The 243,598-nt window shown below is 44.0% G+C and overlaps 7 protein-coding genes across 8 annotated transcripts; 3 read left to right on the top strand and 4 right to left on the bottom strand.

Annotated features, from left to right (window-relative positions):
• Positions 1–8,934: 8,934 nt before the first annotated feature.
• sgcb (sarcoglycan, beta (dystrophin-associated glycoprotein)) lies at positions 8,935–13,559 on the bottom strand. Its single transcript, XM_071895662.2, has 6 exons — positions 13,532–13,559; positions 12,233–12,442; positions 11,931–12,116; positions 10,831–11,022; positions 10,555–10,686; positions 8,935–10,314 (listed from the first exon to the last, which is right to left on the bottom strand). Exons 1-6 carry the CDS (start codon positions 13,544–13,546, stop codon positions 10,114–10,116), a joined length of 936 nt encoding a protein of 311 aa, XP_071751763.1. The 5' UTR covers positions 13,547–13,559; the 3' UTR covers positions 8,935–10,113.
• A 1,339-nt stretch (positions 13,560–14,898) lies between these two features.
• spata18 (spermatogenesis associated 18) lies at positions 14,899–19,787 on the top strand. Its single transcript, XM_071895683.2, has 12 exons — positions 14,899–14,985; positions 16,210–16,315; positions 16,431–16,546; positions 16,843–16,961; positions 17,194–17,289; positions 17,386–17,520; positions 17,726–17,957; positions 18,130–18,288; positions 18,437–18,612; positions 19,077–19,200; positions 19,314–19,385; positions 19,731–19,787. The coding sequence occupies exons 1-12, from the start codon at positions 14,899–14,901 to the stop codon at positions 19,785–19,787; spliced, it is 1,479 nt and encodes a 492-aa protein (XP_071751784.1).
• Positions 19,788–33,760: 13,973 nt separating this feature from the next.
• Positions 33,761–41,750, bottom strand: usp46 (ubiquitin specific peptidase 46). Its single transcript, XM_071895626.2, has 9 exons — positions 41,459–41,750; positions 38,998–39,078; positions 38,195–38,408; positions 37,385–37,623; positions 36,352–36,428; positions 36,150–36,233; positions 35,811–36,008; positions 35,401–35,479; positions 33,761–35,291 (listed from the first exon to the last, which is right to left on the bottom strand). Exons 1-9 carry the CDS (start codon positions 41,492–41,494, stop codon positions 35,190–35,192), a joined length of 1,110 nt encoding a protein of 369 aa, XP_071751727.1. The 5' UTR covers positions 41,495–41,750; the 3' UTR covers positions 33,761–35,189.
• Positions 41,751–55,659: 13,909 nt separating this feature from the next.
• rasl11b (RAS-like, family 11, member B) lies at positions 55,660–58,063 on the top strand. Its single transcript, XM_071895642.2, has 4 exons — positions 55,660–55,970; positions 56,114–56,170; positions 56,287–56,363; positions 56,948–58,063. The coding sequence occupies exons 1-4, from the start codon at positions 55,856–55,858 to the stop codon at positions 57,443–57,445; spliced, it is 747 nt and encodes a 248-aa protein (XP_071751743.1). The 5' UTR covers positions 55,660–55,855; the 3' UTR covers positions 57,446–58,063.
• A 1,739-nt stretch (positions 58,064–59,802) lies between these two features.
• scfd2 (sec1 family domain containing 2) lies at positions 59,803–139,469 on the bottom strand. The gene is made up of 9 exons (XM_071895657.2): positions 138,577–139,469; positions 138,144–138,312; positions 130,161–130,288; positions 124,213–124,388; positions 101,723–102,017; positions 73,042–73,187; positions 66,380–66,514; positions 61,887–62,006; positions 59,803–60,196 (listed from the first exon to the last, which is right to left on the bottom strand). Exons 1-9 carry the CDS (start codon positions 139,388–139,390, stop codon positions 60,104–60,106), a joined length of 2,076 nt encoding a protein of 691 aa, XP_071751758.2. The 5' UTR covers positions 139,391–139,469; the 3' UTR covers positions 59,803–60,103.
• A 2,163-nt stretch (positions 139,470–141,632) lies between these two features.
• On the top strand, positions 141,633–163,912 carry fip1l1a (FIP1 like 1a (S. cerevisiae)). Its single transcript, XM_078285671.1, has 7 exons — positions 141,633–141,677; positions 141,898–142,001; positions 142,560–142,621; positions 142,869–142,973; positions 143,128–143,252; positions 143,505–143,590; positions 163,777–163,912. Exons 1-7 carry the CDS (start codon positions 141,633–141,635, stop codon positions 163,910–163,912), a joined length of 663 nt encoding a protein of 220 aa, XP_078141797.1.
• A 337-nt stretch (positions 163,913–164,249) lies between these two features.
• Positions 164,250–198,937, bottom strand: lnx1 (ligand of numb-protein X 1). Of its 2 annotated transcripts, none has more exons than XM_071895564.2 (11): positions 198,687–198,937; positions 193,716–194,242; positions 176,925–177,178; positions 175,299–175,454; positions 172,488–172,696; positions 171,966–172,394; positions 169,742–169,876; positions 168,047–168,224; positions 166,674–166,920; positions 165,530–165,688; positions 164,250–165,294 (listed from the first exon to the last, which is right to left on the bottom strand). In XM_071895564.2, the coding sequence occupies exons 2-11, from the start codon at positions 194,168–194,170 to the stop codon at positions 165,159–165,161; spliced, it is 2,358 nt and encodes a 785-aa protein (XP_071751665.2). In that variant the 5' UTR covers positions 194,171–194,242; positions 198,687–198,937; the 3' UTR covers positions 164,250–165,158. The 2 variants fall into 2 exon arrangements, with proteins under 2 accessions (XP_071751665.2, XP_071751666.2); XM_071895565.2 differs by having other exon boundaries at positions 176,931–177,178.
• Between the last annotated feature and the right edge of the window lie 44,661 nt (positions 198,938–243,598).

The raw sequence follows: 243,598 nt of genomic DNA, 5'->3' as shown, positions 1-243,598 counted from the left end.
ACTTGCAGTTACAATTCAATTCAAGGTTAGAACTTACAAAAATATAACCTATTTCACAACATTTGTCAGCGTGAGTGGATGAGTTTCATTCAGTGACCAAATTAAGATCAACAAACAATGCTGATAATTTGTGCAAATTATTTTGTCAGTGTTTAGGATGCAACGGCTGCTTTTTTAAACATCACTAATCATGTTTGAGGAGTCAAAATGGAATGTGAAGTTTTTTGAGCTGCTGGGGGAGGTCATATTGCTCTCCTCGTAGTCAAAGCTGACTTTTTGTGTGCTAGTGGGAGACACACTCTGATACCGCCTTGCTGTGTGATATGGAGTTGCACCCAGCAGTCCTACATGGGCTGCACCCATTTCTCCCTCATCTCCCTGAGAGATGGAGGATGGTGAAGAAGGGGCAAATCCCTCCATGCCTCTCTCCCGTTGCTGATAGGAACTCATGCTTTTCCACTCTTGTCTCCCACTGCTCTGTGGAGACCTCCATGTGGGTGTCGCTGCCCCCTTCTCCTCTGGTGGTGGTGTTGCTGGGATAGGAGGTGGAGCCTCCTGGGGTGGCTGAATACCTCCAACTACATGCCTCCTGCGGCGGGGGAAACCCCCAGCTCTTCTCTCATCTATTGAGGTAGAGGCGAGGAGTAATTCTGGTAGAGACAGTTTGGCAAGAGGCTTGACGTCCTTTTCAGAGCTGTGATAGTTAAAACCAGCTTCTATCTCTATCTCTTCATGTCCTGTGTCCCACTTTTGTCTCTCTGATGACAAGGCTTTCAGAGCACTCAGGCCCTTCCTCTCCCTCCTGTCCTCTGATGTCCCGTCTGTGCTGCTAGATGAGTTGTCAAATTTGTTGTCAAGAGCTCCGCTAGGTGCAAGAGTAGCACTAACAGGACTGAGAGACGAGTATTTAGGCAACTGTGTTATCTCTGCTTTCTCTCTCTCTGGTTTCATCTCATCTCCACTCTCACTGCTGGAGGAGGAGGAGGAGGAGGAGTTAGGTGGGGGGCTTCCTGGCACTGCAGGTGGAGCTTCTTGGGGAGGCTGAATACCTACATCCAGACGTCTCCTCTGGCTAGCGATCGGGAGGTTAGGCAAATGACGAGTAACGCCAGTCCACCTTAACTCAGATGGCAGGTCCACATCTGGGGTGCGCCTGGCCTGCTCAATCCTTCTCCTTACAACATCATCAAAGTTGATATTGAGATCTCTCCTTGGTGCAAGAGCAGCATTTATTCCTCCCACACTACGGGATGAATCTTCTTGTGTGACGGTTAACTTTTCAGCCTCTTTTTTCCTTTGTTTTGCGTGGTCTGTAGTGTCATCCTCGCTACTGGATGAGGAAGAATCACCAGTTGGTGATGGTGCTTTGATACCTAAATGCTTATGACTTATTATTTGTGATGATTTGTGCGTAATTCCAGACAGATCCATTCCATCTCTGTTTTGTTTTGCAGTGTGTCCTGTCATCTCATTTATGTTCTCACTGCTGGAAGACGGGGAATCAGTTGGTTGTGGTGATGGTGCCTTGATATTCAGATACCTCTTAACACGAGGGACACCCAGACTCAGGTCAGGCAACTTTGTCTCATCCTCACTGTTGCTGCTGGAAGAGGATTCACTCAGTGATGGTGATAGTGCTTTGATATCCAGATTCCTCTTGGTGTGGGGGACATTGCTGAGATAACGACACGTTGACTCAGGCTCCATAGATGGCAGCTGAGACCTTTCCCTCCATCCTTTACCTGCATGGCCTGTTGACTCATCTTCGTTCTCACTGCTGGAGGAAGAATCATGTAGTTGTGGTGATGGTGCCTTGATATTCAGATACCTCTTAATACGAGGGACACCCAGACTCAGGTCAGGCAACTTTGTCTCATGCTCATGACTTGTGAGCCCCATATCAACACTGTCACTCTCCATTTGCACAGTGTGGTGTACTGTCTCATCCTCACTATTGCTGCTGGAGGAAGATTCACTCAGTGATGGTGCTTTGATATCCAGAGCCCTCTTGACGTGGGGGACATTGCTGAGATAACGACACGTTGACTCAGACTCCATAGATGGCGGCATTTCCCTCCATCCTTTACCTGCATGGCCTGTTGACTCATCTTCGTTCTCACTGCTGGAGGAGGAATCACGCGGTTGTTGTAATGGTGGTGTAGGTGGAGCCTTCTCAGTGATCTTGATATCCACGTACCTCTTAATACGGGGAACACTGAGACCAGCCAACATAGCTTCTGGGTCTGACTTCTCTTCGGTTGCGGGGAAGCTGTAGTCTTTACTCAGCCTCTCCTTCACCTCTACCGAGCTGTCAGAGTTAATATTGTCAGCATTCTTCAAACTGAGAGAAACGTTCACTGGTTTATTCTCGGAGGTCAGAGATGATTCCTTATATATGGTTCCTTGCATCCCAGCCCCTTTGTTTTGTCTCACTCTGCTGCTTTTACTTTCATCCCCACTTTCACTGCTGGAAGAGGAGGACTCAGGTGGAGGTGATGATGGCACCTTGGGTGGTGCATCTTCATGCAATGTGATGTCCAGACGCTTTTTGAAGCGGGACATTCCGAGATTCATGCCTGCCCACCGTGACTCCAGCTCTGGGTTTACCTTTGGTGCTGGGCTGATGTTCTCAGCTGTGGTTTTGTCCTCCAACTTTGCATACTTTTCTAATTTGATGTTGTGAGCTCTCTTAGGAGTGGGAGGAATGCTTATCAGTGAGGCTTTCGGACGCCTAATGGGCTCATTTTCTGTGGCCATTGATACAACAGGTACTTCCATTTCTAGTTTAGCTGTGTGGTTTCTGTTCTCATCCTCACTTTCACTACTAGAAGAGTGTGATTCAACTGATGGGTATGGAGGCACACGGCTGAGAACTAGATCTGGTTGTGGTGGTGGTGCTTTGATATCCAGACGCCTCTTGATGTGGGGGACACCCAGACTCAGGTCAGGCAACTTTGCCTCTGGCTCATTACTTATGATCCCCACATTAGCTCTGTCTCTTTCTTGTTTGACCGTGTGGCTTGTCATCTTGTTTTCATTGTCACTACAGGAAGAGTAGGAATCATCTGGTTGTGATGGTGCTTTGATATCCAGACGCCTACTGATGTAGGGGACACCTAGACTCAGGTCGGGCTTTTTTGACTCTGGCTCATGATTTGTGATCCCACAATCATTTCTGTCTCTCTCCAGTTTCACCATGGGGTCTGTAGTCCCATCTTCACTCTCACTACTACTGGAGGACGACTCAGGTGGAGGTGAAGGTGCCTTGATATCCAGATGCCTCTTGATATGGAAAGCACTAGTGAGACCCAGATCAGGCCTCTTGATGTGAGTGATACGGCTCAGATCCAGGTCAGGCAACCTTATCTCTGGCTCCTGACTCACAATTTGAGATTCTTTAAATGGGAGCCCTGCCATGTCCATTTCCCCTCCTCGCTCCTGCTTCACAATGCGGTCTGTTGTTTCATCCGCACTCTCACTACTTGAAGGTGAATCAAGTGGTGGTGATGGTGCTTTGATATCCAAACGCCTCTTGATGTGAGTGATACGGCTCAGATCCAGGTCAGGCCACTGTGTTTCTGGCTCACGGCTTGTGATTCCCACCTCCATTCTGTCTTTATTTTGGTCAGGCCACTGTAGATCTGTCCATGGCATGGGGTTGACTTCCTCAGTTCTGTCCCTCTCTACTGTAACTATGCTGCTGGCTGGCTTATCAGACTTACTGACCTTCTCTTCCCTCTCCTTTTCCTCATCTGTTTCTTGTTGGACTGTGTACTCCATGGGCTCGTCATCACTGTCACTGGAATCGGAGAAATCAAAGTGCTGTGGTCCCACTGAAAGCCCTTGTGTGTCATGTCTGTAGTCACCCTGATTAAATCCCTCCCCCTGCAGAGAAGATTTGAATGGGTCTACACCTTGAATCTGCTGTTCAAAAGTAACATCTTGTTTAAGGCAAGTGTTAGCGATCTTGGGTTTAGTATCATTAGTAAGCAGGTCATTTTGGGTCATTTCTACATCCTCATCTTCCCCTCTCTCTGGGTTCACTGTGTATTGTGTAGGCTCATCCCCACTGACACATGAGCTGGAGCTGGAGCTGGAGCTATCAGACCTCTTCCTATTATCTGAAGGTAGAAATGCAATCTGATTTGAATCATCAAAAGAACCAAAGAGAACGCTGGACCTTGCCGAAGGACTTCCAATAGAATCACTGAACTCAAACTTTTCTCCATTCTCTTGCCACACATTAGGGTCTGTTAGGTTGGCGCTATTTATGTTTGGTGACCAATCTGAAAAGGGCTCACAGGAAAATCCAGGGATTTCACTTCTGTCATCTATAGAAATTTGTGGCACCTCTACTGGTCTGACTGTAGGAGATTTGGACCTCTGTTGAAGAGGGTCCTCCAACAGCTGAGGAGACTGAGATGTCCAGGGGTCTCTCTGGGTCAATTGCTCCTGTTTTTGCACCTTGTCAGATAGAGAAGTATCTGAGTGTGAAGACAAGCTTATCCTCTCATCCAGCTCACTCGGGTCTGGGATGTGTTCAAACTCCATGCTGTGGGTGGGGCCTGGATCACTGACACCTGAAAGGTCTCTGCCTCCACTCTGGTTATCCTCTGGTTGTAAGCTGCTGTCACTTCCTGAAGACCAGTGGTCAGCCTCAACTGTTTCACATTCTATCACTGCAGCTTCATTGATGTTTTCCTGATTGCCACTGGCCACAGTATCATAATATGGCACATTTCTGTTTTCCCTAAACTCTACAGTGTTAAATGTCACTCTCCTTTCCCTGTGAGTCCCTATCTCCTCTGGCTCCTCACCACTAGAGTAGGCATCATTGTCATACGGTCTTTGTCCTGCAGATGAGACAGAATGGGTTGGAGAGGAGCGTTTCTTGTTGCAGACCCTTCTCCAGAGAACATCAATAAAAGGTCTGACTAGGACTCCGAGGATAAAGGCTACCAGGAAGGTGATGAAAACAGATAGACACACAGCCAGAGTCAAGTCAGATTGCGTAGTATTCTGGTTCCTTCCTTGACCCATCATACGAGGGATGTCCTGAGGGATTATCAGTTGGCTACTCTTGCGTAAAGTTCTGGGGCTTCTGGTTTTCCTCTTTGTTTCTCCTGTTTTCCTGATTTGCAGGTTAAAAACAGACACAATTTCTTGTTCTGATTCAGACACACACACATATAGTCCTGCATCTCTCTCTGTGATCTCACTGATCAGCAGGCCAGCCTGAGTCTGGCTCACAGACACTTGACCATTGGGCGTCCACCATGTTGAATCTACAACAAACACAACAACATTGAAGTGCAGTTAGAGTGGCCTACATTGATATTTCGTTTTTATATGTGTCATATTTTATGTTTTCTGCACATTAGCAACCTCTAGTATTAGCAGGCATTATTGTGGAGTGCTGGAAAAACGATATTACATATTGTCTGACTAGGTTACCTTGTTGTGTAGAGCAAGACAGCAGTATCTCAGAGCCGCTGTCGACTGTCACATCTTGGTGGAGCCCTGGCCTGTTCTGAGCATTAAAACAGATAAGGTCATCCTCCTCCAAATGTAGCAGGTCTCTGCCTGAGAGGGTGGAGGGGAAAGCACACTCCACGCTCCAGGCCTGCTGGCCTCTGTTGCTGTCATAGGCCATCCATCTTCTTAGATTGCTCATGCTGCAGTCACACTGCCACCTGTTCCCACTCAGCCTAACATCCGCCCCAATGTTACGCAGGGAGAGGTAGATCAAGGGATGGACGCTGGTCAACAAGTTGAAGCTCAAATCAAGGACCTTGGAGGAGGACACAATATGAACATGGGTGTTAAAATATGTCATTCCAACATACCACTTTATGTCAATGCATAATTTAAACTACATTCTCTTTTGTTTGGGGAATACTTTTCTGCAAATGACCAATGAGCAAAGCATTTTTGTACAGAGTTACTGAGTTTGTTGAAATACTAAGTTTAGTGTCATTGTTTTCTATGGGTTAACCGATGAAGTGACAAAACTGACAGATAGCGGAAACATAATAAACTGCTTATGATACATCAAATCCTAAAGAACAAATGGTTATACTATGAAAGTCTGGTGATTGAGGTATTAGCATTGTTACCCGGAGCTGGGATAAACCCCTGAGCGCCTGTGAATGGAGGCTGGTGATGCGGTTATGTTGTAGGTGAAGCTCTTTCAGCTGCCCAAGATGGCTCAGGTCTCCTGGTCGCAGAGTTGAGATCCTGTTGAAGGAGAGCTGCAGAACCTGTAAAGACTCACTACCTCCTAGCCCTGGTTGACAGAAAACAAGAGCTTTGATGAGAACTCGACAGTAAAGATGATGGGGTAGCTCCTGTGAAGGGAGCAAGGGATGTAAGTTGCAGGTTTGTGACGATGATGACATCTATCCACCTTTGTCCTGTCCTGCCTGACATTCCTCACTGAGTTTTACAAGATGAAATGGCTGTGCATTTCCGAGTGTGTAGCTATAAAGCCACTTTGTTAAATACTACTGTAATAATTGTTTCCAAGATCTTGACAATGTAATAAGTCTGCAATGGCTGCTGAACATCATGGAGTAGTGATTTTCAATGCTGAGATTAAACAAAGTAAACTACAGGCCCCTCTCCCCTTTATAGATAATACAGATGGGGTTTATTTATTAAATATATATATATTTTTTCCAAATCAATGAACATTCCATCCCTAGAATATGAATCCACATTTCTCCTGGGTTATTTTCAATATAATAATAACTTTATTTGCCTACTGTATTACTAATTAAGGGCTAAGAATTTTTCCTCGCTGCTCAGCCTCTCCTGCTGTCTGCTCCTTTTCACTAGCCTGAGACAATCTCACTAAGACTGCTGGGCTGAAGTAAGGCACTGTGGGTCTGTGCTTCATTAGAGGCGCTGAGGGCTCTGTGAGCTGAATACCAAACAGGAAAGAAGTCTATGACTGTCAACAGAACTCTTGCTAAGCAAATGGGCTGTCCACACATGCCTCTAAAAGAACCGGGCGCATACATCTCTTTGAAACACCCATATGTTCAATCCATTACAGGGAATTCTATTAACTAAGACGACGCAGGAGGAAAAACTCCTTAAAAGTACAATCATTGCATGTCTACGCCTTCTTATGGCCCATTGGAATGTCAATAAAAACTCTCTGTGACTGGCTGAAGGTTGTAAAGTAATTTGTTGAATGCATTGTGTCATTATCTGGGGAGGTTTAATCATTTCCAAATAGTGCAAAGTACCAAAGATAAAGCATATTAATTGCTGAGCATGTTTGTTTATTTGTTGAGTTGGAGATGGAAGTACTGAAATACACACAGCCCACAGACTTATTCTGCTATCATAGAAGAATTAGTAGACCTCAAACCATATTTATCTCTTTTTAGAGGGTAGGCTTAAAGGGAGGAGTAATGTGCTGACTTCTGGGAGTCAGCATTTGGGAAACACCATGAAGCCCATGAAGTGGACCTATACTTGTTCAGGACGGACTGTTTGAGATACAAACAACTGCTGTGGAAGGGTTTGAGTGTGAGCTGACAGCTAATGTGAATGTGTGAGGATGCTACAGTACCGCAGTGTGCTCTCGTGCAAGGATAACAGTAGCGCCTGATCTATATAGTGTATATGTGGCAACAAAATTACAAAATTCACCATGTTGAGTCCACCGGCCATTGAGAAGACTGTTTGACTGCGCTGTACATGTGTATGGTGCTGAGACAGTGTTTTATCTGCGGGTGTGTGACCGACTCACCCTCTGGGAGTTGAACTAGCTGATTCCTCTCAACAGATAGCAGCTGCAGGGCGGGGGCCCAAGATACACATCCCTGTCTGCTCCACGGTCTTGAGCGATGTGGATGTTTACCTCTGACATATTGGTTTCCCATGGTTCTCTCTATGCAGAGAGACAAGTGTGTGATACTGTTGTTTCCCAGCCATACGCTCCTGAGGTTGTGATGTGGCCGGTGGAGCGTCATAGAGTTCAGGAGGTTATGAGACAAGTCCAGCTCAGTGGCGGTGGCTTGGATGCGTTGCGGCGCCAAGGAAAGGCCAGAGGAGGAACAGTTCAACAGGGGAGCTCTCTGACAGAGGCAGGGTGCAGGACAGCCAGGCAGGGGAGGGGAGCACTGGAGCCCATGGGAGACAAGGAGCAGCACAGCGGCCAAGAATGGCCCCTGTGTCACTGCCATCAAAACCTGCCCAGTGAGCACAGATACATCATGAATGAGAGTTAAGAGCTCTGAGGAACAAGCCACAGTTAAGATACATGTTTCCCATTGAGATACGGTACATGCAAGACAGACTTTGAACTATCTACACTGAAAGTGCCAAAACATGCTGAACTGACAAAACACATCACTCTTAACTACACGACACTCCATTTAAAGTCAAAACTAAACCATCACGTACAATAGTACAAAGAATTAATTTACTAAAAACCTCAAACTTACCCGTGTGTCCCTTTAATCGAGCTGAAAGGAAAACTTGTGACTCGCTCTTCTCCAACCCCGGTACACTCACAGTGAATCAGCTTTGACTTTGTCTCCTGTTTCTGATCAAAGTCTGGAGTGAGTGTATGGAGTTATGTTCAGTCAAACATGCACATACCCAAAGATGTCATTAAATGTTATGGTGATTCCTTCAATCATTCACATGGCTAGTTAATGTCTTACTGTTATTGTTTTCCTCATACTTGCTAGATAACTGGAATCCTAGAAAAGATTATGAGAAAGAGAACCATGCCCTGGCTGCACTTTCTATTAGATGATAAAACAGCAGATAAGAAGCATGCTATTCAATATATTTAGGATTTAAAATTGCTGTGTAAACACTAGATCGTTATGGATACCTATGATCTAACCCTAAGTTTCATATAATAGTAGTCTAACTTTGACCATAAGACAGACATTCAAACATATATTTCTTTATTGAAACAAACATGGCAATGAAATCCCAGACAGGTTTTTAAATAAGGCCCATTGCCATTTTTACTTTCAGAGAATAACATTTCTGCTTAGTTGATCAAACACACTCAGTCTGTTCCTTCACAACAGGCATCAAGTCTGTAATGCTTTGAGAATGATTCCTTCATTTCAGGACACTGTTTGCAACCTTTCAATGTAAGTACTGGATGTTATGAAACAGACAAGAGAAAGCCAAGGCAAAATAAGTCAAATTTCAAACTTCTATACTATATTGCACAAAACTCATACCACTCAATAATATAGGCTTCGAACCAAGTTAACGATATGATTGAAACTGACACATTACCTTCATGAACGTCAACATTTAAAAAGAGAATTGCATTAATCTGTAGTGTAACTTAGTGCAAGCACCCTCATTCTGTTTTTCAAATAATGTTATAATTCAATGTAAAAAAAAGTATTTTTTTGCAACAAAATTTGAATATTTCAATATCATCCCTTGTAAATCCATTGGCACGTGCATGACGGAAAGTCCAAGATACGTGGAAAGAGATCTACTCTAGACATGCCATTCGTGATACCGATTGGCTTAAAATATTTCCTTTTAATTACAGTTTGTCCCAAATTCTGTGCATTTCAGCAACTATTATTAAATAATAATCATTATAGTGCCTCACACTTGTATCAGTGCCTGATAATGGGGAAAATATCAAACACAGCTGCCAGAAACAACGAACAACAGTAAATAAAATTCTAGACCACTTCCCCTACAGGGTTTATGTATTAATAATACTGGACGGTAAGGCAAAAAAGTAACTACTGTAGCTAGTAATCTCTACCAATGGGCAGTGTAAAGCACAGTAAAATAAGAAATATAGGAGTGTAAAGTGCTGCTATGGCAATATCATGTATTTGAGATGCAGTCAGCAAAACCTATTGAACACTGAAAATACTTAAGCACTTACATATATATATATATCTTTGGCCAAGTGGAAATGATTCATAACACAATTCTTGTTTGGCAAACAACTGGCAAAAAAATAAGAAATTTGATTTGCAAGGGTTATTGCAGAGGCATCGTTATGTGTGAGTCATGAAGGACGTCCGATGGTTTTAATTTGCAAGTGGTTCATCTGACTTCAGTGGAGGCTGATTTAACAGCCGATCCCGTTCCAGTCTCTCAGTGAGCTGCTCCACACGGGTTGTCTGACGTCTGGCAGCCCATGTTGGGATACTTCACCTGGACGCGGAACAGAGTGCCGTCTGCACACATGCACAGCTTGTACCTCTCCAGACCCTCGTCGAAATACACGTCGCCTGAGGAGTTGGGGATGCGTGTGGCATTGAACATGACCGACCCATTGAGGACAATGCTGTTCTCCTGCAGAGAGAAAAACACTTAATCCATCAATCCTCCCATATTTGTCATCTTCATCGGCTTTATGTTGTAATCAGTTTTCACAGCCATAATTTGATAAGACAACAACTGTGGTGTCCCAATTTTGTACCAAAGTGACAAGAGATGTCACTTATTCATTTAGTTCCCCAAATAGCCCATCCCACTGTGAACCCAGTACCATACATCAAATCAACTGGGCATGTTGCTACATCCAATACTTACAGCCCTAAGCTCAATGTCTCCACCCATTTTGAACTCCACAGTCCGGCCCATGATGTTGACCCCCTCGTTGCCGCGAATGATGGCCTTGCTGTCCCCTTTAATGGTCAGGTCCGATGAGGCGTTACTGGTGATCTGAAAACGGACAGAAATATTCGATTTTCCAACTCCCTGAATAGCATATATGCCAGTTTAGTGCATGGGTTGTATAACACAGACAATTCATGAGTGGCTTTTGTTTTGTCACGGTCATAATACAGTTATGAGCAAGACACATACCCTTTCTGTGGAAGCCTTTTTAACGCTGAGCACTTTGACTCCTTTGGGCAAATGGAACTCGTGGTTTTCGAAGTCTGTGCTGAAGAACGTGGTCTGCGTGCGCGGGTCGGTGAAGGATATGCCGACATCACTGACGATCGAGGTCTTGTCCTTCTCTACACTCAGCTTGGTGGTGCCTTGCTGGAACACGACCTGGAACAACACATGAGATAAAAAGAAAGAGTTGAGAAGTTTGGCCGTTATCTTTGATTCCAACTTTTCTTTTGACAGCCAAGTGTCGTTCTGTCATGCTTCCTCCAACTTAGGGCCATTGCCAAAATTAAGTCCTTTTTAACCACTGCTGATTTCGAAAAAGTCATTCATGCTTTTATTCCATCCTAATTCTCTGTATTCAGGGCTGAGCCAGAAGACTATCTCCCGCCTCCAGTTAATTCAAAACGCTGCTGCTAGGCTCTTGACTAATTCCAGGAGACGGGAACATATTTCACCCATCCTCTCTTCTCCTGTGAGTTTTAGAATTGATTTTAAGGTTTTACTGATAACATTTAAGGCTTCAAAGGGTCAGGCTCCTAGCTACATTTTAGATATGCTGGTCCCTTATGAGTCACAACACAGCCTGAGATCTTCAGGCAAGGGTGTCCTGGTCGTTCCTACTACTCTTCTCATTACCAAAGGTGACCGGGCCTTTCCCGTCCGGGCCCCTCAGCTGTGGAACTCAAAATCAGTCTCGTCCTTTAAATCACTTCTCAAAACTCACTTTTATGAGAAGGCCTTCTCATAGTTTTACTTATTTACTCTTTAATCTACTTCCTTTTATCTAGGTTTTATCTTTTATCTTTATGATTTTATTTGTTTTATGGTTTTAACTATTATTTGTCTCGACATATTTTCGTTTCGCTTTTTTCCTTGTGTTTTATATGTAAAGCACTTTGTAACTTTGTTTAGAAAAGTGCTATATAAATAAAGCTATTATTATTATTATTATTAAGTTCTGATCAGTGTGTGTTATCCAATCAACGTGTCATTTTTGATAGATAGGTTTCCAGGTTTTGAGTTTGCTCGGTAAGTGTTTGCTGTAAGTGTGTTCTGCTGTTTCTCACTGGGTTGTTGTTGCCGGTGATGATCAGGTCCTGGTCCTTCCGGCCTCCCACTGTGCTCTTATGCAGCGGGTGAACGATGCCCATGTCCGCCTTCTGCTTGAAGCGCAGTAGCCCGGTCTCATGGAACTCTATACTGTCGCAGCCATTCGGCCCGATTCGGATCACCGTCCATATCACCAGAGTGATCTGAGAGATGGCAAAACTGTTACTGACTTTTAGAGACAAATCCGATTCACGATTCATGAAACAATACAATGTGATCATCCCTTATGGACAAGTGCATTCAGGCTTGTAGTACTCACAATGAGGTTAATGAGGGCGAGGAGGAAGAGGACGACGATGATACACACAGCCATGTTTCCCTTGCGTCCTCTCAGCCCTGTCTTGTGAAGGCGCTCTTCTTCTATGGGTACATAACCTGCTTTGAAGTTGCTGTTGTGTTCCTTGTTGATGCTGCGCCTTTCTATAGCCTTCTCCCGCATGGACTTCTTCACTGGCCCATTGGAACTCTCCTAGAAGGCAAAACAATGTCTCAGATACACCCAACAAGACCAGTGTTAGGGCCTACTCACTGGTGCGTTACAGTAATATCACTACTTTTCCCAGTAACAAGTACTTCAATTTCAGTCATTACCATTATTCAATTTCAGTCATTATCATTATTGACATTATCTTTACCAATAAAAAACAGCTAATTTCTTATGTAATCACCCATATATCAGACTGAAGTTGAATTTTCTAAAATCTATATTACACCACCATACCCAGATTAATTTCCCTCAAAATTAGACGTTGTCTTTTCACACTAAGCTCGTTCAGATAAGAAATGGCAGTGAAGTTGACTTTCTCTGGATGGTAGTATCCACACTACTGTGATTTTACTGAACACAAGGATGACAGCAACATTGGACATAAACGCTGTTTGGTTTCTCTGATCATTCGCAGGAGAGGAACTGAGCTATCTGGATGTCTGAAGGTAAGAGAGAGGATACAACCGCCAAGTTTGGAGCGTAACGGAAAAGTAAAGTATGGTTGTGGTGTAACGGATCACTGCTCCTGGTAAGTAGCCTAATAAGTAATACGTTACTTTTGAAGTGATTCATGCGTAATAATTACTTTTGAGGAACGTGCCCACCACTTTACCAGTCATATCTCCAAATAGTTTTCAACATAACATCCAGGCTTGTATTTGTAAGTTATTTCCAACGTCTCTTGCGCCTCCGCGGAGGAATATGCACCCAGTTAAATGCCCGCGTCTGCCTGTCTGTGGCCATAACTAAAAATAAATGGCACTCATTTCAGAAGCAAAATAAAAATATCCAACTCAACTACGGCTCTATTATACCGTTTATATGCTATTTGTACCAAATGATTGTGTTGTCAGATCGCCCACTCGCTGAAATTACTGTATCTTTTCCATGAAATTGCAGAGAGCGAAGGCCAGCATCGCATTTATTACCCTACGGCCAACAACTGAGCCCAATACTTTCCTTTTCGTTATTACAAGTCAGTCTAGGGAATACAGCAAGCCCTCTTATGAAACACTCGAGAACAAAAGCAGTAAAATGTAAGAATAACAACAAATACTGTGCATAACGGACCTGCTCCGACGCCATGTTGACCCTCCCTCTCCTGCTTGCGTTTGACTGCTCGGGGGAATGACAGCGGGAGAAACCACTTCACACTGCCGCAGAGGAAAGAGCTTATGTGATCAGCTATAGAGTGGACGATACTTTACTGTAGAAAAAAATACACGAAATTTTGGGGAGAATTGTCCTGTGGGACTTTTTCTGTACACTAAGCTTGTTCAAACGACCTGCATTCCCACGAAAATAGATGGTGGTCCGTTCCAAGTCCAGCCAGCCAATGGCAGAAAAATCCCAAAATAGAAAAACATGCATGTCCATTCATATTTTCCATAGATAAACTTTCAGGCGGGGCGTAAAGCGTGCTTTATCCATATGCTTGATTCATGGTTGTTTGTCAATAGAGCCATAATCGATTTTGGTTAAAACATATATAGACTGGCAATGCATTCACAGTATTAGCACAAGCCTATAAGAGCAGAAATTTGATAGGTCATGGTAATTCCCTCTGTAGTTTAATTCGGGATTTTATTTAAACACTGTTTGGCAGTACACACCGGCGCGAACATGCACATGCGCACACGCACAAACAAACACGTAAAAACAACAACAACATAGGCTTGTGGCTGCTGCAGATCTACACAATGTGTGGACTGGAATTTAGGAAATCATTATAATAGTCCTATAGCCTATTCCTATGTTTGTCTGTGGTTCTCAGTAGTGATTTTATAGTGAGCTATTCATGGTATTGTCATGGTAAATCTCTGGTATCATTTCCCATTATAGTTCTATAGGAATTTATAGTTTTGCTGTGATATTTGTATAGGCACATCCTTCAAAATTTTCTTATAGGATTACTATTTAGTCTTTTTGGTTTGGAATTCTTTTTGAAAAGAGTTGCTGTTTTTTGTAATTTGCTTATCACTATTCAGAGAGTTATTATTTGATCATACAGTAGGCTACTAGTAGGCTCTAGTCTGATAGGATTTACTGCTTTACTGCCAGCAGCTACTCGGCTGGAAACAACATGAACCTGTTGCTGGCCCACTCAGGTTGACGCTGCGGGCCCGGTGTCGTTTGACGGTATGACATTACAATCGCTTTTACATCATAGCTGTGGGAGCCTGCAGAAGACGGACTGACTGAATTGTGTTCCTAGTTTATCCATCACGGATTATTTGAAGCAGTGTGATTTTGGTTGCTCGCCTCCTCCTAATTTGGTTGCCACAACTGAAGCGGTGCTTGGCATCTGCGTCGAAGGTGGAGGAAGACGTCAAGGACAGGAATTTTTACTGCACGTTCTCCTACCAGATTAAAACCTCCCACAGTTGTACTGGAGCATTTTAACCCTCGGAGGGTTAGCTTAGTTAGTGGGGAAGGACATGGCCGACACTTTAAGGAGACTGGTGAATACATCGTCCTTCAGCGTTTTACAGGGCAAACTTGAGAGCTGGCACAAAGACTATCATGTAAGTTCATCAATAAATAATCACTGACCTAAATCTGACCAAACCACTTAACGCTAATTATCGGCCTTGACCAGCATATTTTTTCCATGAAAATTAGTGTCTGAAATAGTAGCCTTAATTGCAATTTGCATCTACATTGGAAATCTGAGTTTCAGTCTGCATGATACCCCCCTAAAATTAGAAATGATTTCGTTTACTCCAACTGACTCTCCTAAACGTGGGTATTTTGACTCGTTATTGTTTGAGTTATGGCTACAAGCAAATGCAGTGATTTGGAAATGCCTGAAATAATGAAAATACAATTTAAAAAATGACAGCAAAGGAATGCACTTGTTTAGATTACATTGATTTCCCGGCTGAGTTTGGTTGCTATGGACGCCGGTCGCCATGGCTACGGTAAAACTATTCCAAAGATCCAGCACTGAACTATCAAGATAGTTCACATCTCTTCCAGCGTATGGAAACTCTTGTCCGCTACACCGGAACAAGTCTGTCTAAGTAGAATGATGCTAGCAGGTTAGCTAGCAAACACATACAGCAGACAATTTATGCAAGAATCTTCATGAATACTCATGATTGACATCAGACACCACTATACTACGCATGCACGAAACAAGTGCTCATTTGTTTTGACTAATTCCCAGACATGTGTACGTCTCAAGACGCTATTAGTAGATTATTAAGACATTAAGCATTACGCTGTGTCGCTAAATTGTAGTCTCTCGCAGGTAACCGGTAGGATTTGAGGTAGGATTTAATGGAAGACGAAAGTAAGCAGAAGGTAAACCTCTTGCTTCGCTCGGACACTCTCTGACTCTTCCACTCTGCCGCCACCTGTCTGCTAAACCTGATTATTGTCAAGAACACACGATTTTGAAGATTTTGATAGAAAACATGCCCTTTGGACCTTCCTTAACCCCCCCTTAAACTGGGCTACCACAACTCAAAATACGGGTCTGTTTTACTGTAGTAGTTACAAATGTAAGCAAACCTTTTACAGCCTCAAAATGTCTTAAATCAAACTGTCAACAAAGACAGTACTAGGGTAAAAGAGTTTCAAACAGAGTGCACCACATGGTGATTGCAGATTGGGGGTGTTAATGTTAATGCCTGGAATTAGCATGGCTTGCACACACACACACACACACACACACACACACACACACACACACACACTCACTAATTTTGCTTGTTCATTATTGCTTTTGATGCTCCCCCTCTCAGGTGATTTCCTGTGACCAGAATCTGAATAGATGTTGTGAGTTGATTGAGCTCACTGCCAAGATCCAGGGCCAACTGTTCACCATCCTCAACCTCACGGCTGCTGAAGGTACACTTTTACAATACAGCACTTTTTTTTTTCTTTTACAAAGCTACTTACAAGCAAGCAGCATCATCACTCACAGGAACTATTCACTGCAAACTGTGTTTTAATGTCTGATCAGGTGGACACTATGCTGGAGTGGACACTCTCAAAACGCGCCTGCTGCCATGGCTGGGAACCTGCTTCTCAATGGCAAGGCCCTCGGTCACTGATGATACCAGTCTGCAACTCATCCAGGTGACATCATCTGCTATTAGGCTTATAGTTATTTTAAGGTTATTCTATAGCAAGTGCTGTTAGACATGGATTAATAACATTAAATGTTCCATGAATATATACTTCAAATGTAAGACTTGGTTTAGGCCTAATCCACATCCAAATAACCCCAAATGTTCATACTAAACAATTCAATTCAATTCAATTCAAGTTCTATTCTATTCTATTCTATTCTATTCTATTCTATCCCTCATGGTCACATGGTGTCATGGCAATCTGACTGTGCTGAAAATGTGCCTGAAACATTTTGTTACCAGGATTCGGTGGAAAAGGACAGGAAGATCAGGGAGCTTTCTGTCTCCCATGACAGTGACATGCAGAAGATGGAGACTCAGTTGTGCTCCACTCGCCTGCAGCTGGACTCCGTCAAAGCAGAGTGAGTCTGCTGCAGATGAGTCAACATGTCTAACACTGAGACAGACTAACAAAAACCCCAAACTGTTCAGTCAGGACAACTCACAGATTCAGTTTAAACAATTTATTGAATTAGAATGACACGATAATACAAATGTTGGTAAAAATGAATAGATTTTTTCCATTCTGTTCTTCAGCAGTCAGAGTTTGAAGTACTTCAAACATGCAATGTTTTTTTATCTTTGTCATAACAGATTGGTTGATGCTCATATAGAACTGGATGACACAAAGAACAAGTCAGCAACCACTCTGCTGGCCACGGAAGATGAAATATTACAGCTAAAAGCAGAGTGAGTGATATAGTGAAATACTGCCATGATATATTCATTTTAAGTAGCAATATATATCCTCTTCTGTTAATAAGTGTGTGAGTGTGTGTGTTTCAGTTTGCGTGCCACACATGAGCAGGTGGAGATTTATAAGAGGAAGCTGGATACTCTTGACGACTATGAGCGGCAGATTCGCTTGCTGAGAGATGAAGTGTCCTTCCTGACCACAGAGAAGGCCATGCTGCAGGAGAGGTGGGCGCCTGCACCCACACCCACACATACACACACAAACACACACACACACACATACTACAGAAAAGGTAAGCGTGCACACACCATACACACACGCCTTCACACACACATGCACATACAAACACATAAACACCACAGTACAGAATTGTTTCTCAGAATCGATGAATTGATGTGTTTTTTGTGATTTCCCTCCCCCCTCCCTCAGGTTGGTGAGAAGTCGTTCTCCGAGCCCCTTGCCCAGGCGCAGCCGCCCTTCCAGCCCCCTTAGGAGTGAATCCCCCACCAGAGCCCAGCTGACCAACTCCTCCCGCCACGCACGCCTTGTATCTCGCTTCAGTGACCTGTATGCTGTGGAGCGTCTGGAGGCCCAGAGTCTGCTGCGACGCTACATTGACGACCTAGAGATGGTCCAGAAAATCATCTTCATCGCTGTCATGGTATGACTGTTGTTATTCTACTGCAAACGGTAGAGATGTACACATTATGGGATGATCGCAGTGTAACGTGCATTATCTATTGCATTACATGGCTTAGCCTCAGCTTTCCTCCAAAACAATGAAGAGTGTTTGTCATGGCTCCACCGCTTGTAACCGTGTTTTCATTCCTCAGGAAGCCTTTCAGGCAGCGAAGCTAGCTTACCGTCAGTTCAAGCTGCGCGTGAGGAAGACGTTGTCCCCATCCCACCTTGGACCAGAAAGTCTGGAGGAGGCGGCTGTGGACTACATCGTCAGAAACCTGGACCTCTATGATGTTCAGGCCAGCGTCAATGTAGGGCTCTTTTCTGCTCTGAAGTGTCTTCTATAGCAAATACAGGGACTTATTGAGTGTAGCAACATTTATGGCCAAATTTATGTAGTTTGACTTTTAGTGTTGAACAAGGGAATACATCTAACCGTGCATTATGATATCTCCTCAGGATGTGATCAATGTCATGAATGTGAACCCGCGGATCTCGTTCCCGCCGGAGGTGGACTTTGTCCTCATCAGCACCTTGATCAGGGAGACATGCAGGGTGGCCTTCGCTATGCAGACACTGGACCCCCCTCTTGACCTGGCCTTTGCCAGCGATGGAGAACTCTACAATGACAGCAAGTAAGTCCTGTGCACCTGTGTCCCGATCCTATATAAGGGTTGCCCAAAGTACGGCCCAGGGGCAAAATAGCCTGTTTTTAGCCTGTTTTGTCCCTCCTAAGAGGTTCCAGAGAGTAATGCTGTGATGTTCTATTTGGTCAATTTTGCAACTTTATTATATCTGAAGATTGATTTTGAGATATTGCTTATCACAAGGCATATTGAAAAACATCATGATGACATAAGACCTAAGAAGATAATCCTTACGTGCTACATTTCCAAACAATCAACGTACAACAGCATGTTATGAACTGTGGCCTACCACTCAGGTTACATTTCAGAAAAAACATACTCCTGCTTTAGATATTCATTTACTATCCCTGCCACTGGATGTCACCCTCAACACATGGATAACACTCACACACTCACATACCCAAACACACCTTCTCTCCCTCATCGTCTCCCCCTCCCTTTCTGTCTGGCAGGTATCGTCGCAGCTATGACTCTGAGTTCACTGCTCCTCTGGTGGTGCACCATGTGTGGCCCGCGCTGGTAGAAGGAGACGGTGTGATAGTGAAGGGCGAGGCTGTGACCCGAAGAGGCGCTCTGGTACAGACAATCCCGCCTTTTCGAAAAATACGATCATTAATTTAAGTGTTGCTATAGAGAACAATGAATGTTAGATGCAGAGGTTTATGCGGTTAATGTGTCTGTTTCTCCAGTGGAGGAGTAGAAGCCGGAGCAGGAGCACCAGCCCACTGCGTTCCCGCTCTGTCAGCCCGACTCGCACTCTTGTAAGTCTCTAGGATTTTTGACATTCAAACCAACCACACAGCAAGATAGATGCCAGTTGGGGGTTTTGGTAGCAGAAGGGATTACATCCTTTTGTTGGGTTGAACATGGCTCAGCTTTACTACTCATGAAATACAGAGTTAAAAATAATATAATTTAGAGTTAAGAATCTTATCACTCTTTCCAACCAAATAACATGCATTCACGCCCCATGGCCCTAAGGGTGAGTACTACAAAACCTCAGCTTTATTTCATTGCAAGCGTGTTTACTTTTAATTTAGTTTCTGGAAATATTCCAACATTTCTTTTTCCTGTCTTCTTCTCTTTTCTCTGTGTCATGTTTTCAGGCATTTAACAGCACCAGAAGCCTGTCTCCCGGACGCCTCACAGCGAGCCGGCTGTAAACCCAGGCCACCCAGCTATGGGACAACAGGACAACGATCTACACCTCTATTTCATGTTAGTGAAACAAAGTCTTAATTTCATGTCTGATTTCATCTACTGGATTACGTCTTTGCTTGTCTGTTCCCGCTAAATAAAGCATTTAAGATCCCAGCAGCACCAAAGGCTGTTCAGAGTTTACATTGTGGCAGGGCAGTTTGATGGGATCCTGACAGTAGAAGAAGAGGTCAGTCCATCATGGATGAAGCATAGTAGTCTGGCAGCTAAACAGTTCTCTTAGTTTACTATATTTAGTGTAACTTTAGTTTTTAATACATGATACAAAAAGTATTTCAGTGATCAACAGAGATTTCAAGTAATTTGTCAGAGGAAAACTAGACCTGCACAGTAGCACTTTCTTAGTCTTAGGTATCACTGTAGCTAATTATAGGAACCATATTGAGTCTTTATCCCTTATAGGCATTTCTCTCTCTCTTTACATATCACCAAAAGTAATGCCCACTTGTCCTTTGTCGACTTGCTGTAGAACATAATGGTGCTAATGATCAGCGACAACTTCAACTCCACAAATACTTGAGTGACTGATATTGGCCACAGCAATTTTTAATGTGATCGGTTGCTGTGATTTTTTTAATGTGATTTTATTTGGTGCTGTGGTTTTATATTTTGAGAATTGTTTTGAGATGCAAGTGAGACCCAGTGTGCTTTCAGAAATTATACTGCTAACATAGTAGCCAGTTTATGAAATGATTATGCTTTTTATGACTGAAGTTTGTGTTTAGTTAATTCCCAGTTTTCCAAATAGTAGTGTAGGCGACATGATAGTGTACAAGGGTAGGATCAATAGCTACTTATTTTGCACCAAAGTCTGGATGCATTCAATATAATGCAATGCATGATGTTATGTTTTTCTAATGTTAAATTTTGTTTTCAATTACATGTACTGTAGCCTCATTGTAGCCTCACAACTGAAATCATTATACACCGCAGTACTTAATTTAGCCTTGACTGGCTTGAACTTACTAATTTAGTGAAGAAGATAAATCCATGTTGGTTTAACTATGATTTGAACTGCATTTGTGTTACTGAGTGATGAATACATTTTTTTGACTGTGCCTTTTATGCTGAGTTTTTTAAAGAATAAAAAATGGCAAACATTTCATTTTTTTGTTAAATGTTGCATTAAACACTGTTTAGAAAGACTGTTCTGCGGACCAAAAAAGTATGTTTTAAATTTGTTAATCAATTGAATCAGCCATGTTGTAGTCTAAACACCTGCTCAAACATTTTGGAATTGCTTGGGACTCTGGCTCTGGGCTGACAGGGAACTGCTTGCTTGGTAATACATGCAGGGTTGCTATAAATTCCTAGCAAACCCTTTGTTCCACCATGAATGCTGCATTCTGTTTTAATCAATTTGTATTTTGTGCTGTCAAAGAACCCCACAATAGTTTCTGCAGAATGAATGTAAAGCCTCAGTAGCTCCTCCAAGTTAGACTTCCCTTCAATCACAGCAATACCCTTATCACGTGATATAAATACCAAAGAGGATGTGTCAGTCAGTTTCCAGTGTTTACATTAGGTATGTGCTATAGGATTGAACCCACATTTTGAGGTTGATTATTTTACCATGCTCACTGCCCAATTCCCTCATTCATTTCTCTCAGTGTTGTACTCCATTTGAACAATAGATGGCGCTGACGCTCCATCATAAAGGTGAGCCCAAGCGATGAAATTGCTGCAGTGTTTGCAGCAAAGTTTCCCTGCAACCAAAGTTAATGAACAAGCAAAGTTTGGAGTTGTCCTTGGATTCCCAAAGTCACTGCTGATCAGCGTATTTTAACTAATCTGTGTACAAGTGTTAATTAGGACCTTGAAGTGACCTCATCAAGAGAAAAAGAGAAGAGAAATAGTTGGCAAAAGTTGAGCAAAAGAAGTGTGTGTGTGCGTGTGCGTGTTTGCGTGTGTGGGAGGGGGGTATATGAGTGTGTCTTTACATTTGAATGAACTTGCTTAAGAAAAGCCAGCAGCATCCCAGTGGTGATGCCTTCACACAGTGATCTAACGTTCTCAGCCCAGTAATTGACACAGTCTAATTAGCCCTCCTCCTCTCCAGGCCATGCCCAGTCCTGCACCAGCTTCCTCATCAGGCAAACCCATGACACTGTTGGCTCTTCAAGCCCTATCTAACATCCAAAATAAGGCGTTCGCTCTGCAGAGCAGAAACTGAGCTGTAACATGCCTCCCAACCTCCAGGGCCTGTGGGTGATTAAAAACATTCTTAATGGGCGCGCTCACTGACCACTGTTCTAGTCTGTAGATGAGATACAGTAGTGTTCATTTGTTAATTGGCTGCTATCCTGGATTGTTGTTCAGAACAAAAGAGTTCCTTTGTTTTGCTGATTGGATGAAATCTTGTTCGTCCAGTAGTGATTGCAATTCGTGGAACAGTATTTGTCTTTGAGCAGTGTAGATACTGATTATAGATTACATGGTGGGTTTGGAGCCGCAGTGATTAGCATCCCACATCAGAGGATGTTGGTTGCACTATGATTTTGTGTCATGAGTATAACCATAAAAACCATTCACTGAAAGCTAAGAATAGCATATCCTATATAATATCAGCTTATGGTTTCAACCTCACTGAGTGGGCAAAATGTATGTTGTGGTTCCAATGTCATTCCAATGTAAACATGAATCCTTGACTAATTTATATGTCAATGCTCTGGAGGCAATCATCTAAATTCAAGCATATCCCTGCAAAAATACAATGTATCCTCAGTTACCCCTTGCATTAGTGAGCTAATGGATGGTGAGAGACTTGGGGAATATGTATGGGAAAATAAAATGTGTTGACTATGCAGAAACCCATGTCATGGAAACTTCCGCCACGCCTCCTCATCACATTCCCACATGAAGAGTATCTTGTCTGATCCGCAGCGGTTCAGAAGGGTCCCGGCTCCTGGGACCAGGTCCGGTCCTACTACCATGATATAAATGGGAGTGAGGCTGTAGAGCCATGTCCCGGCCCAGTTGTCGTGGCCCAGTTGTCCCTCTGCGAGCCAGTGGAATGTTTACTCAGGTGTGCTGTGGTCAGCTGCGGTCACCGAGGGCGTAACCGCAGACCCTGGAAGTCCTGGACGGATGGAGATGGGAAAGAAGTTCTAAATTGGTTCTGCTTGGTCTCTACTGGGGACAATAATGCAACAAAGCACCCCAAGCATAGGAAAGCCATCAGGATACTATATGGCAAGGGCAAATCAAGAGATGTAACTCCCAAAGTGTCCCCTACTGTTCTTAAGGGCCACAGTCTTGTGGACTTTTTGAAAGTTGTGTTGGCTTTAAATGCTTCCGTTTTTTTGGAAAGACAAATTGTGGGGGATATGTCTGAGTGTTTGTTATAGTGCAATTGTGCATGATCACAGGCACACACATACACAGAAACACATTTGTTGTCTCTTCTTTCTCTCACACATACAGAGAGAGAGAGAGAGAGAGAGAGAGAGAGAGAGAGAGAGAGAGAGAGAGAAGCGAGAAAGCGTGAGAGAGAGAGTGCATTTAGCTTCCATGTCTGGATTTAGCTATATTCTGGTAGCAAAAACGATGAAACTACTCTTTCCCCTGTGGCCTGGGTGACAACAGCTCAGCAGGGGCTAGAAATGAGATATTAATCCATGGCTCAAATTGGAGAGACAGTTGTAGTTGGAGCTCACCCCACACAGACTCAGATCCACAAGTCCAACTAAACTTTCCAGTTTCCAGTCTCAGAACCCTGATTTAACACTGTTGGACTGTGTGATGCTTCCTCTCAAACGCTCGGAGGCTTTCTTAATGCGCTCAGTTCTGGACAGCCTTGAGTCTCTGGAACTTGAGCATGAGCACCCACCCTGATCCCAGAGCCAGACCAGAGGGGGGACATTAACGGGGCTATATATCACAGCACATAATGACATGGTTATGGGTGATGACCAGACTGCAGTGCATAAATCAAAGACAATATAAAAATGGACAGAGGATAGAAGGAAGGAGCAACGTAAAGAGAGGGGAGATACAAAAACACAGAAGGAGCAAGTGAGGAACAGTAGTCAGGGACAAAACAGCTCATGCTTTTGCTAACAACCAGTAAACATAAATAATATATTTGTGTTGTTGGAATTTTATCAGTCTATCACCTTACTGCACAGAAACTCTGGTTAGAGTGCTCTGCTCTTCTCTCTGATGGAGTCACCCTTCAATGGAGGAGTCACTGAGCCGCTGCTGGTCTTCAGGCCCCTGTATCTCCAAGACAGGCAGGCTCTCTGAGGCCCCGAAAGGCCGTTAAACACATCTGGAACGGAGCAGGACGCAGACTAACCGCTGCACAGGAGGAGCACACAATTTATGACCAGAGGAACGAGGCAGAGCTAGAGAGAAAGACAGAAAAAAACGGGACTGTGGCTTCATTAGTCAGTGCATTGTTGTGTTTAAATATTGTAAGTGCACCACATTGACAACTCAGCCCCACCCTCCTCGTTCTCGTAATCGTCCGTGATGGAACACCCAAGGGCCCTCCCTTGGCACTGCCTAGTCTGTGAGGTCATAGCGGGGGCCGGCCGGAGCCCTCAGCCCCATCGGCCCTGTTGACGGCCTGATGGACCCAAACAGGCGTGACTGCACAACATCTCAGTCCCACTGAGGTCAGACATCAAGTGTCCATACTCTGCCAGAGATACCATGGCTAAACACTTCCTCTCTGTCCCTCCGATGACAAATCCACAAAAAAACCCCGACTTCATCTTTGGACACTCTATTTCCCAATACAGACATTTGTCCAAGCTGTTTCCCCTTCCTGTTCTCTCATCGATCGTACATCTGGACTCTCACAAGCAATGGCCGATTAACAATGTTTGGAAGTCAAATGATTTTCTGAGCTCTCTTCAAAAAAATTAAATATCTTATTCACAAAGGTTGATGTCTGTGTTGATGAACTTCAGATGTCATGGTACGCTGTCATCAGCAGAGTAACGCATCACTGCTTAGTAGCATCTGGGCGGCTGTCAAATGTCTCAGTTTTCATGAATTTGAAACAATCGGTTTTGGATGAATTCAGAGGTGAAGAAAACAGAGAGCTCTGTGGCCCTACTAGCTTGTTCAAACAGTAATATTTTCATGATGAAAATCAGTACAGCCGGTCTCCAGCGAGCTGTCTGGACCTGGTCCTGCTAATCGTTCGCCCTGCCTCTCATGATCTTGAAAGAGCAACAACACACAAGGGGGGCCCAGGGTGAGGTGATTTGGCTCATGTTTTTCCACAAAATAGTTTTTAACACATCGTTAAAGCCTCAGAGGCTGTCATGACCTTTTCTCTTTCTTGAGGGAGGGGGAGATCAACTGAATGTCGATGGATTTTGAATTGTTTGCTCTGCCTGGCAATGGAAAACCCTTATACATCACTGACGAGAAAGCAGCTCATACCTCACAGCTGCTAAGTGGAGATGTCAACCTAATGAATGAAGACACAGGCGTGGTGTACTTTCACCTCGCTCAACAATCCAACTTCCTGTCACATTATTACATTTGCTTAGTCTGCAGGTACACCGGAGAACTTAAGCTGCCTCTTATAACTGGCTGTGTCCATCACCAGAGCAATGAGCTCTGTTGTGCTTTAGACCAGGGAGTCCTGCCTGGACGCTGGAATGCTCTGTATAAAAACACATCTGGGCGATTTGTTTAATGAGAATAGCAGCCATCCATTACATTACAGACCAGCGCTGGCAGGGCAGACTGCTGCTGATGCAGGTGTGAGTTTCGCAAGGTTACGGCTCCACAGGGACTTGTTACACTAAGCATGATTTGATACTCTCACGGAAACAGGCGATCAAACCCGGCGCCAATCTCGTGTCCGACTTGCCTCAATGCTGAACACGCCCACCCTGTAGAGGGATGGAGGAAAAAGAGAATTAGAGAGAGAGAGAGAGAGAGAGAAAGAAAGAAAGAAAGAAAGAAAGAAAGAAAGGCTCGGTTGGAGGGAATCAAATGTTTGACAGTCGGAGGCACACTGGCCTCACAGGGGGCAAGTATTACAGGCCATGTCATATTAAATATATAGAAACTTTTTCATGGCTGTAGCTTGACCTCCTAGGCCCGGAGTCTTCAAAGCTGCATTGAGCAGCTGCTAAATGTCTTACACCGACTCAAACATACGACTCTGTCTCTTGATCTCTGTCTGTCCGTCTCTCTCTTTCGTCTATTTCTGTCTCTCACATACAGACTTGAAGAGGTGAGACTGCCATTGGTGGAAAGTGGAAAGAAATGAAAAACTTTTTTCCCACACATACAGTTTTTCAAAGGAGAGAAGACATGAAGGAGCTGTTCCGGAAGGGAATGGCGAACATTACTATGAGACTTTCAATATGACATTTTTCTATTGATCTTATTTGATATTCAACTTCTGCATTATTTTGATGACAGAAAAGTAACACTCTGGCCTCAAGGGCACATTTGGAAGTTTGTGTTTGATTCTGGGTGATGAATTTAGAAAGGGAACTGGTCAAGGCGCTTGGAGTTTGTGGGGGTGGGGTTGAGTTTTACACTTCTGCACTAGTCTGTAGGACTTGCAGGTCTTGCTTGTCTCATGACTGACTAAATGTAACCACTAGATGGCAGTTTGACCCAACAAATCAGCTTATTTTACTCCAGTGTTTTGTACACACAATGTAATTCTGTGCATACAGTGCGCACCGCCTGATGAATGGCCTCGTCCACTCAGTTATGGTGAACCTCTCAGTTGAACTTGAACTTGCTAATGGCAGGACTGGGACGAGAGTGTTCCAGCTGATCTCCGATGATGTATGAACGTCTGTCTGCCTGGGGCCCCTGAACCAACACAGGGCAGCGTGGGGACGGTCGGGACTTGTGTCCTACCAGCTGCCCCCTCCCCCAGTCCTTTGCCCTGCCGTCCATCCCCAGAAGGGACAGGAAGATAAATATTTCTTCTGGGAAGGAGAGATGAAACATAGGGGAGGTGGGGGGGGGGGGGGGGGGGGGGGGGGGGGGGTATGAATGGCAGGAGGGTTGAGGCTGCTTCTACTGACCCAGGCAAATGTCATGGTCACTGGTCATGACTCTGACCATCAATAATGGCTCTGACCAACGGGCTGAGCTGATTTGGTGGTGTGGAAAAAGTCATAGCGAGTCGGGGAAAACAGAGCCCAGGTCTTTCTTGGGTGGAAACTTTCCAGGAGGCGATCTAAGGAAGGGTATATGTCAAGAGGCTACAGGGCATTCACTCTTCCTGTGTATAAGGAAGTGAACAAAGACGAGGCCTATAAAGGACTGTTTGATTTCTGTATATTGTCGTCAGGTTACTGAATCTAAAATGCCAGAGCTTAAGATGTAGGAGAGTGTTACAGTGGATGATTGGGATAGAGACGATCTTTATTTGCTTAGCTGCAGCCCCTAATCCACTGTCTGTGTACTAATGTGTCTCCAAGACAAATCTGTCTCCAAGACTTGGTGGTCTTAGTACTCAGCTGTAAAACATGTTTCCAGACGTGACAATATGTGACTGTTTTGTGCATGTGTGGAGTGCTACTATTTGTTTGTTCAAGTGTCTGAACTTGGACTTTTTTTTAAACTCTGTGTTTATGTATGTGTGTGTCTGTGTGTGTTTTTAACTGTGTGCACACGCATGTCATATGTGTGTGTATGTTGTGTGTGTGTGATTGTGCATACACATGTATAACGTTAATGCTCATATTAATCATTTTCGGTGTTTCTTGGTTTAATATGGTTTCCAGTCTTATTGTGCAATGATTTTCTTGCGTATTCTTTTATTGATTCCCATTTACTCTTGACACCAATCTATTTCCTGATGATGAAAGCTGAAACTGACTCCATGGTCTGTTATTACAGTGTGAATTTAAGGTTTCAGACATGCGGCTGTATTTATAGTATTTAGCCCATTTGTCCTTAATCACCATTTTTACACTTAGATGCTTGCATCACTGTTAGAATTGCATCTCTATTAGTATATCCATCAAATCAATACTACAGTGTGCTCTTGTTCTCTGTGGAGTCTCTACCTTCTTTTTTCCGTGGCACTGGATCAGCGATGCACAGTGTTGCTGGAACACAGTTTCTAGCTCCACCAGGACATCATGAAACTGACTGTCCATCAGATGGCAGTCAATCCTAGAAAACAGGCTTCAATAATGCTTCCACATATTACACATTAAATATTTTGAATTCAAGCAAATGATCAATGCCAAAAACATTTAATTTTACCTCATACAGATGATGAATTTATATCTTGTATTTACCAAACATAGTGCAAACAACATATTTTGGGTTACATCTTCTTATGCAACCTGGTCTACATTCTGAGCATCACTGTCTAGCTCCTGGGGTCACAGAGAAAAATGGCTTCCGGTCCATGATGAATTAAATAAGCTTCTTAAAAACCTGAACTATCTGAGTGATATTTGGTCTGGAACACATCCTCCTGAATAGAAAGAAACAGAAACACTTCTTATCCTCTGAGAAAGTAATAAAGAAGTTGCACTGTTTAGAAAGTCTGATGGTTACTTTGTTTTTGAAAAACATTCTTGTATAAAACTAGGATTGACATTTTACATAATGATGCTTTGTGTCATTATTATTCAGAAAGAGGAAAGTCTTTTCTGCATTTAGTGACATTTATTGTATCTTTTGTTTCTGGGAAGAAGCTGAAGGTCTTCCAGGATGGGCTGATTACCACGGAACTGTAACTTTTTGGTACAAATTCATATCTTGTATTTACCAAACATAGTGCAAACAACATATTTTGGGTTACATCTTCTTATACAACCTGGTCTACATTCTGAGCACCGCTGTCTAGCTCCTGGGGTCACAGAGAAAGGCAGGCGGGTCACGGCGGAAAGCTCTCAGTCTGCTGCTGACACACATACAGCAACACAGAGTCAGAAAGGTAGTGGGGAGAAACTAGAGCATTGGACAATAGAGACAAATACTTGAAAAGAGACAATGGTGAACGACTGAGTCAGTGTGTGTAGGTAAGGAGGATGCCCATATTAATCAGAGGCTTATGTGAATGCCCTGGTTAAGACTGCACAATAGTCCGAGATCTGCAATTCACCATTTAAATTGTTGTAAAGATGTAGTTTTGCCATCATATATGTACATGCTGTACATTGCAGTTTTCTGGTCTCAAACTATACTTTCAGAAAGCTAAGGACTGTCATTGCTTGTTACATATTTCAGCTTGGCGTCATCATATTGATGTCCTTAAATTGTGCTATCATAGTATGTGGTACAGGCTCTGTACACATCATGTCAGCATGCCATTTTGAGTCGCATTGTGAAATATTGTAGCAGGTTATGAGAGGTAACTAAGGGCCTGTGGTCAGGAGAAGAGTTCCTAGTGACAACAGGAAAGCTGGTGGTCGACTTGGACTAACTGGAAGTTACTAACCCCTCCTCTCTCTGGGGGCTTTGCAAAGGAATTTACATCTAACCTCTATTTTTAGAGCTCTATTCCAAGACTTAGTAAGAAACAGTAGGTTTGTTTTGGCCTCTTCCGACATGACTGTCACCAAAATAGCCCTGACTAAGGTCTCAAGATTGTGTTGCATGGTTAAATATAACATGATGAGAAAGGATTAGCATTTCATGCAGGCTCACCATTTCTTTGGAACTAAAGTGCAATGAATAGAGAATCTATCCAAGACGTTTTAGCACCAGAGGGTGACATTAATTAACACTGGTGTTTACCGGAAGCCCTTCTCCATAGTAAACTGTGTTATGAAACTCATTTATTAGAGTAATGTTTTTGCCCCTATTCACTTGGACTGCTATTGCTGACAAAGGCTACAGCATCTGCCTCCAATATTAAAAAAAAAACAAAAAAACACTGAGGCAAAGGCTTTTTGGATTAACTAAAATGGCTTCCAGTCCATGATGAATTAAATAAGCTTTTTAAAAACCTGAACTATCTGAGTGATATTTGGTCTGGAACACATCCTCCTGAATAGAAAGAAACAGAAACAGAAACACTTCTTATCCTCTGAGAAAGTAATAAAGAAGTTGCACTGTTTAGAAAGTCTAATGGTTACTTTGTTTTTGAAAAACATTCTTGTATAAAAATAGGACTGACATTTTACATAATGATGCTTTGTGTCATTATTACTCAGAAAGAGGAAAGTCTTTTCTGCATTTAGTGACATTTATTGTATCTTTTGTTTCTGGGAAGAAGCTGAAGGTCTTCTTACCACGGAACTGTAACTTTTTGGTACAAATTGCGTCTGTATGTGCCCATGTGTGGGTTTATCCTTTTATACAGCCCTCTGTGGGAGGTGGAGTGTTTCTGAGAAGAGTCCGGGGTCTTTTCATAGAATCAGAATGAGGAGTCAGCATCATGCCCAAGACCACCTGCTGTTTTCAGTGTGGCTTCATGTTTTAATTCCAACAGCATTGTATCAGAGGAGACAAGCACGCTAGCCTCAGTCACCCCTTGTCTTGTTGCATCTCAGGTCATACTAAAGATCTGTTACAGCACCGGCAAAGCATACCGGGAGAACCACCATCCACACGGCGGAGACCTGATTGTATAATGAGGGCGATGGAGACGTGGCTGTGCATGTTAATGGCCCACGGAAACCTGACCCAATGAGGGTAGTTAATGTAATTTATCATTTAATCTGAGGTGCAGTATTTCCCAGTCTACCTACAGCCACTGACAACTCATTGTTAATGCTGGTGAGCTAATTATGCAGATAATTGTTATAATTATGTGTAATTATAATAACTTCTGAATCAGGGGTGTCATTTGAAGCTCAATGTAGTAGAAATGCTGCGGGAGAACATACTACACGTTCTGTGACTCACATCTCAAATCAGATGTAGTATGAAATCAACCCATTTCACCCATTAGATCAGTGAATGCTATGAATTCTTGCATACATCCTTCAAGACACACTGAAAGATACAATTAGATAGATACAAGATACAATTTACACAATATGTTACTATGACTTTGAGATACTGTTCAATTACAGTAAAAAGTTGTGATTCTGAATTATTACTCATATCATTGGTTCACATGTTAAATTATGTAGTCTGGTAGTGGATTCTACAGAGAAAGGTTGGTGACCCCAGCTCTGCATGCTGCAACGCTCCCCTGCCCTGCACTGCTGCATGCAGTCTGTAGAGAAGTATTAGCGGTGATAGTAGTGAGAGAGTGAGAGCAGGTAGAGCCAAAGGAAGAAGGAGGAGAGAGGAAAGAGGCAGAGGTATCAACACAGAGGGAAAAAAAAAAAAAAAAGAGTGTGGCAGACTCTTGGCAGTTACAGTATTTTCCTCCTGGGGGATTAGCTGAGGTTTAAGGGTGACTGGGAGGACAAGAAGTCCAGAGCTGTAAAGATGGACACGTTGTCTAATTTATAGTGAAAATCAAAACAAACAGCCAATATCTGGTGGACTAACACATCATCTGCACCGACTTGGACGCTATTCCAAAATGTAGGCAGGAAGAGAGGTGAGCGGTGGAGGCAAAACAAATTGTCTGATAATGTTGGTGTTACTCATCTTTAATGTTTTCTGTTCCTCATTGCCCACTTTCTGAGACGACCGTAAGACCTTAGAGATGTTTAGAGAACAGCTTTGCTTTTCCTCAAAGGTTGTTATCGCCCCATGACAGCATGTTCTCCTAGCTGGCACAGTACATACAGTGAGGATACCTAATAAAAAATGTGAGAGAGGAGGCTATTGTCTCAAGACATAGGAAAGAAGTCTGGAAACAACAGTTGGGAGAGAAGAGCAACAATTGTGTTTGGCATTTATGCTTCCATTCTCGTGATTCATGTGAATAACAGAGAACGTGAATAACAGGACGTGAATTGAGATGCAAGAACAGAGAGAACAAGGAGGATGAACAGAGATGCAAGAAAAGAGAGTTTCTGTAAACAAGAGGCAGACATTCAATGGAAATTAGGAAGACAAAGAAAGATGTGAAAAATAATGTGAAATTCAACAATGACTGACAAAACAACAAAATCCAGCGACTTAGTTGATAAAGTCATTTTATTGAACAGAAGAAAAACTCAAAATTACTGTGTTAGACTGTGGTTCTTCATGTTAAAGCATATAAGCTCATCACTAGTAAAGTGCACTTTCAGTTTACACAACGCAGCGAAATGGAGAGTTCCTGTGATCTCCCTTTCTCTCCCACCACCTCCGTCAGATTAAACCTGGTACAGTGCTTCGCCACACAAGACACCTGAGGTCTCCTAGGTAGAACACTATCACAGTAAGATATATAAGACCACGTCAGAAGTGCAATGACTGAGCATCTCAGTGAGGGCATGTGCATAAGTGTTAATGGAAGATCAGCACATAAAGAGAGTCTCTCTTCCCACCCAGGTCTAAAATGTCTCAGACTATTCTGGCTACTGTTTTCTACCATGGCTCAGTTCGACCTGACATGAATAGCATCCCAATATGACAGACTGTGACTTCTGGACAATTCTGTGATTGATTATGTAATTAACTGATTGTAAAACAGCACAGTATTTCTTACAGGGTTTCGTTGATGGTCAAGATTAAGCTAAAATCTTTGCCATGAGCGTCTTTGTCTTTACATTTTAAGCTCTTAGCTTTAAAAAAATATTTTTCCTATTTTCAGGAGTGTTTTCTACATAATATATATGTACACTTGTATCTTTACAAAGAAAATAATGTTCTGTTAAAGACTGTTCCAGTTTTGCAAGGTCATTAGCGACTCCAGTTTGGCACATATTCCTTGTGACTTTACCCAGATACATAAACTAGACAGAAGAGAACAGCAGAAACAAGTTCACTCAACATCCAGAGGTTACTACGCTCACTTTTTTCCTCAAAGTCTGTCTCTCATATACACACAGACACTACGCTAGCAAATCAATCCTATCTCTACCCCTTATTTATAATGAGATGCATTTGAAATGGTAATTTCCTCTGATGCGCAGCAAACCGGAATGTCATTCACATGAAAGCCAGCTGTTTGACGTCGCTCTGCTCCACGGTACACGGCGACAAACCCTGGGGACTCAAAGCATCTAGTTGGGAGTACACAACATCACAACGGGATATTGTGATACTTTAACATGGAAACTGGACTTTTACTACGGGAATTAGGATTCCAATGTACTACATACGGGATACACAACTCATGTCATCTGAGTCAGTTGTCAAATGGAGACAAACAAACCAAGAGAAAAGCGACTGACACATATAAAGACATCTAACCTGTAGGAATGAAAAATATCAATTATCAAAAAGGGACATCGCTGGGTAGATTTAAGAAAAAGATGGGCGATGGAACGTTGTAAACAGCATCCCACCAGCTGATGTTGTGAGCTGACACTGTATTGCATGTGGTGAAGGAGGGACTGTTTACTTTGATCTCATGAGCACAAACACAGCGCCGGGAGGAGACCAGCTGCTAAGAAAACACATGTAACACATCTACCACTAACACCGATATATATACTAGTCTCACTGGGAAATTCCACATTGGATAACTTCACGTCCTATTGCACCATCTTCACTTCATCATGTCAGTCAAAAGCTTAGGCAGTTTTGGGTTTTGTTTCTCTTACTCCATGTCAATCGGTCAATTCTTTTCACAACACGCACGATCGCGCACGTGCACACAAACATACACACTACGACCCTGTATTAGGGCCATTATGTGATTTTTTTTAACCGCAGCTGGTGGCAGGGGGGTAATATTTCAAGAAAAAACTCGGAATTTCTGAGATTAAAGCGAGAAATTTGCGAGAAAAAAAACTTTGCAAGGTAAAATCAACCAAGTGGAACACTTCAGTTATCTCCACACCACCATGCCACAGACACAGCTGAACATGAATGCCACATGAGCAACAAACATGGCATCAAGTTTACTAATCTAGATAGTGAAATTAATTTAGTTGGTAGGTTGTGATTCAGAAATGTCTTATTTTTTTCTGACTTTAATCTCAGAAATTCTGAGTTTTGTTCTTGGAATATTACCCCCTGCCCCCGGCTGCGGTAAAAAGAGAATTCCCCTACGGCCCTAATATGGCGTCGTATACACACAAAATCAAACTGATAAAATCAAACTTTTTTTGCAGCCCTGCCCAACCCTAGACAAATCTGTCCTATAAACCTGTGTATTACATACACCTTGCCCTTCACATTGAGAGAGCTTAGACACAAGACAGGAGTCTTAACATACAAAGCTCCCAACAGAGCCATCCTACACACATACCTCCCTTAACCAGCAGTCAACATTACGAATACCAAACAGTAATAAATAAGTTCAATAAATAGGGATTTTATATTATAATAAAAGGTCTATAAGGATTTAACTGGTCTGACTGGTGATCCATACTGGATGTGACAGAGAAGGTCAGCTTCTATTAAAAACAGCAGGATTTCCTTACTTGTCTAGTGTTAGAGCATGTGGTTCAGATGGATAAAGTGTTAAGTACATAAGGAGACCTAAGAGTACTGGATCACATCTGCTTAGACCAGAAGAAGTTGTCAGAGCAGACACACAGCAACACAGAGTGATTCTCTATGGGGGCTTAAGACAATCTCTATACCGTCATCAAGCAACTTCACTCGTAGTCCAAGATCAGATAGCTTTAAGCTTGTGAGACATCTCAAATTAATGCTCAGATATTGCTTCAAAGCTATTGGAAATGCATGAAACCTTTCTATGCGTATTATACAGTGTTTGTCTCCAACGTCGTTCGCTTCAAGCTCATGCATCCACCAGGGTTTAAGACATAAACATATCAACGGGCTAGACAGTGTTAGGAAAAAAAGTCATGGGATAGCCCTAATGAAAGGAATTATGAGTGTGACACATTGTAGAAGACCTTATATACATATAAATGACACAATACCATTTGTGAGAACAGTCTGTATGTGTACCGGTCCCTTCATCCCAGTGTGTTCCTGGTAACCCAGAACAGACCGATCTCCCCTGCAGACTTTCCCCCACCAGCCTGTGTCAAGGGGGCTTGTTGCGGGCGTAGACTCCTTTTTGTTTCTTTCTCATTGCTGTTGTGTGAGCATTTGTTGCTTTTGTTCTAAAGTGCAGTCCAGATGCAGGTGACTGAAGGGCAAGAAGCAAATTACAGACTTCCCAGCAGGCCGAGGGAGGGCCGGGGAGGAAAAGGATCATGGGGGGGGGGGGTGATGAAGTGCAGGTAAACCCAGGGGGCTGGCTGTGGGACAGAGGATGGTATTGGCACGTGTCTCAGAGAGGTCCCGACTTTGGGAGGAGGGCAGCAGGATGGGGTGGGATGGGATGGTGGTGGCGAGAGTCCGGGTCAGTTAGGCTAAAGGTAAAAAGGTCTCATTCTGTTCTGTCCTCTCCCGCGTCACTGATCCAGGTCCAGTCACTCCCTGGACTGGTAGAAGAGGATGTATCCAGACTCAGAGTTCTTTGAGATGTCTGAGGTAAGACCATAAAACTCCTCAATGGCCTGGGCATCAATTTTCTGCACAAAGAGGAACAGAGAGACACTACTTAGCGATAAAACAGACAATAGCTGATGTACAAACAGATGAGTCAAGGAACATGAACCAGACCATTACAGTGTGACGCACCTCCACAATGTCATCGTCAAACAGCAGCCAGAAGCCGTGACTCTTCACTATGGTGATGTAATGTCCTCTGTTCGGGCCACTGAGGAAACAGAGACAAGCTGTGAATCTCTAGTATACAGAGGTTACAACTCGCACATTGTACCGCTTCTTTGTTGCGTCTATGATGGCTACCATTGTATGCAGAATGACTAACAATTATGTTTTGTCATGCTTATAATATGCAGTAACTGTTTACAACAAAGAAGTCATCACAACATATCACAGTATTCTTTCATATTTTTATTTTTGTGACACAACAGAAATATTGGCAACAAAAAAAGTGTTTTAGCATCTAATCATGTTTGGTCTCTCCTTTGGTCTGGTTTGGGCTTTTATTTTGGTCTGGTAATCGAAACTAAAAGGTACTGTACCTGCCACAGTGAACGACCACAGCCACTAGATCATACATGCGATCCAGGTTGACTGCATCCCCGGACGTGTTGAACAGACGGAGCTCTAAGGGGAAGACCACGCGATACGACAGCTTGGTGTAGCGGTGCAGCTGCTCCATGTACTTAAACCTCTTCAGATGCAGGGCCAGGATCATAGGCAGCTTCTTCACGCGCATCCTGCTGACACACACACATTCTCAGGAAATTGTGCCTACAAGTAGTTTTTGCACATCACACTGGTATTAAAGCATTGTGTAAGTAGGGAGGCGATTGCTTCTACAATCTGTGTATTATTCAGTAGCTCCGTGTTGGACTGACCGTTTCTGTGCTTCCTGCTTGCTGCAGCATGTTTCACAGTAGTATTTGTATTCACTGCACAAAGTCTCTGTGTTGCTGAAGTCCCTGGAGAGGACAGCAAGCCGACAGGAGTATTGGTTAGCTTAGCTCACTCAGACCAGGGGGAATAGAGCCTGCTGTCAGACTGCAAGGTGTGGCTGGTTGTATAATGAGTCAATACTACCTGAGACAGTGCGTTATTGATGTATTCTGCTCCACATCCACTGAAAGATCCAGAAAATCCTCATCTTTGCTGCTTACCTGCCAAAGAGAATGTGCAACATCAAGGTAAGTAAGCTGTCATTTTCTTTGACTGTGTCAGTGAGGATAAGCCTGCTGTGGTGTGACAGAGCACCCACCCACACTTATACACACACACACACACACACACACACACACACACACACACACACACACACACACACACAGAAGACATGGTGAGTCTTTGATGTGCTGATGATGCTGGGTGGCTTTTGTCTCTGCACAGCACAGCGCCTTGGTGTTTTGCAGGGGTTGTTCAGGGCTACCCTTCCCTTGGCTCTCCCTTTCCTCACCCTCGCCATTTTGAGGACAAAGCCTCTGGTGTCACTGAGGTAAAGTGGGTGGCTACAGCCCACCAGGCCTGCTCATGGCATCTCTCAGCATCAACCTCTCTGCAAAAGGGCTAATCCCTTTTTCAGACGTATTCAGGAGGGATCTCTCATTCAGGGCCACACAGGGACCAGAGGAGGTCTCAGAGAAAGGAGGAACCCAAAAGATCATTTGTTGAACTGTACTCACAAGTAAAATAGTACAGAAAGAAGTACAACTTTTTACTTTTTACAAAAACAGACTATTTCTGATGAAAATAGCTAATGAATGTTCTGAAACTAAAAATGTGAAGTATAAGAAAAAGGACAACAGGAAATTAATTGGTAAAGAAGTCCAACTTTGTATAGTAAAGTAGATATGATGCATATTGTATGAATAACACTATATTCTGTATTAATCTAAAAGTGAACATGCAGTGCAAAGAAACGTGTCATTGCATGGTGCAAAAATAAGACGTCTAATAATTGTACAAGACATTTTAATATTTTTTTCAGACCTTAAATTGAGAATTTAAGACTTTTTCAGACTTTTTAAGGACCCACGGAGACCCTGAATAAGAGAACTGAGCATAAAATACACTACACCACCAAGAGTACTCAACAGGCCAATAAAGGAGAGCCACACACCGTCTCACAGTTGAGGCAGCGTGTCTCATTGGTCAGTGTGCCTTGGAAGATGTCATGAACCCAGGTGGGCTCCGTCTTGTTCTCCGTCTCGGTCTCCGTGGTGACGGCAGTGCCATTGTTCTTGAGGCGTCCGTTCTGCTTCTCCTGCTTCTTCTCCTCCTGCAGGATGTCGGCCACCGTGTTCAGCAGGTAGTTGAGGAATTCATGGGCATCCTGCTGCATGTAGTTGTCAAACAGGTCTGGAGGGGGATGCAGAGATCACAGTGGCGCTTAGGTAAAGAGAGATAACGCTAGGGGAATTGTTAGTCAGGTAAATCAAATATATAAAACCGGTGGCCTACGCCGATAGTGCCAGCGTCCATACACACTCCTATTTAGACAGTAATGTATGTAAAAAGTGAAACTTGAGGAGGGGAGAGCCAGGGAGAGAGGGAGAGCGGGGAAGAGAGCAAGAGCGGAGGCAGCTGACCAGAGCCCGGTCCAAACAGAGATTGCATTGTTCATTCACATAAAGAGCTTCCTCAAGTTGGACAACAGAGAACAATCTGCCTCTCTTTCAGTTCCACGCTCTGAATGACCTTACCACCAACATGCACCTGCCCTTCACCTCAAACATTCACCAGACTACATTAAGGCCGACATTGCTACCACTACACAATACAAAACCACACGATTGAGTCTCTGATGATTTATAAAAATGATTTTAGCACTGGAAAACATATCCTGTCTCAGTCCGTAGTGCTGAGCCAGTATTAGCAGGCTAAAACTACTGTAAGGCTTTCAGCAGGCAGAAGGGGCATGGGCGCTCACCATTCTCCTTCCGTAGACGGGAGATGAACTTCTTGGGCGGGATGACGCCCACCTTCTTCTTCTGCGTGGCGATGCTGTGGAAGAGGTCGGCCAGACATGTGAGCAGGTTCTCCTTTTTCTTCTGCTGGGCCTTGTAGGCCAGCACGTTCTCCCGGAAAGGCCGGCAGAAGTACAGGGCCTGGAGCACCGAGTTACAGTAACAAGTGTTTCCAAACTGCGGGGGAGCAGGAAGGAACAGGGACACACAAACAAAGAGGAGGACAAAAGCGTGTTATCATCTCAGCTGGGAAACAGACTGTAACTCTGTAAACATGTAACAAGGACTCGTGGTGTTCGCCTAAACAAAGACTGTGAGGGATTTCTGAACAAGGCGAGGCGCTCAGGAGCTTCACACCTAAATAGAGATATGTAGTCACCTATCCAGATATGCATCTATCAGGTAGATGGATGAACATTAACTCTAACATTTTATCAGCATTCTCAATCTGATTAATTATCTGTCTCCGACACAGATACACACATGCACACCATGCTTGTTTTCATCCATTTGGCAGAGACTGCAACCGGGGCGAGACTTGAGAGTCTGCGTAAATTCCATATTCATGAAACAGAACCTAAGTGGATTGGCTGTCAGTCCCACAAACAACAAAACCTGTTACCTTCAACAATACCAGCTGTCCGGTAGAGGACATGACTCACTCGGGTCCCTGTGGGCCCCAGTCTAGCGGTTTGTTTTGAAAAAAGACACCAGTGTTTATGCCCATGACCTTTGTTAATGTATGAGGGGATTTAGTGACACTTACATTGACCAATCCAAAGTAGTGTTCATTGATTGGGAATTGCTCCGGACCGATGTCTTTCTCCAGAGCAGAGGCATTGGTGCCCTGAAAAGACCAGAGATAAAACATGAAACACTTTGCTTTGTCAAAACATGATGCACATTAACAACACCAGTATTTAGTTGTTATCATGATGATCCAGAGTCGCCCATACACTGTTGACTCATTCATGCTTATGGAGAATGAGTTACAATGCTGAGATGAAAGCCTAATCTGTTTTGTTTACTCTATGTACATATAACCAAATTAATATGGAAATATTATGCAGTCAACAAGCACCAACAGGCTGCTGAAGCTTTAAAGCCACACCTAAGAGATTAACCAAGCTTATAGGCCTTTCTCAGACAGTACAATTGATAACATTAGTCCTATTTCAGCAAATTATTGAAAAGACATTCCTGTCTGTCACATTTCATGAAGGTCTCAGTTTCCCATAGAATGATTTACTGTAGCTCATTTCTTGATTCCTTTGGATAATCCTCCCTGTCAACTTGGAAACAGGAGATCGCCTAAATAGCACACAGCGATGTTTAAAGTCAGGAGTATTTTACAGCTGCGATTGCCGAGGAAGACCACTTATCTCCTGACAGAGCCTTTTCACTTTTCAGAGCTCAAAGATTTTCCAAATGAACCATGGCTTTGTTGAGAGAACACAGAAGACACTTTAGTAGGGGGATGGCTTTGACTTTCAATGACTGTCATTTCTCTCAGTCAAAGCAGACTGTGAATACCTCTTTGTCCGATTTCCGCTTTGAGTCTGAGAAAGCTGCTACACATATGCAGGCACAAGTTCATGTGCAAACACACATACACACACACACACACACACACATACACACACACATACACACACACATCAATTCTTTCTTCAGAGGAGATGGACTGTTTCATAATGCAAACACTGGCCAAAAGCCTTTTATCTCACTAAATCATAGCTCATCAAAATCCTCAGTGACACTGTACCATTACAGCGGACTTGAAAGTACAAAAAAAATCTACTCAAAACAATAGTGCCACAAGGCAGAAACATCAATGCTCCACTTAATGGCCGAACTGTCAAATGAAACCATGGGCTCTTTCAAATGTTTGATATTAGAGCAACCCATTACCTTATTATAAACAGTGGGCATAATTTCTAAAGCCTATGACATTAGTTTTAGCTTTTGACATAAAACTAGAGAAAATCAATGTAATCCACTGCTTTTAACATAAGGTCAATTTTGATAAATCACAATTTTGGCTTGGATTTGGCTGTAAGCACAATATTTATGCATAAGAACTTTTTCTAGATGACACACAATGTATGAAGGCATTTCTTTTAAGATACATGAACATCAGCTTATTGTCTGGCTCAAGGACACTCTGGCAGAGACGGACACTGTCTGTCACAGGGGGATCGAAGCCGTTCCCTGTCCTGTCAGATACAGGACAGTCTCTAACTGCCAAGCCATCCTGCCACCGAATCACAATCAAATGCTCGTCCACACTGTTAACATCAACAGAGCCTCACCTTGGGCTAGTCCAGTCCAACTTGTCCCTGTCATCACCCCCACATGGCTTTAGCAGTGTTGTTGCAACGGTCTGGGAAATAACTATCTCAAGGACTGGATGTCACCTCGTCTGTTTTACTGAAGCTTGGACTCAATATCAGTGTAAATGTCTTCATCAATGCCTTAGTAAAGGTCATCACATATAAATCTATAACTCGTTATGCAAGGGGACAGTGTAATACATCAGGGTTAGTGTGACTCTAACAGTTGTGCAGGCCTGGGTCAGTAAAGGGAGAATGGTATAGCAGCCACACATCATGTCAGAGGATGTTGGATGATCTATAGTATTAACCAGAGCCATTTAAGTCTGTTCTTAACCACTCTTAACTGTCCCTGAGAGCATGTAAACACAGATTAGTCCAGTTCCTGCTCAATGCAATGAGTATGTAACATCCCTCACCGGATTATGCAATCAAAACAAGCTGTCAAAGGCAACGCGTTGTTTTAATTCACCTGTCAATCATCGGTGACTGCCAACTTACACAACTTGCACGCTGTGTCGTCGCCAGCAACAGACAACAGACAACAGACAACAGACAACAGTAACGCTGTTAGCAAGCAGCACTGTGTCAAGGTCTACGACAAATATCACGGTTTCAGACGCAGGCCTCATGCTCACTGGCCTGCCGGAGCAGCGAGCCTGCTGGACAGATAAACCCCAAAACACTGACCCCGTCCTGCTTTACCTTGCATCCTTTATACAGAGCTTCACCCAGACAGACTGTGCAGGAGGAGGAGGAGGAGGAGGAGGAGGAAGAGGAAAAAAAGGGGGGGGGGGGGGGAGGGATTCAACCATGAACATCATTACATACAAGGTCCATCACAGTGGCTGCAGGCAATCGATAGTAAAAATGGCTAGCCAGCAAGCTACTTACCATATTACAAATGGAGGCGATATTTCTGACAGTCATTTAGTTTACAGTGTCCCCCTCACCGCCATCTTTATAAAATAAACATGATTTCAGAGCAAGGCAGTGTTGAGAGGTGAAGTTAATTCGCAGCCGCGGCTAGAGGCCAGACTGCAACCCCAAGCGTCAAAAAGCAGGCAATGTCTCGACAGGAGAGACCAAGCAGCACCATGCAGCCAGCACGGAGGGACAATCAAACGGCACTCAGCATCGGCACGACTTCATTCTCGCAGACATAGAAAATACTCTACAACTGGAAACAAAAGATGCATGAGTGAATAGTGGACACACGAAGTTGCAGCAGGTTGTTAGCAACGATTACAAAACAAGCGTGCTACGTGAGGAAGCGTAGTAGCCCGCCCACCTGAGAGATACAGCACAGCTGATTGGCTGAGCGTTCCTCCGTTTGATTGACGGAATCAAAAGGCCATACGTACACTTGAACGGTAAAGCTTAGCTGAGGTGCAGCCAATCATCATCAAGTATCTGAAGCAATGGTTTTAGGGAGTTGTAGTTCCTTTTTAGGGTTGAATTTAAAGAGATATTGTATGTGCAAGGTTCACCAAGGATAAGAGTTGAACTTATACCAAGATCCTAGGTTTATTTTCTGTGATAGCTCTCATGTGGCTCAGTTGACTTTGGATAAAATTGGTATTCTCTATAGTTTAATCATTTGTAAACCATAATAAATGACACAGTCCTGGCTGCTCAAAAAACGCTTATCGCTTGCTAAACATGTTTTTTCAAAAGGTTGCAATACTTGAACAGAGCAGCCTTGCTTCAACTGATGCAGACATTACAGCGCCTTTAACAGCAAGAATCCTCAGCTGCTTTGTTTATGGTCAACAACAGAGAAAACACCCTTCCAGTGCCACCTGTGCTCAGGATGAACTAATGTCAGCAACAGGCTGTTCCTTTGTCCAGCCTGACTACAACACAGCTTGGAGCTTATATCTTCAAATGTCTTGAAATATTATTTAGAAACTGCAGTATCCCCTCCTTATCTAACTCCATTGAAACTGAGCTATTGTTTCCTTTACTCAGAGCTGAGGTGCTGCACCCACTGTATGCACCCATCTCACCTGACTGGTGGTTATAACAACAAAGTAAACAGAGGCAGGGGCAGATTAAATTACTGTTTCTGTAGTTTGTTTAGATAGGAGGGTGCAGAAAAATACATCAACACTAAAATAGTAACTTCTCAGCTGTTACAATTAAGTGAATACATTATTGTGGGATAAAGTGTATTTAATAAGCACAGTTTGGTGCTCATACACAAAAAATGTATGTTGTATGTTTAAATTCTGTCAGAGAATATGTTGTTGAAAGATCATGACAGAAACAAATAGGAGACTGGATAGGAGAGATTGTTTTAAGGGCAGGGTCAAACAAGATTTACCAGATGGCTGCTGTTTCAGGTGGAGATAAGATCTGAAGTCGACTTTGAAGCCTCAGTGAAGAAGAAGAGATCGCCCATTTTCCCTGTCCTGGCACTGTCAAACAGCCATGTCCTGTGGCACAGCAGAGCTGAACTCTGAAAGGTAAGGGGGGGGGGGGGGGGTAGTTAGCCTGCACTCTAAACACCAATTAGACGGCCATAACGAAGAGGGAGGGGAATAAAAGGTAAGGGTGCTCTCTTAGGCTCTGCAGGAGTCCCGGGCCCCCAGGACCCGCTCATTCAGCACTGGCTCTGTTTGTGCTTTCACAACACTCCCCTAGCAATCATCTCCTTAGCATTTACATCTGAACAAAAGGAAAGGAAAAGAACAAATAAGAATGCATAACATACTTCAAAAGAAATGGGAAAGAGAGAGAGAGAGAGAGAGAGAAACAGAAGAAACCAGTTGCCAGTTTGTGCTGTGGAGGGTGGGAGAGATGAAGATTAAATGGAGTCGTCAAGCCTCATTGTTGACCTGGGCTCTGGAATGTTCTGTGGGTTTATTTGGGGAATTTGTTGATTGACATGTTCTCATATATACTGTGGTTTATTTATGAATACCTGTGACTGACAGGGAAACAATTACATGCGGTGGTAGCTTGTGTGCTCTTGCGGTCTGATAGTTCTAGACAAAATGTTCTCAGGCATACTTTCTATTTCAGTCGAGCCAGTGTTAATAGGATTGAGGGGCGCTGTGGATGTGGCTGCCTTCTTCCTCACTTTTACTGCAGTCATTACTGCTGTTGTTCAGACATTTATCCATGCATATCCGAATAAATGTGCTCACTGTACAAACTGCATTTCACGCGCTTTCATTTGACAATCACAAACGCAGGATAGGCGTTGAAAACAGCTCCAACTTTGGACATGTTTTTCTGCTCTTTTCCCAGCTTCTCCTTGTTATTGAGACTCTCAGAGATATAAATCTCATAAACACGGTTTGTTTTATCTTCCTTTTCAGGCTGTGCAGGACATGAAGCCTGTGTGTCAGATGAACAGTGAAGGTGGGCAAATCCAATCTCTGCCTTTGTGTTTGTTTGGGGCTTTAATCTCCCTCAGATGTGGTGGCCTTCTCATGTTTGGATGGGTTTGACAGGACTATTGTACCCTCAACACGTTTTTTGGCCAGCAAACAGGTGTACCTCCAGGGACGGCCTGCCTCTGCTGAGATCAGAAGTGGAGCGAGGCACAATGTTTGGATTTATATTTGTGTGCACGTGCACACATGCACACACACACACACACACACACACACACACACACACACACGCACACACACACACACACAAACACAAACACAAACACAAACACACACACCCTATTCCTGAGCCCACAGAGGGTTTCCAGTCAATGAGGCCTGCAGTACAACCAAAGGCACTGATGACCTTCCTGTTGTTCAGCTGCTACAAAGAGAGGGAAATGAATTATGCATTATTTCCGTCATGCTGAGAAAATAATCCTCCAATTTAGAATCTGTGACCCACTGCAGCCTGTTTATACTTGGCACGGGCTTCTGAAACACTACGGGCAGAGAGACTGTGTTGAAATAGTTTCATAGGACTTTGCTTGCAACAGAGAAGCTATTCTTTTTCACTGTATCAAAGTTGGTCTGCTTGCCTGACACTATAGGTGTATGTTAATAGCTGTAGGCATATAAATACACACGTAACAACAAATAAAATGTTTAGATTCATGACCCAAAACTAAGCACTTCCATAACACTTTTGAAATGCTTTAATCTTTAAAGTTAAACACTTGAGTATGCTTATTTGCTGTGACAAAATGTATTAAAGTAAAGTTGTTAAATTGTTATTTGAAGTTCTTAATTTAAAACAGAACAAATGCAGCATGCTTTCTATCCTTTTGTCTATAATTGTGCTAATTTTCAATGCTGCGTAATACAAAACTCAAAATGTTTTTATTTCAAAACAAGTAAATTAATTAACTTATAGTTCCCACCTTGTTTGTGCATCATTCAATTTTATGTTTTGGTCTGAGTAAAGAAAAATACTGATCCACCACTCCACGTTGTCATAATTTATTATCCACAGCATTCATATGTTAAGTACCAATACACTTGCTGGTCCATTTGGTGTTCCACTGAAAGACGCTGGTGTTTATATTGGTGATCTGACTGTAAGGTTGCCAATGTCTCTGTGTGTGTGATGTTATGATCAGTTGTTGTTAGCAACAGAATGAAGCAGGTTAGTGTGTTTCTTCACACAAAGGGAGAGGCAGGTGTGGTGTGTGTGCCTGATTTGGTCTCATGTGATTTGGATCATATGTCCCGTTCCAATAGAATGGGGAAGCCTTTTTCTAATTTATTGTCTAGTTAAGTTTCTTTTCACAAAAGCGTCCTTGTGGACAGACAGACAGTCGATATATTGAGTGAGTTGAAATGTTTACAAAGTCTTGGGCAGAAATATATACTGCTGGTAAAATCCCATTACATAACAAAAATGTAGATGTGGCCTTTACAGTAAATTGAATGTACAAAACGTTCTCTCTCCTTAAAAGGCCCTCAGAAAAAAGGCTGTTCTTCAGAGTAATAACCACATACCTAAAGCACATGGATGCTCAGCATCATTAAAGTTTATTGGCCTATCAGTGTCTTCATCTAGTGTCATGATTAACTTGTCCAATCAAACGAGACCTCCTATTAGACATTAGTATCTTGGTCAAGTTACATTCCTCTTCTGCACTCATGGGGTTCATAGAACACTGAAACCCAATGAAAAACTACTGTCTTTGTTATATTATGACCATCAGCCACAGAAAGGTGAGGAGAGCTTGGCCTGAGCAGAGAGGACAGCAGAGAGGGGAGAGGTGGTTGTGAGTTATTAGCTGAAAACGTAAGCTTTGGCACGCTTATTGCCTTTGGTACACTCTGTTCCAAGCAGGCTCATCTGGAATCTAGTTTACCATGTACCTTTCAATCGCTTCTATAAACAGAGGAGCAGGGCATGTTGGGTAGTAAAACCCCCTGCACTGTCTGGATGTGCACAGGCTCACTGCTCTGTTGACACAGTGTTGTCTCTCTTAGCATATTGCATGTCTGTCTGAGACAATAGCTGAACAGCGAACATAGAGAAATAGTACGAGGCTAAGTTTTGGATGCATCTAAACAGCATTACTAACAGACACGTAATACCACACATTGCATAATAATGCGGCAATCCAAGAATATTCATGCAGGCACACATACAAACACACAACGGAAAGCAGAGGAGGAAAGACCCTTTTCACAACCGCCTCCACGGATGCCCAAGTCAGACTCAGCTACCCCACAATGCACCTGTACTGCTACACAGTCACATTCAGTCAGTGAGATACCATTTACGCTACCATAGCAACGATAGAACAATAGCTGCACTGTGCTCATTACGCCGAGCAGGGAGCAGAGGAGTTCACTGTGACCATCTAATACAGGATCCCTAGAGACTGTGTGTGTGTGTGTTTGTGTGTGTGTACAGTATGTGTTTGAGTAGGTGCAAATTATCATGTGGGTGCCTCAGTGGCTTAATGCAATGAAATTGATATACAGCACCAAATTGCATAGGGTCAGAAATGATGTTTACGCAACATCTACTACGTTATGATTTAAGCAGGCGAGTTTATGACGAGAGGTCAGAGTGATACTGGGTAATGGTGCCGAGCAAGGCTATATAAAGCGTTGGCCTAGATTTTATGAACTTGCCGCTTCACAGAAGGACAGTGATACTCAAGGACTTCTTCAGCTGCTGCCGATCAGGTCACGAGTCACTCTGTGTGCCTGTGTCAAACTGTTATGGATGAATTTATGCGACTGTGTGTCATAGTTGTAAAATGACACGAGAATGGACAGTGCACTCCTGATTTACAATTAAGACAATCCCATGAAACTTGGACAAAATAGTACCTTCTCATGTCATAGAAGTATTATTACCATGCTTATTATATGTGGGTCTCTATTCATATAGTAAGAGTTAACTGACTACTGTAAGTAAATTCTAAAAAGGGTAGTGTGTAGGAAATCTGCATGTAGGAACCCCCACACTCCACCCCCACACCCCCCTCCCTCCACACACACACACACACACACACACACACACATACACATACATATACACACACATGCTCATATTCTATGTCTCGTGCATATTTTCTCATTTCTTCAGGAATTCCAAATTCCTGGGCCGCCCTTCCACTCTGGAGGCTCAGGAGTATCTTGTCCTGATTATGGTCAATAACAATAGATCTGCTTGTATAACTGAATGTCTAGAGTGAGCTGAGATCCCTGCAGAACGCACCGGAGCTTGACCCACTTTCCAGTCCTGTGAACCGCATTAATTCACTCTGCCAGGTGCTCGGGAGACTGGAGGTGTATTAAGTGAATATAGACCTTATCTGTCTTTATGTAGCACAGGCTTGTGGATGGAGATTGGGGGAGAAGTGGCTAAACAACCTTGAGACAGGATTTGTTGCACCGGCTATGTCTCAACAGACACACACTTATACACATAAACATACAGCAATAATACAGTACTAAAACACATACGTACCAGGGTTGGGGCCATTCATGAATTGAATTGAGAATAGATGGTAAATTCCAATTCAATTCCTGGTATTGGAATTGGAATTGCACCCAGCTCTAATGAAACAGAAGTGGAATTGAATTGGAATGACAGGAAATAGAATTAAATTCCATGAAATTCCACTTCTAAGAGAGTTTGTCTTGACTTGCTAAACATTATAAATCAAACAGTATGAATCAAATAAAAGACAGTAAAACAAATCAAATATATTTAATCGTGTATGTATGTATGTATGTATTAAAATTACATGTTATGCATCAAATGAAAGGTACCTTTGATATTTTATGATACTCAGTACTGATAATATATAACACTATGTGTAATCTCAGATATGTGGTAATAAAAAACAAACAAACATGGAATTTCACAGAATTTCATTGAATTAAATTCAACTTCCTGAAATCAATTCCAATTCAGTTTCTGTAAGTTTTTTTCAAATTCCAATTCCTCAGTTAAATTGGAATTGATAAGTAGGCTACATTCATGAATTGACCCCAACCCTGATACATACATTGTATTGAAAGCATTCCTGCAGACACTGTACTGCACCATGTGAATTACATGCACGAATTCTCTAATTGAGTAGGTTTTACCACCCGTGCCACTAAAACAAATCTTGTCAACAAACCTTCAATCTCTTCCCTAAGGTCATGAAAGGGCTTGTGTGTGAAACTTGTCATTTTCAGTCACAGCAAGTCTCCCTGCATCTGTGATGTGGGAAGGATTAGGAGGGGACAGCTTCAATGGTATGTGCTCAATGGTTTAAGGAGGGTTTGTGTGTGTGTGTGTGTGGGGGGGGGGGGGCACGTGATGCTGCAGTCTACTACTACTTCCTTCAAGATGTCTGACGCACATGTTTTCTCTTTTCACAAGTCCTTAGTGCCAATCCTCTGCTAGAGTACAGTGTGTATCCTTAGAGAACACTGACGCGGATCCTGCATTATTGCCCGGAGCGGTTTGGCCAGGCTGTTTCCCTCTTCTCACTCTGCGGTGTCCTAATGGCCCCGCTACACCGCGCCTCCCTCTCTGCAGCAGACATAATTGGTGTTGCTGAGAATGTGTTTCTGAGAGCCGGGACGGGAGGAAAGAGTGTGTACTTACTGGTGTCCATGTGCCGCCTATGGTGGGCTAAAGAGGCCGGAGGGAGGCAGAGGCATGAAGAGGAAATGGAATAATCACCTCAAGAAAAACAGCAACACAACACATACACACACTAAACAAAAGATGCTGACTGCTTAACACACATTGTAACATAACACAATTTAAACATCAAGGACATGTTGAAAAACATTGATAACAGATGAACAACGCCCACAAACTCAGGATGAACGTCATGTGATTCTGTGCAAAGCGTTGCCTTTTGACATCTCCTTATTCTGTGCTCAGCAACACCTTTTGACAAGATAAGTAGCAAATTACGCAAGTGAATTGGAAAAGTTTGAAATGAGCCATGGCCGCGCTGTAAGATTTTCATTTGCTGCCTCCTACTTGCGGTACACTTTGCACTTCCGCTGACACACGCGTAGATAGAAACAGCCAACCTCTGTCTCTTCCCATCTGTTTCTCACGCGCTCTCTCTTCCTCTCATGCGCACTCACAAAGGAGAGAAGCTGTCAGAGAGAGGATGACCTTGAGAATCTAGACAGAGACTCATCTCGGATTGACCTCTGAATCAGCCACTCGTATTCAGTGGAAAATGTTTTAGTTCTTTGTGTATATAATGCCTGTGTGCATGCTGTATAATCGCTGCACGCCTAAGCATGAGTGTTTGAGTGGGAGTGTATGTGTATGTAAATGAGTGTGTAGCACTCAGTCATCAGCGTATATTCCCATAAACAACATGTCGGAGGATTTCTTTCTATCCACCCACTTTTCCACAGAATGTCTGTATGTGGAGAGACTGAAGGGGCTGAGATTATTTTGCTAAAATGATGTCACACTTGGCAGCAGAATGGCGTTGTTTAATATAGGGACAGTTCTCATCGTAACTTCATCTTGTCATATCTAAACAGTTATAAATGGGATAAGGAAAGGAGAATAAATATTTTGTAAACTGCTTCTTCATGAGGCCCTATTGAATACCATGACCTGCATTACGGAGCATTCATATGCTTAAAATACAACCAATTGAGTCATGAAAAGGTGCGGGTCAATTATGGGTCATCAGAAGACAGACTGGCCTTTAGTATCAGTGATTCAGTGTGAATCTCAGGAACACGGTGGAGATACTCTCTCTCCTCAGTAAGGGCAGCGCCTCTCAGCACGGGCAATTACTTCCCTGCTCTACCCTCTCCGCAGTGATTGCTGTAATTTGGAGGCTCCTCTGAGTCAGACCGCTCACCCGAGGAGGAGAGAAGAGAAGCAATTCATCAAAGGACTGACGAGCCCCAAGCCTCTGAAAATGAGCCGTGCATCTCCTGCTTTGTCCAATATGCATGATAGAATACAAAACGTTTTGTACGCTAGACAAATGAAAACGTACCAAACGAGCAAGCGGTTATTGTTATTTCCCGGCAGAGCTGCTCACTGTAGAAATGGTTCCTTTATTGGTCTATTCGGTTATCTTTGGGATGATCTAGCCTCCGTGTATCACTTTCCAACTCCGTTTAGCTTAAAAAGTGTCAGATCATAGAACCCCCAAACACCTGTATGTTGTGTCTGTAAACATGCTCCTCTCATCTCTCTGTCTACAGTATGTTGATGGAAGGGTTTTCATGTGATGTCTGGAGGCACTCAGATACACACACACACACACACACACACGCACACACACGCACACACACCGCTAATATCTTCAGCGTTCTAATGTTTTTGCCACAGACACGCTGAATGTATTTGTGTATTTGTTTAGGTGCATATGTGCTGGCATATTTATGCAGGTGCCTAATCCACATGAATTCAGGTCCATTCTTCCTGCGACAGGTACTGACAAGACTAAGCCTGTCTGTCAGTTTGCACACAAAGGTTTATTTAGTTTTTGAGACAATGGACAGACATAAAAGCTGGCTCGGGATGGCAAGGGAGGTAACTGCTTAGGATAACGTGAGCAAAGTGTCAAAATAATCAGGTAGCTAGTGAGTGAGCCGTTTGAAGGTTATCTATATAATTCAGGAGACCTTGTGGTACTCATCACGAGGCTCTTGTTGCTTGTGTGCTGATGAGTTGTCACTGCATTGTGAGGAGGACAGAGGCGAGTTGTGATGACAGTCACACCAGGGCTGCAAGAGCCACACACCAGAATCACCTGAGTAGCTGTGATTCAAATCTGAATCACACCCAGCTCTCTTTCGCCTTTACCTGGATATAAAGACTAAAATTCCAGTCTATACCTGACACATTCAGTATTACTGTGTTTAAGGATGAAACTCGGGGCGTCCTGGTGGCTCGGTGGGCTATGTTGCATGTTATCCCCCTCTCTCTCCCAACTGTCTAATAAAGGGGAAAATGCCAAAAAAAGAAATCTTAAAAAACAAAAACAAAGGATGAAACTCATTGTACTCTTGGCACTGGTGTTACATAACATAATGTGAAGCAGGACTCAGCCTTGGCCTCCAAAGGCCTGATTCAAGAGTTTCCCTCTTCTATTGGCCGATCAGTAACCACTGCCGCTATATTGAGTACAGGCTTGGCCCAGAACCAGCCCCTAAGGAAACTGTCTGTCTATATTAAACAACAGAGGTCCTAGTATGAAAGTCGCAGCTCCAGCTCCGCTCTGGCTGGGCAGTAAAGCCGGCTAGACAGACAGGGCCCCAGGGAAGGGCTGAATTACCAGCTAAACGAGGCCCGCCGACAGAAGCCCGAACCCATAAATCTCAAGCGCTGAACCCCGTGTCCCAACATGATCTGTGCGGAGCAGTGTGTCCAAGTGTGTGTGCCTCTGTCGGACTCCCTCACGCTCCCAGTGTTATCTCCTTACGACCAAGCTCCCTCGATCAAAGCTAGATTCTTGTTGAATGCACGTGTTTGTGTGAATGTGCATGTGTGAATGTGCATGTGTTCATCGCTACGGCTGTCTGACCAGTCATGCAGGACCATAAAAGGATCCGTAAAAACCAAGGCTGGAGCTGAAATTGTTTGTTTTAAAGATATCTGGCGATCCAGCTATCCACCTCTCACTCTTACATCACAGCAATTATGTGAACATCTTACTAAGTTAAAAAAAACCCATAACTAACCTTTTTCAATCAACTAAGTATACTTTGATTCTTTTTTTTAAGAAAATCTGCAGATGCAAAGAGACATTGATTCCTGGAGCCTTTGAAACTATGTGTTTGTGTTTTCACTACTGTCACTCACAAGTTTTGCACGTGAGCAGAAAAAACAACTTCTCAATCAGTGAAAACAGGATAATCCTGGTGTTTAAAGTCTTACTCTAAATACACATATGGTCACATGCACACCATGCAAAAACACCCCTACCTTCTGTTATTACTGCAACGCCCTGTGCTTTTTTTCTGTCTGCCTCTCCTACATGCACGCATACACACACATGCATTCATGCACCTACGCACACATGTACACGCACACACACAAACTGTTTGTGGATTGACACACGTGTGTCAGTCCTCAAACATCCCAGAAGCGAGAGTGGAAACCATTTATCCAATCTTACGCTAGAGATCAGCTATGGAATGTAAACAGGAGAAGAGGAGCATGAATGAGCGATGGAGAATCATGATATAAATATTTTCCATCACATTTCTGAAGAAGTCAGTGATGGCTAACTTCTCAGTAAATGCTGTGGGCTGGCATTCCTGAGAGGGGGGTGTACTATTGTCATTCAGACCCAGTGCCACAGCACATAGCGCAACCCCCCCCCCCACACACACACCAAAGACCACCATTGCAACCCCCCTGCTACTGTTGACATGCAGAGGTATGCAAATGGCCGAACATGTTAGAATGTTTACATTTCAATAAGAAAAAACAAAGTCTCTTCCTTTGTGTGGGTCAAGAGCTGCTTGTGCCAGCAGGCCAATAGAATTTCCATTGGTCATTGGAAATGCAAATGCACTTGGAGATATAAACAAATAAGTGAATAGATACATCTCTGCTTTTCAGAGTTATCCCTTTTTTCCATTCACACAGAAATCCTGCAAGAAAAAGCTTAAGTGAACAACATCCAGGTATTACCTTCCATGACCTGAGTCAAAATGGGACTAACTATTCTGAATGCCCATACCATAATACATATACATGGACCTGCCTCTATTTTAAAACTCTTGTTTGTTGTAAACTCAACTTTTGTAGAGCATTCTCATAGCTTTGAATTAACTGACAGAGATCAGCGTAAAATAAAAGGCTCATAATAATCACCACTGCAAACAATGAAAGCCAATGAGAATGATAAACATCTGTCATGATGCTGATAAACATATGACCAAAGCTCAAGAGGTACGCCCCGAGGGAAGCTTCAAACTACCCCGGTTTCTCTCTTATCCCAAATAACTGTCCTTTGTGGGCTCAGGCCCCGGGGCGAGTGATGGCCATATGCCTCTCCTCAGCTGCACTGTAAAAGGCGGGGCACTTCCATTGCCCACCTCGGGAAATCAGTCTACACTTCAGTGTCAACAAGGACATCCTTCTGAGAAACCCCCCCCAGAATCCCCCCGCCCCTCGTCCCCTCAGCCAACCCCCAATTAACTTGACATTCCGTTGTTCTCGCTGAATACCCAGAATTCTCCCCCACAATTGTCCACACCCCCCAACTAAAGATTACCCCCCGTTTTACCCTCTCTAACCATCTATTGTCACCCTTGTGTAAGTGACACTCTGATCCCCAGCTCAGCCTCTGTTGTCAGCCCTCTATGTTGATTCTTCAGCTATAATTGTCTGCCTTGACTCAAAGGTATTTTAATTTGCCTCCAACCCTCCCTCAGGGAAAGTGAAGGCCACATTGCCTCGATGCATGACTGCAGAGACAGTGGTTGACAGAGTTCATTCATTCCAAGGACTTCAGCAGAGTTAAGCTACAGCGCTCTAATACAAAGCTTTTAGCGGAGTTAAGATAATGCACTGCGGTGTGAAATTAACGTTGTATCTCAGATATAAAACCCGTGAATTTACACTCCATATGTGGACGATCTGACACTCTAACCTGTGGTGTGACTGACTCATAGCATTTCAGACATTTGGGTCTATTATATAGCTAATGAGTGAACACGTCTAACCCTCCATTAGGCTAATAAGCTACTGGCGCTAACACAACACCTCATACACCACCACAGGCGTCCTCCCATCATTATCTGTCATCATTAGCCATCTCGCCCGGTTGCTGGTGGAGGGATGAGCTGTGATGCCTTGTCACAGCGCAGGCTTAGATTATGAAACACCTCACTAACACCATTCATTGAAAAGGAAAAGGTCTTGAAATATGCATGCCCTAATTTGTACTCAAGAACTCAGCTGTGGCTCACCCACAGTGAATCCTATTTAAATGTTACCATGATGAAGATGAACGTTTCTTTACTGTCTATTACCAAGGAAGCAGGCATATAAATCCCTCACTCATTCCAGGGTACAACATGCTGCTGGGGTGGAGTTACTGTGCTTGGCTGTGATGTGGTGAGGCGGCTGTGTGTGTACACGTGTGTGTGTGTGTGTGTGTGTGTGTCGGTGTGTGTGGCAGTGGGTGGGGGCACACACCTCGCAGCGATGTCTGCTCACGAATCCTAGGCATTAATTTCATATTTCAGCGCAGCCGCCTGTCATCAGCGCTCTTATCAAAAATACATACCAGACCGTAATCACACGAGGACTCGCTGCCAAAATACCTCAGGAGGCAGACACATGAGCGCAGATGAAAGATGGGAGAGAGGGAGAGGGAGAGCGAGGCCCGTGGGGGATGGGACAGGGAGAGCAAAAGAAAGTGGGACAAAGAAATGATACAGGTTAAATCAGAGAAGAGCAGTTGCTGAACCTATTTGGCACATGGAAGATCAACAAATGTTTTAATCCTCTGCAGTCCTCTTCTTCCAACTGTAGAGGAGCTTGCACAGCGTTGAGACAGAACAGACATCCACACGATACGATATGAAATACTTTATTATCGTATTGCTTATGACAGGTGCTCCTTGACATTTACAACAGGGGAAACTGTTTTACTGCTATGTTGCCATTTAGGTGTCACTGACTGCTCAAATATTGTGCCAGTCCATTTATTTCAAAGGGTTAGATGAGGTCTCTGGTCAGAATAAGGTGGGTGTCAATAATTTGGTGTGTTGAGGACTGGAGCTCTCACATCGTATGGATGCTTGCAGGAGTTCTGGTGAGCTGTATATGTGTATGTGTGTGTGTGTGTGTGTGTGTGTGTGTGTGTGTGTTTGCTCCCTGATGGTCCAACATCAGGGAGCATTAACCCCCTGTGTGGAAGATTCACAACTTTAGGGGCATGCCTCAACAGCTCCCCAGCTGTAACCCAACACTAGGCCCAGACTACATGAGCAGGATCTGGCTCAGTATGCCTATGGTACATGCACAACTACACAAGCAGAACATGCAGTATGAACACAACTTTTCACAAGTTTAACTCTGTGCACATCAAACAATTCAAAGGAAAAAAGTGTCTGACTGCATTTTGAGAACGTCCCCCATTTATGAGTTATGATCCATAGGTAGGCAGGCTATTAGTGGTTTATTTACGGGGAAATAGTTGGTTTTATCTGTGCTATCCCTAAGGAAAAATTTGCCTACTTAAATATTCCTATAAAATTCCTATAGGGATTTATACTGTCATATATAGTGACCTTATCCTACGTATTTCATGGCATCTTTTATCTCCTATGATATCACTATAATATTCCTATAATATTCCAATAAGGGATAAGAATATAGTTTTGCTGTGATATATGTGTTGTATCCTTCAACAATATTCTTATCATAACCTTGGGTCAATCCACTGTATAGCAGGAATTTATTTTTTCCCCCCTTCTTCTTCTAAAAGAAAGGGTGTTTTGTCAGTTCATCCAGCCTGCAGGACCCACCTGTTGCAGGAGTATTTCTTACTTGTGTTGAGCTTGCCTTATCCACGTGTAGGGGGGCCAGGAGCCGAGGGGACACAGCAGCAGCCAATCAGATGTGAACAGCGCTGCAGCGCTATAAAAGCCCCGGTGCGCTCCTCCTCAGCAGCATTCACAGTCTGCAGCTACCAGCTCCCACTCCTGTCTACACCGTCTTTTACCTCCATCAAACCACTTCGGGAGTGATACAGGAATAATAACTTTGCTTCATCCAAGGCTTTATCCGAGAACTCTACCAGATCTGGACAAGACGTTTCGACTTTACGCAAGGGCTGTAAGAAAATAGTTTTTCCCCCCTGTGCTTGTTTTTGACGGAAATTGAAAACCGGGCAAAATGCGTCTGATCCAAAACATGACAACCATCGCGGAGTACCCGACACCCGAGTACTCGGTGCCCAACCGGGTTATCAAAATAGCTGTGATTGGAGGCAGCGGAGTTGGGAAAACAGGTAAGATGATGAACAAAATCACTGCGTCTTAAACCCAGCGTATCCGTAGCACTGTGGGGCTGCATAGGACATTCGCGCACTTGGAGAGTCTTTTATATGGTATATTTTGTCTAATATTCTGTTATCTCTTTTCTTTATTTCAGCGCTGGTGGTGAGATTCCTAACGAGACGCTTCATCGGAGACTATGAGAGGAATGCTGGTGAGCTATTAGAGCAATATAATCCTAGGGGATAAAGTAGGCTAAATGTCTTTGTTTTCCAAGATGGTGAAACATGGATTTGGTGTTTAAATCATTTTGCTTTGCGCTGTCTACAGGTAATCTGTATTCAAGAGAAGTCCAGGTGGATGGAGAGCAAGTGGCCATCCAAGTTCAGGATACTCCTGGTGTGGAGGTAAGCTCTCGTCAAACCCCGGTCATTTTCCCAGGCTGTTAGAGCATATAGTGTTAATAGAAAGCTGTTTGAGAGCCGTTTACAATCTAATACAAAGAGAGAATTGCCAGTACAGGCGCAGCATAAGGACACATATGGTATCTGGGCAGAGGTCCACTCTGCCTGTTGGACTCATCCAAGCTTCCTTTGGTTGGGCACCGGTCCAAAGCTGAAGAGATTTTTTCTCTCTAAAGTAGAGTCCTTCAGTCTGGCTGTCTAATTTCCCATTTAGACTAATGGATGTCTGAGGCCAGAGTAAATGATACCCCAATCCAGACTCCTCAATCACCCACACCTCACTGTTCTCACTCACTCAGCAGTGGAGGAGTAACCCTATAGCTCTCGTCTGCCTCAGAGAGCATTCCATCCATTACAAAAGACCAATTGCATAATGTTAGGAAATGTTTAATCTGGTTCGAATTCAGTTCACCGAGTATGGTTTTTAGATTAGGGCAGAATTTGTGGGTTATAATTGTTAAAATGTATATTTCTAAGGAAGTCTACTGGACTGTGCTTTGATCAATCTCCCTCTTTCTCCCCCCAAGATGACAGATAATGGCGTCAGTCTCCCTGACCATGTGACCTGCTCCATCCAGTGGGCCGATGCCGTGGTGCTGGTGTACTCCGTGACAGACCGCCGCAGCTTCGACCTGATCGACCAGTTGCACCAGCTGATCGTTCGCGCCGGCGGTGCCAATATGCCCCCCGTCATCCTGCTGGCCAACAAGGCGGACCTGCTGCACCTGAGGCGCGTGGACTCCCAGCAGGGCCCCTTGCTGGCGGGAACACTGGGCTGCTTGTTCTACGAGGTGTCCGCCAGCGAGGACTACAGCCAGGTGCATGGGGCTTTCCACAGGCTGTGCTGCCAGCTCGCCAAGCAGCAGCCCCCTGCCTCCATCCCCTCCCACAACCCAGCCGGCGCCGCCACAGAGAAGAGGCGCTCACCGCTCATCCCCAGGCCCAAGTCTCCCAACATGCAAGACCTGAAGAGGCGCTTCAAGCAAGCGCTGTCGGCCAAGGTCAGGACTGTCACCTCCGTGTGAGGAGGGCAGGTCGATTGAAAGTGGTCCAGAGTGGACACAGAAGAAAGGAAAGCATTGGAGGCGGAAAAGAAAAGAGGACAGAGAAGATTCATGCTTCTCCATTGGAGTCCCCTTCCACTGTGGCTGCAGAGGGCAGGTGGTAGATTCCATATAGTGTGACACATGGGGGGCAGATGAACCTTGACAGAGGTAATGATCTCTAACGGGTCTGTCCTGACTGAGACACTCTGACAGGTACTTTGTGTGAGGAGCAGCAGTATTGAGGTGCTCATCATCTGTTCAGGAGTGGATAGACACACAGAGGCAGCAGTCTGAGGCTGAATGAAGCCCAGACACGCTGCGTATAAACTGAGAAACTATAAAACAGCCTCTCCTGGCAACAGCAGCTCTGAAGGACATCACTGTTTATTTTTAGCCGTCGCCTATTGTGACAGTTTCAATGTTTATTCAGACTGCCACTACACGGCAGCGCTAAGTGCTGGTAATTGTCTGACATACCAGCCACTTGAGCCAGGACCCTGTGCAGCAGTATGCGTGTTCAGTCTCTCGTCTGTCAATATCTGCAGTGCATTCCTTGTACAGCATCCAAAACCATCATTGTGCATGACAGAGTGATGAGTGGGGGGTGGGTGGGTGGGTGGGGTGGGGGGGGGGGGCTCCTAGCGGGGCAGCAGACACAGTATGTAGCGTGTGGCGGTTTTTACTGATGCACTTTAAAAGGAATTGTCCAAAGGGCCCATTGTTATTTATTTGTTGTGAATTCACTTTTTGTTCAAAATAAAAAAAAATTGAATTTTATGATGTCTCTGGTATTTTGACTATTTTGCTAAGTTTTGCATATGTGTGCACTTGACTGCAGATATAGAGCTACCATCACATATAAACCAAAGGTGAATGTTGTGGATTGACGACACAAGTCATGGATCTGTATAAATCTTTTCTAGCTGTAGTACAGTATATTACAAACACGGCACATTCTATAACTCCCAGTTTTTTGGAAACACTCAAGCAGTTACACAACAGTCTGTATGATGACCATGGCTCCAGAAGACTGATAAATATCACTACTACTGTGGAGGAGATGACGCAAACAGCAAAGGCTAGTCTGACCCATGTATATATCAGTTCTAATGAAATGCTGTGGAAATAGCGAAGCAGCAACGAATGGTAAGAAGATACTGATGAATAACTGTACAGTCCCTTCTCAGGACTTGTGATCCCTCCATGTCCAAACTAAAGATAAGAACCTGGGGCAGTCCTTGACTTGGAAAATCAAAGTCAACTAATAATAATAATTGGATTTTATCAACTAAATAATGAATCCATTTGCTCAACATACAGTATGTGCCATGCAATAATGCAAATTGACCTTCAGATCTAGTGTTAATTAAAGAAAACAAATACATAACGTAAGAACATTTTTGAGGAATACTTAAAACCAACAAGTTGATGAAAAAGTCTTAGTTGACTAAACTGCTACAAACCCTTTGCTGACTAAGAGGGGGCAACACTAGAAGAGTTCATGTAGTTTTCTCTCTCAGATCTGACCCCTCTATGATCAGGGAACCTTATAAGAATAGCGAGCTCCAAGGAACATCCAATGATATTAAACACTTTTCCAACAAAACTTTAATTTGTGTGTGTTATTGTGTGGGCTCTGCCATAGTAGAAAGACATCGCTGTTTATTTACAATCCATAATTTCATTAGTGAATTCTGGATATCTTGTTCCAATCTGTCTGGCAGGCTTGCTAGCCACAAACCACAGGATCCTTTCACTGCTAGTCTTATGTACTCCTCTCTACTCCTCCCCCTCTCTCTCACTCTCTCAGGCAGCTGAATTGGGTCACACATGAAGTTGAAAAGGGGGGAGAGGGCGGACTGCAAAGTTGAGCCTCGGCTACCTCTTGTTATTCAGAACAGATTCAGGTATGTGGGTGTAAGTGCTGAGCTCCAGCCAAGCTGCTCCAAGCTGGAGAGGAGCAGAGTGTGTGGAGTGTGGAGTGTGGGGGGCCTGGAGGTTGCGGCTGAGCTCAAGGTGAGACTGAATTACTGGCCTCAGCAGACTGCGTGAAATGACTTGTTAATTATTCTGCTCTCATTTGTCTCCATATGATGTGGTAAGGTGTGGATGGACCCTAGCAGAGCGTGTGTATTCTCTACACTACAAGTGCGCTCGAGACTGCGCTTCAACAACAGCAGGCCTTCCTCTCTTCACACCTTCACTTGTAATGAGTTCACACATATGACGGACCATTAGCACATCCCAGCCAAAACAGCCTAACAACTCAGTCTGACATTTCTGCTCACAAAAAAAACATACTGGCTCACATGAATGTGTCTGAAAAGTTTATTTTTTGTATTAACATTTGATGTAAACAGCACCTAAAACATTTTCTTGACTGTTTCCAAGGAAAATATCCCTTTTATACATTTACTTTACACTTTAGTTTAGAGGAAAACAAATGAATGAATCCAACAAAACAAAAAACAAAGTACACACATAGGAATGCTTCTAAAACGTTAAGTGTATCTTAATTTGTAAATGATTTCCCGACCCTCCCACCACCAGAGCATGTCATTACCCACACCCTAAGAGGTTATGAGATATGCGTGATGAGCATGTGCGCTCGCACGTGTGCGTTTCCACGTGTCGCGCTCACACACCGATATCAGGCACCAGTCGTTGGGTGGTGAAGAGCAGCTCGGGAATATCTGTTGGTCTCAGCAATCTGGTGGAGAGAACCAGAACCTGGAGCAGAGCAAAACAGCATCATAACAGTTAAATTAGGTCACTCTGTGCAAGGCAACACTGATGAACGAAGCACACATAAATGTCAGGGTGAGTAATGGAAATTAACAGTGAATCAGGTGAAGGAGTAGCTAATAAACAATAGTAATCTGCCTTCATTTGAATGAGGACTACAGTAATCTAATAATGTGGTACAATAGAGAAGTTCTCTGTTCCTCTATAGCAGTGTTTCCTTAATGCTGGGTCAGGCCATCGACCTGTTTGTAGTGGTAAGGCAAGTATGGTTCAGTGAAACTTGGTCCAAGTGCAAGACTAAAGTGTAGCAATTTTCGTTCAGACTGTCAAAGTTTATGAACATCTGCTCTACAGGTCAGAGCAGATAGCCTCAGCCACCAACACATGCACACACACGCATACAGAGAGGCGAGTATGTAGGCCGTGTGTAGTTGCGAGTACATGTGTGTCTGTGTGTGTGTGTGTGTGTGGGCTGAGGTCAGAGTGTGTGTGCCGAGGTCAGCTTGTGTGTGGGCCCGGCAGGATATTACACAAGCTTGTCTTTATTCTTGTTTTTCTGATTACAGATGGTAGGCTTTGATCCTGGCCAGGCCTTTCATTGCCTCTGGCTTCCATCTCTATGCCCTTTATTAACACAGCCTCAGATTATACAGTACCCAGTCTGATCTCTCTCTTCCCCTTTCTCGCACTCCCTCTCTCTTTCTCTCTCACAGCACATACACATTCATCTGCATGTTTTGCATCTGACTGTGGACTGCATATGTAATCAGCACTCACACCACAGAAAACACAGGCAGACAGACACAACAGCACATGTATGCAATTACTGTGTAAACGTGTGGGCAGAGATCAGATGACGCTCTCACCTCTTCACCTGATCTGTGCCAACTGAGTATGTAGGTCAGTGTATACATTTGATCAGTCAGTTGTTACATTCTCTGCCAGGCTATAAGGGAGCCGGGGCCCAGTTTGACATTTTCCCCGTGGTGGACGGCTAAGTCCAAGAAAGAGCCGAGGGTTGTATTTTAATAGACCATAGAAACACCTAGCCTCTCCTCTCCTTTGATCCATTAACATCTGATTCTTAATGGCTGGAGAGAGTTTTCACAGTTATGCACTGTCAGGGAAAAATTAATGTTTTTTGAGATATTTTCACTGTTTTTGTAACTGTAATTTTAACCTGAAGAAGGTCTTTGTACCGAAACATTCCGAATAAAATCAATATAATTGCAAGTGAAGTAGACAGCGTGCCGGTGCTTTTTTCTTTCACTTGCCAACAGACAATCATAGATAATAGATCATCATAGTCATAATTCCTTGTGATTCTCAATTATGATGATGACTATCTATATATATCTATATTATCTATGATTATCTATTGGCAAGTGAAAGGAAAAAGCTCCTGCACACTGACACATTTAGCAATAATCCTTGTGTTTAGGATTTGCAGGTTTTTTTTATTTGTATTGGAGGAATGAGAGGAATGTGTGAGGGTGGCTGAAGTGGAGCTGAACATGATAGAAAACATAGAAAACCTGGACAAAGTTGAATCAGGCTTCAAACTCTTGATGAGGGAATGCAACTGCAAGTAGGGAATGCAACCATGATTGTGCAAATACTTCCATCTCCATTCCCCTGGTAGGTTTTAGCTGCTTCGTGACTATTAGCCACTCACCTGGGTTCCTGGTTTGTGGGCGGAGACAATCTCTTTGACGAGTCGAAGCTCCGAGGGCGTGACCCCGCCGACCAGGAAGAGGAAGAGCAGAGGGTTGTCGCTGGGGTGCGGGCGACTCACCTGGAATTAAGATTGGGGCAATGTGATTGGTTAATGTATTTTTAGGCCGTCTGAATCAGATTCCCGTTATACACTGAACAAAAATATAAACGCAACACTTTTGGTATTGCTCCCATTTTTCATGAGTTGAAATAAAAGGTCTAAGACTTTTTCTATGCACACAAAAGGCTTATTTCTCTAAAATTTTGTTTACAAATTTGGTTAAATCCGTGTTAGTGAGCACTTCTCCTTTGCCAAGATAATCCATCTATAGAATGGTACATGAGAAACAACTGTGCTGCATCTTTCCCCCTTTATGTGATCATCTGTCGCTCTCTCTGTGTCTCTTGTTGCTGAGTCACCGCCCGGCTGGACACCTGCGATACTGCAGTGATACTGATGAGTCGAGTCTACCAGAACACAGGTCGCTTCCACTGCAAACAAAACTCCCAGGATGATGCCTTCTCACTCTGGCGTTAATGATAGCCGACACGTGGACATGTACATATGCAGGCGTGTATGCACACACTCACACAAAAACACACACATACACACACACTCACACAAACATGCATCCCACATCACCTGCATGAGGAGGCACTCACAGACACAGACACAGACGCGCGCCGTTAATGCAAAAACCACTACGTGATCATTACTATGACTACTCGCAGATGTATTCTAACATGAGGATGAGCAGGAGGTCTGGTGTGCCCGCTGTGTGCGATTGGCTGCTGGGGAGTAATGGCTGTGTGCTATTGGCCGGGCAGCAGCGGTCAGCACACATCTGCGGGCTGTGAATGCTAACCAAGCAATCAGAGCCGCGGGGGGCGGAACTGAAGCAGGGTGGCCGAACACGTGAAGCGGCAGCAGGCAGAGGCGGTGTGTGTCAGGCATGACTCAACGTGTGGTTCTCTGAAAGTGAGTGCTCCTTAGTGTATACTGCTCGATATTTTTTTGTGTATGCCGGTTTGTTTCTGTGTAGAGTTTACATGTACATACGAACACGTTTAGTAAATGTGTGAGAGCGCATTAATCGAGCGAGTGGATTTGTGGTTGGGAACATGACGGGGTAAAATGGGTAGGTCTGTTCATCCCTTGTCTACATGCTATGTGTGTCTCTGCGGGTGCGTGCGTCTGAGTGCAGGGCCCGCCTGCTGCACTGCATGACCCTGATGAAGGCCACAAGCCGAAACGCGTGGGTCTAACAATAAAGTTGTTCTATATACTACAAGTGTTGCTGGAGTTTTGACCTTTTTAGACCCTTTTCCCTCCTCCATGCACCTTGGAAGTAGGTGAAGCTGTGCCGGAAACCCCTACTCTGCTTCCCACCTGCTGCAGTCACACACCAAGGCTAAGTGGCACCTCGCGGCATCGCAGACAACAGCATCGCCATGTGCAAGCAGGTTACTGCCTGCAAACACAGCAGCATCCCTCGGTGTCTGAATCATGTGCATTGCCATGGGGTAGCCAGGGAGGGAGGGGCCAGTGGGAGAGATGTAGCGATGAGATGTGGAATAAAACATGAAGAGAAGAGAGGAGAACTATTATTTGATTTCCTGACGGCACAGAGGACAAGCACAGACAGTCTTAGAGACACCACCCACTCATTTCCTCTGCGTACGCTCTAAAAAAGCAAGGCACTGGCGGAGAGTTGCCTTTGTCAGACTGCAGCTGAATGAGGTTTTCAAGGAGCCGGGGGAGCCTGCACAACGGGGGGGGGGGGGGGGGGGGGGGGGTCTGTCTAAATAAAGACTGAACATGGGACACCAGGCACACACACACACACAAACACACAATTTGGTTACAGACAGTTCAAGTTGACCAAGGAACAGCGGTAGAGGCTCTTGGTGGGTCTTAACTCAGACTGTAGGCTACAGAAAGTTTTATGATACAAACTCCGGGGTACACTGGAGGTTCTGTGGTTAAAAATAGAACTTTTACTGGGGTGTTTTTATTGCATATAGGGTGTGCACTACGCTACTATAGAAATCTCCAGTGTCAGGTTTATAGAAAAGGCCTAGCCTGTCTGAGTTGGTGGTTTGTGGGCCAAGATTCTTAATTTGTGTAAAACCAGGCCATGGTTACACAACCAGTGTAATTCTTCCTCCAGGGTAATCATCAGTTTAAGCAGACCCAGATGTGGGATAATCAGACCGCTGATAGTGATCTGCTCTGTGGTGGATATACATTACCCACAAGCCCAAAACTCCATTTCTGTCGGACAAAAATGTCTGGCCAAAGTCGCAAAATCCCTCAGCTTCAAGTCCTTCTCTCTCTCCAGTTACAGAAGCTCACTGGATACAAAAGACACTTCATAAAAATGTTCTATGCACTAAGTTCAGTCGATACATAGTGAAAAAGAATACATTATGAATAGTGTAGTAGTTAAATATTATTTCTGAGGTCATGACAAGATGACATGAATTTGGCAACAAAGTACTAATGTTTGCTCCTCCTCTCAACTCTATCTATCTATCTATCTATCTATCTATCTATCAATCTATCTATCTATCTATCTATCTATCTATCTCCATATGTATGACTGTATGCATAAAAAAACTATGTGAGAGGCAGGTTGCCCATGTTGTGGAGATCGATGCCTTCATTTATCCAGGGAAAGCTGATGCTCATTCATACTGTAACACACACACACACAACTCGGAGCTGCCCAACAGAACTGCAGTCTTACTACTGAGCAGCTCATCTGGTGCAGGTGCCTTGCTTAAGGGCACTTTAATAATACATTTTAAGTGAAGGGTGAATGTTACGTATTCATTTAGCCGACACCACCTTCCCCGGCAAGTCTTGGGATTCAAGCTAGTAACCTTAGGGTCACAATCCTGCCTCTCTCACCTTTAGGCCGTCGCTGCCCACACAGCTTCATCTTAACTAATAATCCTTTGAGATGATACATCATAAAAGGTCATCTCTGTGCAAAGGGTGCATTTATCTATTTTAGAAATCAGTAATTTCTCTCTGACAATGTACTCCCTGATGTAAGCTCTCCAGGACATGAAAGCCTGTTTTGTTTATGAAGATGTTTAATCTGTTGTCTATCAGCTCCTGGCTGCAGAATCAGTACTTGTGCTGCCTGACGACTTTCCAATTAAGTGTGCGCTGATGCTCACAGTACAGACTGACTGGAAGACTGTTGCTCATTTGTTGATCATAATAAGCAGGGCTGTTCATCAGAGTCAAACATCTCTGTCTCTGAGGGAGGAACTCTGGCTGGAGAAGAGAAAATATAACTTAACCAGTGCTGCCTTTGATGTTTGTAAAATATCCCTGACAGCCGCATGACAGGACTTCCAATTTTCCAATTAGCCTACTTATGGTAAACCTAGAATATGTGCAGATGTGGGAAGCATACTCAGCAAATTGCCAAATCAGGTCAGGTTCAAGCAATGGAAGCAGGCACTTCATTTCCCACAGTGGGTAGTTGGCAAAAGTGAGGTTAGGTGGACGTGACAGAGCAGACGACATCACTTGGGTGTGTGTGTGTGTGATGTGTGTGTGTGTGTAATGTGTATGTGTGTGTATCAGTGTTGTAGCTAGAGACCAGCATCGCTTGATCTCAGTCTTGGACCTAATTTGTCTTGGTCTCAGGCACTGGTCTCAAATTTCTCCAATTTGTATTTAGTGAAATTAAGCTGATAATAAATAAACAACACTCCTAATCCTAAATCCTAAATATTTTATATGCAGACAGTAGACCTTTACAGATTTCCTTTTTCCACCAATGAGTGCATTATTTGTAGAACAAAACAAAACAAAACAACAAAACCCCCATCATGCTCCTCATCAGTTGTGTTCAGTGAGAACTGTGTGCGAAGCTGATCAGCGACACGTTGGCTGCATCGGCAATCATCCAGTTCAGATATTTAAACCACAGAGAGTTTATTCATGGCGCGAAGAAAAAACACACGGCCGTGTGCTGGTTATGCAAGAAATCCCAGAAACTGCCAGGACATAATCTAGTTTCTCCCGGCACATTGAAAGGGGCCACCAATATGGTTAACAAACGTCTAACGTTAGCTGCTTGGCCATAAATTTCTCTCTCTCTTCACACACACACACACACACACCCTTATTCATGGCTACACTGCATTTTAGAAAATTCTATTATCAGCTGCCCTCTTTTATATGGTAAATAGATGATGAAGTAATTACAAAAACTCAATGAGCAAAAATTATTTCCCTTTAGTCACTGTGGATGTTCTATACTAAGGCCTCATGTTGAGTGGAAAATAGATGAATGTTATTGTATTTAATTACTTAAATGACTTATTTGTCTTAAACTTAGTCTCAACCACTTAAGCTCTCGGTCTTGTCTTGGTCTCGACCGAGGTGGTCTCGACAACGCTGGTGTGTGTATGTGAGCAGGGTCTGACCTTCATGAACATGCTGAAGCCAGTCTTGAGCAGGTCTGTGAGGCCTCCAGACATGTGCTCTACGTCGGGACATTCAAGTCTGTCGGGGTGGAAGACTTCCTCCAGGATCTGCCGCAGGAAAGGACGGTATGTCGCCTGGAAAACACAAAAACACAACACCGAACAACACACACAAACAGGACAGGTAAGACACGACATGCCAGCAACGCCACCGTTGTTTTATTTATATACCGACGTGTAGGGATGCATAATGTGTGAAAATGATATGGTGAATGAGGGAATCAGTAGAGTTTGTGAGTACCCTCCTTTAAGCCTCTCCATGTGTTTGTGAATGGCTGCTGGTGTGGGAGACAGAAGAGTTATAAATGGACCGCTGATGCATTCCAGTCAAAAAACACTCTACACTGTTATCACACTGCTGAACATGGCTGAAAATAGCACTTCGGCCTATTATATACAAGTGTTTTGTTTACTGCTAAAATGGGAAAACCGCTCAATTCAGGATGCCGGTCTTATGGTCTTGGGTAGTCCTATCAGTATTTGTGAACACATCTTTCCCTCAAAGGTGGCAACAAGCTATTAGTTTGAAATAATTCTAGCTAATGTCACAGTCACCTTTTCCTTGCTGAATTCAATTCTGGCAATGGAACCGTACAGAGAGAAAATAATTCAGTGATATTCTAACTTGTTTTTGGGCTAGTTGAAGTGGGTGAGTGTTTGTGTTTGATGCGCCGATGAGAAACGTATTTTTCCTATGACTAATTCATGGTGCACAGCATTGCAAGGTCCATTCAGGACTGTGTGATGAACATGAACACATTGTCACCATGATATGACCTGACCTGCCTCTCCAAAACACTCAAACGCTCCAAGCCGACTTCTCCATAGTAACGAGCTGCCTCGCTTTCACAAGCACAACATTTCATTCGTTTTTACAGTGAAAAGCTTGGCCTGCCTTGTCAGAGCAGGTTAAGATGTTTCAATGAGATGTCCTTGAAGGAAATCAACCTCCAGAATCTCAATTAAAGCCTCACAAATATCTTGATATTCTTAATGGTTATTTCATGAAAAAACATAGCTCTATAACAGTAACAGGGAGGCAGCTTTTTCTGCCCAGCTACCCAGTACACAGCGACCATTTATAGACCTCAAGGCAACCAGATCAAGAATTCAAGGCAGATCTTTTCACAGGAGTGAAGTTTGATGTCTGAGAGAACAAAAAAACCCCAGATAAGACTTGGCAGAACTTTATGTGAATACCTTGAACTCTCAAAATAGAGGCTGAATATTTTCCAATACTTGAATACTGGATATTTTCTTTAATAAATGAACACGAAAGAGAAAGTCAATTCAAATCAAGTCAAGTCAAACTTTATTTATGAAACATAAATGAAAAAAAAAAATGAAACGTCACAAACACACACCTCTCTTTTGAATATTGCCAAAGTAACATCCACACACTCAAAAAACCCACCTACCCAACCTGTTTTCAAGTGTGAAACACACCTACACTAACACACACACACACACACACACATACCCACACACACACTTCAACTAAAAGCCTCATCGACACTGTATGACATGAACATTGACGAATCTGTCTTGGACAATGGACTGTTGGTCATGAGTTACTTAGGTATTTAACACATTATGCACCATTTGTGTGTGTGTGTGACACACACAGCAGAGACTCCCACACACCACTGTCCACATGATCACACATCCAGGTATTCCTGCCTACAGGCATCCATCCTCTCACCCCTGACATGATCAGTAAGGGCCATCCCGATCTGGAGCGCCCCTCAGTCTCCCACCCCTCTGGTCTCCCACCCCTCTAGTCTCCCACCCCTCTGGTCTCCCACCCCTCTGGTCTCCCACCCCTCTGGTCTCCCACCCCTCTGGTCTCCCACCCCTCTAGTCTCCGAGCAGCAGCCAAATTAGGCCCGGGGGAAGCCTGCCTTGTTATATAAGTGATGAATTATATAAACTAACATTCAGCACAACCACCATGCCTCTGCAGCATGGGTCAGCTCGCACAAACTAAGCTGGGAGTAAACACTCTAATGATTCACCTCCGGCTAAAAACATGCACACACACACACACACACACACAGAGCAGTCCTACTCACAAGCACGCACACTCCATTTTCATCTGTTTTAAATGCACTCAAAGCTAAAAGCAACCTTATTAAATCACCACCACAAACACCCACATGACCATCACAGCGTCAGAATTAGTCATATGATTATGCCGGCGCGCTTCCATATTCCTCTGCATACACAAACATGTGCACACACACACACACGCTCATACACAGGTATCAATTTCCCCCCGGGTTTTTTTTTGGGGTATAGAGATGGATGATTAAAGTAATAATCCAAAACAAGACACCGGCAACATCAACAACACACATACGGAGGAGAGAATGTCTTTTGAAATGATCTTGCCATAATCATAACAACATTATCCTGCGTGCCTCATCTGAAGCCCTTAAAAAACAACGCGCCAAACTTTAGTCAGCGTTTGTGCTGGCAGAAATATCTATCTGAGCTCCGCTCTTGATGACTGGTGCTTTGTTTTTTCTCTCAATTTCGCTTCATAGCATTCAAAGCTCGACTGAAAACATAAAAGAGCGAAAACAGATGTCCTCATTGTGCGATTACGGCTGGTGTGGCCGCAAATGTACGAAATGACTTAAGAAGTTTCTTAATGATGCCTCGGAGAAAAGAGTTACTACAGCAATGGAAGGGAATCACAAAACACAGTCAATACCTCACAAAACTGGCCCAAGCACTTCCACTTTGTTAGGTGGGAAATGTGTGTGCGTGCGTAGGTGAGTGTGTATGATCTGTTAATATTAAAACACAGGCAGACTCACAATTAATCAATAGATAATAGCAATGATGAGAGGCACTTCAGCAGTCATAAAGTGTTTCTCAGACCAGGAGCTCAGTAGATACCAGGGGATTCCTGCAGTCGCCTTGTCTCTCTTCTGGGAGAGACTCAAGTCTGTCAGCGTGATTTCATTGATCTGCTCGTTCCAGGAAATGCAGCAGCCCTCAGTTAATTCACAGCATGAAATGTGCTCATGAAATGTCCATGCAGCTACAAGCAGTATTCATATGATACTGAAGGCATACAAGCGCTGCTGTCTGTTCTTCTGATTAATTCTGATCGCAGTAAATTATAAATGATACCCCTGGAGCCAAAAAAGACATTGTGATATTCTGATTTCATAATATACTGCTAACTGCCCACACTTGATGATAATGGTACGCAGTGCTCAGCGGTACTCATACAAACATGCAGGGATGAAAACATATGGTCATGCTTTGTCTCCCTCACTCCCTGCTACTCACACACGCATGGATGTGCACACACACACACACACACACACACACACACACACAACCACGCACCAAGGCACAGAGTGTCACACAGCGTGACACTGTGTTCTGCTGAAGAATACAATTCTGAGCTTAAAGTCACGCAATGTTCCCAGTGCTGCCACCCCACCGCCACCCACTCCTCTCTCTCTCTAACACACACACACACACACACACCCACACACACACACACACACACACACACACACACACACACACACACACACACACACACACACTTCCAAGGACCTGGGCCTCCAAATATCAGACATGGCACATCTGTTTAGTATCCAGTGTTGTGTGTTAGTGTGTGTGTCAGAGAGAGAGAGAGGGAGGGAGAGAGGGAGGGAGAGGGGGAGAGAGAGAGAGAGAGAGAGAGAGAGAGAGAGAGAGAGAGAGGGAGGGAGAGAGGGAGGGAGAGGGGGGAGAGAGAGAGAGAGAGAGAGAGAGAGAGAGAGAGAGAGGGAGGGAGAGAGAGAGAGAGGGAGAGGGAGAGAGAGGGAGCGAGAGAGAGAAAGAGAGAGAGAGAAAGAGAGAGAGAGAGTAACTGTTATTGTTAAGTTATTGTTATTACCACTCTCTTTCTGTATTATCCCCTCTGTATGCTTTGGCAACACAAATGTGTTTACATGTCATGTCAACAAAGCAAGCTGAAATTGAAATTGAGAGAGAGAGAGAGAAAGAGAGAAAGAGAGAAAGAGAGAAAGAGAGAGAGAGAGAGAAAGAGAGAGAGGTTGTTGTGATTATTGCTGCTTAAGACAAACCCTTTTCCTCTCCAGCTATGAGTGTGTACGTATAAAATGCAGGTATTTTTGTGACATCCAGCCAGCCTTAGTTGTGCGTATGAATCTGTGTCAGTCTGGGTCAACATGCCTTTTGTATTGGGTGTGCTTGTGTGTGTGTGTGTAACCAAGCGGTGTGCCAAAGTGCTGGAAAACCAGAGACTGGCAGTGCTTATAGTGTTTGACAGGGTCTTGTTTCATGCTGCGTGAGAGAAAACACCAGCGTCTTAAATGACTAGGAGTAAAAAAAAAAACACCCAAGTCAAAACCTCTCGCTTATTCACTCTGGCTGAACCTGAGGAGGTCTTCGGGGAAAGCTTCAATGAACGGAAGACACCTTGACCCCACAGATATCAGCTTCATTTGTGAAAGTGACGCACGCTGAGTAAGGCTGAGGGCGAAGTGTTTCTCTCAAGAACAGACAGTAGCTGGCAGAGATCATGCTGTTCTCCTTTTACATGAAACCATATTCATAACTCAGCAGGAACAGAGACAGAAAGTTCTGTCCTGACTGAAATGCAATGCTACACATACGCACACACACACACACACACACACACACACAGTCACAGTCACAGACATATGCACATTCTGACGAATAAAGGGCAATACCAGGTACTTTGCCATTCGCCGGCGCTAAGATAGCAAAGCAATGAAATGCTGCATGAAAGCCTTGGGACAATTAGAGAGAAATACCATTCAATTAATGTTTTCACTTATGATGCTGAAGATGTAAAAGTACTCAACATTTTCAAGCTTGTTTACTTGATATCATGTAGGTAAATCTAATGCTAACATGCAAACACATGACATGGTAAGACCAGGCAGATTGAGCTAAAAATCTTCAACACTTAGCACTTAAGCTCTTAGCTCTAACCTCAACTTGCTTAGTCCACTCACATTTCCTGGTCTTGTTTATGTGACCCCAGTTCATAGAGGATTTGTTTTTTTGGTGAACATGTACTGAATCTGCCTTTATGATGAATCTCACAGCTGCACACAGTTAAGAATGATATTGCTGAATGCGAAATGGGTGAATGTGATCACTCAACAGTATTTTACCGTTCCGGCTACACTTCACGTCTTGATTAATTAACATGTATGAAGTGGAATCGGTAAAGAGAGGCTCACTGAAGGGGATTGGTTCACTTTTTCTGCTGCTGCTGCAACGGGTTAATACATTTTCAAACAAGTTTTCTCTTTCTCCGGGTCAATACTTGATCTCTTATTGACGACAGGGCCTTGCACCTCACGACGATGAATGAACAACTGAATTATATAAGAACTGGAGAAAAAAAAACCATTCAACACAACTTAAAGGAGTTTTTGTGCCCTCTCAAGTCCTGCTGCTCATAAATATCTCTTGTACACTCTATTCTTTCATCTATGCCTGTGTCCTTAGCTGATTGTTTTTTTTGTTTTTGATGACATGAGAAGTGTCATCGATGACATCTGACCGGGCGCCTCTAGACTGTTTACACTCATTAAACTTTCTCTTCCTGCCACTGCAACATCTTCATCCTCTCATCGGCCATCCAATCAGCCTGAAGGACAGCGTCGGTGAAGCTGCTCCGCCATTGATGAATGTGTCGGAGAGAAGCTGAGAGCCTTTCATGAGGACAAAGCGATCAGATGCACAGAAAGGACCGCCCGCGTTACATAAGCCCCGAGACTTGGGAATATTATGATGCGGCTCTCACGGTGATGCGGACGGCTCCTCGCCTGCGCTGTACGACTGTGTGATGCAACGGCAGCGGAGGACAAAAGGAGTGTGGGATCAAGGTCCCCTGCTGTGAGCCTCTCCCTGTGTTAGTGCCGCATGAGCAGCAGGAGTTCAAAAAAACGCGTGTCATGAATAATAAAATGATAAAATGTTATGCTTTTCTCATGTTTGCTGGGAAATACTGACGTTAGGGCTGAATGATACTGACAAAAAAATCAAATTGTGATTATTTGTGTAAAAGAATATTGCAATTGCGATTTAAACTACAATTCACATCATCAGGTTTTTCTTGTCATCATTTTTTTAGAACTTTAAAATTGTTTAAAGAAAAGTGATTTTGTAAAAAAAAAAAAAAAAAAAATATATATATATATATATATATATATATACAGTATATGTCAGTGTGCAGGATTTACTGAGTTTGAATATGATGAAAGGTTTTCACCAATATTGTACTTTATTCATGAACCAAAGATTACCTGCAGCTCTAAAACACCAATTTGGACGCCCCTCTCTCTTTAGCAATTAATTGCAGCCTCTGCGATTTGGAAATTGCATAAGTTCATATTGTGATTTAGACCTTTCTTCAATTATCTGTTCAGCTCTAACTGACATGTTGTGGTGATCACAGCCAATGTGTGTGTCTCTCCTAACAGGATTGAGGAGATCAAACAGCGGACATTGTGGACTTGCCACAGGAAATGTGTGAGTGTGTGTGTCTTGGTGATGACAGCCTGTGTGTGTGTGTGTGTGTGTGTGTGTTAGACCTGGTGAACTCCGTCACTGGCGGTGTAGACGGAGCGCAGTTGCTTGAGGTGCTCTCTGGCGTGGCTCAAGCCTCGGAGGGTCTCGAACACCTCCTCCACAGCAGAGTGGGCTCGCTCCATGCTCAGCTCCTCAGGGCTTGTACAACCTAACACACACACACACACACACACACACACACACACACACACACACACACACACACACAGGGACAAGGATTACACTCAGTACATACACAGCACAGCAGGTCATATATCGTAGAGCGGCAGAACAGTGAAGAGAGCAGAGCAGAGAGGTCAGAGCAGAGAGGTCTTATGTGTCTTCTTCACTATTGATAACTCCTTCATTGAAGAAATGCCAAATAAATGCCAAATACAAAAAAAAGGTTATATAACAATATGCTGTATGTATAATGTCAAGTGTGTGTGTGCAGCAAATCAAAAACACCCATTGATGTAAATATGACCTGAGATGTTAGCTAACACATGCAAAAAAATATTCATGTCTGCAAAAAAAAAAAAGGGCTGTAAGACGAAACATGTGTTGTTGTTTGCAACTACTTCTCTCAGCTGGGTGTATATTCGACCCAATTATCGCTGGTAGAGGCATGGGAGGGAGAGGACAAGAGCTCCTTTATTCGAGGAGAAAGCGCTGCCGTCTAATCAAAAGCTAATGTTCCCTCCTTTCTTAAGAAGTGCCTAGGGTGGCAAAGACTTGCTGTGAAATAAACCCAAAATGACGCAGCATGAGAGAGAGAGAGGGAGAGAGAGAGAGAGAGAGAGAGAGAGAGAGAGAGAGAGAAGCAGGGATAGAGGATGTTAGCCGGGCCCAGCTTACAGTACTGCTGGTGAAGTAGGTCGGTTGGCACCTGCATCTCCCTCCCGCTCCGCTGAGGAATGCGGTTGCCATTGGTTAATGAGAAGGTCAGCAGTATTAAAGAACATATAAAAGCAAACCTGAAAACCATATCAGCACAGCTGTCTCTGAGAGGACAACACCTGGTAACACTGATGACTCCACCATCAACGCTGCCAAAAAAGCAGACTTGCATAACAGGGCGCTTTTTTTTTTTTTTTACATAAGGAGCAAGTACTGTATATATGTATTGCAAAGGAATAGCTCCATATTCCTGGCCAATGACTGACTGGGTCTTTACGCTGCCACTTCCTCCCAATGAGGAACCTGATAAGCAGAATAAGCTACAGGAGCACACTTGCTGTCTGCTCCCTCACATCGTTCTGTTGTCCCACGCTGTGATATAACTGCTGTATAATACTACTACCATACACTGGCTATGGCCACAGCTACAGAACTAACTAATACATATACAGCTCACACAGAATACTGTATGTCCTCCTCTCAGTAAAAGGCAATTAGAAATGCCAGGGACCTAAACTTCGACTAGATTGATTACATTATGCATGACTTCTGCCACCATGGGGTTACCAGCAAACCATGAAAACTAAACTACCTCTTATTCAAGATTACGTAAGAACATTATAGCTCCCATATAGCCACTTTGGGGAGAAAGCAAAGACATGCGCCTGTGTGTGTGTGTTCAAGATAAAATCCAATATTCACAAGAGATGTAATAAAAATCTCCCTTCATGCACACTGAGAGCACACACAGATTTTGCCCATAACATAAATTAATGGATTGTTAAGGGGAGAGATGTTACTCCTACTTGGAAACTGAACTGCATTTATATTTTACTTTATTCTACTTGGCACTTTGCCGATGAATACTTCAGCGTCACCCCAGTGAGATAACATACACATTTGTCAGGCCTTAATCTCTGTTATATGATGTTTTTTTCTTAGTTCCTTTTCTCTCCCTTATAGACAATATCAAATTTAGCCTGGCGGGTATTTGTCTTCAGGAATGTAAAGCGTCTGGCCCAGTGGTCTGCTCTCCTGTACTTCCCCGGCTCAGAGGTAAACTCTTAACAAAAACAGCAGGGCTATTTGATGGAGCTGAGCGTGAAGACTCAGTCGGATGTGGGCCTTATCTCTCCAGACAATGAGGCCCGCAGAGGAGAGAGGCATCCTAAAAAACAAACTAAAACTAGTTTGTCCCTGAGCATTTGTGCTGTCAGAGAAGCCTACAGTATATTAAATGGTAAAAGCAAACAACAAAATATGCAGTACGACTAGTTACAGGACAGTTGAAACACACTCTACTCTGTATGATGCTCTTGAGGATATGTGCATGCGACTATGAAGACAGGAGTGTGTATGGTGGGGGTGTACCATGAGGAGAATCAAGGCTGGGGCTAGGTAGGAAGAGAGACGTAACGCTGTTTGAGTGTGTGTGTGTGTGTGTGTAGCGTGAGAGAGCTGGTTGACTTGTTGCCAAAGCATACAGTGCAGGCCTTAAGGCTCGGTCTGGGGCAACGGCAGGCAGCTGGTTGCAGGCCCGGAGGCGATCTGTGGTTTAGATGTTGATCGTGGTACCACAGAGCCGGAGCAGGAGCGGGACCAGGTGCCGGTCTGGGAACATCCAGCCTGGCTGTGAGGCGGAACACCTCAGTCTGGGCTCCGTCTCACGCGACACGACGACAGTACAGAGCATGCAGAGCGCACACACTGATGTCTTTCACATAGATATGTTGGCTGTATTCGCGTGTGTTCAAAAATACGTACATACTGAACTCTCTTGCAATAATGCACATGACTAAGTGTCTTCCTGTATATTTACCTGTCTTCATATGATTGTATCTACTGTCTAGTAGATAATGCACATGATGGGAAGTGACTAATGTGTACATGTTGTTCTAACAGCTTTGCCTGTGTGCGCACAAATGTTTTTTGCTGCTGTGAAAAACACGCATTAATAAAAGGCTGACTTCCCAAAACGACTCTCTTTAACAGCTGCCAGCTCACTTATAAAATTAAAGGGTAATATGTGAGCCTGACTCAGTCCGCAGCACCACTACAGATTGAATCCTGTCACCCTTCGCAACAGGAAGGGAGAGGGAGAGGGAGAGAGAGAGAGAGAGAGAGAGAGAGAGAGAGAGAGAGAGAGAGAGAGAGAGAGGAGAGAGAGAGAGAGAATGTAATTGGTTCTGTTACGGCGATCAATGAGAGGTCAGGCAGGAAACGGTTGATTGAGAGGTTTCTTAACGATGTCTAACGGAGCCGGAGGTGAGCATTAGCTACCTGGGAAGTCCTGGTGGAGAGGGGTGTGCACGTAATCTGTGACGTTAAAAGATGGAACTAACCAACCAGAGAACCAACGAGGAATGTATCACTAATGAGTGGAGCTGGATAGGGATTCAAATAAAAAACACTTGCAGAAGGAGAAGTGATGCAATCAAAGACAAGTTAAAGACTTAATGCTGTCAGTCAAGACCTGTGCAAGGACGAAACTCACAGCAAGCTTCATAATTACAAGAATATCCAGCCAACGACATCGTGACAGTTCTAGCATATATGTGTCCACCTTTGTATTAACATTGCTGTATAGGGCTAAAATGATTTTCTAATCATCGGTTAGTATTGTTCGAGGCGATTTGTCATTACAGCCTGCACTACTACAAAGTACAGTACTATCTTTTTATTCTGTCTGTCTTTTAATGTAGCCGATTGGGGTCATACTGCATAAGAACCCTGGATGCCATCCACTATCATTATGAAAAATATATTGGCTCTAGCATGTAGCATCACATGACAACTGAACGTCCATTTTTAGCTTTGAAAACAGAACAAGAAAGCCTGAAAACACAGGGAAACAATATGTGTCTTAGCTTCCTTCTCTCTGCTACAGCAGTCAAAATCAAACGAAATGTGGAAGCAACAATAAGCATTCCTGTCCATTACCACCACCACAATGCTCTGCTTACAGGAAATATTATGGTCTCTTCTAAGGAACACGAGGAACATTAAATTGGAGAAACAGTCCGTTTCCTCAACAACCCCGAAAAACACTGCAACAGCTACTTAGACCTCACCCCACAATCAAGATGAATTGCTTCGTGCTTATCACTGGAATGTAGACAGGGAGACTGCTTATAAATATCCAGGCTTACTTTGTAACCTGATCAAAAATTCTATTTTGGTGCTAGAAAGAGGAATGGGGGGTGCGTGATTTGGAGAGGGAGAGAGAGAGGGAGAGAGAGAGACAAAGAGACAGAGAGAGAGAGAGAGAGAGAGAGAGAGAGAGAGAGAGAGAGAGAGAGAGAGAGAGAGAGAGAGAGAGAGAGAGAGAGAGAAGCATTGATCTTTACAGAGGGGGAATAATCAGAGTTTAAATTAGCCCCAGTAATCCTGTGTGGAATGCTGGGTGGGAACTCTCTCTGCTACTGTATCCCATTCCTGTCCTCAGAAGAGTGAGGAGAGAAGGAAGAGGTCGATTTTCAGAGCAGAGATGCTTGTCATGTCCTTGCAACCTAGCATCATGCCAGCAGTCTCCATGACAACGATGTGATCTGCAGGTCAGGAGGACAAGTTCCCATCCGCTCTAAAAACGAGAAATGTGTCTTCTGGAAGGTGCATAAATATACAGGATCATAAGAAGCTAAAATGCATATAACAATTCTATTTAGTCTTAAGAGCAAAACCTGTGAAATGGGTGAATGGAAACATAAAAAACAATTCATTGTAAGTCATACATAAGCCTGACATGGATTTTGATAAGAATAAATCATAGATTAGAATGAAGATTAGAACATTTTTCACTGGTGGCAACAGATAATTCAGTGGCACCAATATTTTGGTCACTGCTTCACATACAGTAATGAATATCTTCTCTATAGATATATTGTGTGTGAAATTAATATTGGCAATAGAATGTTTTACTGCACTGTATCAATTAGAGAAATGTAAAGAAACATAATGAAGTAGGCTATATCAGGCAGCTCCATTCACATCCTCTGTACAGCAGATTTTGATTTGCTATTCATCAGTACTGAAGAGTTTAAAACTATCAAATCACGAAGTGAATTCTCATTTGTTTTTGACAAAAACCTCTCTCCCAGATAACCAGAGCAGAGTTGCTCTGCCTTATGACAGACCTGAAGGTCAACCAGACCAGATGACAGTAGCTAATGCAGGCCAAATTGTTGCAATAATGTGATTAATAGGGAAGCAACGTAGCTCAACTGGTCTCACTCTGATGCTCTGCTAAGTATGAACCTTTACATTCAGTACTATGCAAACTATGAAGATGAAATTATTAAGCATTTACCATTTTGTGAGGCAAGTTTATACAAATAACTTGGCACATGATGAGTGTCTGAGAACAATAGCCCATACACACATTGTCTATGCTTTTGTTTCTGTTGGTCATTGTTGAGATGTGGCAGGGTTGAATGAACAATTGTCCCATTAGGCCATTAATAAGAACCTAATGACTTCCTTAAGACAAAAAGTTGGGCCTGTAGTTGGCTGGATTCCGGTGTTAAGCCTTAATCCTCCCTGGAGTGGCCCACTTGACAGAGAACACAAGACCTGTTAATCTGGGCTGGATCACAGGCTCTCTGGGATGTGCGGAACAATGCTTCTTCTACTGACTTCCACACACACACACACACACACACACACACACACACACACGCACACACACACAACCTCAGCCCCCCTAACAGTCATTTTAAATTCAAACCTCCCTCAGTGTTACGTAACCTCCCTGTGCCCCCTGGAACACATCAACACTTAGTGTGGGGCCGAGTGTGGATGTAGGAGTGGGTTTCGTCTGAGAATGGAGACAAGAGGAAATGTAAAGCGAGAAGAACACACACACACACACACACACACACACACTACAGACACAGAGTGCCAGTAGCCTGAGCTTCAGTCTGAGCCTGTGTGTCATTCGGCTGTGGATGAGATCAAATCACATGCTGGATGTGGGTGTGGTCTCAAGCAGACCGCAGATAGAAAGAGAGAATGCTTTTCATGGTTCGAGCAAGCCACTGGCAGCATGAGAGCAGAGATAACAGAACTAAATCTGCATGTTAAACATTGTCTCATTCTGTCACATTCTGTCTCCCTATCCCTGCAGCTGAGTGGTCATGTTAGTGGATGAGCATGTAGGCCACAGACTGGCCTGGCAACAAGATCCGTCCGTCAGATGTTCTGCTGTCAGGCATGAGGAGATCAAACAGCAGGCGTGCAGGACTCACCCACTGAGGGGGAAACACCTTGCAGCCGCCAAAGGGAGAACGTATGAGTAACAAGGGTGAGGGTACGAGCGAATGTAGCTATAAAGAGATCAGAGAGAAGGGGGTTGTACACGTGTGTGTGTGTGTGTGTGTGTGTATGCAGACAAAAAAAAGAAAAAGAGAGATAAATGTGGAGACAGTGGTGTAAATCACAGGGTAATGATCTGCTCAATTAGAGAGCGACAGCCATAATTTCCCTGTCTGAGTTAAGGTCTTTGGAGTAGATTAGGCTGTAGAGCAACTTAATCTAACAGCCTCTGCCACTTCACACACACACACACACACTCGTTTGTGCGCACACACACCAAATCCAAAACTTTGGATGTGAGGGACACCTGGGCAGATGTAGATGAAGGACACAAGTCTTTCAGAAGATTTCACGTTTCACTTAAGACTAGAGAACCTTAAAAAAGTTGTGTGAATGAGGCAAACTAACCTTCAGCTGCTTTGCCATGGCGACAGTGCTTTCACACAGCGCCTGACGAGGATGCTATTTCTATTCGAATAAAAAAATGTTAGTCACAAAGGAGTCAATATTTTCCCTCTCTTTCATTTCAAATACTTTGATTCTATCAGACACACAAACAGCGGTTTATTCATGACTGCAGTAATTACTGCATAGAGACAAGAACGTTCCTTTTTCGGTCGCGAGTGAAACCTGTCTCCTTATGCTAACCCCGAGTTCACTCTTTGATATCGTTCCTCATGATTAGTGTTTCACCTCGCTGTCGTCTACCATTAGCTGGACTACCAGACTCACTGAATTTCACTTTGATCCCTCATAATTACAGCGCTGTGTGTTTGTGAGTGTGTGTATATGTGGGTGATTGTGTAAAAGCCCCGTGTGTGAATGAGAGTGTGTATCATAATCTCGGTGGTTACAGTGTTTCAAGATACATCAGTGAAAACTGGCAAGGCGCAGAGAATGCCATTGACTCCAGACAAAGACAAAATTACAACTCTGCACGCAATGCAACACGAGTCCTCTCCCTCACATGGGACAAAGAGAGGGGGCTGGGGGGGGTGGGTGGGGGGTGGGGTGAAGGGGGGTGTGTGTGTACGAGTGTGTATTACGTTGCCGGGATGTTAAAAACGAACCCCCTCTTCCACAGCAGTTCCGCTGTACACTGTGTGGTTGACTGGATATACAGTATGTCAGCTCTCCTGTCTCATAAATTTCCCAGCAGTTACATAACCACATCCCAATGGAACTCTAAAAAATAGATGCTTGGGCACGTTTAGGACAGTATATTCTTACGTGGATCGACTGAATGCACATATACAGGCCGTGTATATGAATGTAGCGCAGGAAGCGTTCACTGATATGTGTGTAAACTGACAGAATATGATGCTCTTGATGTTGACAGTCAACATGCAGATTCCTGTGCTAGATGCCTTTAGTAAAACTATATACAGTATGTGCTCTTGGGTACTTTGAGTATGAGAATTCACAAAGTGTGTCACAAGGTGCTTGTCTTTTCTATGGCTGAGAACCTAGTTGACATGGCAACCCAATACCCTCACAAAGGCTGAGAAGGCCACTGGCACTGAATGAACATATAAAGCTTATACAATATCAGGATCTCCGCGTGTGTGTGTGTATTCATATGTGTGTGTGTGCATGTGCATACACACCCATGCATGGTCTGCCGTGTCGCGTCTGCCATGTTTTGAATTTCCAAAAGTGTCTCTTCCTGCTTTGTGAATGTGAGAGTCCTTTAATTAATAGTGCAGATTCAGAGGGACTTGAGTAAAGTTTAGAGGCCAAAGTTATTTTATCTTGCAACAGGCCGGCCATGGAAATGTTATGCAAGGGAGAAAAAAGGTAATAGACGGAAGTATGAAAGAATCCAGTGGCGCCGCTGAATGCGACCTTGTCTGTGCAGAATTCAAGAGTTCAGATTGAAGAAATGAAAACTAATTTTAAGTAAGGTCAGATATTTACAATGTAATTTTTGACAATTTAGCTGACGCCATTACCCAGACAACTTACAATGAGTGTAACAGTAGAATAAGCTTCAATTCCTGGATCACCAACAATACAAGCAACCACTGGTAAGAGCCACAGAGCCCTATCAACACTCATGTGACACTAGAATGATCATGTAAGAGAAAACTGCAAAAAAAATAAATAAAAAAAGGGACAGAAAGAGGTAGAAAGGATTTTTTTTTAGCACAGCATTTGAATCTACCTATAACCTCAACATATGCATCCTTTTGTTTATGCATACTGTGAAGATGCATGAACAAAAACAAAGTAAATGACCTGGCATTCAGCAAAAACGTCTATCTCCTTTCAGCATGTATGTCACTAAACCCAGCTGAACCTGGAGGGTTACGTTGCTACGCAATCGTGTGCGTATGCGTGTAAAAGAATGTCATTAGCGCTGCGATGACTGAATGTGTGTATGTGCCTGCCCAGCACTGAGAAAGAGTGTTTTTTAATAGGGCAAAGTATGCTGTGGATGTGTGCACATGCGCGATGAAAGTGTGTGCACATTGGAACACGAGTGAATGTGTGTGTCTGTGTGTGTCCTGACCAGTAGGGGACAGTTTTCATCACTCCTCAATTCAAGACCATTCCTGAGGCCCGGCGTCACCGGCTGCGGACATCAGGCCATTCCACAGGGAAAAGCAGTCACAGTGTTTCCATTCCTAATCTCCCAGCAGGAGTTGGCATCATTTGAGCACCTCTTACCACTAGCAAAGCCCTTGACTGTGGGACTCTGCTGTGAGACGAGACAACTCGTCTATACAGGTTACAGTGTACAGCCATACCATGGGAGAATCATGCTGAGTTAACCAGCTCCTTTTCTATACAAAGGCATTGGGCCATCCAGTACTTTTGGCAAACTTGCACAGGAGAGAGACTCCATTAGCAAAAGTAGGGTTATTCTGCCCCCTAAAGGACAATAGCGACAGTGTGCAAAGTTAACTAAAGTGCAGCATAGGTGGGAGTTTAGTTTTCCAGACAGAATACAGTTGAATGGATAATGCCTAGTATAGCTGGAGGACTGTTGACCTATACAGTAAATCCTCTGACGGTCTCAAACAGTGTAAATGTTTATGACCATAATGGGCCAAACTTTTATAAGGGTAGTGGGTATTCCTCTGAGAGCATTAAAAAATGTTTTTTCCACTGAGAACAAGAGCCCCCTGCTGGTTAAAGGCAGCAAGTGACACTGTTTCAAAGGCCCTGTCTTATCTGCCCAAACTGATCAATGTCCACACAAACTACATTCATTCTGATTGGACACGTTAATGTGGGAGATGACATGCCCAGCCAAGTCAATTCCTCATGCCTTTGTACAGTGGCTTCTCATGGGATAGAGTTGAAATCAGATTGATTAAATGCATACTGACACAACCACAGAGAAATCTCAACAATACTTACGAATATAAACACAATATAATATAATATAAATATAATATAAATACAAACGAACTTAAACGATCTTGAACATTCTAATGCCACCTATGACATCATGGGATCAAATGCTGCTTTGAGAGAAAAGGTGCAGAACCTGTTTTCATGATTGATATGAATTATTTTATCAAATCTGTTTCTTTTCTCTAAGACCTGTAAACAATAATAAGAACCAAATATTCATGAATCACTGATACATTTACTGATACAATTTCATAACTCCTAAGCAAAACTGCAACATGTATGTTTTTTTTAACCATGTCTTTACTTTTTATGTATTTTTCTTTTCTTTTTTTTACTTTTCTATTTTTCTTTCTTTTCTTCTTTTCTTTTTTATTCTCTTTAACATGATGTTCATCTGTATACACATATAAAAAATGAACATTCCTTACATGTATTTCTTACCAGATGTAATAAATTATGTTACTTAAATACTACTACTACTAGTACTATTACTAACCATCACCATTATCATCATAAAAAAGTGCAGTGCATCATGATGGTGCAGCTATATTTTGTGTACTGTGCTTTAATGGAGTGAAATTGTGTTTTCTGTGGGCCCTGTCAACTCACCCATATTTCATTTTGAGAGTCTGACATGGGCTTAAAAATTTATTTTGAATACCTGGTTTACAATGTTGTTATGCTGTAAGCCTATAATATCAAAGTCAACATGGCAAAAACCAGTTGAGTATCTAAACAGTTTCTAAACCAATTTGACTTCAATGGCACAATGTCTATGGGGTCAAATAGCCTATAGGAATCGGAGGTCAAAAACAAGGTTAAATATGAGTAAACAAGGACTTCCTCCCTGCGGGTAAGATCTGCACCTGGGCTTCTCATTACTGCTGCACTCTGAGCTGCTCGGCACCACAGAGCACATGTGGCCCAGAGGAAACAAGCTCATCTAGCACTGCTAGCCTCTGACTCTCTCTCTCGATCAAACTCTCACACACACGCACACGCACACGCACACGCACACGCACACGCACACGCACACACACACACACAAAGAATTCTGGGAAAACGTACTGGCCAATAGGGGTTGGATGGATCATCTCCCCAGTTTTCATGAGTAAGTGTACCGGCATTGCCTCCTCTAAAGTATAGAGGGTGTTAACAAAAATCAACACACAGCTGCATGTGCTCGCAAACACACACACACACACACACACACACACACTCAGCTAAGAGAGAGTTGGCTGCACGGTGTGTTCCTGATGCTCACAGCGCTGTCGCACTGCTGCTAGAAGCTGAGAAATACAACGTCCGCTCCACCTATCCACAGGGAGGGACCAGGACTCTGCTTATTTATGATACACTGACACTTTGATCCTCTTCGATTTCACAGCTCAAACAGCTTGTTTTCTCCCCCCCTCCTCTCGCTCTGTCTCATTCATCTCTTACTATCAGCGCCAATACAAATTGCCTGTCTCTCTGTGCCAGTATGTGCTCTGGCTTTCATTTCTTGCCTTATGTTCATCCCACATTTTTATGTACGAGACTGATGCATCTGTCAGGTTAAAGTAACCCATGTTATCAACATTATAAAAGCAAAAGACAAATGTTAGGCTTATAGCGTGCAAGAGAGCAAACGGGCCAGCACTTTCTCCCGCTCTCTATCTCTCTTCCTTCACTTGTTTCTCGTTTTCTCCATTCCTGCCTCCCTGAGGTCTTCACCTGGGGCCCTGGGCCCTGCAAGGCCCTGTGGAGCGCAGCCATACACTGTGGGGAGCAAGACATTAATCATGGGGAGAAAAGGAGGAGGAAGGCAGGAGGAGGAAAGGGCGGAGGGGTTGTTCTGCTCTCCCACCATGTTTTCTCCAATCCCTCCCTCCCTCTCAGGAGTCTAAATCTCTCACAGTCTGAAGAGTCATCACCCTCAAGCCCCTCCAAGCCACCCAGGTCCCGCAGAAGTAATGGAAGGGCCAGACGCACGTAAGCACACACGTACATAAACACACACAAGTAAACACAGACAAACACACAAACAACTCCCACATATATTAAGCAAAAGTAGGTAGAACATATCCAAACCCAGCTGAAAACATCTTTCAACAAACTTGCACTGAGTGCAGGGAAGTGTGTGAAACAGAGAAAGCATTTCTCCACGCTGCCTATGAAGCAGCATGTCGCTGCAGGAGGAGGGGTCCAGGGGGGGCCGCTCTTATTTTGACAGTCCCCCTGTCCCGGAGAAAATGGCCTCTGTTCTGTTTGTTTTCCAAGGAGAAACATCTGTGGTGCTCCTGAGAGCAACACACTGGGCTAGAGTTACACGCCGCACTAATGCACGAGAACGCATAAACACATGTGCACGGTCAGACACGTAAAGACGCACACAGGTTGTACATACACAAATACAAGGAAAATGTTAAACTGAAGATAATGTATGTATGTAATGTATCTCTATTGTATCGTACAGCTGTTATTATTCCGCAGCAGTGTAAGTCCACGTGTTTTAGTATCAGATAGTGCAGAAATACCACAGAACTTCAAAGGCACCCTTAGGAATGTCGCCTAAAGTCTGGGCTGTTGGGGCCCTCTGACCGCTGTGCATGTATCTCTCAGTGTAAGTGAAGGCCCAGGGTAATGTAAGGTTGTCTGAAGCCTATAGCAACAGTTGGACGGACAACTTCATTGTCTGCCGGAGTTTCTGCTGTATTACTACCTATTGAACCAAGAAATCCACGGCTCAAAAACAACTCTTGAGAAAATATTGTGTAAGCGCTAACATATTGCACTTGGCAAGAGCATCTGGCCTTTGTGACAGGCTTCTTTTTTCAATTAGAAAAAAAAAAAAAGAGTCTGTCCTCAGGCCCTTTCCAGTATGAGAAGTGGTGCAGTTGCTACCGATCCTGGTGTTCTGAAGACAAGGGAAAAATCACACTTTCTTACTTGGAAACATTCAGATAAATGTGTTCAGAGAAATACCTTCATCACAGAAAAGGGATCTGATCTAATCTTGAGCCTGTTCCTTTTGGTTTCTATACAATCTTGAGAATCTCCTCTAATGCAGTTCTCAACACGATCACTAGGGTGCACTGTTACACTGCCGACCAGCCAGCTCCGGACCCCCCTGGCCTCTCTCTCTCTCTCTCTCACACACACACACACACACACACACACACGCACACACACACACACAGATCCCACTCCAAAACACTGTTGCCACGACTGAGCTGTTTTCTCTCTCTCTCTCCTGTGGGAGATCCGCGTCATTTGTTACTGTGTCCAACTTCTCTGTCTCAGATACAACAGGGGGGTTGTGGCCCAGATGTGAGAGACCAATACTAAACCTCACTTTCTCTCCCCCTCCACTCCTTATGCATTTTCCTTTCTATTTTTACTCTATACTTCTCTTCACTGTTAGGTATTCCTCGTGTAGAGAGAGAGAAAAAAAGAACGGTTAAGTACCAACACACACACACACAAAAGAAAATGTTGTGTTTTGAAGCTCTTCACATATTGGATGAGCCCCAACAACTTTGACAGTGCTTAGGATAGAAAGCTTTCTGTGGAGCTAAAGTATGTTTCATATTTATGCAGTTTAAAAACTAAACCATATGTACGCACATAGTAAGCACATCAGTATAAATAACTGTAATATACGCTGAAATGGATGAAACGCGCAACAAATAGACAGATATATTTGATTAAAATAAGGAGGATTTTGGCTATTGCACCTTTGTGGTTAACACAGTTGCTGCTCTAATCAACCGAACAAGCTGATAAGGCTCATATCATTTCACAGGCAGTGGGAGGCTTTGTTCTGCTTTACAAATGCCAATAGCCAGAAAGAATTCCAGTTACATTTAAAGTATAGTGACACACAGTGATGGCTTCAACCTCATTTTCTCTTTTACTGTACCTGCCTTTTGCACATTTTCTTTCAAAATCAATAGAGGAACAATTTACACTGGTCCAATGCCTGGGTCAGACATGTAGGATCATTAAAATGGATCATTTTTCAAACCACGGGTGGGAGGTGCTGTGGCTCACACAGAAACTGTGACCTGTAAACTGGCGAGGCTGCTTGACCTGCTTTGCAATAGCACATAATAGCAGATTGTCACACTGGACACAGGTACACATTTGAGGGAGACACTAAGACATAACTACAGCACCCCACCCTGTGAAAATAAAGAAAAGGTAAATATGAATGCTTGGAAAAATAACATGTTGGATAGTTGTATCAAAATCCGAATGCCACGTTTTTATACTGGCTCATAATTTGACACCAAATGTTTCTTATGTACGCTAACTGTACAGACAATAAACTGTTTTATATTATGTTTCTATTGAACAACTAAAACTGAATAAATTCAAGTATAAGGACTTAATGTGTCCATTTCTATAACATATTGCATATACTTAATATACTAAGTAGTTACAAGATCAGGTGTTTTGCTGTGTATAACTGAGGCACAACTGAAGAGCAGCCAGTGACAGGTCAGTTAGACTGGAAGCAGCTTCAGGAACAAAGAAATAGAGGAAGAAGTATTTTGTCCTTCATGACATGGAGAGTGGGGAAGAAGAACGCTCTCCTGGCTCCACCAGCTCGCCACAAAAATGACGACTCAGGGATGAGACGCTCCCTCTGCCAGATGCAGAAGAATAATAAAAAACTCATGAAGAAGAGAAATAGAAATCACTCTAAAAATTTAGTGAGTTACTTACTGCACTGTAAGGTATTCATCTTCCCATTGCGTCCATCTGAGAGGGTCTGGCCCTCTGCATATAGTTACATTTCATTCTGTAACATTGTTTTTTAATTTGCAGTTTGCTTGACATACATTAAATCTATCATTTTAAACATTTTGTCATGTAAATTATGTGACAACAAATAAAGAATTTGGACAGTGAATGGTGATTTTTTGTATATCCAAACACATAGCACATACAGTATATACCATAATATGCCAAACTAACTGCAATGGAAGAGATACACTGTTTGAATTACAAAACATAATTCAAACATTGTGAATTACAATTTTGAGAGATATCAAAAGTGCTATACGTGCATGTCAGTTGTGTCAGTTGTTGTCAGTGGGTGAAAGTGCTTGGTAGCCTGATGGTAAATGTCCATTCCCACCCAGCAGGAAGCATGATAATGTGCATCGCAGCCCTGAGAGTCGCCCGGCTGCTCCAACCCACAGCACCATGCTAATGAAGAGCTGGAGGAGAAGCAAAGCCCCAGGCCAACCTCATTACTGGGGTCATCATTAATGAAATACGGAGCAAGGGTGTTGTAAGACATGCTGGAATATCATTTCTTCTTCCAAGGCTGCTTGATCACCCAGTGAAAATCACCCAGACACACTGAGGACCAGCCATACAACAAATGTGGGTGGAACCCCTTGTGGTTTGTGCAAGAAACATGGAATGGACACTGGACAGCACAGACGCCCATGATTACATAAACAAATGGCTGCTGTATCTGTGGGATAAAAATGCAGTTGATCTTTATACTGAGCTTCAATCTTTAATAATAAAATAAAATGAAAGGTTAGACTCCTTAATAATTAAGCCATATAAGTCTCTTGATAAGAACTAAATGCCTAAAATGGAAATTTTAATATACTTGTATACATACTCTGAACTCCTTCCCAGATAATGCATAATTTATTCAAATTTGTTTTACAAGCATACTGCCTGAAGTGCTAAACACACTCTCAGAGGAAAATCTCTTAATATCAACTTATGAATTGAGATGAGGACGAAGGTTTGTGAACTACTGTGGTGAGAGAAGTTCAGAGAGATAACAAGACAATAAACAAGCGATAAGTAAGAGTGACGAAGATTAAAGAATGGAGAGGATTTAGATGCTTTTCACCTGGACCCTCAACACAACCTTTGGGCCCGTGTTCATATAGTTTGTGAGAATAGGAGGACCTCTCTCGTCCACAGGTCAGCTACTGGATGACATAAATTTCGACAAGAGAAAAACAGGTCTCAGATCAGCCCTCTTAGTCTTATACTTTAAGCATATGGGCCTTGAACACCACACACTAGCTTACATTTTCGCAGAACCCTTTAGCACTTCACAGCCCATTTTGTGCCCCTGACCTATTTCAAAAAGCTCCATTTGAGCGTGCAGAGGGCGTTCTGTAAATGTACACCTCCTGAATGAATAAGCACTTCCTGTTTCAGCTGGGTTTGGGGGTTCAAGCAGGGGGGCTTAGAATCTGAAATGTCCCGTTCCTGCTTGCTCTTTCTCTCTCAACTCGAACAAAACTACTCCGAAAACAAAGAACAGGATTTTGATTTCAGTTCACTTGCAGAGCCTTAAACAATCCACCTAAACCTCTCACATGCTTATTAAATTATTGGAGGCTCTTTTGCATGCAGACTTTATTGGAGCGTATATCAAATTAATGGTCAATTGTACATCTACAACAGAAACACTCTGTTTCCATTAAATCACGTAAAGTAAACAGAGCGATTTGGTTTCAGAGAAAAAAAAAAACGTCCTGGAGATGATGAGGGGGAGAAAGAAGAGAAAAAGAAGGAAAGACAAAGAAAGCGAGAGGAGAGGATTGTTTATTTACTGTGTGCAAGAAAAAGTGCTTCCAAAACGTTCACTAGCGCCACTAGTGAGGACAGACAAGCTCCCACAACCGCAGATACATGTATGCTTACACACACACACACACACACACACACACACACACACACACACAGACATGCACTCGCGCGCACACGCACACATATAAACACATCCATTAGACAGGAGGAGGACAGATAGAGAGGAGGGTGGCGTAACTGATGAAAAGACATGATTAACCTTTGATCTCTCTATACTGTGTGTGTGTGTGTGTGTGTGTGTGTGTGAGCACACATGCTCACGTCTGGGAGAGTAAGAGTAAGAGTGAGTGTGTGTGAAGAGTGAGAGAGAGTGTGTGTGTGTGTGTTGAATGATAACTGTGATATGTGGCTGGCTGCTCTCTTGGGAGACAGAGATAGATAATGTTGAGGCTGTTCAGATCCTCTGATAATGGCTGCAGGGATGGAATGAGGAGGGTGGTGGTGGTGGTGGTGGTGGTGTGTGTGTGTGTGTGTGTGTGTGTGTGTGTGTGATAGGGGGGGGGTGACATGCTGTAGGGGTGGTTGGATAGCCTCTCCCCTCTGGTGGTCCCTGGGTGCTGCTGGTCTGAATTACGCGGGACAGTTGAGGGGACCGAGGGGTGGACAGGAGAATGTTTGCTTGTGTCTGATCTCTGAAACCACACTGACCTGGGACAAAGCTTGGGAACGCAGTCGTCTTGTATGTGTTTGTGTGTGTGTGTGTGAAGGAGAGAGAGAGCGAGAGAGAGAGAGAGAGAGAGAGAGAGAGAGAGAGAGAGAGAGGGGAGAAAGACAGAGAGCGATGGAATAAGAGAAGAGAGAGAAAATATGAGCGTATGTGGGAAAGCATAAAAGAAAGATTAGATCATTCTTTGTGTGTGTGACGATGAGTGTGTATTTGTGTGAGCAAGTTCATGCATGAGTGTTTATTGATTCTACAAAGCCATTACTGCGATGTCAGACAGAGTGAACGCACATGTGATTGTGAGAGAGACTTGTGGGTTTCATTTGATACCTGAAAGCCAAATAAACAATTCAGACCTGCCAGATCTGAGCCCGGAGCATGCAATAAACTCTACTGATATCTGAGATGCCCGCTCTGTTTACCGGCTCATCAGTCAATACACCACAAGCACATATACACACAGACGCATTTGAATCTGTACGCTCTTGCAATCATATCTTTCCTATAGAACAATATCTCATAAAATCAGATCTCTACGGCATATAGATATTCAAAATATGAACCGTAGTGGCATAAAACAAAGAAGGACAAATGCTGTGTGAAATCCAGTACGAAATGACTTGTTTTCAGCCATGAAGACAGTCTTCAATGGTCATAAGTCTCTGTGCAGGGTAGAGAGGGGTGGGACCAAACAGAAAGCAGAGATTGAAGCCACATGTTGAGGCGAAGCGAAGATCACGCACACACACAGTGATTGATTGATTAATCCAGAGCGTTTCGTTTTTTTTTTCTCTCTCTCTCCCTAAAAGCACCAAGTTCCACAGCAAAGCCGGAGCAGATGACAATGTATTGCTCATATACTGCAGCACACTTAAGGGATAATGTACTTCATTCTTTCCTCTTTGTATTTCAGACGCACACACACACATACACACACACGTGCACACACACACGCACACACAATCTTTACCATGACTCACTTTTCATCCAGTCATTCAGACACACTTTAATCTGCTGTGGGATGACTCACATCTTCTCCACACAGGAGAGTGATGAAGTGTTGCTCACAACGGCAGACTGCAGCTACAGAGAACAGAGGAAAAGGGACAAAGCCTACATCACTAACTATACTCCCAGTTCTACGAGTACATTGTAGCACCAAGCGGAAAGCTCAGTAGCAGAAAGGGAATGTCACCGTCTTCCCGCTGACAACTGGTCTTAGAAGTGGAACGACTTTCTGATGATCTACAGTGCGCTCAAAAGGAGGCAGCAGCAGCTATAGCAGGAGGGAGGGGTTGTATTGTTGTTATGCAGTCTGTTAGCGAGGAGGGGGTTGAGGCTGTGGAGGGATGAGAAGAGGTCCCATGTGAGGTGAAAGGGCTTCACCCTTCTGATGATCCCAGAGGCTGTGAGGGGCATCATGGGAACCAAACACGCATAGAGGCATGCAGAGACACAAAGGCACACACCAAGAACACAAAATCTGTGGAAAAAATACAAACTGTGGTAACCCTAAGCTAGAGTAAATATGTCTAGCATGCATACACAGTCCGTATGCTCGGGCAACAGTGAGTCAGAGGAGGGAGCGAAGCATCTGTAGGACTGTAAGAGGAGGTAGTCATTGCCAGATAGAGGGAAGGCGAGATAAGGTGCTGAGTCCCACAGACACAGAGGAAGCCCCCTATCACAGGAAGCTCTTCTTGGTAATGTCAGATCCTCCTAATCGCCACTCTACTTCCTGTTTCAGTCCCCTGAGCTGGACGACATCACACAAGCACGGACGCATGCACAAACGCACACACACACATACACACACACACACACACATGCAGAAAGATACCCACAAGCAAACACAATCATACGCGCATATATACTTACCCATCCAGGCAGGCATCCTACACAAACATCACATCCTGGTGGGGTTGAGGTCCACATCAAAGTGGATTACAGGGTGGATGAGGCCATTGCTACGGTGACCGCTAGCAGACATACCACTTATTATTTCTGACCTCAATATGTTGACCCCACCCATGGGTTAAGGAAACACAAGACGAAACTTCACAAGGCACTTCTCATTTCTCTCTATCTCTCTGTTTGTCTTTCACTCACACACACACAAATGGTGCATAATCTGTTAAATATCTACATCATTTATGACCACACAGTCTATTGTCGTACCCCTTCACACAGGAGGAGAGGACATGAAAACTGACATGAAGACAGATTCGTCAGTGTTCATTTCATACAGTGTCTATGAGGCTTTTAATAATTGAAATGTGTGTGTGTGTGTGTGTGTGTGTGTGCGCACATGCATGCGTGCCATGTTCCATGCCTGAGGGCTGAGAGGGTACCGTAATAAACTACAATAATCTCTGCTGTAGAGATGTATTCGCTTATAGAAAGGGGTTAGAATAACACAAATAACACGCCTCGACTTATAAACACGCACACTCTTCGTACACATCGGGCCTATAGAAACACACAAACTTTCTAATCCTGTCATTCAAAACACACAACGGGCTAATCCACTCCCACACAACACTGTGGCAGAGCAACAGAGGGCTGTCACGGACAGGTCAAGCCGCTTCAGGAGCAGCAGAACAGTATATCACCACCGAAAACATTTGGACTACAAAGCTTGCTAGTTTTAGAATTATTCAGATCAAGTTCAAGTGCTGCCGCCGATCGACAGTGGGGAGCAAGACAGTAAGCGTGGGAGAAAGTGTGAGGCAACTGTTGAAGTTTAGTGTGTGTTCAGCCTCTTGACTGGAGCAGTGATGCAAGGAGGCCTACCAGAGAGTCCCACCTGAGAGACAGATGTTTTGTGTGTGTGCGTGCTTGTGTGTGTGTGTGCTTGTGTGTGTGTGTGTGTGCAGACAGTGTGGAGGCTAGACCAGCCGGCTTAATGCTATAAAATGCACATTAGTGTGTCTACTAGCACTTCAGCATGCAATAACATTCTGTGAACACTTACATATTCTGGTTACATGACTATTTAAAAGACTCCATTCATAATTCAACAGGTTGTGTTGTGTCTCATCCTTATTTCTCAATGTGATTTTTATATAATCCTTTTCCAACATTTGGATCAGCCATCAGAGGACTAGTGTCACTTTGTCAACACTCGGTGATGAGTGAGTGCTTGATCAAAGGCGAGCGGTTGACGCTCCGACGCTGTGTACCACTGAGCAGTGATGAGATGTGTTACTCAGGCACTATGAACACTTCCAGCGGCAATATGTGAGGAGAGAGTCCAAGAGGGGCGGGAGGTATGGAGGACAGAACAGGAAAAGCAGAAAATTAAAACCATATATCCCACCAGGCAATAACACATCCCCTCCAGTGGATATTCTTAGGATTTGCTATCACTACAGTATGGAGGGGGAAATTAAAACAGGGCCAGAATTAGTGAGTGTTTTCATGTAGTTTGTGTGTTCTGGGTCAGGGAGGGTAGAGGAGGACCTAGTGTACAGGGAGCTGTATACACGGGGGGTTGGGGGTGGGGGTGGGGGGGGGGTTGTACTCTGCCCTTAGGGCTAGGGGCGCCAGTTATAGGGGAGGTGTGTGTGTGTATGTGTGTGTGTTCTAATGTGTTTATTTTCCGGGGGCTGAGTTTACACTGGCCTCACTGCAACAATCCTCGTTGCAGACACTCATTATCACCATGCATGCATACACACACACACACACGCACGCACACACTATGTGGATGGCAGAGATAAGGGCAGTGACAGTCCTCCTCTCTAAATTGGGTCTCAGCCTGTAAAGCATAGCAGCAGAGACAACGTTACTAGCACCAATTCATCCACACCTCCATCTCTCCCACCCATCTCTGTTCAGACAGAGAGAGCCATCCACCTGGACAGAAACCGGGCCGAGCCGGACGCGATAGAGCTGAGCTCGTCGACACAGTGCAGACGGCAAGCAGCTGTCAGCATCAAAGGACAGGGCTAGCCTTGTGTGTGTATGTGAGAGGGAGAGGGAGAGGGAGAGGGAGAGGGAGAGGGAGAGGGAGACGGACAGACAACCGGAGAGGACCAAGATGCAGACAAGACTGAGAGAAGATAAGATGGAATGACGGAGAGGCAGAGAGAAAATGTAGAAGGGGAGGGGATTTTTTTGATAGCAGGATCTAAATGATAGTGACCATCTTACGCAACAGTCTATACTTTATCAAACCCCCTGAGGTTACTCAACACAGCAGGACATGAATGGAGAAGACTCTGGCTACGTCCCCACGCACTGAGTAACCTGGTTATTGGCCTCACTCTGGTTACAGTCTTCTTCAAGGCTGTTTACATGAACCTTTGATAGCCTGGGATTGAGTCTCCCTCTTGCTATGAATAAACAAACAGCAACAGCTGAGCAATAGTGGGTTACTTCTAATACAGGGGAAAGAAATGATCCCAATAGCAAGTCTGAGTTTGCGCAGACAGTGAAAACCAAAAGTCAAGGGAGTATGATGTTTGCATGCCACAGTAACCCGCTTTATATCAGAGTAAGCCAGGTATCTTAACTGGATTTCTCATAATCGGAGTGTGAGCTTCTAACTGGGTTATGACGTTTACATGTGTCGACCTAAAACCAGGTTACATGAGCATCCAGGTTAGGAACAGGATTCTCGGTGCATGTAAATGTTCCCACTGAAGCCACAGCTGAGGCGATGTTTCGACATTGAACACTGCAGACAAGGCACGTAGACCATTAAGTGCTTAAGTAAGAAGATAGAAGAAGTACGGGGCAGGAGGGACAGAGTCTGAACATTCCTCCTCTCACAGCCCCCCTCAGTTTGTGTGTCTGTGTCTGGTCAGTCTTGAGGTCAGCTGAGAGGGAGGAGCTAGGAGATAAGCCAGGAGATAAGTCTGTCTCTAACTGTGTCCACCGCAACGCTGAAGACACAGACAGACAGACAGAGCAGAAAGTGGACCAGACACCAGGTCGCATGTAAAGAAAAACTCATTCTTCTTCTCTTCATTCCTCACTATGTCCTTCTATCTATTGGGCTGGGCCTGAGGCTCTCCACAGGGACATGAGGATAACAGAGACCATTACCTCCTCATGACTTATGAGCACCTAAAGACGCTCAGAGTTGAGTATAACATCTACTAAACAAAGGGGGGTATGATAGGGTATCATGGAGGACAAAAGAGTAGAAATCTAAGGGGGGGAAAATGAGGGAGGAAAGAAAAATGTGTATTTCTTCGCCTCTCTGCTGGATGACGGGGTTGGAAGAGGAGAGGGGCAGTAAAAGAGGAGGAGGTGGAGGTAGGGGAGTAGGGGGGGCGTTCCCGCTGGCTCAGGCCTTGATTAACACCAGGCCTCCTGACAGGAAATGACCCGGCCAGCTCAGAGCGCCGGGAGAGCTTCCATCTGGTGTCGAGGCCGCGGAGGAACGCTCCGCCCAGGAGAACTCAGAACCGGAGCAGGAGAACCTTTAGAGCTGAATGAGCATGTTTCATCTCCAGGACCGCTAGATTAGTCCCTCCGTCTGCCTCCCTGCAGCCCGCGAACACAGGAACCACCGCTCTGTCGCAGTTGTTTTTGATAAGATAAAAGCCAAACACAGCATTGAGCTACATTCTTTCACTCCAGGCCTCAGAATTAATAACCGACAAGTGAATTGATACGTCAAAACCACATCTAGCGCAAGAGACGATCAATAAGCGATACCGCAAAGGTTAGAGTCGGACGTCCAGAGAGGAGAATGAGGCGAAAGTAGGTTAGAGAGTTCTTCAGATTCAAAAAAAGGAGGAAGTTGCATGGGGGGTGGAGAGAGAGAGCGAAGGGACAGTTTGGGGAGGAAAGCGGGTACATTAGGACAGGTCATCTTTCACTGCTGACTGGAATCCTAAATGTAAACAAGTCCTTCCGCACCCACAGATAAAACGCAGATATACCGTAAAACCAAGTGGCTCTGGTAAACTGCATGCACACACACACAAACAAACACACACACAGACACACACACACTACACTCTACTACACTTACACACTTACAGATGAATATTTCTCCAGCAAAGAGATTTGTTACTATTGGCCATCTGGCTATAGAAAACACATACAGCGACTAACACACACATACTTAACATACACACAAACTCACAAAGACATTTGTTGCTATTGGCACTCTTGTTTCTATTGGGGCTCTCTTTAAATCCTTCTCTCTGTCTCTCTGTGCAGTATGAATGCTGCGTAGCGCCGACTATAAAGCAGAGAGTTATGAATGTAGCGCAGATAGAGCGGGACCTCCTCCCACATGAGCCGAGGGGTGTCCAGGGCAGAAGAGGAGCGAGGCGAAGGGGGTAGAGTGGGTTGTCTGGACCCCTCCACTGACCCTCTGTCGGAGGGTGACAGGCTGACCCCGGCCTGCACTGATGCGTGTGCAGGGGCCAGGGGCCACTGTCTCAGTAAGAGTCCCACTGGAGCCTGCCTGTATGTGTGTGTATGTATTTCTGGTTTTGCTTTTGTGAGCGTGTGTGTGTGTGTGTGTAGGATTGTGATAGTGTCCTTTTTCATCCTCCGAGCCCAATTCCCATTGGAGTTATAAGTACTTACGAGCCTTTTATGATGTGCATTTCCTGTCATAAATAAGCAGCAGAGGAATTCTCCGCTGAGCGTTAACACACTCCATAAAGAAAACAGAGGTGTAAACTACACATTGGGCCAGCTCTGTGAAATCCACCCGTCAGCAGGGTTACTCCTGACTGCGCCAGATCGACAGTTGAGGGTTTACTCCTGCGTGACCCAATGTTTATTGCATACAGTGCATGACACAAGAGTCAGAAATTAATGGGGGCTCAGGGCAAAAATGCCTGTGAGATTAAAAATAGGGGGCAAAAAATCCCTCCGATAATTAGGGGTACCCGCTTTTGAATTGTACGCTGATTACATTTTTTTCAATGAGTTGTCACAGATTCACGTGTGAATGTGATTACTGTCCCCAATGGGCCACTGTAGGTGATTTGTTGCAGCCCTGGCGAGAAAAATAGAGAGAAATAGAGCGGTTTTCGAGCACACAGCCTGAAGCAGTAGAATAATGTCTCTGATTGTTACTTTGTTTATCCATCCACCCATCCATTTTTTAGCCGCTTATCCGGGTCAGGGTCGCCGTGGCAAAAGGGCAAACAGAGCAGCCCAGATGTCATTTTCTACTATTACATTGTTTATGTGATGGTATATTATGATTTAAAATAAAACAAATCTTAGTGTTATAAACTGACTGTTTATTTGCCAATATGGAATGAAAATGTATTATTTCATTGTTCAATAAAAGTCCCCCCAAAAGGACCAAAATTCAGCCGTCCTTAAAAAACCATAATAGCTGCTTTTTACAGCTCTGCCCCAGAGAGAAACTGTTTGATTTTGTTCCCTCTTCAGTAGTCAGACGCTGATCAGAATGATCCGACAGCCATCTGATAGAGAGAAATTAAGTTTGTGTAACAATATACTCACCCACTTCTGCTTTACAACATTAGAGGAGGAATAGTAGGCTTTTGAGGCTGCTGCAATTCTAATAAGTAATAAACGCAAGGTAGATGCGGGATAAGAACTTTTACAGTGTGCTATCCATAGGTCAAAGGTTCAACCTGTTTTTACAGCGGACTAGAGGAAGACAGCAGCTACTGGGCAAATTTCTGAGGTCTGCCCCTTGTGTCCTAGTCACTACAACCCAGTGGAGAAGAAAGTGTGGATGTGGGAAGGATACAAGGAAACAAGGAGGCGAGTAAAGTAGACTGAGACTCAACCACTGTGTCGACTGCTGACTTGGGAGGAGACGGGGTGGGGTGTGTGTGTGTGTGTGTGTGTGGGGGGGGGGGGGGGGGGGGGGGGCTGTGTGCGACTCTGTGTGTGGCCTTGCCTGTTAACCAGTCCTGTCTAGCCCTGCAGTGAGGAGCTGATGAGTTTCTGCTAATTAAAGCCTGAGCTCTATGTCATCATGTTATCTGATGAACTGAAATACAGAGAGAGCAATGCCACTGGCTCCTCTGTTCACCTCTCAGCGGGGTCTAAGGTCTTCAGAGCATGCATGTGTGTGTGTGTCTGTGTGTGTGTGTGTGTGTGTGTGTCGCAGAGGAGGAAGTAAAGAAACACTACCAATTAAAAATAATTGAGACTAATTTCATAAACACAGTGCAACAAGGGAAATATTCTTAATCAGGCGCGATCATTAGCTCAACTTATGCTTCACTTCCTTCTGCAACCAGCTCGCTGCTTTAGGGCCTGATAGAGGGGGAAGGAGGGAGAAAAGGAGGGAGGTAAAGAGAGAGAGAGTCAGAGAGAGATGTGGAAATGGAAAAGGAAATGGAGAATGAAAAACAAAGCGCAGAAATGTTAAAAAAAGTAGGCAGCCTGAGAGTTGGTGGCCAGAGTATGTGTGATCCCTTTCATGTCCCACGACTGGCCCATGTTGCTGTGCCAACCCAAACAGCCGCGTTGGGGAGGTCCGACTCTCCCACTGCTCCCCTCTTCCCTGCCCCGCACACACCCCACCGACAGGAGGAATAACAAACCCAATGTGTGTCTGAGAGAGAGAGAGAGAGGAACATGACATGAAACGATTGCAAGTCCAGTTAAATTCTCGTCTTGCTCTAAAAGTTATTTTGCAACCATCTTCCCTTTGCCTGTCACGGCTTCCAGTAAATCATTATCATCACCATCTGGGGACTGGGATTTCACACACACACACGCACACACACACACACACACACACACACACACACACACACACACACACACACACACACACACACACACACACACACACACACACACACACACACACGCACACATACTCTCTCACTGACAAAAAAAGACAAACTACGGACAAACTATGATCCCTAGCTACCTCCCAGGGTGAGGACAGAGGAGTTAGGAACATTTGGGTTGGCCTGCTCTCTGTCTCTGGTCCAACCTGCCCCAGTGATGAGAGGAGAGAAAAGAAAATGAGAGAGGAGAGGTAGGAGGTTTGACTCTGCACCAAAGAAAACCCAGGTCCGCCGGGGCCGACAGGAAACATGAAAATCCATAAAGCAGTCTGAGGAACGCCATGGAGGGAGTGCTTATGTGGAGCTGTTTGTCTGTCTGCGTATTGCCTTTGTTCCCTCAACAGGTTGAACTGATGAGAATCCTGTGTAATATAACCATAGGAAGCTGGCATCCCACAATGTCAACTCCACAGTCACACGTTAAAGTATGGCTCATTGAACTAAACTGGCCTACTTTGTTCCCTTTCCAGCCCGAGGAGACCCCAAACAGTCTCTCTCTTTCTCTTTATCTCTCTCACCAACATCAGTGTAGTTTCTGCCACAACTGAACAAGGGATTAACAGTAACTGCCTGGAGCTATTTACAACCTGCACACATCACACACACCGCCTGTGTATACCACAGACTGTCTGGCAGCAGCCAATCACACTCTAGGTTTCAGAAGAACAATGAGTTCCTTATCCAATCACGGTGTCCGTCTCCTCTCCGCAGCGTTGCCCGCGACCAATCCCACTCTTTCCACATGTGGTGTCGGCTGTGGAGCGTTTGGTTTTAAGAGCTCATTTCCTAGCCTGCAATAAGCGGAGCCATTTTCTTGGACAAACACTGTTTCTCCCTTTAATCAAACCCATACCATAGAGACAATAATACACAGACATATAGTATGGAATCACCACTCAGTCATGTTCGCTTCACACACACACTCACACAAATGCAAACACACAGACATGCAGACACCAAACACTTCTCTCTGACGTGAACCCAGACACTTGACACTTAATAAAATAGACATTTTGACCAGACTGTCTTGGCAGTTCTCTCTCCTCTCGTCCTGTAAGACAATTCACTGATGATGAGGTGGATATTTAACAGATTACGCAACAAAAGATGTCTTGCCGCTTACTCTTGCTGGAAAACAGCCTCTTCACCACACTCTCTACCTGACACACACACCAGCTGTTTGTGTTGTTAAGAACAATGTGTGTGTGTGTGTGCATGTGCGTGTGTATGAGAAAGACTTTAGCTCTAACATCATGCTTTTCCGGAGATGCTCTTTAATTTAGTTCCCAGAAGGAGGTAGTTAGGAGGGTCGGGGTGTGAGTTGGACTGCTGGCCTCGCATTACCCTGCTCTCTCCTGCTTGTTGTTCTGCACTCACTGCTTCTTTTATTTCATCTATTTGTTTCTGGGTGGATGCTTTCTTGCACGTGTGTATTTGTGTTTCTGTGTGTGCACACTGTTTGTGTATGTGTTGTGTTTGCGTGTGTGTGTGTGTGTGTGTAGCTGCACACTGTGTGTTAGCTGAGCGCTGGCTGCTTACTGTAGCCAAGGGGAATAGAAAAGAAGAATTTGTAAAAACATTGTTCTCATGGCGACCAGGTTTCACTCAACGTCTGGTTTCCATTTGAGTCCTTTAATTGGGGAGAATGTCACAATCGATGTTTTGCTCTGGATGCAGACAAAGACGGCCTCCCGCCTCATGTTACCCCCGCCAAGCAATTCATCGGCTGCCATAAAAACTCTACTTCTCTTACTTTTCACACAGACACACTTGCATGAGCATGCGCGCACACACACACACACACAAAATTAAGATAAATGTGCACACACTTTTGCATTCCTGCAAATGGGCACACGTGAAGCTAACACACGCGCGCATGTGAACACACACGCACACACACATTGTTTTTCTTTCTAAGACACACCTGGCGCACCATGACAGGGTAATTTCCAATGAAGTGTTTATAACAGAGAGTCAGGTTTTTAACATGAGCCACATCTCTGGGCTTGTGCCTGCCAAGAGGCCCCTCGCCTCCAAGCTCCATACTTTGCCAAGTAGAACAGGAAGAGAGAGAGACATAATAAGAAAGAGTGAGAGAGAGAGAGAGAGAGAGAGAGGGAGAGAGAGAGTGAGAGTGAAAGAGACCAAGGGGGGGGGAATCAACAATCTTTATTAACTGCTTTACATAGAGTGAAAGAGGGCGAGACTAACCAACCCTATATATACTATATGACTCTACGTGTGATATGAGATGAAAACCCTAACATTGTGCGGTGTATTATTTCAGGGTGTGTGCTAAGGTAAGGAGCAGGCCGAAACTAAAAGTAGCTCTAATTATGAAGTGTGTGGCTGGGGAGGAGACGGTGTGTGTACAGGCTCAAGGCTAAAGACGCTATTACTATGGGAGGTACAGTGGGCTGTGGTCTGGAGGTAGACCGTTAATTCATCATCACAAGTGGCCTTGAGCCGCTCTGACCAGCTCAGCTAAACCAGCAAAGACTAGAACCACACAGAGAGACCAGGGAAACCAGTACACAGACACCGGTGACTGGTAGAAAGCGGCAAGGCTAAACTATGGACCATGAACAAAAGGTATTGCTATTTGTGTAGATGCTGTACAGGTAAATATCATTGGAGGGAAGTGGAGGGGCTGCAGAGGTTAGTGCAGGGCATGGTGTTCCAATTTCTCTCTCTCACTCTCACTCTCTTTCTCTCTCACACTCATACACACACACACAAAGTTCAGACTTTCCCACAGTCGACTGTTTGTGTAGCTGCTTACCACGTGACCTGACGGTGTGTGTGTGTGTGTGTGAGAGAGAGAGAGAGAGAGAGAGAGAGAGACAGAGAGAGAGAGAGAGAGAGAGAGAGAGAGAGAGAGAGTGATACAAGGAGAGCAGGAGAGGGATGGGGTGTGAGATCTCTGACATAATCCTCCCATTAACAGGACAGGAGGATGAGAGAGGAGATAAACAATCAGCCCTTCCCACTCTCTAACTCTCTTCCTCTCCTCTTAGAGCATCGGCGACCCTGAGAAACTAAGCACATTACTGGAGGTCATCATGATTTAGTCTCTCTCACCGGTCAGTTTCTGGAGCAGGGGGCTGAGCTCCGTCTCTCGGGTGATGACCAGGGTGAGCGCCCCTATCAGCTCCCTCTCCAGCTTCTCCAGCTCCTCCTCCTCGTCATCCTGGTCTGCGGGCTGCGCCTCCTCAGCCAGGGAGTACAGGTAGACCAGCAGGAGGATCAGCTCGTCGGGGCCACACTCCTCCTCCCCCGACCTCGACCCCGAGCCCGTATCGTCCTCGCCTCCACGAGGCTTCATCAAGGGCAGCAGCTGCCTCAGCACAGCAGGGAAATCAGAGTCTCCGAGAGCCTGTGGCGCGCACGCACACACACACACACACACACACACACACACACACACACACACACACACACAAAACAAGTGGTTAGTTGCAAGACAGCAATTACGGTACTTTGCAGAAACAGAGCAGTTGTGCAACAAGTACGATTTTTACTGTCCCATGACACAAAATGATCATGTCTGCTGGGGCTTGATGAGGTTGTTGATCAGTACTAATCACTCAGCAGTTACTGCGCCAGGTGCTGAGATTTCTGGCTTTTAAAACTCTATACTCTATTTTGGAACAACCCACCCCCACCTCAACACCCCCTCCCTCCTCCTACTAGCATTTTCAACTGGTCAGTGATGCTACGAGCGAGCAACCAGTGTTGCAAGACATTTCTTTCTCAAGCCAAAAAAGCAAAAGACAAAGCAGTACTATTATTACAGTAATTTGCATCATGATATATTACCTCTTCACTAGACATTTCTTTTGGATCTCTGCTGTTACTCATTTCTATTGTGAAAATGTGATTTTATTATTCATGTCAATTACAGGCCATCGTAAGCTATGCCAGAGACTGGTCGATGTTGTTGCATTTCCTTGGTAGCCAATAGAAGTCCATAAAAGTCATAGATTTCTTAATGCCCCTTCAAACCAAAATTAAAATATTCTTGGTAATACACTACCTCGGTAATACTGTAGAACGCCGCTGCACGCCTCTTGACAAAGACCAACAGGAGAGCACACATCACCCCTATTTTAAAATCACTTCATTGGTTACCGGTATGTTCTAGAGTGGATTTTAAGGTTCTTTTATTAGTGTTTAAATCTCTTAATGGCCTAGGCCTCCAGTACATTTCTGATATGCTCTTAAGGTATGAGCCTAGTCGATCTCTCAGGTCCTCTGGTACCGGACTTCTTCTTGTTCCAAGGACGAGGACCAAGAACTATGGGGAGACAGCCTTTAGTGTCTATGGTCCCTGTCTTTGGAATAGCCTGCCAGAGGATCTGAGGAACTCACCATCAGTGAGCATGTTTAAAAGGAATCTTAAAACCTACCTTTTTAGCCTAGTCTTTGCATAAGGATTTTCCTTTTTTTCTTATTATTATTATTGCTGTTTTATTGCATTTTATTTGTTCGTTTTTCATCTTTTATACTGTTTTTTACATTTGATTTGTCTTTTTATTATTCTGAAAAGCACTTTGAATTGCATTTGCTTGCCTGAATGGTGCTATATAAATAAAGTTTGATTTGATTTTGATTTGATTCTGTAGGTGTTTAAATTACAAGTGCAGTGTGAGTGAGCTCATCGTTCCATTCGCTAATTTTTACAGCTCCAAAAGTAGGTGAGGTAACATTAATTTTTGTTTCATTCTTTGGTTGGATTTGCATGTTTGTTACATGGGTACTGAACTGTTTTCTCTCTCTCTCTCTGTCTCACACACACACACACACACACACACACACACACACACAGGCAGCATTTTGGGCAGTGTTTAGGTGCAGTGACCTGTTTATGTGAGCCTGTCTGAGTGGGTCTGAATGGTCCCTCATGATGGTTGTGCTCTAGTCCAAATGATGTAGATCACAGGACCTTTTACAGAACACTGGCCACTCTCAACCAGGGTGAGCTCATAGACCTATAAAACAAGGGTGTGGAGCTAATCTGTTCTCTGCTGTACTGCCGGGCTGATGAACAGCAGGAGAGACAAATGAAAAATGGGGGATTGAAAGGCGGAAAAAGAGAGACAATGGGGTCATGGAGTGGACAGAGAGAAAGTGAGAGACAGAAAGTGGGAAAGAGAAGGAGGCAAGAAATGTACTGAACTATTAGTTGAAAAGAGGGAGCCTCAGACGATAGAAAAGGGGGAATGGTTGTTGACAGAGAGATGGCATGTTTGTGTCAGATCAGGCTACAGATGCGTCTGTGGATAGATTTCACTTTAATGAGGGATTTCTCTGTTAGGAGCTTTGTGTTCCTCTCTGCTTGGAGACTGAGGGCTTGTGGACCCTGTGGTGGGCCCACTGGGGGGATCTGGTGTCTGACCCAGAAGAACCCTTCACCGAGCCAAAGATGCAATACAATCAGACCTCTGGATCAGACCTTGAGATAGAGGGCCAAAGCCACAGAACTGACTGAGCGTCCCTCACAGAGTAGCGGCTGTGGAGAAGTCTATCTTGGAAATGTCCCTCATGGAGTGTGTACATGCCAAAAGTTCAACTTCAGTGACTCTGTTGATGTTAATGATTTCCTGGATCAAAAATATAATGTACAGCTGAAGACAGATATCATCGCAGTGAAAGATGTTGCTATGGCATCAACAGACACCGTTGAATGTGACATCTGCGTCAGACGTTGCATCAGTCACATCCGCCCAATATGCAAGGTATCAGGGGTGTCTCCTGTGTCGTTCCAGGCTGAATGAGCTCTTGGTCGTCTGTTCACTCCAACAAGACCTCCTCCCTGCCTCAGCCCCAGCCAACCGCTCGCCCCTAGGGACCGTTCAAACACACACACACACAATCTCACCACACATTTTTCTTCTTAAACATTGTGAAATCAAATACCTCTCCAAGCTGCACGCATTCTGTCTGCCAAACAATGTTTTGCGATATTTCCCTTGCTCTGTTTGCTGGTGGAACTGAGTGAGGAGAAAAAGACAAAGGAAGCAAGGGTTTCATGGTGAAGCGAACAGCGTAAGCGCTTTCTCTTTCATCTCTCACTTCACAAAAGGAACAACCACGGATCTCCTACACTGCTGTCCATGCATGTCCAGGAGCACATCCATACGATCCTCCAGGCTCTCAGCAAAGCATGCCCACGGTCAACAAAATACATCGCAGGCTTCTAATGGCTTTGCATTTTCGTTCTGACCAGAGCAGAGACGTACCTGCCACCATGTAATTTTGGCCTAGGAAGCGCTTAGTATGGGTCAGTGGAGAGAAGGTGAAAGGAGCGGAGAAAGGAGCGGAGAGAGGAGCTGTGAGGGACTCTGGGCCCCACATCATTTGTCAAGAATACTCAAACTTGACCCAGTGTTACCTCCTGGGCCTCTAGGCACCCCAACAAAATATTTTCCCTCTGACTGATGCCCCCTTGCAGGAACCCCGCTTTCTTCTATCGTGCTATAACAACCTGTAGCTTTCACTACTGGGTGACAGGGTTGCCGGTTGGTTAGGGTGGCTGCCTAGTACTGGAATCATTGTTGGTTCGATCTGAGGTACCAACACTATCCAGTACTGCTGAAGTGCCTCTAAGCAAGGGCTACTACCCTCAATGTACTGTATATGTGTGCTGGCCATCTCCATGTACAGATATTGGAAACTAGATAATATAAGTTAACAATATCTGTCCTTGTGAAAATAAATCATACAGATACCTATACCTCTCCATTCTATTGAAGAATCTTCCCCCTTCTTGTGCAGAAAAACTAGTTTTTATGTACCTGATTATTCATGTAAACAATACTAGCTGTCTGCAAGATAGCAAACTGATGCATTCATTTGAATTCATTCATTCAAGAAATACATTTTTTGAGTTCAACATTCAACATGAGCATGACAAATTAAAATCTATACAATTCAAACACAATTTCTGCTGTCACTCATCTCTTTCCACATCCTTCTCTTATCTCCAAAGTTCCTCTTTGTCCTTTTGATTCATGGTCCCTTTATACTGTTTCTGTATATCTGCACCCTATACCTCGCCTAATCCTGTGTGTGTATGTGTGTATGTCATGTGCACATATGTACTGTACAGTGTGTGTTCATGTGTGAGAGGGAGCATGTGACTGGGTCCCTTCAGGAGATCTATAAAAGCTGCTGTCAGCTGCATGCCATGGCGCCAGAGCAGGAAATGGAGGTCTTTGGTACAGAACTGAGTGAAGCTGAGCGGGAAGACTGACTCTTTCCAGCACTGCAGCTAAACTCTACAATGCCTGGCTCAAAGCCCTGGCACTGGGCTCACTGGAGAGGTAGTGTGCTGTGCTGCACACCTCTAGGAACAGAACGGAGCAGAACACAGAATGCTTACTGTAGCACTCTGGATCGTACCAGCTGAACATTACAGTGGCTTCTGAACTGCAACATTCAAACATTCAGCATTCATCTAATGCTAAGTGCAGTGACAATCTGAACCTCAAGAACTCAGCTCAATCAATTAAGACCTCCGTGATTCTATAAACCCCCTTCCGCTTTCCGTCAAACTTTTTCCTCAGCAAAACCTGTAAAAGTCCTCTGAATGACAGCTTCTAAATGTATGCTGCTAAACTCATGTGGAATTTAAGGTCCACTCTTTAAAAACAGGCTAGGTTTAGGGGAAGTGCCCATGGCCTGTACTACACCATAACTGCAGAAATAACAGGAAGCCTACGTTATTATTACACACCATTACTGAATCCACTGGTCCCGTTGCCATGCGCTAATGTGACCATTACACACAATTATAGAATAACGATGGCATTACTCTGTCAAAACAATGCTAATGTTGGGGCATGCAATTACTGAAATAAAGTCATTACTTTAAATTACTACAACTGAGTTTCTTATCATGACACAATGTTTTCCAAAGAAAGACTGACTTTAGATAAAAAATAGAACAGAACACTTCTTTGTTCTATGAATAGGCTTAGCAGATTGGCTGATACTAAACTAGCCACTGGATTGTTGATGGAGGACTGGGGCATCACTGACGTCCTGGTTAGGCCTCTGCACCAATCATAATGTCTCTTGCATTAAGCTCTGGTTTGAATCTGTATGCCATTGATTGACAGATTACTGTTTGGCAATCCTAACCATCCTGGGGTCCATAAAGCCTCGATCTCGCCCAATCACAGAGCCGGGCCAAACTCCGCCCCTGCCCGGCACAGCCTGAACAGGAAACCAGCTCCAGATGCAACCCCTGGAGGAAGGTGAGTGTTTCAGATGCAGCACAGCGCGCTAACCAGAACCAGGCCTCGCTTCGCCTCGCTCCCTGCCTGCACAATGAACCTTTTTCTAGGCCCGAGGGCAGGGGGGGAGGGGTGGGGGTTTGCAGGTGGGGGGCCTTATGGGAGCAAGAACAAAGTTGGCTACAGGTCAGTTGTTCTGGTCAAGGAAAGATGCCCTGGCCAGGAGTCACCTTACATTGATGTCACAGTTTACCATTACCATAGCAACCAGAATAATAAACTCATTTGCATGCCTTTGGAAAGGCACACATGCGTCCTATTTGCAAACACATAATCACATCCAATTTGCATTCACAAATAACAACAACACGCAAAGCTGGAAGGAATATAAGCAAGCCTCTAAAAAACAAGAGGCATAAATCTTGATGAGGGGATAGCAACTAAACTTTGACTCTAAATTATGTACAGCAAGCACACTCTTTATTGATTTGTAGCGGAAGAGCTGGAATACATAAACAAGAACGGCTTCACTGTGAGAAAGACTGGCAAGCTTTCGAACATGTAAACAAGGGCAAAACCCAGACCAAACTCACAAAGGCCTTGACATTTTGTAGACGATTGTGCCTTATCTGAGCCTGCCAGCACACTCACACTTGTGCAGTATCTAGGTAGGGACACATGCTCATTGTAACCTGCGGTGATGACACTGATGAATCCTAGAATAGGTACACCGGAATATTTCTGTTTATCAAAAGACGGAAATTTGCCTTAAGTCCAGTCGGAACGGAAAAATAAAGTTTATCTCTGGCTCTCTTTTTACAGCCATTATTCTGTCTTGTGTGAAAGGTGTGGACAACTCACCAAGTCTTTAAAAAGGAGAGCGGAAACATGACTCTAAACACAAGGAAGAGCAAGTCTGCACAGCTGAACTGTCTGCACACAGGATCATATACAGTATGCTGAACAGTGGAATATAACCAATCAATGTAATCATGCAGTTAATTTGTTCAAAACGACCTCACAACATGTCATTCCCATTTAAAAATAATATAAATATTAATGTTTAAGAAATTACCATTGGCTAAAAGTGAGAAAACCATTGATAGAGACAGTTGTTTTTCTCTCTCTCTCTCTCTCTGTGTGTGTGTGTGTGTGTGTGTGTGTGTTTATATATCTGTTGTAATGTGTGTCACTGGCTTCACCTCCAGACTCATTATCATCCACAAGATGATCCTGCTGACTAAACAAAACACTGAGAATGGGGAAAGAAAATAAAAAAAGGGCTTTGCATTACAATAAGTCTATTCATACTTACATACTAAATTACAGAATGTAATGAAGGTGCAATATCATTCAATCTCTCCAGTCAGATGTCAGATGCTTGATGCTCATAAATAAGACCTTAGAAGTGGGCTTCTGGCATGCCAATAAACCTTCTTGGGAGTCTGTTTTTAAAAATCCCCTTCTCTACATCAGCCCTCTCAGCCAGACCATTAAACTGTGGCTTGTCCGTCAGTCATAACTCCTGCATGTCTCAGTTCAGAAAATAAAACAAAAAAACAATAAAACATAGACTTACACATAAAGGGTTAGGATTAGGGTTAGCTGAGGAGCAAAGTCAGAAAAAAGAACAAAGAGGAAAAGGGACACAGAGAAACAGAAATGGCGAAAGATAAGACTACTTGATGGGACAGATAGTTGGACTCAGAACAAGTGAGCGATGGGAAGATAGGCAGCACTGTGGATGGAAAAGCTCTTAAAGGTAAGGTGACCCCTGGCCTGGCTCCATCAGCCTGATGCCCGTTGTGTTTATAGAAACACAGACATAAATCTCCTGAGATAAATGAGGCCTGCATTGCCACACATAGCCTAAGCGTGTGAGGCCGGCCTGTTTTGTTTCTGGTCATGGACCCACACACTGGGCTGGTGGGACAGAAACCAATGGACTCGTGGACCCAGAGACACACAGCTGCAGGTCAGCTCACTGGAGGAGGGATGGATGGACAGCTGCCTCACTGTCAACACAGGGCTGCTGTGGCAAAATCTTTCAATACCTGTGTATTACATCAGCCCATCTTCCTTTCACCTTTTATCTCCTTTAGTCAACTCTCACATAGTAGTCTCTACTCTCTCTGCAACATTCTCTCTCTCTCTCTCTCTGTGTGTGAGTGTGTGTGTCAAAGGTTGGCCTGGCTCAGGGCTGGAGGGCTGTAATTTAGAGGAGGCTGTATACACAGGACCCAAACACAGACACAAACACACAACACACACACAGTCCCCACGCTCCACCCTGTCACCGCCAGTCAGCCACACGCTGGTCACTGTGGCTGGACTCTGTCCGCCAGGCACACGACACCCCGCCTGCTTATCACACACAGCTTCAAATGTATCACTGAAAACCACAGCTCCTTCGGTATGCTGCTAGTTGGCGAAAAAAGCAAGACAGAAACTGTGCAAGTAGGCTTAATATGAACATGCGTATTAAAGCCGTACAACTCCAAGTGTTTGGAAACATGGGGGAATTAGTGAGGCTGTTTTTTGCCACATAGGCTGCAACAGATTATGGCGTAATTCACCAGATGAGAGTTGCTTTGCAGCCACGAACCCCTGGGCCATGTAAAACCTCCCGCACTTTTCTCACACTGAGAGAAACTGAATCATGCTCATTCATGAGTAGACACACGTACACACACACACACACAAACGCACACACACACACGCACACACACAACCCTCTAATACTGCCAAGGACAGTACATTACATCCACTACTAATTGACTCTGGAGGTTCCAGCAGGGAGAAAACTTCCTGAGGTAAACAGACAGTTTCTAGACGGAGCGGAGTGAAACAACCACAGTTTATCCAATGAGATTCACAGCAAAACAAGTGACTTCAACATTCTGCATTCGCTCAGTTTCATTTTTCATCGCAGCCAATCAGAAACATGATACGGACACGATACAAGATATTCATCACTCTTCTCCTCGCCTCATGTTTTTTGTTTTTGTTTTAATGAGGAGATGTGTAGCGAGAAGGATTAAAGCAGTCCATCTGATTCCAGTTTCTGTCTCACACATGGGGAGGAGGGAGCGGAGGGAGGGTGAATGAGTGTAACCAGTGCAAAGAAAAAGAGGGGGGCTATTTCAAAATAAGAGTTTGGCTTGACTGGCAGGGTCAAGCACGATGAATGCAAATTTGTAACTGTGTAATAGCAAATAATTACGATCCTATGCTTTTCTGAGAATAATTTAACTGAAGAATAATATATTTATAGGTATGTAGAATCAGAAAAAGAGGGAGGTAATATTTTTGCATGTGAGGGATGTGGGCTCCAAGTTGGTTCCAGAGCTTGTGGACCCTTGCAGACATTGGGGGGCACTGTTGTACCATGCTGAGCCCGGGACGCCTACGTCCTGGCCTCCACAGATTGAACCACGTCTGCCTCCCTCGTTCCCTCCAACGCTCCGTCCCTCCATCCAAGAGAAGGCTTCAATACACAGGAAATGGCTTGGAGTTGAAGTGTTAGATATTTTTAAACTATTAGCTGTATGTGTTAGGTGGATCGTGGCGGTGCGACAGTGAATTCTGCGGTGTTGACCTCAGCGTTATCCCTGCCATCATTACGAACCAGGCGGTCTGACAGAGGCTGTAGTGGATGCAGGACTTTGTCAGGGTGTGGTTTTCTCTAGTGAAGTTTGAATAAAACATGGAACTGATCATGAATAACCATAGAGCCGTGTCATTGGCTGGAGTACTCTGAAGTGAGTCATTACTCTGAGGTACAGCTGTTTTGCTCTCTGTCCCTCATGGGAGGAGGGTTGTGTTTGTGTGTGTGTGTGTGTGTGTGTGTGTGTGTGCTGAGAAGGTGGCCTGACACTCTGGTGCTGCACATGGGGAGAAGCAGTGCCTCTCCTCTAATCCCCACATTAATACAGAGGTCACAGAGGTAACTCAGTGTGTTTGTGTGTGTGTTTGTGTGTGTGTGACGTGTCTCTGTGTGTGTGTGTGGTATGTGTAACAGAAAGAGAGGCCCTACATGTGCACATCTGTTTCAAGGGAAGGTGGTGCTAAGCCTTACGGAGGGAGGGGAAGGAGGAGCGTGCATTTGGACGTGCATGTGTGTTTGTGTGTGTGTAAATATAGTCAAAATCATAGTCCCGACATTCCCGGCAACTTGTATCTTTATCATAGACACTGACAAACACACCTACACACGGCTGCTCTTCTCCAAACATTTACAGTACACTCATTAGAGATACAGGAAACAACTACGTACATTTCCCTCCCTCTCCCTTGCTCTCTCTCTTTAAAACTCGCCCTCATACACACACCTGGGTGGACGTACACATGAATTACGCTCAAAATAAACTTGCAACTAAAGAAACACTCAATCCTGTCAAGGGAAAAATACCTTGGCTAAGAGTACTTGAACATGTTAACCAAGACCTTTTTTTTTGCTCCAAAACTGTGAAAGACAGACAATAACAAAAAGAGAGGGATAGAGAGAAAAAGAGGAGAGAGGAGAGATAGAAATGTAGATAAAGAGAGTGAGACCTCCACTGAGAGATGTTATCGCCTTGGTGACGGTGGTGTGAGTGTGTTGGGCCACATGATGCTCTCTGGTGACCGTACTTGTGATGTGACTCAGCCTAATTTTCTATTTACCAGGCAATTATGAATGATCATCATGGTTACTCTCTGGGCATGGGGCTAACAAGAGAGGTTTCTATTTCAATAAGTAGACAAAGGGGATGGTGACCTGCGGGATCCACACACACACGCACACACGCACACACACACACAAATGCACACACACAGGCACATACAATGCAATAAAGGCATTAATCGGGTGGGACCGCATGATAAACAGTTACAGACATATTCTGCCAGTTATTCATCCTTTTTTACTGGAAACCCACGGTTCACACAAAAGAAAGAAAGAAAAAAGAGCAACGAAATAGAAGCCACAGTGAGGGGTAGCGGTGGAGGGGGTGGGAGGGGTATTTTCAAAATAAAAGTCCAGAGAAAAAACAGCCAAAGAAAAAACATGGGGTTAGATTGAAAAAAAACAAACCCCAAACTATTTACATTTTCACTGTTCAAATGTTTCAGTACAACTATTCTTTATGACATTTTTTTGCCAAATCAATAGCACAACTCATACTTTTTCAACAGCTATCCTTTTAATCTCTTGCCACATGTACAGACTTATGCTCACAGAGGTTGCCTTGCCGTAAGCATAAAGGTGTCATTTTAACACGGTGACTAGTCACTCGGTGCTACGTTCAGTGTATCAGAGCAGTGGGGCATGAAGAGAAAGCTCTTTCTGTGAGTAATCTAAGAGCTGAGAGAGAGTGGCATTCTGCACACACAGCAGTCCTCTGTCAGCGTACATGCAAGCGTGCCACCGCTAACACAGGTTGCATGGAACCGCACTCGACCCCACCAAAACACTGCTGACCCTCGCCTGACTGACACACACGCACACACGCACGCACGCACGCAGGCAACAGAAGGTGAATGTGTTAAGCTTGTGTTTATGGGAGCGGTGCGGGGTTAGACACAACGTGCAAGCAGCAGCTAGAGCGAGAGAGAGCGCAAACACACAGCGATCCCTCTGCAAACACACTAACGCCCATTTCCCCCCCCTAATTCCATCCGTAATAACACCGAGGATATTGGAGGTTTTAGAGGACTGTGTGCACCCCCGATCAATATTTTACACAACACACACCCGAGCCCTTTCTTTTCAGCATTCATTTGAGCATTGACCCACATTGACTGCATGAAAAGGCCAAAGAAAAATACTCTGACCCGCAGACAAGGATGGGGCTGAAGGCAGGAGGTGTTGGAGTCAGGATGGAGACAGACAGGGTGATGAGTGCACGGCTGATTGCTCTTTATATGTGTGTGTGTTTGTGTATGAAAAGAAAACACAGTGCCGGGTCTGCTGACATTGGTTCTACACGCAGGCTGAAATAGAACAATACAAACAACAACAGCCAGGGTTTCTACTGCACAAACATTCCCAGAGCCTTTAGCCCGCAGCTCAGCTAAAAACACTGGCAGAGAGAGGGGGAGTAGAGGAGCTCAAACCACTAATATACCTCTTTTTTACTTGGTGTGGGACTCAATACATCTTCTGTCTTCCTCTATCTTCTCTCTATCCCTCTTTCTCAATGCCTTAACCAACTCCACAATGCTTCCCTGTCTCTCTCCCCCTCATCTTCCTGTTTGCGAAGGCATGAAATCTGGTCCGTCCAAATCACACTGACCCTTAGACTGTCCTGGCGTGATGAGAATTCCTCCATGGCTACCATAACTCTGAGAAATCATAACTTATATCTTCAATAAACTCAGAGCTGCAGTAACTCACGAGTACAATAACACAGCTCTAATCAAATAAGGCCCCGCTGAGGTTTTGCAAGAAGGCCCATGTGTGTGATTATGGGCTGAGATAGAGCTGGAGGAGAGGAGGGGGGGGAGGTGTGGTTGGATTGCTACACCATACTAAGGCCAGGGTAAAATGCACCCCATCACCCCTCCAAACGCCATTCCTCTACCTCATTCCATCCTGTGTCGGACCTTTACCTTCTCTCCCCAGGGTCTAATGGATCACCTTCATTTCCCAGAATTCTTGGGTCACACACTGTGATCCCGTCACACGTCAAGCATCCTCCTCAGCAACTGAAGGCAACAGCTTGCCGGTGTTTCTCACACTTTCTGACTGGCCGCGTGCGTCATTTCTCTGAGGCTGCGCCCGATGTGACAGGACAAAAATTCTCTCAAGTTCTATCTGGGTGTTCAGAGTTTAGGACAGCGGCGGTTTCAGAACGTCTGCAGCTGTTTCCTACATGGCTTTCTCCCCCTTTGCAGTTCATATTCAAGGTGGGTCTCTCGCTTTAACATGACAGCATCTTCGACAACTTCTTTCAAAAATCCCAGGCCTTTATTCCGAGTTAAGGATGACAGTCTGCCACAGAGGGTATAGCACTGTTTGACTGACCTCTCTGATAAGTAACGGTTGATGTCTGGCAGTAAATCTTCAGACAACCCCCTCCAGTTTCCCTTCCTACACCGTGAAAATGTCTCTCTTCCTCATCCTTTCTCATCATGTCTGCCTTCCTGGACAGATGGTAAACACATCACTAATGCCTTGCATGTCTGTCTGTCTCTCCTCTGATGCAGTGCAGAGCCTAGCTGCTAAACAAGGTCTAAACACATCACACTAGCAGAGAGGCACCGCTTCTCCAAACACCGCTAAGACCATCAGAGTTACAATGTCAGTGTGCAGCCACTCCATGGTCTATATGGTAGAATCTTCAAAGCCCTACCCCTTTAGCGAATATCATCTATTCATTTTTCATCTTCAGCTCAACCACAAGTTGTTTTGGCAGTAATTTTCCCACAACCATACACTTTCTAATCTAATAGCTTCTGAAATCTATCTAGATTTGAGAGAGAGAGAGAGAGAGAGAGAGACAGCGAGAGAGATTCTGGGTTAAAAAAAACATTAACAGTGTGATAAAGATACACCTGTGGAAAGAAATGTAACAAAAGGTGAAATATGTAATAGCAAATTTTGTATTTTGAAACATTTTATGAAAAACATAAAAATGAAAACATATAGAATGACCATTAATAACCATTAATGGTTATGAATGTAATTATATGAATACATTTTACATTTTTATAGACTTTTATATTAAAGACTATGTGGAAAGAACCATCAGACACCTACAGTTTATAAGAGTTGATATTATAAGCAAAAATTCTATATTTTAGTTAAAACATTCAAACAAAGATATTCAAATACTTTTACTGTGATGTTTAAATGATTATAAAATGAATAAAAAACTAGATGTCAGGTCAAATAGCTTGGAGAATCTGCATTCATCATCATCAGTTAGCTAAACATTTTTTATTTTCTGCATATAATATAGAATTTGAATTCTGAACAAAAATGGTTCTTGCTGAAGTTTTGTCCATACAAAGAAATGAAAAAGACACAACAAACTATGAGTAGAGTCAGCCAACTTCAAATAGACTTTAATGCAAACTTGCAGAAATAAAATTTGGATTCTGCAGTTTAACATCTGTATTATTATGTTTTGTACAGGATGTGGACTGGTGGTTAGTTAAAGAACCCACTAAAAGGTAGTGTTCTGCACATTGTAGTACATGGACATCTGAACTTCTGACCCCCTCAGTCAGAGCTATGTGTTAAACCTATCATTTGAATAACTGCAGCATTTTATCTACAATGAAATACTAATAACCACAATAAACAAGTGAAAAGCAGTTGAAAGCTCATGACAATTCAAACACAAACATGGCCACCCAAACTGAACACACACACTCATCAGATCACACACGGTGTAAATTAATTTATGCCTCTCAGATTCACTCACAAACACACAAAGCAGCACGCCATGCATACGGCCGTAAACCTTGTCTCTGTCAATATCTATCCTCCCTCCTGCCATGATGAGAGGGGAGAGGGGAGAGGAGCAGACATCTCTGCTGTTGGCCCACGATGTTTAGACAAACAGCGCTCATAACACAGAGACATCACAACTGCAGACATGAAAGGGGGAGCGCTCAGCATCTTAAATAACTCACAACAGAGGGGAGAGGGAGAGGGGCGGAGAGGGAGGAGAGTCGGGGGGCGGGAGGTGGGGGGGGGGTGAGGGGGCACATGGCAGGCGTATGAGAAACCCGTCTCCTCCTCCTCCAGCCCCTCCATCCCTCCTCCCACTCATAATTAGCGGTTCGGCGTCGGTGCTCGTTTTGGGTTACTTTCATTCCTTTTCCCCATTTCCATGAAAACAACAGTGGGACAAACAGGCGCACATGTGTCTCCCAGTATCCCTCGCTTAGAACAATAGCAGAGGAGAACTGGGGCATATGAGTTCACTCCAGATGAAAGCTGGAGGGGGAGAACACAGGAATTAGTGAGGTTTTCCCTCACATGTTTTCAAATCAAGTTTTCCAATTGGATAAAAAGTAGCGTAGCTTTGGCTGGAACATCTTAGTTTTGGCCTTAGCTGGTATCCGCCATGGCAGGCAGTGGAAAAATTTCATCAAAACTGTAGGCCTATCAAAATGTCTTATACTCTCGTACAACAACCTCACAGTATAACAATGTTCTAGTTATTTCGACATATTCTATTTATAGTACGTGTAGCTAATTGAAAATAACCGTTTCTGTGTGCTATCTGTGTACCAGGAGGCTATTGTCATGATTGCCCAAACATGTCCAGTATTTTGGCAATTGTTCTGAGGCATTTTCGAACAAATCCATTTACAAACATTTTACTGATACATATGCACTGCTGAAGGCCTCTCTGGTTTCATTTTGAGTCAGTCTCTCAAAGGATGTTCCAGCATGTGGTTACGGTCCTTCTTAACACTGCTGTGCCAGATTCACCCCTCTGCTCCAGATATAGACCAGAGATATAATGAGACACATTTCTACAAATCAGCACATGAGACCAATCACACTAATGACAAAAGAAAGAAAGCGTATGGGAAGGAGATAGAGAGGCAGAGTTAGCGGTGGAAAAGCTGCAAGAAAAAAAAGAAAGACATTCGAAACCAAGAGAGAAAATAATAGATATACGGAATGAGGGCGCGATAGAAGAATATTTAAGCACTTCCAGACCCCAGCAGAGAGCCTAGAGCATCTCCCTCCTCTCTGTGCCCAGCTGTCAGTCAAGTTATGGGGGGAGCAGAGTGGTCCGTTCCCTAAAAATCCTTCCACAGATGAGTTTCATTTCTAGCTCATACAAGATGATTCCAAGAACAACAAAAGTCAACCTTGCCAAACAAAAAAAAAAAAAAGAAAAGAGAAGCTGCATGCATTTTTTCATCCACATAGTTCCTAACAAATGCAAATACCAGCTCCAGTTAAAAGCTGAGAAGAAAACCAGATACAGCTAATGTTGTCAAAACCCATAAACATTTAAACATTTACAGTTAGACAGGACTGGGATCTGTATGCTGTGGTTGCTCAAATCAAACACAGTGCCCTCTGCCAACCGACTGGCTCCCATGTCACCAAGATGCTGCTGGAGTTGTCTTGCATTGCTCTACCATGAACTTTCCAAACATTCAATCAGATAAAGCCTTCTTTTAGAGTCAAAGGTCTCCCTTAACATCACACAGGTCAAAGAATAAGTTTGGGTTATTATGGCTAACATGACATATCCATTTGACACACTAGTTCCCAAACACTGTCAGAGGTGGCACACTTACTTAGCTGGTGGAAAACATGACATTGACCCTGTTGCAGGTATAGATATCAAACAAATGGCTTTGATTGTGATGACTTCACCTGATCATACACACGCCACTCGGGTCTGGCCCATCGGGCTACGTGGGTTACACATGGAGCAGTGCCCCAGGGAGCTATGGGTAATTAATGACAGAGAGAGGGTGGCAAGAGTCTGTCTCTGATTGACCCAGTCTGACCCTGACTGCTTAGTTACCATAGTGACGGGCGAGTCCCGTTCCCTCCGGCTGACTGGTCAAATCCCTGGAGCGACAAGGTGGTCTGCAGGGTGGGCATGAGTGAGCAGAGAGGTGGGGGGTTGTGTGTTTGCTGTGGATTGTGGATTGGGGTTTCAGATGGGTATAATTACAGGCTGTTGCAGAGAGGGCTCCTTGTCCCCCTTTGCTCCACGACCTAAGGGGATCACTCCTACTTCCCCCTTACCTCCCTCTGTCCCATTCATCTCTGTCTACGGGACAGCAGGTCCTTGCCCACCCTTGGCAGTAGGGGGCACTGCCAATCTACTGTGTGCCCAGATGTGTAGGCCCGCAGGAAACTGCCCACATCAATTCTGAGGGTTCACTGTCCAGCCGCTCACAAGGCTGAGCATTCATCATCAGTCTAGCAAGCACACAAAAACCGGACTGTCATGTTTCCATCTGTAACGCATGAGACTACTGGGGCTAGCTCTCCATGAGTCTGGAATAGTTGAGTTTCTCATCCATTACTGGTCACCCCCGACTGATCTACCCTTCACCCTTGACTGTTCAATCACAATGAAAACTTCAATCGACTCCCATGCTCTGAGGAAGACACACAAAGAATTCTGGAATGTTTCTCCGTCTCCCCTTCAGCACAGACATGCAGACCGACAGACACAAAGACACACACACATGTCCTGTGGCCTGTGACCTCCCCTGGCCTGTGCTCAGCAGGTAGTGACAAATGACCTGATAGCTAATCTGTCCTGAGGTGGAGCTTTTCTACAGGGAACAGAGAGCCTGTGTGTGACACAACAGGAAGCTGAGACACTGTTACCAGCATAAGCCCATTAAAGGGTGCTAGTGCATGCACATGCACCTTTTAATGGATATGGGATAGACACACATGCACACACACACACACACACACACACACACACACACCTGCAGGCACACGGATCTCAACCATCACAGAAAACAAAAACTGCAGTATAAACAGTGAGCAGTGACTGGCTATTAAAACAGAACTGATGGAAGGGGCTGTGTGTAGATGCCATGGTGAGAGTCAATTGGAGGAGTAGAAAGATGTAAAGCTGGTTCGGTGGCCTGCTCTGTCTGGGACACTGGGTCACTGTTAGGTCTCCTACACCCCCCCTCCACCACCCCTAACGGTCAGCTTTTTCTAGGACCTTCCTTGTTACAATCCAAGGGTGAATGCTGGGCACTGTGGGGGATTTTCCCCAGTCTGTGGTGTCCTGCTGGAGCACGCTCAAAATGAAGTCTGACGCCAGGAGGCCAGCTCAGCAGACCACACTGACCTGATTCACCAGGGATAGAGAGTGTTATAGGGAGCTCCAAGAGCCCCTCTGATCATGTTCCCTGCACCACCTCACCCAAACACTGGAAGATGACCGTGCAGCTCAGCACAACATACTTCTGAAGTACCAAAAGTGTGTTTAAGTGGAGAGAGCAGTATGGATGTTAGCTTTCTGCACCTGGGAAAGATCAGACATTGTATTCCAAGTGTGAGAAAAACAAGCTTCTTTCTGTCGTGGCTGTGAGAAATCCTGCACAACACTCAAAAACACATATTCGTGCAGAAAAAAATCCAGGCCACATGAAAAATCCTCCTGACATGAAGGCTTTTGACTCCGCAGTGAAACAGCCACAGTAAACAATAGAGACCAGTACAAAAATGTGCCACAGATGCACTGACGTGGCGAACAAAACTCTGACTCGATACAGGACCATGGCAAGAGAAAAAGACCTCTTAAATTAAGAGAAAATGTTGAGAGTATTAAACCCTTATGAGCCCATCTTACTCCCTCAGCCTTAACATTCAGAGTAGCTCTATAACTCTATAGCCATTAACACCAAAGCAATTCCTATAAAGTTTCAGTTCAGTGGTCTGAGATATAGATTGAGTGGAAAGATGCTTAGCAGAACATTTAAAATGCAGCACATGCAAATTACTATTGAGCTGAGAAGTGGAGCCGTTGAGCCAATGCAGTTTAATATGAAACAACTTCATCGGCTCTTCTTGTGTTCCTCTATTTTGCAGGGGAGACGGATTGAGCATCATCATAGCCAGCGGGATGGCAAGTCGATTAAGGATGAGTAAAGCTGGAAGCACAGCGAGCCAAGCACCTATCTGTCTGAGAGAAGAGAGGTAATGATAACAGGAAGTGAGATGAGTTGGTGTTGCCCTCTGGCCTACCAGCCCATCACCTCTGTTAAAAAGGTCCCTCACTATAAACAGGCCTCTCTCTGCCTATTAAACAGATAGTACATTAGGCCCGGGCTGCGCAGACCAATGTAAACACAGCCGTCTCAGGGTGCTGAGGGGGGGGGAGAGGAGGAGAGCGGGAGACGGGGGCTATTCCTGGGTCTTCCTGGGAGTGAACTCCATCACGGCTCTCCTATCCCGCTGTAATCCTTCCCAACTAAACACAGGAAGGAAGAGATAGGTAAATAACTCACTCTTTTGATAAACTTTTTTTATCTCGGCATTTTCCTCTACTGCTTGTTATTCTTCAAAATATAGTGGAGTGGACATTAGTGGAGCAGAGGAGTATATGTTTTGTACATGCATGTGTGTGTTATTGTGTGGCATGTGTTTAGAGAACATCATGACATGGATACAGGGTAAACACAACATGTTTAAAGGGGATGGCAGGATAAAGTCTAATTTGGGAAAAGGGATGGACAGAGGAGGATATGAGAGAGACAGAGAGACCTCTTTGTCAAGAGACAGGGAGGAGGTGATTCTGAGTGGGCCCTCTGTGTTTTCACCAGGCTTATCATTCCCAGTGTTTCCACTGTTGCTCCAGGGTGGAGGAGGCTACAGAGAAGATACACAGGAGCTGGATGAGGGGAGAACGTGGTATGGGAAGTGGATGGATGGGGAGACGGTCAGTCCAGGTCAGTCCAGATGTAAGGCTATTAAACGGTGGGGAGTTGGAGGGGTCAGCGCTGGACATCTCAGGCCAGCGCCTCGCAGTCATTCACACTCCTTTGTTACAATCTCCAGCAAAACACAGCAAAACCCCCTGTGGGGGCAGGAGGGGGGCAGCAGAGACAGAGAATAGGGGGAATGTCTGGGCTGTGGGGACAGGCTCCATACCCTGGGGAAAGGCCAATTACAGGCTTAAAGCCCCCTGTCTGTCTGTGGCATGCAGCTCAGATAAGATGAAAGTTACATGGGACCAATATCAACATTTTTCCCTCTGTCGCCATACGAAATGATAAAATCCAGATGTTACATATATAGCTGCTAGTTAAGTATTCTGAGGGTCGGCTTGCCTTCATATGGCTTTACATAACAGAGAAATGACACAGGTTTTGTTGTCAGGCTACCGACATTCTGCAGACCTGTGAGTTTGAGGCTCTACAGGTTTGTGTCTGTCCAGGAGGGGTCAAGGGGTAGAGGTGAAGGGTCATGAGTCCCTAAGGCAGCACACAGACACTGTACTGGGGGGCTGACCTGGAGTATCTGGGTCACCAGGCTCCAGCCTGGGTATACACTGTACGTTAACGCTACACACATATATGTATACATGCACATCAAATAGAGCATAAATATAAGTAAATATACAGCAATATATTCAGTCTGAGAGAGACACAGCTTGAAGAATTAAATATAACACAACAGCGTATACGGTCGGTTTGTAGTGTTACCTGTAGGACTATTGTAGATGTGGGGTTGGAAGGTAATACTGGTTCTGAGACTGAGGTTCATACCCGGGTCCTTTCCAGGATCACTTCCAGTAGGTGTTGCAATTTTCAAAATGGCTCTTATTTGGATATTTATGTTATGATAAAAGTGGATTAATCCTGTAATTACAATTTTAATTTATATTAATTGCTATTTTTTAGGGAGGCAGGCTGAACAACAAGGCCAGATGATGAATTTTCAGTGTATTTACATTTTTCCAGCTGTGGGGCGCCACCGCAACTAAATGAATGTAAGGGACACCGGGTTTGGGTTCATAGCTCCATTTTAACAAATATTTTAGTCTAAAACACAAACATGCAGCATACACAGAAAGAAAGTCTGAGTCAGGCAGGCGGTTTGTGTGACCCATGGGAGTAGGGGACATATTGTACAGCCTAGTGTAGGCTCGCGTCTGAGCAGCGTCTGACCAGTAATAACTCGGAGCTGGAATGTTTGCAGAGGCAGGCCCTGGTAATCCCAGCAGAGTAAAGCAACAGGCCGGGGTGAGAGGGGTCAGCTCCCCTCCGCTGCTCTGCTGTCACTACCATATTCAATGATGTGACAGACCGCCTTCTAATCAACAGCAGACTGCATGGTATACATAAAGACAATACAACTCTAGCCTTAAAAAAAATAGATCCTTACAGAAAAATCTAGCCTCGACCTCGGTCTGTCTGTCTAAAACGCGGAGTAACTCCTCCAGCATCAAGTCTGCTCTCTATGGGAGGGATGTCGTACATGTTTAGTTTAGTTTGGTAGAGGCTCTGGCTGGGCCGTTGATGGGAAGGTAGTGTAGTGTGCCTGTGATGTTCTGGGAAGTGGTGAAAGAGAGAGTCTGTTGAGTTTCTCCTTGGCCACACCACCCCTGTCCAGCACTGAAGACATCTAGCACACACATTCTGTAACTGCGGGCTGGACCCGACCCAAGCCTGCTCAATCTGACCCATTCAGACCAAGCCCCAGTCATATACCAGACAGCCAGGGTCCGGAGCATAGTTTACAGCAGGGGGGTAGATGCAGGCAGGGTGGCAGTGCCAGCCAAGCGGATATCTGGCCATCTCATGCAAATATAAGGCTATACTGAGGGGTAATAAGTCCACTGGCCTCCATCAAGGCAATATAAACAGCACCTATCACACTAACCACATTTATATCACAGTCTAACTAATGTGTCAGCTTCCATAACCACATCTGTCTCCCTAACTTGCAACCTGTCAGCTCCTTTAACCACACAGGAATATTGCTTTACAATCAAAGTTTACCATTAAAAATTACTAGTGGCACAGTATCCTCAGGAGAGCTTTTATTGTGAAAGAGCATACGCTATACAGAAGTACTATCTGACAAGCAAAACACTACCTTGCTGCTCAGGGAAAGTTGTCTAGTTCACCAAGTAACTATTCCATGGCTTTTTATGTAGTCGAGGGATTTGCATAAGGAAAGGTATAAACTAGGGTAGGCCCTGAACTCACTGGCCCTTTGCTTCCACACAGTCACTGCCCACTCCAAGGCCCCAGGACACCACAGTGGAATTGGCCCGAGTGAACTCACACTGTCCACCAGCATGGTGTGGCCGGCTCTGCCCAGTCATACCCACAGCAGCCCTCACACACTCAGGCAGAGTAAACACAGTCCAACCGCCAGGCAGAGCTAAAAGGCATTTCATCCCGGCATTTTCTAATGCAATTAACTTCTCTATGTCCATCTTGAGCCAAAGCAAAAACCTCACATGGAAATTAAATAAACACAGGGGGCATAGAGGACACACAAGTCATTTCACTTAATACCTCAATAAAACTCAGGCCCGTTTTGATTGCAAACACCAACTCTCACATGAGGCTCAAGGCTTGATTGTGAGATTTGATTTCTGAAGAATGTATTTTTGAACACAGGCCAAGTGCTATATATACTATGCTGTGGCTAAAAACAACAAAAACAACAGTCTGTTCTTAACATAGTCACCATCAACTTGATGGTACCCAATCCCACCTGAGGACACAGCCCCCTCAAGAGCCTGGCAGTTATGAGACTGAAACAGAGAAGAGCTGGGGTCTCAAGTATCCAGGTATAGTAAACAACCATGGGGATGGGAGTGGATCAAAGTGGAGTCATGGAGGAACATGGATACTGGAACTATAAGCCCTAGAATCTTCTTCCTTTCTTTAATAAACCAGCGACGGCCCCAGCTGAGGACCAAGGTTTACAAGGTTGTTTTCAAATTCCAATTTGGCATGGGGCACTGGGGCGAGCTTGTTTTGTTTTTCCGTGATTTACTTTAATAAGTTCCTAAATACTCTGCTGTCCCGCTGCTTGCTTTACAGCTTCAGGAGTATAAAGAGACTCCATGAAAATAGCAAGGTAAGAGAAGGAGGAAATGGCTTTAGTATTAGTTAGCTTAAGACAGACTATAGCATGGCGCCTTTCAGCTCTGTGCTCCGAGTGGGTGAGAGAGAGTTTCCAAAATATCTGCAGATCGCTGCTGAAGACCTGACGTGTGAGGAGAACAAGTGATGACTGAAGCTGGTCTGGTTTTTGACTTACTCTTAAACTCTATCTCTCTCTCATCCCCTGTCTCTCCCTCTCTCTCTGTCGTGCTTGCCCTCTGACCCTGCCACTGCCTGACACACGTGTACATCCGCCTCTGTCCGCCCCCGTAAACCAGACCTCTTCCTCCTCTGAACTCGAAAGCCTCTAAACAGCATACTGGAAATCTGCCTCTTTTTTGCAATGTTTACTGGATCCAAATGTTTTCCCTACAAACACAACTGACCTTGTTTATGAACTAGAGGAGTCTGTGTTTTTTCCTCTCTGTCTAAAACTCTGTTTCCTCTCTCTGTCTTCTCATAAAATTCTATTGGTGTGAAATAATTTAGGGGTTTCACTCAAAGGCAGCATTCATGCATTTAATAACATTCCATGTTATTAAAAAACACAGTTGATTGCATCATCTAAAATGTTAATATTTAGTTAGTAAAGGGTTAAAAAAAGTGAAAATCTTCACTTTCAGGCCAGCACTCATTCTGTCATTGCAGGTATCACATTCTCTAAATGGTGGATATCCCATTTTGCACGGAGCCTTTTCAAGGAGTTTTCATCGCCTGTAACACATATGGATAAGTGGTTTGCGTAAGACGTGTGCGTACCTGCAGCAGCAGCCTCTCGAAGGCCAGGCAGGCATCCCAGCGGGGCAGGCCGGGGTGGCGGAGGGTCTGGGCTGTGGCCAGGCCCAGCTGGAGAACCCCGCAGTGACTCTCTAGCGCCCCCCAACTGCTCCGGAACAGCTGCGCGTACGAGCACAGCTGCTCGGGGGTCACACGGCCTGGGAGCAGGGAAGAAGATACAGTTATCAGCTGCGGCGAAATCTGGAGCCGTCACAAATTCGTTAATCACTGCTGGTTAAAGCACAGCGCTTATACATTCCACCACTGTATTCTGACTGTCCGCCTAATAGTGTTTTGTAGTGGAGTCTACTGCCACTCATTACTGACCAATAAAAATCTACAAGGATGGAACACACACACACACACACACACACACACACTCACACACACAGATACACACAGTTATTCATCCTGATGGGAAGAGCACAGTGTGGAAACAGAATAAATAGACAACCTATTCCCAAGCATAACAGCCTCTTTAATAACTATCATACACTCAGTGTAGGGCAGAGGGGAGTGAGTGATACCATAGCAGACCATAATATTATCTTAATGAGCAAACTCCACAGGCTGGAAGAAAGCAGAGAGCCATGCAGAAGTTTGTGTGAGAGAGAGAGTGTATCTGGGACTGAGAGTGCCAGTCAGGAAGGAATACTCTCCATACATGCAAGCTTCAGATAGAGTGTTACTGTCAAAGTTTTCAGCGAAATGTTTATATGAGTCACTGAATGTGTGACTGAATGCCACTGAGAGTGTCTGAGAGTGTGTGTGTGTGTGTGTATTTGAGCATGCATGTGCGTGTAGCAGCGTGGCAGCACCAGTGATAAGAGTCCCTGAGAGCCTGTCTTGAGTGTGACTAATATGTGTGAATCAGAGGTTTTCTCTGATTATTTACAGAGGCAGCAGAGAGAAGCTGGGCTGCTCACACTCTGTTAAAGACCCTCTGCTCCCCCCGCCCCTCCCAGGAAGATTCACAGAGACACAGGAAGAGCGGGGTAAGGGGGTGTGCAGGGTGGCCTGGAGGTACGAGGGGCTGTGTCAACCCGAGGGCTGGGGGAGAGAGGGGCACACATTAACTCCCCATAAAGCCTACTTCTTCATGTTGATGTTCTGAACCAGCACCAGATGTGGGAGTATTTCCTGTTGGACTACATGGCCAATGTTTTCTTTAGCGGGGCCAAACAGATGACTAGAGGAGAAACAGACAGGCAGAATGAAAAATGGAGCAGAAAGCTCCAGAATACTAAATACAATATGGTGTCATGGCACTTACAGACGTAAAGACAACACCTTTTTAACAACTTTGTTAAATCTGGATTGTAAAATGAGTGGATGTGAAATGTTTTCAGGAAGAATATTGGAAGGAATCAACCTGGGAACGTTAACCTAGTAAGGAAGAAGCAACCGATAAGTAAACTTGACAGCACAAAGGACTTTTGCAAGTCCGCCTGTTGGGAAAGATGCTTTTCAAACCAAACTAAAAGAGTCTGTGTGCTGTGTGGCACTCGTGGGCAAAATGGAGCAAGTGTCTACAAAAGCGAATCAAGTTTCTTGCTGAAATTAAAGCATTATTGAGGAATAAACCTCTGTCCAGAAATATTCTAGATTCTGAAAAGCCCTATTGTGAACATATCCAGCCATAAAAAGCCTGGCAGTATAACCAAGGTTCACTAAGCATCATGTGCCAAACATAATTCAGCCCAGAACCAGGAAATACGTCCAAAGCAAGGGCCAAACATAATTTTACCCTAGAATAGGCAACCAAGAATGGTTCACTGTTGGCCAAACACAATCAGACCTTAAAGTTGGGGTAGAGCATATGAGACAGAGTGAGAAAATGCAAGACATAGAGAAAAAGAGAAAAAGGGACTAAGAAAAGAAAGCTACACAACAGCCTGTTTTCCATTACACAATCACACAATCCTGGCAAAGCCGTAGTCCTTATCTATGGCATTAAACTTCCCCCAAAACAATTCTACGATTCCTTCGGCATCTTGTTGCCAGATGCAAAGAGAATCTGAGAGAGATGATCTGTCTAATTGAGCTATCGTTTCAAACTAGGGTGTTTCTACAGTACAATCATTACTGGAAAGGCTCAAATTTTCCATTTCTAATAGTCCCTCAACTTGACTTTTCCATGTCTGTTTATGATTTCATATGAACAACTCATTTAATCCTCTGGGCAAATAATATGTTGCAAGCCTAATTGTAAAACAAATTTTTTTAGCACATTTCAACAGACACCATACATTTTGTGTTTGAAAATGTAGAGCATATTATTGAAATATTTTCATTTGTTAATGTTATGTTTGAACAACCTGTACACCAAATTTCCAAAAACCCACAGCTGCTGCTGCGTCACTGTGTCAAGAATAACATAACGTCTATTATGTTCTTCTGCCAATTTAGATCAGGTCTGCATGAAATATGGATTGTAATCAATTAAATGTAATTTGACATATGAACTAGGTATGTCCGTCTTTGGTTTATTACTCTGTCACTATCAAACAGGAGGCTCTGTTACTTTTCAAAGGGCTAGATTGGGGAAAAAGTTGTCACAGTAAAAGAAAACAATATAGGAATTATCAGCTCTCTGTGCCCCGGAGTTTCAGGGTATATATTGATGTTTTTTGTCACTCTACGATATTACCTGAGATGGTAAAGGAACTTGAACATTTTGAGTGTTTTAACGTTCTTCTGGGTAAATTTATTGCAGAAACAGCCATAAAACAAATCACACTTTCCGTCTCATGCTATAAACATTTTGAGCTGCTGCCCATTTCGGCCTGATGTGGAGAAGTGGCAACTGAGGCTCAGCCATGATGAAAGTCCTGAACAATGCAACAAGGGCAGGGGCCAGGCATGATTTAGTCCTGTTACTGGACAGGGAAGATGACTTGCAATCTAGGTGCATGGGGTGACTCAGAGGCTAAGTGATGTCTGATGTCAGCATGGAGCTGAGCGCTGGCCTGCCTCAGCAGCTGGACCGCCTCATAAGTAATTCTACATGTATGGGGGACACAGGAAGGCGCAGAGACTTTTATTTATGCACTCCAAGTAGAGGAAAGTCCTGGAACCTTTATTTATGGACGCATCACAGGGGCCTCTTCCAGGACTCTACTGTAAAAGAGAGGAAAGCACAGGACCCAACAGTGCAGCACACAGCTACACTGACACACTGTCCAGCCTCTGTTTTGTGTCTTTGTCACAAAGAAAATGAGAAAGAGAGAGAACCTGTGCTCATGTTTCCTCTTTGAGATTGTGTCATTTATTACCTGTGTCATTTATTACCTGTGCTTCCTCTTCAGTTTATAATGTGTGTATTTTGAATGGTTTGTTTGGTATAACCGAGACACCTGGCTAAGAGAGCAGGAAAGAGCTGTTATTTGATTTGCGTGTGTGCGTGTGTATGTGTGTAGGTGTGTGTGTTTGTGTGTGTGCAAACGTGTGTATATGCGTGATGATTAGGGAATGGAGTCACCTGAGAAAAACTGACATTATTATCATACTGTATGATAATATCATATTCCGTTCCAGTGAATATTGTGGTTTGATACTGAAATAAATTGCAATATATCATGATTTATGTTTCCATTTTCATTTCATTTGCTTGCAGTACAAAGCTGAGATAATTCTACTCAAATTATACTTATGGATAAAAAAAACAAACAAAAACAATTACTAGATTAAATTCAAGGGGTTTCAAGCACATTTTTAGGACATTTTTTGATTTCAAAAATATGTGGGTGGAACTGAAAATGGAGATAAAAAAATATCAATCAGAGAGTATTGTGATAATATACCATTTCATTTTCCCCCCACCTCTTGAAATGATGAATACAATCGAGTGCCTGCTGGAGTCCCATTTCTCTGTTTTGTTAAAAGCCCAGAAAGCACCAAGGGAATGAAGGCCATAAGCAACAGAGCCAGTGCAGACCCTGTCAACACATCTCACTTCCACTGCAGTATGGACGCACATAACACATACACATACTGTATATCTTTGTGAAACACACACAGACACATACACGTTCAAATGTAAGCACATACGCACACACACACACGCACACGGACAGATGGGCAGATAAACACACGTTTACTGGTGCTGAAACCAAAGCTGTCCAAATAATTCCCTGCTAAGAGTTAAAACACCCCCAAAAAACACTGGTCCCCCCCCCTCTCCCTCTCTCTTTCTCTCTCTCTCACACACACACACACACACACACACACACAGGGAATTTCATCATCCTATTGTGCTATGGGAAACCTGATGGGTCATACTCAGGCTCTGAGAAATGGATTATTTTCTTTCTCTCTCTCTCTGGATGATCTTATCCTCTTGAGATGAAAGGAAGCCAGTTGGATCAGACTATATGTGAAAGTGTAAGCCCTGCAATATATTGACACCGTTTTTTTCCCTCGTGATCTGCATAACCCTATGAGAGTGATAATGCGCTATAATATGAGTGGAAAAGTCTACTTTACTTGAGAGTGAGTGGGCGCTGAGAGGAGACATAGGTATTAATTGTAAGCTCTTTGTGTTACTGGGTTTAGCTTCATATGATATTAGCGGTGCATGATGGATGGGGAACTCGGCTGGTGGTGCTGGTGGGGAGGGTGGGAAGTTAACTGTGCGGGGGGTGGGCTGGGCGCTCTGAGGGCTACCAGGGGGGGTTTGGTCCTCTGCCAGCGGGGTATAAAGGTCCAGTGTGTGAGGCGTTTGGCAGTGCCCCCTCTCTCCCTCCTTTTCTCTTTCTCTCCCTCTCTCTCCCTCCCTCTCTCTCTCTCCTGCGGCAGGGACACTAAGTCAACAGGCTGTCAGTCAGCAGGCAGGAACAGCTTACTGCTATACCTACCTATACCACTTTCTCCCTTTTACTCTCTCCCCCCGCCAATGTCTTTTGTTCTCTTACTCTGTATCCTTCTCCCAAAATCTCCCTCACACTCACTCTCTCTCTTTCTCCAGCTCTACCTCTTATTGTTGAGGTGGTGCATTTGTCTAAATAGATCCACAGAATGGCAGCCACCCAGGAATAGAAGGAGCGAAGCGCTGCTCTTTGACACAGATGTGTGAAAGGAAACCACCATGGCAGCGTATGTGTGAGTACGCAGATGCCTGGCAGAGTGTGTGTGCATGCGTGTGTGTGTATGTGTTTGTGTGTGTGACCCCCACCAACATATTACAACCTGCTTGTTACGAGAGACAAGACCTTCCTTACCTCTAAGATTATAGGAGCTAAGGGACCACACGGCCCCGCCCTATGCACCTCCCCTCCTGCCAGATGCTAACCTGCATATTAGCTCAGTGTGTGTGTGTGTGTGTGTGTGTAGTATAAGCAACATATCAGTCATCCATAGACCTATATGAGTCACAAGGTACTGTAAAGGTGAAGGTGTATGACTGTACTGTATGCTTGTGCACGCCATGTCTTTATCTCTGCGTGCCAACACATATTTTTATCCTTCGCTTAAGCCCCCTTTGCTTCATTAACAAACAAAAAAAGTTTTCAATAGCAGTGTGCGTGTGTGTGTGTGTGTGTGTGTGTGTGTGTGAGAGTGTATGTCAGAGAGCCAACATGTGGTTCACATTTCCTTTGTGGCCACATGGGCAAATACACAGCGAGGCACAGACGATGGATCTCAGTAGGAGGCGCTATGGTTCTTCACTACAACACTAGGGCAACACCACTACTATTCTCACACACTCCTCTCTAAATATAACTCTAAATAATATTCAGTTATGTTATATTATGATGTATATTTACTTGATGTGATTATTCATCAGTGTATCCGTTCTTTATGTCTATTCTTTCATATACTCAGTGTTCTGCAGGAATATGTGTTTTCTCTGACAGTGGGAGGCAAGTCACATGCGTACATTGTGTATGTAAGAGGTTGGATAAAAAGCAGGTTCCATGGGCGGCTCTTACCCATGCTCATCTTGATTGGCAGGTTCTCCTTGCTGGCTGCTTCCACCAGTTGCCTACGAACCTCCATCACCCCCTCCTTCTGCTTACTGGTCAGCATGGCCTCCCACAGTGACCGGGCTGTGGACGACCTGGTAGGCAGAGTGATTGAGAGGGTCCGTCAGGTCACAAGGGGAAAAAAACACTGTAGCATTCGTAGTACAGTGACTTGCAGTACAAGCAAGCAAAGCGACTGTTGTCATTCTTGTTGTTAGTGTTTGTTCAGTGTGTGTGTGTGTGCCTCTGAGTCTAAACGCAAAAGAATAACATGGACGTGATTGAGTGCTCCTCTTGGGGGCAGGGGGCCTGCTGGGTAGGGAGGGTCGACTCCCCTATGGGACCCCTCACAGGAAAAAGCAGAAATTAGCGCGGGGGAACATCAGGAACTTTCTCAATCTACCTTAAATGCCTGTGTTAACATTCCTCTGGACTGATCAGTGTTTTCCTTACATCAGCGGCACAGCAATAGAGTCTGGAGACCTAGGCAACAAAGTCTCCTCTCGATAGCATCTCAGGGCCCAGAAAAACAGTCTCAGTCCCTCTCCTCATTATCCACTAGGTTATGAAACACACTGATCCACATCTCTAATGGGAGACTGAGGACGAGGCATGTGTGTAAGACTACAACCATCTGCCATGAGCGGTGAAAACAGCTTAAAGCCTTTCCCCCAAAGAATCAAAGAGTGTCTCTGCGGCGGTTCATCATCGTTAGCCTCACAGAGAGTGACACGCTGTCTTATAAAAAGGCCTCTGCATCTGAACTCAAACAACGATCATATTTCATATCTCCGTCTCCCTCCATCTCTCAGATATCTCGCCCTGTTAAAGGCACCGATGCTTTGATGTTTGGATAAAGCAGTATCAAAAGCCTGCGTCTCTGTCTGCGCATCGGACCGCCAGACAGACATGCAGACTGACAAACTCCTGACCTTCTCCATACTCTCAGGATCGAGCAGGATCCGGGGAGAGAAAGAGACAAAGAAAGAAAAGGGGCAAAAGACAGAGAGCAGGAGAGGGAGAGGGAAGGGAGGAGGGGGCCCGTTGACAAATCCACTCTGTTTTTCTTTTTTTGTCTTTTTTTCTTCTCTCGCCTTTTCTCTCTCTCTCCCTCTCTTTCTAACTGCTGCCATGTGTTTAATATCAGATGTAATCTGTTCCAGACCTTGGGCCTGGGCTAGATGGGGAGGAGAGGGGCTCACATTGGGACGCCCGCCATCTTCACACTAGAACCAGACACAAAGACCAGCAAACACGACTCAGCCCAGGACAATGGACAAGGACTGGTACCTTAAAAAAATGGTACCAGTCCTTAGATTTTAAAATTTTAAATTATAAAAATGTACACATTTATAAACTACACTTCCAGAGAATTTGTTTATTTAATTTGTGATTCAAATGTGAAAGGGAACTATTGGATTGCAACAACTGGGCAAGATGTATCACAACATAATTGGTGTCATTTATGGAAAACACTTCTCTTAATCTTTCAGGAAGATACCCGACATGGATTTTGCAATACGACAGAGCAGTGGGTCTGCAATGATTATGTGAGTTGTAAAGTCACACATAGTTGACATGGTTAAAATACCAATAGTGTGACTTGACCAGGCCATATGTGTGTATGAGCAACCCTGTCAGTGTGCATGGGCTCAAATGTCTACTGAGTGTGTGTGTATCTGTGTACATGCATCTGTATGTGTGTATGTTTGCACAAGCCCATAAGCCTGTACATCCGTGTGTATTCCAGGAAGATGGAGGGCCTTGGTAGAGTGCGGGTGAAATATGGTTCCAATTTGGCCCCTTGCCCGCCTGGCCCCCCCCTCTGGCCCTCTCCCCTGATGCTTTCCCTGGGCCATTTGGTCAGACGGAGGCGGGGGTTAGAGCTGGGCTGAGGGGTGAGGGGTGAGGTTTATACTGGCAGGGTGTGAGACAGGCTCCATAACCAGCCAGGAGCCTTGTTGAGTAACTACTCTACTATGGAGTGGGGTGGGGGCTGGGACTATGGGGGCGCGCGTGTTTGGCCATCTGCACGTTTGTGCGCGAGTGTGTGCAAACTCCAGTGTGGCTGCTCATCTAGAGACTGAAGGGGGCACTCTTGCACTTGACTTGTGTGGACCGCATAGTGAATGCCCTCTCTGGCTTGCTTGGACAGGCTGCGTGGGGATGTTTTTGCGAGTGTGGGCGTGTGTGCTTATGTGCCCCGGCTAAATTCCGCCAGATGTGTAATGAGAGTTATACCATTAAAAGGTAGTTAAGCATCAAATGCTTCAACATGAAGAAAGATGTCCGCACTTGTGAAAGAATGAACACGTACGCACCCATTAAGACTGCTGAAATACCTCTGACCCTCTCCCATTCGTTAATGACTGTGGGGGTGGGAGTGAGGAGGGGGGTGTTATTCCTGGAAGTGTGTGATGCAGCAGAAAAGAATGGGTCTGACGGTTCTGACTCAGGATTCCTTCAACTTAAGCCCTCATCCTGTGGCCCCCTCATCATTTTGGTCAAACTACACACACATAATTTATTTCAGTGCTTATTTCTTCACACTCAAAGGAGGTGACATGCACCTCAGAATTCAATATTCATGCCATGATTCAGAAGTGAGTCATACTGTAGATTACAGATCATAATTATTTGACAGCACTTCTTGGAGTTTGTCAGTACTTCTACAAGCTACATTACTCTCCGGTGGACATGTGTTTGTTCCTGATGTGATCAAGAAGATAGTTTCATACTCAACAGACTCCAAGACCAGACTCTAATCTATTCCCCAATGCAGATGATTCAGATGATCTCTTCTATTTCCTATAGCCCTACATGCCACAGACACACAACCTAATGAGATTGCTTGGAGTCAGCCACATTCCTCAGGGAGTGTGTTAGTTGTGGAGTGTGTTTAATGGGGGTGAAAAACACTGTCGGCTTCCTGTAAACATCCCAATGTACCACAGGACATGACATGAGAGGGAGAGAAAGGGCCGGACCGAAACCAGACCTGACCTTGGTGTGTCTGTGTGTCCTGGCAAGAGGGACAAATGACCCGGCAGATTTACGGACAGAAAATGGAGGGAGATAGCGCTGCAGGAAGGGAGGAGAGGAGATGAGATGTAGAAGATGGTAAAATGTGGGAGAAGGTGGGATGAGGAGAGATCTGGACGTCTCTTGCTCTCCTCCTGTGTCCTGCCTGGTTTAACACTTCAAATGGAAGCTGGCAGCAGGAGCTCTTTGAAGGGGAGGTGCCAGAGGAAGGGAGGATGAAAAGTGCCATCTTTGGGGGTTTACTTTTTTATCATCTTATTATGAATAAATGCAGGGTTTTTTTCCCAAATCATATGCAATCTTGTCCAAGTAGAAAGTGTGTTTTGAAGAGAACATCAAATGGCAGAGTGGAATGAGATGCTTTTAAGACAGCAGAAAAGACAGAAAAGGCTATCTCAGTCTTGAAAAGGCATTGATGGAACAGGGAGTGCGAGCAATTCAGGTGTAAGTAATCAACTTGATGGATGTCTGGGATGTACTGTGCGTTTCACGCTGAAATGCCCTCTATACTGGAAGAGGAAGGAGAATTAGTGAGTGGCAGAAACAGCCTATTGTGGATTAAGGTCATTACTGGCTACAGCATCAGAGATGGTCCAGAGGACACAATGTTTCCTTCAGGGTGTCAATTTACTAAACGCCACGGTATGGAAAAATCCCTGCATCTTATATCATTTACCACCAAAACTTTGAAATGCGCTTATATTAACTATATTTCTGGGGACAAGTGTGTTTGGTCAGAGTGATGAATAAGTGATGGCTTCCAAATTAATTTCTGTCTATTTTTGCTTGATCTTTGCTCTCTATTACAATAATAAAAACTACAAGATCAAAGTTTGACTCACTTAGGCTAAGGTATGGCGAGTGCACATTCATGATTTCCTTCAAATGAAAAGTTTGATTCAAGAGGCTTCTCCTCCACTGCCTGTGTGGTGCAACACATACACACAGAATTCAGCATAGATTTCTGAACTTTTATCTCCCTACATACCAAAATGCAGCCTTAGATCAGCAGACAAGACACTTTTGACTGTTCCAAAGTCTAGATTTTATGACGAGAGGTGAACGTGCCTTTGCTATTGAAGCGCCTAAACTTTGGAACCAACTTAGCAAGCTCTGTATCCTCTTTTAAGACCAAATTAAAACTCACTTTTTTAGGCTAGCATTTAATTAGTTTCTTGTCTTATGCTCTCTTAATTGTATTTATTCATTGTTTGTATTTATTCATTGTTTAAATTGTTTTTATTCTCTTTTAACTTGTGACGTGCACTCATTTAAGAAAGGGGCTATATAAATAAAGCTTATTATTATTATTATTATTATTATTATTATTAGCATGGCCTCTTCTTTTTCCACTGACTAACACCTATCATCAGCTGTGGGTCCCACCACGTCGGTAGTGGAACATGGAAACCAGCTAGGAATTAAGTTTTCATCAAGATACAGGGTCAGGAAACCAGTGGTTGGCCAATATCAATATCCTGCATACCACTGTTCAACACTGCTTGTGTCCCTGGCCAAATAAACTTTCTAATCCTCAAAACATACTCCATAAGCAGGCCTTTATGGGAAACCCACACTATAAGGAATGATGACCCAAGAGGAGTAGATGCATTGCTTATATGTAATTTGAAGGACTTAACTTCATCTTCAGTCAACTGTTTGTACCATTGTTCATAATAACATGAACCTCTGTACCCCAGCATTTGACAGTCTAAGTATAGTATGGCAAAACAATCTCTAGCCTATTGGAAACCACCATAGAATGGCTGTGGCTAGTTTTCAAGCACCCTCTTTATTCTCGGTGGGGTAAAAACAGGGTTAGCTGTCCTTAGCCGTCTGTCATTTCCTCTATCCTCTCCAGACTCTATCTATCTCTGCTTTTCTTTTCCTTGTTACTTTTCCCATGCAGCCTGAACTGAAATAAGTGTGTGTGTTTTTTTTATTTTTTTTGATTCGCGCTCACTTTTCCCAGCTGGTACAAAAATAGGTGTTTTCCCTGTTTCCTGGTGGTAGGCATGCAGGATCTACTGGGCAGATTTGAGGAGGTGGCAGACTCGCAGTGTTTTCTCATGGCAGGGTGCGGTCGGTTACTCTGCCTGGCTCGAGCTCGGCAGCTCCTGGGGCAGACCCAGAGCACCTTGGCCACCCGCGCTGGCTTCTGCCCACATGCACACACTCCCACCACAGGATCAGGGTCCATGGCAGCCAGATGACGGGGGTGCAGGGTTCAGTCTGAGACGGAGGGAAACTCAGTGGCCTCTGCCAATGGGGTTCGTATGTCCTACTCAGGATCAAAGAGCCGTGCAGCCAAGCACAGCAAATTGCACAGACTGGGCTGGAAGGTACCTGACCACAAACACATACACACATACGCAGGCACACAGCAGAACCCTTCCACTGACATTTTCACTCAACATCATTCTATATAAACTGTGCATCCAGGCACTATCTCATGGTTGAGAAAAGACTGCCATAGTACAGTGCGGTGTAACAGAAAACCTGCAAAGGCAAAGCATGCCTGCGTGCGTACACACCATAGACTGTAGGTAGACACGTGTGCAGGCAGTACACTTTCTCTCTCTCTCTCTCTCTGGCATGATTAGAACCTCGGAGTGAAAGTCAGGGTTTGTGGAGAAGGAAAATTCACACCAGGTTATGAAAGACAATACTACAGTAATTGCAAAGTAAGTGTGGGGTCTAACTGGGAGAGCTAGAATCAACAACCACCCATGGAATGTTTTAGACATAGTAATCTATAAAAATATCCTGGACTTACTGAGGGTAATACCATACAAAAGGTCCAAATTAGGCCCACACCTAATATTTAAAGGTTTGAGTCGGTCTACACAACAAAACCAATCAAAACACACGGTGGTCAGGGCTAAAAATAACTCAACAAATCATGGGTGTATAAACATCCAGCTTGGAAGGGAACTCATTATGCAGACAATCAAACCGCACAGAGCGAGCAGGGTCCAGTACTTTGCACATTCACATCGTAGAAAATGGTCCCTTTTAGATTTATGGTAGAATTAGAATATATTCATGCAGAAATGAAAACAATACGCGGTCAAACACATGCACACGCAGAGCTCTGTTTTGAACATATTAGAGCGATTGACATAAAGACTGCCTGTAGAGAGCTGTGCACTTGAAGGCAGTAAAATAAAGTGGGAACTCGAGGTGCTTTTCCTGCTGCGTCTCAGCAGCACTTCAATCTCCCAAACATCTGTGATAAGAGTCAACTGGGCCATCTGCTCAGAGATAGCACAGGCAATAACACTCCTGCTGATCCTGCTGTCCCAGATCAGACGCTTACCCCCCTACAAACACAACCCCCACGGCATTACCTACTACCTTCAACTACACACCTCAGACAGTGTGTGTGTGTCGGGGCACCCACTAGAACATGTATACAACAGCTGAATCGATGATCTAAATGTTCTGAGATAAGGTGCTTGGCTGTGGCTCTGGGCATCTCTGGTGAAAAGATCATGAAGGATGATTACAGAGAACGCTGCTGTTACCTCAACCTCTAAACACCCTCCCCCCACCCCACCCCCTCCTCAGGGTGTGCTCCTCAACCTTTAACCTAACCTCTTATCCATCAGCATCTATTGACCCTTTAATATAGACACTTAGGCAATGCAGAAGGATGAGCTTGTTGCTGTGCCATTAGACGTAAAATATGAAACGCTGCATCCACATGCAGCGATTACTCAGCTGTGTTTGTGTGAGAGTGATACTCAGAGCAACCGGAGTGAGTTGAGTAGTTTTTGTAGGTATTTGGTTGACATGCCCCAGACTGAGGCCTTCATCCGAGGGTCGGTACAACCTGCCCCTGCTGTGCTCACATTATCTGCTACAGTACACACTGTCTAAACAGCACCGGCCAGTAAGATCTAAGGCTGGTTCCATTACGACAGAACCTCCCACCTAGCTCAGAATGGACCGGCTGCATTCACTGTGTGCGAGCCTGTTCATGAGCACACGACAGTTACGACATACTGCATGACAGCCCCGGCCAAAAACACTCTTCTCCTCAGTGAAAGTCTTTTCCTCCTGCAACCACAAGAAGAGGCAAAGCAAGAGTGGAACACATGATGTAGGACTAATCCCTGCCATGTACAACAGCCCCACCGCAGGCGCCTAACACGTGCATCCCCATCGTCAAGACTAGAGGCAAGCTTCACTGAACCCCTGGCACCTAATGCTAGTCATGTGGCACTCAACCCACTTAATGGGGGGTGGCAGTGGGTTGTGAGTGTGTGTGGGTGTGTGTGTGTGTGTGGGGGGGGGTGTGGCTAGGTGAGAAAGGTGGGGGGGGTACATCAACTGAGTATGTAAGTTGAGGTTGTGTCAGTGAAAAAGAAAAACAACTCTGCCTGCAAAACAAATGAGATAACCTTAAATTTTGCCCTTTGTATACTGTATAAGAATAATGTACAGACAAAACTAAATAGCCAAAATGCCTGAAACATAAGTGTTTCACCTGAGATATTCTGTATACTATATAAGAATAGAGTCCCATCATCTCTGTCCTGTGGAAACCATGTATCCCCAATTTTAAGTTTGATTATTTTGTTTCAGTTGACAGCTGATATTGTTCCCCAGCTGAAGAAAAAGGTTTGATGGAGCCAAAAGATTAAAACTACCTTACACAAATGTTTATCATGCATGGGCAGCAGTGGGAAATTCAACTAGCTTTCCTTTTAGAAAGACTGACTCTTTGGAGATAGAGTATAGCTTTTGCAGGACGCTGTTAATAGTCATTTCAATCCAAGATCCAAATCTCCCTGTACGTTACAACTGTGTGTGTAGACAACTCCAATAATACACAACAAAATAGACAATGACTATCGCTATAAATGAATTCTTTGAAAGTGTGGTCACATGCGATGCACTCACTGGGTCTGTGCCAGGCAGCCAGGGGCCAGGGTGCTGTGGGAGTCGGGGGTGCGCTGCAGACTGGTGAGCTCCAGCATGTCCACCTGCACGTCAGTCACGTGACCCGGTAAAGGTTTGAGCACCGTCAGAATCTTCTCCGCCAGGTTGTCGCCATGGTGACCAACAGCTCCTGTGGACCAGGGAACAGGGTTAGAAAAAAAGGTCAAAGTACATTTCTATTCAGTGTGCACTGTGCAGTAACAGTTGCTGGTGGAATATCAATAGCTAGGCTTGCATTTTTATTCTATAGCACTGTAAACGTCTCAGAATGCTCATAGTCTTAGGTCTATAAATCCCTAGACAGGGTCATGTTTTGGTTTGTTTATGTGGAGCGTGACTTGTCTACTTGACACGATACTAGTCCAAAGAGGGAGGCTATAGCCTTGGACTTAACCTGTGAGATCCATTGTTCTGTCCACAAAGATAACTGATGCTTTATTGGGGGCTGTCTTCCTGCGGTTTTTCGCTTGAGGGTGATTGGACAGCTCCCCTGCGATGATGCGGCTCATTGGACCCACAGCAAAGCTCTCTTCCCTAGTGCCAGTGGCCTCAAACATGGCATTAAGTGCTGAGGCCAAGGATTTGATTTCAATCTGTAGTTCAGAGGGAAGAGAGTGCATGTCTATGTCAACCAGGCTGCCGAACCTCTTCTTCTCTGGGCGCTTTGCATTTATTGACTCTAGGTCGGGTGGGAGCAGGGGGAAGAGATGTGCAAACGTGGGCGTCAGGAGCAGCTGCTGCGACACAGGAGCGAAGACCACCGGAGCATGCATGACTTCAGCCGTGTAGTTCATGTCTCCCATCCACTCGCAGAGCTTTTCTTCAAACTGCTCGAACACAGGGTTCCCCTCCAGCTCAGTCGTGACATTGTTGGCAAGCAGGTGCACGGAGTGGGCGACGGTGGTGAAGACAACGCAGTACTGGAAGCGACTGAGGGATATGATGTCTTTAATAATGTCGATTGTTCTACCTTTCAGCAAAGTGCTCACCACGAACACAGCCTTTGGTTCATTCTCACCACATGCTTCGAAGCTGGAAAACTGTTTCAGATTACGGGCTCCAGCCTCAAATAACGTGGCTGCACCTCCGTTCCAGTGGAGACTCTCTGCACACTTATCATCCATAAACACAACCGCTTTCTTCACCTTCGACAGCACTTTGCCCCACATCTGGAGGGGGAAATGCGTAAAAGGCTCCGTCGTCAACATGATGCTAATTTAAACACAGCGGAATCGGAGACAAATCGGAGATGTCAGTTAAAAGTCATTCCCAAAACAACAACAAACACACGAGTCTCTTAGAGGTGACGTGGCAATTGCGCGTCGCGATAGATAAACGTCACCGTACACTTTCACTACACCGGCCGGCTGCTTGCTGCTTGACAGCATCCTATGAGAACACATGCCACATGAAGTGCCAGTGTTACAGAGATTAAAAATGCATTGTTGGGTTTTAGTGTTATTATCATAGATCTAGTATTAAATGCCATTGCCACAACGATATTGTAAAGGATGACATACAGCCACAAGGTAGATTTAATGGTTCAGGCAGGATTTGATAGTGATAATTAATGCAATTGGTCAATTCTGACCCACCGCGAGACGGTCACTGTCCAATGACAAGGCCGAGTTCATCGGAAATGAGCTGTCCCTTTGTCCCTATAGAAACGTTTTGACAACTGTCAATTTTACCGACAGGACTGTAACGTACGCTGCATACTCATACTGCTTTTTGACGTTGTTGTTTTCCTCTAATTTTACTCGACAGGTGCCGAGTTTTGGTGTGTTTAAAATTTCCAGCCAACGATAGCCGGGTAACGGTCAAAAAAGCACTGTTCGTTTAATTCGGGTTGAAATGTCTGCAGTTGATTCCGACAAAAATAAAGTTACCGATGCTAGCAGCGGTAAGGATGAGGAAGAATGGTTGTATGGAGGTAAGTTGAAATAGTTAGGCCAGCCGCTGTAAGTTAATTAAACCTTTATCCTCTCAATTTCCAGGCTAAATGAGTAAAATTATCATCAGAGAAACCAACTGACAGCTGTTGAGGCTGCCACACGTGGCCCAGTGAACGCACAACATATTGAAGCCACAGTAACCGAAATAATACATGCGGCTAATCACTTTTGAAAAAGTTGCACAAAAACATAGAAGATGCTTTTAGGGTTGACATGTTGGGGTGTGTGTGTGTGTGTGTGTGTGTGTGTGTGTGTGTGTGTGATTGATTTATGACGTGAACCAGATACCACAGTGACAGATGACAGGGAGGAGAAAGCAGAGGATCAAGTGCCAGCCAGGTATGTCGGGAATTATACTGTGTGTCTTATATAGGTCTTCCCTCCCACTGCAGCCTATCTGTTAACATTTACAGTGATCCATCCTCCACATTGCCAGATTAGGCCATAATGACAACCCTTTCACTTTTAACATGAATACTGTTGAAAAATCACCTGCATTTACCTCAGTTGTTTGGATACAACCATCATTTGGCTTCCCACAACAGCCACTAGAGCTGTTAGGTATAACCCGGCCACAAATTATCATTATATTTTGCTCCTGTATCATTACCCTTATTTTTACCTCACTCACTGGATTCTCCATTAGCTGCCTCTCAAACCACACAAGTGTGACAGTCTGTTGGTGACAGTGAGCAGTGAACTAATTCAGAATGAACTGTGCTGGCATGATTATCATTTCCCATGAGAACCAAGTGCGCTTCATTAATGAAGCATTCAGATATAATGCACTTTTCACAGCACAATAATGTCAGTGATCGTTACAGCTGTCCAATGTATGTGTGACGCCACTGTGTGAGATGCCCGAAATGTGCAGCCAGTCATGTGGAACATTAAGAAGTATTTGGATGCTCATTAAATCGGTTGCCAGGCGAGCACTGTTTATTTGTGAGCTGGCAAAAGTCGATGTAAGCAATCATATGATTGGGGCACCAATGATATGTGGTCTGCATTCTGCAACCTCTTCATCTCAGAGTAAATGTAGCATAACTTGTCAATTACAGTAACTTATTGTAACCTACTCCAGAGCTCAGTAATAGTCATGTTTGTGTGTGTGTTTTTGTGCATCTGTCTTTATCTGAAGGAGCAAGCTAATCAAAGGATAACATTAAATTCTCTTTGTTGTTGGTTGAATGAAAGGCCTGATGCTAAGAGTGGTTAGGATGACCCCCTTCGAGAATCCAACATCTGAACTGTTGTTGATCATTACTGTACATTAGATAAGGCAGAGTTAAAATGTTGTCATTATATATTAGCCCTTTCCAATAAAATGTAAACCATCTGCAGATGATAATGGCATGCCTCCTTTCAGATCTTTTTACCATGTTTGCATATGTGCCATGCAGTAATTGGTTGTGACAGTGAATGCTATTTAATGTTTCGGAGTGTGAATATTATATCATAGTCACCTGATATCTTATTTTCCAGTAAAACTACAATGCCATGCCCTAAAGAGGCCCATGAGAATGGAGCGGACACTCAGGTACTATGCACCTACGACTGGATCTTGACAGGAGTAGAATGAGTGGAGCACTTGGTAAAAAACGTCTGTATTCACTGTACACTTTCTTCCCCAGTCCTCCTTACTGTTTGCTTGTATTCTTGTCACATAGCATCTGTCTCTGTGCTTTGACGTGCATATGGTAATTGCGTATTATTGTTATTTTCATACTTTCCTTTTGTTTTTACGGTGTCATTCAAAGGCTGGCCAAGATGACCAAGACAATGACAGTGACAGTGATTATGATGACGATGTTTTTCGTGTAACCATCGGTGATATAAAGACTGAAGACTCATCTCAGTCCACGTGAGTGTGTTGCTGTCTACTCTCCATCTCCTCTCTTGAAAACAATGTGGAATTTTTCAGCTTTTTAATGTTTGTATTGCCTTTTGGGCATAATATCAACATGCACTCCTTTCTCAGGCGCCTCCTTTTGTCAAAATGTATGAGTCTCTGCAATGTTTTCATGATTATATTTTGGTGATATATTAGACTTTTCTTTGGGAGCATCATTTGGAATCACTGCCTAGGGCTTTCAATACACAACCCAGTCTGCAGTGTTTTCAGTGTCTTTGTTGCGATGATGGTGATAATGTGTTGATAATGTGAGTGACTCTTGTTTTCTAAAAAGGTCAAAACTCCAGCAACACTTGTAGTATATAGAACAACTTTATTGTTAGACCAACGCGTTTCGGCTTGTGGCCTTCATCCGAAACGCGTTGGTCTAACAATAAAGTTGTTCTATATACTACAAGTGTTGCTGGAGTTTTGACCTTTTTAGATCTTTTTCCCTTCTCCATGCACCTTGGAAGTAGGTGAAGTTGTGCCAGAAACCCCTACTCTGATTTGACTCTTGTTTTCTAGCAGCTCTGGGCGCACACCTGTGAATCTGAATATTAAAACTGAAGGGAAGGTGCATGCAGTCGGTAAGTGGATGCTACACACCTTCACCTTTAATTGACCTCTATACTGAGAAACAAAGGCTTCATTACTGCGTGTCAGCTCAGTTGAATGGTGTATTTCCTGGTGTGAAAAATGGATCCATGACCTTTATTACGAATGAATGAATAAATAAATAATGATTACATTCAAACCCTTGACAACTAGCAATGTCAAGAGTGTGAAGTGTCTGTTTCTTGTATGGTTTCTTGTATCCTGTCAAATGTTTTACAGTTGGTACTAAATCTAAGGGAGTGGATGCATCGGGCAGTATCAAAGGGATCCCAGTACTGGACGTGGATGTTGAGTCCTTTGAGGAAAAGCCATGGGGGAAACCTGGTAAGCACCTGTAGATGTAGTGGATTCCATCTATGGTGTTAGTGTGTTTTTTTCCCATTTGGGTACCTACTTGGTTCAATGCAATGATTCAAAGTGTGCTGCTAAGTGATTATATGTCTGCCTGTTCATTACTACATTGTGCTTTTCCGTTCAGGTGCCGACATCTCAGATTATTTTAACTATGGTTTTAATGAGGAAACCTGGAAAGCCTACTGTGAGAAACAGTGGAGGCTCCGTGCAAATTTTGAAAGCATGACCCTGTCCTCCACTAAAATCATGGTAAGACGGGACATTACATGTGATTTAGTCAACAGACTAGAATGAATAATGTTCTTTTCGAGCAGAGCATAAACAAAAGAGGGAAAACATAATGTAATCTGTGAACCTGAGTCACAACAGATAGTATTGGTCTTGCTTTATTTATTTATTTATTTATTTTTAACTATAAATGAATTATGAGTGGAGAGATTATGAAGCAGAAGATGCTGGCTGTAAGAATCCTTAGTGAGAATATGTTGTTATTCCACTCAGGTCCAGAGGGGGCGCACTGGCCATGGAGAAAAAGACTCCTGGTGTGGTTATCCCTCTTCAAGCAACCCATACATATCAGCACCCAGGTTGGTAACACACTGTCACTGCCTACTGCCACTGTCCCAGCCCAGTCGCAGTCCAATTGTTCCAGCCAATGCCACTGCCCCACCCAATTCCCCATTCCCTGGTGTAGTTCAAAGCTGTGCCTCGAGGAGCCAACAGCTGGTTGTTTCTGTGTGTGACACAACAACTATCTGGATGTTGCCATCTGGTCCCTATGATCCCATGATAGGCTCAGCAAGTTGGGTTTGTATTGGCCAGGGAGCCCAGTGTTAAAACCGAAGTGTTGAGGTAAACACAGATTTACATCTGTTTAAGGCTGAATTGAAATCTCATGGAAGGTATGTAAACTGTAGGGATGTGTCCAAATAATTGTTTATCTGATTCAGAGCTTCATGATGAACTTTTATATTTGACAGTTTTCAGACTTTATCTTTGACTTTGACTTTGACTTTATCATGTTTTTCGCTACTGTATACTCAATCTATTTTAATAGTCTATACCCAAAATTAGTAAATAGAATTAATTTGAAGCAATTCCAATAATGTGTTAATTTCCAATGCCTATAACACATGACAGACTGATAAATGCCTATACAAATAAAGAATAATGATTTGTTATCAGCAGCAACATAGTAATGGAAAAATTTAAATCTGGAGTTGCGCACATTTCTACTTCTGTACCTATCTAAACTTAAATGGGTTGTGCTGTCAAACTGCTCGTTTTCCTCTCCAGTGACGTTCTCTCATGTATCTACTGTCCCCTTCGCATTATGGCCGCCGGTGAGGGGAAGCATTGAGCAGCAGAGCTGGCTGAAGCCTGTGGGGGGCAAGGCTGTTAAGGTCTGAGGTAGACTGGGCCCATGGTGTTTTATAGCCCAATTACAGTCTCCCATCACTTATGGACACAGTCACGAGCAGCAGATGCTTGCCATGTTAGTAAATAGTACCTAATCCCAGCTTGCATTTTGTTCCTATTTATGGACCAGGTGCTCTGTGCCTATGAGTGCTTTTGCACGTGCAAAACCCACCCACACACACACACACAAACACACACACACACACACACACACACACACACACACGCTCCTAGCATCTTTTCCTTAACTCCCTCCCATTTAGCGTAATGCTTGTTGAGCATGTCTGATGGAGGTCCACACTGCACGCTGAGGGGGATAGGGTTGACTGGCAGGGCCGCTTAATTAAAGATCTGTCTCTGGATGATGTCCCTCCTCCCCTCTCCCTCAGCGAGGTTGCCCTTCAGGGGAGGTCACGTGAATCTGAGCGCTATGAGGCGGTCATGCATCTCCCGCCTCTTTCCCTGTGACAGGCCTGGACCAGAGGGGAAGCAGGAAGTCATAGCATGTCAAACACAAATACACACACTCTATTATCCAGCGGATGATGTGTTAAACGAGGCTTTGATACAGCAGCCCTCTCTTTCTCTGAGGATCCGTATTACTACTAGTGACTATTGAAAGCCAAGAGTGGAAACTTGATGCTTGGTTGAAGGAGCACTTACTGTATTGTTTGATCTTGTTGTGTTGTTCTCCACTGGTGTTGCCTACTGGCTGTATAGCCAGCCTTGTGATGTAAGTGGGATTTAGTCACACAGGGCTTGGTTACATAAAAGTTTTCCCCCATTTTTAAATCCATGTTTATATCCGGAATGTAGGCGAAGTTGTTAAATGTGTGTCATCTTTCTACTCAGCTATGGTGTTATTATATTTTTATTTGGCGTGTATTTAGAGGTGTATTTAAGTGAGTAGCAGAAGAGGCATTAGGGCGCACCATGCCAGTTGATGCAGTTGTCATTTTTTTTTTTTTTTTGTTGTATGTTTTTCTGTACTGTAGATTAAGTCCTAGTGACAGAAAGGGGTTAGTGTCCCATCTGGGTGTGTTGGGTGGGGGTGGGGTGTTAGGACTGTGAAGGGCTGTTTTGTGAAGTAGAGAAGATGACCCAGATAAGGAGGTTTAATGCGTTAATGGACCTGCAGGGGGTTGTAGGGACACTGGGAGTGAGATGAGGACAAGCTAGGGTTGTTTTTGAAAATGTTATATAATCAAAACCACATGTCTAATTTAAGGTGAGTAAGACTAAGAAAGGCTCACTTATCATTATGCTGTATCAAAGTTTTGCCCCCCACACTCCACACTAATACGTTTTTGTTTTAGAACGGCGTTTTAAAACGAAAACGATCTCCGTCCACATGAGCGTTTCAGAAATAATCTCCGTCCATACTAACACGCCTGAAAACGCATATCACATGACCATTCACGTTCACTGGGCATGCGCGTATCGGTGTAAACAGGAAGCAGATTGTCTACTCTGCAGTTGGTTGCTTAGTTGCAGAAAATACTACGGAGGAAGAACAGCAATGGCGAAAAGTACGACCAGAGATTTCATCGTTTTCAAAAGTCTCCGTTTCCGCCCGTCCAGACCGGTCCAGACTAAAGCGCAATCCCGGAGTTTTCGAACTAAAACGGGGTCAGCAGCATTTTCAAAAGTCTCCGTTTTAGGGGTCCGAAAACGCCGGAGTAGTGTGGACGCTAGGCGTAAACGTAGCAAAAGTTATGCGTTTTAAAACGAAAACGTATTCGTGTGGATGTGGCCTAACAGGGCAGTAAGAACGTAGACTAGTAGCTTTACATGTGAAATGTGAAACATGCAAAAACACTCAAACCTTGTATTCCTGTAAATCAAGGGCTATTTCTGGATGTGATGTACTGTGTTTGTTGACATACACACTGGTCATATATTTGTGGTCATATTATCTGGTCAACAGAAAGACACGGGTACACGGTACCATTGACGTGATTGGAGGACATTGTGGATCCATCAGCAGGGTGGAAGGGCGCCGACGTCACAGTAATGAAGGAAATAATATACAGGTAGGTTGTTTGTGTGTGTGTGTGTGTGTGTGTGTGTGTGTGTGTGTGTGTGTATTGTGTGAAAGAGAGCTATTAACAGGTATACTTACATTGCAGGTGCTTTCTGAGACTTCATCTGATGGTGCTAAAATTATTTCCTTCCCCCCATTCAACATTCCCCCGCCTCCTCTTCTGCCTTCTCCATCCAATATCAATTCTGCTCCTCCACTCATCCCTCCACCACGTAAGTCACCCCACCCCCGTGGAAATGTGACACACACACACACATACACACACGTTCATTCCCACGTCCATTCCCTGTTTCTCTTTTACGCATACGTTTTGTTGTCCGGCTACCTGTTCAACAGCATTTAAGCCATGGTGAAAATGATAACAACATCTTTGTCAGTTACAAAGATGTTGGTCAAAACTCCAGTGACTGCGTGTTGATTCCCATTGTACCTGAACACTGGGTTTTATACACTGGGTTATAGGCTCATGAAAAATATCCCTAGTATTTATAGGCAAATATCCTTGTCTCTCACCCATTCTTATCTGATGCTCTGATCATGAACAGATGAGCCATCTGGTCTGCCAAGAGGCTCGGGAGTAGATTTAGGCTGAACCCAGAGAGTTTCAGGCTGAAAGGCCCCCATGAGAACCCCCTGTGGGACACATCACACCACCCAGCTGTATAAATGACTAATGTCAATCTGGGGGAGTGTGTGTTTGTGAAGCTGCACCATAAGTCATAATAAATAACCCAATGGAAATTGAAGAACAGAGGTGAACATAGATGGGTTAGTGTGTGTGTGTGTGTGTGTGTGTGTGTGTGTGTGTGTGTGTGTGTGTGTGTGTGTGTGTGTGTGCATGCATTTGTAGACATATGGATGTATATCTTCCTGCAGGCAGGTGTGCGTAATGCCATCCAGGTGTGAGTCTGTCAGTGTTGTCTGTCTTTAGACTTCCTTCTAGTCTTTCAGTGAATCAGAGAAGACCAGGAAGCCCCCCTGGCGCAGGCACACAGCTGAGCGCATGCCATATCTTCATCTTCAAAGATTCCAAAATAGCAATGCAGGCTTAAGCCCCCTACTTACCCCTCACACACCCCCTCCTAAGTGCTGTGAGCCCCATACTGCCTTTCGAACCCGTGCCAGAGCTGCTAATACAACCAAAATATCAAACATCCTGCCGACTCCAGCTTTGAACAGTCAACCCCTGCTTTGAAGTGTATTTGCGTAGCTTTTTATCTAGGCCACTCCCCTTTCTTTAAGTTATAGGCTCTGCCTCCTTTTGTGATGCAAATGTGTAACATGATAAAAATAGCTCCTGGAAAAAGAAAAAAGTGCTGGGCCAGCAAATTGTGGCACGAGAAATGTGCTGAACAGACCGACCGTGGGGAATGGGGCAGAGGGAAAGAAGGGGCTTTGTTTCCTCTGATGCAGTGGGGTCACATTAGCTGGCTAGCTTGCTTGATGGGGGCAGAGTTTGGAGTGAGACTTTGTCATTGCAGCGCTGGACTTGTGTCATCTATCAGTGCAGCACAGCACAGACAGTCAAGGTGAGGCTGTCTGCTCCCCTGTGCTGCAGCTTATGCTGCCTACAGCTAGTTAGTAGGTCACTATGCTCAGTGTAGCAACAGCGTTTGTATGTGTTGAGAGTGTCTTTTCATTTGGCAATGATGCAATGATTAATCATAGTTGAGCAGGTGTGCGGGACTTTCAGAATAGATGGGGCCATTACAGTAGATGTGCAGTAGTACACAGCAGATGCCCTCAGATCAAGGCTATTGATGAGAACTGCATTGACCTCACCAGCTCTCGTTATGGCAGAGATCATTTGAATAAAAAAAGTAGAATGTCACCATTCACAAAATATGTTAAAATGCTTATTTAATGCAGAGCAGCAGACAAAGAAACAAATGTTTTTCAGTCCTTGGCCTTTGTCAGCATTTCCCAGGGAAAAATATTTTGTGAGCGCAAACTGTTTTGATTCATTATGTCAAGAGTCTGCATCCAGTATGGATTCAAAAGTTTGGAATTGAGCAGGCCAGCTTTTTGTTCAGGGGTCATTTGACGAAAAGCTAATTACTAAGCTCTTTCAGGGCAGCAGGGCAATGAGAGGGCATCAGTGCAAGAGGAATTGTGCACTACTGTCAATGCAGAGTGCTGCGTCTGGGGATGGGGGGCGGGGTCATCAGTCTTTCTCTAAGCAAAGTAAATCCAGCCCATAGTGTAGAACAGCAGTATGCGGTCAGATGTGAAGTATCAGCTCCATCTAAAACCCTGCAGCTAGTATAATGGCTCTGTGAAACGTTAGCATGAGAGAGAAAGCCACGCAAGCACAATCGGCAGCAATTAGCCCTCAGCCATTAGCTCTCTCATATGCTGCCAAGCATGGAACTCCAGCCCTCATCAAACGGTCACTTGACATCACCACAGGTAGAAACAATTACACACTCACGCTAACATTCATGGCGTGTGGAGACGACTCTGAAGTGGGAGTTGGTAGAATGGTGTGTATTAAGTGTGTGTGTATACGTATGCATGTGTTAGTTTGTTTTTGTGTATGCACTACATAGCATTTCTTAAGCACTGTACTACTGTGCGAGGGAGATGTCCCAGTTTTGAATCACTTTTAAATATATAGTATTTCACTCTGCTCTACAACTTCTTTGCATAGTCTCATGCAATGACTTCATCCATTCGTTGTAATGAAGCCAATAACTGGAGAATCCTTGTTTCACGTATTTGTGTGCATGCTGCACACTCTTTCCTTAGTGAATCACATCATTGTCTTGGGTTAGTAGACTTCAAAGGAAATGCCTGAAGCTAGACCTGCAAGTAGACATCATCTTGAAGGCTCCGTGTTCTCAACACTGCACCACAGGGTTTCCTCTCTCAGGCCGTTAGAAGTTAGTGTGTGTGTGCCTTCCCATGTTCTACTGTGCTCTTCCCTTGAGTGTCCAAGTGTCTGAGGTATCAAAGGCCTTGCTGGGTCAGTCTTCCATAGTGGGCAGTTCAGGCCCTCTCCTCTCTGTGGGACGGGCATGTGAAAGGGAAGGAAGATGTTCTACATTTCACTCTCAAAGCAGGGGAGCTCCATACTCTTTTTTTTCATATTCCATCTTATACTTCCAACAGCTCTTATTTTTCTTCCTCCTGTTTCAACCTTTTTTGCGTTCTTTATGTTGTTGAAAACTGCTCTGAGCCGCTCGCACATCAGGGGTCTTTATGGAAAAACAGAAAGGGATGGCGTCCAGATGTGAATGTGTATTTGTGCCTCTTCAAAGGAGTGTGTGTGTGTGTGTGTGTGTGTGTGTGTGTGTGTGCGCGCGCGCAAGCGTACTTGCAGTGCGCAGCCTAAGTGTGTGATTTAGAACTGATTGTGTTGCTTGGTCACGTAGGATTCTAGCATTATAACAAGTGGGGCCATTAACTGTGCACCCAAGCATTTGACTCACCCTGTTTTATTGATGGGAAAAGCCACCTAGGCCTTGCTACATTTTGTTGCTCTGACATTTTGAGGCTGTTCTAATTTCTCCGTCTTGAAAGGAGTAATGCCATAAAGGAGTTCATGTTGGTGGTTGTAGGTGATGTTTTGGCTTGTGTGCCTGTTTTTTGTTTTCCACATATTACTGCTGACTATTGATACATATTGATCTTCCCATGTTAAAATGCTTTCCTAATATTCCCATCAGTATCCCTCCACTTGATACACATTTCTGCTCTGTTGGATACTGAATGGTGTGTGAGTAGTAGATGATGTTGAGATGGTTGTTGGTTTTCTTCAGTCACCACTGGGTGATGTTTATGGCACACGTTGATGGATGGATACCTGCTGTGCCTGAGTGTACTGACAAACTGTACCTGTTTGTGCTCACTTCAAAAGATATGTGTTCTAATGACTACATTAACATGTAGGCCATAGTAGGATCATCTGTCCAACCCAACTAAAAAGTAATTCTCATCTGTTAAAATGCTTGAGAGTATTTGAGAGCTGCTTTGTGCACACTCTATGGTGCTCTGTCAATATCTTTCTTTGATTGTCAGTTTGCAAGCTACTGTAAATAAATCTATGATAGCCAGCCACCTATGCACTGCATTTGCATATGCATTGGAGTATAAGCGTTGAAGGCAAATCTAACACGGAGGACTCCAAGGATAATATTATTGGCTAATATTCTCATTTTGAAGAGCCTGGGAAAGAGTTACCCCAGCTCTTTCATCAGGTTTAAATTTTCTGATTGGCTTATTCACATTTATTTTTTATCTTAAGAATTTATGAGATAATTTCATATGGAATAGTCCTAGTCACTGGGAAGCACCTGACTTGATAGTAATGGCAGCCTCTCCTCTCCCATGCAGCTTTCCCTCACCCTCCAGGAGTCCGTCCTCCCCCCCTCATCCCTAACTTGGACAGGTGAGTCTCTAACTCTGTGTGTGTGTGTGTGTGTGTGTGTGTGTGTCCTCTGCAATACCACAGAGCTCTTTCTGTCTGCGCAGGCTGCAGAATAGGAGCAGGAGAGACAGCAGGTGGGACAGAGACAGGGACAGGGGGAGAGAACACAGATCTTTGACCAGTGACGTTGGACCCAGTAGCAGCCACAGGCAAGAGACAAACTGAGCAAAAATGCAGGAAGAGAGAGAAAAAGGGGGAAAAACATAAGATAGGGATTAGTCTAAAGATCATTAAGGAAAGGTGCATTAGTACTGAAAAATTGAAACAAAATGACTGCTGTTGGAACCAATAGCGGATGTAGGCGTTGGCTAATGTCTGAGACAGACCTGATGTTTCCTATTTGACATCAAGAGAGAACACAACACATATTTGGTCCCATATTTAGGTTTTCTGACATCAATGCTTTTCACTCTGAGCTAGAGTGGTTTTAGCACTGTACACTGTGCTCTGTTAGTAATCTTGCAGCTGGACCAATGGCCAAATAAGGTAGAAAGCAAGACAGCAGCCCTGTTTGTGACTCCAATCTCCTGTTTATCAGTATCCAACGCATCCCCCACTCCCCTGTTCCGCTCCAAGTCACAACCTCTCTGCATACTCCCACATTTCAGTTCTAATTTACACCACTTAGATCACAAGTGGGCCACATTGTACCTCAGGCTCTCCTGCATTTTCTTACATAGGTCTAAATGCAATTCCACTCCTATTTTGTTTGCTACTTGGCTTATTTCCCTTGGATGCTGCCCGTATCCAGCCTGTCTCAATCTATCTCTCAGTTTGTCTGGCTCTCTGGCTTCCTGTCCCTTCATCTTTTTCTCTTTTCTGAATCCTCCTCTTTCCCTTTCCCCTAATTTTCTGTGTCTACGTGTGCCTGAATTCACTCTGTACTCGCTCCTAAAGGATGGTTCCTCTCACATCTCAGTCCATCTGCCAAATCCTCACATCCTTCAAGGACTTTCCGTTCCTCTGAACTCTGCCAGCCATCTCCCTTACCATTTATGAATCATTTCCTTTTTAACATCTCTCTAACACACACATGTGCAGACTGTACACAGATAGTCCTGGCTTTAGTATTGCTGCTCAGCCTTTCCCTTGGGGATATTAGGAACAGCAGGTACTTCTGGCATGATCTGGGTCCTGGCTGCCCATGGTGTTTGGTGGGCCAAGGGCCCATAGGGCTCCCAAGGTCCATATTTAGTATTAGACCACACTTGGTGGGTATCAGTCTCGCTCACTAAATCTGACACCTCTCTCATGTGCGGGCCAATGTAGCTTCCCTTTATTGATGCACTAGTGCTGTATCAGTGGCAAGGTTCTTCCTCACTCCTCACTCTAGGGGTGTCAAAGCCATATATCTGTTCGACCATTAAAAGCACTAGGGTTGCAGTTTAGATGAAGTTGTAATTAATCAGTGTTTATGATGATGAAATACATAGGCCACAGGGAGAGAGGTGTAGGCACTGAGTGGTGTAGAGTGCTCTGATGAACCATTAAGCATATAGTCATTATCCCCCCTGCTGGAGGGCCTAGCCGGCAGCCTTGCACTGGCTCGTCCACTCACTCATTCTGCCTCCATTCACAAACAAGCCTCTCTCCATCTCTATATCTGCATCATTCCAGAAAGAAAATGTGTGTGTGAGAGAGAGAGAGAGAAAATGTGTGTGAGAGAGAGAGAGAGAGAGAGAGAGAGAGAGGAGGAGGGAGGGAGAGATGGAGAGAGAGAGAGAGAGCTGGCTAGGCCAGTGCTGGAGTAGCAGGGGGAATGATGGACCTGCTTGCCAGAGGATTTATAGAGCAGTGTGTTTGGACTCACACCTGATGGGAAGCAGTCCCCTTGGATGGACCTCATACACGCCACGGCCAGTTCACCTTCAGCCCGCTCGGAAGTTTTCAATCGGAAGCGGGTGTGGGGCCAGGCCATGTGTATGGGTAGAAGATCCAGACAGTATCAGTAATACACCCCCCAACCCTGCCCCACCCCTCCATCCTTTCCTCCATCCTTTCCTCATGGGTTGGCGAGCGCACACTGCGCCTTGACAACCAGCCAGTCACTTCAAACACTGGGGAAACAGAGCCGTGCATTTGGAAAAGCGCTTTGATCATGAAGTTACCAGACCCGTTCAGTTACCTTCCCTTCTTTTTATTCATCCTTAACTTTGTTTGTTCACCCTCTTTCTTTTATCATTCATTAAAATGAATGACCTCCTCCTGAATATATGCTGGCTTCCACAAGGAAAACTGACTGCTGTTAGGCCGTTTATTAGATATACAGGGGGTGGACAAAATAACAGAAACAACACGAATAAAAGGAATTTAACTTTGAAGTGACTAAATCAATTGCAAAAGCAGCTACACAGGGGAGTCATTAAGTTGAATGACAATTGGCAGTATGTGTCAGCTTTAAAAGAGGTCTTACAATCAGCACTTTTGCATGTATTTTGAGAGCAACATAATGCAACAGAGTTCCAAACAGGCCAAAGAGTTGGTAATGAATGCACGTTGATGCATCAGTTACAGAAACTGCAAAATGATTTAACGTGGTGAGGGCAATGGTCTCAGAGCATATGCCAAACAGAAAAAACTGCACTGGCAAAAAGAAACAGTGGTCCCAAGTCAAACCTCACTGACAGGAATAGATAGACACTAAGCAGGAAAGTTTCTAAATAATAAAAAACTATGGCTTCAAAATTGACTGCAAAATGAATCAACACCTCTGGGACACAGTTTCAACAAAAACTGTACATTGTGAGCTTCACAAATATTGTATTTATTGCACTACTTCCATTCAGAACCCCCTTGTATCCAAGGCATGTTTTCTCAGTTTCCTCTATGGGTTGAGAAAACTCTGCAACACTTGGGTCTATGCAAGCCTTTCCAATCCCATTGGATAAACTCAAAAATACATGGTGGTCAAGCTAAAAACAAGGCTGTTATTCTTAGTTCTTCAAAAGGCAACATTCAGAGACACAAGGTTTCCACCCGACAGCGATGATAACCTGGTCTAAGGAGCACAAAAACTGGACCCGATTGGAAAAAAGTAATGTGGTCTGATGAGTCGCCTTTCTCCCCTTGTCTTCAACATCTGGACAGGTTTACGTTTGGAGAAAGCTGAAGCATGCTTTTAACTCACAATGTGTTAAAAAACTGTCAAACATGGCCATCTAAACAGCCATCTCATGGGAGTCATTAGGTGTGATGATTGCACCATAGGGTGTGCCTGGTCGTGTAAAATGACCTCTCGTTCCTTGGCCATTATACGACCATGCAGAACAAACACTGTTCCCTCATGATGCTCTCCTATTCCAAGGTGATAATGCTCCCCTACACACTGCTAAACAAATCCAGGAATGTTTAATGAACACAAGAATGAAGTGTTGCCTTCCATGACCTCCCCAGTCACCATATCTAAACATCATTGAGCCTTTATGGGATCTTCTAGACTGTAGAGTGTGAAGTAGATTTCTACCTCCTCCATCCCTCAAAGAACTGGAGGCTTTCCCTCTTGAAGAATGGTTCAGTATCCTATTAAACACAGTTCATGACTCGTATGACAGCATGCCAAGGAGGACTGAAGGTCTGTGTTTGCCCCTAGTTTTTATATATGTATGTATGTTATGTAAGCCAGGATTGTGATATGCCATCCAGGCATCGTAGGTTGAGTTGGATGTATTCGAAGCCTGATAGACCGTTATCTGTCTGTAGATGTGCTATCTGTCTGTCCTCAAAAGTCCCAGGCCACTGCTTCTCATCACCCTCTGGGCCATTTTACTCTTCTGTATTATGAAATACTCTCTGGACTGATGCATCCACATCTGAAAATGAATATCATCAAAAGAGTATGAGCTTAAAAACCATGAACTAATCAAGTGATGATATTGACAAGCACTTGTATCACACACATGTACAGTATCCAGCCTACTTGTATGTTTGTAATATAGAATGTGTTGAGTCACATGGAGTAAGTTTTCATGTGTGAGTTGACAGTATGGTCACATTTTCTTTTTGCATTTCTTTTCTCATTTTCAGCGGATGCTCTGGAAGTCCCCCAATTCCACCATACCCATTTTCTCCAGGTATATGTCTACTTCTGTATAAAAGACAATATCAGAAATACATAATGCATGAGGCAAAACTTTTGGGCTTCAGCTTGTGTACAAAGTATACTATGCTGGATACACTGTAGCATTTACATACAGCCTAATCAACCAAAAATGAAACTGAGTGATGCATCTGAATATATTGTGCATGGTGCTGTGTTAATGGATTTCTCCAGAGGAATAGCCAACAGTCAGACATCCAGAGAATTTCCTCATTCCCTGCTCCCTCCGACATTTTTCACAACTGTCTTGGGTTCTGGAAAACTGAGCCATTTCCTTCAGGACAAAGAAAATATGTGATTTGGCCCTGGACACCAGTGAGCTTCTATTAGATCCTTGCACATTTTCAGCTGTTTGTTTGAGAAAGTGTGCTCTCACTGCCTTTCATCACAGCTGAAGAAACTTTTCAAAATGTTATGTATTTTCTTTTCTTTTCAATAGAAAATATTGTTAGTACCTGTCCTACATATTCTGTTTGAATTTTTCTCGTCTGTACGTCCTAAATATGCCATTTGAAAGAATGTTATTGTTGATGAAGTATTGCCCTTGGAAGTTACATTACTCATTCATAGCAATGTTTTGTGGAAGGTTCCTTTAACAGAAAAATGACATAAAGGGGTCACAGGGGCTGTTCTGAATGCAGTTACTTGATAAATACTTAATATAACCATTGTTTTATTATTATTATTATTTTTATATTCTTGTTTATTGAGTAATAAAAATTGATAATGCAGTTGTCTGCTGCCGTTGTTTATGTCCTCTCCAGTCATCTGCCTAGCTTGGCTCTGTCCTTCCTCTTAGGTGTACATCCTCTGATCCCAGGGAGCGTGACCTCCTGGGCGGGAGTGATTGACAGTGCCAAGGCCTGGGAATACTACATACGGCAGGATAGAGAGCGAGAGCGTGACAAGGGCAGAGACAGATCCAGAGAGCGTGGCCGTGAAAAAGACAGAGGCAGAGATGGAGAGAGGGAGCACAGTCCTTCTCAGGCACACAACAGGTGGGTCTCAATGACCTAAAATAATAAATATTCATAAGCAGATACAATTGTCTGAACTGTATGCTCTAGATCAGTCAATTTACTGTATGTGATTCTTAAGCCTGCTCCCCTTTTGTGTACCATGTTCATCAAGCACAAAACACCCTGCACCCTCTTCCTTCCCATGTACTTCACTCTTTCCTTTCTACCACTCTGGTGCCTCCACAGTGGGGCAATGCAGATGTGTGCTGAGCAGCTGTGGGCTTCTGGACTGGGCACTGTACAGATGTATTGGTTCTGATCCGCCTATTCTGGCCGCCTTCAACATATGTGCATGTGCAGACTCACACACACACAGACACACATGTGCAGCAGGCAAGATTTACTGTAGACGGGCTGATTGAAAAGCTGAGAGGAAAGAGAAACAGAGCGGAGAATGATGAGGAGGAGCAGACCAGTCTAATGATTGCCAGGTGAGAGAGGAGAGCGAAGAGTTGGGGTGGGTGTTGGGTACAGAGGAGTGGTCTTGGCACCAGAGCTGGGTAATACTTTAGAGGGCTCTTGGAAGACTTGATAGTGGGTGGAAACTGATAGTTTCTGTAGGAGCCTGCATTATATTGACTGCCTCAAGGGGCAGAGTACACAAGCCCTGAGGGGACCAAGAGGGGAAAAGAATAGTGGAGAGGGAAATGTTTTGTGGGCCCGTGAAGTCCTTTCTCCAAAATGTACATAAAATGACCTCAATTGTTTGCATGTGTAATAACATTGTGTGTATTTTACTTTTATTTATAGTAAAATGTAATTTAAGGATGTGCCAAGATTACCCTCTTGGTATTTAGTCTATTTGCATTGGAGGGAGGAAAGGATTGTGGTGTGAGACTGCAAGCGGTGCCTCACATGTAAATCTCCAGTTGATAGCAACAGCTATAATAATAACTGTTGTGTAGAAATGCAAATCTTTTGTGAAGGAACGTAAAACTAACGCAAGGGAACGCAAAACCATTTCAAGGCCAGGCGAAACTGTTGCAAGGGTATGAAAAACTTATTTAGGTTTTCTGGTGTAGTGAGATGGGCCAGGGTGATTGTTTGGGGAGAGATGGAAAGGTAGCAGTCTGGATGAGGGAACATGTATTTGCCAGCCAGTATCAGGCAGTAATTGAGTGTACGCTCTGCTGCGCGGAGCTTGGTCCCTTCCTCCCTGTGGCTTGCAGACGACGAGCACCAATCTGATCTCGGCTCCAGATTTCACACAGTGCCCTACTGCCCTACAGTCTGACAGCCAGCATGCTGCAGCATGTGCACTCAAACACTCATGCCTACACACACACACAAGCCAATTCCTGCCCTACATTTCTTCTGCACACTCACTGTTGACCAGTAGCCAGATGTCTCTTTAATTAATATCAACTGAGGCAGCTGCCAACTATAATACACACATACACATCCTTCCTCCTACTCACACACTCTTCAGCTGACCTAAGGCTCATATATGAGGGATAATGTGCCATTTTGCTTTGATAGAACATTTTCAAGCAGACATTGTAAGTTGAATAAGAGTGCATCGCCAATATTGGCAGCTCCATAGCCCCATATATCCATTTAGTTGGTATCATTCACCTAAGTCTGCAAATCATACTGCAAACACATGCCAATGTGGACTCGGATAATGTAATTTTTCATTCTGTGTCTATGGTTGCAAAATTCCTGCATCAGCTAGTTTTACTGTTAATCAACTCACTTGGACATAAGTGCAATAAAGGGAAAATGGCAAAGTGCACATATCACTGAAAATATTACATCCGAGTCCCCATGTATGTACTCTGTTCCTAGATTATCATAATCTGTTCTGCTTTTCAACACTTAACATCCATTCACTCAGTCCTCCTACAGACATGCTTACTTAAAGTAGTGTGCTTTTGCTGGAGTGTATATGTGCTTTAGAAGGCTGAGTGCAGGATTGTATACGGAGAGCCCAGAACTGTATTCTGGGTCAAATGAGGGAAGTGGGACGTGGGGACAGCTGGGAAGCTGTAGGCTAACCGCAGAAGAAGATAGGAAGTGTGGGACAGGCATGTGTGTGACAGGCACACAGGGAGTGTGAGAGAGAATGGGCTATTCTCACCATGGATTTGTTATAATGTCACAGGCACAATGGGCCACTCCTGTGGCCCAGAGTGCGCTGTTTGCCGCGCTCACACCTTCTGGGCTCCGTTGACGTGGATGCCCTACATTCTAGTCATGTGATCAGGCTTCGTACTGTGCATGTCACACGTGTGTTCTACAGGCTGCGTGTTTTCTGTTACATTGATTTATGGCTGTGCTCAAGACTATTTTTAGAATGGAAGAGAGTGGGAGGTACTGTGTTTGTGTGTGTGTGTGTGTGAGAGAGAAAGAGAGAGCTTAGCATAGCCTGGCTGCTAGCCACCCTTATTGTTTATTGGTGACCGAGGTCAGTGTGTGTGCCATTCTGTGCATTTTGGCTGCTGTTGGAGGAGCTCTGCTCTGTAGCCCAGATGCCCTGTGCTGAGTGACTCACAGGCAGCGTGCGGCACGGCAGCCCTCTGGGCATCAGCTACTGGTTATCAGCTGTGGTTGTGACTGCATGCCTTGGATTTAACACCACCGCTAATAGATTCCATGAGGTTAACACTCACATTTTCACCCATACATTGATCTAGAGTGAGTAATATTGTTTTTGTCTTACCCTGCCTCCGCCTCCCTCTCCCTCTCCCTCTCCTGACGAATGCAGGCTGGACAGCTGACTGGCCATTTGGTCAACATTTGTCCCCTGAATGTGATCTCATCTCTGGATGATGAATGTGGAGGACCATGTCTTCTTTCCAGCTGGCACTGCCTCAGATTCTCTGATCTCTTTCATGTGTGCATATGTGCATACGCGTACAGAACTTTTATTAGGGTTTGGAGTGTTAATGGCAACCAATATGTGCGATATCCACTTTCTCTCTTTGTCCATTTCTTGCACATGGCATCAGTTCACAGTGCCTGCAGTGTTCCAGACCATTTGGCACTGGTGCCACCCACATATTTAGTGGGTGGCACTGGTACATAATTTTGTGCCACCAATATTTTGGACTGCAGACTACTTCACACACTTTTTGGTGGCTGTTTTATTTTAGAAATGAAGCAGCAGAGAGCTACTTAATGCTGCGGGGGCTGAATGAAGAAAAGGACATGTAATTGATGTAATTGATAGCCCATTTTGGCTAATAACAAAATGGGCTAGACTTTATCTGAAATCACCAACATTCTTGGTATAGAAACATCAGTTGTAGAAAACACAAAACCTTTAATTTTGTGTCTTTCTTTTCTTATCTTAATGTAAAAATAATTCCTGAGGCTTCTATGCTGTAATTTTCTTATTCCAACACTGTGTCCCTACGCTGGCAACCATTTGACTGTGCTCTTGGTGGTTGTTGCTGTGTTAATGCTAATGACTCTAAGCAAGAACAAATATGGGCCTTAGGTCTTAATCCCTGCTGTCTCCAAATATTGAACATATTCAGCTTTGTACTCTGAACAACTCTGCCCCTTAAGGCTCTCTCTCTTTTTTATATTGAGTGGGTGAGTGGTAATAAGCTCGCCAACAATGTTTGAGCTGAGTGCGTCTGCATTAGAGGTGCACCGATAGTATCTGTGGTATTGGGATCGGCGCAGATCCAGCTCCCAAGTACTTGTACTCTGATCCGCAAATGAAGCTATTCTGATTCCAATACCTTAATTACACACGCTTTGGCGCAATAAAATACTTTTCCTGCAGGAAGAAAAATGTCCGCAGTGTAGTGATTCTTTAAGGCCAGTGAAGATGATTCTAAAATTGCAAACTGCAAGCTGTGCCAAGGTGTCTCTGGCATGAGAGAGAGAGAGATAGAGAGAGGATTTTCTGGGAGAACTATATTTTCACTCACTACAGATTCCCCCTTAAAGGCAGTCAGTAAGATTTCCACTTTACTCTAGTCCATCTTCTCAGTAGGTCAAAAGATGGTGGAGGGATGAACTTCCAATCTATTCATTCCCAATTTGGTTTGTTGTCCCTTGTATTCAGCTCAATGTAGTTTTTATGGGCCGTAATAAGCTAATAAGGATGTGTTTTAATCGCTTTTGTGGTTCAACTCTTGGAGATTACATTGGCCCTTCAGTGTGTATTGAACAGCACTCCCAGTGAACTGAAGCTACATCAAGCTCTACAGTGAAGTAATAAGGCCAGGTTGAAAATAACCAGAATTATCCTTTAACACTCAAGATGGCACTGAGCTAGTGGACACCAATTGCAGTGCTAGCGCTTTGTGTTTCTCTTTATTTTTTATTACTTTCTTTAGTGCTTTAAGCACTTTTCTTACTTTACAACCAGACTTGGAAAGTATGTTGTCTTACACTCAGGAGCAGATGATCACCCTGTGGCCGGCAGCTGGCCCAGGTCCGAAAAATTGGAAGGGAAAAGGGAAGAGAGCCGGGGTGAAGATGAGAGAGAGAGAAGACAGATTTTAAACCCTACCTTCCATCAACTGTCATGGGGAAACTGAGATTGCTGGCAAACGAGATGGATGAGCTTCCCGCCTTGGTCAGGACCCAAAGGGGAATATTGTGAACACAGCCTAATGTGCTTCACAAAGACATGGTTACATGGGAGTACTCCACAAGCTGGAAGGTTTCCTACTGGTACGAATGGACAGAGGGAAACAGAGTGATGAGAGGAAAGGAGGGGTTCTTGCCGTTTTTGTTAACCCTAGATAACATGTAGGGTATCGAGCAGCTAATGTCTGTAGTCCGGATATTGAACTGCTGGCTGTGGGCTTGTGGCCATATTACCTGCCGTGGGAGTTTTCATACACCGTTGTTTACATTGCACCCTCGACCGATGCGTCCGCAGTGCTTGACATCGTCCGCTCAGTTTGCACAGGATTACAGACACGGCATCCCAGCACCGTAAAAAGAACTAGACACTGGCCTTGCTGTATGCAAATGTTAAGGACTTGTATATAGAGGCTCTACAGGGCTGCTTTGATTGCACAGACTGGAACTTGCTTTGTGAGGCACACGGTCAGGACATTAAGGGGCTCTCCCACTGCATAATGGATTATGTCAGTTTCTATGAGGACACTACAATTACAATGGAAACAGTTTGCTGTTCTCCAAATAACAAACCCTGGATCACAAAAGACATCAGGATCTGTCATTCCTCAATAGGAAGGGCTGGGGATAGGGAGGAAGTTAAGTCTGTCCAGAGGGAGCTGAAGAGGAGAATTAGCGATGGAAAGAATGCCTACTGGGAGAGGATTGAAAAACAACTACAGCAAAACGGTGTGAAGGGAGTGTGGAGTGGGATGACATGGATCACTATAGAAGTGAAAGTTAATCCTGTTTTTCAACAGGTTTGACACAGGGACCCCAGGCCAGTACTACTACTACTTCAATTTTTTCCCCCCAATCTGTTAAATGACATGAATTAAGTAACGAACTTGACAAAGTATGTGGCTAAGCAGAAAAATGGTCATAACTCAACGACTGTGTGTCCAATCTTGACGAAACTTGGTAAAAATCTTCTGTAGAAGAAATGAACTTCGTTCATGGACTTTGTTTGCACACTTGCGTTTTGAAACTTGTCACAAGGTGTGACTCAACACCAAGTATTTGAATATGACTGTAATTGGTCAAAAGCTGGCGGTATAATCGCCTTCATAACTCAAAATTGAAAAAATAATCTTAAAAATTATTTTGTAATCTTAACACTTTTGTTGAAAAGGCTGCAATTTTTGAGGACAGTGTCGGCTGAAGTGAGATAAATCTTTTGTACTCTGGTACCTCCCACCAAATCTGAAGTCTCCCCCTCTGTTTATAGCAAAAACAAACTATAATCCCATAGCATTGTCCTCCTACACTGTAAATTGCTGAAAAACCCCCAATATGATTTCTAAAGTCCTCATACCTTCATTAGTAAAGATATCAAAAATTGAGCTTACAGTAGATCAAAATGTCCAGCTGTAAATAGTCCAATGAGTTGACAGTGTCAAATGTGACATGGTTTGATCAATCTTCATTAAAGCAATGAATAATACTGTTAATAGTCTAAAGTTGATAAAGATGATGCTTGTAAAGCCATGATGAAATTGATTTATGGGGAGCTCTATTATTTCTCACTCTATTGTTATTTATGAAGCTTTTAATCACAGGCTGCAGTATTCACATAATATCACCTCAGCATAGCTGGCGGTATGAGTTTGCTAAAACAGCTTTTATTTTGAAAAACCCGGACCGGACTAGACTTCCCAGACCACTGGTTGTTAACCATATAATGTGTTTGTTTCTGTTTCCTCTTTGTGCTTGGATCCCTACAATCACTGCTTGCGGCTATATTTTAATTTAGTTATTGTTATACAATTGTCATGCATATTTTGATTAAATAAATGCAATTGTTACTGTAATAGTTTCATAACAGGCCAATAGTAGGTGAAATGAATGACTGTTAATTGAGTAGTACTTGGATCAGTACTTCAGCTGTATCAGCTGATCTACTTAGTAATGTGCTTGGCACTTGTATTGGTTCTGAAAAATTTGTATTGGTGTGCCTCTAGTCTGCATTGTCATTGCACCATTCTCACCATATTTGTTGTTGAGGTGATGAAATCCATGCTCTGTGTTAAAAGCTTTAACTAGACCTATCAGTGTAGTCTGAGTTGACTGTTCCAAGAAGCTCTTAGCCCAGGAGGAGTCTTTAGATCAGGGATGGACAGCCATGTGCATAGAAGGCAGGTTTTCATTCCAACCAAAGACACCAGGTGATTTCACTGATTAGGTCCTTTCAGGTTGAGGATGTGCTAACCAGTAAAATTACCTGGTGTAGTTTTTGGATGGAATAAAAACCTGCATACTCTTGGCTCTCCATAGCACATGGTTGCCCATCCCTGCTTTAGATGCTGTCACCATGCCCTTCTGTGTGGATGTGTGTTTGCATGTGTGTGCATGTGTGTATGTGCATGTGTGTATACAGAGGTCATTCGAGGGGAGAAAAGGTGTGAATTAATGACTGATCCTGTGAGAGAATGTGTCCTCACGGGACTGCAGGTCCTACAGTAAATAATGGAGTTGTTTTGTTGAGCTCAGAGGATACTGCAGCGAACCTGCCTTGGCTTTAATGTAAAGGTCACATGAGGGCACTCCAGGGGTGGGCTCTTTGTTCCTCAAAGGCTGGAGCAGGGGAGGGGTGGGGGGGTGTGGGGGGATGCTATTAAAGCTCAGCCAGGCAAATGGCAGACAGATACCATGATCCACTGCCCTGAGTTCTGCCTTCCCCACCGGCGGAGAGGAAAGAAAGGCCCAAAACTATCATGCCTTGGGGGGTCATGAGGCCTTGTTCCCCTTGTACTAGTTTCCAGTGAAAAAGCCCCCTGTTTCAAACTGTATGCAATTGCATGTATGGTTGTTTTCAGTGAGGAGGAGCGAACGAGGGACAGGGACACTACAGAGAGAGGGTACGACCGCCACAGAAGTGACAGATACAGCCGAGAGAAAGAAGAGCGACCCAGAGAGTGGAGGCGCAGAGACAAAGATGAAGGATGGCTCAAATCATCACGCAGGTGCAGCACACATGCACATACACTCACATGCTCCTAAACACAGGCGGTGTTCGAAATGGGGTACTACTTACACTATACACACTACATGCATATAACTCTATGGCACATGAAGTATGTTTAGTATGGTAGTATCCCAGTCCGAACGCGACCACAGAGTGAAGGAAAGCGAGAAGGCAGAGAATTGTCATGTGATTGTGTCGCCCATGTCCTCAACAGCAGCAGCAGCAGCAGGAGGAGGCATGATGGTGAGGAGGACAGCCACCATAGACACAAACACAAGAGGGCCAAGAGAAGTGGGGAGGACAAGGAGACCAGCAACGAGCTCTCCGCTGACGAAGAGAACCAATCATAACCCCAGTGACTTGCTGTCCCTATTGTTATCCAATCGGAGGTCTAAGTATTGCCCTGTGGCATTTTGTGTTGCACTTCAGAAAATAGACTGCTCCTCGACTGATTTACAGAATCTATTTGTCTTAAATTTTATTAGAGAAACTGAAGTTTTTAAGTATACGTTGTATACAATGTGTATATGTTGTGTCACCTTTGAGAGTGGTCTTTTTGAGTTGAAGAAAAGCATTTCGATAAAGGAGCTGTGTGAATCGTGAGTGAACTGTACTTTGTTCATTATTTATCTTACATGTGTGACTATCCCCCGGAGCGCCCACACAGTCAGTTTTCTGACACAACTCTCTTTTTCGAATGACTTTATTGATTATTTAACCAAATGTACCATCAGATATACTACACAGGCCGAAGCGTGACAGACAGAACCGCGGTAGATGGGCCCCAGACGCATCCACTGAAACAAACACACAGAAACCAAGTCAGTTTTTTTTTCTTCTCAAAAGTAGGAAAATTAGTAAGGCCTCCACAATGTCACCTTATTAAATATTATTTTTAACATATTATGAACACATTGATTCTTTAATTTTTTTTAATATATTTTTCTTGCCAGTGGTTTGATAATTTAGCAACAGCTTCTGAAAAAAAAACAAAAAAAACTCAACACAGACAACTACTTGGCAATGTGTCCTCGGTCCAACAGATGAAGATGACAACCACTGTCAGTACAAACAGAATGGAGCCTATATTCAAAGGCCATCCAACAAACAAACAAAAAAGAAACGTATTACAAGTGCTTGGATCAGTATTTTTTTAGACACCCAACATTTACAGTAAAGAAATGTGAGTCCAACTTAATGCATACCCTAATATATAACTACTGGAATTGGCAACTTGTTGTGTCCCCTCCCAACCCCCCCACCCCACTCATTGGATGCTGTGTCAGAGAATGACCTGGTCTTCCAATCAGATAGCTCCCAACGTCCCAGTGGAAGGGGCTCAGGCCCAGATCCTCACAGTTCAGCATTCTTGGAAGGGCAAGTTAAACTCTGGTAAAAATCCAGTCTCATGGTTGGCCCTCTCTAAACTCCTGGCAAAGTCTCAGCTGTCCATCAGAAGTGAGATATCCACAGCTACATCACTAGTCTAAGCCCCTCCCACACAGCAAGCTCAGCGTGGTCAGCCAGTCCAAAGCTCTGCCTTCCACATTCCTTGGTCAGTGCCATTGAAGCAGCGCAGGTTGGCTTGGAGCGCTGCTACAGCAGGCTGCCCGGCCAGGAAACGATGGTCAGGGTGATTCTGCCCCTCAGCTCCTTCAGCAGGCGCACCAGCGCTGTATGGGTCATGCCCCATGTACTCTTCCCATTCACCTCAAGCAAGATGTCCCCACACCTACACAGAGAGAGATGGTTGAGTAAAATGCATGCACAGTCTACACAGGATTGAGCGAGTTTACATAGGTGACATACCAATAAATTATGTGGTGGATATGAGCTAAGAATGTGGGAAAATACTGCAATCTTGATGTAAATACATATGGCATTGAAGCTGGTTTAAACCATATTAGAATATCCTGTTCATAAGTAGTGATATGCAAGCACTGTTATAGTCAGTATAGGTTGAATACCGTATCCTGCCATCATTGTAGGCCGGCGTCCCCTCGACGATGGAGCGGATAAAAAAGGATTGATTGCAGTTGACCTCCTCCTGACCTCCCACGATACTGAAGCCCAGGCTGCCTGAAGTGCTCCGCCGCAGGACGATGTCTTTGCAGCAGTAGAGGTGCCTGCGCAGGCCAAGAAGGAGATTAAAAACACTAATCTCTCAACTGCAACTTCAAAATATGTATCCACCTTACACTACAAAGCACGTGTGCAGGAGCTAGATTGCGGAGCCCAATCCCTTTCAGAAGACAAAGGTTTGGCTGCTCTACAGTGAGAATGAGGATGTGACTTTTCCTCCCAGGTGATGCTGAGCAATAAGAATAGAGGGATTTCTGTATCGGCCTCATACAGACAGCCCAGGGGTGAGTGAAAATTACATTCAAATCCTTTTAGGTGCGCTGCTGGTCTAGACTACATTCCCACGGTGACTCACTGCTTGGTTTTCACCCCTCTAATCAATTCGCTGGTCAAGGGGAAATTTTGCTCAATTGTTTGTTTTATTTTATCCAAGTATTAACAGCATATATCCGTCAAATAGAGGGACACTGTTTTATCTAACCTCAATAGCTCAGTTCTAATGCCACAAGCCAACACCCCTCTCCCAAAGAGGAGAGAGAAAGATGGAGAGAAGATGATAGCAATAGAGAGAGAGATGGGAAGTTGTGTGATGATTTAAACCTATTAAAGTTGACTCACTCATAGTCTAAGCTGCTTAAAAGAGCATGAGCAGAGGACAGAGTATGAGGAAAGTAAAGCTGGGAAGGAGGGAAAGAGTAGACTTCAATGAAAAGTAGTAGACTGACCACTCACATGAAGAACAGCCGAAAAGAAGAGAGAACAGAAAGTTCTTCATTCTCAGAAGCTCTATTATAATAGTTTTATAATACATGAGTTGAAAAGTTACTTTTGAATGGATAATTAGCATTCTCTCCTCTCTCCCCAGCTGGCTCTGTCAGAATTTCAGCTCCCGCCAGCTGGCAGAGGTCAGAGGGACTGGGTGGGGGAGTGGAATTTATACTGGGCTCAGAAAAAAGAGGAAGGGAAGTAGCAGAGAAAGTTTTAAAAATGTATGTGGAGAGGATGGAGGGACACCGTGGGGAAGCTCACCTGGGTAGCTGCAGCCATGACACCCACAGCGGGGAGTAATCGTCGTTGGGCAGTGGGCTCTTGGTGCTGTCTGTGGGCGAGGGTGCCAGACAAGGTGGCAAGGTGCACTCTGGCTGGCATTCTTCGGGAGGGCGCATTTCCAGGACCTTGAGCACAACGGGAGAGGAGGTGTTCTTCAAGTTGGCCACGGCTTCGCCTCGCGTCACCCCTGTCAGGTCCACACCGTTCACGTTCAGCAGGATGTCACCTGCGGGCGAGGAAGCAGACAGCACAGCTCATCCTCTGCTCTGTGTTGCTGCCGTGATAATGGCTTTTTAAAAAGACCTCATAGGATGAGGACTCATCATCTGCCTACTGAATATTCAACAACCTCCCTGCTGGAGCACAAAGGGATGGAAACAAAGAGCCACCTGCACTTTATAAAGCCTCCCAGTGATGAAAGTGGTGCAAAGAAAAACAGACGGCACGCTCCAGCCTGCTAGCGAGGTAGGGCCAACTGAAAGGACATGTCTGCTCTGTGAGGATACTTTATGCAAATGCATACTCTATCACAACACACAAACTTGTTTAATAAACACACAAACAGGGACAGCTGCAGCTATATCCCATATGAATATACTGATACGCACCTTGAACCGTGCACAGGACAAACACACTGAAATTACTTCTGTTTTATGAAGCCCTTATGTTCTCTCATAACATTTTCATTCCTCTCATAAACACAGACCCAGGCAGAGGGGATTGAGTGTTAAGACAGGCGGAACATGGCCATGTTCTAGGCTGGATACCTCGGGATCAGAAGTTGGTTCTCTCTTTCTCTGTCTCTCTCTCTTTCTCTCACTCTCTGGATATGAGGGCTGCTGCTATTGTATCCAGTCATTTGTGTGCCGCCCTATTTCAGAGCTGACTGACTTCATATAATGAAATAATTAAGTACTACGTGACTTTTCTGCTGGAACACAATGAGTCCTGAGTACTGCAATGCTAATGTTTGTTTGTGTTTTTGTGCAAGTGTGTTGGAGTCAATTTGTGGAGCACTGAACCATAGCGCCACCACTGAGTTTTCTGCTGGATAAATAACCTTAGTAATGAAACATGAGTCTTAAGTGTTCATCAATCACCACATCTGTTTTACACCAGTGACTCATCACAAAAGCCAAACCCATGACAAAGTCTGCTTGCCACAGTTTTATAGAACAGTAGACCACAGACAAACAAAACAAATACTACATCTAAATATGTCAACATTCGCACAAAAGGGAGTAAACACTGCATTCCCTGAAGTACCAAATGTGTAACTAGTATGAGATTGAGTGTGTGTGTGAGGGAAAGAGAGATTGAGAGCTTCATTGGTAGGTAGGCAGTCATTTTACCTTTGCGGATGGAGCCCTCCTGTCCCACCACTCCGTCGGGGTCCACATTTGTGACGTAGATGGGTAGGTCCCACCCTCGGCTGGACATGCCCCCTGCCACCGTCATGCCCAGGGAGTCGTACGGCTCCTTGGTCAGAGTAACTGTCTTCTCGTAGCATGCAGGCTTCTGACAGGAGTCCTTCACAGGGAGCAGGAGACAGAGAGGGAGTGGGTCAATAAACTTCATATTTAAACCACCTGTACCCTATAGAGTAGATAATCTCACTGTTTTGGAGCACCTTGCTGCATAAATTTACATATTAATGAGGAAAACATTGTCCTTGGAAGTCCTATTAATGCTTTAGGATACAGAGTTCATATTAACTGCCCATGTGTTATGTGAAGACAAGTATGTTGACATAGAAATATTTGCTAATTAATGCATTAATTAGCTTAATTAATGACCTCATTAGTATAACGTGTTATGTTTAATATATCATGGCGATTATGGCGGGGCATTTGGCAGCCCAAGTGCCTCTTCATTTAGTGTTCATGCTCAGTATGGAGGGACTGATTTATTTGCAGACATGATGCATGATTCAGTTAGAGTGAAATAGGAAGCGTGTGGGATGATGGAGTGAGTGAGATTGTATCTAAGGGGTGTGTGTTTGTGAGTCAGCTGGGAGAGAGCGCGAGAGAGTGGAGCGGTATGAATAACACATGGACACATTGGGGTTGATGGGATGTGGCCTGTGCTGCCTCTCTAATGTGCTGCATTCACACATTTCCGCTGCACTCACAGGAGGAGATGACCCCTAGTCACATGACCAAGCCCAAGACACGGCACTAACTATAACCGTCTGAGCCACTGTCCACTCACAGACACACACACACACACACACACACACTGCATTCATGCCAGTGCCTTTGTGAATGAGTGAGACAAATCATATACATTTGTACACCTTTATGAATAGCAAAGAAAAATATACAGTAGAGTTTTGGTTTATCTCCCACAATAGAATGGGGACATCTGACAGCTATAGCGCATCTTTTCTGACTTGGTTTCCTTCCAGCAAAAAAGTAACTAAGCCATACAGAAGGTTAATTAGGGTCTATATATATATATAAAAATCAGTTTACATTAAGCCCAAAATGTGTACTGTTTTGAATGAAGGTACAATAGATTTTTGTTTTGCTGTGGGAGTTACAGAGGTTTTCATATTACTAATTTCCTTTGGCTGCTTTGAAGTCAGACGTGTTCCTCTTTTAAACAATGTGTCTCTGACAATGAGCTCTTCAAATCGAAAGATGAGGGGGGGAAAAAAACTGGAGAGCTGTGAAGCCGATCATTATTAGAACAAGAGAAATCACCAGCTCCTGTAATGAGCTGGGGAAAATCCTGTTTTCGGGAGGGATGGGGGAGTGTAAATCCTGAGGGGCGCAGGGATGTTTTCTTTAGGGATAACGGGCTCAGAAAGAGAGATGGCTGCTGTGGACGCAACAGCACTCCTAGAGGGGAAGACGGCCCGCTTCAGTGCATGGATGACATGCTCGGCTTTCATGGAAGAATAAAAACCTCTATGGATCATTTCCACATGAAAGGGAATATGTAGAATGAGGAAAAAAGAGATGGAAAAACAAAGCGCTTCTATTAGCATTGGTGCTGCACTCGTCTCCTATGTTTGCGTGTGTGTGTCTGCATGTGCTGCTCACCAGTAGTGTTTGCTCCATGTCCACAGGGGAATATGGCGGGGGACCATCCATGCCCCATGGAGCTTCTTGCAGGATGTCTGGGGTGGGCAGACAGATCTGACGAGACACTATGAAGTGGACCCGCTCCTCACTCGCCTAGAGGACAGAAAGTGAGGACAGAAAGTTCAGACATGAACCGTGAATGATATTACAAAAGATAAAGCATCTCATAAACATAAGGCAGCTACATTCCTTCAATTTTTTGTTAATTAGATAGTTAACATGAAAAACTGTGTTCTGTTGTCTTTTGATTCTCCAGTTCAGTTCTGTATTTGCTTGTCATCTTTTTGGTTTGTTGTTTGTTTCTCTCCTCCTTGCTTTTGTTTTTTTCTGCTGTCAGAGTATTTCTTTTTTACACAATTTTGTAATATTTCTCTTGCTTCTGTTTTTTATCACTGTATTTTATTACTGCTTGTGTCATTTTACCTCTGTGTTTTATCACTGTGAAAATAAATGGTGCTAAACTTAAATACATCATCTTTAAGCCGGATCTAAACAGAGACGCCAACAAATCCTTGTGGCTCGTCTCACGCGCTTTGCTGAGGATGAGATGCGTCATCACCTCCTACCTACAATCTCCTGAAGAGAGCTCTAGACAGAATCACCCATGCAGAGTTTGGAGAGGCATGGAAATGTGTCATCTACCCTGTAGATAACACAAGCTGGCACTTTACAGAGCCGTTTGCTCATAGGGACTCTCAAATTTGGTTTTATGCGAGTAGAATTAGTGTGTGTGTGATGTTCATAACCCCACATTGCCCCACCTGTGCCTCTGCAGTCCTGTATCCATCTCCGTTTTATTACTTTGCTACCCACTGGAAACCTCCAAACTCTAATTCTCCTCTCTCTGTGACTCAAACTCAAAATGACTGTTATGTCATTTTTACTGAACTGGCGGTCCAGCTACGCTCATTCACACATTCACAAATTCACACGCAAGTGGTCCAATACACACACAGACTGACTGACTGCTTCCCTCTTCCTCCCCTGTTATTCCTTTGAGATTGCCCCTGGTCTCTGCGGCTCAGAGCTGACTCCTGAATTACCCAGTCCGGCTCATTATTGCCTTAATTGGACTAATTTAATCGCTTTCCCGCCAGTTCTTAATCTCTGACAGAAACCGTCTGCTCTGAGAGGCCATCTTGGCTCCACAGAGACCCAGCAGAGCCAGCCAGTCTCCTCAGACAGGAACTCGGAGCCCAGGAACCGTACACAGTCAACCACAAACACACCACAATTAACCACCATTAACCACAAACACACTGCCATTGACTAGCATCAACCAGGAACCAGAGCCAGCAGCATGGCCCAGTCCACCAGGGACTCACCACAATTAAATACTATTAACTGCAGTGAGCACAGACACAGCAGCCAGCACAACACAATTAGCCTGAATCACCACAATTATCTCCAATAACTCAGGGACCCGGAGCTTGGAGAACAGTACACAGTTGTTGATGGCCTGTTTTAACATTTTCCATGTGGACAAACATATTTGGCTGTCACCACAATGAACTTACTGTAAAATATTAAGAACTTCTAACCATAGCTTTAAAGAAAGACTTGGCTGTTGTTTCCAGCCAATTAGCTATATCCCACAAGTACACAGATGTGTCATGTTTATCCATTGTAATCAATCTGATGAACCAACACATCCTCCTTCCTGACCTTAAGCCACTGTCCCCTGACCCCTTCTGACCTGTGGTGGAAAGTAGCTAAGTATTTGAGTACAATTTTGAGCTACTGAGTATTTCCATTTTGTGAGACTTCATACTTTTACTCTACTACATTTCAGAGGGAAATATTGTACTTTTTACTCCACTACATGTATCTGATGTAGTTACTAGTTACTTTGCAGAATAAGGTTTTACATGCAAAACATACTGTATATAAGCTCATAAAATATGATGCATGGAGTTTAAACTCCCCAACAGTGTATGGAGTAGTTAGGCCTAGCCTACAACATTATTAAGGTTAATGCATCAATAATTTAACAATCTGATGTTCTTCAGAATAAGTACTTTTACTTTTGATACTTATGTACATTACTTCCACTAAAAGTAAACTTTTGAATGCAGGACTTGTACTTATAATTAAGTATTTTTCCATCATGGTATTGCTACTTCAACTTTTTACTTTACTTTTAAGGATGTGAGTACTTTTTCCACCACTGCTGCTGACTGACCTGGATGAGCAGGGCGGCGTGTTCCGGCGCCCCGTAGCGTAGATCGTGCCCGTTGATGGCCAGCACACGGTCACCAACACACAGCTGTCCATCGCGTGCTGCCAGGCCGCCCTCCAGCAGGTGAAAGATGTAGACGCCGTGCTCTTCCGGCCGCCTCACTAGCTTGATGCCCAGCTGCTCCTCTGGAGTGCTTTTATTCAGCACCACGTGGATGCTGTCATCCCTCAGGGGCTGGTGGGGCAGGCCGTGGGACGGGTAGCCCCCGGCAGCATCGTGGGCGTGCCCGTGGCCGTGAGGGTGGCCGTGGGGATGCGAGCGGTAGCGATGGCGCTGCTCTCTGAGCACGGTGAGCCGGAGCAGTTGGCACGGCTGTTTGAGGGTTGCCAAGGCGTAGCAGTGGGGCACGTTGCTGATGTCAATGCCGTTTACCTGGGAGAGCAACAGAGGTGGAGAGGTTAAAGGGAGTTACAACTTTGACCTCTCCTTACTGATGATGCATGATACCGATGGTTACTATGATACCTTCAGGATCATGTCCCCAGGCAGCAAGCGTCCATCACGGGCGATGACACCTTCTCTGTAGATGTCCTGGATGAGGATGCGTACCAGGGGGGTCTCATTTCCCCCAACAATGCTGATGGCCAAAGGTTCGGAGGGATCCACCCGTGTGATCTTAATACTGGTGAGCTCACCATCAGGGATCAGGTGATGGAGCTGGGGAAGAGCCAACACTGAGGGAGAAGATGGGGAGAAGAAAAGCTGAGTTTTTTTTCTGAATTCTACAGTATGACTAGAAGGAAAACCATTTTTGAGCAACAGCCAAATAAAACAGGAGAGGAAGCAGCAGAAAGGAATAGGGAGGGGGAGGGAGAGTGGGGAAATGGGAGAGAGGGTTGTGGAGGGAAAGAGAGAGAAATGGAGGGAGAACAGAGAAATTAAGAGGGAGAAAGAGTGGTAGACTGTGGTACAGAGGTTTGGTTGTGGAACCAGCTGTCTCTACTCCCCCAGGTTACTAAAACAAACTTGTACAAGCCAAGGGGGAAAATTCACTTGGCTGATTATTCTGCTCAATGTTTGTATCATTACTCACATACATCTGTAGCAAGTATGCTTGGGAAAACCCACAATTTCAAATTTCCACAAGGTTATTGCTTGGGTGGGGATACAAGCACATTCAGTTACAGTACTTAGGCTTTGCACATATTCCAACCACTGCACTGCAAAATGTTCAGCAAAACAAGTCATTATGGTCTAGTATCAAGTCTTAAAATCTTGTTTTCCTTAAAACAAGTGAAAGAAATCTGCCAGTGGGCTGAGATCTTTTCACTTGTTTCCAATGCAGTTTCACCTGTTTAAAGAATTATCTTGAATATATCTTGAAAGAAGGTGGATCACTCCGTGAGTATCAAGACAATATAACTCTATTTGAAAAATCTGATTCGCATTGAAAACAAGTGAAATGATTTCACCTCATGGTTATTTTGTCACTTGTTTTATGAAAAATTTTACTTTGCAACTCAATAATAAACTGAATCAATTTTTGCAGTGTAGATATACTGTAATAGTAATACAAGGAAACAGATGTACAATTCTCACAAATCAACCAATATTCTGCCATAAGTACTATACACATGCACCTGTGTATGCATACAAAGCTTATCGCAAACCTTATCATTCCTCAAAAGGATGTATGCTAGTTTTATCTCATTTTGTTCCTGTGAGCTTCCCTCCCATGAGTTAACAGCAGAATGACACATCCTTTGCTGGACCGGGCTATCTAGAGGAGGGTGGGGGTCATTTCTGACTCGATTTCAGCCAACAGCCTTGGCCAGTAACTAGCTGAGAAAATGTATTCTCCATCTTATTTCTTTCTACTTTCTCTATCTGCCAGTCTTGGTTCCAAGCAGTGTGTTTCTGCTCCTCTTTCCCTGCTCCTCAGTAGGCTGTCTCCCTCTATATTTCTAGCTCCATAGCCTCAGTCTCTCTTTCTACTCACGCTGCACTTTCTCCATTCCAAAGTCAATATTTTGTCTTTATCACAGCAGATTGCTTCAAGGGAGGAGAGCACACTGACACAGAGACCTGCAGCTATTATGTAACCCTTCTTTCTTTCCCTCACACACCCTTTCAACCTCTGTCTTTCGCCATCCCTTCATCTCTCCTTCTCTCACCCAACCACAGGGAGCTCTCTAGCCCTTTATTTGTTTCCTTATCCCTCCACCGTCTTTTTCCCATATCCACTTTTTGTTCTGTATGGATCTATCTCTAGTTCTCGCTCGCTCCATCCCCTTCTTCTATCTTTGTCTCTCCAGCGGCATCGCAATGAATATTTAATCTATTCTCTCAGCCTCCTTGGCGATGGCCTCAGAGAATAATCTGGTCCCTGATCATTCGTCATCCCTCATTCTTACACAACCCCACATTCCTCCTCCTCTTCCCATCACGGCTGTAGTTCTACATCAAGATAAAGCTGATTCTCCAAGGTTTTCTCTTATAGTCGAGACTACTTCCTCTTTCCCGTCCTACTCTCACCAGGGTCACACTGTAGATGTTGAATTGAATATCACCAGAGGACATTCTACAGTATTTTCTTTAATACATCACATCGTATGGATTCGCCATGCCAACAACACTACTCTCTGCCTCAGGCTCTCCATCAAGGTCCTTTATCTGCTCCCTGGGGGCTTCTCCATCTAGCTGTCACATGCAACCCTGTTGACCCTGACTAGGTAGATTGGAGGAGGAAGGACAGGAGGAGGGGACGAAGGGTGAGGGTGGAAAAAGAGGGAGGAAGATGACAGGAGGAGGAGAGAAAAGAAGAGGAGGTGACGAGGAGGGAGCAGGTCACGAGCCCCGTCTCCCTGTAGCCCATCGCTGCGCTGAGTGCCTCAGGCTACCACTCTCCCATCTGATCCCTCTCTAGTGAGCGACCAGTGGACTTATGCAATCTGCAGCTGAATTATTAAAGAAGCATATGCTACAGTTACACTGTGGAGTCCCATCCGAGTCACCCTCCTCACACAACCAAGGGAACAAATTCACACACACACACACACACACACACAATATATATATATATAAAAAAAATACAGTACACGTTGAGCAAACTCGTGCGCTCTCTGGAACCTTCTACAGGGAATCAAAAAGTGCAGACACAGCAGTGACGTCATACAACCCCACTGATAACAGCAATATACATATTTCATGTACATACATTTCATACACAGACAGACATAGTGGTTGTAGCAAGATAACACCTTAACACAAACACACTGTGTTATCTCAGATCTGCCTGTTCTAAGGTGATATCCATACATAGGCCTTCATCCATACCTTCCTGTGGCACATTGGCATTTCTGGCATTGTCTCTCTCCTCGGCGGTCTCATTGCTCACTGCGTTGCCACTCTTGGTCCTCCGCAGGACACTGAATGCCCGGTTCAGCCTTCTGAAGGAGCGGCTCCTCACTGAGGAACGGTCAAAATTTCTGACTGGAAGAAGGAAGAGAGGGGAGAAAGGGAGGCACTTTATAGATCAACTCTGCCTCAACATGCCCGGACATGTCTGAATCTGCCTCCTCACAGCCAATCAAATGCCTCCTCATTGCTTACACAGCTAGCAGAAACATGTGGTGACAGAGGTAACAGAGGAAGTCTACCCCCTGTCCAGTATTTGACTCTGATGAGGTTTATTTGTTGAGTTAGTTCAGATCAGTGCTCAAATAATGCATCTTTATGTGGATAGGATAGAAGAGCTGCTTGAAATTGTGCTGGCCTACTGATTAATAAACCCCAGAAATGTGAAATGGCAGTGAACATGTGCCTAGGACAGTTCGTAATAGGTTACGTAAACTGCAGCAGTGATGTAACACACCCATGGACTCTAGTGTGTGACTGTGTCTTAAACAGGAGTTCAGACCGTCCCAGAGAGAGCGTTGTCTGGTACTCTGCTTTTCTCAGTGGAGAAAAAGACAGACGGGCTACGGGACAGGAGGCTGCAGTGGAAAGGCAGCAGCCCCAGTCTGGCTGCACTGAGCATGGGGCAGCGAGCCTCTGCAGCGCCCCTCCCTCCCTCTGCGGGCCTGGGGAGATGCGAGGGCTTCTGACAGCCACATTATTCTTTAAAAGCGCCAGCCGCTTCTGGAGCTGACAGCTTGTTCAGCAGTAGTGGCGCTCGTGGTGGTGGTGGGCGCTCAGCCGGCTGGGCCTAAAGTGCTGGTGCAGCGTCATTCGGTGTCCCCACCGGCTGCACACTCACGTTATGAGGAGGGAGAGGGGTGGTGTGGAGGAGGGGGAGGGGGAGGGGGAGGGGGGAGGGGGGGGGCAACACTCGTGACTGGCTCCTGGTTTCACAGGTGGGAGAAATAGAGGGAGAGGCGGTGATCGCGTCATTCAGCATTAATGGACTTGCTCTGGCTATATTTAATCTGCCCGTACCTACCTCTCCTTCCATTTCTCCTTGACTGTATAATGTACCTCGCCTCTCAATGACTCTCTCTCTCTCTGTTTCTCTACTGTTTTCCACAAAGAGAGATTTTATAGATTGTTGAAAAAACAAGGCAGTAGAGCTAATTGGCTGATAGGATTTCTATCAAAGACCATTAGGTACAACAAAGACTGTATTTGAGAGTGAATGAGTGCCTGGGTTATACCTTGTGAGAGTCTGCAGGTGTAAAAGTATGTTTGAACAGAGATCACTGGCATATGGTTGTGACTGAGAGACTATGTAACTGTGACTAGAAAGCTCTCTACTCTCTATTGATTTTCAATCTGTCATTCTGACAAACATCACACACACATACACACACACACACGCTAGCTCCTTCCTCTCTCTCTCTCCCCCCTCCCCTCTCTCTCTTCTCTCTCTCTCTCTCTCTGTCAGATAAAGGTAACTTCATGCAGCACTGAACATAATCACACATACACATAAACGCACAAACATCCGTTCGTTCGTTCACTCACACTCACTCTTCTTGGTGCTGCTGCGGGCTGCCAGGCTGGTGGTGCTGCCTGATTGGCTGTTGTCCTCCATGCTAGGGTCGAAGGCGGGGTTGACCAGGCCGGGCTCGTCCGATAGGAGGGCCACGGCGGCCGAGGCGGGGCCATCGTTGGGCAGCGTGGCGACGGTGAGTTCTGACGTGCTGTCGGTGCAGTCGCCCTCCTGCGAACGCCGCTTCCTGTCCGCTGAGAGCCCATAGTGAGACGCCCCTTTACACCTGCACACACACATGAACAACAAGGGGTCCGAGGGTCAGTCCCAAACTCAGATCAGTCAGTGGGCAGGTCAGTATGACACAAGCAGGAGTGACAACTGTGCATTAAAAACTGGACATGTTGATGGGATGGTGACATTGATGATATGAATGCCTTCTCTTTCTTTCTGTCATGCTTTCCTCATGTCACTTTCAACAGAGCGGCCCAAATGTAAAGCATTTCAGCACTGATGATTTCACTATCTGTTCTGTGGAGAGAAATCAGCCTACAAAAGCATGTTGAAATTTATTGGAAAGGTCAGAATCTCAAGACCTCTGATTAATGTGAGTGGACTTCAGCATCTCCTGCAGCCTGGGGCTCTTCTCCATGCTGACCTCTACCCTACACACACCGACTGGTTATCTGACCTCAACACTGCAAACAACACCTCCTCCTTCAATACCACACAGCCTACACAATAGGCCACAACCACAAATGTTGCGGCAGAATATATGTCTTGACACTCTCACTCAATTCATACAGTGCCTCTCTGCACGTGCCACAAATGGCATATTTACTCTCATAAAGAAAAGCAAAAATGTATCACGCAGCAGTGTATGTCGGTGCCTCAGCTCCTCTTTGCTATTCCTTGCATACCTGCTTTGTGACAGTACCTGTAATCACTTGTAGCATGGTTTTGTCGGTGGCTGTGGGCGAGCATTTCTGACAGGTGACTGAATACAAATGTAAGCAAACGCCCGTTACAGTGGAGAGATAGTGGGTAACTGACACAACACCAGAATATAAAACATCAGAAAACGTCAGAATGTTATTTTCTCAAAACTAATCCAATTCCCAGGTTCCAAGTGTCTTCTCTCTGTCAATGCTCACTAAACCACAAAAACATCATACTTAAAAAAAATAAGCATACAGTCACACACACACGCACAGATGCATGCACACACCACATGCTGCACAACACAAAAGCTTCTCACACTGACGATACTGAATTGAGAATGTTTGTGTGCGAATTTAAGATATCCCTACAGAGTAATATTGTATTGTCTGAGAATTTTCCTCCATCTGCAAGCCATAAAGGCTTTGAGCTGACGCTTCATCAGAAGCAGGAATAACACTGGCCTGTCTCTCCGGGTGTCTCTGTGGAGCCATCAGCACAAACATTAACTGGGTTTTAATGAGCTGGATCAAACCCAGGCACAGCTTCAACAGTAGCTCAGAAATACAAGGAACGCTGGATGCATTCTCCTGTGGTGTAGCGTAGATGGGTTGTGTATCACTGGATTATGCAGGGAAAGACATCAGGCAATAGAGCCAAAATGGAGAAGTTAAGTAAAAGGCAGGTAAAATGATGGCCATCAGACATGATATCCCATTTGGAAAGTCACAAATAGAAGAAACAGGATTACATGCCATTTGAGCCCACAAACAGAATCCAACTCAGGAAGGCCATTGGCCCTCCAGGGGCACCACTTCACTAGAAGCACCATTTTGTCTCAATAACAGAGCTGTCTGAGTGGGTCATGCACTCTGTCCATATTTCAGAGGGAAAGACATTTCATCTTTAAGAGGGTTCTATATCTCACTTGTAGCTACAAGTCTGACTCTCTCAGTTAGATTCAGCATTACACCGAGCTGAAGTGCATATCGATCTCAACCCGTGGCCTGTGACTTAACAGTGCCATGCAGTGCATACGTGTGCATGTGTGTCTCATGCATGTGTGTGTATCTGTGTACCTGTGTATGGGGTGAGCTGCTGTGAGCTATTCTTGTTGATTCAGAGTTAGTAAATTGAGTGCTATCAAGCATGTCGATGCAGCAACATAGCACTTAGCTGAGAGAAGTGGTGGAATAGAGCAATATTTCAATCAACAGCAGAGAAGAGACAGTGCTGCAATGGCGAGGGGCAGAAGCTTTCCTCATGTCACTCACTATCAATTAGAGGAATTAAAGCTGCATGCACATCAGCTATAAAACACTACTAGTAAACTGGCACATCATTGCCTTCATGTGGCTCCAAATGAATTACCCATAAACATTAGGAACTCCTCTTACAAACACTTATGCAAGCATACACACACACACACACGCATGTACACACATATGTGCACACACATACACACACACACACCTTTGATAGGCTCTTGTATGCTACTTTAGGCCAAGCTAGCTATTGGGCCAAGCTGACTATATGGAATTGAAGCTTGAGACAACATTCCCCTATTTCACCATGGGTAGTGGAAAATGGAAAACCACAGTCAGTGGAGTTGGGCAAATACTGTTGAATACAGCTCCATTCAATCTTACAGACCACCCCACAAGCAATTTCTTCCAAATCCCAGCTAAATATCTGACCAAGTATTAATCAACACACACTATTTATTTGAGAAAGTTTCAGTAGCAACTGTATTTCTGTCTGTTTGTAGTTTTCAGTGTCTGACTATCTGTGCAAGATCAAGATTTCAATGACATAAAAACAATAGAAAATTATATTTATAACATTCACACCTTGGGTAATGACAGAAATGTGTTGTAGCTTTTGATATATCACAGAAACGTAGAGGCCATCGCAGTGCAGAGTCTCTGAGGCAGCAGCATGCAGCCATTGTTGTGTGTGTGCGAATGGTTTATTAAAGGCTTTGTCTCCCCTTAATTAAAATCCCTTACCTCCTGGGGATAAGAGATGCCTTAAATACTTACCCATATCTCTACTGCTTAGAGTTTTAATGTCCATGCTGAAGAATTAAGGCCACAGTCTCTGCTGTCTGAGGTTAAGGGTAGGGAAGCATGACAGAAACCCCTTGTCTCACTCACCTGGGTGGTCCTGCAGCTCTGGACCCAAGGTAGAGGAGCCAATTAAATCTATGCAGTTGAGAGGTACTGTACATACAAAAACACATGCCCGCAAACACACACACGCACACACACACACACACACACACACACAGACCCACACACTTTTCCCTCTCTCTCCTTGTCATTTTTTTCTTTTACAATTCTTGTATCATTTTCCTCCCTCTGATCACCAATGCTCTTTGTGTGCCCCCTTTTTTCGTAAACAAACAAGCTCCTTTTCTGTGCCGTGGTGGAACTTGGTGTGCTTGCGCGCGGCTCTCCTTTCCTTGCTGAGTGTAAATGCATGATTTGTTTTGGGGGATGATCGCTGAGCTTAGAGTACGCTCATTAGTACTGCAGCACCCTGGCCTCCGTCGGCACAGCCTCAATCATCGCATCATCTCTCTAAACCCCGGGATCTGTGGAGAGATAAGGAGCGAGAGACACCAAAACATCCTCACCGCTCATCCTCCCCTCCTCCCTTATCCTTCTCTATCTCCTCCTCTTTCTCCAGCAAAAAATAACAATTATACCCACCATGCTGTCGGTGAGGTGGTGGATGCGAGGAAGTGCCCCGGCTGCGACACAAACAGTCCTGTTCTTGTGATGTGAAATAAACACCAGCTCACAACTCATCAAAGCCTGTGAGATTCTCCAATCCTCTTTAGGGGTGAGTGGATTATCCTCCCTAACCCAAATACTCTCTCTGCTCCCTGACTGCCAGGGACAACCGCACTGTCGGACCACACTCCGCATACCGCACAAATTACCCCAGCAGCGGTCAGGTACGGACACGGGGCATATTTTCACATACTGCGGGTGTGCGCATTTGTTAAGTACAAGACATATGTTTGAATGTAATCATGTAAATGGACTGGAATGAAATCTAAAGAGTCGACCCACTCACTCATGCCTGTGTGGGTGCAGCAGGCCGACCCGGGTGTGACCCACACTGGGGATGATGTATGCTCCCACTGCATCTCTCGCTCTCTGTTAGCTATAACCGAGTTGCTTAAGATGCTGTTCTTCTTTCTCTTCTTCCCACAGCCTTATTAATCCGGAGCAGCGTTAGGCATTGCTTCCCAAAGTTCTGAGTCTGGCAGCCAACTTTTTGATGCTCTTGAAAATATACCTTTGTCACCTGACATGTTAGAAGCTGAGAAAAAAGGGAAGACGTTCCTGTCGTACTCTGAGCCCTGGGGTAGCCTGCAGGTTTTTCTTGATGAAGAATGCGTGGGATGAAATGTGTATGTGTGTGTGTGTGTGTGTGTAGGTACAGTATATGACAAAGTGCGTTGTGTGAGAGAATTGCCTGTGTGAAAGAGAACGTGTGAGAAGGTTAGCACTGACAGTCGCTTCGCCTCACATTTATTCTTGGCGTACTAACGAATAAGGGAATTAACACACACAGGTGGTGCAACATTCAACAACTCCTCAGTACGTCTGAGCCGTCCATCCGTTTAGAGGGGAGTGACATCCTCCAAAATTTACCCAAGAACGCTAAATCTCACTAATCATACGAAAAGGAGGAATGGAAAGCTTCCCCCCCCCCAGCAAGAATGACACATTTCGCCTGGCTTTACTCAACATCTACTTTAAATTTCCCAAGGATTAAAGTCTTGAGAGGAAACTGTCTGTCCATACTAGCTTTTGGCTAAGACACATCAGAGAGTAACTCACTTTAAAACAGACAGAGGAGAGCAAAAAAACAAAAACAAAATAAAAAAACAAACAAAAAAGCAGCCACACTATTCTTTGGAGACTGTCTGTGCATGCAGCCCTACTGTCTTCACTGGAGGACAGAGCGCTGGGGAGCACCTGAGGCCAGCAGCTTCTCACACGCATACACAGACACACACCTACACACCTACACACACACACACACACACACACACACACACACATACACACAAGCATATGGTTATCGGCAAAACATCCCACCAAGGAACCTGGTGCAGTACGGGGAGGGGAGAATGTTCATTAATTAAATCCATAGTGATAAACTCTTGAAAAAAAATGAACATTTATCCTTAATTAGATTAGTTTATCAATTACTCCTTTATCGAGTACTTTGCCTTATTTCGACCAAATAGCAAATACATCAAGAGGGAGAGGGAGGGAATAGGTAGATAGAGATAAAGAGAGAGAAAGAGAGAGAGAGAGAGAGAGAGAGAGAGAGAGGAGAGACAGACAGAAAGACAGACAGAGTAATCCAGCTAATGATGAACTAGAGGAGTGTTAATCAGTGGATGCGCTGGTGTGTTGATTGGATCCGCCTGCTGTGAGGGGTAATCTCATCTGCTGCATGATAAGGGGGTGAGACCATAGCTGTAGGGGACAGTCTGTGCTCTGGGAAGAAATCTTGGCCAAGCTTGTTTGCAAGGATAGATCTAATAAGATTGGGTGGGGGTGGGGTGGGGTGGGGTGTTCTGTAGGGTGTGACTCTCTTACAGCCTTTGAAGAGCTGCAATGCGTACCAAACGTGTATGTGTACGCACCAACCCGCACAACTTTGTAGTCGAACTTTCCATTGTGCTCCTGTGTAGCGAGCAGTGGCTGGGCAGGTTTGGCATGGTTAATGCATCTTTGTGTTTACGAGCGGACAGACATGGCCTCCCAGCCAACCCGGTGTCAGTGGAGTCAGCCTATCTGAAATAGCCCAAGCTCTGAGTCATGGTTTTTAGCCAATCAATACAGAGTACGATCATCAGTCGAGCCGTGACCTCATGATCAGGCTGGAAGGACATTTATGCAGCATTTATTGCCTCAGTGTCTGGTTTCAACCAAGAAGACAATCTCGTACTCGGCCTGTCATCAGAGGAGAAAAGCACAGCAAGTATTAGATCTAATTTATTCTCTCTTCTCCTGGGGTGCAGACCTGGACCTGAGCTTGATAAGGAATCTACATGTCCACTTCAACATTCTGTGACAGCGGCTGGTTCTACGGTGCAATAGTGCTCAGACAGGCAACGGTGGAAATCCATGGGTTGGCTTGCATATACCTTGTACACTTATAACAAAGTAAGAATGATCCATTCCTGCTGGCACTTCAGCCCTGTCACTCATGTAGGACTGTGTGTGTGTGTGTGTGTGTGTGTGTGTGTGTGTGTACATGCATAATAAATGTGTTCACGTGTATATGCATATGTGTGACTATGTGTACATTTTCCTCACTAAAGTGCAGGCAACTCCTGTAATCCCCTCTATACTGTAGTGCATGATCATAGAGAATCCCCACCAGGCTGCTGTCCCACATTGCTCTTGGCACCTTTTACCCTATATTTTTCACTCTATGCCATGCTAGCCCTTGGCATTGTCCTGGTTTCTCTACCTCCACGTGCCATGGTGCGTCTGCCTGAACCACGGCCAGCTCTGGTAAGCCCTGGTCAGCTCAACCCAAAGGCCTGGCACACGGTAGGGCACTGTTCACGTGAGAGATTAACCCCACACTGCTCTCCTCTCCTCTCTGCTGTCAGTAACGCTCTGCTGGCTCCCTGCTCTGCAGGCCGCTCATATGGAACCCCTCTTAGAGATAAGACTGCTACAGGCAGCAGACTGTAGAAATTCTCCATGTTAAACATGTCAGGCCTCAAAGCCCCTCAACACCAGCCAGACTAAGAGCCAATTAGAGGCTAAGGTTATCAGATACTTCTTTTCACTATACATCCATCTTCACTGATATGACAAAAAAAGTAGGCCACTTCATGTAAATGATTCGGCACACACATAAAAACAGTGCACTGCATTGCGGAAACCTATACATTTGAGTTTAATACAAATTTATCAGAAAACATATATAGCATACCGAACTCAATCCCATCTTTAAACTTTCCCTGCATGCTGACACTGTCACCTGTTCACCTTGCAAGTATATTTCTGCTTGAATACTGATACATCTGAGAGGAAGGCTCAGTCAAAGTAAACACCTTGACCCACAACTCACTTCTGTCCATGAATAAATGAATACATACATAATTCATCTGTTCTTTTGTGTTTGTATATTTACACATGCATCATGCACACTTGAATTGTGCATAGTCAGATGTGTGTTTTGGTGTGTTGTTTTATGTATTTGTTTTGTGTGATGTGTAATGTGTAATATGTGATTTGTGCATGTGACTGTGTCTTGTGGATCTGTCTGTGTACAACTGCATGCGTGTCCTCTATATGTGTCCTTGACTCGTGTTTTCTTTCATTCTTTGATTGTGCGTGCAGTGCACTCCGCTAAACATTCTTGATGTTTAAAGAATTTGTCTACCCAGGCATACTGAATGTTCCCATGATGGATTTATTGAATGTGCTTCATGCATCCTATGCAAAGAAATACTTAAGCTGATTCAATGTTATTTCCTTTGAGAGAGCTGTGAAGTTGTGCAGGAGGGTAAGAAGTAGGCTGTTAGCCTGATTCTTATCTCTCCGCCACTCTCCCCCCTGGCCTTCCCTTGTCTCTGGCCTGATAGATACACTGAGACAGGGGGAGCTGCCTGACTACAGAGCAGGGATTAATATTTAATCCAAACAAAAGTCTAATTAGTGAAGCCTGCCCCACACTTGGAGCAGCCACGGGGCCGGAGCGGGCATGGCACGGTGCATTGCCTTTGACTCAGGATGGACCTGGCATAAACAAATGAGTCCTATTGTTCAGATCCAGCGAGCGCGCTCTGGCCGGGTGGCTAATCCAGTTAGGATGCGTCCGTGCTGAAGACGTCCGGAGCAGTGGGAGTACGCACAGCGCTTGGTGAGCTTTAGGGGAGATCAAACACCTTCTAGATGAGGGCTGAAAGGACAGAAGCTAAGCTAATCATAGTGTTTAAGACATCTCAGCCCAGGCCCAGAAATGAACATAGATTAATCATTAACGCTCTAAAGCACTGCACTGTGATTATCAAGGGAGGCCATGTGGGCTGGGGGAGGGAATAAGCAAGGCCTCATGATATGTGTGTGTGTGTGTGTGTGTGTGTGTGTGAGAACCATTATGTATAGGTGCTCTCGTTTGTGTGCCAGTGCTGCATTTGTATTGGCTGGTGCTGACAGAGGAAAACGGCAGTAACCATATTAAGAATTTCATTACGGAGCAACACTTCCTCTCTCCCTGCACTGGATTTCCATCTATATCCTGTGTTTAGCCAATATAGTCAAGCGTGTGTGCACACGTTTGCGTGTGAGCAAGACAGATTACATTCACTCTCATTTTTCCCATGCAAAGTAAACTCACTGTAGCAATCGCTTCAGTTGAAACGCAGTGGATGACAGAAAGGGAGGGAGAAAGATGGAGAGAGAATGAAAGGAGGAAAAGAAGAGCGAGTTGAGATGGTGGTCACACAGGGGGAGCTGAAGGCTGCTCCTGTCAACAGTATGGATAAAGATGAATGGTGTGCCACTGCTCTCCAGCCAGGCAGAAAAACACCATGTCCGCATTTGTCTGCTCCTGGTTTCTCTCTCTATCGTGTCATAATCAGCAAAACCTCACTGTCACAACCACACTCACACTCACTCTCTCTCTCTTTCTCTCTCTCTCTCTCTCTCCACATCAGTCTCTCTCACTCAAAATCAATGATTGGAGAGAGGAGGGAAATCTGCCCATCTTATTTACAAACAATCCCTCATAGAAATGACCCACATACTGAGCACGCTGCGCTGCATCACCATGGCAGCCGTATGTATGGACAGATGGAAGGCAGGCGCAGGAAGTGACCTTATCCCCTCCTGTCTCCTCTCATCTCCCCTTTCCTCTCTCCTCTCTACTGCCCTTGCCCTAACAGCTCATCCTTTGCATTTCTATTCTCACAATCTCTCCTCCTCTCCTGCTCCTCTTCCTCCTCTTTCTTTCTCCTCAACCATTTCCCTATTCTGCCCTTCCGTCCACTGTTTTTCCACCTCTCTCTCTCCTCTTCAGGACCCATTGCTGTCCAATAGGGGATCTTGGTGTCTGCAGGAGCTAAAGCCCCACTCAATGGAGAGAGCACACAATGAAATGAGGGGATTTGTAAAGCGCTCCATTGTTCCATGTATTCATGCAGCATAATGGGACATTTCCGTCAGACTGGAGAGAGGAGCGGGAGCCCAGCTTGGAGATCTGAGACCCCAGGCTTCACATGGAGCTGCTGAATATAGCCAACATTAACTCCCACACAAAGAGAATACAGAGGACCGATACAGACCAGAAAAACACTCTGGTCTACACTGTGCATGCTGAGAATGAGTGATAGTGTGTGCCAGAGAGAGACGGCATAGAAATAAGCTGTATTCAGGCAGAATACTGCTGTCCCTAACACTTCTACCAATTCTGCATACCCTGTTTAAAAAAACCCAAAACACAGCAGCCTAAAAATCAACACAATTTCATCACATAAAGTCTATGAAACACACAGTAATGGCATTCACAGTGAAACCATGAAGAAGTGAAAACATGAAAAACAATTTTGCCCAGTATTATAATCACACTTAGTATGAGTATCACGCCAGATGAGAGGTTTGTTGCCAAAATTCTATAAGAAAACTGATATATTGTCTGTGATATATTGTTTGTAACATGAAATAATGGTTGAAATATTAGTTTAAAGGGATTGGTTGTGAATGTGTGTGAATGTGTGTGTTTCTGCATTATTTTTTGTATCAACGGTGATGGCGACATAATGACATAGTGGCGATAATGATGATAAGAATTACGCGTGTGTATCACAGTAAGGTATGTGCTGTACAGCTGGTGATCGGTGATGAAAGAGGAGCGTAGACAGCCATGCATTTTTAATGCTGAGGTGAAACAGGCTATTCCACACAAACAAACACCCTCAAATAGTTACAACCTTCCATATGCTCAACAGGACTCACGCACACACAGCGTTAAAAGCCTACAACAGCAAACAAATGCGTGCTCACATGTCGCACAAATCAATATAGCAGTCAGAATGCACACACGCTCTCTCACACATCCTGCTGAACGGAGAGAGATGCCATGCTGCAGTGCTGTTCTGTAGCATCCAAACACTCCTGGACAGCACAAAGCCCTACCTGCTGCCTCTACTGCATCCCGCTGCCACGGCAACGGATGACCATGGTTACGGGAGCCTTTTCTCTGGTCATTATCACACCAAAGAGACACACTCACACTCTTAATGCAGTAATCAAAATGTAAACATTCTAAGTTTGCACACATGCATATGCATGAAAGTACCGTGCACACACAGACACACACACACACACACACCAACAATTGCCTGCAACTAGTCAAACAGATACAGAGTAACAAACACACGGCTGCATGGTCTGGTGGTGGAGGGGAGAGATGGGGTGATGTGGATGAATGGATGCCGGAGGAGGCTGACTGTTGTACTCACAGCTCAGAATAGAGGATGTGCAGGTTGCCCACATTGTCTGTGTAGTTGGCCGGGCTGAGCCAAGGCAGGACCAGCAGCAACAGAGCCTTCATGGTCAACGCTCAGCTCTTCTCCTGTCTCTCTCTCTCTCTTTTCTCTCTCTCTTTTCCTCTGTCTCCTCTCTGCACCGGAGCTCGCTCCTCTTCTCTTCTCTCCCCCCTCCTCCCCCTCCTCCTCCTCCACCTCCAATTCTCCGAACCTGGCCGTGCTGACCCCCCTCCTCTCTTCCCTTCTTTCTTCAGAGGCGCTCTCAGGTCTAAATTATTCCCTCACTTCCTACCTTCTCTCTTTTTTTTTCACTCTCTCCCTCTCTTCCTCTCTCTCTACCTCTCTCTCTGTGTTTGGCAGTTTCCTCCTCTCCCTCAGGCTGGCTGCCTGGTCATCTCAGCTGCAGAGGCAAGCGGGCCAGTTGCCAGAGGTTGAAGACGGAGCGGAGGAAGAAGAAGCAGCAGCAGAAGCAGGTGCAGAGGAGAAGTCCCGTTGTGGCACAGGAGGAAGAGGAGGAGGTGGAAGAAGAGGAGGAAAGAGACCCATGCAAAGGTGGCACATTTGGAATACAATTTGAGATGTGCAGCCTCTTAATCTGCTCTGGGCACTGGCGAGTTGTAAGAGGATTTGCGCTCGTATGCGTGTGTGTGCATGTGTGTCTCCCTCGGTGTGTGTGTGTGTGTGTGTGCGTGTGTATGTCAGAGAGAACAGCGCAGGCTGTGACTTATACTGCAGTAGAAACCACTGAGGGGGGGAGATGGAGCAGACCAAACAAAGAGAGGAGGGGGGAGGTACCTGACGCTGCTCTGATTGGCTCTGCCCTGCCACCCTCTCACACACATACACACACACCAGACATATGCACACACATAGAGACTCTGCATTCACCTCCCCCTGCCTGCACATACGTTGGCCCATGAAGGGGAGGAGAGCAGGGAGGGAGAGAGTATGTTGACTCCAAACCTTCCCCCCTTCCCTCCAAAGATGGACTGCTCCCCGTGCAGCAGATTGGTCTGATCGCTCAAAAGAATCTGCCTACATGTGTAAAAAAAAAAAAAAAGAAGAAAAACACACACACACACACACACACACACACACACACACACACACACACACACAGGCAGAGCATGGCCAAAACACACTGGCAAATCAATATTCTCTACAGGGAGAGAAGCTTGTTATTCTGAATGGTGTGAGAGAGGGAGAGAGAGGCAATGAAAGAGGATGGAAGATTTGGAAAAAATATTCACTGACCCATTGTCCAAATGCACATTCATTCATTCATTCATTCATTCATTCATTCATTTTTAGGAAATGTGAAAAGGGAGGGAGAGAATAAAAAGGGACAAACAATCGACAATAACAAAGCTTAAACCCTCCTCTGTCATCAGTAACACCTCTGATTGGTTGTGCAGTGAGCTTGGGAGGCACTTGCAACTGGGAAGTGATTGGGGGAGAGGTTTGTGGGAACGGACTGGGTTGGGTGGTGGTGGCGGCGATTGGCACTGGGTTGAAAGTGTGATTAGAGCCTAGATACACAACCAGGATACACAAAAAATGCAAATGAGGCCGGCGGCAAGGCCGTTTTGAGGTGTGTACAAGATTAGATTAATAGATATTCCTGTCTTTTCATCCTGTCCTCCCTTTGCATCACTTTCATCTCCTCTCCTCTCCCTCCTCTCTGCCATCCCTCTCTGTCTTTTTTTCTGTATAAACACAGAGCCAGAGGGAGAGATGGTGGCTAAAGAACTTTGAACATGAAACACTTTGAGCCTGCAGCACCCCTAATCTATTTTCATTCCATCCTGTCATATCTCTCCCTCAGTCCTTCTTCCAGTATAATTCATTTGCTATTTTTCTGTCCTGATTCAGCAGCACACAACTTTCTCTCTCTTCTTTCCTATCCTTCATCTGCCTTGCTTTTTCTCTCCTCTTGCACTTGCCTCCTCAACTTTCTCTCTCGTTTCCTATCCTTCATCTCCCTTGCTTTTTCTTTCCACTTGCACTTGCCTCCTCTCCCCTTCCTTTCCTTTCCCCTCAGCTTTTCCTCTTCCTTTTACCTTTTTTCCGCTCTTATCCTATTTTCTTAGTGCTGAGCTGTCTAGTACCCTGGAGAAAGACACTTAACTGGTGTAAATACCCTGTCTGAATGAATATTTCATGGATGGGGTAGTGTGGTTAAAGGCAGAATTTTTTTGTGTGCATTAGTGTGTGTGTGTGTGTGTGTGTGTGTGTGTGTGTGTGTGTGTGTGTGTGCGCGTGTGTGCATGCATGCGTGCATACTCAGGCATAAGTTGTGCTGCGGTATTTGAACAGTACGCACAGCAACAAGACCACAGGGCAGGCAGGAAATGGAAATGTAATTGGATTGTGACAGGATGCAGTTTGTGAACAGAAACCAGTCTGCCCCACAGGAGTCATTACATACACTACAACAGTAACACACACTAACACAACACACAAACACCAACATACATACACATATACAGTTTCTCTCTTCCCACTCCTCTTCATTTCCTACTCACAGCAGTCTATTTCTCATTCTGCTGTTAAGGGTTGTTATGTTGCTTTAAGTATAACGCTAACCCTAAAAAAGTGACAAAAAACTGAGATTGATTTTCCAAGAGATAGACATTTTTGGCCTTTTTGGCAGTTTTGTCAGATAAGGAAAACCTGGGAAGACAGATATTGGCAAGAAGTATTAGGCAAATGAACCAATGGACTTCTTATCTGTCTGTATCTGAATGTACTGTAATATCGATAATATAACTAGAGGTTGTTCTGGACATGATGCAATGGAAATGGCCAGACAGCACGAGGCATATCAGAAAATTGAGGCTGTGACAAGGCATTAAGGTCAGGGTAGACCACCTGCCACTCCAGAGAGCAGGGCCAAGCCCTGGGCTTACACTAGGGTGGCCTGACATCTCTCTCTGTCTCTCTGTCTCTGTCTCTCTGTGTCTCTCTCTCTCTGTGTCTGTCTGTCTGTCTGTCTGTCTGTCTGTCTGTCTGTCTGTCTCTCTCTCTCTCTCTCTCTCTCTCTCTCACACACACACACACACACACACACACACACACACACACGCACACACACACACACACACACACACACACACACACAGTATACATGCATGCATCCAGGCACACCTGCAGTGGGGTCATGTATGCAAGCACAAAAAAGCTAGCATGCTAGACCAGCTAGTTAACATACAGTACCAGTTACAGGCACTAAAATGATAAAATAAAATTTAAAGACTGTGAGTACCAGGAATGCTCATTTCACAAACTTGCATGGGAGGGATTTGTACTTTTCAAATATTCACGCACGCTTTGAGAGAATTCTTCACTGGGCTTGGTTTGTGGTGTAATCTGAATTTGAGCAAATCCCCAGGCAAAATCCAACATTACATAGTCAGCACCCACCAACAAGTACACAAGTACACTAAAACAAAAAACACCATGCTCAAGGCACAGCATCAGCAAAACATACAGGGAACTCTGGGTGAATTAATATGCCTGATACTCTAAATGTGAGACTGAAAAGCATGCAATGCAGAAAAACATGTTTTAAGTATTAGTGACAATACATATAATGTAAGTACATGCAACTGCCAATATATAGAAAACACCTGTGTAAGTAGGTGGGAAGTGCCCTTTCCTGGCATGGTTGAAATCCATGCAAGCCCAAGTAATCACATTGATCATTTGAGTGGTCATTTCCAGGATGACAATTTCCCCCATCCAAAGGGCAAGAAAGGTCACTGAATGGTGTGATGAGTATGAAGCAGCTCTTACCAGATGGCACAGCGGTCATCAGAACTCCAGATCCACTGCCACAATCTGTGGTAGAGCCTGAGACAGTGTATTGAGCCAACATCACCAGCAAAATGCCAACAGAAAGAGATTCTCATGGAAGAATGGTATCGCATCCAAGCAACACAGTTCTTGACACTTTATCAATGCCAGGGCACAGTGAAGCTGTTTGCCTCTGGTGGCCCAATGCCCTATAGACCTTATTAAAAAGGCCATTTTGAACTTACATAGCATTATACTTGGGGTGGGAAACTCTACCTGGAAGAGCAAGTACAGCCCAGCTATGTCCTACTGTTGCGTACCAAGATGCACATCATGCAAATGTTGAGAATCAGACAAACTATAATTTCACAGAGTCCCCACTGGAAAACTTATTTGAAATAAATGGATCTCAAGAATCCATAGGCATATACAGTAGGTTCGCTTTAGGGTCTCTTTTTCAAACATGTTACAAAGGCTTAACTGATATACAATATTTTGACTCCCTTCCACACACTGATATTGGTTATATCAACCCATATCTGTATCCTCTTGTATTGATCTCTGCTCCTGATTATAACTGACTGTATTAACAGTTTATTTGGATGGTTATCCAGAGCAATCTTATTTTGTGTTAGTTGAGTAAAGAAATTTCATTTTTCTAGGTGTGTGAACCATACTCATAAAAATGTGATAATTGGCACTGCCCCTCTTGGAGAGAATAGCGGCAGCCACCAATGGTTCTCACTTATGTGTTGAAGTAACGCTACTTTTCATATTTGCCAGTCTTCCATATAGAGTTTCCCACCCCAAGTGTGATGTAAGATGGCTTAAAATGGCTGCTGTAGGAATAAGGTCAATTGTGACTCTTTATGTTGGTGTTTCCTTTATTTTGGCAGTTCAGCAACTTCAGTAAAGCATACACAAAAACAACAACTTTCCTCACAGGGATTCATTCTCAATTAAGTAAAACTAGTTCAGGCAGACAACTCCAGTGGCGCTGTGTTCTGGATCAGCTGACCAGTCGGCTGAGCTTGTGTATTGCCATCACCAATTGGGCGGTCTATTTAAGCTGTCAAGTTCACTTGCTCAGCCTCTGCTGCTGCTCGCCCTGCTGCATCTCACACCCCACCACCACCCCAGTATCCACCTGTGGGCTGTTTCTTTATGGTTCCCCATGGTGGGTTTGCAATTGATCTCTCCTTGCAGTCGCTTTTGGCTGGCTTTGCATGGAGTGACACGAGATAGAGCCTTGGCGGCAAAATAACATCTATATTTGCATTTATTCTGAATAAAAACATTAATATTCAATGCATGAGTTGTTTGACTGAACTGGTATTTTTGTAAATGAGACAAAACGTAGCCAGAGGCAAACTGTAGACACCTGAGCAGAAAAATGCTCAGCGACTTCAACAGATATACACACATGCCACACAAGCAGAACCAATACTGGACGAACACAAACAACATTCCTCAACACATACCATTCAAATGCATATAAACTGCATTGTATAAACATAGTCACAATCACTGGGCTGAAGTAATAGAAGTGAATGGAGGAGACAGGTTGAGGCGGGTGTTTCAAATCCTCACACACAATGCGCAGTCTCCTCTCTCTGGACACGACCTCTTGCCTCTACAGATAACACCTTCTGACTATGGGAGAGTAGCTGAATCCACTGGGAGAGAACCTCAGCACTCCCCACCTCATTAAAACACACATTACATGAAAGAGAAGGTGAGGAAACAAGGGAGCAAAGCAGAGAGAAGGAGGGATGGAGGGAGAAGGAGGATGGAGAGGGAAAGAGGTGTGTGTAGGAGTAGAGTAGAACCAGAGGGAACGGGAGTGGGGGGAAAGAGAAAGAGAGGGAGGGGGGCAGAGGGGGGGGGGGGGGGGTTGGGGTGTTTTTCAGAGTTTAGGGAATTTTCTGTTGAGTTTATTCAAAGTGGAGGGTGGATAGGAAACACTGTGTACTCTAGATATGCTGCCTGGGTGTGATGTGTGGCTCGATGCACTAATTATCCCAGAGGCCTTTGGGCTAAGAGAGTGTTAATGAGCATTAATGAAAACAGGCCCAGGCTGAGAGAAACCAAAGTACTGGCTTTTAATGATATATAAACAGATGAGTTGGGCCTAGTTTAGATGAAAGCCTGGTTTGAGGAAGAACACTCTCCCCTTTGGGACCAGAGCGGCGGGTTAATGACGGTAGGCGAAAGAGGGCGGGAAACTTAGAATGTGTGTTTACGGCGGGTCACTGCAGTTTTACCAGGACAACATGAGTCAAGAGAAAAGAGCAGAGGAGGAAAATGAATCCAAGTTACAGCACTTCATCAACCAACGACTTTTTGTTTGCTCGTTTAACGAGAGCACTGATTATATCTCAGTTTCTTTAACTATAAATACACAGTTAAAGGCCTGCAAATGCTCCACGATGCAAACTGCTTTAACCATCTGAGTTTGGTAAAGGACTGTTGGGGTAAACTAACTGGCTGTTCCAGTCTTGTTTTGTTTATGTGTTTTGTTTAGCTGTCAGTGCGTCTCCCACCCTACCTGTTCTTGATGTGGGCTTCGAGATCACCGCGGGGCAGCGTTTCATCACAGTGGTCAGAGAAGGGGCAAGCCACGGTCAGCTTGTCCAGCAGCCGGTGCACCAGCAGGCTGGGCTTCCTGCAGGTCTGCAGCATGAGGTGCGCGCGGCACACGGGGCAGAAGTCGCTCTCCAGCAGGAAGCTGGTCAGACACTCTTGGCAGTAGGTATGTCCACAGGGCGTGTCCAGCGGCCGGATGAGCGGCTGCAGACAGATGTGGCAGATGAGGTCGTCGTCCACCTCCTCTTTGTATTGGTACTCATGGTTCTCCTCCAGCAGGTGTCTCTGGCCACATGAACAGCACAGGTCAGGGGGCGGAGATACCGGCCCACACTCAGCTTGAGGAAGAGGTGGCGCTGATGCTGCGGCCATCGCCATGGCGACCTCAGAGTGCTCACTCTCTTCCTGGGTACTCATGTATCGGGTGGGACTTGGGATGGCTTATTGGTTCTGCTGAGGATGCCACTAGTGGTAGAGATCTGCGGGGAACTATGTGAGGAAGAGAAATATAGAGTAAGGGAGGGAGAGAACAGTCACGGTTATCATGTCAAGCAAACAGGGTGTGAAAATATTCATAAGTTGTTTTGCTTGAGCAGAGTGGGATGGCTGGGATTCTCTTTTTCCCTCTCTCTAGCACACAGACACACACACACACATACACACACACATAAGAAAATGAACAATAAGACACAGGCATCAGCAGCACCATGACGCTTGCAGCAGCACTAATGACTTTTTTCTCAATTGGTTTGATTTTCTCTGTTGGCACAGTGGACTGATATCGAACCACTGAGAAAGTCATTTTTTTCTCTTGATACAGAAACATCAATACTTCTCATCTCAGCAGCAAGTGCAGAGACAGATCACTTGTAATACATCCTGAGAAGTGCCATGATTTCAAACACATCACTGCAGGAGGTTTATTAGTATAGAGGTTTATGTTGTGCTCGAGATTGTGACCGTGCCATTGTACACGTCATGTCTAAAACAGGCAGCCTCCTCGAGCACGTGGGCATGAACAGATGGGCTCAGTCAGAAACACGTCACCTTGGCAACAGCCATCTTGTTGGCGCCCCACTAGCTCAGTTTCTGGACCAACCATTGGGCCTTGGCTGCCTAACGAGACACTAGATCCTTATTAAAAAAAAACTTGTCATGTTTGAATCCACCGAGTCTACAAATGTAACCTAAATACCAGTTAATTTTTTTAATGGACACAGTCCCACGTTGAAAATAATTTCAGATCATCACAAACAATGGACTTTGATGTGCATGCCAGTATGCTAATGTGCACAAATGTGGCCTAACACATGTACAAAGCAAAACAATATATACAAATCCACTGAGGACAGCGCCTAGTTGTCAACATAAACAGGCTCTCTTCTTCCTTCTTACATAAGCAGTGAAAGATGGTGCATAGTGAGTTGTGACAGCCATAAAAGCTCTATCTCGTTGGTATGTCTGGGAGGGGAAAGCAAATAAGAAGAGGCTGAGCAGTCTTAACAAAGATGAACTTTCCCACTGAGGGCTGCGGTAACGTGGCTGATTCATCCCACACTGTGGCACCTGCTGTGTCTGAGGCCTGCCCTGATCTTTGGAGCTGAGCACTTTCATCACTACACGGATAGATAGAGAGAGAGAGAGAGAGAGAGAGAGAGAGAGAGGGAGAGAGCAAACACCAGCCAGCAGGAGCTAAAAAAGAATGAAAAAAGATTGATTCAAAGTTAAAGAAAATGAAAAATGAAGGCGGTTTGATATTCTCTCCAACCCCTGATCTGATCTTGACTAGAACAGAACAGAAAAAAAAAATCTCTTTAAATTTATTCTTGTCGCTCTCCTGGGAAAGCTGGTGTTAAGAAAGAAAAGATAAGTACATGCTAATAACGAGGGTGTAGGGAACAGGATGTACATTCCTATTTTATGTCTTGAACACAATAGATGACACCATCGGTGCTGCGCGCCTTACAGACTGACTGGAACCTATTAGCCTTAATAGTGTCTGTTTGGAATGAGGATCGCACAATAACAATGCTTGCCCTCACACAAACACATGTACCTACATGTACACATGCGCAGACACGGACAGGCAGACAGACAGACAGACGGACACACACACACACACACACACACACCTATACACCCACTCGTACAGACGTGCAGATGTAGAGGACACACCCGTACCTAGGGAGCATCTCTCAGAGCTCATTATCTCACTGCTAATCCCTGAAGTGACAAGATGGCATCACCACAGTCCTGTTGGACCGCTCCACTCCGCTCTGGGGAGACAGTGACAGAGAGCCGACAGGCTAAAACGTGACCACTGCTAATGTTCTATTAATAACCACATCTGCAATCCAATAACCAAACGAGCATGATAAATGTGAGGCGTTCAGTCGGGCCGCAGCTTTCTAAAGTAATCACTCTGTCTGTCTGTTTGAGCATTTCCCTTTCACTTTTGAGTGAAAGCAAAAGCGGCATTTGAATTATAAATAAACCACCAAAGTTAATCTGTTTCCTTTTGATGCAGCCTTTGTGCTGGCCAAAGAAAAATGTTTAACTAGCTTTCTATTAACCCAAGTCCTTTACTAAATGTCCCAGATAGCCTTGCCTCAAAAGACTGTCCCTCTTGCCTTTTTATTCATTCATTTTTTTTCATTAGGTAACTATTGAGGGCCTGCAAAGTTGATCATGGAAAGGTTTAAAATATCCTATACCCTCTCTCTCATATATTGCACATTTGAAGTAAACAGGGCTGTTGATCCAGTCTTGAGTTGCTCTCCTGTGATCCAAGATGACTTGATGAGTTAATAATGATATAAGGCTGTGCCAAGTCAGCTCCTTTCCTAACGATCGTGTCTGAAAAACAACCCGGTGACAAGGTAACTGTGTTTGTGTCAGCATTTTTACTGTCCACAGTGAACTGGTGTGTTGCTATGTAAATGTCCACTCTTCATGGGGAGAAACAGAATCAAAAACACAGTAGTTTAACAAAGCCCATATAAATCAAACAAACACACCCTCAGAGCAAAGCCTGGGCCCAGCCCAATCAGACACAGATTGCTTGCATGTACATGTAGCACATTGGCTAAAATGTAACCGTCTTCTTTTACATAACTATTTTGTTAATCATTTCAATTTTTTTGTGCCGCAAGGTATTTTACCGTACTGACATGTTTTGCCGCTAAATTCATGTCAAAGTGTTATGAAAATTGTCATGAAAATCATTTAATAATGCCAAAGGAATATGCATGGTCTTTCATCTGAAACAAGTTGTAGGAGGTCTGGTCTCACACTGTCAAGGCTATGAACTCCTCTCTGGTTCATGTAAAAAAGAAAAAGAAACCACTCAGTCGAATGTGCTGCCACACAAGGGTAAGGGAGTTTCAGCCCAGACACAGGAACATTTACTTTTACTTACATAATTACTTACTAACGTCAGCATCAAACATCTCAGAGTAGGAATGCTGATCTAGACGCTGTCCATAAATATGACCGTAAACAAGCCAAGGCTACCTGGTCAGTGACACTACATTGGCGCTACTATTCAGAGAAGCTCGATGAACACGGGCCCACAGCCATGCCCCATCACACAGAGAGCAGAGAGCAGCATAAAGCAGCCTGCAGCAAGGCACAAGTCAAGGCTCAGACCCACACACTCTGACATAGTTTGAACAACAGCGCTGTTCGAACATGTCTCTGAGACACACAGCATTCCAGAAAGCCATTTTTCAACTACACTCACTTTGTGAAGAAACCTGTTTCAAACCCACACTCGCATCATAAAACAGAAGGGTGGAGAAAACAGAAACAGGAGCGCGTTCCTTGAGATCTTGGCCTTGTCAAGTGATGTTTCGGTATTAACCAGACAAAATACAAACTAAAACTAATAACTGAAACTTAGATAACAGAGTGATTACGGGCCATATCTTAAAATTAGATAACTTGGAAAACTCAGAGCACAATTTGTATACACACCCTGTAAACAATCTCCAGATACTCGAGAATACACGAGAGTGTTACTCACACATGCCCTGCAGGGAAGTTCACACAGCACGCCTCATGCCCACGATCCATATTGTGTTGTGTGGTAGACACTTAAAACAGTGCTAAATCAAAAATCATCTAATATCAGTTATGTAACAACTACATAGCTATGGTACCATATGTGCTACAGGCATGTTTTTACTCCAGTTTTTTAGAAATCAAATTCTCAACTATTTAGAATTGGCCACACAGATAGCATTCTCTAAACCAGTAACATTATCTAACAGAATATTTTTCAAATCTAGCACTCTGCAGTATTCAGCTCCATTTAGGATGAACATATGGGTGTGGAGTACAGTATACTCCTTGCCCTCTCAATACCCTCTGCATCCTCTGTGTGTGTGTGTGTGTGTGTGTGTGTGTGTGTGTATGGGTCCCACTCAGAGTTCATTAGTGATCTCCAGTGAGACTGAGCCAGACCTGACACCTCAGTCTGGGAGAACAGCTGCAGGTAGATGTGGAGCTGTGTGAAGTGTCTCTGATAGCAGAATGGCTGACTGGATCAGCACAGACTGTACTGAACACCAACTGAGACGCCGAGGTTACCAATCACACACATAGATAAAACTACAGCTACACATACAAAGGTGTATCGCAAAGGCAGTTATAGGCAGGCACTCATTCACTCACACACACCCACACACACACACACATACATACACACACACACACACACACACATTGAAAGTGCCCAAACATACTCACACAGAGATACAATGCAAATTAATTCAAATAGCACTGACAGGCAACAAGCATATGGGACAAAATTTTCTAACTAGTTAGCGAGTCAAAGTTTCACCCTCTGAGCATTTCAGATAAGTAACAAACACACCCAGAGAAGGCTTTGCTTTCCTATTTTCAGAGTAAAGGGTATGGCCATGATACTTACATGAATTCATGAGCGGCGGCCACTTTCAACAGTGCAGTTCACCTGGACAGGTAATGTCCTCGGACAGGGTGTAACACTAGACCCTCCACAGGAAGAGGGGGAGGAAAGGAGAGCTAAAGACTCGGTGAAGAGGACTTTGTCCCAGTCACAGAGCCTGTTGATTGGTTGTTGGTCTTCAGTGGAGAAATGTTATCCGCCTGTTGGTCTCGGGGGAATTCTGCAACCCGAAGCAGGGAAGACTGTTCCTGTGTCAACTCAGAGCCTGCTCACCTCTAACAGGCCAAGGTGATCAGGAAGTAGCAGGGCAGAGGGGCGGAGCCAGAGAAAAGGTAAATAAGGGAACTGCCCAAACCTGCTCTTCAGATTTCAGAAGAAGCTGGAAATACTTTCCTTTAAAGGGAAAACGTCAGAGACAGTGGAGTGGGGAGAGGAAAGGAGAGAATAGTTGATTGCCAAAATCTATGTTGGAATACCTTGTTGAGACAGCTTGCTAAAGTGCAAAGGCACCACTACCAAAACAAAAGCATATTTTGTAATAAAATATTGAGACATCTTGCAAAAGTGTACCAGTAGTGTGAACTACAAGTTCTGACAGGGCCCAGTGTACCACAACGAAAATGTAATAACCCACAAAAAATCCTCTACATTGTACACACCCACAGGATCGATGTCCTGGAAGCCATTTGCGTTACTTTCTGTAAATACAAGGACTGTGTTCCAGCATGTCCCCCAAACAAGAGGCCCATAATCTGAATAAATTGCAACATGTTTCAGGCTTAGATAATGCTACCATATAGTGTACAATACAGACACTATTATACTTGTTGCTTGTAGAGCCTCCTTTGTTTTTGCTGTGGTTTTCCTGCTGTCTGACAATAGTGGCTTTTGTAAATCTGTGCGTGCGACTCTGGCTTTGTACTGAAACAGTTGTTATCCTCATTTTCAGATGTGGTTTCCGTCTTGGCTTTTCTTACCTCACGGTGCTCTTTAAACCTGGAGACTGTGAGCCACAGGTGCTCAAGAGAGGCACAGACATGAGTGGAGAGCAAATGATGTTTCTTCATGAGTCAGTCTGTGACGCACGAGTTGAATCATTACTTAGCTGATATGTAGAAAATATTCTCAAGGCACTTAGCCGAACCCATTCTGTTGCAGTCAGATCCATGTGATCATACAGCGCATTCCCTTCTTTCTCTGTGATCATTTGTGATTCATGCTATAACTGAGAAGACATACAGAGTATATTGCCATTATTCTTTCAAAGAACATAAGTGACTCATGTGGTTCCATGCAAGAAGGGCAAAAGCAGCAAAACAATTTAGGTGATGAAAGCCTTGCTCTTCCATCAGAAATCCTTCATCAAAATAAAATGAAGGAAATCTTCACTGAAATTACCCTTGGTTCCTGCTAAATACACATTAGCCAATTTTTAATCAACTTACACATAATCACATAAAATCATAAAAGACATCCCCTGTCTCCATAATACGACAAGTTGTCATCACATTCCCTGAACACCATCCCTATTATGTAGACGATCTTCATAATTTAATTTATTTATTTATTTGTGGGTTAAGGTTATTGCCTTTATTAGTTACTTCCAGGTAGCGAGAGACAGGGAAGACTGAGAGAGAGAGAGACGCCATGCAACAAAGGTCATAGACTAGATTCGGTCCCAGGACGTTGTATTTACATGACCTTTACCTTTATTACCTTAGCCCACTGAGCCACGCCCCCAACAGTCTTCCTCAACCCATCCCCTAAAACATATTGAACGAGTCCCGAAGCTAGAAAGGAGCTACAAGCCCAAGTTAGGAGTGCAACTAAAGCCTGTATTAAACCCTGCTGAAGCCTGGGGTTGCATGTGGGCTAACAATAAGCACTGGTTTGCCTCATTATGCTATGGAGAAGAGGCTATTCACACTCTAAGTCGCAGATATCTATTGTAGAATGCTGACTCTATAGGCAAATCTCTCTCTTTATTTTAACAGTATATTGCCCTCAATTATGTCTGTCTTGTTCAACAAAGCCTAAAGATGCTCAAATGTTGAGTGTTTTATGTCAGAACCATGTCATTATAAGTTAAACCCTAAACAAGAGAATGAAATGCACTATCAGTTTAGCTTTGTTGAGTGCTGATTTCCACATATCTTCAAAACAGCGTGGATTAACACACTAAGCTCTTAACTAGACTGATATATTCACTTTCAACAAGTATGCCTTTCCAATGGTTGCGTTCATTTGAGACTTTCTTCAGAAACTACGAAGGATGGAGCTTTTTCACTCTCAGTCATTGTTTCAATTATTAATCATTGAACCATCCACAGTCCAGCCATTCTCTACGGAAAGAGATTAGTTCCATCATAAATTGTATTTGGATTCCATAAATCTAAATTTGTCATGCTCATATTGAACCGTTGAATTACAAAAAATGAATCTGTTGAATAAATAAATTCAACAATTGAATTTATAAGGCACAGTTTGACATGACACTGGCTTGAAATTCAATGTGATTATTATTGAATTATACTCTTCACTATAATTTCAAATTGAGTTTTCTTAGTTCAGATTCAGCTTCCTGAGCCTCCTAAGGCTGCCAACAGTGGGCCTGCCGCCCGCCACCCACCGCCCACCGCTTACCGCCCACCCCCCGCCGCCTACCCCCGCCCCTTTCTTCATTTAGCCAAACACAAGCAAAACAGTTGCAAATGCTGTCATATGTTTCATGCCAGTGAATGAATTGTGTTGGGAACATCATGTCTACTTGATAAATCAAGCACATTTATGAGGGGGCGAAGTAACAAAAATTAAATGATAAAAATAGATGTGACGAAAATGCTTGCAAATTCAAAAATTGAGCAATAGCTTGAAAAGACGATTCCATTAAAATAGAGGTGATTTGATAAAAATAGAGCCATTTTTATAATTTATGACCACTTTCTCTCATTCAGCCCGTATCGTATAAACAACAAAATTGCTGGTTATCGTTTAAGGCGAGCCCTAAAAAGGCAGACATAACAAAAACTAACTGATAAATTTAGAGGTGATGACAATTAATGTGAGTTGAATTTAAAAAATTCATTTAAAATTGAAAAATTGTCAAGTGATGATAAAAATCAAAAGCAATTTGATTTTTATTATCTTTCATTATTCACTCCCTAACCCTAACCCAAAACTGCCATAACACATCAGAAACACATCAGAATCACATCAGACATTCATGGATGAGGCTCTCAAGAAGCTGAATCTGAGTTAAGAAAAACCTAATTTGAATTGGGAAAACAGAATTTGAAAGTATAGTTAAATATTAAACTCGATAATAATCACATTCCATGTCAAGCTATTGCATTCAATTTCTATATTATGCCTTACAAATTCAATGTTTGAATCGATTCATTCAAGCAATCATTTTTTTTAATTCAACAGTTCAATATGACAAATTCAAATTAATGCAGTTACAATTTCTGCTGGCACTAATCTCATTCCATAATTCTCTTTTATCCTCAAATTTCTCTTGTTTTAACTTCCTCTCCTCTCCTCTCCTCTCCTCTCAGTCCCTCGGTGATTCCCTCCGTGACGTTTCTGTGATTGAGAGAGTGAAAGGTATTTGTCAGTCTGATATCCTCACACTCACTGAACAATTAGGCTGAGTACTGGCCTCCTCATTGGGTGAGTGCTGGTTGATGAACGAGCAACAATAGAGCTCAGTTAGTTTAGTGACCTTTACAACCGTCATTTTACTCCCACTCCACTTTCAACATGTCTCTTCTCTTCTCTTCTCTTCTCTTCTCTTCTCTTCTCTCATCTCCTCTTCTCTTTTATTTTCTCTCCTCTCATCTCTTCTCTTCTTCACTTCTCTTCTCTCCTGTTCTCTCATCTTCTCTTCTCTTTTCTCCTCTTCTCTTCTCTCATCTTCTCTTCTCTTTTCTCCTCTTCTATTCTCCCCTCTTCTCTCATCTTCTCTTCTCTTTTCTACTCTCATCTCTTTTCTTTTCTCTCCTCTCCTCTCCTCTCCTCTTCTCTTCTCTTCTCTTCTCTCCTCTTCCTGCTGTTTCTATTTTCCTTTCATTCGACTGTGATGAAAGGCATAATATTAGAATGTGGTTAGAAATGCACATAAAAATGGTTCTTGTGTTGAAAAAATATGGACTACGGTGTGTGCCACTACTGTGATTCAAAGATTTTGAGTTTGTCTAGCTCTGTAGTTCTCTTTGAAGCGCTGAAGTGAGTGGAACCTGCATCCTGTTTCATTTCTGCTGAGTCCTCAGCTCCCTGCTGCTGGAGTTTATCTAAACACTGTGGTGCAGGTGAAACCAATCTCCCCCCTCTCTCTAGGACACTTTCTCTTCTTTCTCTTATTTCACACACACATGCACACACACACACACACACACAGACACACACACACACACACACACACACACACAGAGAGAGAGACACTTTCTTGCGCTCTCTATCTCTTCTCAGTTAGCTGTGCTTCACTTTTCTCTGACACAGTTTTCTCTGAGCCGCTGCAATGATTTGAATTCAGATGGCACATGAGAATGTAAAAGCTCTGGGTGATACAAATGCAGGAAAATCTTTTCCTTTTTGCTCACTTTTTGAAATACCCTGCATCGTTTTTTTTCTCCGATCCATTCTCATGTGGCTATGAAAGGTCGGTCGTCTCTCTTCCCTCCACACAGCATCCATATTTCATGGTAACAATGCTAATGTTCCTCCCAGCATGAATATTGAATAGGGAGACGGCAGGAGGAAGGTCATCAGATAGACGCAACAGAGCCAGCTCCCTCCATCGCCACAGAGATGGCCTCCTTCTTGTCCTTCTAATGTGATCATTCACTATAGATGCATGTTTATGTGTCTGGAGGGAAGCTGAGTGTTTATGTGTGTGCGAGTCGGGGGCAAAGGAGGGGGACACACTAAGAGAAACACAGTTTGTCAGACATACATAAAAGTTATATACTGCTTCTCAACCTTTTCTCCTTAGCCTATTTAACTATGGTACTTAGCCTATGGTATATACAGTATGTAGCCATTATAATATTTCCTCCTCTACCACAAGTAAGCCTCGTGCTTGCTATATTCAAACAAGACTGCAGTGTAACCTCTTTGTTATAAAGGAATTATTTGCAATTCAATTTCTCTTCAAATGTCAGTGCAAAAAATCACCAAGTAATCAGTACTTTGAGAGAAATGGGTTTTGTGTTGTTCAATTCAATTCACTTTATTTGTCCCTGAGGGGCAATTGCAGAGTTGTAATATGTCTTTTTAGTTAAACTGTATTTACAACATTTAAAAAGAAAAGGCTGCAGTGGTTGCTGGAGTATCAATGCAAGATAAATGCATTATGCTGGACTTCTACAAAGGCTCACACTGTATAGACTAGTGTAAATTTGATTCATTATTACAGTAATCAGTTGTTGTTGATGGAGTTAGACACTGCATTCTGCATCCGTGTGAAAAGATTTTACTATTTTTAGACCAGCTTGTAGGGTAGGTTTCACCTGAACTGGTACGGTACAGTAGGCAAACAAAGGTAATGCTTTTAGACTTGGCCCTTACCTTGTCACCTGGGTAATTATTCAAAGAGCTGAAAAACATTAGTCATTTCACCCTCTCTGCACTGCAGTCAACTGACGCACATTCTTACGGAGCAGAAAATAGAAACAATCCTCTTCCCTGCTATCCCCATGTCGCTGTCCATTTGGTTTACCTCCACACCACTACCCATTCCTCTCTTTCTTCTATCTTGCTTCTATTCAGACTCTACACTCAGCCTTTCCATTTTGCCTGTTCTTATTTTGTCCAATCTCATGAAAGGGATGCTATTTCACTTTGGTTCTTGTGGGTTTTCTCATGAACGCATTTTCAGAATAAGAGTCAAACACTTTCAATCTTTCCTGGTAATCCTTAGATCACTAATTCAAGGTGGCATTTGAAACACACAAGTGCTCCTGTCTCATCTCGTTTCCCTTGCCCTTCACTCACAGGAGTAATAGAATGTGGCTTTCCATCACTCCAACTTTGACAGCCACTAAACAACAATGCGTTTCACTTTCACATATTTGCACACAAAATGCCACACATCAGAGAGGAGCTCATCCATTAGTTCCTGCCTTCAACCACTGGCTCACTGCCACCTGCCCCAAACCCCGCCCTCCTCTAACACACCTCAGTCTGGAGGTAAGGTGGCAGAAGACATCAAGAAGGATGAATTTTAGAGCATTTTTATCCGAGGCATTTGGGAGGTGTTACACTTCTCCTTTATCATTGCTGGACTCTTTCGCACAAAAAAAGCATGGTCATAAAGTAGGGCAGTCGATTTTAATTTTCTCAACTCTGACAAAATAATATGGGGAAATAATGACGTATTCAATAAGCCATTAGTCAGAAGTCAAAAGGGGCTCCATAATCCTGTCATACTGGTAAAAGTGCCTGGTGTGCCTGCGTGTGTATGCTTGTGTGTGTATGTGTGTGTGTTCATGTGTGCAGATCTGACAGTAATCAATGGTCTGAATGTCATCATTCATAGTGCATTGGATGGACAGTGTTATCTGTTATGCTATTTGTCAAATGTCACAGTGACAACGAGCCAGATTGTGACGAAAGGGGAAGACATTTGTACATGTGGGACAAGAGGGACAGACGCTGAACAGAATACAGAATCAGAAGAGGGGAGAAGACAAATGAAAGAGAGCACAGACAGAGCGAGAGAGAGAGAGAGAGGGAGAGAGAGAGATAAAGCGGGTGTTGTGTCTCCTCGGTGAGGTGTCTGGCCCAGGCTCAGTGCTCAGTGTCGACTCGGTGGTCTGAGTCTCAGGGGGGAACCAGAGCGTTGCTGTTCCAGCAGGTAACACAGCTAACGCCAGCCAGCAAATGAAGATGAATGCACTTAATCTCCCTGCTGCCAAAACTACACCTCAGCATTGACATACGCACACATACAAAGACACATACAGGGCCACACACACACATTAACCATCAATCTGACACAGGCGTTGTGGCCAAAGTCTTCACATTTTACTTATATTTCAATGCGTCTGACACCCAGTATAGAACATTTTGTATACGAGTGTGTATACGTGCAAATATGTGTGTACTGAAGTGGCTGTTGAAGGAGAATTAGAGCAGGGCCACAGATGCTAGACAGCAGGACAGTCTCATTATCCTGGTCCAATGTGAGAGGCTACCAGCAACCCCTGCCAACCCTGTATGTCACTCAAAACTTGCCCTTGGTAACAGTGGGCCAGTCTGATTGGCCAGCCGGTACTGTAACGGGAGAGGGCTGATTAAAATGCCTTATAGTGTGAAGCTAAACAGAGAACATACACAACACTATGAGCATTTAAAATATGCAGTGTTTGCTTGGCTGCAATTTAATGTGAAAATTTCCATTTTGTCTAGAGGCAACAATGTGCCTGGATGATTGAATGTATAATGCATGTGAGAGAGCATGCAGCATACATATCATCCTTTCATCTTGTTAACATCGTTAACAACTGCAGGTCCCAGGATGCACTGTGTCTCAGAGAGGAGAGGTCTCTCTCTGTTTGTTCAATCCCCCCTTTCCAGTCCTAGACACGCCCTCCATCTCCCAGCAGGACCACCTTGCCACTCAAGAGCTGTGAAAACACACTGAGTCCATCGGGAAAAGATGACAAGAGGAGAGCATCCTCACCATAATCCTCCATGACACTAACATCAGGATCAGTGGAGATGGGAAGCCTGCATGCTTCCCCACACTAGCTCAACATCTTCTTCCATCCGGAGAAATATCACCACCTCCCCCACCCCCACCTATCCCGCTACCCTGTGACATCACAAGGTATACGAGCTAGTAAATGAGGCTTGGAACATAATGTCAAGAATGGCACTATATGGTTATGTAAAAGTCTAGTCTGGTTGCAGTATACAGTACATAAATAAGAGGCCTGTTAGGGGCCATGATGGTCTTACTCCTGCAATCCTTTCGGAGTATTGTGATTAAATTGGGCTTATGATGCAACAGTCCAGATGACCAGGACTTACAGGTATGTGAACAGACGGAGTCATTCATCACAGCCTTAATCCTCTCATCCTTTTGTTACACAGTCACTCCACGCTGCTGCCATGCAACCCATCATACACATGCATAGCACTCACCGTGAAAACAACACACAGTCAGTGTGTCAGTGATGATGTCATATCCATCCCACACATGTATTCAGATGATGCTAACATGCACAAATTCACATACATGCACACACAAAAAAACCCACCACACCATGTGTATGCTCTAAGATAGGTAGGAGAAGATGCGAGGCTGAGGGCCTGTTCCTGTTTAGTGTTTCTGAAAGCAACATCAATTTGGGAAGGCCTGTTGAGCTTTGGATGAATTAAGCTCCATAAATATTCAAAAGTCTCTCCTCCTCTCCCTCTACCCTCCTGTGATCGCTTAGCTGCACGTCCAAAAAGCTTTAGATCTCTGCATGCACTAACTTCCATAGGGGCTATAAAAACTTCTCAGTACAGGGAAATTCAACATGTTTATTTGTTGTGAAAAATATTCAAATATTTAATATGGGACGTGAAACCTTGCAGGGATTATGCCGCAGCAAATCACATTAATCTAAAATCATAATTATGACATCAGTGTAATTGTTCTGCCTGGGTGTTGTGACATCCATTTGTGATGTTCCTTACTTCTGTCTGTCTGTTACCATGGAAATAAGCTTCTAATTTCATGCTTGTTGCTACCACATTGTTACCTGGTCCTGGTTTATTTTCTGCTTTCTGCACTGTTATCTGGCCGACTGTTTTGCATGTCTCTGAAGCCTTGTGTTCCTTGCTACTGCTGCAGTATTTCTGTGTTGTATTGATTTTCATTGTGACATCACAATGCTTCTCTGTCTGTGTTCCCATCCTGGACCCTGATGTGTTTCTCTGGCCATTGTCTTTACTGCTCCAGTTTTTCATCTGAACAGCTGTTATGCTCTTAAGCCAGCCACCGGTAGGCAACTCAGTCTTTGATGTGAAGCATCCTGATGCCTCTCATTCAGCCTCGGGGCTTGGCTTTATAGTGTCACATTGACCCAGACAACAGCCGTGTCAAAGAAATACTATAGAAATGATATGACATCATATGTAATATGACAGCATATACTGTATAGTGCAGCATGTACTACTACTACTACTACTACTACAACTACTACTACTACTAAAAATAATAAACGTCATCCTAAATATGAATTGTACTAACAGTTGCTACACTGTGCAGTGCCTTCCTAGACAAAGTTACACAATTACAGGGCTGGAGTCAAAAGACTAAGATGTCAGTGATATGTGAAGTGGAGCTCTTGTGTGATGACAGATATAGGTTTCAAGCAATATAAGTGCATTCTGAGGATGATCTATATGCTCTATTTGAGTAAAATCTAAGGCAGCTTTCATGTGAAAACCTTGTCCTCGTTTTCTTCTGTGTAGAAGGCATGGTCTTTTCACAGGCTTTTGCAACAATGTGCCTTTGTCTTCTTGGGTGTCCCATACTGTGTGTGCAATGTTACCAGTATCTGCAGGACACACACAGGGTGTACAGTTTTCATAACCCAGGGGTGACATAAGATATTCAAGCAAAACTGCCCAAGCCTCTGAGAAAGGCTTAGCAGAAACAGGGTCAGAGTCAGATAAAGAATAACAGTATTTGAATCTGAAGTCATTATGATAAGAAAAAAAACAGTGTGTGGGAGACTGAGAAGGAGAGCCACTGCGTTAAAGCGGTAGAGAGCTTGGCTGTGCACGTCACAAAGCGGGGAGAGAGCCGACGTGGCAAATAAAGGGAGGTTGGAAGGATGGGGAGGGCAGTGCGAGACTAAGGCCTTTTTAAGCCATCTTGGGAAAGGTTGGTGCGTGGAAAGGGATGGGAGGGGAAGGGAGAAGGAGATGGTCAGATGACTGTGAGGAAAACCGAGCCAGAGATTAATGGATGTGTGTAAAATGAGACTGTTCTACCGGGAGTAGAAGGCCAAGAGTGACACTTAGGTCACACTTGGAGCTGTGCCTCTCTCTGTCTCTCTCTCTCTCTCTGTTTTTCTCTCCATTTAACACACTCTCCCCTTCCTGTGCTCTTTCCAGCGCCCGCTCCTTTCATCCCTGCTCCTCATCCCTTTCCCTCTGGTCCCTTTTCCCCCCACCCTCTCCCATTCTTCCTCCCTCCCTCGACCTCCCCTGCGGCTGTTCTGTGACGTTGGGCAGACGTGGAGGTTAGCATCACTGAGAGGATGGAGGGGAAGGCGCGAGGGGGGTGCGGGCGGGGGGGATCAGACATAAATAGAAACTGACCTGTCATGAACGCACACTCACACACACAGTTACCAAACATTAACGCACTGACACACGGATAAACAAGGTAAACACACACACTTAACATATTTAAGCAAAGGTTGTATACTGTACTAACAGAATAATCTCTTTTCTGTGTTTTTCCTTTTTTTTGTAGGAGGATTAAAATAAAACGCCAACTACTGTAAGCTTAACAGAGTATGATGTCCCTGGTGATTCAGGGAACTGATGTCCTCCCTCCAGATGCCTACTCCCTTGCCAGTCTCTCTCTCTCTCTCTCTCTCTCTCTCTCTCTCTGTGTCTCTTGAGGAGAAGTAGAGCTGTAGTCAGATAGCTCAGGTTTACCCAGCATGGCGGTGTTCTGCTCTATCTGCCAGCAGTCCTGTGCTGCATCGTGACAGAGCAAGCTTGGTACAGAACATAACCACTTAGCCAAACCCCTGGCAGAGAAGACGAGAGAGGGCAGAGAGAGAGACACACGCACACAGACAAGAGAGGTTGTGTGAGAGAGATAAGTGTGGATGGAAAGTTAAATGAAATAAAACAGCGTGTGACAGGCAGACAGAAGCAGTCCTCCCTCAGTTCACCCTCACGCATTGATGATCAATTAGTATGTAGCTCATGAAACTATGAAGCCCAGAGACGGGCCATAGAAGCAAGAGAATTAGATTTGCAGCATGGAATAGCTTTGAACATGTATTTTGTATGGTCAAAGCTATTCCATTGGAATTTAAAGTGGTCTATTAATCGCAGAGTGGGTGAAAGAGAGTGAGAGAGTGAATAATAAAGGGGTCCTTGGACTGGTTGTAATCCCATTTAGCTGCCCCCTAATCCTGTGGTATAGATGGCCTGAGCTGGGTTGACTATACTGGATACTAATGACAGAGGATATTGATTGTGGTGAGGGCCTATTTTTAAACTGAAATTGTTACATAATTAACAGTGGATCAATAAGTCAATTGAAGGAGAAAGAAGAACAGTGGCATAGCCCACATATAAACATGTTAACAGCCCCCAAGGGAGCTGTGTGCATGAGCCTTATAATGCCCCCTTCTCCACCATAAACACGCTTTCAGACTCTCTCATACAGACACAGACACACATACAAACAAACATGTATATGCAGATCTCTCTGGTTATTATTATTATGCGCAGAGCAGCCAAAGAATGAAGAGTGATTTGTGTCTGAAATTCACTGGCTGTTGATAGCTTACACAAGAAGGAGCAATCAAGTGGCCTCAAACCAATAAAAGGGAAGCACTGAACTGGTGAAGTAGGAAATTATGTACAGATTGAATTTAATTCATTCTCTTTTGTCATTTTTATTACAAGAAAGAATAGTCTGTGTTTAGTCATTATGCACATTATGCAAAACAATTCTAATTAAAGTAACAAGCATCTCCATTTTGTATGGTGTGCTGCTCTTTCACTCACTTGAAAATGGAGTGTTATGTATTTTTTCACTCAGACTGTGAAAACAAAATGATAATGTAAGAGTGGTATTGGTGAAAAGGTAATACTTTAGAGGGAGATGTAATACATGTGTGGCTAAAGGTGCACAGTCTCACTGCTTACTATTGATCAGAGTCGCTCTACTGTAAGCAAAGCTTTGTTCAGGTTTCCAGTGCACCATGCTTTATGTATGCAGTAAAAATGGATCTGAGTTACTAAGAGCCTAATGATGGAGCCTGGGTGTCTATGTGACAATATTCATTTAATATATAGCCCAGTGGTGTAACTTGAAGATTCACTGAAAGAATTATAGACACAAACACAATGTGTGTGTGTGTGTGTGTGTGTGTGTGTGTGTGTGTGTGTGTGTGTGTGTGTGTGTACACAAGCATTGTTATACACATGTACAGTAATAAAATGCACATGTGCATGAGCACACACACAGAAACAGAAACAGACACACACACACACACACACACACACACACACACACACACGGTTATGTAACAGCCGAGATCTGTTGTTGAGATTGTACAGACATAACATACTATGGCCTTGAAACCTCAGCAAATACTGAGCTCTCTAGCACACTCATTAAGCAGTGATCGTAAACCACCAAAATTTTGCTGCAGCTGAGAGGAAACTGAGGATAGGGTTGGGATTAACTTAGCATTTTTATAGGAGACAACATGATTACTTTTAGCTGGATCAATACATGTTTTAAACCGATCATATGTCTCAGGTTGCACCAACTGGTGAATTTGTGCCAACCTCACGTATCTCCATAACAACTGTCAATTTTGATTAAACAAGCAGTTTTGCTTGTTTAATTCTGTGATTACTTTCAGTTTCAAGAGCCATCTGCATAAACAAGGCTACAGTGCTAGAGTCAGAGAGCTGCTGCCTCAGTCAGAGAGTTGCCATCACTCCAGAGTGATGGGGTTAAGTCAGACTGGTAGTGTACTACTGCTGGAGTCATCAAGATGCGACTGCCGGAGCACACAGCCAGTATTTAGCTCTAATGAGTCTCTGACTTTGAGGCACATCAATGAGGCGCCTCATTCATAATAAAGAGCTTCAGTCCCGCGGGTGGGAGCTAAATGAACTGGGACCAAATGCAGGCAAACAGTTTAGCCTACTCCCTTAGCTCTGTGAGTATAGGCTGTGATAATTAGCCAGGCAGCTAAAACCCAGAGAGGTCTGGTCATACTGTTTGTGATACAGAAGATATCAGATGTACTGGTGGGGTGGCAACACATGTGAGCACCTTGTGCAACTCACATTACGACCAGCCTATAGGTCAAACCAGGATACAAAGGGCCTGGGATAAAAGATAAAAAGACACCAAATAAATTTTAGAATAAGTTTTTCCTCCCTCCCCATTATGCCTGTGAGTTAGCAACCATTGATTACATCTCATCATCAAGTAGGGAATTCAACTCTCTAGACCCTAGAAATAAGTAATCTAACAGAAGACTTATGGGACACAGACTCAGGATGAAATTAAACACAGAGCAATTGAAGCAAATAATCTTACAAAACAAACAAACATATGCTATGCCCTGTGGATCCTAAAATAAATGCTATGCTTTGTCACACACTCTTCACAAATCCCCTGACAAATGATCAATGGATAAGCTCTGCAATGCTAATACCCGGTACAAAGCGCACAGGGGGATTAACAATGTTTATCATCATTATCCTAATAGTCCCCATCCAAATGAAATGAATTCTGGGAACTCATTTGTGCCTCCCAACCCCTGAATGTGAGCAGACAGCACTGATGAGGCCATCACACACACCTCAGCAGCAGCCATGATGGATGGCATCCATACAGGTCAGCTCTGACGGTGATTGATCAGCCTCCAAGGCCAGCGATCCGAGCCGCAGCCAATGTGACAGAGATGAGGGGAGACGTGCGTGGAGGGGGCAAAGAGGCGCATGACAAAGCATTCATCACACGACAGTCACATGTTGTACACGTACATGTTGCCTCCTCACATATCATAGCACCGCGCGCACACAAATTGCTGTACATGTACAGAGCAAAAATCGACATGCAGTGCTGCACCTGTAAAACACTTGAGGATTTCTGCTAGCCTACTTTATGAAGTATACAGCATGTAAAAACATCACTTACCTCCACTGTGTAGTGAGCTGTTGGTCTTGGTTACAGACTGTGTTGTTCCAGGCTTGCACAGCAGCTAACACAAGACACACGATCAAATGTTACTCGTTCAAAGTCACAAAGTTGCAGAAACAGGCACATGCTGCTTCCATATATGCGTGTCCTCAGTAATTGTATCCAAAGCTACAATTGATCAGGGAACATGGTAACATCAGTGGCCTTGGCCCCCTGGTAACACCAGCCCAAAGGGACTTACTGTTATTAGCTCACATCCTTACATAAGATTCATTTAAATCAAATTTACATTTCAGTCAGCAAAATTTTCATTTGATGGATGCTTCCTTAAATTATTTGTTTAACTGTTAGTCAAATGATAGTCAGCAAGATTAGTTGCAGTGTGTCTGAAGAAGTAACTTTATACTGTTCCTACCTACAACACTCTGTAAGACTTCTTTCTGTGCATGTCAGAATTTTTTTTTTTTTTTTTCATTGCTCCTCATTCTCGCCCACTTAAGCACCTTACCATGGTGACTAAGAATCCTTCTCTCTGCCTACCTTGACTCACTAATTGATTACATTGTGTTTTTCGCGGAAGTCAGGTAAAATTGCTCCATTAACAGTTCTGAAAATGGCAACCCTGCTGTGGCTACTGTTCTTTTGCTCCAAAAGCTCCTGCAATCTAGTCTAAGTACAGCTTTTAAAAGGTCCAGTTTCTGGGAAAGGCTGAGCATGAGTGATTCAGGAATCAAAGGTAAAACAAGTTAAGTGCAGCTCTCTTTCTATCATACTAAAGCAACAGTGCCGTCTTAATGTATTTACTGCCCCAACACACACACATGCAATCTTAGAGCGCTTGCTGCCTATACATGAATGGAGACATATGAAACAATAAGACTGTGATAACCATATCAACATAATTTCACTTTAAATTATCAACATAATTACATTTGCATTTTAAACACTACTCTAATTGGATGTATATAATCACATTTTTGCATTAAGTAAACAATTTACTAACAAATAAATGACTAATTACTTACTTACTGCTGCTTCAAGAATAGCTTAGTTTGTCTATGAAATTAATTAATAAGGCTGAATGTTTTACCTCAATCCACTCAATTATCCCAATTGCTCATGTTCCCTTCTACACATACTTATGGGATTTCCTTCAGCTGGATTGAAATAACCTACCTTGCTGTTGCTTGCTGGTACTCTCTGAATTTCTTTTTACAATACCCAATAATGAAAGACATAGACACACACACATGCACACACACACACGCACACACACACACACACACACACACACACACACACACACACACACACACACACACACACACACACACACACACACACACACACACGACCCAGTACACTATTGTTCTGGAGTTGTAAACTTCCTTTTTCAGGATGAGCCTAGAACATTGGGGACACAACTGTTTTAAACATCATGTCCAGAGGCTGAGAGATTCAGGTCAGATCTGTAGACAGAACAGCGAGGCCTGGATCACACTGGCCCCAAAGAACATAAGGAGATACTGAGATTGTGCTCTCTGAAAATAAACCAATGAATGTACTGATCACAACACCCGGCATAACTACAACTTGCTCCATAAATAGATACTATACACCAGGGCTATTCAATTACAAATTCAATTGGGCCAGATTTTAAAACCAGGAAATGTAGATGGGCCAGACATTTTCAGCAGCCTATTTAAAACCTTTTTTTCGCTTTTGGTAATGACAAATTTTAAACAAACGCAAATGAATGTAGTAAAAAATAGCAATGTTTATTGTTTCACTTTTGAAATAATAAAAAAAAAAAATTCATCACATATCTAACCCAGGCACATCACAAAGTGCAGAAACAGAATAACAAAGAGCTATCAATGCACAGAATCATGTGGCAAGTGACAATAACAGTAACCAATAACACTCTATCTCTCTCTACCAGTATCTCCCTCCCTCCCTCTCTCTCTCCCACACACACACACACACACACACACACACACACACACACACACACAACAATGTTTATTGTTTCACTTTTGAAATAAAAAAAAAAATGTTTGGTCACATCTGACCCAGGCACATCACAAAGTGCAGAAACAGTCCAGGCAGGGTTAAACCAACGGTTTTCATTGTCAATTCTACGTTTGAGGCTTGACAGAGACATATTTTCAGAAAAAGTGGGGGTCGTCTTATATTCGAGGACTAGACAAACGTGTTCACAACATCAGATATTCTTTTTGAATGGATAAAGTACCGGTGTAAAACCGAGTCCTACACGGAGTGTTGCATTATGGGTTGTTTGTAGCCTTAATGTTGCTAGGCTAGCGAGTGTCTTAAAGTCTGTTTATAATGAGTCTGTTAGAGTCAGTCAGCCCCAAAAGTGTTTCGTTAGTCCATTTTAACCTGCAGGAGTTTCTGAAGGCTTGTGTAACGTGTTTTTCTGCCACGGAGGAAATAAATTCATGACGAGTGAAAACGAGTCCAAATTTTTATAAAATAATATTACAATTAAAATATAAAAATTGCTATTAAAATAGCCTATTTAATTCAAGCTCGCTTCTGGGCTGGATGTGGCCCGCGGGCCGCCAATTGAATAGGCCTGCATACACCTTGTTACCCCCCACACACATACTCACATGCATTTACTGTATGTATGACATCTGCACACATACTCCCACTTCCACCGCTTGGCTGCTCTCCACCAGTGATCCATCATCATGTAATTATCGTGACATTTACTTAGGCACATAAGCTACCACGCACATAAGCCCTCCCTCTGCTTTAGTCGAATAAATAACGTAGTAATAACCTTATGGGTGGGTGAGATCACCTCCACTCGTTTCATGAAACAGAGGAGAGGGGGAGGGAGAGAATGAGAGGAAGATCCAAAGGTATTTTCATGTAATTCTACCTTCGAAGAAATTGAATCTCCTGCCAGTGAATCATCCAATGAGGTAAAATTAGTTCCCATTTTCCCCTCAAGAAAGATATCTCTTCACTTTCATGCATATCTCTCTCTCTCTCTCTCTCTCTCTCTCTCTCATTGTCCTTCCATTCTATCGTCAGGGAATGTTTTTCTGTATTTGATTCACTTGATTAACCCTGACTGGAGGACACCGTGCCTTCACTGGGAGGGGGTTCAAATAAATATAGATTTACACAAATAGAAAAGACACACAATTACAGTCAGGCCTCTGTGGCCACTTAGGCCTGAAATAGCATGAACTAGGCAGCAGTGGGAGATTTATGAAGCCCAGAGCCCTCACCTTCCTCCAGGCAGGGGGCACAGAGCCACTCTGGGCAGCGGGGCCGCACAGGCTCCTCGCTTGGACGATGCCCGCTCATTTCCTAAGGGACGATTACGCATCAACAGTTAACACTCGGATACTGGACAACAGCGTTCCATTAGGCTGTAGGGGATCATCATCATGAATATATGCTGCTGTATATCTTCTGCAAGATTAGCTCCCCCGAAACACACATCACAGCCCACATCCAGCCAGCAACCCGCAAGCAGATTGGATGGGGAAGAGTGCGTACACTGCCAAGTCCCCCAAAACAAGCTTATGTATGGTTTAACCAAACAAAGTGTGTGTGCTACTTTACTTTCTTTTTTAAATAAAGTTTGTGCTACACATCTGATGCCAGAGTATAAATAATTCTATTTCTATTTATTCTTCTGGCTTTTATCTCTGTGAGACATGTGAATCACCCTGGGCTCGCATCCCTAAGCGAGTGTGTTTTTATCTGCCCGTTGTTCTCCCTTTTCCTGATGACTCTCTCTCTCTCTCTCTAGTGGTCTCTCATCTCTGTCATCAATGTTCTCTCTCCCTCTCCCCCTCTCTCTCTCCCAGTTATCCCCCTCCCCTAGGCCTTGGCACTGGTGGCAGTAGGTATTTTGGGGGCTGTCGTTCCCCTCCTTCTCCAAATGTCATCCACTCATGGTGTCACGTGGCATTTGGAGCGAGTCCTCTGGGGCTTGGCTGTTTGAAGTATTGATTGAAGTGCCCTCGTCCCCTGAGTGGCATTACGTAACAGAGATGCAAAAGATCCACAAAGTCAGTGAGAGCGAGAGAGAGAGGGAAGGAGAGAGAGCGGTGAGGGAGGAAAAAGGGAGGGACTTAGGAGATAGAGGGAATGAGAGGAAAGGCAGGGGGGCAGAGGAAAAGGATTTAGTGAGTGTAAACCATGTGGACGAGAGGAAGGTAATCACTGAATCTGCAGCCCATCCATCAGAGAACGGTGGAATCCTGGAGAACTGGAAACGTGTGTCATAGATCAAGCACTGCGTGGCTGAAAATAGGCCAGTGAAGGATGCTATCTTTACTCCATCATTATTATTGTGTCTTATGAGATCACAACGGTTCCTGGTGTTTTGGCACCGAGACACAGAAATCGAACAGAAAAATAAAAAAAAAGAGAGCACATTTCTTTGCAGTAAGAGATGGGCGAAAAGGACTGAAGCTTCTCAGCGGGATATAGCGCTTTTTAGTGCAAAAGTGCAACGCGGTGCACCGACAGTTTAACAGCTGAGCGTTTATTGTTTCAAACAATGTTTAGTGACAGCTGCACAGTCCGGGCTCCACCAAAGCTTGCTGACAGACAGGTACAGTGGCTGTTCGAGATTACTACTAATCCCAAAACACAAACATGCAAACCTCGCTGTCTCCTGTTTTATACGCATGTGTGAGTGTGTGCATACACAAATACACACTCACACACACACACACACACACATGTGCGCACATGCACACATACTTATGATATCAGAAGTTGTCATCACATGCCCTGCCTTTTCTTCAACCCTCACTACAATGTACCACCAGGGAAGACAAAAACACTAAAGAAACGGTGAAGCAATCCAGGATGTTGTCAACAACCCCCCCCCCCCCTCTCTCTCACACACACACACACACACACACACAGGCACAAACAGGAAGGATGGTCCTTGTTACACAAGGTCTTAGTTTGACACGCAGGACTCCCCACCATGATGTACGACCCCTCTTCAAAGATGTCAGAGATGGACGGCGCTGCGAGGACAGACTCAATATGTGACCTTTGATCCAACTCCGACCCCTGAACCACAATATACTCCCGGTGCTGCTTGATGGGCATGCATGTGTGTGTGTCTCTGTGTGTGTGTGTGTGTGTATGTGTGTGTTTGTGTGAGAATTCTTGCAAGTACGTGTTGACGCCTGTGTCTGTTTGCCAATGTGCCCTTACTTATCTGCCTTAAATGCCTCAGTACATTTTTCCTCCGGAGGACTCTCTCTCGGGTCTCTATTTATTTCTAAGGAATTTTTTTCCTCCACTGACCGTATCGAATTTGTGTCTGGGTGTCCTACTAGCATATTTTCCAGGGCCTTTCTAAGTGACTAAAAGTACATACGGCTGATATGGAAAGCAACCAACCAAAAAGTTGAATATAAAATTATCAAGTGTACACTGTTGTGAAAGATTGCTTTGCCCTTTTTATGGATCAAATGCCACGTAAATATCAACAGGTGATCCCCACTTAATCTTACTTAAATCATACTGATTGTAACAGCACCTACAAAAGCACACAGGCTGCATGCTCTGCACCTGTAATGTGAACTCTTTCTATAATGATATTCTCCATACTGTGATGCTCTGTTCAGTATGCAGATCTGGTATCTCTGTGCAGTTCTGTTCTTCTATTACATCATGCTCTTTCTCTTGTTGTTTTTCTCCTTTCTTATACCATCTGCACTCTGTTCTTCATTCTTGTCTACCCCCCTCCTCTCTCTGGTCTTTCCTCCCTCTCCTTACAACTGTTCTCTCACATTACCCTTTTTCCTCAGATTTGTCTTTTTCTTGAGTCTCTATCTCAGCACGATCTTTCAATTTCGGTTCCACTAAGTCTTTCATTGGTTTTCCATTGGTATCCTGCAGGTTAAAAAGAAGAAAAAATCTTCTCGGTTTCTCTGTCTCTCTGTCTGTTTGTCTGTCTCTCTCTCTCTTGCCTGGCCCTTCCCCATGCTTTTATCTTGACAACGCCTTGCCAGCCTGCTGTCTCTCCTCCAAACAGAGAACAGACCTTTCTCCTAATTAACTCCAGGGACTTTCCCCTGCCCAGGCCCATGCCTCTGTCAGCCATGTTCATCGGTGAGCTACACACAAACACCAGGGTGGTTTCTCTTTTCTACTTTGTGAGCCAGAATTTTCCCCGAAAGGCATTTGAGAGATGAAATAAAAACAGAATGCTCCTGGCCCTGAGCAGGCCTAAGATCACTGTGGGTATATAAAATTTGAATGGGCTCCCTTATGATGGCTGACTAGATGACAGGAAGCCATCAGTTAGAGTTTGTTGCAGGCCCTGTAAAAGCCTGTCGACGCTGGCAGTAAAACCAATCTGTCTGCCTCCCTGTCTGACTGTGTGACCGTCTCTCTGGAGGAAGAACAAAAGGCTTGTTTCCATTTAAAGGTCTTTTAGAGTATACTGTCTAATTTTACCTCTGGAAATATCAGTAATTATCCAGCATCCCTTCGTGATGACAGTCTTTTCTGTTGGTGCGGCATCAGGGAGAGTTTCTATCAAGCAGTCCTGTGACAGCAGCGGGCAAGGGAGGGTAGGAGGGGGGTCATCAGTGACCAATTTGGAAAGGGCAGCTTATACAAGTGCCACACGTACCTTGAAAGTTTTCAACTGAGCACCGAGTGAATTCTTTTCTGGGAGATGAGCATGCCGTTTTCGTGTTTTGCCACACATAACCTCCCATACCTTCCTCCCCGTTGACCCATTATGGAAGTGTGTCATTAGCGATCCATATGTGCAAGTATCACACCTCTATCACATGTGTCCACCAGTGGTGACAGTGGTTCTGGGCTCAGGAGGGGCTGTCAGCTTATTTCTCCACCTGGCCGTAAGTGTGAAATCATTCACTAGATCAGTGTTAGACAACAGCAGCTTCCAGAAGATATCATTTACAAAGTGGCTTGCTTAATAATGTAATCCTCACCGATAATCAGCCATGAGTGAGCTTCTCTCTTTGAACTCCTCATCATTATCGTCTCTGTATCAACGCGTCTTTAAGCCACCCCCCGCTGATCAAAGAGATAGGACGTGCTAGCTTGCTAACGCTCCCCTCTATCACAGAACACTTATGTAACACCCTGATCCCGCCTCCTGTATGTACATGTGTGTGTGCGTGTGCTGGTGATGGGATGGGTGGGGGTGTCGGGGCTAAAGCCGAGGGACATTTTCTGAGTGTCAGGACTCACTTTGAAGATTAAGAGGGGAGATATCATCATCTTGCCATGCACATAGGAGACTGGCGCTACCGCAGTGCGACTCTGCAGGAGGAACTCAAGGCCATCAGCTGAATACTCACTCAGCACACACACACACACACACATGGATACACACACTGCACCAGTAGTTTGCCTGTGCTTGACTTGGATGTTTGTTCATTACTGAATATTAAGAACTTTTGTCTATTATATATTTCATTAATACTGACACGGTGCACTTGTCAAAGAACCAGCCTTCAAATACAACTAAAGCAGTGGGCAGCCTCTGCTTGTTGCTAAGCAATATCACCCGTAAACCAAGAGATTTAAGCTTTCAATCCTACGTGTCCGGCTCTTCACCTCTTTCATTTCATCTGGCCAAAATCAAATGCTGTAAACTGCATATTTACATACATATACAGATCCACACATCCACATATAAACACATATAAACACACACACACACATACACACATACCTACGTGAGTTCTGCTGGTTGACTCGGTCGGGGGTTGAGCTGGCTGACCTCGTGGCTCATGGGTGACCATCCATCACGGCCTATCAGGCCCAAGGTGAGTGTTTGTGATCAGGCGGCACACAGAGCCGCTGAGACAGCCAACCACAGAGGTCCTGAGCAGTGGGGTCAGGGGTCAGGGGTCAGGCCTGTTCCCACAGTAGCAGAGGGGGCTTGTCTCTGTTCACTGTCACCTCATCAACACACTCACGGCATTTGACCCCAATGAATTATTGAGACAGAGTAGTCCTTGTTTCAGTACAAACACAGGGATGAGACTGCGTAAACATTTTGTTTTTCTCAGCAAATGAATTCCAATTTGAAAATGGTTCTGTAGATGAATGACTGAAGTCTCCCGAAGAACAGACATTGCTATTTTTAGTCTGAGGATGACACTGTTTCAATCTCTGACACCATTCCAGCTAATACGTCAGTGTAATGACTGAATGGCTAATTAGACCCTAATTGACTGTCTAAATTATCAAAGCAGACTGTGTTACTGTAACTAAGAAACAGCCAGACTGCACAAACTTCCTGGTCCTGCTCTAACTCTGTACTGTCATGTGGGAATTGTGTGTGTGTGAGCATGATAGGGCCTGACACATGTTTGTAGTCAGCTCGGACCCCAGTTAATGTTTTATATTCTCTGGAGTGGGGTAAGCTGCTGCTGAGTTGGGAGAGCAGTAGCAGTCACTGTCCCGTGGGAGAGTGTGGGGTTCTGCGCTATAGAATGTGTCAGGGCCAATGTTGAGGGAAACCACTCGACACAGAGGCAACGATGGTGTTAAAGACAAGAGTCCAAAACCAGGCCTGATGACTTACTGACTTCAACAGTCTTCTTCACCCTATTCTCTTTTTTTTATTTATCTCCCCCTTCTTCACTCCTCTTCCTCCTCCTCCCTCTCTCTCTTCTTCCCAACTGCACTCATCATCATTGTCATCATTGTTGTATCATCATCATCATCATCATCATCATCATCATCATCATCATCATCATCATCATCATCATCCTAGTCACAACTATGCAAATTGTATTTTAATTGGTCCACTATTCTCAATATGCAACAAAAGTGCATGTGCCACCTTGCCAGAAGCAAAGCAAAATTGGCAAAACTTTGTAACCTTTACTGGCTGTTCAGTTGCTCTCTAATGTGATCACAACAGCAGAAGCTATGTTTTCTCTGTTACTTCTGTATTGCACAAACATATGAGATGTGGGATTTAAACAATTTAACAATTTGCAAAATGTAATGTTATGACTGTCTTCAGCGATAACAGATAAGGAGTCTCCACAATTTGCTGTTTGCAAAATTTGCTGCTTTTACAGTAAAATAACAATAAATACATAGTATATATTATACATTATCAGGCCTTGTCTGCCTGTGACCCTGTGTGTACATAACTGCATTCCCCTGAAATTGTCTTTTCAATGGTGTGTTTGGGTGTGTATCATTTGCTAGGGATGTGTGTTGTATGGGCGTGGCCAGCGGTGAGCTGGGTTTTGGCAGTCAAGCGCAGGGAAGTCATAACAACAACCACAAGTGGGGAAAGCAGAAAGAAATGAAGGAATGGCTAAGCTAAATGTACGGCAGATAAGACCTGTTCAAAACACGAGTGAACACTGGCATTGCTTTTTTTTTTTTTACTGCAGATTGTCTGCGTTCACCGCCTGCTTCTTAAACGGCTCTTGCCTTACGGATGCTTAACGGATGGCGGTTACCTCAGCCTCAGGCTAGACGGCATTTTCAAGGTAGACAGCTCATCAAGATGAGTGACAAGTGTTGGGCCACGAACCTGCCCACCTGAGTGGGAGGAGGGTGGGACAGACAATACACTCCCTGCCTCGAGGAGAAAAGTTGCCTATTGTAGCTTTAATTATTTATTTGAAGTGCATATTTCTTTGGCTTATCCTGTTCTCCTCTTATCCATGCCCCTAGTTTCTCCCTCTCCTCCACATACAGAGCTCTCTCTGGTTACAAACTAGGTGCAGCTGAGGGGAGAGAATCTATCATTCCCATCAGTTGAGAGAACTCCAGCAGTGTTATTACTTTGAGGCAAGCCATTAAGCTTTTACCCCAGAGCGATCGATGGCAGATGCTGGAGGGGTTGTTTATCTTTTGTCTTCTTATCAGAGTGGCAGGGAGAGGTAGAGCCACAGAGAGGGAGAGGGGAAGAGGGAGAGAGACAAGAGGAAAGGAGACAGACTGGCAGAGAAGGAAAAAAAATTGTGAGAACATCCTGTTCCTGCAAAAGCAGCAGCCTTAGAGTAAGGTTCTGTTTTACTTATAATTCACTGCACAGTCAGTATGCCGCCTTATGATTGGGCAGAATTCATGTGAGGATCTTGACACTTCTGATGAGGGAGATCAGTGATTGGACAAGGTTATGTGAAAGGCTCACAGCCTGCAGGGTAAAAACTCAGTATGATAATCTGGTGAGCTCTAAAGTCCTTTAGTCTGCTTCGTATCATTAAACTCACTGACTTAACAGGTTCCCCCACGTTATGCAAAGCTGTGAGGCTACCTGTATGCTTTATTTCAATATTACTTATGACTCAAGCCCTTCATTAAAGCAGCTCTACTCTACTGTTTTTGGCATTGGATCATATCAGCTGACCCAAAGGCAATGTGAATGGCTATTGGAAGGTGACTCATATGAAAGGTGGGAGGCATGCGTGGTAGAAGTTGCTTTTCCAAACTTTGAGACGTGTGAGAAATCCTGATGAAAGCTGAATGAGCTGCCACTAATGGGACGAGTCAGGACCGAGCATGAAGCAGAACGATGAAGAACAGCTGTCTGTAGGAGACGCTTGCCTCTCTCTCTCTCTCTCTCTCTCTACACACACACACACACACACACACACACACACACACACACACACTCTCTCTCTCCTTTCTTCCCCCTCTCTCCCCTTCACTTTCATCCATAATAAGTTCAAAGCCCTATTGTGAAAATGTGTTAATTTCTCCTCATGAATAGAGTAAACAAACACAGTGAATTAGAATTACAGTGAATTAATCTTCATGATTATGAAATGCGTTTTTCGTCCCCTCTTATTTTCTAAATCCATTTATTCACCTCGCTCTATCCCCTTCAGTTCAGGTCCTCAATTAATTCTCTTATTCATCCTCTCTTCCTCTCAAACACTCTCTCTCCTCCCTTTCTCTTTACGTCCCTTGCCTCATTTGATTCAGCAGGCACTTCATTATAATTACCGAGTTGATTCTGCATCCAGGTGTGAGCAAAGATGACTTTCAAAGCAGATAATTCCTAACAAGCAAGTATGAATTGAATGTTACCCTTAGTGTCTTGAGACGGTCTTGTTTATTTGACAGGGCAAACCTCATCCTGCCGGCTAGACGCAAACAGCACAGTCATACCGGTCAGAGAGGAGGCAGACATAACCTGATTAGACAATATAAGACCATATAAAATACTGAAACATATGGGTACTTTCACAGAAAAAATATAGCCATAAATTGATTCATATTAAAGTGTCAAGTAGAGCCACAGACGTCCAATAAAACAGTGTATGTACATGTGTGTGACATATCATATGTGGCATGTGTGGGCCAGAGAGTCCAGAGCTGAATGTGGTGTTGTGAGTGTCTGCGTGTACGTTTTGGTTTGCATGGGAGGCGTGAATCACTTTCTGTTTACCTGGCTAGAACAGGGCCGGTGTGTGCCTGTTGAAAGGGCCCATTGATAGGCCTGAAGCCTGGGCATTTCCTGCTGGGCTGCTGCTGACAGCGCTGACGGGACTCTGGGGAGCCTCCTGTCAGCAGCTCCCAATCTCCCTAAACCTGCAGCTTCAACTAACCCAACTATCAACAGCTTTCAGAGGTGGCTAGGGGGCAGTGTGGAGGTCAGGCAGGACTGGAATGACCATGGCATCTACAGTGTGTTTCCATACTGCACTCAGACTGCTAAAGTCAAGTCAAGTCAGGTTTGTTTGTATAGCCTTTAATCACAGTTACAGTCTCAAAGGGCTCCACAACGCCCACATTCTGAAACGACAAGTGCGCTGGCACTTTATCTGTGCTTGGGAGGAGTGAGTGAAACTATGTTGATGTTAAAATCTCCTGTTAACTGTTAAATCCTCATGTTAGGAGATTAACTGTGTAACACTGTGGTAGAACAGTGTTGTTGTAACTAAGAGAATCGATGAACAAAGGCCCCTCATGCAGGACCATCATTACAAACACGTTTCACGGCCAAGCTTTGTTCATACCCACAGATCATTATTTTAAATTCTAGTCAAGATCTTAAAGATACTAAATATGTCATGCCTAACTACAGGGACATGTGTATAAAATGGTGCACAAACAGAAACAAAGAGTAAATGTTGATAACAAAAGGAACATTAACAAAATACACAGCATAAATAGAATAAGAATGCTAGGGTGAACATCCTGATCTGACTGATCCAGATCAGCGCCAACTCTGTCATCATCGTCATCGTCGTCATCAAGGTCATCTTAAGGAGGACAGCGGGTGCAGGGACATCAGCGCCTCTCGGTCACCATGGACAACAACAACTACTACCAGACACGAGGAAGGAGGAAGAGTTGAGGACCACAAAGGACCAGCAAGTCCATACTCAAAGAATAGTGAGGGAGGACAAACTACAACGCGTGCTGAATGTTAATCATAAATCAAGAGTCACTTTTGACGTCATGGCACACTCATTCACTCCCCACAGGGTGATGTATGTGGGTGCAACAGAATACAGATTTGCACACACTCTTTCCTTCAAACAGACACACACATACATAGACACACACACACACACACACACACACACACACACACACACACACACACACACACACACACACACACACACACACAGTGCTTTCAGCAGAATAGCTGGAAGCCTCTGGCTGGGCAGCTGGGTGTGTTCCCGGCCAGCAGGTGGATTAGTAGAGAGACAATTGTCGTTGTGAGAGATTGAGCAGCAGTCTGTCACTAGAGAACAAATGAGAGAGTGAGAGAGAGAGACTGTAAACATAAATACCTGCTCCATACAATACACACAGCATGAGGAGGATAGAGACGTACACTATTCCTATGTACATCCAAAGCAAAAGAATCAGACATACATATGATTATTGAATAGAATCACATGTTTATGTTCACTATGTATAATGCATGTGCACATGCGCAAATGCACAAAAACATACACACCGACGGAGAGACAGAGGGAGAGAGAGCGAAGGGAGAGAGAGACAGACGAAAGGAGGGGATTTACTGTAAGTAACCTCCATCCTTTCAGCAGGATAGCAATGGAAGTATGTTGGGATGCAGAGGAGGGAGGGAGGTCATGGTGCAGGAGGAGAGGTCAGTGTACAGCTGACACTGTTCCAGATGATGATGACCTGTATGACTGCTGTTATGATCCCTGTGTGTGGAGATGATTAAATCCGGTTTTAAATACTGAGCTTTTACACACTGAGCTAAATATACACATATATGTGGAATTTCAAAACATACAACAGCAAGCATGCGCACGTGTACGCAATCACCAGAGCTGGCTATTATACAGTAATATTATTGCTTTTTTCAGTAACGAGTAGTGTAACGAATTACTGTTTCAATATCAGTAATAACATTACAGTTTCCAATAAAAAATGGACATATGCATATTTCTATATTTGCACATTTACACACATGTTATCTACATTACTAAGTGAATATATTGAAAAGATGTATAGTGTTTTACAACGCACGTCAACATTTCTAATCCCTTTCTGTACATATGTATGGCCCTCTGTAGATTTGATACAAAATGTGAATATGATACATTTTGCACATCATGTATATTTGCTGTAAATTCCCATATCTTCATATTTCTTCATATTCCCATATTCTTCTCATTGTTATATATTGCATATACTGTATGTTGATATTTTCAACGTATTTCATGCTGGATATATTTCATATTTTAGTATATTTTGTATCATACATATTCTGCATTCATTCTCTAATTTTATCAATTCAATATCAAATTTCAACTTCAAGTTCTACTGATGTTATTTTGCACACCCTAACTTTCCCATACTTTTCCTCCATACATTCTACTACAACAGGCTGTAGTGTTGAAATTGTCAGTTGCTTATGTTTATACAAGTCCCATTTTATATATTGCATATACAAATGCAATGTCCCCATGCGATCATTACATTTTCATTTTATCTTACCTAATCTTGTCTTAAAATATTTTTTTATTTTTGTCATCACCCCCTCTAAATATCAGAGTGAAGTTGAATTATCCAAAGACCCATCCCCAATTTGTTTTCATCATAATTAGCTCAGTTGACGCAGGCACGCCCCGAGCTAGATCGACCTCTATGAGCTAATCTAGATTAAAAAAACGGTTGAAGTTGACTTTCTCCGGGTGAAAGTATTCCCTATGGTACTTTAAGTTTATCGAGCAAAGGGATGACAAGAGCATTGGACATCAACGCTATTTGGTTGCCTTCATCATTCGCACAGAAGCACACAGTCAAAGTAATTCAGTTATCTTGATATTTGAAGGTAAGAGATGATGCAATTTGATGCAATGAACTTTTGGGCGTGTAACACGAAAGTAATATAAGGAGTATTTACACTTCCCAGGGAATAAAAACTAAAGTGATAGTATTTACTTTTGAAAGGAGAAATAATAAGCACTAAAAAATAACAACTAAAGTAACAAGACCTACACTAGCAATCACGTAAACATACAGTAAACCCATTCAATACTGATGGACTACACTCATTCACACTAATATGATACAATGTGCACTCCCTCTGACTCTAACCTCGGCTGGTTGGATAATGTTGCAGGTTCGAGTCTCAGTAGGGAACACACTGTGGCCGAGATTTCACCTCCCAGTTAACCCAGTGGGCCATGAATCAGCACGACTGGTTCAACCACTCTGCCCAGCACTCCTTTGCACAACTTGCTCCCATCTGATTCTCCTACTGTCACCCAGGTTTGGAGACCAACAGTAAGCCTGCACTGGCATGAAGAGAGGTCAGGGGTCAGTGTAGCAGCAGATTAAAGAGGGTGATCTGCCACATTTCCGTGGTGCTGCCACAGCCTGTCACCGCGGCCCAGCACTCTCAGGGGAAGCTGTGGCCTGAGCGCCAGCTAAAATCCCTGTCAGATTACCCAGAGTTCACCCTGCCTGGGCATGGCGAGGGCACGGACAGGCTGCCCTGACACACTTACACTGGCCGTCCGCCCTGTCACTCTCCCTGTCCCTTAACACTGAGGAAGGGTTTTCACCAGTCTGGCCCGGGCATAAACACACAGAAACGCATAAACACTACCAACACAAACAGATGGACTTTCAAAAGACAAACTCACGCACACACACACAGACACACACACACACACATACAGAGCATTCTTCTATTCTCTCCCAATTACAATTCAAGCTGAAAAAGCACTTCGAACACACCAGTGTTTACCAAACCATCCAGCATCTTCCCTATTCTTCATGGCCTTTAATGGCATTTGGGATCGCTATGGATGCTTCCGAGCTTAATCATCCAGGATGTGCAGCTGAATACATTGAAGTGATCAGTGTTAATATGGGGTTGTGCTCAGCATCCCTCAGTTGTCTGCTAATGGGAGACCTGCATTCTGTGTATCTCACCCCTAAAAGGATCAATCCTGTCTCTTATCCCCTCATGGAACCTCAATGGGCCCGTACCCGCTCATTTGCTCATTACACTCTGCAGGGCTCCTTGCTCAGAGACGCAGGGGGTGGGAAAGAGGATATGTGTGTGTATGTGTGTGTGCGTGTGTGTGTGTGTGTGTGTGTGTGTGTGTGTGTGTGTGTGTGTGTGTGTGTGTTGGTTGTTTTCGGCACACTTTTTAATATTAATAATATTGATAATATACTTTAGCGGGAAACCAGCTAATTACTAACAACCCATAGACCTGGGAGGAGTGTTTGCATGACACACACACACACACACACACACACACACACACACACACACACATATACACACACATGAAAGATGGTCATGGCTCAGCACTCTTCATGAAGCTGAGACAAAAGAAAGCCTATTATTTAATAAAACCATGAGAGTGAAGGGAGATGAAACAAATCGTGAGCAAGGTGTTAGATATACTTTTATACATTATACGTACAGCTGTATGTTTACTGACCCATATAGACAGATACATATGTACAATACAGTCCAATACATACAAACATCATATACATACATGCATACATACATACATACTGTACAATCCAACACATTTGTAAGCCAATGCAATGCCTTTACGTTCTATTGCAGGGATAAGCAACTATCTGCAATGGAAGGTCAAGAGTCTGCAGGTTTTCATTCCAACCAAAGATTTCACCAACTGATTTCACTGATTAGTTCCTCCTCTCTGAATGGTGAATCATTGAAATCACCTGGTGTGGTGTTTGGTTGGAATGAAAACGTGTATTCTTGGTCCCGGATCTACTGTAACTGTCCTATATCACATTCAGAGATATACAAGTTTACTTAGCAAAGTAAGACATGAGGAGCCTATAAAAATCAGGATCAAGCAAAGGCCAGATGTTTGTGTGGTCAGGATAGTGATTCCAGCTATTTGTATGAACAAAGTTTTCTGTCATTACCTAAAATATTGATCTTTATATATTTACTGTATATATAGCTTTATATGAGTCAATTAAATCCATCTTTCCACAGTGGCTTCACTGTCACTGCCTGATAATAAGACTTAAAAATTTCTTAAGAAATGTGAGGAATGTGACATAACACACACATACAAGCTCAAACACACACACACAGACATATGCATACATGCATGCACACACACACACATACAGACAACACTAAGTGTGTGCATACTTACACACACCTCTGTGTTGGTGTAAGCAGACTAGTCCTGGCCTCAGTGGCAGTGGGCTTTAGATAAGAATGACAGTAATCTCATCTACTCTTATCGTGCTGGTACAATAACATGGCCCTAATCCTACACTGGGGCAAATACATTCTTAAAAACCTATATTTATACTACAACAAATCTGTGCACAATTGTGCTCTCTTAACACATCCTGTCTGTCCCATAAAGACCTGCATGTCCTTGCTATGACAAGAACATTTGGAAAACGTATTGTCACTGTGTTATCCACAGCCTGTGGGCATCGCCATCGGCTCGGCAGTGACTTATCTGATATTTCATCGTCAACTTGTTCCCGCCACCTTTGCAGTCAGATATCTGTGTTTTATTCCATCCAGGCTGAGTGAAATTTAGTTGAATTGAGAACATTTTGACATCAAGAGAATGGCCCTCCATATTCTGACTGCACTAACAGCTTGAGGCTCTGCCCTGCAGGTGAACTACCCCGGCTCTCTCTTGAGTCTATGTTTGTTTGAAAGTATGTGTGTGTGCACATGTGTGTGTGATGCTGAAGGGATGCCTGGCAGCAAGTTAAGTGCTTAGAGTTGAGCTTGTCTGCATTTAAAAGCTGACCTGCTGCCTGGTCAATTATAGATTCTGCTCCAAGGGCTTGAAAACAACTCCCCCCTACTCTCTCTCTCTTCCCCCCCGCCCCACTCTCTCTCTTTCCTCCCTCTTTCCTTTCTGATGTGTGTTTCAAAGTGCGTCACAGATCCGGCTGTTTATTCCCAGCCTTCCTCCCGGCGTCTCTCCTCCTGAGCATCACTTTCATTTGCCACGGCGGCTCTGATGGCCTGTCATCTCTCCCACACATGCCCTGACATACATGTGCACAGTAATACATGCACAGGGCAATAGAGAATACCTACAAAGGGATGCACAAGTGCATTTGCATACATGTACTCACCTTTTACGTATATTTCTGTACTGAACAGTACACTCACATACAGACTAGGAGAGAGAGAGAGAGAGAGAGAGAGAGAGAGAGAGAAACTGCACACACAATAAAATATCCTCCCATATGCAGCTGTACCTATCCATGGCAGTAAAACAGTCTTTGCGTTTTGCTTGTTCTTTGGAGCGGTGTGCCCCGGGCACAGCTGAATGCATTAATTACATATGCACCGCTATAGATCCACTGTCTAACCCTGCTGATTGCCTTCTCCCATGCCATGTCAAACCTAATTGCAATTGTTAACCTTTAAGTTGTTCTCATAAATGAAATTGACACTCTGTCAGGTTCGATTAACTTGTGTAATGGAATGGATTGTGTAATTTCCTTTATACCTTTGCACACCTTTCACATTTCACATGGCCAGCATGCTACTACTGTGTATAGAGAATCCATTCCATAATTAATAATTTGGATTTTTTCAGGTTTTGCTGAGCAGTAAAGCTGAGACAGCACAGTGTAAAGGTCTTCATCTTAAACATGTGTCAAATATTCATTATCCTTTTACCTTAATGGCCTTATGACCAGCAATCAATAATGTCTGAATATAGCACTGCTGATCAAGTAATGCTGCATTGCGTAATGCTGTCCAGGGTGCAGAAGTTTTAATGATTCAATCATTTATGAAAAAAATGTTACACAACATACAGTATGTAATACATTATTTTTTTATTTCAGTATAGATTCACGCACTTGTGCACGCCGCCATAGTTGATCATGCTATGCATTACATCATTCAACATTTATTACATGATGACACGTGATTTCTTGAATTAATGGAGAAGAGCCACAGCACACTATATACTGTGGAAGAAGTGCAGTTTTGGCAGGTACCGCTGCTCTCACACCAGTCGATATGGAAAGCTGGATTGATGGAATTCCATGTTGGGCACTCTTTCACAGATCCTCGCTCTCGGCACTTTATAAATAATGTAAAGAATTATGCACCAACACTGTTCGATATGCAGATCAATTTCTGTATAACTTGGAGGAAAATCATTTCAATCAAGGGATGAAAAACGAGAAAGTAGCACTGTTACACTCATCATTTGTCACAAAAATGTATCTTGCTCTCTCTCTCTTTCTTTCTTTCATTCTCTCTCTGTCTGACTCTCTCTTTCTCTGTCTCTCTCTGACATGTAGCATGGCCTCAGACAGACAGTGGGGAACGGTGAAGGATGATGTAGGAATGAAAAGGCTCAATGGAGAAATAGAGAGGATCCCCTCGGGGTACTGAAGACTGATATAGACAGCTGTGTTTCTCCTGGCCAGACCTGTCAGAATAGTGGGACACCGTAACATGATGCACAGTACATGACAAAGAGACAAAAAGGTTACTGGTGGCATGAAATATGGGTGGTCTAGATGGCACGCCAAAAGTTACTGCTGCAATTCCATATGGATGAACAATTGATGTTTGATGTATGATGTTTGATGAAGGTCCTGATGAACAAAACGTCATATTTTTAATGACACAACAAATGAGCTGGAGATGGAGAGTGTCGTCCTTTAAGACTTATCCTTCAAAGGGGAATACCAGTGTCATTTAGAGTTATAGCCCATTTACTTCTGTCTACGTCTAGTTTACATTTCCCCCAACCAGTTTGCAATGCATGTCATATTTAATTAGATTTTTTAACATTCACTCATTTCTTTGTCATTTTTAGAACATAAACTTTATGGTGTCAATCCAAGCTTGAAATTAACTGCCGTCCCGGCTAACAAAGACACCCTAAATAAAAAGACATTGATGTGACAACAAAGTTTGTAAGCGGACATGTTTTGAGGGATTATTTCTTGGTGCAGACTTCCATTTCTTGCTGTGGGTGTCAGGTGATTGACGGTAAGCAGAGCGTAATGTAATGCGCACACTGATATGAAAACACTCAACTAGGGCACAATGAACTAATGATAAAACCGAAACTCTGACAAAACCAAATTAAGGCTTCGTGTTTACTGTTATGGATTATCTTGCTCAGGCAATTTTCAAGTCTGTGGAAGTTTTTTTTTCATTCTGTGAAAAATGAATGGCAGAAAATGGCTTCTTCTGAAGGTAGGAAACGAGCCCTGATATCTCCAACTACTGTGAGCAGACAAACCAGGAATAATGTAAAGCAGCCTGGACAAGCTGGGCAGTCTTTCCTCTCTGTTGCAGCTGATAAAAACTGTCTTCCAATGCACAAATATACTAATACACATAATCCTAGCCATTTTGAATATGATACAAGAAATAAAACCTCTACAGTGCTGAATCTCTGTAAGGATGATGTGTTCATGGTGAGAGCCTCCCCAGGCCAGGACTTGATGGAGTTCGGCCTGTGTAATCGAGCGTACGGTGGACTGGGCCTGCAGCCCGTCTCACATCCGGACGGTGTCTTCTTTGGTGACACCGGAGAGGAGTGTGCTCAGTCAGCCGCGGCCTGAAAACAGGTGACATGTGCTAGTGGCTCGTCTAGTGCGGTGTTTGAACTCAAAACAGCGCGTGTTTGTCTGTGTGTTTACGTGTGTGTATGTGAAAGAGAGGGGGTTATACTGTAGACTCTGAACCTGTGATGTTGCTGAGACCTGCGAATACTGTAACAGGCGCCCCCCGACTCCTGAGGTATACAAGCGCGTGTGCACACACACACACACCCACATACACCCACACACACACAAACATACCTAGTCCCAAAGTCCTAACTGGAGGGGCAGACAAACTGAGAAGAAGAAATAATATAAAATATACAATATAAATAAGATATACAAAAAAGGCGGAAATATTGAGGACTCAATGTACAACCCAGAGTTAATTAAAATGAGATATCTGACTTAAGATGCACGCACACAGAGCGGGCCTATTAGTGAAAGTGCGAAAATCTACTGGTGATAAATAACCTTGGTGATATACATTGGATTAATGATTAGTCATTCTTTCTCTTATTGAAAACACATCTAAGAGAAGATTGATATTAATGAGCAGCCATGCGTTCTCCCATCCCTGTTAGCTCCTAATGCACATCACATGGACTATACTGCGACATGCTTCCTGCACTAATGGCTTGTGGGGGCTCTTTTATCTCAGCCGTGGCCATGATCCAGATGATGTAACAGCTCAATTGATATATCATCACAAGAGAAAGCCAAACATTAAAAAGCGAGAAACACCACGCTGAAAACAAACCTTAAATATTAATTCAGCGATGCCACTTACGTAAGCCTCAGCACCAGTGGGAAGGAGGCAGACACGTGCGCATGAGGAGAGTAGGAGACATTTGATGTTACAAGGGCTGTTATATATTCCCTTCTCCCTTGAAATTTGTGACTCATAACGTTCAGTAGACAGACAGCACAGTGTCAGATCTCTCCCATTCACTCAATCCTTCTATCTCTCTCTCTCTGACACGGTTCTATTGTGTTTTTCAAAGGCAGTGTCAGTGAATGGCCATTTCCTCGGACGGTCTGAAAGAATTTCAAGCTTTTTAATTATAGCGTTTGGACAAGGGCAGACGGATACACGCCGCAGAGATAACGATAGCAAATGAGACACTATTTATTGGAGAGGTGAGGCGGAGGACTTATCGCAGGAAACAGTTAATCTCTCTCAAGACAGAAAAGGTTACCCAGAATTTGCAGATGTCTCAAATATTTACATAAGGTGCGCTTAGACATTTAATCTCTCTTTGCTCTCTCTCCTCTTCTTTCTTTCTGCCCTGTGAAATAGTTTACATCCTTCCTCTAAGGTAAAACACTGGGGAAACATTATAAACAGTTTTATTAGATGTATCAAGGGAAGCCAAATATTTATGTAAGGGGCCGGGCAAGAGGCCTATGTATCATTCTGGGCAGATAGCCTGCAGAGGGCACAAAAATGAAATTTACTGCACCCACGGTTTCCTTACTTTCCTTAGTTTCTATACTCTTATCCGATCTGAAACATGTAGCACTTTCCTTGCCGTTCCTGGATCTCTTCCTACCTGAGCTAGTGGAAGTGGAGACCAGAGAGATGATAAAGTGGCTCGGTAGAATCACTGCAATCAGCAGCATGGAAATAACCAATGAATTTCCAAGAACGCTTCTCATTTCCGCAACCACACAACTATGCTGAAAGTCTCCGGCTTCCCTCCCTTCAGTCCCATAAATAACTCTATAGTATCCCTGTGTAATCAGCCAATGATTATTTTGTAGTCACTACTTAACATTGTCCCTCCCACCCACGCAGAACAAAGAGAAGGGAATAGGGATTCTAAAGATAACAGCAGCCTGGGTCTACCAGTTCAGCTGTAGTAATGGATACACTGCCATCTGCACCTCCTGGATAATTAGATTTACCCTGACATGGTAAATTACCCTGCTACAGCCTCTCCATATTATTTACTAATTCAATCCAGTGTCACTTAACACCCGGAGTCCTGCCTTCAATAGGACCCCAGAGGCAGAGAGGCAGGTTGAGGTGGTTCCCCGGGCTGCGGTCTGGTGTGCGGTGATGGCCAGGCCGGGCTGGTGCGGCCCGCCCTCCTAGGATCTCCGCAACTCTGACCAACATGACCTTGGCCTGGAAGGGAAAATCTGCCACACTGGCAGATATAGATGCTGACTTCATATGCGGCGGCAAGGGCAGTTGAACTGGGCTGGCCACATGTGAACTCTCAACCTCACACACACACACACACATGAACACATGCACACATACACATGCACACATGTTGATGTACATGCATGCACGCATACACGCTGGGTTAAAAAGGTAAAGCTTCATTCACTCCTCCCCACCTTCCACATTGATTAGTATGTTGATCCATTTATTACCATACACACTGTCATGATGTAAGGCCTATAGTATTAGCCCTCTCTATAATTTATCTTTTTGATGTCAATATCCTCAGGGCCGGTGATCTAAGATAACACCACATGTACATTCTCCCATTGGTGGACTAAAATAAAGATATTCTCACAGAGACTACTGACCTTGTTTTTTTTCCCACCGCAAATTATACAGCATGAATGAACTAAGTCATTTTTAGCCCTTGTGCATAAATAAGTCAAGAGACAATTTTACTAAAGAAACCATTTTTTTCTCTCTTGTATGTACATGCAGACATGGGTATTCACAGTTTATGTGTTTGAACAACCATCTTAAATTAATTTCAACCAACCAATAAAGTGGCTCTCAAAAAAAGCAGCATTTTCTGTGTAAGTCAGGATGAATGACAACGCCACACACTCCTCTTGTATCTTACATTCTTCCCTTCCTCCGTCAGAATTTTTTTTTTCTGTTTTCCTTCTCTTTATTGTTGATCTTTTTTAACCCGCAGCCCACTCTGTGTCTTCCAGCGGACTAATATTTGTCTTTCCACCTCCTCCCTCTCTGTGAACATCTGGACTGGAGCTTTGCAGAAACACAAACTTCCTTGGTGAGCCTTCGTGTCTTTTGATGATTGCATACACAGCCATCAATAGTTTACATGAACATAAACATTTCCCGTTGACCACCAACACATGCCTGCTCAGTCAACTGGTGATTTTTGTCAATATCAATATTTATCAAAGGGGATGTAGTGCAGCGTAAGCCATCCAGCTCTTGTGGCGTAGCAGTGGGACATGTATTTATAGTGGACATTTCGCCGACTGAAACAGACCTAAACACAACAAAGCAATCTGAAATGCATGCCTTTCTGGTCATATGACCAGGATGCCAAATGACCTAAACAACTACAACATCATTAACAGGGTGACAACAAAGGTCTTAAGATTCCAGGTTAACTGGAATTTAACAGACGTTGAATTTTATTAGCTATGACATGAACTTGAAACTTTGAAATTCTCGGCCAACATTGGGCCATAAAATCTGAGATGAATCACACAGTAGTGAAACCCATCGGGGTGACAGTGATAGCGTTCTGTACTGTGAAAGGTTCAGCAGCATACAACTGTTGATTACCAAGTAAATCAATAAATCCTCTGAACTGCTCAGTGAGATGTCCTACTGCAATCAGCTTTGTATGCAGCTGGACACTTTGTCCCTTGATTTTGATAGGATGGGCTACAGGTGGTTGCTGTTTCTATGGCCTCTGGCAATAATCTGATTGGTATTGATGGGTAGAAGGGTCTGAGCACCGAGGAGGAAATGAAAAAACGATAGACCGGAGCCTTTACTTTGTAACAACTTTCTTCCTGCTATAGCAGTGAGGTAGTGATAACAGAAATGAATCGGGAGAGACTGTGAGAGAAAATGAGCTGAGAGTGAACCTGCTTGAGTATGAGTCTGTGTGTGTGTGTGTGTGTGAGCCTGTGTGTGTGTGTGTGTGTGTGTGTGTGTGTGTGTGCGTGAGCCTGTGTGCGTGTGTGTGTCTGTGTGTGTCTGTGTTTGTGTGCCTGCATGTGTCCATGCATACCTGTTTGAATGTCTACGTGTGGCTGTGCTACTGTGTGCGTGTATCTGTATGTCACCACGTCAAACAGCCTGAAGTTGGGTCCAATTTCCCCAGTGTGATGGAAGTCATTACAGCTCTGGCTCACTGCTCTGATTGAAGTCTTTTAGTTACAATGGACCTGTGTGACTCTCAGCTCTGTTCATCTAAGCAGGGTCAGTGGAAGCCGTTTCAGTAATCAGGTGGGATTCAAGATGTGCAGGGTGTGTTCAATCAGGTATACCAGCTATACCCAGCAGGTCACAAGGTTATGAATTTCATGAGCAGCTCCGTGTATGGATGTCGATGTCACACACACTCACATGCTAGCACACATGCTCACATGTATGCACACATAGACACACATGCACACACACACAAATACACAAAAATATATACGGATTCACAGAGAGAGAGAGAGAGAGAGAGAGAGAGAGAGAGAGAGAGAGAGAGACACACACACACACACACACACACAATGAGCCTTATCTGGTAGTGTAGGAAATAGCTGTGTGGCTCTGTAGATGGCAGTGTAGTACAGAGTTCCTGCTGCTATCTGTGTCCCTCTGTATCTCAGTGAGTGCGCCTTCATAAATTCAAGCCCCTGATAACCAAGATAAATCCTTTTAGTGGAAGCATACCATGTATTCCTGAAATAGCTGTGCTTTAGCTTGCCATATTTAACCCACTTTTACGTAAATGTACAAATGCAGAACATTCATACACATGAATTACGAAATCTGATTTGATTTTCTGTCCTTGCAAACTAAATTGCTCAATCAACTTAAGAGCTTTGTATAATAAAAGTTGTATGCAAAAGCTGTGCATTTGTGTGTGTGTGTGTGTGTGTGTGTGTGCGTGTGCGTGTGTGTGTGTGTGTCTGTGTGTGTGTTAGAAGCTGTGATGGAAACTGCAGATTCCTCCTCATCCGCTCATCCGCTACATGAGCTGTTAGGAAGACAGGCCAGCTCTGTCAGCAAGAATAAACCAAGTCCTGCATTCATTTGCATTCATGTTTCCCTGTAAATATATTCCTCTGTATTCCGCAGACAGAGACATCACTGTGAAGAACTACGTTCCTGACTGGGCCACAAGCAGAGAGAGAGAGAGAGAGAGAGTGAGAGAGAGAGAGGGGTGCAGGAAAGGGATGAAGCATAGAATATGGAAACAGAGTATGAAGATTTGAACACAAGAACACATGCAGAATTGAATTGGAAATGCTAACAATAGATTCAGCAGATATGATATTGATAAGAGGAGAGGAGGTTAGATGTGAGAGATGCTGTCGGGACGGGCTTGACATATATCATAGGGTTGGGAAAGGAGGGAAGGAAAGAGAGGAGTGACTTGATGTTGAAAGAGGGAGACGGATGTGACCCGATGGTTAGTCATGTCTCCCGTGGGCTCCTGGGGGCCGGCAGCCTCTCGCTCGCTTTTTCCTCCTTCTCTCTCAGTCAGGCCTCTTGCTCTCTTGTCCTGCTCTCCTCCACATCTGGAGTCTGTTTAGCGTCATGAACGCCAGAGCCCCCGCCATGACACCTCTCCCAAAAATGCCTAGGATCAGGACTTTCGGAGGGAAAGAGGAATAAACAGTCCAACGAGAGTGTCAGTGTGTGAGTGTGTGTGTGTTTTTTCTTACTTTCACATTTGTACTAATGGGGCGTTGAACCTTTGATGCTCTCCTTGCCTGCGTTTTTACGCTATATGTGCATTTTCATTTGTGCTTATTGCGTTAATGTGTCATTCTTCATATATGAGATCCCACTCTTACAAATCAACAGACCTCTCAAGTCCGACCTCAAATTGCTGAATTCTCGTTGACTCAGTGCTTAGACATTTTAAAAGGAAGAAAATTTGTTGGCTTAATGAAAAACACATTCATTGAGGTATGGCTCGTTGTCAACTGCCTTCATGATCTGTAGTAAATTAGCCACAAGATAAATTTAGGAACAAATGACTTTCCAATGTCACGGCCCCAACGATAATGAAACTATATTGGTGCTTGGTGCTGTCGGTCAATGACATTGTAAATTTGTCAAGCCTAATGAGAAGGTTTTACATAAGCCACAAGCCGTATTGGTAGGTATGTGTGTGTGTGTGTGTGTGAGTGTGTGTGTGTGATATCAGTGTTTACATGGAGCTGCCACATCTCCCCCTGTGGCCAAAGGATTAGAGGTTAGCAGACACCTCTGTTAAAGTGTTTAACATCAAGCCATGACGACGGATTTGCGCACTGGTCAGTCAGCAGACGAGCACACCATTAATTTTCCGTTGTCAGACAGTTGACCCCTGTGTCCGCACCCAGACCGTTCCCTCGCCGGCGCTCATGGGAAACGATCCCCCACCAGGCTGGAGGTTGGAGGTTTAGGGGTCTAACTCTGGTCGACTGTCAGACTGAGTCCTGGTCAACAGCTCAGAGTCGAGATGCTCTAAGGGGGGGGTGTGGAGGGGGTTAGGGTGTGGAACATGGGGTTTGGTTTTGGGGCGCTGATGACTGTAAAATCTAAGCATGTGCTCATATGAGGCATACGTGTGCCATATGTGTGCTGGAATGCCTGATGTGACATGGTTTAAGTAGAAATGTATGTGTTTTGTTTAGCCTGTGTAACGACAAAAATGGGTGTGCAGTCTACTTAGTATAGACCTCTTGAGTGTACATTATGTGCATGCAGCTGCAGTGTGTGTGTGTGTGTGTGTGTGTGTGTGTGTGTGTGTGTGCGTACTGCATACTGAGGTTTGGCTGTGGGGGTCCACATGGGGGAAGGCGGGAGTTCCTGGGCACCAGGCCTTTAACAGTAAAACATTTCAGAGGCTGTCTATCATAAACCTAATGACTTGAACAGACACAGCCTGGATTTTGGCTTTTCCCCACTGCTGACACCAACAGCTATAAAACACTGCATGTTTGGAATGCAGAACATGGATCCTGTGGAAGAGAACAGCAACTCAGAGATCACAGGCAAACCAGAAAACACTGGGGCTGCAGTGGTGAGTTGCTCCAACCCACACACATATTGGAGGTGCTGTGATTTTGGGCGCTGGACCGTGCTGTACATTTATGCGCTCAGTACACACAGACACACACATACATAAGCAAGTGTGCATGATTTCACAATAAATTAGGCTGGTTTTGTTTGTCAGGATGCAGAGTGATGTGAATCCCAGCTCCAGAGGGTCAGGATACTGAGTGATTCACAGTGCGGTGCAACTGACAGGGTGTTTACACTAGGTCATACTAACAGAACAGTCCTCCTGACCTTTAACCCCTCACCCATAGGCTAAAGAAAGGGTTAGTTTACCATATCAGGAAACAAAGAACAACCCGAGGTCCAAGCATCAGTAGCACCTCATTGAACTGAGACGGGCCTGTAAGGTATAGGGGATGAGAGTTTTCAGTAGAAGGGAATATGGAAGGAAAGGGGGAGAGTGAGGCAAGCTGGGAAAAATGTAATTGAGAAGGTCCAAAAAAGAGATGTTTATTAAACTTGGTGGAGAAAATGGTAACAGGAAATGAAAAGTCACAATAGAATACACTTTGTATGAATTAAAACAAATATAGTGGATGAGCAGAAGCAGAAAATGAGATGTCTGGGAATAATGTAAGCACTCTAACAAACCATGTCCAATCCCCCAGCATGTGTCGATTAAAGTCCCTTATCTTGGCCCGCCCCCCGGAGACATGGTAGAGGTAGAGTCAGGTTACTAAGCTGACCTCCCACGTGGAGCCAGCACACAGCAGAGGCGGGGCTCTGGCACAGCAGGCCAGTCTTCAAAAAACATTATACCTAATCCATGGATATTCATCTACACATCTGAGCCTTGAACTTGGATAAAGCTGGATAAAGCTTCACAAATAAACAGGCAAGCTCAAACACTTCAAATCGAATTTTGTAATTTTGTTATCATTACTTCCAGAGCGTGTCACCCAAACGCTCCCAATCTTGCACAAATGAAAGGTGTGAAGACGTCCTCAATTACTGAAAGGGGTCTGGAGATGAGATTTTCTGTGAGAGTGATGATTTTAATCTCTCTGCAGGCCAAATGACAGGCCGGGCTGATCGACGAATGACAGAGATTATTCTGGCTGGCGCAGAGGTCATTGTCATTTGTAGCAGGTCCCCATCCAGCTCCATTGTGATAGGTCACCTCCCCAGGAGCCACCGTACACACACTACCCGACGACATCACCATAGCAACCAGACGGCCGCAAGGGGGATTAGACATGATGACCTGTCATGTCTGAAATTAATACTATGGCTATTTGAAAGTGGACTGTCAATAGCAGATATTGTAAAGTGAATGGTTGTCATGTCAAGCGAGAGCACAGTCTCATTAGGAATTAATGTGCTTTTGTTGTCTTGTTACAGTTTGATGTGTGGCTTAAAGGAAGGGTGACATACAGCAAAATTGAATTACATGGATTCATGCTAGTATATTACTTGTTAATTGTTGTTAATGCTAATGCTGTTAGGGTTAGGGGTCTAGCACTGGCCAAAACAAAATGATATTCAATCTGGAACGCTTTTTCAAATGTGTGTGTGTGAAATAGGCAAAATGTAAACAAGGCTATACATAATCTGATATGAACTGAATTCCACTGCACTCTGTTTAAATCATCAAAGAAACAATGTTTCATTACTTATGATTCATATTTCCATTTCTGCTCTACAGTGCTCCTAGGAACTTTGCCAATTGCCAGTCAAATTCAGCATCAACAACAGGGAGAAAGCTTTTACTTGTTTTGCTTTGAGGGCTTTACTTTCCTCCAAAGTCAGTGGCTAATATCATGGCAGTGTTTCCCTTAAGGCAACATCCTCAGTCATATCCTGGATTTAATACCTTTCCCATCATTTGCCTTGTAGACACGACAAATGTTTTCTTTTCAGAAGAAGTTACTGAAAATGTTTATTTTGCTTACAAAAACCTGCTTATAAAATGGAGCATGGGAGAAAAGAATACTCTGCTGACATGCAGATTAGGTTGACAGAGTAACAATGGCTGTTTTCTTAGTGGGGCCAGCTACATGAAGGGCCCCAAGGTACACCCCAGGTTCAAAAAGACTTCACATTGTCATTGGGCTGGTAAATAAATTTCCATTGGTTCCCTCTAAGAAACAATTTAACGTTTCAGTGGCCACAATCTTCACTGAGTCAACAAAAGCACTGCAGCTAAACTCTCTCAGCTATATACACAACTGAGGGAAATGTCATGCAAACCTCTATACGATCCTAAAAAAAAAGCAAAAAAAAACATGAATATAATATCATCTTAAGCCAATATATAATTACCAGTCATTGCAGGCCACAGTTCAGGGGTTTTCAGCCATGTGCCATGTAGGGCCGAGGTTATGCAAGATTTCATGCCAACCAAAGATTACAGCAGGTGATTTCACTGATTAACACACCTTCAGCCAGAGAAGAGGAACTAATCAGAGAAACCAGCTGCTGTTGGGATGGAACAAAAACATGTATACACTCGGCCCTCCATGGCACACGGTTAAATAGCCCTGCCTTAGTTGAAGGTTTGGGTACATAATATTTTTTTTGAAACCACAAATGGAGGCGAGCGACACTCCTGTCTTTCCACATGATCATGATAGAGGGCAGTGTTTGCCTTTTCAAGTGCAGCCTGGGCAGAGTCGGTCTGATGGGAAGCACAGCAGAGAGAGATGGGCCTCTCATAGATAAACAGAGTCACAGGGATTAGGCAGATGGTAGATGGTCTGTAACTATTTCATTTTTCCAGCGATGGGTGGATTTTCTTTAACCAACAAGTTTAAACTTTGCATCAAAGACATTTGCTTTTACACTCAAATATCTTTTTGCCTTCATGTAAAATCTTTATTATGATCAGGAGAATAACCTAAATAGCCACTTACAGTTGCCAGAGGCTACTACTGAGTCCTCTCCTACCTACTGTACAGTGCTGGGTGGAGTTTCCAAATATTTTCTTATTGTGGTTTGCATTTGTACTTATCTTAAGAATGATCCTGTAGCTTAATTAGAACTCTACTCTTACGCTTTTGTCTCCTTTAAAGAGATGTTTTGAGAGCGTCTTAAGAATAGTCTTGAGTGCGTCTGTCTCTCTTAAGGAGTTAAGAGCGGTGTGGTTTTTGTAAGCTGCCTCATTTACCCCGAGTGTCTGTGTCTCCAACAAGCCCTCTCCTTGTGCTCCAGCCCATCCAGAATAATGCTGTTCTCACTCTGGAGTTTCATCTAAAACTGAAATGGAAATAATAGAAGTTTGACCAAGACTCATAAAACCACAGAGAGAGTGGATTGTTCTGCTTCAAATGTGGCGTTGGTGTGACTGTTGACATGTTCATCTGTTCGGATGCCAGATCAGATGTGACTTTAATTTGGCCAAACTATTGATTTTCAACTAGATTTACTGGTGTAACTTCTTTCAAACTGTATCACTAATCAACTACACACTGATTTGCTGAAGTATAGGGACTATTAAACACTACCAATACAGTTATATTAGTCAGTGGAGTAATTGTGTCTAAAACATTGGGGGGGGGGGTGGGGGGGGTGGGGGGGAGACCAACTTAAGTTCGGGGGGCTGGGACTGGGGCCCTCCCCCAGAAAATTGTTCTCATTTTAAATTAATTTCCTGCAATTCTACAGATTTTGGCATCACTGTTCAGCTTTCTCGAATACAGTAAAAGATAGACTAAATCACCTTCACCAAAAAAGGAAAATGCTAAGTGACAAACTATTGATATATGTAGGCCTAAGTTTTGAACACAATTAAAAATGTTTTTTAATACCGTCCTTTTCTCTACTATATATTTTTTCTTTTATAGTGTAATGTGTCTACTTGGAAAAAAGGGTAAATCTTAACAATGGAGTAAAGCCAACCAACTATCCTACATGAAACGTGCACGACTGCACACATATTACATTCTCTTGTTTAAAGACCACTAGCATTGTATTGTGGATCTGTAATGCTCCATTAACTTACAT

Source organism: Centroberyx gerrardi, chromosome 9, assembly GCF_048128805.1.
Source record: "Centroberyx gerrardi isolate f3 chromosome 9, fCenGer3.hap1.cur.20231027, whole genome shotgun sequence".
Taxonomy (NCBI): Eukaryota; Metazoa; Chordata; class Actinopteri; order Beryciformes; family Berycidae; genus Centroberyx; species Centroberyx gerrardi.
The sequence above is the reverse complement of the archived record's forward strand: the minus strand, read 5'-3'. Positions and strand labels throughout refer to the sequence as shown.

Excerpts from the sequence above, each read along its gene's own strand:
- sgcb (XM_071895662.2), bottom strand. Across the intron at positions 11,023-11,930 it reads TCACCGGCAACAACAACCCA|GTCGTGTTCCAGCAAGGCAC; the intron begins GTGAGAAACAGC and ends GTGTTGTTCCAG. Across the intron at positions 10,315-10,554 it reads GAGACATTGAGCTTAGGGCT|GAGAACAGCATTGTCCTCAA; the intron begins GTAAGTATTGGA and ends TTCTCTCTGCAG.
- spata18 (XM_071895683.2), top strand. The coding sequence starts at position 14,899 with ATGGCCGACACTTTAAGGAGACTGGTGAATACATCGTCCTTCAGCGTT. Across the intron at positions 14,986-16,209 it reads GCTGGCACAAAGACTATCAT|GTGATTTCCTGTGACCAGAA; the intron begins GTAAGTTCATCA and ends TCCCCCTCTCAG. Across the intron at positions 19,201-19,313 it reads TGACCCGAAGAGGCGCTCTG|TGGAGGAGTAGAAGCCGGAG; the intron begins GTACAGACAATC and ends CTGTTTCTCCAG.
- usp46 (XM_071895626.2), bottom strand. The coding sequence starts at position 41,494 with ATGACTGTCAGAAATATCGCCTCCATTTGTAATATG. Across the intron at positions 39,079-41,458 it reads TCGCCTCCATTTGTAATATG|GGCACCAATGCCTCTGCTCT; the intron begins GTAAGTAGCTTG and ends TGGTCTTTTCAG. Across the intron at positions 36,234-36,351 it reads TCAATAACGCACTGTCTCAG|GGACTTCAGCAACACAGAGA; the intron begins GTAGTATTGACT and ends TGTCCTCTCCAG.
- rasl11b (XM_071895642.2), top strand. The coding sequence starts at position 55,856 with ATGCGTCTGATCCAAAACATGACAACCATCGCGGAGTACCCGACACCC. Across the intron at positions 56,171-56,286 it reads AGACTATGAGAGGAATGCTG|GTAATCTGTATTCAAGAGAA; the intron begins GTGAGCTATTAG and ends CGCTGTCTACAG. Across the intron at positions 56,364-56,947 it reads AGGATACTCCTGGTGTGGAG|ATGACAGATAATGGCGTCAG; the intron begins GTAAGCTCTCGT and ends TCTCCCCCCAAG.
- scfd2 (XM_071895657.2), bottom strand. The coding sequence starts at position 139,390 with ATGTTGACGACGGAGCCTTTTACGCATTTCCCCCTCCAGATGTGGGGC. Across the intron at positions 66,515-73,041 it reads CCAGTGACGGAGTTCACCAG|GCGACATACCGTCCTTTCCT; the intron begins GTCTAACACACA and ends TGTGTTTTCCAG. Across the intron at positions 60,197-61,886 it reads CCCACAAACCAGGAACCCAG|GTTCTGGTTCTCTCCACCAG; the intron begins GTGAGTGGCTAA and ends GCTCTGCTCCAG.
- fip1l1a (XM_078285671.1), top strand. The coding sequence starts at position 141,633 with ATGCCATGCCCTAAAGAGGCCCATGAGAATGGAGCGGACACTCAG. Across the intron at positions 142,622-142,868 it reads AGGGAAGGTGCATGCAGTCG|TTGGTACTAAATCTAAGGGA; the intron begins GTAAGTGGATGC and ends AATGTTTTACAG. Across the intron at positions 143,591-163,776 it reads CCATACATATCAGCACCCAG|CAGCAGCAGCAGCAGGAGGA; the intron begins GTTGGTAACACA and ends TGTCCTCAACAG.
- lnx1 (XM_071895564.2), bottom strand. The coding sequence starts at position 194,170 with ATGAGTACCCAGGAAGAGAGTGAGCACTCTGAGGTCGCCATGGCGATG. Across the intron at positions 177,179-193,715 it reads GAAGCCCACATCAAGAACAG|GTGTAAAGGGGCGTCTCACT; the intron begins GTAGGGTGGGAG and ends GTGTGTGTGCAG. Across the intron at positions 166,921-168,046 it reads GGAGGGCTCCATCCGCAAAG|GTGACATCCTGCTGAACGTG; the intron begins GTAAAATGACTG and ends CCTCGCCCGCAG.